General features: G+C 37.6%; 2 protein-coding genes across 14 annotated transcripts; one reads left to right on the top strand and one right to left on the bottom strand.

The window, feature by feature from the left end:
- Positions 1-878: 878 nt before the first annotated feature.
- C10H9orf85 (chromosome 10 C9orf85 homolog) lies at positions 879-78,972 on the bottom strand. 6 transcript variants are annotated; one of them, XR_005210793.1, is made up of 8 exons: positions 78,688-78,972; positions 40,524-40,630; positions 7,538-7,651; positions 6,966-7,047; positions 5,605-5,700; positions 3,469-3,559; positions 1,848-1,972; positions 879-934 (listed from the first exon to the last, which is right to left on the bottom strand). XR_005210793.1 is itself a non-coding variant. In XM_037798503.1 (7 exons), exons 1-6 carry the CDS (start codon positions 78,787-78,789, stop codon positions 3,479-3,481), a joined length of 582 nt encoding a protein of 193 aa, XP_037654431.1. In that variant the 5' UTR covers positions 78,790-78,972; the 3' UTR covers positions 1,471-1,972; positions 3,469-3,478. The 6 variants fall into 6 exon arrangements, 3 of the variants coding, with proteins under 3 accessions (XP_037654431.1, XP_037654432.1, XP_037654433.1); XM_037798503.1 differs by lacking the exon at positions 879-934 and having other exon boundaries at positions 1,471-1,972; XM_037798504.1 differs by lacking the exons at positions 879-934; positions 1,848-1,972 and adding an exon at positions 2,288-3,255.
- A 322-nt stretch (positions 78,973-79,294) lies between these two features.
- On the top strand, positions 79,295-134,357 carry ABHD17B (abhydrolase domain containing 17B, depalmitoylase). Of its 8 annotated transcripts, XM_037797164.1 has the most exons (7): positions 79,295-79,890; positions 113,442-113,760; positions 123,217-123,376; positions 123,958-124,427; positions 127,273-127,452; positions 129,993-130,200; positions 132,501-134,357. In XM_037797164.1, exons 4-7 carry the CDS (start codon positions 123,961-123,963, stop codon positions 132,522-132,524), a joined length of 879 nt encoding a protein of 292 aa, XP_037653092.1. In that variant the 5' UTR covers positions 79,295-79,890; positions 113,442-113,760; positions 123,217-123,376; positions 123,958-123,960; the 3' UTR covers positions 132,525-134,357. The 8 variants fall into 8 exon arrangements, 7 of the variants coding, with proteins under 7 accessions (XP_037653092.1, XP_037653095.1, XP_037653091.1 ...); XR_005210618.1 differs by lacking the exons at positions 113,442-113,760; positions 123,217-123,376 and having other exon boundaries at positions 132,501-132,701; positions 133,956-134,339; XM_037797167.1 differs by lacking the exon at positions 123,217-123,376.
- Positions 134,358-208,992: the final 74,635 nt, after the last annotated feature.

The following is a 208,992-nucleotide window of genomic DNA, read 5'->3' on the forward strand; positions in this document are numbered from 1 at the left end:
TAAATTCTTGTTTGATCTGTATAAACAGAATTCTAGGTCAAGTGAACAAAAGTCTACCTTGAATTACAAAAACAGAGAGTCCTGGTCCCTTAATCAATTCCCAGACTTGAGACAGTTTACAGACCCAGAGCCCCTTTAATGAAGGGGAGGCTGGGTACCCTTGGGGAAGGACCCTGTTACACTGCCAACAATTTATACTATTAATCTTCCTCCCAGCCTTCCCCAGGGGGACCTACAGCCTTTTACCAGGGTAACTGTGCATTGGGGAAAAGAAAATCAAGTTTAAGAGTCACCCAAGGACTTGCACCCTATTCTTGAGAGATTTAGCGTGTTTCCAGTTGTACACAGGAGAGCTGAGTATTGTTAGGCGAAATATATGTCTGTTACTGTACTCTGTTTAGAGACAAAGTATGGTTTAAGGTGATGTGTACAACTGCCAAGTTGACAAGGGGTGGACTGTGATGGTTAGGTTTATGTGTCAACTTGGCCAAATAATGGTGTCCAGGTGTCTGATGACACAAGTACTGTCCTAACTGTTACTGCAAGGACATTTGTGGTTGGTTAATAAACAAGAAGGATAGTTTATTAAATCGTCAGTCAATTGACTACAGCTGTGACTGATTACATCAACGCAGGGTGTGTCTTCTGCAATGAGAGAATGCAATCAGCTGGATTTAATCCCATCAATTGAAGATTTTTAAGGAAGAGAGAGAGGAGCTTCATTTCTTCTTCGGCTAGCCAGGGGAGTGTTTCCTGAGGAGTGCAACTAGCCAGTGAAGTGTTTCCCGAAGAGTTCATCGAACAGCTCGGAGTTGCCAGTTCAGTGCTTGCCCTATGGAATTTGGACTCGTGCATCCCCACAGTTGTGTCAGACACTTTTATAAAATCTTATATTTACATACATCTCTTGTTGATTCTGTTTCCATAGAGAACCCTAATACAGGAATAGGAATAGATAAGGTCATACTCAATTATATAAAAAATTTTTTACTTTTATTCAAATATGTAAAATTATAATTTAAATAAAAGGTCAGTGTAATGGAATATGCTTTTCTGAGTCAATTTCTATTTTTAATTCATTATGTAATTTTTAGATAAAATATAAATTTTTTACCATTTACTAAAGTTTCTCAAAAGGTTTCTGTGTATATGTGTGTGGTATCAACACTGTTAGCAATGCAATTTTGTTTAGTGACAAAAAAATGAGGACAGTTTGTAAAGCTGTTACTGTCAGATGTATTTTTTCTAAAACTTGCTGTTGCACTCACAAATTTCCAGTGTGTATTACTGAAGGGTCTACACATTACAAGTATTAAAAATAGCCAACTGCAAACCTAGTATTTCTTGTATAAATGCTTTCACTGAAGGAGTTTGATTTTTCTTTCAGTGTAACATGGAATTCTGTTTCAAGGTTTCTTCCCCCCACCCCCCACCTAAGAGTTTCCAGTTTGTCCCCACCAACATCTGCAAGTCTCTTTAGATAGTTTGAAAGAGAATATCTACACCAACAATGGTAAATATTTATAAACACCATGAATGGAGCATCTATTATGTGCCAGGAGCTTTATACATATTATTTCATTTAATACTCACAGCAACATTATACTGTAGTGACCAGTGTCCTCATTTTGCAAATAAGAACACTGAGACTCAGAAAGGTAAAGAAATTGGCTCAGGGTCACAAAACAGGCAAAAGGCAGGGTCAGGATTTAAACAGATCTTCCTGCCTCAAAAAGCCATGCTACCTCTTACTCTTTATAAAAGTATGATATACTGTTGTTTACTTTAAGACATGGATTTGACAGCACTATACTTGTAGGTTGAATTATGTACTCCAACATACATACGTTTTCAATCTTAATCCACATTCCTGTGGCTGTGCACCCTCTGTAAATAGGATCCCTAGGAGATGTTTTTAGTTCATGTATGGTCCAACTGATTGAGGTTCGGTCTTATCCATTTCACTGGAGACCTTATAAGAGAAGGAACCACAAGTCCAAAGTCAGAGAAAGCCATAGGGAGGAGCCAGAAGTCGGAAGTCAGCAGAAACCAGAACAGACAAAAGAAGAGGACACTGCCATAAAGACAGGAAGCAGAAATATGAGCCAATAAGTCCAAGTAATGCAGACAGCCAGCACCATGCTAAAAATACCAAAGAAAGCAGACCTCGCTTCTATCTTGATTTTGGAATTCTTCTAACCTCAAGACTGTGAGCAATAAATTCCTACTGTTACATCAAACTCAGTTTGTGGTATTTGTGATAGGAGCTCTGACAAACTAAGATGATACTTTTAAAAATTAAAAAAAAAAAAAAATTAAGTACTTTAAATTGCTTTTTAATTGAGGCAAAATTTACATACAATCAAGTGAACAAACCTTGTGTTGAATTTTACATTTCTGTATATCTGTGTCACTTCACACTTGAATGAAGACATAGATAATTCCAGCAATCCAGAAGGTTTCCTTATGTCCCTTCCCAGTCATTACTACCCCAAAGTTAACCATATCTATAACCATAAATTAGCTTTACCTATTTTTGAACTTTTTGAGCCTGGATCTGAATTCTGACTCTGTCATTTACTAGCTGTATGACTTTGGGCATTAGTTCATTTTTCTGAGTCTTGATTTCCCTGAGGTTCATAGGATGATTAAATGAATTAACATATGTAAATGTAAATGTATCAATGTATATGTAATATATATAGAACTTATGAGTGCTGTACAAGTGCTATTATCATTATTGCTACTATGTGTTCCTATACAGATGCTCCTTAACTCTCCTTTTCCAGAATGAAGGTGAACTAGCAAACTAAGACTTCATTATAACTAATCATATTTTGACTTATTAGTTTTTCTCTTTTTTGCCACAGCACATTTTAAGTTCTGTAGAATAGTGGCTATGAAACTTGGCTGAGGTGTCAGGTGGCAATGCATCTGACCACAATTAAAAGGATTCTGATTAACAGTAACTTATTCAATTAAGCATTTAATTGCCTCACAAGAGTTCTAGAGCTGAATGGGCCCAGGTTCATTATGTTTAGCAGCTTAACAATGTCAGGGCTCAGGATCACTGTCTCTGCAGCTCATCTGGTTTCCTCATGATGACTGCCAAGGGCTAGATTTCATATCTTCTCACAATCTTATACAGACAGGAAGTCTGTTAGGAAAAACGCTTTCTTTTTATCAGCAAGGTAAATCTTTCCCAGAATCTCCCAGTGGTTCCCCTTATATGGTCATTCCTGGTTGGAGGAGAGGCTGTGAAAGAAAGAACCAGGTAAAGGGGCACTGTGTTCCAGGAAGTAGAGAGAAATGGGGTTGGGGGGGCACAGAGAAATGGCTTTTTGCTATAAGCAATTAATTGTGTTTACTGTAGCTGATAATCAGAATCACCCGAGGAGTTAAGACAAATTCCTGGGCCACATCGCAGACCCAGAGAATCCCAGGAATCAGAAAATTTTTAAAACTCACCAGATGATTTTTATGATTTGGAACTTCTGTAGTAAAGTACTACAGAAGTACGTGATGCATACTTCAGAGTATGTGATGCAGTCTTGATATCCTGACAAATATCAAGATATGATTAAATGATTTATTATATTAAACTTATACATTACATTGAAACAAAACAAAGCCCTTCTCTCATTTCTACATGCTAAGTTTCAATTAAAAAATATTATTTAGATTAGAAAGGATAATTCCTAAAGAAATATAAATGAACTAAATAGAATAATTGAATTGAAGTCCACTTAAAACACATACACATACACACAGAACAACCTTTCTTAGTACTAAAGAACTAAATGCAGCTATTAGTATATGTCACTAGGTGATGCTCTTTGTTAAATTTCTCTCCGAGTAAGGCAATCTGAGGAATTACAACTCTTTCAGATAGGAACAAACTTAAAACAAAATGCTATGTCTAATTATAGCTTAATCGGCTCTTTAAACACAAAAGCTACATAATCCAGACAAATTTAAATTAAATTCAAAAGAAAGCCACAAACAAATTCAGGGTAGGGAAATTTTCCGTAAGACTGTGGACTTAGAATATCAAGACTTCCAAGTCCTGAACATGGTATCTCTCCATTTATTTGTCTACATTTTCTTTAATGTCTTAATAAGCTTTTGTATTTTTGCATTGAGTTCTTGAGTATCTTTTGTTGATTTATTCTTAGGTACATTATATTTTTTTAATGTAATTGAAATGTGATCCTTGTCTTCACTTTTAAAAAAAAAAATTTTTAATTTGAAATATTTTCAAACTTAATAGACAAGTTACAAAAATAATACAAATCCCATTCGGAGAACTACAACATACCCCCATTTTCCCAATACCCAGACCCACCAATTTTAACATCCTGCCACTTTTGTCATATCATTCTATCTATCCATCTATCCATCTACTGGTCTATTAATCAATTTTCTGAACACCTGAGTGTTGGTTGTATACATCATGCTCCTTGAATAGTTAATACTGCCATGTATGTTTCCTAAGAACATGGTACTCATTTATGTAGCCACTTTAAATGCAGTTATCAAGTTCAAGAGACTTAACAGTGACCTAAAGGTTAGTCTATATTCCAATTTTTTTCATATGTCCCAATGTCCTTTTGAGCCTTTTCTCCTCCTTTGTTAGATCTCACCCAGGATCATGTATTGCATTTAATTGTAATTGTCTCTTTAGCTGCTCTTCTTTTTTTTTTTTTTTTTTTCTTTTAAATTGTGGGAACACATATACAAAAATGTTCCCATCTCAACCACTCCCAAGCATACCATTCAACAGGATTAATCACATTCACAATACTGCGGTACCCTCACCACTTTCCATTACCAAAACTTTCCCATCTCCCCAAACAGAAACCTTACAGCTTTTATGCATTAAGTCTCCATTCCCACTGTTCCCATACCCCCGGCAAACTGTATTCTAATTTCTGTTTCTATGAGCTTGCATATTCTCCAGTATCTTCTTTGAAGTTACCAAGGGGTTTAACTCCTAAATCTGTAACAATCTTGTTTGCTTTGATATCAACTTAACTTCAATAATGTAAGAAAGGTTAAGTTTAGCTTTCACATAAAGCACATGGAATAGGGAAAATGGAGATTGGTGGCAGAACTGGCTTAAACTGGCCCCGTGGTAAAGGGAAGGTGAGAGAGAGAGAAAGAGCCATGATGTATGCTTAGAACCAGCGCCAGCTCCTTATATGGGAAAAGTAACCAGGGTTACTAGGATGTAAAGGGATGTGGGGGTATACTCAAAGACAGGAACTCTTGGCGAGAGATTTAAACTAGTTAATTCTCTCTGATAGGCTGTACAATTCAAAATCCTAAAGGCAGGCTAGTTAGCTCTCTCAGATAGACTGTACCTTCTGGAGTATCCAGCCAATGGAGAAACAGGGGAGGAACTTGCATTAGGCCTAGGATATAAAATTTTGCTGTGTTCTATTGTTTGGCGCACCTGCCACGTTTCTGGCTGTGTGTTCGTTCTTGCAAGATTGTGAATAAATTATTTTCTTCTCCACAATCGGGTGAGCATTTATTACTTTTTGTTTGTTTCTCATAAATAGTATACATAAACTATGTTCTATACCCCCTCCATCTTCTCACCTTTATGTAGTTCTTGCCACAAACAACATGTTTACCCATTTGTGAGTCCAAAACCACTGATTTATCATTACACTTCAAACATTTGCCTTCCAGATCCTGTGGGAAGTAAAAAGTGGAGTTACAAACTAAAAATACATTAGTAACGGCATTTATATTTACCTCTCACTGGAGATCTTTATTACTTCATGCAGCTTTGATCTATTGTCTGTTGTCCTTTCCTTTCAACCTGCAGAACTCTCTTCAGCATCTCATGTTGGGATGGCCTAATGACAAACTCACAGCTTTTATCTGTGATTGTCTTAATCTCTCCCTTATTTTTGAAAGAGTTTTGTCAGATATAGAATTCTTGGTTGGCAATTTTTTGCTTTCAGCACTTTAAATATGTCATCCCACAGCCTTCTTGCTTTCATTGTTTCTAACGAGAAATCGGCACTTAATCTTATTGCAGCTCCCTTTTAAGTGGCATGTTGTTTCTCTCTTGCAACTTTAAGAATTCTCTTCATATTTGGCATTCTAGAGTTGGATTACAATAGACTGTGGTGTGGATCTATTTGGGTTTACTGTTTGGAGTTTGTCATGTGTTTTGGCTGCACATATTCATGACTTTTGTTAAATTTAGGAAGTTTCCAGCCATTGTTTCTTTGAATATTATTTCTCCCCCTTTTCTCTTTCTTCTCCTTTGGGGACTTCCACAATGCATATATTGATATGCTTGATGATAAACTACAGGTTCCTCAGCCTCTGCTCACTTTTCTTTATTCTTTCTGCTCATCAGACTGAACTATTTCAATTGTCTTATCTTTAAGTTCTCTGATTCTTTCAGTCTTCCCCACCCAGTTAATGGCAGCTCTTATCTTTTCAGTGGTACAGGTCAGAAACCTTGACGGCAACTTTGACCACACTTTTTCTCTCTTACTCTGCATCTAGTTCATCAGGAAAGTCTCTGAGCCCTACCTGCAAAGCACACCCACCATATGATCAATTCTTACTACCCCCACCATGCTTCCCTATGCCAAGTGTCTCCTTTTTGTCTGCATTACTGAGGTTACCGCCTCACTCTCACCCTTGCCTTTCCACTGTCCTTTCCTAACACAGCAGCCAGAGAGATGCTTTTCGAAAGTAAGAAATTCCTTAAAAATAACAACTCATCAAGCTGACACAAGAAATAATAGAAAATTTAAATAGTCTTAGATACATTTAAGAAATTGTATTTGCAATTAAAACATCCTTCAAAGGGGGAAAAAAGTTGGCCAGAATTTCATGGTCTTAGACTGACATTTAATACAGTTATATTAATCCACTTGATTGTTTTCTTCTGTATCATCTAAATCAATATCAAAATCTAAATCACCATCACTTTCCTCTTCATTTTGTCTGCAGCTTCCTCTACAGCTGGAACTTAGATCTTCAGTATTTTCTGTCTTTTCTGGTTCTTCATTAAATCTAAAGATGGAAGAAGAACTCCTAATTATTTTCCAGGCTTTCACTGTTTAACTGTATAGTTTGAAAAGACCTTTACCAATACATTTCCCAATTAACAGGGGCCCCTAATGAAATAAGTATTGAGAAAAAGATCCTTGAAGACCAACTTAACTCAAGATCAACCAATTATAATAGTGATGTCAATAAAATATGCTCAAAGAAATTAATACATCATGGTCCATTAAAGAAAAACTATTATACAATGAGTAATTCTTCTGTATAATGAATGTGAATCTCATCAATAAAAATCACTTCATTTTCCTAAAAATTTAAAGTTTACTTTTATTATGATAGAAAAATTTAACAATGAAGTATGTCTTCTTTCCTACCAGGTAAAAAAAAGTCTACATTAGTGTGATATACTGAAACATAAGGCTCTAAGAGTTACTAATATTTAAGTAAGAGAAAATCCATGTTATCAATTCATCCAAATATAAAAGGAAATACTCACGGAATAACAATGTCTTCTTTCCTTCCACATTTAGCACAAACTTCAAGTTCACAGGCACAAGGTCTACACATTATGTGATAAGAATCCTTCACTGTCTTTTGTAAACATTTAACACTAAAAGGAAAAGAACAAAATAATATATAATTTTTACTAACTACATAAGATTTATTTTGTGAAGGGGTTGTAACTAAGTGTACAGAAGAGAAGACCCATATCAAAACTCCTAGATTTCAATCTCAGTTAGACATTTATTTTATGTCACTTTAGATTAATTTTACAGCATTTTTAGATAATAGTTCACAGCTGCAAAATAATAGTATTTGAGATTTGTCTAGTTAAAGAGTTTTAAAGGGGAAATTAAAAACACATTAAAACATGGTCAATATACAAAAATCAGTATTTCTATACACTAGCAATAAACAATCTAAAAATGAAATTACAAAAATTATTCCATTTACAACAGTATCAAAAAGTATAAAATGTTCAGGAATTTAACAAAGAAGTACAAGATTTGTACACTGGAAATTACAAAACATTGTTGAAAAAAATTAAAGGTCTAACTAGATGGAAACACAACCAATGTTCATGGATTGGAAGACTTAATATTGTTAAGATGACAATACTCCCCAAATTGATCTACTGATTCAATGCAATCCCTATCAAAAGCCCAACTGGCTTTTTTGGAGAAATTGAAAAGCTGATCCTAAAATTCTTACAGAAATTCAAGGGACCCAGGATAGCCAAAAAGATTTTGAAAAAGAAGAACAAAGATGGTGGACTCACAATCCCTGATTTCAAAATGAACTACAAAGTTACAGTAATCAAGACTGCAGTATTTGCAAAGAATAGACATAGAGATCCACAGAATAGAATCAAGAGTCCAGAAACAAACCCTGACATTCTTAGCCAACTGATTTTTGACCAGTATGTGAATTAAATCTCAAAGCTGTTTTAAGAAAGGGAAATGGAAATGTTCGAAATAAGGAAATACATGGCAACAGAGATGAAAAATGCCTTCAAACAGGCTCACATTAGTCTTGACACAGCCAAGGAAAGAATGAGTAAACTTGCAACAGGTCAACAGAAATTACTGAAACTGAAATACAAAGAGGAAAAACATGAAAACAATAAAAAATAGAACATCCAAAAGATGCACAAAAATATCAAATAACATACATACAACTGGAATTCCAGAAGGAGAGGAGAAAAAATGGAGAAGAAGAAATACTTTAAGATATCAACTACAAGTTGTCCCAAGTAAGAAAAACAGCAAACTATACAGTAGACCCAAAAAGCTAAGAGAGCCCCAGCAGAATAAACACCCAAACAAAAGCAAACATAAATCACTCCTAGACATATAATTAAGTTGCTAAAAATCAAAGAAAAAAAGAAAATCTTGAAGACACTCAGAGAAAACATATTATATAAGGAACAAAGAATCATAGCAAGTCAGAAGAAATTGGAGTGACATCCTTAAAGTGCTAAAAGAAAAAAAAAAACCACAAATAGGGTCTATATTCAGAGCAAAAATCTTTCAAAAATTAAAAGAAAAATTTCAGACAAATGAAAGCTGAGTTTTTAATTCATTACCAGAAGACCTGCACTGAAAGAAATGTTAATAGAAGTTCTTGAATCAGAAGGAATTTCATATCAGACAAAAACTTGGATCAACACACAGAAATGAAGATCTCCAAAAATGGTTAAAATGACATTTCACTGACGAACAGAAGAAGAGGATGGCATAGAGAAGAGTAGAATTTAGTTAGTCCCCCTGGAACAACTAATAAACAACCAGAAACAACTAGTAAATAATCTGGAATAAGTGCTGGGAGACAACCATGACTGTTCACACATCATATACCAGCCTGGACGGGGGAGAAATGCAGAAATCACAGCATAAAATCTTTAAGTAAAAACTGTGGATCCGAGCCAGGAGCCTCTAGCTTCACAGCCCAAAATGCAAAGCCTCTCTGTGATAGAAAGCAGCACTCTCTGAACAAGCGAATATACCTCACCCCAGCTCCAACTCACGTTTCAGTTAACAAACTTGGACTGCTTAATATAAGCAACGAATCCCCAACAAGCAGAAAGAGGCGTGGAGAGCAGGAGGACCTCTGTGGGAGGGAGGGGGAGCCCAGAGGACCAGGTGCTGTCTCTGGCCAACGGGTGAAACTGAGGGGGGCCGCAGACTGGCCCTGAAGGGGAGCTTTCTGTCCCTTTTTCGGCTCAGTGGAGAAAGCCTCAACCATTTTCAATTCCCAGCGCTCTGACCCAGACAAGGCTGGAGATAGCAGAGTCAGAGAGACTATTCAAATGCAAAGGACCTCTCCCTAGGGGGTGTATCTTCCTTAAGGGGAAGAAAGGGGTGCCAAGCTCTACTACTTGCCTTCCATTCAGAATCAGACCCCAGAGCCTGGGGGAAAATAGCCACAGGCCACACCTTCTTATACCAGTCGGGAGTGATAGGCTAACAGGTGCCACCTGCTGGGCAGAAAAGCACAGCGGCTTGAGGCCTCACAGGGTGTCCCAAACCTCTAAGACACACCCTCAGGGAAACCGGATACTATTGCCTCCCGCCTAGACCTAAGCTCTGGGAAAACCTGATTGGGGTAACCAAGGAAACCAGATGCCTAGATAACAGAAACTATAATCCGCACTAAGAAAAATGAAGTTATGGCCCAGTCAAAGGAACAAACTTACACTTCAACTGAGATACAGGAATTGAAACAACTAAAACAATTCAAAAAGCTTAGGGAAGATATGGCAAAAGAGATGAAATATATAATGAAAACACTGGGCATACGGAAGGACAAAATTGAAAGTTCAAAAAAACAACTGGCAGAATCTATGGAAATGAAAGGCACAACACAAGAGATAAAAGACACAATGGAGACATACAACAGCAGATCTCAAGAGGCAGAAGAAAACACTCAGGAACTGGAGAACAAGGCACCTGAAAGCCTACACATAAAAGAACAGATAGAGAAAAGAATGGAAAACTACGAGCAATGTCTCCAGGAACTGAAGGACAAAATGAAAAGCAAGAACGTAAATGTCCTTGGTATCCCAGAAGGAGAAGAAGAAGGGAAAAGGGGCAGAAGCAATAATACAGGAAATAATCAATGAAAATTTCCCATCACTTATGAAAGACATAAAATTTCGGATCCAAGAAAGCGAAGTTTACCCAAACAGAATAGATCTGAATAGACCTACGGCAAGAAACATCAAAGACAAAGAGAGAAGCCTGAAAGCAGCAAGAGAAAAGCAATCCATCACGTACAAAAGAAGTTGATAAGACTATGTGCAGATTTCTCAATAGAAACCATGGAGGTAAGAAGGAAGTGGGGTGATATATTTAAGATACTGAAAGAGAAAAACCACCAACCAAGAATCCTATATCCAGCAAAACTGTCCTTCAAATATGAGGGAGAGCTTAAAATATTCTCTGAAAAACAGACAATGACAGAGTTTGTGAACAAGATACCTGCTCTAGAGGAAATACTAAAGGGAGCACTACAGACAGATTGGAAAAGAGAGGAGTGAGAGGTGTGGAACACAATTTTGGGTGATAGCACAGCAATGTAAGTACACTGAACAAAGATCACTGCAAGTATGGTTGAAAGAGGAATACAATCAATGAAAACTAGACTATAATTAACAGAAACATTGTATTATGCTTCCTTTAATGTAACAAAGGCAATATACCAAAGCTAAATGCATATAAGAGAGAGACATAAAGGAGGGGTATGGGACTTCTTAGCATTGGTGATGTTGTCTGACTCTATATTCTACTTTAGTTTAATGCTATCTTTCCTTTTGTTGCTTCCTAGCTGTCATGCTTTTATTTTTCTCTTTCTTTTTTCTTTTGCCTCTCTTCCTTCTTTGATTCTTCCTCCTTTGTGGAAGAAATGAAGATGTTCTTATATAGATAGTAGCAATGGTGCTGAATACATAAATACATGACTATACAGGGAAACATCAATTGGTTTTTTAGGATGGAATGCATGGTGTGTGAACAAAACCATCTTTAAAAAATTGGCTGATGAAGAAATCTTGAGGGCACTGTTAAGTAAAATAAGACAGACACCTAAGGACAAATACTGCAGGGTCTCACTGATATGAACTAATTATAATATATAAACTCATAGACATGAGATATTAGTTTACTAGGATATAGAATGAGACTAAAGAATGGGGCGCGGTTGCTTACTATGAGCAGAATGTTCAACTATAGTGAACTTAAATGTTTGGAAATGGACAGCGGTGATGGTAGCACGTTGTGAGAATAAATAACAATGCTGAATGGTCTGTGAATGTGGTAGAAAGGGGAAGTTCAGAGTCACGTATGTCACCGGAAGGAAAGTTGGAGGTTAAAAGATGGGAATGTATAAAACTGTGAATCTTGTGGTGGTCAATGTCCATGATTAACTGTACAAATATTAGAAATGTCTTTCATGAACTAGAACAAATGTACGACACTATAACTAGAAGTTAATAATAGAGGGGCATATAGGAAAACATATATACCCTATTGCAAACTATATACTACAGTTAGTAGTATTTTAACGTTCTTTCATCAACAATAACAAATGTATTATACCAATACTATGACTCAATAATGGAGGGGGGGTGATTAGGGGTATGGGAGGATTTGAGTTTCCTTTTTTTGGGTCTTTATTTCTTTTCTGGAGTAATGAAAATGTTCTAAAAACTGAAAAAAGAATTAATTGTGGTGATGGATGCACAGCTGTATGAGGGTACCATGGGCAATTGATTGTATACTTTGGATAATTGTATGGCATGTGAACAATCTCAATTAAAAAAAAAATAGTAGAAACACACACACAAAAAAAACAAAAAAAATGGACATTTCCCCCTTATTTTTAATTGCGCTAAAGGAAAACTGATTGTTTAACACAAAATAGCAATGTAATATTGACAGAATACATAAAAGTTAATTGTACAATAATAAAAAGGATGTCAGGGTAGCATTTCAAAGTATACTACTGTAAGGTACTTACAGTATATGAAATGATACATGATTTGAAGGCAGACTGTGATTAATTAAAGATGTGAACTGTAACCTCTAACTACTTAAATACACAACATGGATGACTCTCAAATCCATTAAAAAAAAGAAACTGGACTCAAAAGACTATTATAGGATTCCATATTTATGATAATCTGGAGAAGGCAAAAGTTTAGAGGGAAAAAGATTGGTTTGCCAGGGGCTGGGGGGTCAGGGGATTCTTACAAAGAGGCACAAAGGAACATTCAGGGGTGATGAAAATGTTCTTTATCTTGATAATGGTGTTGGTCTCACAGCTGTATGTGTTTGGCAAAACTTATGAAACTGTACACTACAAAAATTTTACCATACGTAAAATATATGTCAAGAAACCTGACTGGGAAAAATATGTTAGAATTAAAAAAAAAACTTTTTGATACATAATTTATTGAAAATAATTAAAATTTTCGTCAAATTATTTTGGTATATTTGTGTTTTGGCTTTTCGAAAAGCTGTATCTAATTACTCTGGCATAAATAATTGATTAAAAAAAATTACACCATAGAACACACATGGATAAAGTTCTAATAATCCAAATGGACTCAGAAACTATTCATAATGTTTTTATTTTAAAGAAAGAGTCTGTCTTGGTTAGGTTCATTTGAGGCTTCAAGGAAATTAGAATATGTTTTCATTTCTATGAATATTTTGTTTCACATTAGGGGTCCCTGAGATAAACCAATCCCTAAATACTCAAACTACTAATTCAGAGATAAAATGGTGTTTATAGAACAGTTTGTGTTAAAATTTACACGTGAAACAGACTCAAACACGAGATATCAAATTTGGAATCTGAACTCAAAAGATCCTATATTCTCAATTCTCTCGAGTCCATCTAATTTACACGTGAAACAGACTCAAACACGAGATATCAAATTTGGAATCTGAACTCAAAAGATCCTATATTCTCAATTCTCTCGAGTCCATCTAATCCGAAGAAACAAGGACTCAAAGAGTGGGCCTCAAACACCTGCATAGCTAATTAAAATGCAGATTCTTGGGTTTATATAGTCCATGATTTACACAGTCAGAATCTCTGGGGATGGGGCCCAAGAATCTATATGCTAAACAAACTCTTCAGATAATTCTTAAGAACACTACCATTTGAGAACCCTTGACCTAGATCAAAGTAATACTGTCTTGATATTCAACTGGGGTTTTTCCAATGTTCTTATTTCTGGTTGAGACTGTGATGATCATTTCAGAGAATAGAATGAATTCTAATGCTGAAAGCAATTATACTCTTTCCAAATTTAAACTCATTCTGAAAATTTGTTAGGTTTTGCTAGGCTAGTAGCTCTGAAAATATAAATACACATATCTTAAAGCAAGGCAAGGATACACACATGCACACATATAAGATGACATTTTTTCTTTTTATAAATGTGAAAGATGTTAATCATGAAAATATATATTTCAAGTTGTCATAAAAGTTGTGAAGTATCATGAAACATCTTTTAAAACAGGTGTAACTTTTTAATTACTCCTGGAGATTTTCTATTATAAAATACATAGTAAGGAAAAACTTTAAATTCACATAAATGTACATTTTTCCTCATAACTTCCCTTGAAAATGGTTATGTTTTGAACATTTGCTCATCTACTGCTAAGAAAACTTTAATGTTAAAATAATGATTGTTAGTCTTTTTTTTTCATTTCTCTATGGGATACAATTCCCAGGAATAATCAATGATGAATTTTGACCACTAGTTATGTTAGTGAAAACTACTGCCGAGTTAAAAAAAAAAAAAAAAAAGTCATTCCTATAACCGAGTACATAAAGTTTACTGGCAAAAAAAAAGACAGAAATACACTTTTTAAAAACAATGTACATTTTTTAGCAATGAAAAACATAAAAGGAGAAAAAAGCAATTAAAAGCTAATAAATGTTCACTACATATTTAAGGATGAAAATAAGGAACAGAATTTGGAGTTTTAAATGAACCACTGTAAGGACTGAAAGATATAATTTTGAAAATAAAATAGCAGGGAAAGAACACTGGTTTGGGAAACAAGAGACCTGGATGCTAACCCAGGTTGTACAGGTCCTTTTCATGTCATATAATCTTGTGACAGTATTTTAATTTCTGTGTCTCGTTCTTTATAATGATGAGTAAAAGTGCTGATACCTGAGCATGAACAAAGACAGCAGCACCAATTTATACTAGTAATCGCTGTATTCTTCAGATCCACACTCACAGTTAACAAAAACAAAAACCCTGTAGCCTTCTTGATGACTTTGTTGGTGATTTTACCATATATGATTTTTTATATAGTATAATATACAGGTATCCTTGGTTTTACTGCACTTCACCTTATCCGCTTTGAGATATAGCTTAAAAAAAAATACACTGAAGGCTTGAGGCAACCCTGTGTCAAGTAAGTCTGTCAGTGCCTTTTTTCCAACAGCATGTGCTCACTTCATGTCTCTGTGTACAGGAAATGTACATTGTTTTTTCAAACATAATGCTATTGCACATTTAATAGACTACAGTAATGGGTAAACATAAATTTTACATGCACCAGGAAACCCCAAAATTTGTGTAACTTGCTTTATTGTGGTTGTCTGGATTTGAACCTGCAATATCTCCAAGGTATGCTTGATCCAACATTTGAAACATCTGCCTAACTCAGTGAACCAGTATTTCCCAAAGGCTAATGGATGATGTTACAAAACCATTCCAAGTGCAAGGCAGACCCATGGATAATCAGTGTAACAAAGTATAAAAAGCTCATAGATGTGGCTTCAGATTCCATGTAGCAACTAACCTTTAAGAAATTACCAATTGTTGAAATCTGGTGTAGCATCAAAGACAAATATTCACAATTATCTGAAAAGGCTACTAAAATTTACTCTTTCTTTTTCCTTTTAAGCTAGACCCTAACAAGATTTACAAAACTGTAAAACAATGCCACTTCTTACTTATAGTTTCATTTTGAATAGTTTTCAAAAAAAGTTAACACTTAATGAGCATATTTATTACTTATATATTTATATATACGTATATTACTTATTAAATAATTATTTTTAAATTTTCTCAGTTTTAATATCTCACATAGTAAATACAGATAAATATAACCCATATAACCCCACATAAACAAACGTCTCTGGGTTTTAAGAGTGTAAACGGGTCCTGAGAACAAAAAATTTGAGACAATAAATACCAAGGGGGAAGAGAACTATATTTTATATTTCTAGTACCTGCTAGAAACAAAGGCTTTATTTTGTTCTACTACAGCTTTCCTGACATTCTATTTCCTGGTTAGGTTATTACCCTTTAACCTTTACCAATAATTCAGCTCCACTTACATCACAAGTGTGGTGACTCGGTACTTTCGTAAACAGTGAGCTCTGGTACTCCACCCTTGGTGTACAAAAAACAGAAACACAACATTTACAGAATTCCACACAGTCACATTTTCTGTAGTGGCTCCAAATAATGTGTGCTCACCATAGGAAGATTCTGAAAGCATACTATGGGTTTATATCATACGGTACTTGTAAAATGCTTTTAAGGAAATAATATACCCAAATTCCAAGTATTTTGAACACAAGAAGTTAAATTCACCTCCCCGTGTGCTTAGACTGTGTCTGAAAGTTAATGGAGAAGTTAACTCTTCTTAATGCAGTAGATTTGTTTATAATAATTCTTAGAGTATGCTTTAGAAAAAAGAGAAATATGGAAACTGCTCAATACTTTAGGGAAGGGAATTTTAAATCAAATCTGCACCAATCAATATTAATGTCAAAAAGTAGGCTTCATACACGGTGAACAATTGGTAGAGGAAATAAAAACACATCACTTTTACCTTTAAAAATATCAAGACCGAGATTCTGGGTGACAGAATACAGCCAGGGGTCACAGTCACTATATACTAAAACATGATGTGAAGAGTGACCTATGACTAAAACTCCACTCTAGGCATTTTTATATTCCTGGAATGTGGTGGCACAGCTCTCATCACTGATTAACCTTAACAGACTCAACCTATTACGAGAAATACTGGAGCTGAAGAGCATAACCAAAGAGGCCATGCACTGGTACTACTCACACAGTTACACAACACTGTTTAATTCTTTTTTTATATAAGAATCAAAAATAATAGTTATCTTAGATTTTTTAAGGCTAGAAATCCAGTCAAAGAACCAAAATTCCAAGCCTTGTTTTCCCTTCATTACATGTATATTCAAAGCAGATAGCAAACCATCATTTTGATAGGCAACACTGATTAATGTTCATGGATCACCAGGGTTATATAATGAAAGGAAGTAAAAGCTAACATAAAAGCAAATCAATGGGCAGACAACAATCTACATGAAACCATAAGACAAGACAGAGAAAGAGAGCTCCTGATTATCTGCATTGTCTATCAAAGGCACAGGTAATACTTGTACATGTTTCCTCTATTTCCTGGTGCCCTCCACCCAAGGTTTCCTGTAAACATTGTTTGCACCTCTCTTCTACCTTTAATTTATCTATTTTCTAGACCCATCTGTACTGGTTTAATCTATTATATACCCCATAAAAGGCCATGTTCTTTTAATCCAATCTTGTGGGGCAGAACTATTGTGGACGGGACCTCTTGATTAGATTATTTCCATGGAGATGTGACCCCACTCATTCAAGGTCCAGATGCTTGAAGATGCAGACAGAAAGACTTTTAGAGATGTTAAGCTAAGAGATAAAGCCCAGTGTTTGCCCCTAGAAGAAGAAGGAGGACTCACAGGAGCTGAGAGAAGCTGAGAGAGACACTTAGACAGAAACACCCCAGGAGAAACAGAGAAGCTGCCACCCACGTTTTGGAGAGAATCTAAAATATGAAATCCAGAGTTTCCCCCTGGAAGAAGCTAAGACAGAAGCTCAGAGACATTTTGGAGACAGCCACTGTAATCAAAAGCTAAACCCAGGAGAGAAGGTTCAACAGAGCCAGCCATGCGCCTTCCCACGTGACAGAGGAACTCCGGATACCATCTGTCTTTCCTCAGAGAAGGTAGCTACCTCTTCATGCCTTAATTTGGACATTTGCATGGACTTAGAACTGTAAATTTGCAACCTAATAAATCCTCTTTATAAAAGCCAATCCATTCTGGTATATTGCATTCCAGCAGCTTTAGCAAACCAGAACACCATCCTTCCTGTTTTCATTTTATTCTTCCTCAGCAGTTTCACTTTGTGCCTCTATGTCTTTCTCTTCTTGCGTATACCTAGATGTTGTCATAATTTGCTCAAGAATTTTTTGTGGACCCATGTCTCCTAATAGACTATAAATTCCTTGGTACCAGAGATTCACCTATCTTCTATAAGACATAATGCCTTGTTCATTGAGGATACTATTTAAAAATTGCAAATTAAGCTAACTTTCTTATCTCTCCTCCTTAGTAATCCCATCATTTTTGTTCAGAAAAGAAGAGCTGTTTGGGATAGTATGCCCCATCATTACCCTGGCTCTTTCTACAGACAATATTGTTTCTCATAAAGCGGGTGGATTATATTAAATTATTTTTCATATGCAGGTCCAGTTCCTGGCTACAAAAGGTAAAGTTTTTATAACAAGTTTACTTTCATGCTCTAAGGAAAAAATCTGCTTGTTTAATTTAAGAGAGAGGAAATGGTTCAAGTCATGGTGGATGAATCTGTGTCAGACTTCAGTGATCTGACATTAAAATAAAAATAGGAATGAAGATTATGAAAAAAAAAAATCTGCGTTCTAATTTTCAATCTGCTGCTTACTAACTATGCCTAGGGTAAGTGATCTAACTTTGCTAAGGCCACTTCTTCATCTGCTCTTCCCGCCTCCATAGGTTTTTATTAGAATTAAGTACTTGTGACAGAGCTTTGAAAAATGTAATGTTCAATATAAATAGCATAATTATCCACTTGCTTAAGGTACAATCAGAAAATGGGAGACCTCAGAGTTTTGGGGTTAAAGCTAGATCTATATGTCATTTCCTTTGAAAGACCAATGCGAAGTATCAAGATCTTTTTCATTTCTTTTACCATGTGTTCCGGTTTGCTAATGCTGCCTTATGCAAAATACCAGAAATGGATTGGCTTTTATAAAAGGGGTTTATTTGGTTACAAAGTTACAGTCTGAAGGCCATGAAAAGAGTCCAAGATAAGGCATCAACAATAGGTACCTTCACGGAAGGATGACCATTGGTGTCTGGAAAACCTCTATTAGCTCAGAAAGCACATGACTGGCATCTGCTTGCTCCCAGGTTACATTTCAAAATGGCATTCTCCAAACTGTTGCTCTTGGGGCATTTTGTTCTCTCTTAGCTGCAGCTCCTCTTCAAATGTCACTCTCAGTTGCTCTCTCTCTTGGCTGAAGCTCCTTCTGTCTGAGCTTTTATAAGGCTCCAGTGAACTAATCAAGGCCCAGGCTGAATGGGTATGGCCACGCCTCCATGGAAATTATCTAATCAGAGTTACCACCTACAGTTGGGTGGGTCACATCTCCATGGAAACAACCTAATCTAAAGGTTCCAACCTAATCAACACTAATACATCTGCTTCCACAAGACTGCATCAAAGATAATGGCATTTTGGGGGCCATAATACATCCGAACCGGCACACCATGCTTCCCAAAACTGTATCAACTTTGTGGTAATTCTCTGAAGAATTCCAGCAATAATTTTCATGATTCTCACCAACAGAATAATTCCTAATTTTAAGGGACTTCTTAGATTCCTGGCTTCTACTTCTTATAGTTAAAATTCAAATCAGAAAGGATACATCATTTCAAAGCCTAAACAGCACAAGTAAAATTGCATTTTCAGAATATCAGTAGAGGAGTGATAAAACTACAAATGCAAGATTAAGGAAAGAGATTTATATCTACCTTCCTGCGATCTGGGGTTGGTGCTGGAAGATAAATAAACTTGCTGTTCCTTAGCTTCTTAAATAGCCTGAATCCCCTAGGTGCAAAAAGGCAGGATTTTTTTCTTTTTTTAATGTGAGCATCCTATGAAGACACTCAATTTCCCTCATTGTAGCTGCCAACAGTAGAGAGAGAGATCCTACTGTAGTTGAGCTTGTGTTCAGCACCCTATCCTGTGACCAAGATCCGGAGGACGCCCGAGCAATAGCGTTGCCAGGGATTTAAGTGCTGTTCCACCACTTGGACCCTCTATCTGCCTTCTGGTGCGAGGAGGCAGACCCCTCCCCTCATCTCCCTTCCCATGACCCCTGCCCTCTGGGGCCCTAAGTGCTCTTTTACTTAAACTTGTGCACAGGCAGACACACGTACCTCCCCGCCCCCCACACCCAAATTCTCTGCTGATTTCTGGATCCTGATACCCAACCACCCAGACTTCAAAAGAAGATAAATACTCTTGAGGGATTGAAAACTGCTATCTCTGCCTACAAAAGGAAAAAAAGGTTGAGGTATATATGATTTTTAACTGTATTAGAGACGTATGAACCAGTTTAAAAATGAGGTTTTATTTTCTCTCAAATGCAAATCAGAACCAATGTTCCCTTGTATAACCCAACCCAGTGAGGTCAACTTAGTAAAATCAATTTATACATCCTTTTATTTTTTAAAAATGACTATTGTTACCGTTACTTTCATTATTGTTATTTGGGGTTCCTTATGTTTCCGTTTTCCTTTGCAACCTTCCACACTAAAACTCTCAATATTGTAGGGGGAGAAGCCATGGCTAAATTCTCCACAGCAACGAGATGTAGCAGCAAACCAGCTCCCAGCACAGCAGCTGGCAATATCACTATTGATTTAAAGCTTTATTTAGCCTTGATCTATACATTCAAAGTCAATAAACTCTTGCCACATTTTATTAGTGTGGTTGAGAAACGTATTATTTGTTTGTCATTCTTCCTTTCCCCCAATATTAAACTGTGAAATGTGTGATTTGTTTTCAATTCTGGATATATTTATTTATAGTGAATGATTGAGAGAGTGAGAGACAGAGAGGAGAGATATCTTTGAAAAGTTTTTTGAGGTGCAAATTTTTCTTTTTTTCTCCTTGATTAACTGATATAGTCCTGCGATTCAATCACTGCATTAAACTTGACTGTGAAAACAAAACAAAAAGCCCCTGAATGGTTGTTTCCCACATAGCTCTGGGGAAGCCATGTGACAGTCAGAAGCCAGTTTCAGCACTGAATCCTATTTTCTGACCTTCTCTTTCCTCCATTCTTTCTTCAAGAAGGAAGTTAATCCTAGTGACTTCAGCTTATGCATTAAACAGGAAATGGTAATAAATGTGTAGAATTTCATATTTTTCTAAGGAGAACTTTAAAAACTGCTGCTACATGTTATGTACAAAAATAGTTTATGCCACATGAACAGAGAATCACAAGTTTGGTTTTGGTACTTTTGTTCCTCTTTGTATACAGTTGTATAGTACTTCCAAATTCAAAATGAAAAGAAAAGCTGTTCTGTATCAAACACCTAAGCAATAAAATGTTGTATTTCAGAAAGTAAAAATATATATATATATATTAGTACAGGGAAAGGTTCTACTATAACAAAGCTAGTTCTACTTCCCAGAGGACAATCTTCCCTAAAAGTTCTTTATTCATCTTAATGCACATTCTCTGGAATGCCATGTCTAGCCCCTATTCGTGGAAGTTATGCTGTATTTTGGGGGGATGAAAGTACCAAAGTACCGAGTTTTCCTCCATTGCTTATAGTATATCTTAATCATGTTTACACAAGATGGGTGCAGGAAGGGGAAGGAAAAGAGAGAGTTGAACTCTTTACCGTATTTTAACTCAGCTTGGATTCTTTTGTTGTTGTTGTTAAGCAGTTTTATTACGATATATTCATATATCATATAATTCATCCAAAGTGTACAATGGTTCACAGTATCATAACATAGTTGTGCATTCATCACCACAATCAATTTTAGAACATTTCATTACTCAAAAAACAAAAACAATACGTACCATACCCCTTGTCCCATAGCATTACTGGTATTATTGATATTATTATTATTGGCCCTGAGCACTGGTGAAGTACATTTGTTACTGCTGATGAAAGAATGTTAAAATAATTCTAATTATAGTCCATAATTTGCAGTAGGTACATTTTCCCCCAAATACCACTCTATTATTGACTGCTTGTAATAATGATGTACATTTATTCTAGTTATGAAAGAAAATTTTTATATTTGTACAGTTAGCCACAGTCATTATCCACCAGAGGGTTCACAGGGTTATACAGTCCTGTTTTATCCTCTAGCTTTCTATCAGCACACTCAACTTGAAACCTCCCCTTTCGACCACAATCACACAAGTAACTCAGTACTGTTAATTACACTCGCCATATTGGGCTACCATCACCTCTATACGTTTTCAGACACTGAAATTCAACCTAGTTAAAAATTCTGTACATATTAAGTATCTGCTTCCCATTCTCCTTATTCTATTTTCCAGTAACTTACAGTCTAGATTTTAAGTCTATGAGTTTACTTACAACATATTTCATTTTAAGAAAGAAAAAAAAACACCCAATAAATACAGAGATTTCTACTCATCTGCCATTCATATTATGGAGCCCCAAGTGAATGCTAATTTGAAGACTAGATCGAAGAATAGCTTTTACATACAACCAGTGTTTGTTTTGTGGGATTTCTTAGTGATTGATGAATTGATGTATTGGTTCCTCCATCCACTTTTTTAAAATTCAATTTTACTGAGATATATTCACATACCATTTAGTCATACAAAGCGTACATTCAGTTGTTCACAGTACCATTATATAGTTGTGCGTTCATCACCAAAATTAATTTTTGAACATTTTCATTACCACACATACAAAAATAATAAGAATAAAAATTAAAGTGAAAAAGAACAATTAAAGTAAAAAAGAACACTGGGTGCCTTTTTTTTGTCCCCATTTTTCTACTCATCCATCCATACACTGGACCAAGGGGAATGTGGTCCATATGGCTTTCCCAATCACATTGTCACCCCGATAAGCTACATTATTATATAATCGTCTTCAAAATTCAAGCATTCTGGGTTGTAGTTTGATAGTTTCAGGTATTTACTGCTAGCTATTCCAATTCATTAGAACCTAAAAAGGGTTGTCTATATTGTGTTTAAGAGTGCCCACCAGAGTGACCTCTCAGCTCCTTCTGGAATCTCTCTGCCACTGAAGCTTATTTCATTTCCTTTCAGATCCCCGTTTTGGCAAAGAAGATGTTCTCTATCCCACAGTGCCAGGTCTAGATTCTTCCCCGGGAATCATATTCCACACTGCCAGGGAGATTTACTCCCCTGGGTGTCATATCCCACATAGGGGGGAGGGCAGTAATTTTACCTGCCAAGTTGGCTTAGCCAGAGAGAGAGAGCCACATCTGAGCAACAAAGAGGCATTCGGGAGGAGACTCTTAGGCAGGCCTAGCCTCTCCTTCAACCCTGCTTGGATTCTGGAAGACAGCAAATACTGTTCAACTATCTTTATCCCAATCATCTCTGCCATCACTAACACACCTGAATTTTCAAATAAACTGCATATAAGTACATGCACATCTAGAGAAAGAGGCTGATAATGAAGATTTAAACATTAAATATTTCTTCTCCTGCTGTATTTTAGAACAATACTTTTCTTCCCAATTTACTGTATCCTTTATAGTTATCAGAATCCATTTTTCATTGGTCTAGTAATATGATTTCTAATTATGTGTTTATTTCTAGTAATGTATTTATTTCAGTAACATTTATTGGGATGTCCCCTAGACTTTTGTGCAGTTTAATTCAATACTTAAAAACTCCAATCTGCTTAGTCAACAAAATTTATAAAACATAATGGACACATCTGGTATGAACTTCAGCTTCTATTTCTACCTTATCTAACACAAAATTAATAACAAAAATGGTGGCTGAAACATGGGCAAGACAGAAAGGGTCCTGGATAATCTACACACTGTATAAACAATTTAATCATTTAGTTTAAATGGTAAGAATAATTTACAGAAAGCCAGGCTTTAGGCAATAAACATATAAATTAAACACCCAAGTTTTACCAAGCCCTTTTAGTCACTACTCTTTCTTCTTGCCATAAGAGCCAACCTCAAGGCATTCAACTTGGTTCATTATCCATTAGCCATTTCACTACATAGACTATTACCAAGGCAAGAGCATTCTCTGGCAGGTCCACTCTAATTGTCGGTTTTGATAAGCACCAATGATTATTAGCACTTAATTTTCCCATTAAAAGATCTCATAAAAATGCCTTAAAATTTCAAATGTTCTTCAACTTTAAAAGAGAAGGAATTAAGAAACAAAAATTCTTTAATTTATTTTAAAATGTCCATTTATTTTTCCTTTTCATTTGAATCTACTGTTTATTTTTCCCACATATGAAATACAGCTTTGTATCAATAATGGTTCAGAGACTTCTCACAATTGCATTTTAGTAAAAGCAGCTGTGTTTCTGGAGTGCAAAGTGCTGGTAGACATATTCATTTTTACAATCCAACAAAACGGACACAAGTCAAAGTATTTAGAACACAGGTATTGTAGAATTAGCCATTAAAACTTAGATTTTCATTCAGATGCGATGGATCAAGATTAAATGGAGAATAAGGGCTCAGTTTGGACTCTTCACTGCGTATGGCACCCATTCTTCTTCAGAAACTGCACAGTAAGTAGAATGCTCAGTTGGAATACTGAAAGCAAGTGTAGCTTGAATGGTTACAGATAGAATCTACCCATCAAAATTGTGATCACAACTGGTTCAAGGGGACTGTTTTCATAATATTTGCTCAGGAACGAATACAATTGAAGAACAAATACAATAATCCAGTGCCAAGGAATGAGTGCAAGGTACTACTCTGAATTTAACCATGAGCTGGTGGATGAATCTGGTGCTCTCTGTGCACTTACTTGCTTTCTTTGTAAAATAAGGGTAGTGGTACTCTTTATTAAGCAGAATTTTAGAGATATAGCAATTTCCCCTTTAAAAATAAAGGGGTTAAAAAAATAAAGAGGTTGATTTATAAAAGATCATTAAGGAAAGATCATATAAGGAGGCGGGGCAAGATGGCAGACTGGTGAGCTGTATGTTTTAGTTACTCCTCCAGGAAAGTAGGTAAAAAGCCAGGAACTGCGTGGACTGGACACCACAGAGCAATCTGTCTTTGGGCATACTTCATACAACACTCATGAAAACGTGGAACTGCTGAGATCAGCGAAATCTGTAAGTTTTTGCGGCCAGGGGACCCGCGCCCCTCCCTGCCAGGCTCAGTCCCGGGGGAGGAGGGGCTGTCAGCTCCAGGAAGGAGAAGGGAGAATTGCAGTGGCGGCTCTTACCGGAAACTCATTCTACTGATTCAAACTCCAACCATAGATAGACTGAGGCCAGACACCAGAGACTCTGAGAGCAGCCAGCCCAGCAGAGAGGAGACAGGCATAGAAAAAAAACAACACGAAAAACTCCAAAATAAAAGCAGAGGATTTTTGGAGTTCTGGTGAACACAGAAAGGGGAAGGGCGGAGATCAGGCCTTGAGGCGCATATGCAAATCCCGAAGCAAGGCTGATCTCTCTGCCCTGGGCACTTTTCCTTAATGGCCCTGGTTGCTTTGTCTATTAGCATTTCAATAACCCATTAGATCTCTGAGGAGGGCCGGTTTTTTTTTTTTGTTTTTTTTTTTTAAATCCTTTTTGCTTTTTCTAAAACAATTACTCTAAGAAGCTCAATACAGAAAGCTTCAAAGAATTGAAATTTGGGCACGTCAAGTCAAGAGCAGAACTAAGAGAGCTCTGAGACAAAAGGCAATAATCCAGTGGCTGAGAAAATTCACTGAACAACACAACTTCCCAAGAAAAGAGGGGTGTCTGCTCACAGCCACCATCCTGGTGGACAGGAAACACTCCTGCCCATCGCCAGCCCCATAGCCCAGAGCTGCCCCAGACAACCCAGTGTGACGGAAGTGCTTCAAATAACAGGCACACACCACAAAACTGGGCGTGGACATTAGCCTTCCCTGCAACCTCAGCTGAATGTCCCAGAGCTGGGAAGGGGGAGCAGTGTGAATTAACAGAGCCCCATTCAGCCATCATTTGAGCAGACTGGGAGCCTCCCAACACAGCCCAGCAGCCCAGAACTGCCCTGGGGGGACGGCACTCACCTGCGACATAGCACAGTCATCCCTCAACAGAGGACCCGGGGTGCACAGCCTGGAAGAGGGGCCCACTTGCAAGTCTCAGGAGCCATACGCCAATACCAAAGACTTGTGGGTCAGTGGCAGAGACAAACTGTGGCAGGACTGAACTGAAGGATTAGACTATTGCAGTAGCTTTAAAACTCTAGGATCATCAGGGAGATTTGATTGTTAGGGCCACCCCCCCTCCCCGACTGCCCAGAAACACGCCCCACATACAGGGCAGGCAACACCAACTACACACGCAAGCTTGGGACACCAATTGGGCCCCACAAGACTCACTCCCCCACTCACCAAAAAGGCTAAGCAGGGGAGATCTGGCTTGTGGAGAACAGGTGGCTCGTGGACGCCACCTGCTGGTTAGTTAGAGAAAGTCTACTCCACGAAGCTGTAGATCTGATAAATTAGAGATAAGGACTTCAACTGGTCTACAAACCCTAAAAGAACCCTATCAAGGTCAGCAAATGCCACGAGGCCAAAAACAACAGAAAATTATAAAGCATATGAAAAAACCAGACGATATGGATAACCCAAGCCCAAGCACCCAAATCAAAAGACCAGAAGAGACACACCTAGAGCAGCTACTCAAAGAACTAAAGATGAACAATGAGACCCTAGTACGGGATATGAAGGAAATCAAGAAGACCCTAGAAGAGCATAAAGAAGACATTGCAAGACTAAATAAAAAAATGGATGATCTTATGGAAATTAAAGAAACTGTTGACCAAATTAAAAAGATTCTGGACACTCATAGTACAAGACTAGAGGAAGTTGAACAACGAATCAGTGACCTGGAAGATGACAGAATGGAAAATGAAAACATAAAAGAAAGAATGGGGAAAAAAATTGAAAAACTCGAAATGGACCTCAGGGATATGATAGATAATATGAAACGTCCGAATATAAGACTCATTGGTGTCCCAGAAGGGGAAGAAAAGGGTAAAGGTCTAGGAAGAGTATTCAAAGAAATTGTTGGGGAAAACTTCCCAAATCTTCTAAACAACATAAATACACAAATCATAAATGCTCAGCGAACTCCAAATAGAATAAATCCAAAAAAACCCACTCCGAGACATATACTGATCACACTGTCAAACATAGAAGAGAAGGAGCAAGTTCTGAAAGCAGCAAGAGAAAAGCAATTCACCACATACAAAGGAAACAGCATAAGACTAAGTAGTGACTACTCAGCAGCCACCATGGAGGCAAGAAGGCAGTGGAACGATATATTTAAAATTCTGAGTAAGAGGAATTTCCAGCCAAGAATACTTTATCCAGCAAAGCTCTCCTTCAAATTTGAGGGAGAGCTTAAATTTTTCACAGACAAAGAAATGCTGAGAGAATTTGCTAACAAGAGACCTGCCCTACTGGAGATACTAAAGGGAGCCCTACAGACAGAGAAACAAAGACAGGACAGAGAGACTTGGAGAAAGGTTCAGTACTAAAGAGATTCGGTATGGGTACAATAAAGGATATTAATAGAGAGAGGGAAAAATATGGCAAACATAATCCAAAGGATAAGATGGCCGATTCAAGAAATGCCTTCACGGTTTTAACGTTGAATGTAAATGGATTAAACTCCCCAATTAAAAGATATAGATTCGCAGAATGGATCAAAAAAAATGAACCATCAATATGTTGCATACAAGAGACTCATCTTAGACACAGGGACACAAAGAAACTGAAAGTGAAAGGATGGAAAAAAATATTTCATGCAAGCTACAGCCAAAAGAAAGCAGGTGTAGCAATATTAATCTCAGATAAAATAGACTTCAAATGCAGGGATGTTTTGAGAGACAAAGAAGGCCACTACATACTAATAAAAGGGGCAATTCAGCAAGAAGAAATAACAATCGTAAATGTCTATGCACCCAATCAAGGTGCCACAAAATACATGAGAGAAACATTGGCAAAACTAAAGGAAGCAATTGATGTTTCCACAATAATTGTGGGAGACTTCAACACATCACTCTCTCCTATAGATAGATCAACCAGACAGAAGACCAATAAGGAAATTGAAAACCTAAACAATCTGATAAATGAATTAGATTTAACAGACATCTACAGGACATTACATCCCAAATCAACAGGATACACATACTTTTCTAGTGCTCACGGAACTTTCTCCAGAATAGATCATATGCTGGGACATAAAACAAGCCTCAATAAATTTAAAAAGATTGAAATTATTCAAAGCACATTCTCTGACCACAATGGAATACAATTAGAAGTCAATAACCATCAGAGACTTAGAAAATTCACAAATACCTGGAGGTTAAACAACACACTCCTAAACAATCAGTGGGTTAAAGAAGAAATAGCAAGAGAAATTGCTAAATATATAGAGACGAATGAAAATGAGAACACAACATACCAAAACCTATGGGATGCAGCAAAAGCAGTGCTAAGGGGGAAATTTATAGCACTAAACGCATATATTAAAAAGGAAGAAAGAGCCAAAATCAAAGAACTAATGGATCAACTGAAGAAGCTAGAAAATGAACAGCAAACCAATCCTAAACCAAGTACAAGAAAAGAAATAACAAGGATTAAAGCAGAAATAAATGACATAGAGAACAAAAAAACAATAGAAAGGATAAATATCACCAAAAGTTGGTTCTTTGAGAAGATCAACAAGATTGACAAGCCCCTAGCTAGACTGACAAAATCAAAAAGAGAGAAGACCCATATAAACAAAATAATGAATGAAAAAGGTGACATAACTGCAGATCCTGAAGAAATTAAAAAAATTATAAGAGGATATTATGAACAACTGTATGGCAACAAACTGGATAATGTAGAAGAAATGGACAATTTCCTGGAAACATATGAACAACCTAGACTGACCAGAGAAGAAATAGAAGACCTCAACCAACCCATCACAAGCAAAGAGATCCAATCAGTCATCAAAAATCTTCCCACAAATAAATGCCCAGGGCCAGATGGCTTCACAGGGGAATTCTACCAAACTTTCCAGAAAGAACTGACACCAATCTTACTCAAACTCTTTCAAAACATTGAAAAAAATGGAACACTACCTAATTCATTTTATGAAGCTAACATCAATCTAATACCAAAACCAGGCAAAGATGCTACAAAAAAGGAAAACTACCGGCCAATCTCCCTAATGAATATAGATGCAAAAATCCTCAACAAAATACTTGCAAATCGAATCCAAAGACACATTAAAAAAATCATACACCATGACCAAGTGGGGTTCATTCCAGGCATGCAAGGATGGTTCAACATAAGAAAAACAATCAATGTATTACAACACATTAAAAACTCGAAAGGGAAAAATCAATTGATCATCTCAATAGATGCTGAAAAAGCATTTGACAAAATCCAACATCCGTTTTTGATAAAAACACTTCAAAAGGTAGGAATTGAAGGAAACTTCCTCAACATGATAAAGAGCATATATGAAAAACCCACAGCCAGCATAGTACTCAATGCTGAGAGACTGAAAGCCTTCCCTCTAAGATCAGGAACAAGACAAGGATGCCCGCTGTCACCACTGTTATTCAACATTGTGCTGGAAGTGCTAGCCAGGGCAATCCGGCAAGACAAAGAAATAAAAGGCATCCAAATTGGAAAAGAAGAAGTAAAACTGTCATTGTTTGCAGATGATATGATCTTATATCTAGAAAACCCTGAGAAATCAACGATACACCTACTAGAGCTAATAAACAAATTTAGCAAAGTAGCGTGATACAAGATTAATGCACATAAGTCAGTAATGTTTCTATATGCTAGAAATGAACAAACTGAAGAGACACTCAAGAAAAAGATACCATTTTCAATAGCAACTAAAAAAATCAAGTACCTAGGAATCAACTTAACCAAAGATGTAAAAGACCTATACAAAGAAAACTACATAACTCTACTAAAAGAAATAGAAGGGGACCTTAAAAGATGGAAAAATATTCCATGTTCATGGATAGGAAGGCTAAATGTCATTAAGATGTCAATTCTACCCAAACTCATCTACAGATTCAATGCAATCCCAATCAAAATTCCAACAACCTACTTTGCAGACTTGGAAAAGCTAGTTATCAAATTTATTTGGAAAGGGAAGATGCCTCGAATTGCTAAAGACACTTTAAAAAAGAAAAACGAAGTGGGAGGACTTACACTCCCTGACTTTGAAGCTTATTATAAAGCCACAGTTGCCAAAACAGCATGGTACTGGCACAAAGATAGACATATAGATCAATGGAATCGAATTGAGAATTCAGAGATAGACCCTCAGATCTATGGCCGACTGATCTTTGATAAGGCCCCCAAAGTCACCGAACTGAGCCATAATGGTCTTTTCAACAAATGGGGCTGGGAGAGTTGGATATCCATATCCAAAAGAATGAAAGAGGACCCCTACCTCACCCCCTACACAAAAATTAACTCAAAATGGACCAAAGATCTCAATATAAAAGAAAGTACCATTAAACTCCTAGAAGATAATGTAGGAAAACATCTTCAAGACCTTGTATTAGGAGGCCACTTCCTAGACTTTACACCCAAAGCACAAGCAACAAAAGAGAAAATAGATAAATGGGAACTCCTCAAGCTTAGAAGTTTCTGCACCTCAAAGGAATTTCTCAAAAAGGTAAAGAGGCAGCCAACTAAATGGGAAAAAATTTTTGGAAACCATGTATCTGACAAAAGACTGATATCTTGCATATACAAAGAAATCCTACAACTCAATGACAATAGTACAGACAGCCCAATTATAAAATGGGCAAAAGATATGAAAAGACAGTTCTCTGAAGAGGAAATACAAATGGCCAAGAAACACATGAAAAAATGTTCAGCTTCACTAGCTATTAGAGAGATGCAAATTAAGACCACAATGAGATACCATCTAACACCAGTTAGAATGGCTGCCATTAAACAAACAGGAAACTACAAATGCTGGAGGGGATGTGGAGAAATTGGAACTCTTATTCATTGTTGGTGGGACTGTATAATGGTTCAGCCACTCTGGAAGTCAGTCTGGCAGTTTCTTAGAAAACTAGAGATAGAGCTACCATTCGATCCAGCGATTGCACTTCTCGGGATATACCCGGAAGATCGGAAAGCAGTGACACGAACAGATATCTGCACGCCAATGTTCATAGCAGCATTATTCACAATTGCCAAGAGATGGAAACAACCCAAATGTCCTTCAACAGATGAGTGGATAAATAAAATGTGGTATATACACACGATGGAATACTACGCGGCAGTAAGAAGGAACGATCTGGTGAAACATATGACAACATGGATGAACCTTGAAGACATAATGCTGAGCGAAATAAGCCAGGCACAAAAGAGAAATATTATATGCTACCACTAATGTGAACTTTGAAAAATGTAAAACAAATGGTTTATAATGTAGAATGTAGGGGAACTAGCAGTAGAGAGCAATTAAGGAAGGGGGAACAATAATCCAAGAAGAACAGATAAGCTATTTAACGTTCTGGGGATGCCCAGAAATGACTATGGTCTGTTAATTTCTGATGGATGTAGTAGGAACAAGTTCACTGAAATGTTGCTATAGTATGTAACTTTCTTGGGGTAAAGTAGGAACATGTTGGAAGTTAAGCAGTTATCTTAGGTTAGTTGTCTTTTTCTTACTCCCTTGCTATGGTCTCTTTGAAATGTTCTTTTATTGTATGTTTGTTTTCTTTTTAACTTTTTTTTTCATACAGTTGATTTGAAAAAAGAAGGGAAAGTTAAAAAAAAAAAAAGAAGGGAAAGTTAAAAAAAAAAAAAGAAAAAGAAAAAAGACAAACAAGGAAAAAAAAAAAAAAACGATGTAGTGCCCCCTTGAGGAGCCTGTGGAGAATGCAGGGGTATTCGCCTACCCCACCTCCATGGTTGCTAACATGACCACAGACATAGGGGACTGGTGGTTTGATGGGTTGAGCCCTCTACCATAAGTTTTACCCTTGGGAAGACGGTTGCTGCAAAGGAGAGGCTAGGCCTCCCTGTATTTGTGCCTAAGAGTCTCCTCCTGAATGCCTCTTTGTTGCTCAGATGTGGCCCTCTCTCTCTGGCTAAGCCAACTTGAAAGGTGAAATCACTGCCCTCCCCCCTACGTGGGATCAGACACCCAGGGAAGTGAATCTCCCTGGCAACGTGGAATATGACTCCCGGGGAGGAATGTAGACCCGGCATCGTGGGATGGAGAACATCTTCTTGACCAAAAGGGGGATGTGAAAGGAAATGAAATAAGCTTCAGTGGCAGAGAGATTCCAAAACGAGCCGAGAGATCACTCTGGTGGGCACTCTTACGCACACTTTAGACAACCTTTTTTAGGTTCTAAAGAATTGGGGTAGCTGGTGGTGGATACCTGAAACTATAACTACAACCCAGAACCCATGAATCTCGAAGACAGTTGTATAAAAATGTAGCTTATGAGGGGTGACAGTGGGATTGGGAATGCCATAAGGACCAAACTCCACTTTGTCTAGTTTATGGATCGATGTGTAGAAAAGTAGGGGAAGCAAACAAACAGACAAAGGTACCTAGTGTTCTTTTTTACTTCAATTGCTCTTTTTCACTCTAATTATTATTCTTGTTATTTTTGTGTGTGTGCTAATGAAGGTGTCAGGGATTGATTTAGGTGATGAATGTACAACTATGTAATGGTACTGTAAACAATCGAAAGTACAATTTGTTTTGTATGACTGCGTGGTATGTGAATATATCTCAATAAAATGATGATTAAAAAAAAAAAAAAAAAAAAAAAAAAGATCATTAAGGTCCTGGTTTAGTTAATGTGGTTAGAGAAAAGCTGTTTAGTAAGAAAGAGCAAACACAGGGTTAGGGAGACAAGTCATATAGCGGCACGACTTGTTTAGCCATATCTAACCTCCCTCTATTTTTTTTTTTCTCTCAAATAGTATTACTTTGTTTTCCTCCCAGAGTTGCAAGAACCCCAACCCCATATACACTATAGTAGAGGTATAAAAGCAGAATTTCTGAGAGAAATCTCTACTTGCCCTTCTGCTGCTAGAGACCCAACCATCTCCCAGAACATGCAGAAGCTGTCCCAAAATGAGTGGGATAAAAACCTGGACACCATGGAAGCTGTTGTAGCCCTAGAGAAGAACCTGAATCAGACCCTCTTGGATCTGTATGCCCTCTGTTCTACCAATAAAGACCTCATATCTGTGACTTCCTGGAAAGCCATTTCTTAGTTAAGGAGGTGAAATTCAAATAGAGGTGGTAAATTAGAAACTTATCAATCAGGAGGTACTAAATACCTAGATGTGAAAACCAAGGGAGTGATTTTTTTTTAATGAAAAGATTTAATGAAAAACAGTTTTTTAGGTAAAGCAACTAGAGGAGATGAAGGTGTTATGCCACACATCCTTAGAACAATGTTAGTGCCAAGACCCATTACAACAGTTCTCCCCTTCTTCATCTGAAATGTTATTGTGATGAAAGCTACCTTCAATGAACCTTCATCTTGTGGCATTTCAGGCTTGGGTCCCCTTCTTCCCATTCAGGACAGTTCTGTTTTAGCCTGTTGTATTCACTGGACTCCTGAGTAAGCTTTTGTTTTAGTAACGCATTCTACAGCTGAAAAGCCTGAAAACCACTCAACTAAAATATACAGGGAATTTCAGTGCTTTGATCCTGTCTAGCCATCATTTCAAATACAATGGGGTTTCTTAACCATGATATTATTGACATTTTGGGCTGGATAATTCTTTGTTGTAGAGGGCTATCCTGTGCACTGTAGGATGTTTAGCAACATCCTTGGCCTTTATTCATTAGATGCCATTAGAATCAGCTCCATGCCCTCTGAGTTGTAACAATCAAAAATGTCTCAAGGCATTGCTAAATGTCTGCTGGTGGGCAAAATCATCTCCAGGTTGAGAACCACCAATTCTCCTCAAGCGCCTCCAATTTAAGCATGGAACCCAATCTGTTTGTAGGCTGTTGATGCTTTAAACCAGCTTTTTCCCTTTCTCTCTGCTTCTCTGGTAATGTTAAAAATGAGCTGACACTATATTTCTATGATGGGGGGGGGTCTGGGAGGAAGAAAGAGAAAAGAGGCAAGTCAGAGATTCTAATATAAGTGTGGGTATTTGCCTTCCATACTTCTAAATTAATAAGAGAAAAAGGTTGCTTGGTTACCTAAAACACAAAGAAAAAGAAATTCCTAGGTACTACATTAGGCATTTTAGGACTTGAAAGCAAAATATTTGTTGTTCTACAGATACATCCATGCATTTTAAAAAATAAGTAGGGTTATATACTCAGCAACAGACAACTCATACAGATAATATAGGTGACTTCTGTAAAAATTAATATAGCATCAGGCTCAGGTGAAGAGGGAAAGAAGGACTTTTTGAATTATGATACAATATGGAGAAATCCGTATGGGAGAATTGGAAAACATTGGATTTCGAGTCAGACCAATTTGCATTTGAATCCTAACTCCATCTGCTTTACTAGCTTTATGATCTTTGGTAAAATGCTTAATCCCTCTGAGCCCAGAATAAAGACAAGTAGAAAGAGCCCATTTCATTTCTTGCCTTGCATTACTCAAGGAAGGGGAAAAGTCTTTTAACCTTACATATTTTCTAATACCTGAAAAGTAATATAAAGTCTATAAATGATTTTTAAGTAAAACAAATCAAGATTTCTTCTTTCTTTAAGAATTATACTAATCATTTTATAAATCTCTTAGCATTCCAATAATTCACATCTATACCAAAAGTTATTTACAGTGTTCATGGATGGCTTGGGACTGACCAGGGATGGTAACAATTGGTTTTAAATTGTCTTTGGGTCTCTTTTTAAAACATCAACAACAGGGCAATTAAAAAATGAAATTTCATACAAAAAGACTTACACTTGATTGGGACCACAATTCTTACATATGTTAATTATCTTAAGTCTGAACCCTTTTAAATTCAGGTCTAATGATGACTGTGCCACTCGGATGTCAAGGGAAGATGTTAGTAGCACTACAGCAGCCCTTCACCAGAGTAGCAATCACTAAATGTCAAAAACCATAAGGTGAAATGCCGGGATCCCAGTACTGATTGTGCTGATTTCTGATTAAGTAGCACAGTATAAAACAAGGGTGGCGGTTCATCTTAGCACTTTTATAAAGAAGCTATGAATAGTGAGCATTATTTTCGTGAGCCCTTCATTTCATTTCTATAAAAAAAAACAAAAGCGTAAAACAAAACAAACAAACAAAAAAACCCTAAGGCTTTAAGTATTCAGTATTATTTAAAATTACTTTATCATATCAAAGGGAGTACCAGTTATCACGCTGTTTTCACCATTATTAGTGTGGCATGGTTTTGGTCCTCTTTCTTCTCATGGCCATCAACCTACCCCCCTCTAGCAAATACATGATTTTCAGCCCATACATTTTCTCCAACTCAAGTTAGAGCCATTACTCTTTCCTAAAAAGTCTTGGGGGACTGAGTACCTCTTTGTTGCTCAGATGTGGCCCTCTCTCTCTAGCTAACCCGACGCAGCAGGTGAACTCACTGCCCTCCCCCCCGCCCCCCGCCGTGGACCGGACTCCCACGGGGTGTAAATCTCCCTGGCAATGGAGGATAAGACTCTTGAGGGTGAATCTGAACCTCACATCGTGGGATTGAGAACATCTTTTTGACCAAAAGGGGGATGTGAAATGAAACAAAATAAAGTTTCAATGACTGAGAGATTCCAAACGCAGTCAAGAGGTCACTCTGGCGGGCAATCTTATGCACAATATAGATAACCCTTTTTAACTTTTAATGCATTGGAACAGCTAGAAGTAAATACCTGAAATTATCAAACTCCAACCCAGTAGCCTTGACTCTTGAAGATGAGTATATAACAATGTAACTTACAAGGGGTGACAGTGTGATTGTAAAGACCTTGTGGATCCAACTCCCTTTATCCAGTGTATGGATAGATGAGTAGAAAAATGGGGACAAAAACTAAATGAAAAATAGGTGGGAGGGGTTTATGATTTGGGTGTTCTTTTTTTCTAAATGCAATTTTATTGACACATATTCACATAACATGCAATCCTTCAAAGTGTATACTTAGTTGTTCATAGTATCATTATATAGTTGTGCATTCATCACCACAATCTTTGAACATTTTCATTACTCCAAAAGATAAAATTAAAATAAAAAAGAACATTCAAAACATTTTATTCCCCTTTTCCCCCATTGTTGATTTACTTTTTTTAAATTAAATTCAGTTTTATTGAGATATAGTCACATACCATACAATCATCTACGATGTACAATCAGCTGTTCACAGTACCATCATATAGTTATGCCTTTATCACCCCAATCTATTTTTGACCACTTTCCTTACACCAGAAAGAATCAGAATAAGAATAAGAAATAAAAGTAAAAAAGACTCAAGGGTTCCGGGTTGTAGTTTGATAATTTCAGGTACTTATGTCTAGCTATTCCAATACATTAAAACCTAAAAAGTGTCATCTATATAGTGCGTAAGAGTGTCCACCAGAGTGACCTCTCGATTGCATTTGGAATCTCTCAGTCACTGAAGCTTTATTTCATTACATTTCACATCCCTCTTTTGATCAAGAAGATGTTCTCAGTCCCACGATGCCAGGTCCACTGGGTGTTCTTTTTTACTTTTATTTTTTTATTCTTATTTTTACTTTTTCTGCTATAAGAAAAAACATTCAAAAAATGGATTGGGGTGACAAATGCTCAACTATATGATGGTACTGTGAACAGTTGGTAGTACACCATGGATGACTGTATACTATGTGAATATATCTCAATAAAACTGAATAAAAAAAAAGTTTTGAGGGATGGTCCAGAGTTGTTTTCAGTAAATGGGAGAAAATGCTACAAAGAACATGATTATAAAAGTCCTACAATCTGTCACTTCACTCAAAAAGAAAAAATGGAAACAATAAAATATTTTCTGCCAAATACAAACACAGTATAATTTTTGCTTTCCAGGGTTGAAGCAGTCAAGTTGAAGAGTTTAGATGTCAAATTCTTTTTTCTTGGATATAATTTTTAGTATCAGATATCAGAGTCCAAGGAATTTGCTAATTTTATGAGGTTTTTCTGTTGGTACACAAGCCAAACAAATGGGAGGAAAAAAACTTTAAGTGTCGCTTATAAACAGCCCATCCTCCTGGGGTGGAATTTTATGTTCTGCTTAACTTTTACTTACGCACACCATTTGGTTATCTATTTTGTGGCAAGAGACAGCTACACAAGTGAAACTCTGCTCAACATTTTAACTAAGGTAACATTCAGGTGCAGGAAAAATGAATCTACATAACGATACATCTAGTGTCAAAGTAAACTTGTCATACAAATCCTAACAAAGGACAAATTTAATTTATAGGTGATGAGTTTGGACAAAAGATTTAAAATTTCAAAAGAAGTTATGCCACCATTAGCATCTTTCACCAATTGATTCAAATCTCTTATAATACTGGTTAATTCTTAATCTGCAAAGAAACTAAGGTGGATATAGGTGAGTTATAATGTCTACAACCCTCTCAATCCTGGATTGGATTTTTGAAAGCTAGACAATCCAAAGTGTCTAATGTATCATGTGTTCAGGACAATCTGAAATTCATGCTATTCTAGGCCAGTTAGGTGCCTTCCTAAATAACACATTCAGACTTTGTTTTGACTAGTAGTTTCTTAGCCTCTCAAGAGCTATTTGTTTTGTCTCTGCTTGGGTTCCCTTATTCCTAGAGATTTTCCTTTAGGCTTTAATATGTTGACATCTATATTTTGGTATTTGTACAGTGTTGCATTTCCTTCATTTTACATTCATTGTGAACTATTCTATGGCCAACCTCATTTGCACAAGGCGATATAGAACTGCAGCTCCTGAAGTTCTCTTTAGCTCTAATCTCCTACCTACCTAACTGAGGTCTCTGAAAGGCCTCTGGGTCACTGTACTGCTCACATAGTGGCAGCATCAACAAGAGCTTCCCTGATTCCCAAGACTTCAATGACTCCAAGATGGGATAGAATTGCTGATATTTGGGTTCATGTGCCCAGATCCAACCATTCTTAAAGACAGTTATTATAAATTTTCTGAAGAACTAAATATAAGGTTCACTACTATTACTTTTCTTTTACTTTTGTTTTAACTGAGTCTTTGTTCCTTCTGAATATACTTGTTCCTTGAGGACTTAAAATATGCAAATTGTCCAGGAGTCATAAAAAAATTAAGACTGTAAGTAATATACAAAAGAGGGAAAAACCAAGAGCTATCTGAAGTCAATCAGTTCAGAAATTCTACAGAAAACCTAGCATCTAGAAAATGTATAATAATTGATATGAGTTCTTACACATCGCACATTCATAATGAAAAAAAATGCAGGATTAGCACATATAAAGATAAAAGATTAAAATGTGAAAGTGGATAAAGCAGAAATGTTTGAAAATGATTTCCTTTGTTATAATATTAATCTATTAAATTGCTATGGCTGCATATATATTTATTACTTATACTTCAAATTATTTTAGGAAATAATGCTACCAAGAGAAAATGGAGATAGATGATGAAATCTCAAAACACCTTAATAGAAAGACTTGTCAATAATATTCAGAAAAGTACAAATTTTGTATTGCCTATTAACCAAAAATACATGGGTTTATGGCACAAACAGCAGCTAATTACTATAGTAGAGAACAGTTAATTCATTCATGAAAATCTAAAATTGGATAGTGCAAACACTTGCCAAATTTCCCTAACACTATTTTTGGCTAGTGAGCACTAAACCCACCAGATTTGTTTAAAAGTGTTTCCTTTTGTGAGGAAATGCTGGAGAGCATGAAGAAAATAATGAAAGACAGAAGACAGAAATTTATATAGCTATTTAAAAGAGTAGCTTAATCTCTCTCTCTCTAAGCCCACGCAGCAGGTGAACTCACTGCCCCCACCCCTATGTGGGACTTGACTCCCATGGGTATAAATTTGCCTGGTAACATGGGACATGACTCCTGAGGATGAGCCTGGACATGACATTGTGTGATTAAGAAACTCTTCTTGACTGAAAGGGGAAGTGAAATGCAACAAAGTTTTGGAGGCTGAGAGATTTCAAATGGAGTCAAAAGGTCACCCTGGAGGACATTCTTATGCACTATATAGATATCCCTTTTTAGTCTTTGGTGAATTGGAACAGCTAGAAGGAAATACTTGAACCTGTCGAACAGCAACCCAGTAGCCTTAATTTTTGAAGACAAATCCATAACTATGTAGCTTACATGGTGCAACTGTATGATTATGAAAACCTCGTGGCTCATACTCCCTTTGTCCAGTGTATGGACAGATGAGTAGAAAACTAGGGACAAAAACTAAATGAAAAATAAGGTGGGATAAGGGAGATGGAATGTTTTGGGTGTTCTTTTTTTACTTTTATTTATATTTTTATTTATTTATCTTTGGATTAAGAAAAATGTTCAAAAGTTGATTCCGGTGATGAATGCACAACTATATGATGGTACTATGAATAGTTGATTGTACATTGTGGATGACTGTAGGGTGTGTGAATATATCTCAATATAAATGAATTTTAAAAAAAGTAGGTTAACTACAGCTGCAATAAATACTAAAAATTCTACTCTTAAAGAGTAGTAAAAAAATATCTAAAAAGCTGTAGTCTGTCCATCCTTGAAGGTTTTATCTTTCATAAAACATTGTCCTTTCAAATGTTTAAGTAACAATTCTTTTTTTCTCTCCTCTAAATAATAATGTAAGTTCAGAATTTTTTAAAGAGTAAATTTTCTTTTGATCCTTATAATGTAAATGTATACAAGTTAAAAGCAGGACTTTCACAGTATTAAAACTTAGCCTCTTAGGCAAAACAAACTGTCTAAATTAAAACACTCAAAACTGTTAAATATTCTCAAGTAACAAAATTATCACAAGCTTGAGTTTTAGATTTGCAAAATGGCTGACAATTTTTCAATAGAAATAAACACTAAAGATTTATATTATATTTAGTATTTATATTGACCTTCCAAACTTCGGGTAAAACTTCCTTCTATAAAGGAAGATTTACAATAGCTAAAAGGAAAATCAAGCAACAATGAGCAAATGTGTTCTAAATGGATACTATATAGACTACCCAATTAAAACCCACAACATAAAAAGAATATTGCATAGGCTAATGTAATTTTTATATTTAAAATAATTACTTCCCTCTTTCAGGGAGTAATTACCTTCCAATGTGGTCATTCAGCTGAGGTAAAAGATGTAAAGGAGCAGTGCCAGGATAAATAAGGCCGACAAAACAGCCTCAAGAATTAAAGAAGGATTAGGAAGGAAGAGATTAAGAAACAAAAGTCTAGAAGCTTTTCACTTAGACCCAAATCTCCAAATGAATGACATTGTAAATTATCAATCAAGCAATTTATTTAGAATATTCAACCCAAGCCATTTCAGTTATCTTTGTGGGTCAGATTAAAAGGTCAGACTCCTTTTAATAACTGTAAAGATAATCTATGGTAAGGATGCATACCTTGTCAGTGGGAGATAGAATTCTGCAATACAAACTTTCCCCTCCTTCCCTAACCCACCTTTTATGAATAAGGTATATTATTTATTTTTGGAAGAACAGGGCAGGGAATGATGGATCCACTTTTTCAATGTTTGTCTTGACAAAACAGGATTAAGCACGGAGGACTGAAATTCTACCTGGGAGACTGGAATTTTTTTCTCCATTTTCTTTGGGCACATTGAAATTTGGGAAATGAAATAACAAACTATAATGTGTATCACTAGTAAGGTAATAGAGAAAATTGTCAACTCACCATTTTTTAGGTTTTGATAATGGTTTGTATTTGCTGTATTTTACACGCCATTCAAGAACTTCTTTACAGCGATGACATACTCCATCATGAAGTTTTGCATTAATTTTCTTTAAAAAAAAATAGAAAAACAAATTGAGAATTTCACACGTTAGCTAGCATTGCAAACCCCATAAAAAACAAACATGAGAAATTTGGTTTTTTAAATAGTACAATAAATTTAACAATTTAACTTGCATAATGTTTGAAGATATACTATGCATTTTTATGTACATTACTCAATTTGGTTCTTTACAAAGGCAATGGTTCTTTAGTTGGGATGGAGCTCAGAATCATGTAGGGAACTTTTTAACTTCCAGGCAAGATATTTTACAACTATTGCTTCAACAATTTAAATACTACCATGAGTTGGAATTAAATGGAGAAATCAGCCAGTTTTGAGAATTGTCGGTCTGAGGGAAAAGAGTGTTGGTGAGAAGCAGCTGGAAGCAAGAAGGCATTTAATTATTCATTTTAATTCTTTTGCATTCCCCTGTAAGAAACAAAGTTTTAGAGAAGCAACCCTTGCTAGCCTGATTTCTTTAAAGCAGAAAATAAATAATGTGCATGTGAGTATCTGTGGTGGGAACAGCCTTTATAAGGGAAAATGTATTTTTATGATATCTTTCTTCTCAAAATATGCTGGGAACTAAGGAAGGTGAGAAAAATTTAAATGTGTCATGTGTTCTCTGTAATAGTTTCATATTTTATAACATATTCATTTGATTAAGGACCTCCACTATATATTTTCACTAAGTTCTCTGAGAATTCTTTGACTGTGGAAACTTGGTCTTTGCTTACTCTGTTGGAACAATGAGTCAAGGATATTTTAGATTTTCTGTTTCGTTTCCTTTTTTAATTTCTCAAGGGGAAAAAGAAAAGCATCACAAAAGCTGCAGATTCTTTGGAAGATTATTTGATATTGGGTTAAAAGCCCAATGTTTAGAGATCATCTGAAAGAAAGCAAAACCTTTGAACAGTGCTTAACATTGTTTAAAGTTATAAACAAAAAAGGTAAAATAATTTGACAAAACATTTATTCAAAGACAAACATTTTGAGGGTATTTACTAAAACCATAAATTAAGCTGTGAATACATTATATGTGAGAAATGTATCTGGTGAAAAATATACTGTTACTTATGAATTGTGAACACAGAAAAATCAAGACAAGTTATTGCCATAATGCATGGGTGGGTATTCCTTTATTCCTGACATAGATGGAGAGTCCCTGGGAAAGAAAATTCAGCATGCCACTAAATTCCCTCCCTACTGTAGCCTGCTAACTGCTGTCAGAAAGAAGGAAATCTGGACTGGTACGCCAAACTCCTCAATCTTGGTACAAGGCTTGCTAAGAAATACCCAGAGCCAAAGTTCACATTGCATCATTTGCTCTCACTGCCTCTGTAGCCTAGAATATCCTAATAAGAGCATTCTCTTCTGTTTTTCAAAACTGTAACAATCATGTTATCAAGATAATGTCTTTGTACTATGATTACAATATGAATGTGAAAAACTTTCTAATTGGAATATTCTTAGAATGCACAGCATTTCATTGCCTGCAATTTTTTTTACATATAACACTCTGCTTGTTAACTAGGAAGCATTATTTGGTTTCTTGTTTGTTACTGTGTCCAATTTCTGACCAGTTCATCTTGATTTACAAAGCTATTCATAGTTTGGAAACTGGTTTCTTTAGGGTGAATCGACAGAACAAAAAAGGGCTTTGTGGGAACTTGTCCTGTGAGTGATGTGTGAACAGTGTAAATGGAGATATTGTACAGCGTTCACATGACTAACAGGCACTACGACAAAATCAACCTTGATTTTCATATGTTAAGAAATGAATAAGGGTAGGAAAGTATGAATAGTACTTTCCCTTAAAAACAGTCCCAGAAAGAAAGATAACTATGCACTTTGCTTTACCATGTTTTGGCAAACTAGAAGAGGACATGAATTCCAGAGATTTGAGTAGTGAAAGCTAAATCCTAGTTCTAGGATCGTTCAGCCTGCAGCAAAGGAGATGGCAATCTTACCTTATTCACACCTATGTTTACAACTAACTCAGTTTTGGCAATTAATTTTAGTATATCCCTCATGGTAAAAGATCATAGGTTATTAAGGTTAAGATTTAAGCATGACTAAATACAAAATCAAAACTTGGTTTTATAATTTTCTTTTAAAAAAGCTTTCCAAGTTCACTTAGTTTAACAAGCTACTTTACAGATTTTTACAGGAAAAAAAACACTTCAGTGGATGATTCCACTGAATTTAAGAATCTTAGCTAAAGAAGAAAACCCTTTTTTATCAAGTAAATAACATTTTATTTAAGTTAAAACAAACTTAAGGTATATTAAGACACTCCTATTTAATATATACATAGTAACATCTTAAAAATGTTCTTAGCTATCATTATTCATATAACATATATTATAGAAAGTGTGTTTTTATCCCTGCTTTAAGTATTTTGCTGTCAAACAACACATCTTTGGTAATATAGTATAGCAATCCCAAACTGAAACTAGGTGAGGACTTCATCTCCCAAGAAGGCAGCAACAGCGAACGGTAAATATACCATCTTTATCAACACGCTGATGCTGAAAAATATTTTATAAAATTTGAAATATCATTTAACAGAAGGAAGATACTATTAGAGGGAAAAAGAATTTGAATAGTCTTTAATAACATCTAATGCAGTTTTTCTTTAGGATTTTTTGAACATCATAATTCTTTCAGAAATGCTAAAGGTAAAACAATGACATTTTATTTCCCTTCATCAATTGAAAAAAGCAGCATTAAAAAAATCCAATTGCTGCTGAAAATCTATTTGTAGAGGCATGCCTTGCTCTTTCTCCTGCATTACCCTTCCCTGCAAATAAGGTATTTGACTCTAATATAACTATAAGGTTGCCACAGAAAATGGGATTCTTTATGTCTTATTTAGTGATATTTGAAAGAAATACATCCTTACTTTAAATTTGGCTAGAGGATAAAGGATCCCTGGATTTGGGAGGAAGTACTTATATGACTAATAATAACAATAATGTGAAAACCTATCTTCTAGGTTATGACTTTCAAATCGCATGCTTTATTTTTTTAAAGTCCTTTTAATATGGGCAGAACATTGTTGGATATAAAGTATCTTACAAAATAAATACAACCAAAAAATAGATGAGGAAATCGGAGTGAGGGAAGAATAAAAGTAGGTAGGGAAAATTATGAGGCAACAGTCAGGAAGAGTAGTTGGGAAGCAAACTTGCTAGAGATGTGCCCCAAGTAAGATGTGAGCTTTCTAGCAGCTGGTAGCACGTGACCTCCCCTCTCCTACCTGATTCAATGCCTGTAAGTTGCTCAGAAGCAGTATGACTATTCTTGTTATTGAAACCTAAAGTTTCATCCTTCCCAAAGAGAACATCATGTAATATAATAAAACAAAAACGTCCTTAAAACAGCAGGCATTTTCACAGAGCTGTTTTCTACTCCAGTTCTCCATGTAGGCCAGTGCTGCATAATGCCAAAGCAGCACAGTAAAAAAGATATTCTCAGGGTTGTAATGTAGGTATAGTGTCCTGATATTCATAGGATCTACAGGAATGTACTGCATATTATAAGGTCATCTTCAATAAATACTATTTTTCTGAACTAGCTCTAAAACATTTTCCCTATTATGAAGTGTCAAACACACAGAAAAAGGTTAAAACAAATAATACAAATGCATGGCAATACACATGCTACCTGGAGGCAATCATTAACACATTACCTATTTGTTTGATATATGTGTATACACTTAAAATAAGTTGTAGACATCAAGACACTTAACTCTTAATATTCATTAGGTATATCCTAGAAATAAAAACATTCTCCTACTTACCCATAATACCATTTTTTTTACTACAACTAAAAAAAATTCTTCTGAAAGTTTAATAATTTCAGGTTTTACATTTAATCTATAATTTATTTGGAGGTATGCACAAAACACTAATAGAGGTTCTTTTTTCAATATACGGATGTTCAATTGTTTCAGCACCACTGAACTGCCTTTGTACCTTTGTCAAAAGTTAAATACATGTTGGTCTATTTCTGGACTCAATCTTCTGTCACATTAACCTATGTGTCTTATTATTTCAGCAATACAACCTGTCTTGACTGTAGCTGCTTTATGGCACGTCTTGAAATCAGTACTGAGAGTCCTTCAGTTTTGTTCCTTTTCCAAAATTGTTTTGGCTATTCTAGTTTCTTTGCTTTTCCATACAAATTTTAGAATCGGCTTGCTGATTTCAACCAAAAAGCTTGTCCACAGCTGACACATCCTAGTGCTGGGGTACCTGCTTGCCAGTCATGCCTGTCTGTGCAGGTTACATCCTGTACAAACATGGAGGCCCTGATCCTGCAGCTCAAAAATTTTACTTCATGCCACAGATTGTAAAATAGTGTTCCAATTTCCCAATAAAAAGCAAGTTCTATAAAAGCAGCAACTTTGCCTTTTTGTTCCTAGCACATAGTAAGTAATAAAGAAAAATCTTTGTTGAATGAATAATTGAATAAATTAAAACACTGACAGGATTACCAGCCTCCCTCTGAAATTTTTTTTACTTTGAAAACAATCTTATTTATAAACAATTTTATTTACACATTGTAAATTAAGAGTTCTAAGTACTAAAATGAACAATAAAATGCAAAAAACTCTGTATGATTTACAAATTAGGTAATCACTTTCAAAACTCTTGTCCATCCTCTTATTACAAAACTTAGCACAAACATCAGCACTTGTTAATGTACAGTGTATTACTCTTAACACATTTTTGAAAGAATGGAAAACATTGCCATTTTCCTTTTTAGAAAGGGAATTTAAAAAAATTCTTGCTATGGTCAACTTATCACATTTACTATAGAGAGAATACTACAACTATATAATCCAGGATTTCAGTACTGATTTCTACTTACTTAAAACTTTCAAACCTATGACCTCTTTTTAATGTAATAAGAAGCAATAGTTTGAATGGCTGTTACTCTCAGAAATACCTTATTTGGTTAAGTGACTGAGTCTTACTATTTTTATGTCTTTTATTATTTCACAAAATGAACTCATCATATAAATAGCCCAGAAATACTTTTGAAGTGAGTTCTAGTAGTAAAATCAGTTTTATTGTCATTTTTAAAGAAACATGTGAAATCAAAGTAACTACAGATACACATCTTTTCAGGAAAACTACAATTGTTCTATGTAGCTAACTTAGAAATTAGTTATCAACACTTGTAAGAACTGCTCACAAGTCATTCAGTCCAAGTCTCCTTCAAGCAAAATATTACTCTCATTTGCTAAAACACATGATTAGTACATAAATACTTGAGTTACTAAAATTCGATTTTTTCATAATAAAATTTTAATGAAAAGATATCTGAGGCATAAAGTAAGCTATGTCTCTACTGAGGGCTAAGCTAACTGATTTTCTTCTTTGTAGTCTAGTCCTTCATCTCCCTTCCAATCATCCTAAATAAATTACAAGTTCTTAAAACACCAATAACAAACTGAGAGAAGGGAAAATATATACTAGGAACACTCAAAATGCATCTCTTGTTCAACTTAAGATTTTTGTAGTCAAGAAATATATTTGATTCCCTCTCCCTCTTTCATTGTTACTGCTGGAATCTTTAACAAATGACATCTGCGAAAATAAACAATTGTATTTTCATCCAAACACTGAATATAAAATGAGTGCTGATCATCCCAAACAGAGGACTATTCTCTCAATAAATGGGTAGAACTACTGTCAGTTGTAATTATACAGAGAGGGTCTATGTAAAACTACCTACTGATTTATTTTAGTAGCCAAGCAAACTATCCAGCTTTTCACTGACAAACTTAAAGCATACTTAATGCAAAAAACACACTTAATGGAGCCACACCTGCCTACAGGCAGAAACATGCTGTGGCAGTATCTTCAGGCAGAAAGAAAAACTTATTAAGGAAGCATTTTATTTTCTAAAGTATATTTAACTCATTCATTTTTAAGGAAAAATTAAAATAAGTTGGTGCCATGTCTTTAACAAGTAAATATTTCTGTGGCATTCTTACAACTAAAAACTGCACTGATAAATCAATTACATCTTTAAAAGAACTGGTCAGAGTTTAAACAAAGAGCCCTCTGGTATAAAGATTTAATTCTGTGCATTCTGTTCCAAAAGGTGCAGTTCAGGAGGTTGTGTTACAAAAGTTAAAAAAGTTTTAAAGAACTAACAATGCAACACTAAAACAAGTCCTAAATAGAACATCTCCCAATGACAAAAGAAATTTTGCCGTACAACAATTAAAATATGGGTACTTAGCATTTTAGAACATTGTGGTTTCAATTATCTTTGGGCCTCCTTCCTTAAACTATGAGACATTTTTAGTAAATAAATAAACCAAGAACAACTTCTCTAAATAGAAAGAATTATATTGCCAGTGAAGTTCTATGGGAAGTAAGCCTTTTCTTCCTCAAAATTTTGCTGTAAATGTTCAAAATGTCAGGGGTTTTAACCAGGAATAATTTTTGTCTTTCCTGACAGAAGAGTCATCTTACAAGCAGTTATACCAGCAACCCCATTTGATCTTACTCAAAATACTTTGCTAATACTTCTCCCTCTACTTACCCTTTAAAAACATCCATTCCCCCAATATTTAGTCATCAACTCTTTTTAACCTAGGCGCCTGTTCAGGCCTCCTTTCTTTTCACACTATTTACTCTTTACTGACTGGATCCAAAACCAGAGCCTCAGTGATCACAATGAAGATTACATTCAAAATTATGTCCCCAGCCATAACTAACGTCTCTCTGGAGTTCTTGACGTCTCAGACTGAACCTGGGGAAGCCACTGTCCACTTCCTGGAAATCCTTGAGACACCTCAAATTTGCAAACTAAACAACAATCACTACCTTGGCAATAAAACTTATTCTTCCTCTGTCCCAAACCTCACTTTTAAACCTTCCAGTAGGCTCAGGTACAAAATCTCATGGTCACCTTTGACTTTTCCCTCTCTTTTAACCAACGTTCCAATAATGACAAAATCAGTTCTAACAATGTCTCCCAGCTTCGACTTCTATTTTATAACCATCCCCCACATACAATTCCTTAGATCAAGATTGGGATCTTATATTTCTACTCTGTACTACTGAAGTAACCTCCCAACTGGAAGATGGGTTAGAGAGTAAAAAACAAAACCAAGCAAGCAAACAAACACAAATACAGAAAGGGAGACTAAACTACCAATAATTATCTTTTCAGACTTTTAAGGAAGCAATGGACCTATCTGGAAGATCTTAAGCAACAACTGAAGACAAGCCTAGAGGAAAGCACTGGGATCAGATGAAATACTAAAACACTACATTTGGCTGTGGAAGTGGGAATAGAAAGGTGGCCACAGACATAAGAGCTAATAAAGAGGAAGAAATTTTCTAGATGTGGTAACTGGTTGAAGAAAGGATGACTACCATGGAGAAGGAACAAAGACAAGACTAGACTCCAGGGAAGAGCAACTTTTAATCTAGTTCTCACACTCTAGTGCAGAGATGACCCAATTGGAGAGTATAATAGAAATCAGATTCCCAGGCCACACTCTCCAAGATTTTTATTTTACTTTCAGGAGTTTCTGCTGCACAGACCACACTTTGAGAACTCCTGGTTAAGGGATGGGGGATTATTCTGGAGCAAAGTATGATTATGCCAAGAAAAAGCTCAAACAGGGTAGGCTTCTATGAGAGCACTGCATTCCCAAGATAGAACTAAACCCGCAGACTAAGACTTGGAAAGTCAGCATGTAGACTAAAGTATCAGATCTGAGTATCAAATACAGGGAAGGTAATTGTCAGACTAGTCCTAGTGTGGTCTGAGGACTATACAATCAGAATCACCAGTGATATAAGAAAGATGCTTCCTGGTTTGACTCCAAGATCTACTGATTAAGAATTTGGGGGGCCTGGGGGTCTGCATTTTAATCAAGCTTCCCAGATGATTTTTTTTAAACACATCAAAGTTTAAGAACCACTGCTCTAGGCAGCTAAAGCAAGTTAATGTTTCTAGGAAAGAGTATGTTTCTTCTAGGAAAAAATATGCTCTGGGAATAGTACTAATGAAGTGATATACTTTCCCTCAGAAAGAGAGTTATTATTACTATGGTTGAAATAGCACTTAATAATAATAGTAAATAATAACTGGCAATCATATAATATCTTCAGTTTAAAAATCAATTTTCACAATTAATTACATAATTTCCTAACAAATACCTTGAGGGATAAAAAGTATTATTCCTATTTTGCAGATGAAGAAAGAAATCTAGACAGATTCAATGGTCTGTCCAAGGCTATACAACTAACAGATAATAGAACCAGTACTCAAGATTATGCCCTCTGACTCCAATTCAATATTCTGCCCCAATATATTACATTGCCTCTCTTTTAGAAACTAAATCTCAGACTGATTCTAGTTTCACTGCTGAGAGCATCACTTCTTTGGAAGTATGCACCTTGAGTTCCAATCAGGTGGCTTGAAACTTTTGAAATATACAGTGTCTATGGACTATATTGTTTGAAAGCTAGAGTAATGTATTAAGTATCTGAGTTTCCAGAATAATCTCAGAATAGGGAGTGGTATGTTAGAGACATAAGTCAGGAATCTAGAAGGACTATTATTTTAAAAGTTTTTCCAAAATTTTTTATCAAAGACATCAGCCAAAATTATAACATCCTAGATTCTCAATCTGTGTCTATTAACTACAGACACTCTTCTAAAGTCTGTTAATTCAGACATGGTTGATACTGGTACAGCACTGTGTAGAAACCATCTATTTTCTGGACTGACTTCATCAAGTTAAGAACCTTAGACTTCCTATCAGTAGTTTCTGGCCTTTATTCCTATTCCTGAAATTTAAGCCAGATGTAAACATGTTGAAGGGCTGGGAAATAATTCCCTCTTCACTCTATCCCTAGGTCTCTTAAACTTGCCTCCATTGTGAGATTAAAAGTCAGACCAAATCACAATTAACTATGGAATCTAAAATTAGGAACATGCTAGAAATCTGGGTAATTTCTAGATCAGTGATTATCAACCTTGGTTTCTGCCTCTACTGTTCAAATGCCCATGTTACTCTCATCATTGCATGCACAAAATGGTATATCTGAATTAACAAGAGAGTAGTATTTTGTGGAAGGACAGGGAAGAGAGATCCTGATATATTCCTTTCCCAACTGAGAATGTCTGTATCAAAATCAATGGCAAGATAGCCATATATATGTATTTCTACCTTCTCAAGAGATCATCTACAATGCTTATCATTTAATTCCCGGCTTAGGTTTTGTTTACAATTCCTGGTAAATGTTCTTTTGCTAATCCAAGTCCTCTGTTGATTTAACATGCATGTGACACGTCTGTACTTTGGTGTGTCTAGACAAAAGCATTCTTTAGGAAGAATTATTTATTTACATGGTTTAATATACAACTGGTCTTTTTTGTTTTTTATTATAAAAATCATAGCAAACTAAATAATTTTTACACAAAAGACTACTACCACAAATCTATAAACCTCATGCCTAATCCTTTATAAAAATTCTCCCTGCTATTCGTAAGACATTCCTGTGGTTAGGGGCAGGTATAATTATCCTCATTTTGCAGATGAGAAACCTGAGGCTCCGAGAATTAAGAGATTTGCTTGAGGTCACACAATTAATCAGGAGCAACCAAGACAAAACCCATAAAAGGATGCCTTTTAGTTCAGAGCGTTCTATTAAGTTACAAATGGAAAAGTGTTCTCCTATAAGCTTTTAAGGTCTTCTAAATATTAAAAGAAAAAAAAAAACCATACAATTTTGCAGAGCACACTTTTCAATTTATATAGTGTCTTGACTTAAATTCTAACACTGGGCAATATTTTGCAAAAAAGAGTTAAACTTGCTGGCTTGCTCCTAAGATAACCTTCTGGTATTATACATTATTTATTTAAAATGCACAAAACAAAATTCTCCAGTTAGAAAAACTCATGTAGGTAAGAAGATACTATCTTTGCTAAGCAATGTTTTAAAAGAAAAGGACTTACTTTTCTATCATATTCTTCACAGATTTTCAAAACATTGAGACCTAAAAAGTTACGAGTAATTTAAGTGGTGAGCAATACAGGCCAACCTATGTACAACTCAACTGGAATGCAAAAAGCCCTACTCAAGCAACAACTGTGTAGTGTCATGAGGCAACACATGTTTTCATAAGCACTCGTTAAAAGTTAGTCACATTTTTGAGATCTTGTCCAACAGGTATGATATGCCCCAAGTTAATGACCTTAAGAGAGACAAACTACTGGCCCACCAATGTTTAACATGGATTAAACAAAAAAGAATGATATTCATTTCCTCTAATAGCATATGTTAGCAGTTGATGGATTTAACTCTTTCAAACATAGTAACTGATAATATCCACAAACCTAATGATTGTATCTTTTTAAATAAATCTGCATTGTGTAAGTTATTTACTTTGGAGGAAGTATAAGAGAAAAATACTACATTCAAGGTAGTAAATGTCATCAAAGGCACTTGCCTCGCTCTGGCCACATTAATATACCATAAAATACCTATTAACACTGATAATAAACTCAGGAGTCAAATTACATGAGGAAAAAGTAGATTTGTGGCATGATTAGTTAGTTTAAAGCTCAGTTTTCACAAGTGATTTATGTAACTTCAGCTGAGAGCATTTTCTTCATTCTTAAAAAGAGAAGTACCACAAAGATAGGTTTTTGATGACAAGACTATAAAAAACTAAGGGATAAAATTAAGGTAAATTCTGAAATGAAGGATGCCAAGTTGCTTGTAACAAAATACTACTAAATTTTATTTTAAAAGCTTTTTTTTTAATCTGATTTTGTTTCCTATAATTCTTCTCATTTTATTCTCATATCACCCTGTGTGGAAAGAAGAAAGTATGGTATTGTTAGTTATTGTTACTCCAATTTCAGAGTCCTAGAACTTACCAAGGTTAGAGTGACTCAGTGGCCACACCAGGAGTCTGAAGAGTCTATACTTAGTGTTGCTCTGACTCCTGACTTAAGACTCTTTCCAACATATCAAACTGTAAAACACATCACAGGTTAGAACTACAGCATGTATCATGACCATCTCTCTGCCGTCTACAGGAACAATTCAAAAAAAGTATAAGCTAGTATGTACTCAGCACTGCACTAGGCATCTCAAGGATTCAGAATATTTTTGATGTAGAATCCCTTCCTCACAGTGTTTTAAATCTAGTTGAAGAGACAAAAGTAATGTGCATGAAGTAAACCTGAAGAGCAAGCAGTATATTGCTAAAAGTCAAATTGTTAAAATGGTGTTTAAAATAAGAGATTAACTGGCTGGTTTCTTCAAACGGGGTATTGGCCTGGGATTGAGTGGGAGTCACCATAGACCCAGGGCTGATTGACAGCTTTGCAGATTCAAAAATTTGTGTTTTATCATTTCATTCAGCCCTAGCCCCACTGGGGAATAATGTATATCTATTAATAATGACAAAATGGAAAAGGCATTTTATGTTTTCTGAGTTTACTGCTAATCTTAAAGTCTCCAAAAGGTTTTACAGATCAAAGTTTAAAATGATACACAGGCTTAATTTAAAACAACTACAACTCTTCTTCCTCCATACTTGCCTTGTACCTCTTAAGCTCATGAATTTAAACTGGAAATGGGGTTCATCTACAAGCACCAGCAGGAGAGATTATGTGCAGATACTCACACAGGCCATTGTTTTTCAGTCTTTCCTGAAATGACTTAACAATGGACAGAGAACACTGTGATTCAGATAACCGCTTCTACAGAAAGGAGCAATTCCATGTTTTTAATGCTAGGGTATATGAATAATCATACAGTTCGACTTTCTATTTTACTAATTGAATTAGAAATACACTTCAAACCCTTAATTCAGGTATTTTAAGTCAGAATACTTGCCTCTATTATAAGAAAGTCTTAGTAAAACCACTAGTTTGCTCACTACCGCTTCTTGTCCATTGGTCTTGTCTCCCCAGTCATGAAGGTTAGAACAAGGTCTTATCTTCTATTTCCACATTGGCTAGTACAGAGTACCAAAGCAACAGGCACTCAGACTTTAAAATTTTGATGGTGACACTGATTTTTATTCTCTATGGCCTCTCCAGAGTTAATTTTTAACTACCAGATTTGGTTAAAATCTGGAACTTTGGGTCTAAATTTTTTCTTCCAAGAGATTCACCTCTTATATTTTGATTTAAATAATAACAATTCCATTAAATTTCACTATCATATTATCAATGAGTCTTTTAAATTAACTCAGTTTTACTATGTTCTTGGTTCACCACTGTTTCCCCAACCATGTCTTCTTATAATCTGGAGTACATACATATTTTGGGAGGCAAACTTTTAGTCTGTATGATTCTTTTGCCCTGTCATCTGAGCCACAGTTTAGCTCTATAAAGAACTCTAAATTCAAAATACTTCCTTTGTATTTTTGTAAATAAGGCAGCATTTTATAGATGCCCTATTTTTTACACTTAGCAGATGACAATCTAATGCCTATAGGATTATAGTTGCTTTAAGGGTAACTTTTCACCCCCTCTCTGGAAGCTGGTAGGAATTTCTCTCTATCATTGGAGACCAAAATCATCACCATATGTCTAAGTAATGTCTTTTTTCTATCATTTCCTGTAAAGCACTTGATAGAATCCTTCTATCTGAAGGCCTAAGACTTACTCCAATTCTGGGATTTTTTTTTTTTTTCCTTTATTTGTTATCATGTCTTCCTTGCCCTACTGCTTCTGGAATTTCTTCATACAGATAGTGGGTTTCCTAGTTTGATCTTCCATACGTCAATTTTCACCTCATAATGCATATCACTTTGGCCTTCTAAACTAGGTTTTAGACAAATCTGTCAATTTGAGCTACCAAATTACTAATTTAGTCTTTAGCCTTGTTCATATTGCTCTTCAGCCATCCTATTAAGATATTTATTTTACATTTCGGCAACCAAAGCTGTTGGCATAGTAAATATAGTAAATGCCATACTTTCTTTTCTGGTACATCTCATGGTTTTGGCTTTCCTAAAAAGTATTCCACTCAAATTTATAAATTAGGGTCTAGATCTGTGCTATCCAAAATGGCAGCCATTAGCCATATGTGGCTATTTTAATTGAATTAAAATTAAAACAAAATTGAAATTCAGATTTTTAGTTGCAGTTGCTACATTTCAAGTGCTCCATAGGCACATGTGGCTACTGGCTACCATACTGAATAGCACTGATATGGAATATTTCCATCATCACAGAAAGTTCTATTGGACAGTGCTGTTACAGATTAATCAGTATTGGATATAGAATGGGTTACAAAAGCAGAATTGAGACTGGCTATTGCCCTGGAAGTAAATTCAGATGTTAATTATACAATCCCTAGCTCTGGCTGACAGCATAAAAATTAACTTCTTGATAGCTTTAGCTTTAGTATGCAAAGGAAGTGTGCTGCTTCCAAGTATGGGGGGGGGGGTGTTCCTTGTTAAACATTGAGACCAAGAATGATCAGGAATACTGCTCTGCTTTTGTCTTTGTTGGCATTTCCCAGCTTTAGAGAATTGTTCTTACGCCTTTATCTTGAGGGCAAATGTTAGCGAAAGCCACTTGGTGCAAAAGACTAGTAGAGGTCTTATTGATTCTGATATTGGCATTATTCCAGAATTTTACTGGGAAAATCTTGACTTCCACACTTCTATTGTATTATAAATTCATAAACTGTTTGGCTGTGTCAGTCTGATCCTATATACTTTATATCATAAAGTTCCTTAATGTTCTTTTCTGTTGATGGTACCTTTTGTACTTTCTACTATTGTCGTTTTATTTTATTTTTTCTTCTATCATTTCACTGAAATTTAGGGAAAAAAGAAAGATAAAAGTGCATGTTTTCAGTTAGCCATCTTGAATTAGAAACTTTAATAAAATTCAACCGATTTTTTTTTTTTACTGACGGCAAAAAAAAGGGGGGCTTAACTAATAAAGGCATCCCTAGAAAAGCCTTAAAATTAGAGTTAACTGCCACAGTAAATCAAGGAATATTTTATTTAACTATACTAGGGAATGGCTGACCTTGAAATCACCACATGAGGGTCAAAGAATTGCCCATGGTTCAATCATAAAGAGCTTAAATTAAAGCAATGGCATTACATTTTAAAAATAATCATAATATTCTTTTCTAAAGATGATAGATGACAACTTACCCCACATAACTATTCTCACTTTATTAAAAACTAGGTCTAACATTATGTCCTGCAAACATGATATCATATTACTATAGTGTCTTGTGATAAAGGTTAATGATATACAGAACAGTCACATATATAAGTACGTACCGTGATGTCAAATATATTACTCAAATTGATGACTTCAGTAACATGAGTAATCTCAAAACAAACAAGTCAGCCAACTGGTAGAGAGGGCTGAGCATTTATTAATATATAAATCTTCAGAGAACAACAAAAGATTTAAAATAATCCCTAGCTTAGCTTGGCATTTCACATACATGATGTTGTGAATGGCCTACGATACCAAAGGACCTTCAAAAATGGACTGATTAACTGCCCTCCCCCCTACGTGGGACCAGACACCCAGGGGAGTGAATCTCCCTGGCAACGTGGAATATGACTCCCGGAGAGGAATGTAGACCCGGCATCGTGGGATGGAGAACATCTTCTTGACCAAAAGGGGGATGTGAAAGGAAATGAAATAAGCTTCAGTGGCAGAGAGATTCCAAAACGAGCCGAGAGATCACTCTGGTGGGCACTCTTACGCACACTTTAGACAACCTTTTTTAGGTTCTAAAGAATTGGGGTAGCTGGTGGTGGATACCTGAAACTATTAAACTACAACCCAGAACCCATGAATCTCGAAGACAGTTGTATAAAAATGTAGCTTATGAGGGGTGACAATGGGATTGGGAATGCCATAAGGACCAAACTCCACTTTGTCTAGTTTATGGATGGATGTGTAGAAAAGTAGGGGAAGGAAACAAACAGACAAAGGTACCCAGTGTTCTTTTTTACTTCAATTGCTCTTTTTCACTCTAATTATTATTCTTGTTATCTTTGTGTGTGTGCTAATGAAGGTGTCAGGGATTGATTTAGGTGATGAATGTACAACTATGTAATGGTACTGTAAACAATCGAAAGTACAATTTGTTTTGTATGACTGTGTGGTATGTGAATATATCTCAATAAAATGATGATTAAAAAAAAAAAAAATGGACTGATTAATGTGAAGTTATAAAAATTCTACTGCTGATGAACCATCACCGAAAATTATTATACATACATAGCTCCATCACCTACAAGAAGGAACACTTCCTTGTTAATGACATACAACTCTGCCAAAAAAAAAGAAAACTTGTCATACAACTTAGTTCCAAACAATATGAATAATTATATTAACTTTAGAACTTAAACCCAACTATTCCAACTAGAAATGAATTCACTAAAATATACAAGAGAATAAACACATGCCCACCATAAAGTTCTAAAAATGTCATTCAATCTCATGAATAAGCAGATAAATTAGAAGAAAATTAGGAGTGGGGCTGAGATAAACAGCTCTAAAACTATGGGAAAGTCTAAATTTACTCTTGATATTTATAAAACCCAAAACTCCTACAGGGACCAAATTAATTAATATTGGAAGATCAAATCACACCAATTTCTTTTAACCCAAAGAGGATTATATGAAGTTATATTATATACCTAACCAATTAAGATTATCTTTCAGGTTACTTTTCCACATCCATTAATACTATTTCTGAAAAGAGAGGCTGGTCATCCAGGCACTTGTATCCCTCTCTTCTTTGTTACAAAATGCTATGACTTTATGGTTATTTTTAAATACTTCATATTTGTCAGGATAATGGTTGTAGTTGGATAGGAAGGGTGGTGTTGACTAGACTAGGAGAGGCTAGTAAAATTCTCTTGATCTGGGTAGAGGTTATCTGACCATGTTCACTTTGAGAAAATTCATTTGACCATTATTATGATTTGTGCACTTTTCTATATTTGCATGTTATACTTCAATAGATGTTTATTAAATGGACGTGATCCATAGTTACCCCTTTTTCTACTTTTTAAATCTAGTCACTAGACTGAGATTCCTGAATCAAGGATTCATATGACTTATTTTTGCATTATATGCACAATAGGGACTCAATAAATATTGTTGAATTAATACAAATCAGGGTAATGAAATGTACAATGTCAATAACAACTACTCAATTTCCATTCTTTCATTCCAACTGCTACAGGGTACATATTATTCACAATAGGCAATGAAAAAATGCTTGAGTCTTGTCCTCTGGGAGATATAAAGATAATATTTGTGTGTGTGTGTGTGTGTGTGTGTGTGTGTGTGAGAGAGAGAGAGAGAGAGAGAGAGAGAGAGAGAGAGAGAGAGAGAGAGAGAAGCCAAGTAATGTATACTAATAACTAACGTGATATGCACCATGAATGTGATGATGACAATAAATGTTACAGGGAGGGAAAGAGACTTTCCAGCCAGGACTGAGCAGGAAAGGCATAACTGAGGGAGTAGCATGTGAGCACGATGAACATCTTGGCCAGATGAAGGAATGGACTAAAATTTATAGAATGCTTAGCACTGTATGTCATGTACCATGTCAGCATTTTCATAAACCTCACTAAACCCTCACAATGAAGCTAAACACACTAAGACCCTGAGAAGTTAAGTAATTTGTCCAAGATCACACAGTAAATAGCAGAGAATTTGACCTAATCTTTAGACTCTAAGATCAAAATCTTTCTACCATACCATGCTGCCACTATACAGACATGGTCTTGAAAAAGAACTTGGAACCTGTAGCCAAATATCCAAAAACTTTCAAATTGCATCTGAAATCTGAAAAATATTGATGAGAAATTTTTTTTTCTACCCAATGTAAACACTTCAAAATGTTTTTATTCTTCAAAGTAACTTGATCAAAACCAAAACAAAACTGACCATCTGTCTAGTTACAGGAGTAATGGCCTAAAGTGATAGTATTGGAATTTTAATTCACAGACTGAGTTCAACCTATTCAACTAACCTTTTTGGTAAAAAGCTATTAACTACAGTCTTCTAACTACAGAGTGTATTACATAAGAAAAGCTTTCTTTCTTATGCTTTTGCCACCACATAATGCAGTATGTTCATTTTGGCAATAAACATAATTGTCTGTTTATAACCTTGTTTTGGAGAAATCCCTGAAAAAAATATTTCAAAGACCCTTAACCTATCATTGCCCTTCTCTCTCCCTTTTAAGTGGACCTTTATTCATTCACTCAAAAGTTACTGCAGAGCCTTCAATGTGTCAGGCACTCTTCCATCAAAGACAAATAAGGAAACTGCCCTGTTTTTCAAAAGACTCCCCAGTGCAACAATTTTACATGATCCTATTCATTGCATTTTGTTTTGTCTTCAGACTAAACTCCTTCAATTTCCTGCACGCAATCTACAAACTCAGCTCAGTCCCATTCTTCCCTTCTGCCTCACTCCAGTCTTCCGATTCTATTCAAGTTCTTCCTGCTCCCTTATCCCCAAGTTGTACTATTTCCTTAAGGATAGTACAATCTCAATCATTCCCTTCTTCTCCCTTTATTTCTGAATTAGCATGCTACTGTCCTGGTTACAATACGTAACACTGTTACTATTTACTACATTCCAGTCACCAACTATTTATTGAATACCTCCTACATACGAACTCCTAGTCCAGGTGCTGAGAATATGGAAAAAATCCTTGCCTTCATGGAAATTCTCTCTTTTGCTTAAGTTAGCAACTAAAGAATCCTAATGATAATTACCTTCACAGACAGTGCCTTGCACACATACCATACAAGTTTAGAAAAGGATGCTCATTTAATTCATTCAATACATGTAAGTGATTATGTGGTGTGTGTGACAAAGAAAATCTCAGAAAGGAATGTTAGGCATGCTAGCTATTCCTTTACCCCCTTCTCATTTCATTTTTTTCTTTTCATAAAAGTTGGTGGTGATACCTCCTCACACCAGTCAAGAATTATAGGCTAACAGGCATCACCTGCTGGGCAGAAAAGCACAGTGACCTGAGGCATCACAGGGTGGATCAATTTTCTAAGACACACCCTCAGGGAAACCAGATACTGAATATTTCTTCCCTCTGGGACCTGAGCCTGTTCTGGTCTGGGAAAACCTGATTTGGATAACCAAGGAAACCGTGCCTAGACAACAGAAAATTACAAACCACGCAAAGAAAAACAAAGTTATGGCCCAGTCAAAGGAACAAACGTACACTTCAACTGAGATACAGGAATTTAAACAACTAATGCTAAATCAATTCAAAAAGTTTAGACAAGATACTGCAAAAGAGATAGAGGCTGTAAAGGAAACACTGGGCATATATAAGGCAGAAATCGAAAGTTCAAAAAAACAACTAGTAGAATCTATGGAAATGAAAGGCACAACACAGGAGATGAAAGACACAATGGAAACATACAACAGCAGATCTCAAGAGGCAGAAAACACTCAGGAACTGGAGAAAAAAACACCTGAAAGCCTACACGCAAAGGAACAGATGGAGAAAAGAATGAAAAAATATGAGCAACGTCTCCAGGAACTCAAAGATGAAACAAAGTACAATAATGTACGTATCATTGGTGTCCCAGAAGGAGAAGAGAAGGGAAAAGGGGAAGAAGCAATAATAGAGGAAATAATTAATGAAAATTTCCCATCTCTTATGAAAGACATAAAATTACAGATCCAAGAAGCGCAGCGTACTCCAAACAGAAGAGATATGAATAGGCCTAAGCCAAGACACTTAATAATCAGATTATCAAATGTCAAAGACAAAGAGAGAATCCTGAAAGCAGCAAGAGAAAAGCAATCCATTACATACAAAGGAAGCTTAATAAGACTATGTGCGGATCTCTCAGCAGAAACCATGGAGGCAAGAAGGAAGTGGTGTGATATATTTAAGACACTGAAAGAGAAAAACTGCCAGCCAAGAATCCTATATCCAGCAAAGCTGTCCCTCAAATATGAGGGAGAGCTCAAAATATTTTCTGACAGACAATGAGAGACTTTGTGAACAAGACACCCGCCCTACAGGAAATACTAAAGGGAGCACTACAGGGTGATAGAAGACAGGAGTGCGTGGTTTGGAACACAATTTTGGGAGATGGTAGCACAACAATTTAAGTACACTGAACAAAGATAACTATGAATACAGTTGAGAGAGGAAGGTGGGGAGCATGTGAGACACCACAAGAAAGGAGGAAAGATAAAGACTGGGACTGTGTAACTTGGTGAAATCTAGAGTATTCAACAATTGTGATAAAATGTACAAATACGTTCTTTTACGAGGGAGAACAAGCAAATGTCAACCTTGCAAGGTGTTAAAAATGGGGAGGCATTGGGGGAGGGATGCAATCAGCATAAACTAGAGACTGTAACTAATAGAATCATTGTATTATGCTTCCTTTAATGTAACAAAGGTGATATACCAAGGTGAATGCAGATAAGAGGAGGGGATAGGGGAGGCATATTAGACACTTGACATTGGTGGTACTGTCTGATTCTTTATTCTACTTTGATTTAAGGTTATTTTTCCTTTTGCTGCTTCGTAGCTGTCATTTTTTTTTTCCTCTTTCTTTTGCCTCTCTACCTTCTTTGACTCTCCCTCCTGCCTTGTGGAAGAAATGTAGATGCCCTTATATAGATAGTGGTGAAGGTGGTGAACACATAAATGTATGACCATGCAGAGAACCATCGATTATTTACTTGGGATGGAATGTATGGTGAGTGAACAAAACCATATTAAAAAAAAAAAAAATGGGTTGATGACAAAACCTCGAGGGCAATATACTGGGTGAAATAAGCCAGACACATAAGGACAATTATTGCAGGGTCTCACTGATAGGAACTAATTATAATATGTAAACTCATAGACATGAAATATAAGGTACCAAGATATAGGACAAGGCTTAAGAATGGGGAGTGGTTGCTTAGTATGAGCAGAATGTTCAATTAGGATGAACTTAAATGTTTGGAAATGAACAGACATGTCAGTAGCAAGATGTGAGAATAACTAACAGTGCCGAATGGTGTGTGAATGAGGAGGAAAGAGGAAGCTCAGAGTCATATGTCACCAGAAGGAAAGTTGGAGGTCAAAAGATGGGAATGTATAAAACTGAATCCTATGGTGGGCAATGTCCATGATCAACTGTACAAATACTAGAAATCGCTTCCATGAACCAGAACAAATGTATGACAATACAATTAGAAGTTAATAATAGAGGGGCATATAGGGAAGAAATATATACCTATTGCAAACTATATACTACAGTTAGTAGTATTTCAACATTTTTTCATAAACAATTAACAAATGTACTATACCAATACTACAACAATTGAGGGGGGTTGGTTAGGGATAGGGGAAGATTAGAGTTTCCTTCTTTTTTTCTTTTTTCATCTTTCACTTTATTTCTTGTCTGGAGTAATGAAAAGTTTCTAAAAATTGAACAAAAATTAAGTGCAGTGATGGATGCACAGCTGTATGAGGGTACCCAGGGGCAAGTGATTGTACACTTTGGATCTTTGGATAATTGTATGGTATCTGAACAATTTCAATAAAAATGAAAAAAAAAAACACACAAAAAAAAAACAAGACTGCAAAACTGTCACAATTCAGAGCAGAAGAAAGAGACATGTGACTAAGCAACAGGGTGTCCTGGATTCAATCCTGGAACAGAAAAAACACATTAATAAAAAAACTAGTAAAATCCAAACAAAATAGTCCGTATTCTAGTTAAGTTCTTAGTTTTCATTAATGTTTCATAGTAATATAAGATGTTAAAATTAGAGGAAGCTGGGTGAAGGGTATATAGGAATTTTCTGTACTTTATTTTTGTAACTTTTCTATAAACCTAATGTGACTTCAAAATAAAAAGTTTAAATAATAAGGACTGTAAAAAAAAAAAAAAACATTATGGATTGGGGTGATGAATGCACAGCTATATGATGGTACTGTGAACAGTTGATTGTATACCATGGATGACTGTATGATATGTGAATATATCTCAATAAAACCGAATTAAAAAAAAAATGTCGGTAGTGAAAAAAAACAGCAATTATTGTCTAGGGTGAAGTGAGCTGGCAATCGGGGTTGTTCTGAGGACAAGCAGGATCCTCCATACACCTGCCTGTGACCTCAGAATAACACTTCTGCAGGTGTGGAAGGAGTTCTACAGCTTAAAATAACAAATGCTGCAGCCTGTAACTCTTAGCCCAAGGGTTTCTTTGTCTAACTGTGCCACTCCCAACTACAGTGTTTCTCTAAAAGGAAAATGACCCATTTGGGGGACAGTTAATACAAAACATGACTTGATCTCTCTCAGGTGAACTGTGACAATACTGTTTCTAACTGCAGTATTTGACTTTAAGCAGAAACTAGTGTTTGCAACAATTGTAAAATTTCATAATTATTCCAACAATGAGTACAGCACTATGACCTAACACAACAGATAAAATCAAGACAAATTAATTTCAGTTGTTATTCATTATACATAAAATGAAATGTTTAAAAAACAGAATTTTAGCAGAAGAAAACAATGATTTTGTATCAGGCCTCAAGCTTAAGAAACTTGCAGAATCAATTTACTGGCTTCAAGTAGAAGCAAGTTAGGGAAATAAGTATATGGACTATCCGCAACCATGGGTAAAATTCTTGCTGTGTGAAAAGACGAGAAAATAAAAGATAAATAATAGAAGAGAATTCAATACTTCAAAATATTGAAAATACCCCAAAGGGAAAATGAAGAGTTTCACAAGCACTATGACTTAGAGTAGGCATAATTCTTATATACATTGTAATGCCCAGTGCACCATAGATTAAGTCACCTTCGCAACTGAAAAAGTATGTAGAATTTAATAACACATTAATGGAGTAGGGGGATATTGAACATAAATTCATTTAGTAGACAGCATTGGTGAAACACATCAAGGAACATTTCCCAATTTGGAAAAAGATCAAAGGAGATAGACCCAGGTGACCTCTAGAACATCAGAAATGATTATCTTGAAACTACAGTGGATTCTATATCTGTTCAACTGCTTTACAACGTGACTATCTACTTGTTCAACCCCTAATTGCTGACATCATTGATTGAGAAATAACATCTAATCCCATGACAGACACTTCATCACTCACACTGAAATTACTTACACTAGGGATTACATGAACCAATCTGCATCTATTCCCTAAAATTCAACATCCCTATGCCAGGGAAGACAAGTCAAAGATTCCACATCAGCTGATTCCAAGCTACCTGGACAAAACAAGCCTCACGAACAGTACGGGACCCTTTTACATAGCAAGGTTTTATTCATTCATAAGTCAGGCATCATGGTCATCTAAATTAAGACAATGTCTCTATCCTGGTGTGAAACAAGGAAATCAGGAAAAATCCAGTTTTCAAGATCATTAATCTTACACAGAAATCCCCTTTGTAATGATCTAGACGGGCATACCTCGCTTTGTTCTGCACTTAATTGCACTTTGCAGATATTGCATTTTTTATAAATTGAAGATTTATGGCAACCCTGCGATGAGCGTATCTATTGTCACCATTTTTTCCAACAGCATGTGCTTACCTTGTGTCTCTGGGTCGCATTTTGGTAACTGTCACAATTATTTCTAACTTTTTCATTATTATTATATCTGCTATGGTTATGTGATTAGTGATCTTTGATGTTACTACTGTAATTGTTTTGGGGCGCCATGAACTGCACCCATTAAGACTGTGAACTTGATGGATAAATGTTGTGTGTGTTCACTGCTCCACTCACCAATCATTCCCCATCTCTCTCCCTCTCCTCAGGCCTTCCCATTCCTCGAGACACAATATTGAAATTAGGCCAATTAATAACCCTACTATGACCTCTAAGTATGCAAGTGAAAGGTAGAGTTGCACATCTCTCACTTTAAATGAAAACCCAGAAATGATTAAGCTTAGTGAGGAAGTTGTATTGAAAGCTGAGACAGGCTGAAAGCCAGGCTTCTTGCACCAGTTAGCCAAGTTGTGAATGCAACAGAAAAGTTCTTGAAGGAAATTAAAAGTGCTACTCCTATAAGCACAAAATGATAAGAAAGTAAAAACAGCCTTAATGCTGATATGGAGAAAATTTTAGTGGTCTGGATATAAGATCAAACCAACAACATTCCCTTAAGCCAAAGCCTAATCCAGAGCAAGGCCCTACCTAACTCTCTTCAATTCCATAAAGGCTGAGAGAGATGAGCAAGCTGGATAAGAAAAGTTTAAAGTTAGCAGAGATTGGTTCCTGAAGTTGAAGGTAAGACACCATCTCCATAACAAAAAAGTGCAAGGTGAAGCAGCAGATACCAATGTAGCAGCTGCAACAAGTTTTCCAGATGATCTAGCTAAGATAATTGGTGAAGGAGCAACACTAAACAATAGATTTTCAACTCAGACGAATCAGCCTTCTATTAGAAGAAGATGCCATATAGGACTTTCATCTAGAGAAGAGAAGTCAATGCCTGGCTTCAAAGCTTCAAAGGACAGGCTGACTCGTTAGGGGCTAATGCAGCTGGTGACTTTAAGTTGAAACCAATGTTCATTTACCATTCTGAAAATTCTAAAGGCCCTTAAGAATTATGCTAAATCTACTCTGCCTATGCTCTGTAAGTGAACAACAAAGGCTGGGTGACTGCACATCTGTTTACAACATGGTTTATGGAATATTTTAAGCCTACTGTTGAAACTACTGCTCAGAAAAAGATCCCTTTCAACATATTACTGCTCATTGACAATGCACCTGGTCACCCAAGAGCTCTGATGGAGATGTACAATGAGATTCACGTTGTTTTCATGCCTGCTAACACAACATCCATTCTACAGCTCATGGATCAAGAAGTGATTTTGACTTTCAAGTTTTATTATTGAAGAAATACATTTTGTAAGGCTGTAGCTGCCATAGACAGTGATCCTCTGATGGATATGGGCAAAGTAAATTGAAAACATTCTAGAAAGGATTCCTCATTCTAGATGCCATGAAGAACACCTGTGCTTTATGGGACGAGGTCAAAATATCAACATTAAAAGGAGTTTGGGAGACCTTTATTCCAACCCTTATGGATGACTCTGACTTGTTCGAGACTTCAGTGGAGGAAGTAACTGCAAATGTGGCGGAAACAGCAAGAGAACTAGAATTAGTCAAGTGGAGCCTGAAGATGTGACTGAATTGCTGCCATCTCATTATAAAACTTGAACAGATGACAAGTTGCTTCTTATGGATAAGCAAAGAAAGTGGTCTCTTGAGATGGAATCTACTCCAGGTGAAGATGCTGCAAACATTGTTGAAATGACAACAAAAGATTCAGAAATTACATAAACTTAGTTGATAAAGCAGCAGCAGGGTTTGAGAGGATTGACTCCAATTTTGGAAGAAGTCCTACTGTGGATAAAAAGCTATCATACAGCATCACATACTACAGAGAAATCTTTCATGAAAGCAAGAGACAATCGTGGCAAACTTCACTGTTGTCTTACTTTAAGAAACTGCCACAGCCACCCTATCCTTCAGCAACCACCACCCTAATCAGTCAGCAGCCATCAACATCAAGGCAAGACCCTCCACCAGCAAAAAGATGACTCACTGATGGCTCAGATGACAGTTAACATTCTTTTTCAATACAGTATTTTTAAATTGAGGCATATACATTGGTTTTTAGACATAATGCTATGCACACTTAATAAACTACAGTAATAGTGTAAATGTAACTTTTTTATGCACTGGGAAACCAAAAAATTAGGGTAACTTGCTTTACTGCAATGTTCACTTTATTGCAGTGGTCTGGAACCAAACCCACAATATCTCCAAGTTACGCCTGTACTCCTCTTACAGAAAGACAAATAAATTCAAGTGTCATGACTGGAGCTTGCACATAAAGGTTTACAAAAGAGTGAAAGATTAAAAGACAATTAGAAATATTTTGACTTGTGGTTAGTTAAAATATTCATTATCTGTTAGAATATTAATCGGTTGTTTGTTTTCTTTCTGGAGAAGTTAATAAAATCATTGTCTTTTAAAAAATAAAACCTACAGGACTTGAGCTATTTTTTTGTGGAACATACTTATTTTAGGAAACAGGTCCTTGCTTTGGTGTGGAGAAGGAAAATGAAAATCTTGGCCAAACTATAAATTATAGCTTTATTAATATAGCTAATATTTGTTGTGTTCCCGCAACTTCCCAAAACAAAAGTTAAAAGGCAATCATACAAAAACAGAACTTCATGACAGCTGAATGGTTATTCAGTCCTTTTTGCTGTAATCCCTATTTTTAATAGAATTAAATTTACATCAATGTCATCCACAATGTCCTTAGGACATTTGAAAAAGGCAGTGTTTAGACACAGTGGCAATAAAGCTCATCGCTGTTCTGAACCTAATCCAGTATCACCCTGATTCTACTGAACACAAAAATACAATTAAACACACACACACACACACAAAGGAGGACTTTTGACTTATTATCCTTTGAGGTCTCCTAGCACAGACCCTACCATGTAATCAATGGAAAGCCACATTAGTTGTATAACTTTGGGCATGTCATTCACCTCTAAACCCTAATTTCCCAATATGTAAAATGGGATAATTATAGCATCTATCTTTTTTTTTATCTTCATTTTATTGAGATATATTCACATACCATGCAGTCATACAAAACAAATCGTACTTTCGACTGTTCACAGTACCATTACATAGTTGTACATTCATCACCTAAATCAATCCCTGACACCTTCATTAGCACACACACAAAAATAACAAGAATAATAATTAGAGTGAAAAAGAGCAGTTGAAGTAAAAAAGAACACTGGGTACATTTCTCTGTTTGTTTCCTTCCCCTATTTTTCTACTCATCCATCCATAAACTAGACAAAGTGGAGTGTGGTCCTTATGGCTTTCCCAATCCCATTGTCACCCCTCATAAGCTACATTTTTATACAACTGTCTTCGAGATTCATGGGTTCTGGGTTGTAGTTTGATAGTTTCAGGTATCCACCACCACCTACCCCAATTCTTTAGAACCTAAAAAGGGTTGTCTAAAGTGTGCATAACAGTGCCCACCAGAGTGACCTCTCGGCTCCTTTTGGAATCTCTCTGCCACTGAAGCTTATTTCATTTCCTTTCACATCCCTCTTTTGGTCAAGAAGATGTTCTCCGTCCCACGATGCCGGGTCTACATTCCTCCCCGGGAGTCATATTCCACGTTGCCAGGGAGATTCACTCCCCTGGGTGTCTGATCCCACGTAGGGGGGAGGGCAGTGATTTCACCTTTCAAGTTGGCTTAGCTAGAGAGAGAGGGCCACATCTGAGCAACAAAGAGGCATGCGGGAGGAGGCTCTTAGGCACAACCATAGGGAGGCCTAGCCTCTCCTTTGCAGCAACCGTCTTCCCAAGGGTAAAACCTATGGTAGAGGGCTCAACCCACCAAACCACCAGTCCCCTATGTATGTGGTCATGTTAGCAACCATGGAGGTGGGGTAGGCGAATACCCCTGCATTCTCCACAGGCTCCTCAAGGGGGCACTACATCAATTTTTTTTCCTTGTTTTCCTTTTTTTTCTTTTATCTTCATTTTATTGAGATATATTCACATACCACGCAGTCATACAAAACAAATTGTACTTTCGATTGTTTACAGTACCATTACATAGTTGTATATTCATCACCTAAATCAATCCCTGACACCTTCATTAGCACACACACACAAATAACAAGAATAATAATTAGAGTGAAAAAGAGCAATTGAAGTAAAAAAGAACACTGGGTACCTTTGTCTGTTTGTTTCCTTCCCCTATTTTTCTACTCATCCATCCATAAACTAGACAAAGTGGAGTGTGGTCCTTATGGCTTTCCCAATCCCATTGTCACCCCTCATAAGCTACATTTTTATACAACTGTCTTCGAGATTCATGGGTTCTGGGTTGTAGTTTGATAGTTTCAGGTATCCACCACCAGCTACCCCAATTCTTTAGAACTGAAAAAGGGTTCTCTAAAGTGGGCGTAAGAGTACCCACCAGAGTGACCTCTCGGCTCCTTTTGGAATCTCTCTGCCACTGAAGCTTATTTCATTTCCTTTCACATCCCCCTTTTGCTCAAGAACATGTTCTCCGTCCCACAATGCCGGGTCTACATTCCTCCCTGGGAGTCATATTCCACGTTGCCAGGGAGATTCACTCCCCTGGGTGTCTGATCCCACGTAGGGGGGAGGGCAGTGATTTCACCTTTCAAGTTGGCTTAGCCAGAGAGAGAGGGCCACATCTGAGCAACAAAGAGGCATTCGGGAGGAGACTCTTAGGCACAACCACAGGGAGGCCTAGCCTCTCCTTTGCAGCAACTGTCTTCCCAAGGGTAAAACCTATGGTAGAGGGCTCAACCCATCAAACCACCAGTCCCCTATGTCTGTGCTCATGTTAGCAACCATGGAGGTGGGGTAGGCGAATACCCCTGCATTCTCCACAGGCTCCTCAAGGGGGCACTACATCAATTTTTTTTCCTTGTTTTCCTTTTTTTTTTTTTTAACTTTCCCTTCTTTTTTAAATCAACTGTATGAAAAAAAAGTTAAAAAGAAAACAAACATACAATAAAAGAACATTTCAAAGAGACAATAACAAGGGAGTAAGACAAAGACAACTAACCTAAGATAACTGCTTAACTTCCAACATGTTCCTACTTTACCCCAAGAAAGTTATATAATATAGCAACATTTCTGTGAACTTCTTCCTACTATACCCATCAGAAATTAACAGACCATAGTCATTCCTGGGCATCCCCAGAACGTTAAATAGCTTATCTGTTCTTCTTGGATTATTGTTCCCCCTTCCTTCATTGCTCTCTACTGCTAGTTCCCCTACATTCTACATTATAAACCATTTGTTTTACATTTTTCAAAGTTCACATTATTGGTAGCATATAATATTTCTCTTTTTGTGCCTGGCTTATTTCGCTCAGCATTATGTCTTCAAGGTTCATCCATGTTGTCATATGTTTCACGAGATCGTTCCTTCTTACTGCCGCGTAGTATTCCATCGTGTGTATATACCACATTTTATTTATCCACTCATCTGTTGAAGGACATTTGGGTTGTTTCCATCTCTTGGCAATTGTGAATAATGCTGCTATGAACATGGGCGTGCAGATATCTGTTCGTGTCACTGCTTTCCGACTTTCCGGGTATATACCGAGAAGTGCAATCGCTGGATCGAATGGTAACTCTATATCTAGTTTTCTAAGGAACTGCCAGACTGACTTCCAGAGTGGCTGAACCATTATACAGTCCCACCAACAATGAATAAGAGTTCCAATTTCTCCACATCCCCTCCAGCATTTGTAGTTTCCTGTTTGTTTAATGGCAGCCATTCTAATCGGTGTTAGATGGTATCTCATTGTGGTCTTAATTTGCATCTCTATAATAGCTAGTGAAGCTGAACATTTTTTGATGTGTTTCTTGGCCATTTGTATTTCCTCTTCAGAGAACTGTCTTTTCATATCTTTTGCCCATTTTATAATTGGGCTGTCTGTACTATTGTCATTGAGTTGTAGGATTTCTTTATATATGCAAGATATCAGTCTTTTGTCAGATACATGGTTTCCAAAAATTTTTTTCCATTGAGTTGGCTGCCTCTTTACCTTTTTGAGAAATTCCTTTGAGGTGCAGAAACTTCTAAGCTTGAGGAGTTCCCATTTATCTATTTTCTCTTTTGTTGCTTGTGCTTTGGGTGTAAAGTCTAGGAAGTGGCCGCCTAATACAAGGTCTTGAAGATGTTTTCCTACATAATCTTCTAGGAGTTTTATGGTACTTTCTTTTATATTGAGATCTTTGGTCCATTTTGAGTTAATTTTTGTGTAGGGGGTGAGGTAGGGGTCCTCTTTCATTCTTTTGGATATGGATATCCAGCTCTCCCAGCCCCATTTGTTGAAAAGACCATTATGACTCAGTTCAGTGACTTTGGGGGCCTTATCAAAGATCAGTTGGCCATAGATCTGAGGGTCTATCTCTGAATTCTCAATTCGATTCCATTGATCTATATATCTATCTTTGTGCCAGTACTATGCTGTTTTGGCAACTGTGGCTTTATAATAAGCTTCAAAGTCAGGGAGTGTAAGTCCTCCCACTTCGTTTTTCTTTTTTAGAGTGTCTTTAGCAATTCGAGGCATCTTCCCTTTCCAAATAAATTTGATAACTAGCTTTTCCAAGTCTGCAAAGTAGGTTGTTGGGATTTTGATTGGGATTGCATTGAATCTGTAGATGAGTTTGGGTAGAACTGACATCTTAATGACATTTAGCCTTCCTATCCATGAACATGGAATATTTTTCCATCTTTTAAGGTCCCCTTCTATTTCTTTTAGTAGAGTTATGTAGTTTTCTTTGTATAGGTCTTTTACATCTTTGGTTAAGTTTATTCCTAGGTACTTGATTTTTTTAGTTGCTATTGAAAATGGTATCTTTTTCTTGAGTGTCTCTTCAGTTTGTTCATTTCTAGCATATAGAAACATTACTGACTTATGTGCATTAATCTTGTATCCCGCTACTTTGCTAAATTTGTTTATTAGCTCTAGTAGCTGTATCGTCGATTTCTCAGGGTTTTCTAGATATAAGATCATATCATCTGCAAACAATGACAGTTTTACTTCTTCTTTTCCAATTTGGATGCCTTTTATTTCTTTGTCTTGCCGGATTGCCCTGGCTAGCACTTCCAGCACAGTGTTGAATTACAGTGGTGACAGCGGGCATCCTTGTCTTGTTCCTGATCATAAGAGGGAAGGCTTTCAGTCTCTCACCATTGAGTACTATGCTGGCTGTGGGTTTTTCATATATGCTCTTTATCATGTTGAGGAAGTTTCCTTCAATTCCTACCTTTTGAAGTGTTTTTATCAAAAAGGGATGTTAGATCTTGTCAAATGCTTTTTCAGCATCTATTGAGATGATCAATTGATTTTTCCCTTTTGACTTGTTAATGTGTTGTAATACATTGATTGATTTTCTTATATTGAACTATCCTTGCATGCCTGGAATGAACCCCACTTGGTCATGGTGTATGATTTTTTTAATGTGTCTTTGGATTTGATTTGCAAGTATTTTGTTGAGGATTTTTGCATCTATATTCATTCGGGAGATTGGCCGGTAGTTTTCCTTTCTTGTAGAATCTTTGCCTGGTTTTGGTATTAGATTGATGTTAGCTTCATAAAATGAGTTAGGTAGTGTTCCATTTCTTCAATGTTTTGAAAGAGTTTGAGTAAGATTGGTGTCAGTTCTTTCTGGAAAGTTTGGTAGAATTCCCCTGTGAAGCCATCTGGCCCTGGGCATTTATTTGTGGGAAGATTTTTGATGACTGATTGGATCTCTTTGCTTGTGATGGGTTGGTTGAGGTCTTCTATTTCTTCTCTGGTCAGTCTAGGTTGTTCATATGTTTCCAGGAAATTGTCCATTTCTTCTACATTATCCAGTTTGTTGCCATACAGTTGTTCATAATATCCTCTTATAATTTTTTTAATTTCTTCAGGATCTGCAATTATGTCACCTTTTTCATTCATTATTTTGTTTATATGGGTCTTCTCTCTTTTTGATTTTGTCAGTCTAGCTAGCGGCTTGTCAATCTTGTTGATCTTCTCAAAGAACCAACTTTTGGTGATATTTATCCTCTCTATTGTTTTTTTGTTCTCTATGTCATTTATTTCTGCTTTAATCCTTGTTATTTCTTTTCTTGTACTTGGTTTAGGATTGGTTTGCTGTTCATTTTCTAGCTTCTTCAGTTGATCCATTAGTTCTTTGATTTTGGCTCTTTCTTCCTTTTTAAAATATGCGTTTAGTGGTATAAATTTCCCCCTTAGCACTGCTTTTGCTGAATCCCATAGGTTTTGGTATGTTGTGTTCTCATTTTCATTCGTCTCTATATATTTAGCAATTTCTCTTGCTTTCTTCTTTAACCCACTGATTGTTTAGGAGTATGTTGTTTAACCTCCAGGTATTTGTGAATTTTCTAAGTCTCTGATGGTTATTGACTTCTAATTGTATTCCATTGTGGTCAGAGAATGTGCTTTGAATAATTTCAATCTTTTTAAATTTATTGAGGCTTGTTTTATGTCCCAGCATATGATCTATTCTGGAGAAAGTTCCGCGAGCACTAGAAAAGTACGTGTATCCTGGTGATTTGGGATGTAATGTCCTGTATATGTCTGTTAAATCTAATTCATTTATCAGATTGTTTAGGTTTTCAATTTCCTTATTGGTCTTCTGTCTGGTTGACCTATCTATAGGAGAGAGTGATGTGTTGAAGTCTCCCACAATTATTGTGGAAACATCAATTGCTTCCTTTAGTTTTGCCAGTGTTTCTCTCATGTATTTTGTGGCACCTTGATTGGGTGCATAGACATTTACGATTGCTATTTCTTCTTGCTGAATTGCCCCTTTTATTAGTATGTAGTGGCCTTCTTTGTCTCTCAAAACATCCCTGCATTTGAAGTCTATTTTATCTGAGATTAATATTGCTACACCTGCTTTCTTTTGGCTGTAGCTTGCATGAAATATTTTTTTCCATCCTTTCACTTTCAGTTTCTTTGTGTCCCTGTGTCTAAGATGAGTCTCTTGTATGCAACATACTGATGGTTCCTTTTTTTTGATCCATTCTGCGAATCTATATCTTTTAATTGGGGAGTTTAATCCATTTACATTCAACGTTATAACCGTGAAGGCATTTCGTGAATCAGCCATCTTATCCTTTGGTTTACGTTTGTCACATTTTTCCCCTCTCTCTATTAATATCCTTTATTGTACCCATACCGAATCTCTTTAGTACTGAACCTTTGTCCAAGTCTCTCTGTCCTTTCTTTGTTTCTCTGTCTGTAGGGCTCCCTTTAGTATCTCCAGTAGGGCAGGTCTCTTGTTAGCAAATTCTCTCAGCCTTTGTCTGTCTGTGAAAAATTTAAGCTCTCCCTCAAATTTGAAGGAGAGCTTTGCTGGATAAAGTATTCTTGGCTGGAAATTTTTCTCACTCAGAATTTTAAATATATCGTGCCACTGACTTCTTGCCTCCATGGTGGCTGCTGAGTAGTCACTACTTAGTCTTATGGTGTTTCCTTTGTATGTGGTGAATTGCTTTTCTCTTGCTGCTTTCAGAACTTGCTCCTTCTCTTCTGTGTTTGACAGTGTGATCAGTAAATGTCTCGGAGTAGGTTTATTTGGATTTATTCTATCTGGAGTTCGCTAAGCATTTATGATTTGTGTATTTATGTTGTTTAGAAGATTTGGGAAGTTTTCCCCAACAATTTCTTTGAATACTCTTCCTAGACCTTTACCCTTTTCTTCCCCTTCTGGGACACCAATGAGTCTTATATTCGGACGTTTCATATTATCTATCATATCCCTGAGGTCCATTTCGAGTTTTTCAATTTTTTTCCCCATTCTTTCTTTTATGCTTTCATTTTCCATTCTGTCATCTTCCAGGTCACTGATTCGTTGTTCAACTTCCTCTAGTCTTGTACTATGAGTGTCCAGAATCTTTTTAATTTGGTCAACAGTTTCTTTAATTTCCATAAGATCATCCATTTTTTTATTTAGTCTTGCAATGTCTTCTTTATGCTCTTCTAGGGTCTTCTTGATTTCCTTTGTATCCCGTACTATGGTCTCATTGTTCATCTTTAGTTCTTTGAGTAGCTGCTCTAGGTGCTGTGTCTCTTCTGGTCTTTTGATTTGGGTGCTTGGGCTTGGGTTATCCATATCACCTGGTTTTTTCATATGCTTTATAATTTTCTGTTGTTTTTGGCCTCATGGCATTTGCTGAACTTGATAGGGTTCTTTTAGGATTTGTAGACCAATTGAAGTCCTTATCTCTAATTTATCAGATCTACAGCTTCGTGGAGTACACTTTCTCTAACTAACCAGCAGGTGGCGTCCACGAGCCACCTGTTCTCCACAAGCCAGTTCTCCCCTGCTTAGCCTTTTTGGTGAGTGGGGGAGTGAGTCTTGTGGGGTCCAATCGGTGTACCAAGCTTGCGTGTGTAGTTGGTGTTGCCTGCCCTGTATATGGGGCGTGTTTCTGGGCAGTCAGGAAGGGGGGGTGGCCCTAACAATCAAATCTCCCTGGTGATCCTAGAGTTTTAAAGCTGCTGCAATAGTCTAATCCTTTAGTTCACTCCTGCCACAGTTTGTCTCTGCCACTGACCCGCAAGTCCTTGGTATTGGCGTATGGCTCCTGAGACTTGCAAGTGGGCCCCTCTTCCAGGCTGTGCACCCCGGGTCCTCTGTTGAGGGATGACTGTGCTATGTCACAGGTGAGTGCCATCCCCCCAGGGCAGTTCTGGGCTGCTGGGCTGTGTAGGGAGGCTCCCAGTCTGCTGAAATGATGGCTGATTGGGGCTTTGTTAATTCACAGTGCTCCACCTTCCCAACTCTGGGACAATCAGCTGACGTTGCAGGGAAGGCTAATGTCCACGCCCAGTTTTGTGGTGTGTGCCTGTTATTTGAAGCACTTCCGTCACACTGGGTTGTCTGGGGCAGCTCTGGGCTATGGGGGTGGCGATGGGCAGGAGTGTTTCCTGTCCACCAGGATGGTGGCTGTGAGCGGACACCCCCCTTTTCTTGGGAAGTTGTGGTGTTTAGTGAATTTTCTCAGCCACTGGATTATTGCCTTTTGTCTCAGAGCTCTCTTAGTTCTGCTCTTGACTTGACCTGCCCAAATTGCAAGTCTTTGAAGCTTTCTGTATTGGGCTTCTTAGAGTAATTGTTTTAGAAAAAGAAAAAAGGATTAAAAAAAAAAAAGGGCCCTCCTCAGAGATCTAATGGGTTATTGAAATGCTAAGAGACAAAGCAACCAGGGCCATTAAGGAAAGGTCCACAGGGCAGAGAGATCAGCTTTTCTTCGGGATTTGCATATGCGCCTCAGGGCCTGAGCTCTGCCCTTCCCCTTTCTATGTTCACCAGAACTCCAAAAATCCTCCGCTTTTATTTTGGAGTTTTTCGTGTTGTTTTTTTTCTATGCCTGTCTCCTCTCTGCTGGGCTGGCTGCTCTCAGATTCTCTGGTGTCTAGTCTCAGTCTACCTATGGGTGGAGTTTGGATCAGTAGAATGAGTTTCCGATAAGGGCTGTCACTGCAGTTCTCCCTTCTCCTTCCCGGAGCTGACAGCCCCTCCTCCCACGGGACTGAGCCTGGTAGGGAGGGGCGCGGGTCCCCTGGCCGCAAAAACTTACAGATTTCGCTGATCTCAGCAGTTCCACGTTTTCATGAGTGTTGTATGAAGTATGCCCAAAGTCAGATTGCTCTGTGGTGTCCAGTCCACGCAGTTCCTGGCTTTCTACCTACTTTCCTGGAGGAGGAACTAAAACATATAGTTCACCAGTCCGCCATCTTGCCCCGCCTCCTATAGCATCTATCTTAAGGTTATTTTGAAAATCAAATTAGTATATATGAAGTATGCCTAGTGCCTAGCATACTTAAGTGTACAAATATTAGCTATATTAATAAACCTATAATTTATAGTTTAGCCAAGATTTTCATTTTCCTTCTCCACACGAAAGCAAGGACCTGTTTCCTAAAATGAGTATGTTCCACAAAAAAAATAGCTCAAGTCCTGTAGGTTTTATGTAAACCAAAAGGTTCCATAGGTAAGCAAGATTTGGTTAAATAATCTTTTTTTAACTGCAAAATATCTCAGGTAATTTGATCATGAAATTTATTCCTGCCCTCATCAAAAAGATCATGTAACCCAGGGATTCTAAGAAATACACTTTGGGAAATACTAGTAAAGACAATGCTGACTATCCTTATCAAATAACATCCTCAAGAAGATAATACATGTTATTCCTTCTTTTTTATGGAGTAAAATGTTATTCATCCTTTAGATCTCAGCAAATCCTTCCTTAATTCTCCAGACTTAATCAAGACTGCCTTTTATATTAACATACTTGAATTTTTTATTGATGCCTGTCATCTCTCCCAGTATACTGTCAACTTCAATCATGAGGCTGTGATTGTGTATATTTTGCTCAACCCCATATCCTCAGTATCTTCCACAATGTTTGGTACCAGATAATAGGGTTGCAATAAATATCTGAATACAAAAATTTCACTGCAGCTCTATTACAGAGAAAAACAGAAACTCAAATGTCTATTAATAGCAAAATAGTTAAATTACTGTACATTTATATTACTGAATATTATATAGCTATTAAAAAGAATGAGCTTATGTTCTGATGCACCCATTTCACTGAATGAGAAGGAAAATTATCTATATTTAATTACATATGCACTGTATTGTACATAGATGTCTAGAGACATATACCAAACTGTTAACAGTGGAAAGTTCTGGAAAACAGGGCTAGGAATGGAAAAGGACTTTCACTTTTTTACTTTATACACTTCTCTACTGTTTTGATTTTCTTTAACAGCATGCATTTTTTTCTAATTTTTTTTCATACTTTGACCAACTACAGGTGAATAATAAATTATCATATACTTTAGTTCATATGTGTATCCTTATTTCTTAAAAAATATTTTGTTAAGATCCCCACAATAATCCTGCGAGGAAAGTAAAGAAGAAGTTAGTATTAATCCCGTTTTGTAGATTAAAAACTATGAGTAAGTTGTCTTACATTGCATAGCAAAATAAACGCCTGAACTGGGGCTAAAATGCAGCCCTCTTCTCTTAGTACAGTGTTCTTTCCATTACACACCACTTTCTCTCCAGTAAGGGAAACAAGACTGCCTTTAGAGAATCAGCATTTTAGTACCAAATGACTAAAAGAGATTTAAACCTATTTAACCAACCCCCCTCCTTCTTCAGCAAGTCATATGATGACACCACTCACCAGCGACCACAGGGGCCTCTCTTAAATACCCCCAAGTGAAGAGGAGACTGCAAAATCCTAGTACACACTCCTTCACTATTAGACAGCTCTCTTATTCGGAGCTGAAATTCCTGTTACTTTGACCCCTTGGTCCAAGTTTGGCCATTCGGAGTGCCACGGAAACATGCTTCTGTTCTCTCCTAAACTATACTCAAGTATACAAAGACAGCTATCATCTCAACTCTACCTAGACAAAACTTTTCAATAAAGCATCTGTCATTATCTAACTTCTAATTTCAGTGAAGTCCTACAAACTGCTTGACAGGGAAGGAAAAAGGGAACTATCACGCAGGGCTCCTCCCAATAATGAGGTACAAGTAGTCAATTGTTCTACTGCCCTTCAACGCGAGTTACAGAGATTCATGCGTTTCTTACTACTCCTTTGCTAGATGTCATCAGATGAACAGCTTTCTGGGGTAAACTACAGCCATGAAGACAGGGTCAGATGTTTCTGACAAAATCCTAGCTTTACTAGTTGCACATAATTCATTCAAGAATACAGCCAATTATTAGTTACCCATTAGACAGATGAGCAATCAACCTAATGATCTTTCCTCAGTAAAACATTTCTTGCAGCTTCTGTCAGAACTTCCCATAACAAAGTGCCTGGTGGTCCTATCCACTGAGAAGCGAGTTTCTTCACATTTTATAGAAGAGAAAGGAATTAAAAGTAAATGGGATAAACAAAATGAAACTTTTAGTGACTGAACCTGAGAGCTGTGAAAACACTTAAGACCAGAATGACATGGTTGTTAGATAACACCAAACGCATAATAAAAGTACATGTTTATTAAAACTGCTTTGTATCGTCTGATGAAAAATAATCAGAATCAAATGATCATGCAAAAACGTAGAGTAAAAAAAAGTAAAAAAAAAATAGAGTAAGAATACGTGAAAGTTTTCCCAAGTGCTGCTCAAGGTTGTCTTTCTGAAATCCTCTGAACTCTAGGGGAAAGGAGAGGTCTGCTGAGCAGTCAATTTAAAATATTCCTCCTTATTCTTCCTTACAGAACTGCCTTTTCTTTCATCAGCATTTACCACAATTTGTAATTATATATCTTTCTACAGGCTTTTATTGTCCATATCAATATAAGCTCCGTGAAGGCAGAGCCAAATGCTGAATACCTATAAGCATAGGGGCTTCCACATGGTAGGTGTTCATTAAAAATTTGTAGAGTAAGTGAAGGAAAACAGGAAGGGGAAGGAAAAGGAGACCACAGATTACCATAAACAGATTACCTTGCTTTCTTAATCAATGCCAGGGAATTAATTATTTATTGAACATCTATAGCGATCCACACCTTTTCCATACATTTTGTTTACTCAGAACAATCCTGCGAGTTTCTCATTTGAGACCAAAATAAGGCTCAGATATTAATTATTAAACAAACTGCTCAAGGCCACACACCTAGTAAATTTGAACTCCAGTTTATGTGAGTACATGGTTTATGCAATAAGATGCTGGCCCCCAGGATGTCTTTGTCTTCCAATATCTCCTCGCTACACAGTCATGGGGAGAGGAGGAAACCCAATAGTTTTATACAACCCAAGATCTCTGGCTATGTAAGCAATGTGAATTTTCTTCCAACTTACAGAAACTGCTAAAGAAGCCCATGACTTATATAAACAGCAAAACAAACATTTTCATAGTAATCAAATAATCTGACTTTCAAAACAGCTGTACAAGAGAAACAGGCTTAAATTGTCTTTCCCATTATCCTGTCGAAGACACTGAGGCTGACAGCTCTTAATCATTCACATTGTCCCTGCACACCTATGGGTTTGGGGTTTTCCAAAAAATAGTGACTGCATAAACTTGGTATGAATTTTGAAATAGGCATTCGTGCCATAATCCTCGTTTTCCTATTGCAACTACGTGATCCTCACGGGAATGTTCAACGACTCAGTTTCCCCACTTACACCTTAGGTTTGATGAGGGTCCCATTCACTCTTTCTGATCTGCCAGATGTTTACGAGGAGACAACATATTCAGATCAAAGAAAGAGCGTGGGAACATCGTTTTAGAAAGGATTGCATCGCAGCCGAGACTAACTCCGGGCTGCGGTCCACACTCGCCCTCGCCAACTCCTCTCATTTCCTCTCTCTTCTCCCCTTCACTGAACCATTCTTCCTGGAGTCAGATTCAGTGCAACAGGAAGGTTCCTACCTTGGTCTGAACACTCTTATCAAACATGTCATTTTTGAAGGTAAAGGTATTCTGGTGTCTCTGAGGCCTGGAACGAGCCACGTTCCCTTTCTGGGAGCTCATCGCAGAAATCAAGACCTCCTCGCGCCAAAACGTGGAAGATGCAAGCGTAAAATCAAATAAAAAAAACTATCCCTACGGAGTTTACGCTTCTATCGGTGAACCGGAAGGAGTTTGTCTGGCTTCTTCGTCCCCGCTCCACGTGACTCCTCGCGGAGGTCAAAAGGCATCATCCGACTCCCTCCGACCCCCTCCGATCCCCTGCTGAGACCAGGATTCCCCCGCCGCCCAGCCTCGACCCCTCCCCCTCCTCGTAGCCTCTCTCCCAAACCAGTCGAACAAGTCCCGCTTTCTTCGAAATGAGAATTGCTCCATTGGTCCGAACATGGCAGTCCATCAAAGCAGAGAGGAGGGGAACCTCTACACTTATTGGCTCTTCTTTTCCGCAATCCCCGCCTCCTGCCGAGTCAGCTCAGCCTCTCCCGACCGCGGGAGCGCGACCGACTCCCCAGAGCGGCTTGTGATTGGTGGATGTCGGGTTAGGCTGGGCTCTTACCCACCCCACGCTTGCTAGCAGGCTGGAGCCTTGGTCAGCTTAAGCACCTTCCTCCAGTCAGTGACCAACTCTTGGCATAGTGAAGATACTGCTCGCCCCCTCTGTTCCCTTCCAGCCTCTCTTTCGCTACGAGAGCGAGCCCCGCGGGTGGCAGGCGGAGGAAGAGCAAATAAAGGAGGACTACAGAGAAGAAAAGACCAGGCTGGGTCTGGGTGGTGTCTGCAGTGCCAGAAAGAGGTGGCAGCTGTAGCTGCGACCACGGCCGCGCGGGACGTGAGGCCAGAGAGCAGCCGGCGGCGGCGGCGGCCGCTCCAGCACCTCGCGCCGGGGCCGTTAGTCAGCAGAACGGGACTTCGTGCCGAGGAGCAGGACCCGCACGAGGCGAGACTCCGGAGCGCAAGCCGGGCCCCCTCGGGCGCCGCCGTCCTTCCTGGTCCGGGCGCCAGGGACTGCAGCCGTCGTCCCTCTCCTCGGCCGGGCCCGTCCGCGGGCGGGGAGAGTCGGGCGGCGGCGGGAGCGCGGATCGCGCCCTCTCGAGGACAGAGTGCCGGCAAAGGTTCTCCCGGCCCGTTCTTCCTGGCGCCTCAGCTGCGTCCCCTCAGGTGCAGGTGCGAGGGACAGCGGGGGGCCGGGGCCGCCGGCCGGGCTGGCTCGGGGAGGGGGCGCTAGGCCGGGAGCCGCAGCGCGGGAGGGACGAGCCCGGGCGGGGGGAGGGGAGCGGGAGGCGTCTTTGTTGTTGGCGACTGGGAGCCTCTCGTCACCGGGAAAGGCGGGGAAGCCTCCCGCGATCGGGTCTGTAATTTTGAGAAGATCCTCTGCTGGTTGGTTCAGTGAAGAGGAAAGGCAAAAGGGTCTCAGCGTTCCGACAGACTATAGCAGTCTGGGGAGGGACTGTAAACTAGGAGAAGTCTTGGGTCTTCCTTGCAGGGAAGGGTCTCATTTCACTTCCTTTGCTTTTTTCCCAATGTACAGAAAGATGGGGGGTGAGGTTCACATTCCCATTCCCCTCCCTGGCTCACCGTGAGATTCGCGGGTGCCTGACAGCGTTCTCCTGAATGTCCTCATCTCCGCCTGCCTTGTTTTTAGATTGAATCTGCACCGTGCTTGATGATTTATGAATTTTGGTCGGGCAGTCGTCGAGTTCTTTTTCTTTGAAGGTTGAACTTTATTCTGTTTTAGAACTCGAGGGTAGGCTCATCAGGAATAGCTTCTGGATTGGAAAATTAGAGTTTTTGTCTGAAAAAAATTTAAACCTTGAAACAAGAAAATTCTGTCAAATTGGATTGTACTGTATGGAGGGCTTTTGTGTGGAAGAGAGAATTTAAACCCTAGGTTCTTTTCTTTAAAAAAGGAAAAAATGCATAGCTTTGATCCCTGGCAAAATTCCTGCCAACGCCAGAACGCACACAAGTTTTTTAAACGATTTAAGTCAGTGTGAGGTGGATTTGGTAAGTGAAAGGATGAATAACGGAATACTGAGTGGGTGACCTTTAGATTTTTTCTGTTAGTATATGAAGGGTATTCGTGTTCAATACTTTTTGTAATATATAAAATGCTTGATCATTAGACGATTCATTGTTTGGGTTTTGTGTTTTTTTTTGAGTCTCCAATAAAAGGACTATTGGAGATCTTGTGTCAGCATTTGAAACTGCCTAATTAGTCTGATTAGAAAGTCAGGTGCATGTAATCACATTTATCTGTTTACATTAGCAGGGGGGTTTACAATAGAATGAACTGTTTACATGAAGAGTTTATCCCTTTATATGTTTGTAACATAAACTCAGTTGAATGACATTTGTACTATTTAATCATAGCCAGTATTTTTATGATTATTATGAATGCCTGTGTTCTAATTTGGTACTGCCCAACTTTACTTGTTATATTTTTATTTTGTAAGTAGTAGTAGTGGCATTACTTAAAGAAATATAGTGGAGGTAACCATATTTCAACTTTTCAAAGAAAGAAAATCCCTTTTTTAAGGGATTCTGTTTGGAGATCCAGAAGGAAGTAACTATCACCCTCACACTTACTTCAACCTTTCTTCTGTCTTATTCCAGCATTAGTAAGGTTAATTGGCAAAGATAGGATTAGATTTTTAGCAGTTTAGGCAGTTGTAATTTTGTACCTTGGTGTGCAGTACTCTAATTGATAAGTGACTTGTTTCCTTGAGTATATTTGCCTATTTTGAAATTTGTGTGACATGACAGCTGACAAAGAACTTTCTATTTCCTGTGACAAACAGAATTACCATAAAGCATCTCTGCAGAATAGTTTTTTGTAGCTTAATGAACACAGAAGAGCTAGGCAATTAGTGTCTGCTCCAGGTTCTTGACACTGAATTGTACAACTCCAGGGAAGCTATCCCACGTTTGAGTCAGTTTCTCCATCTGTAACATAGGGGTAATAATGCGTGTGGCCTGCTCACATTATAGATAAATGGCAAACAGTTCCTCTGGTTATGACATTGATTTAAGTTAGATAGTTAGATAAGAATACTTTTTAATGTTCTGCTCTTATTTTGTTTTGGTGTTACAAATTTTAATTTCTTGATGAAGAATTAGTATAAAGAAACATGGTTACATTAACGAGAATTCCTGTCCCTATGCCATCATTTAGAAATTGATAAACTCAAAATTTCTCCCATGTTAAGATTGGTGTTATATTTTTAGAATCAGTGATGACAAGAAAATAGTAAATGACAAATTGACCTGGTTGGTTTATTTACTGGTATATCATTTCTAACATATCCAAGGTCTTGCTCCTAATTTTCAAAAATTACTCCTACCTTTCCTACCCTTTTAACAGCTTCTCACATATATTGCTCCAGTTGCCTTTCAAATCTAGCCTTGCGAGTTAGAAAGTAGTTTTATAACTTTTTTTTTTACAGATGAAACCCACGTAGAGAAGTTAATTGCCTCAAGTTACATAATTAGTAAACAGACCCCAGACTTTTACCTGGGCCTAAATCCTTTGCTTTTTAGCAGTTTTTCCAAAACACCAGTCTTATGTCCAAAAGCTTTTGCCAGTCCACATGAAATGAGAAACAATAAAACCATATAAGTATCAGTGACATACAGTGTAATGAACATCCATGTACTCATCATCCTTCTGCAGAAACAAAACTACAAATGAAAACAAAGCTTCCTTTGTACCTTGAACCCCACTTAAATCCCATTGCCTCTTTTCCCCACTCCCAACCACTAACCCAAAATTGTCATGCATCCTTCCAATCTATTTGTTTATGCTTTACTACATGGTTTATATCCATGAACATTACTTAGTTTTGTTTTGATTGTTTTAAGACTACTTAAAGATAATGTTTGTATCTTTCTGTAGCTTGCTTTTAACAGCTGTCCTACATGATTTGTGTGCACATAAAAGTCTAAGAAGCACTGCTAAAAGAAATACTAGTGGTCACATACTTTTGCACCAATGGGTACTATCTCTGTGAATTGTGAATATAACAGTTATGGATGCAGATTGAGGCAGGTGTGCTTGATTGGCAATTCAAATACTAAGAGTGACACTTGGTGATAAATGATTTCTGATATAGAAAACTGTTCTTAGTAAAGTTTGAACAAAAAGTACAGTCTTCCCTCTTTACACAATGCTTGTATTCTTAAAAATCTTCATCTATGTTAAAACAATATAAAAATATTTTGTTAGATCCTGTATAATTATGACCTTAGTCACGTGCCTCTCCCTCACATGAATGTCTCGCAGAATATTCAAAAGTCATGGGTCATGGGACAGCATACCTTTATGCAAGAAGAGTGCCTGGCATCCCTGATCTCTGTTCAGTAGTGCACCCCCCCCATTCATTATAACAACCAAAAACCCTCACTGAGGACGAATGCCCCGAGGTATGAATCTAATAGTAGATTGCTAGACCTCAGGGTATGAGTGTCTTCAACTTTATTAGATAACTGCCCGTTTTCTCTCCAAAGCGGTTGTACCAGTAATGGATGACAGGATCTGTTTTTCTATGTTCCAAATACTTCTGACTTCTTAAATTTTTCAGTCTTAAAAAGTTGAAATAGTACATCAGTTTAGCTTTAATTTGAATCGCCCCAATGACTTGTGTTGGTCAAGAATACTTTCACTTATTTGGCCATTCATGTGTCTTTTCTGTGAATTGCCTATGTGGTTTTTCTAGGAGATTACCTTTTTCTTATCAATTTGTAAATGCTTTTTATATACTTTAAAACCCTTGGTAGACTTTAGAAATACCTTCTTCCAATCTTTACCATGCCTTTTCACTTTAAATATGTTATCTTTTAACTTTAATATCAAATTTATCTTCTGTGATTTGTGTTTTTTCTTGTTTAAAAAAGTCTTGCTCTCCTGGGGTTATAAAGATTTCTTTAACTTTTCTTCTAAAAGTTTTGCTTTTACATTTGGATCTTTAGTTCACGAAGGTGTTTGTGAATCTAAACTTCATAAGAACGACTGTCCTTTATATTGAAATTGTCATTTTTTATTTTAATATGCTCGGATGAAATTATGATAGTAGGTTGTATTTAATTTTTAATATTCCCTTAATGCAAAATTAAAATTTGACAACTGTCATTTCAACATTTTTTTTTTTAATAGAACTTGTTTTTTAAATCCATAATGTTTGAAAACTGCTTTGGAGTAGTCTGGTTCCTAGGTTTCATCTGTGCTTCACGTTCAGTCTATAAAGTATCTTAGAAAGTGAGCAGGCACTCTTCAAATATTGATTATTGATCAGCCTCTGCATCCTCCATGTTTCAGTTGGCTTTACATGTTTTTTTCATCACTTTTTCTGGCTAGAATGTTTTTAGTGATATTTTTGATACTTCTTAAGTAATTTTTAGTATTTTAGTGATAACTTTTTTTTAGCAGAATAGAATTTCAGACTAAAAAATATTCAGATGTAAATCTGGTTTAGTTATAGGGCTTATTTTTATCTTCCCAGGACTTAAAAGTGAGAATAGTTAAACTTGCATACAGCTAAAGAGAAGGGAGAAAGGAAAAATGTGCCAACGTCTACTGTGTACCATTCACAATTCTAGTAACTGGGGTACATCAGTGAACAAAATAAGCAAAGACCATCACCTTCCTAGAGCTTGCTGCCTAGCAAGGAACCATGGGCAAAATTCACAATAAATAAAATATCCACTATGTTAGAGAGTAGTAAATACTTTGGAATAAAAGAGAAAGTAGAGAAGGGTAAAGGAAATTAAAGGAGGCAGTTTTTCCTATTACACAGGATGGTCAGGGCTGGGCTTATTGAGAGAAGGTAAGAAACAACAGAGATAATGAATTCAGTGAGGGTTTTAAATCCCGGTAGAGTGGATAGAATGTAGTCTTTAAATTAAACCTGCATCCTTTGCTTTCCCACTTATAAATTGGATGAAATTCAGACAAGTTGGTTAACTTAACATGAAGCTAATTATGTATATCATTTGATAAGTGTTTATTTCACCCATTCTAAATATTGATGAAAAGAAACAGTGCATTATATATTTCATCAATATATAGTTACTTGTAGACTATCTTTCAACCTTTTTAAATTTGAAAATAACATGCAGATTTGTTGAGGAAGTGTTTTGTATTTATAGTGTCTTTATGTTAGAGCTTCAACTTGTATTATAGGTATTAGCTCATTAATCACTACTCATCATCGTGGTGATGTAGGCATTGACTATGTATCACCTTGCACTTGGAGGAATTGAAGCTGCTAAATCACATAAAGTAGCACAAAGTCAAGGAGAATTTGGATCAAATCTGATTATATTTGATTATGTTTTTTTCCCTTTCCTGGTTTTTTTTTCCTTCAGCAATATTGGTAAAATTGATTCTGTTTAAAAGTATAAAAACATGTAGCTTATGTTACATTGTTAAATCACAGTCTTTGGAAATCATTAGGAAACAGGCAGTTAATATTTTAGTTATGACTTTTCAGTTTCCTCCCATGAACCTTCTCATTCAGTGGTTAAAGAGGTGATATTAGAATTGACAATAAGTTTTAGAGGTCTTTACCCTTAAAAATACATACAGCTCAAGAAGTATTTTTTATTATGGCTGGATTAGAGTACTTAAGATTTGTTTTGAGGTTGTAGTCAGATTAAAAGAATGTGATTAAGAAAATAAGTATATGTTTAATGTGGGTTAGATTGAAGAAGAGAGGGGATTGAAATAATTTTATTAAAACTTGGTGTAGCTTTTTAGGTTTTAATGTGTTGGAATAGCTAGAAGTAAATACCTGAAACTACCAAACTCCAACCCAGTAGCCTTGACTCTTGAAGACGATTGTATAACAATGTATATTATAAGGGGTGACAGTGTGATTGTGAGAACCCTGTGGATCACACTCCCTTTATCCAGTGTATGGATGGATGAGTAGAAAAATGGGGACAAAAACTAAATGAAAAATAGGGTGGGGTGGGGGGGTATGATTTGGGTGTTCTTTTTCATTTTTATTTTTTATTCTTACTCTGATTCTGGTATAAGGAAAATGTTCAAAAATAGATTGGTGTGATGAGTGCACAACTATATGATGGTGCTGTGAACAGCTGATTGATGTAATAAGCTTTTCCAAAAAGTGCCATCTGCAGACTATGCAGAGAGTGGCCTCGATATTTTGTTTCTGATTAGAATCCTGCTTTGTGTACTGATAAGTTTTTCACCCTAGCTCTGCCATCCTCACCCTCAGAAGTAAAAATTTTCTCTGCACATCAAAGAAAATAATGCCATTCAGTAACTTGTGTTGGCAAGTCTATATCTGAAGCACTACAGTTTACATTTTGTTCAGAGCTTTTTAGCAGAGCTCAGTGTCTCTTTTATTAAGTAAAGATTTAGGGCAGTAAGGGCAATAGTGAGGAGGGTTTCTTGTTTTTTTTTTTTTTTTTTGTAACGTGTAAAGTGTATTCTGATGTAAACCCCTGGGGGTAGTGCCTTTCTTTTTTTTATTTGTCAGAATCCATAAGAAAAGACTTTGCATTAAGACTTAATACATGTATATGCACATACACAAAAACAAAAGTTATACCAAAGAGATTATCTAAATCAGGCAGCATGGGCATGGCTCAGGGTAGAATTTTGCCAAGAAAAGAAGTAAAGCTTTAACAGAGACTGATACAGGAACCTGTGAAAGTTAATGTTTTATTTATTTGTAGGGGGTGGGTGAGTTGGGGAGGATTTTACCAACAGAGAAGGAACAATATATAGAAGCAATTAACAAACGTCCCTTATTGAGAAACAGCATCTTCAGTAGAATGAATGAATGGTGAAGTGCATAGAAATAAGGCTAGAGGCCGGAAAGGGGGAGGCGGGGGTTTGTGTATGGCATGCTAAGGAATTTAGATTTATTCAAAACGGTTTATAAGGGCCATTAAAAATTTTTAAACAAGAAAGTGACATCACCTTGCTGTAGTGTGTGGAGTAGGGGTTTGAGGGGTATGAAATAGATATTGGTGAGTGAATTTGTAGTCTTAAATGAAGACTAGCTGAGCAGATGTGGCTGGGGGGATGGAGAGAAATGTATAGGAGATAGGCCTTAAATGAATGAGAAGAATAAAGAGGGGAATATTTGGGGTCTAAAGCTTAAGGGGGAAAGGTCTGTGCTAGAGATTTAGATTTGGGCCTCAGTGTATAAGTGGTAGTTAAAGTCTTGGGTATGGGTAAGAGAAAAAGGTAAGAGGAAGACAGAGTACTAACAAAGTGGTCCTTAAAGCTCTGGGTTTGGGTGAGAAAAAAAGAGAATGACAAAAGGACAATCTGAGAAAATAACTTTGAATAGACCATCAGAAAAACCAAGTTTGGAGATTAGTTTCAGGAAGGAAAGAATGTGTAGTCATCATGTAAATTGAAGAGTAAAAAAATATCTATTGTACATTATAAGAGGCTGTCAGTGATTCTAAACAGATAAGTTAATGATGTTAGATCACATTCATTTGGGGCCTTATGGAGACAATATTGGGATGTGAGAAGTAAAGAAGCTTGATTCTCAAGAACACTCAGATGGTAGTTAGAATCTAGATATGGATACACATAGAGGAGAGTCTTGAATATGTTTATACACCGAAAGGATGGAACCAGCAATGTGGGAAAGGCTGAAGATACTAAAAAGAGTGGGAATAACTGATTAGGTGGGTCATTGAAGATGCTAGAGATAAGGAACCCTCAGAATAAGCATGGAGGGATTATCATCATGAGGGAAAAGGGGATCAGGATTTAATTAGCTGACTTTTAGGGCCCGGAAAGATATTATTAAATACATACCTGTTCCAAGTTAAACAATATATTTTTGTTCATTTAGTATGCCAAGAATTTAATTCTTCTTTCAACTCTCCAGAGTTTACAGATGAGACAGTTGAGGCTAAGAGAAATACTTTGCCTCAAGCCATAGGTGTACTACAAAATGCTGTGATTTGAATGCATTTGTGTCTAGTTCCTAAGCCCAGTAGGAATAAAATTTTTATTTCATAGAATCAGTTAAATTTCACAATAAATAAGAGGCTACCAATTTTAGGTTTTGCCCAGTAAAATCAGTTCAAAAAAATAAAACCTAATGCCTACTATCAGTTTTATTTTATTTTTTTTTTTACAAAGAAAATACGTTTTCACACTAGAAAAGTAGGAAGAACATGTCAGAATAGAAGGCAGCAATTTAAATTAAATTTATTATATACACTACATTTGTCCTTAGCTTTTCTCATTTTGCCAAAGAATGGTAAAAATTTTATGACAGACCAGCACCAGTCCTAGAACCATCCTTGCCAGGAAATAAACATGAACTAACTTTATATGCAAAAATATAGTACAGTATTACATCTTATAACAGCTTCAGGTATTGTGTTCAATTGAACTAAAAATTGTATTTTTCTCATTTTAGAAATTTCTTTTATGTCTTCTTGCTGTAAATTGATTTCTACAAGTTTTGCTTATTACCAAACTTCTAAGAAATTAATAATTAACAGGAGCACCTCTGAGAAATATATAGCACTAACTCATGAACTATTTTTTCTCGTTAATGTAGATACTTTGGTTATTGTTTCTTATGGCTTAAGAAATTGCTGAATGCCACTGTAAATATTTTCAGAAATAAGAAATCAGCTTGCTGTAACAGTATTTTTGTATCACTGCTTACTATCCTGCCCTCTCCTTGTTTTGGACTATTTATGCTACATGCTTAAACACATTTGCTTATTAACCAACCCTAACAGTACATCTTTAACCTACATGTGTAACTCATTGTTTTAGAGTTCCTACTTAGGAAGGACTGAGCTAGCTCCATGTTCTGTTTAATTCTGAAGCTGTGCTTATGCTTGTGGAAGGTAACGAGACTAATACAGGAAAAATCAATATTCAAGGGCTTACAGCCACCATTATTGGCAACATTCACCTTCACTAAGTCCTGGAGAATGTGGAGATCGTTACTAGAGCATGTACTAGTATCTTTGATGTTGGTGTTGAAGTGGAAAAGGGAAGAACTTGGGTTCTTGCCATCTGAGAATCGCAGACTGGATGTTCTACTTGCAGGTTTGAGAGAGGAAAAGCTCCTCCAGCTGAAGGTCTGCAGCAACTGCAATTGACCACCCTGACTTAAAAAACAAGGCAAGCCCTTTTGAAGGCAAAATTGCTACTTTTATGAGGTTGTTAGGTTATTAATTGATACCTTATCACCCAGGGACATGCTGTACCTGGGGCTACAGAAGCAAATCACTGGCTTATTTTAAATAGCTCTAGTCAGTTCAAAATGAATGCTTCAAGGATGTAAAGTATTCCCAATAGCACACATTTCAAGAAGCATATTACATCATCTCAAAACAAACTCTCAAACATGAGATAATGTTCAGTTTTTGCCAATATAAAGTTTAAATTACCATAAAATAATTCATGATTCACAGGCTGTCTAAAATACCTCCCAAATTAATTATTTGGGAAGAATGTCAACACTTTTGTTTTTGTTTTTTGGGGCCACCATCCAAATGACCCTTTAGGAAAAGAGATTTTCCAGCTTTGTCAGGTAGTGCTCATGATATGAGCTATTACAGCTTTCTAATCAAGAAATTGATTTGTTATGTTGCAAGCAATGGGCATTAAACAGGTAAAGCATATTTCCAGTTAACAAATTGAAGGTTATACATGTGGTAATTATCCTCAACTTAATGGTCTGTTGATTAAACTGTCTTTCATAGGGATTTTAGGATTTGTCTTTTTTTAAATGCATAGAATCCAATATAAACAGAAACATGATTTGTTAATTATCCCAGTTTACAGAGAGATTCAAGCCATAAATTATGTATATTAGTGTTGTGAATCCTGGTTGACAAGTTCTTGTTTTCTTTACCCTTTTAGTTAATAAATTATTGATCAGGTGCTGCTATATAATACTATCAAACAAAACACACTTGCTTGGTGAGCCTGTTGAGTCTGGTGAAGACAATAGGCATTCATCAAGTAAGCACAGAGATGAATACATGGCCTGTATGACAGTTTTCAACTATAAAGGCAGAGGTCTGGGTGCTGTGAGAAAAAGTAACCTAATTTGGATTTGGGGATCATTAGGTCTCTGAAAAAGTGGCATTTGAGAACAGAATAGTGAGAGATCAGACAGGGCACAAAGCATCTATGAAACTCTGATGTGGAAATAGTTCAGGCTATTAAGAAACCAAAAAGTTGTTGCATGAGACTGGAGAGTATCAAGATAACATTGGAGGGGTAAGCAAAGACCAGATCATGCAAGGCCTTAACGAACCTGTGAAGACGTTTGATTTTATTACATGTACCAACAGAAGCAGAGTTCTCAAGCAGATCACCTTGTAGGCTCCTATGTAAAACAGAAATTGCAATAGATTAGGAGGATATATGAATGGAAGAAATTCACATTTCCTCTCACATACGTTTCCATTTGTTTGTTTGCCTACACATTTTGAGTTGCTCCTTTGTTGTCTTACTCTATATAAACCCTGGTCAATCCTTTTATTTCGAAAATCCAGGAACTAATACAAAAGGGTAGAAAAGGCAAGCTCAGTAAATGCAGAGAATTGCACTTTTCATCTAGAATTAGGGATTATAAAAATTGAATGACTTTGCAGTTGAATTGCCCTCCTTTTGGTTTTAGAATTTTAAGATACTGAGGCTAATGAAAATTCTGCCTATTCGATACATTTTGACTTGTTTTTAGTAATGCTTCCTCAGGTTTTACTTTTTTCTCCTTTAAATGCCTTATTTAGATGTTTTTTATGTATTCTCAGTATTCTTGCTGGAATAATAAAGTGTTCTTGCTGGAAAAATCTAACTCTCATTTACTTTTGTCTTTAACATTAAAATGAGACAGCTGGAGACGGAAGCGCTCATTTTAAATAGAATTCCAGCTTGAACTTAAGTTGCCTAATTCCTGGGCTGGTGCTCTTTCCACTGTTCCTTTATTTTATAAAAATAAGGTATTATGCAGTAAAACTTCTTCAAAAGGTATAAATTGTATACAATGCAAGAAAATTACCAGGGAAGTTTAATTCTTTGGTAATTTGGCATGTCTGTGTCATCCACGCTTAAAGTGATATGCTTTTAGTAACCCAGTGGGATAACATTTGGAATGATGAAATGGATCACCCATCTTAAATGTTTTCTTTATTCCTCATCCCAACCATTTACACTAGAGATTGCCTAGACATGTGGATTCCCAAAAACTAAAAAGCTCAGCCTATCAGATTTTCTCCAGGTCGCTTATCTAAGTCATCAGCACAATCAAATTTCAAGGTTAATCCAAGTCAGTTTAGGCTTGCGTGGTAGCCTAAAATGACTATCTTCTTCTATCTGCCCCATGCTTAAAGATCTACAGTGACTTTCTGTTGCTTACTTTATTGACCATAGATTTGTTTTGAGGTCCTCAGTTGTCGAATCCCACTCCCAATACTTTTTCCTCTTTTCCACTAGGCACCCTTTGCTGTAGTTCTTTCTCACTATCATACTTTACATGTGTTACTCTCCGAACCTAAGGTTTTTTCCCTCTGCTTTTGTAAATCACATCTAACTCTCAAATTCTAACTCCTTCACAATGTCTTTCTAATTAGTTAGCTCCACTGTCTTCTCATTTCTGAAGTGTAAAATCTACCCTATGTTGCAGAACTCTTAATTTTTTGTAGGCTGGAAAGACCCTGTGGAGTATTAATTTGCTAATAGTAAATTATTTACTAATTCACTCTAATATGTTTAAAACATTGATTACCAATTTACAAAAGAACACATGATTTAGAAGTAAGAGACTTTAGGGAGCACTAAACTAGTTAGTTTTCATTTCCAAATGAGGAAACAGAAAGAGTGGTTAAATGATTTGTCCAGGGTCTTGAGGAAGATCCTGTCTGTTAAATGTTGCTCTTACTTTTTTTAATTAAGCTCATAACCTTTTCTTGTTTGAAATGATTATTTTACTTCTTGTTAGCATCCTGAAGAAAATGTGCACAAAAGGCAAGATTTCCATGTTTAAAGAAATATTTGTAAAATGTTGACGTTCAGGCCAGGAAAGTTATTAAGCACAAGTGACAAGTGTTTGCTATACATTTTCTAGTGGTAGTGGTTTTTCTTTAAACCCTTACTTACAGATGAGTATGTTAATGGACAGCAGCTGGCAGCCAGAGGAAAAGGAAGTGGTCAGGATGACAGTTTGGGTAGACAAACCAAAAAGGCCATATTAGTAAGGATTGGCTGGTATTTTACACAATCTATGCAAAGAGGGTTAATGACTCTTATTACAGAATGTTATATTGTGATCACACAAATACCTTAATCCCTCTGTATCTCCTAAAAAGGTATTTTGTAACAGAGAAGGAAAAATACTTTTATGCTGTTTATCATGCAGTTCTTGTGATTCTGCTGTCCCAATGCTTGATAAACATACTTCTTTCTAGATAATATATAAGCAATTGAAATTGTACTCTGGGGGTTTCAGTTTTTTTCTATTATCCTTAGGCAGATTAATATCTGGTCTACTTCTCCGCAGTGCTTTAATTTACTAAATGGTAGAGTAGAACTGCATTTAAATAGCCTAAATTTCACTCCTCCTCTAAAAATAACATTTTTATCCTAGCATATGGAAGAGCCTGTTGTTTTGAAAATTAATATTTAATACTTATATGCAAATTTGACCCACTTGCATTTTCAGTCTATTATTTAAAGAATGTCACCATAAGAAGGGAAGCAGTTGAATTTTTTTTTTTCTTTTCCTTTCAAAAAGAAGTCTCTAAACACAAGGCTAAATTAGAAAATAAAAGCTAAAGAAACCAAGGATTAGAGCCTGGATTCATTTAATGAAGGGAAAGCTCAAGAATCCAAAGAACATTTAGAAAGGGATAAAATATTACTTACATAATTACTGCCTCAACAGTCCATTCTATTTAAACACTGACCCTGATTAGTTTTTCTTAGCTACATTATATTTATAAAAATTACAAAGCCTTTATGCTAGAATGAAGTTCAAGTGTCATCTAACCCACTTATTTAGATATTTAGACATGAAGAAGAAATAACTTACCGAATATCTCAGAGGTAGCTAGCGTCAGAATTGGGACCAGAATCCAGAGAATCTAATTCATGGGCCAAGGTTCTTTACATAATATTACACCAGTTACTGAAATTCAAGAAAAAGACTGAGAATGAAATCTGATAAATTATTAGGTCAAGACAATAGTGGTTGTTTATATTCCTATGTGCTCTTCTAATTTTTAAAATAACTTGAGTTTGAGCATTTCTTCTTCCTTGGTTGTGGAAAGGGATACATGATTTTCTTTAGCCTCTGATATTGGGATAGCGTCAGTTTTTTTTTTTTTTTTTTTTAATAATTGTGCATTGAGTTGTTTTTTTTTTTTTGTGATTTTTTTTTAATCATCATTTTATTGAGATATATTCACATACCACGCAGTCATACAAAACAAATTGTACTTTCGATTGTTTACAGTACCATTACATAGTTGTACATTCATCACCTAAATCAATCCCTGACACCTTCATTAGCACACACACAAAAATAACAAGAATAATAATTAGAGTGAAAAAGAGCAATTGAAGTAAAAAAGAACACTAGGTACCTTTGTCTGTTTGTTTGCTTCCCCTACTTTTCTACACATCCATCCATAAACTAGACAAAGTGGAGTTTGGTCCTTATGGCATTCCCAATCCCACTGTCACCCCTCATAAGCTACATTTTTATACAACTGTCTTCGAGATTCATGGGTTCTGGGTTGTAGTTTAATAGTTTCAGGTATCCACCACCAGCTACCCCAATTCTTTAGAACCTAAAAAAGGTTGTCTAAAGTGTGCGTAAGAGTGCCCACCAGAGTGATCTCTCGGCTCGTTTTGGAATCTCTCTGCCACTGAAGCTTATTTCATTTCCTTTCACATCCCCCTTTTGGTCAAGAAGATGTTCTCCATCCCACGATGCCGGGTCTACATTCCTCCCCGGGAGTCATATTCCACGTTGCCAGGGAGATTCACTTCCCTGGGTGTCTGATCCCACGTAGGGGGGAGGGCAGTGATTTCACCTTTCAAGTTGGCTTAGCCAGAGAGAGAGGGCCACATCTGAGCAACAAAGAGGCATTCAGGAGGAGACTCTTAGGCACAACCACAGGGAGGCCTAGCCTCTCCTTTGCAGCAACCGTCTTCCCAAGGGTAAAACTTATGGTAGAGGGCTCAACCCATCAAACCACCAGTCCCCTATGTCTGTGGTCATGTTAGCAACCATGGAGGTGGGGTAGGCGAATACCCCTGCATTCTCCACAGGCTCCTCAAGGGGGCACTACATCTTTTTTTTTTTTTTTCCTTGTTTGTCTTTTTTCTTTTTTTTTTTTTTTTAACTTTCCCTTCTTTTTTCAAATCAACTGTATGAAAAAAAAAGTTAAAAAGAAAACAAACATACAATAAAAGAACATTTCAAAGAGACCATAGCAAGGGAGTAAGAAAAAGACAACTAACCTAAGATAACTGCTTAACTTCCAACATGTTCCTACTTTACCCCAAGAAAGTTACATAATATAGCAACATTTCAGTGAACTTGTTCCTACTACATCCATCAGAAATTAACAGACCATAGTCATTTCTGGGCATCCCCAGAACGTTAAATAGCTTATCTGTTCTTCTTGGATTATTGTTCCCCCTTCCTTAATTGCTCTCTACTGCTAGTTCCCCTACATTCTACATTATAAACCATTTGTTTTACATTTTTCAAAGTTCACATTAGTGGTAGCATATAATATTTCTCTTTTTGTGCCTGGCTTATTTTGCTCAGCATTATGTCTTCAAGGTTCATCCATGTTGTCATATGTTTCACCAGATCGTTCCTTCTTACTGCCGCGTAGTATTCCATCGTGTGTATATACCACATTTTATTTATCCACTCATCTGTTGAAGGACATTTGGGTTGTTTCCATCTCTTGGCAATTGTGAATAATGCTGCTATGAACATTGGCGTGCAGATATCTGTTCGTGTCACTGCTTTCCGATCTTCCGGGTATATACCGAGAAGTGCAATCGCTGGATCGAATGGTAACTCTATATCTAGTTTTCTAAGGAACTGCCAGACTGACTTCCAGAGTGGCTGAACCATTATATAGTCCCACCAACAATGAATAAGAGTTCCAATTTCTCCACATCCCCTCCAGCATTTGTAGTTTCCTGTTTGTTTAATGGCAGCCATTCTAACCGGTGTTAGATGGTATCTCATTGTGGTCTTAATTTGCATCTCTCTAATAGCTAGTGAAACTGAACATTTTTTCATGTGTTTCTTGGCCATTTGTATTTCCTCTTCAGAGAACTGTCTTTTCATATCTTTTGCCCATTTTATAATTGGGCTGTCTGTACTATTGTCATTGAGTTGTAGGATTTCTTTGTATATGCAAGATATCAGTCTTTTGTCAGATACATGGTTTCCAAAAATTTTTTCCCATTGAGTTGGCTGCCTCTTTACCTTTTTGAGAAATTCCTTTGAGGTGCAGAAACTTCTAAGCTTGAGGAGTTCCCATTTATCTATTTTCTCTTTTGTTGCTTGTGCTTTGGGTGTAAAGTCTAGGAAGTGGCCTCCTAATACAAGGTCTTGAAGATGTTTTCCTACATTATCTTCTAGCAGTTTTATGGTACTTTCTTTTATATTGAGATCTTTGGTCCATTTTGAGTTAATTTTTGTGTAGGGGGTGAGGTAGGGGTCCTCTTTCATTCTTTTGGATATGGATATCCAACTCTCCCAGCCCCATTTGTTGAAAAGACCATTATGGCTCAGTTTGGTGACTTTGGGGGCCTTATCAAAGATCAGTCGGCCATAGATCTGAGGGTCTATCTCTGAATTCTCAATTAGATTCCATTGATCTATATGTCTATCTTTGTGCCAGTACCATGCTGTTTTGGCAACTGTGGCTTTATAATAAGCTTCAAAGTCAGGGAGTGTAAGTCCTCCCACTTCGTTTTTCTTTTTTAGAGTGTCTTTAGCAATTCGAGGCATCTTCCCTTTCCAAATAAATTTGATAACTAGCTTTTCCAAGTCTGCAAAGTAGGTTGTTGGGATTTTGATTGGGATTGCATTGAATCTGTAGATGAGTTTGGGTAGAATTGACATCTTAATGACATTTAGCCTTCCTATCCATGAACATGGAATATTTTTCCATCTTTTAAGGTCCCCTTCTATTTCTTTTAGTAGAGTTATGTAGTTTTCTTTGTATAGGTCTTTTACATCTTTGGTTAAGTTGATTCCTAGGTACTTGATTTTTTTAGTTGCTATTGAAAATGGTATCTTTTTCTTGAGTGTCTCTTCAGTTTGTTCATTTCTAGCATATAGAAACATTACTGACTTATGTGCATTAATCTTGTATCCCGCTACTTTGCTAAATTTGTTTATTAGCTCTAGTAGCTGTATCGTTGATTTCTCAGGGTTTTCTAGATATAAGATCATATCATCTGCAAACAATGACAGTTTTACTTCTTCTTTTCCAATTTGGATGCCTTTTATTTCTTTGTCTTGCCGGATTGCCCTGGCTAGCACTTCCAGCACAATGTTGAATAACAGTGGTGACAGCGGGCATCCTTGTCTTGTTCCTGATCTTAGAGGGAAGGCTTTCAGTCTCTCACCATTGAGTACTATGCTGGCTGTGGGTTTTTCATATATGCTCTTTATCATGTTGAGGAAGTTTCCTTCAATTCCTACCTTTTGAAGTGTTTTTATCAAAAAGGGATGTTGGATTTTGTCAAATGCTTTTTCAGCATCTATTGAGATGATCAATTGATTTTTCCCTTTTGAGTTTTTAATGTGTTGTAATACATTGATTGTTTTTCTTATGTTGAACCATCCTTGCATGCCTGGAATGAACCCCACTTGGTCATGGTGTATGATTTTTTTAATGTGTCTTTGGATTCGATTTGCAAGTATTTTGTTGAGGATTTTTGCATCTATATTCATTAGGGAGATTGGCCGGTAGTTTTCCTTTTTTGTAGCATCTTTGCCTGGTTTTGGTATTAGATTGATGTTAGCTTCATAAAATGAGTTAGGTAGTGTTCCATTTTTTTCAATGTTTTGAAAGAGTTTGAGAAAGATTGGTGTCAGTTCTTTCTGGAAAGTTTGGTAGAATTCCCCTGTGAAGCCATCTGGCCCTGGGCATTTATTTGTGGGAAGATTTTTGATGACTGATTGGATCTCTTTGCTTGTGATGGGTTGGTTGAGGTCTTCTATTTCTTCTCTGGTCAGTCTAGGTTGTTCATATGTTTCCAGGAAATTGTCCATTTCTTCTACATTATCCAGTTTGTTGCCATACAGTTGTTCATAATATCCTCTTATAATTTTTTTAATTTCTTCAGGATCTGCAGTTATGTCACCTTTTTCATTCATTATTTTGTTTATATGGGTCTTCTCTCTTTTTGATTTTGTCAGTCTAGCTAGGGGCTTGTCAATCTTGTTGATCTTCTCAAAGAACCAACTTTTGGTGGTATTTATCCTTTCTATTGTTTTTTTGTTCTCTATGTCATTTATTTCTGCTTTAATCCTTGTTATTTCTTTTCTTGTACTTGGTTTAGGATTGGTTTGCTGTTCATTTTCTAGCTTCTTCAGTTGATCCATTAGTTCTTTGATTTTGGCTCTTTCTTCCTTTTTAATATATGCGTTTAGTGCTATAAATTTCCCCCTTAGCACTGCTTTTGCTGCATCCCATAGGTTTTGGTATGTTGTGTTCTCATTTTCATTCGTCTCTATATATTTAGCAATTTCTCTTGCTATTTCTTCTTTAACCCACTGATTGTTTAGGAGTGTGTTGTTTAACCTCCAGGTATTTGTGAATTTTCTAAGTCTCTGATGGTTATTGACTTCTAATTGTATTCCATTGTGGTCAGAGAAGGTGCTTTGAATAATTTCAATCTTTTTAAATTTATTGAGGCTTGTTTTATGTCCCAGCATATGATCTATTCTGGAGAAAGTTCCGTGAGCACTAGAAAAGTATGTGTATCCTGGTGATTTGGGATGTAATGTCCTGTAGATGTCTGTTAAATCTAATTCATTTATCAGATTGTTTAGGTTTTCAATTTCCTTATTGGTCTTCTGTCTGGTTGATCTATCTATAGGAGAGAGTGATGTGTTGAAGTCTCCCACAATTATTGTGGAAACATCAGTTGCTTCCTTTAGTTTTGCCAATGTTTCTCTCATGTATTTTGTGGCACCTTGATTGGGTGCATAGACATTTACGATTGTTATTTCTTCTTGCTGAATTGCCCCTTTTATTAGTATGTAGTGGCCTTCTTTGTCTCTCAAAACATCCCTGCATTTGAAGTCTATTTTATCTGAGATTAATATTGCTACACCTGCTTTCTTTTGGCTGTAGCTTGCATGAAATATTTTTTTCCATCCTTTCACTTTCAGTTTCTTTGTGTCCCTGTGTCTAAGATGAGTCTCTTGTATGCAACATATTGATGGTTCATTTTTTTTGATCCATTCTGCGAATCTATATCTTTTAATTGGGGAGTTTAATCCATTTACATTCAACGTTAAAACCGTGAAGGCATTTCTTGAATCGGCCATCTTATCCTTTGGATTATGTTTGCCATATTTTTCCCTCTCTCTATTAATATCCTTTATTGTACCCATACCGAATCTCTTTAGTACTGAACCTTTCTCCAAGTCTCTCTGTCCTGTCTTTGTTTCTCTGTCTGTAGGGCTCCCTTTAGTATCTCCAGTAGGGCAGGTCTCTTGTTAGCAAATTCTCTCAGCATTTCTTTGTCTGTGAAAAATTTAAGCTCTCCCTCAAATTTGAAGGAGAGCTTTGCTGGATAAAGTATTCTTGGCTGGAAATTCCTCTCACTCAGAATTTTAAATATATCGTTCCACTGCCTTCTTGCCTCCATGGTGGCTGCTGAGTAGTCACTACTTAGTCTTATGCTGTTTCCTTTGTATGTGGTGAATTGCTTTTCTCTTGCTGCTTTCAGAACTTGCTCCTTCTCTTCTATGTTTGACAGTGTGATCAGTATATGTCTCGGAGTGGGTTTTTTTGGATTTATTCTATTTGGAGTTCGCTGAGCATTTATGATTTGTGTATTTATGTTGTTTAGAAGATTTGGGAAGTTTTCCCCAACAATTTCTTTGAATACTCTTCCTAGACCTTTACCCTTTTCTTCCCCTTCTGGGACACCAATGAGTCTTATATTCGGACGTTTCATATTATCTATCATATCCCTGAGGTCCATTTCGAGTTTTTCAATTTTTTTCCCCATTCTTTCTTTTATGCTTTCATTTTCCATTCTGTCATCTTCCAGGTCACTGATTCGTTGTTCAACTTCCTCTAGTCTTGTACTATGAGTGTCCAGAATCTTTTTAATTTGGTCAACAGTTTCTTTAATTTCCATAAGATCATCCATTTTTTTATTTAGTCTTGCAATGTCTTCTTTATGCTCTTCTAGGGTCTTCTTGATTTCCTTCATATCCCGTACTATGGTCTCATTGTTCATCTTTAGTTCTTTGAGTAGCTGCTCTAGGTGTGTCTCTTCTGGTCTTTTGATTTGGGTGCTTGGGCTTGGGTTATCCATATCGTCTGGTTTTTTCATATGCTTTATAATTTTCTGTTGTTTTTGGCCTCGTGGCATTTGCTGACCTTGATAGGGTTCTTTTAGGGTTTGTAGACCAGTTGAAGTCCTTATCTCTAATTTATCAGATCTACAGCTTCGTGGAGTACACTTTCTCTAACTAACCAGCAGGTGGCGTCCACGAGCCACCTGTTCTCCACAAGCCAGATCTCCCCTGCTTAGCCTTTTTGGTGAGTGGGGGAGTGAGTCTTGTGGGGCCCAATTGGTGTCCCAAGCTTGCGTGTGTAGTTGGTGTTGCCTGCCCTGTATGTGGGGCGTGTTTCTGGGCAGTCGGGGAGGGGGGGTGGCCCTAACAATCAAATCTCCCTGATGATCCTAGAGTTTTAAAGCTACTGCAATAGTCTAATCCTTCAGTTCAGTCCTGCCACAGTTTGTCTCTGCCACTGACCCACAAGTCTTTGGTATTGGCATATGGCTCCTGAGACTTGCAAGTGGGCCCCTCTTCCAGGCTGTGCACCCCGGGTCCTCTGTTGAGGGATGACTGTGCTATGTCACAGGTGAGTGCCGTCCCCCCAGGGCAGTTCTGGGCTGCTGGGCTGTGTTGGTAGGCTCCCAGTCTGCTCAAATGATGGCTGAATGGGGCTCTGTTAATTCACACTGCTCCCCCTTCCCAGCTCTGGGACATTCAGCTGAGGTTGCAGGGAAGGCTAATGTCCACGCCCAGTTTTGTGGTGTGTGCCTGTTATTTGAAGCACTTCCGTCACACTGGGTTGTCTGGGGCAGCTCTGGGCTATGGGGCTGGCGATGGGCAGGAGTGTTTCCTGTCCTCCAGGATGGTGGCTGTGAGCGGACACCCCCCTTTTCTTGGGAAGTTGTGTTGTTTAGTGAATTTTCTCAGCCACTGGATTATTGCCTTTTGTCTCAGAGCTCTCTTAGTTCTGCTCTTGACTTGACGTGCCCAAATTTCAATTCTTTGAAGCTTTCTGTATTGAGCTTCTTAGAGTAATTGTTTTAGAAAAAGCAAAAAGGATTTAAAAAAAAAAAAAAAAACGGCCCTCCTCAGAGATCTAATGGGTTATTGAAATGCTAATAGACAAAGCAACCAGGGCCATTAAGGAAAGGTGCACAGGGCAGAGAGATCAGCCTTGCTTCGGGATTTGCATATGCGCCTCAAGGCCTGATCTCCGCCCTTCCCCTTTCTGTGTTCAGCAGAACTCCAAAAATCCTCTGCTTTTATTTTGGAGTTTTTCGTGTTGTTTTTTTTCTATGCCTGTCTCCTCTCTGCTGGGCTGGCTGCTCTCAGAGTCTCTGGTGTCTGGCCTCAGTCTATCTATGGTTGGAGTTTGAATCAGTAGAATGAGTTTCCGATAAGAGCAGCCACTGCAATTCTCCCTTCTCCTTCCTGGAGCTGACAGCCCCTCCTCCCCCGGGACTGAGCCTGGCAGGGAGGGGCGCGGGTCCCCTGGCCGCAAAAACTTACAGATTTCGCTGATCTCAGCAGTTCCACGTTTTCATGAGTGTTGTATGAAGTATGCCCAAAGACAGATTGCTCTGTGGTGTCCAGTCCACGCAGTTCCTGGCTTTTTACCTACTTTCCTGGAGGAGTAACTAAAACATACAGCTCACCAGTCTGCCATCTTGCCCCGCCTCTAGCGTCAGTTTTATAACTTAGGAAATAATTTCTCCTTTGCAGGATGAGTTTATATCTTATGTAGAACAAGGTTACAAGAAATATAATAATATGGAGTGATTGAAGCCCTCTAAACCAACTGTTATTAATTTTATAACTTATTCTTGGAGCTGCTGCTTATATAAGGAGAGAGAGATTTGTAGATTTTTCGTGGGTTAACCTTTAGGTAAGGAGGGAATATTAGTCTATTAAACATTAATTAGCATCTGAAATTCTTTCTAGTTATAAATTCATTGTCTCCAATGAGAGACCTAAAGATTTTGATATTGTTCCCTGATTCCTCTTGGGAATCTGCAACTGGGTATCTTAAGCATTATTCTAAAACAGTTTCCATATAATTAGCCCCAAAGCTGCTAGAACAGATAACAAGATATTTCCTAACCTAATTCAGCTTCTTCATTTCAAAAGAAGGACCCTTTTTTTTTTTGTACCAACATGAAAGTGTATAAATGTACTTGATCAATTTGTTCTGTATCCATTTATCCTATTTTTCTTTTTAATCTTGTCATTTGTCCTTAACAAGGGGGAAGGGAGCATAGTCCCATGTTCTGAGGGAGGAGTATGTATATGTTTTGGCAGGCAGAAGAGAAATGTGTATGTTCGTGTTTTTGACTGACACTGTGCTGATTATCTGTACTGCCTTTTAAACAGTTATCTACCAGAAAAAGCTAACAGTCTTACTCTAAAAATCTGGTATCTCGTTATATTCACAGGCTGAAATTCTAACCCTGTCTCCTCATAATCTATAACTCTACCTCTAATAAGGGCTCAAGGTTTTGTTTTGTTTTTAGGAGTATGATTTCTTGGCCAAGTTCTCTGGAGCCTCTGCTGGGTAGGGACAGAGCTATGGATATTCCTTAATTGAAGGCATATCCCAAGGCCAGTAGAAAGAAGCCTGCTACCAGAAGTGCAATCTGGATTGTATGCAGTGTCAAAAGGGAAAAAAGAAATTGAAGTCAAGGAGTACAAAGTAGAAATTCCTATCTAAAGCTGAGATTATTTATTAATCATATAGAAATGAAGTGTGGGATAGAGTGAGCATTTACATAATCAAGGTATGGGTAGGTTAAGATCCGGGTTAGTTTCTTTTGTGACTGAAATGCCTCAATGCAAAAGGTAAGGGTTCTTTTAGCTTTCCAAGTACTCCATATTGGAAATGAAGAGTAAGTTATCGCAGCCATTCTGAGTTGGGTGAATGGTAAGGCTTGAGAAGCATAAAATGAATATGAAACAGAAATTTTAACCAAGTCATCCAAATTTTGGGGAATGGGATTTGCAGTTCTCTCTGTTATTAAATATTTGGGATCCTTTGTCCAAAAATTTTGCATGTGGTTTCTGAGGTCATAGAACTCCTGAAACCTTTCCATTAACCTCAGATATCCTTAATAGTCATGTTGCTCTCTAAATTCATTTTCAGGTTCAACCTCAAGCTGATCTTGTGTGGAATTGATTTAAACAATACTTAGCTCAGAACCATCTAAATATAAGGGTTAGTACAAAGTCAGATCTGGGAGCAATATACAGTATCATGTTATCCTGATACATTACCATTTTCAAGTTGAGGGTATTAATAAGAAACAGATCATTAAGGATTAGAACACTGACCAGGTTATCATTACAGAGGCTGAAGAGCATGGTACATTGTTCAAATCGTCCAACTTTGCAGAGAGATAATGTAGCTCTTCACTACCTCACAGATCTATACTAGGTGTTAGTATCTTCCTTCCCCCAGTCCTAGATTCATTTCATTTATACCCAGACCACTCAAAGCTGATAGAAGAGGGCAGAATGAGCAGCAGTGAGAACAATTCCTAGATTGTCATTTGATTAAGATTGGCGGGAGTTGGGTTTCTCCATACTAGTATTCAAAAGGCTGAAGAATCTTGAGAGTAAGTGCAAAGACATATAATTCAGCCCTGAGAGATAATTTATATGGCCATTTGGCCAGGACATAGGACTTAGGCATATTGATACCAACCTAGCCAGGATCCTTGAAGAGTTGTAACTGTAACTCAATTTCTTGGCTTCTTGATAGCTAATACCTCCCTGATGGCTGCCAATGAGACTCATAAAATATGTTGTTGACACTGTGTGGACAAAGATAAAACTTCAAGCAATATATGCAATCATGGGATTGATGATTTCTACTCAGCCCCAGCTGTATAACATCCTTATGCACACCACCCATTGCCTCGTGTCAGTGGTAACTTGTTGGACGGTGATGAATTTTAGTCTCACTATGTGCCTACTGGGTTAGCATGAACTCTACAAAGCTTATCTGTGCTCATGAGTCTACTATGGCCTTAGTTCCTAGTAATTCCAAGAGAAGTTAAGAGTTTTCTCAGGCAGATGAAGAGTCTAAAATGCAACATAAAAAGGATGGGCTTGGACCCAGCCATTCTGGGTTACTTCCTGCTTAAAAATGAGACATTTCAAGTGGCCTATCTTTATTTAAATGGCCTGTCACCCTGAGGTATAAACAGAGTTATGGTTATGCTTCCTGCCAATAAGCATATACGTTGGCTTCGGATCCTCTTCAGTTACCAGCCACACAGGGTCCCCAGTGGACCTGGTGGTTCTCAGACTGGTGACTAGGCTCTCTGTCTGGTCTCCTTTGTGCATTGTTCTGTTTTTCCCTAGATGCCTGGATTTAATGTAGGGATGAAATGGATGGTTTATGTGCTTCAGAGTATGAGGCTTGGGGTTGATTGGAATGTCAAGTCAACTATGTAACCAAGTCTTCACAATTGAAGAGAGAATCCATGCATATGGCAACAGGACAGAAACTAGAAATCCAGACAGAAGTAATAGAACAGAAACTAGAAGTCATAGTCTAGAGCAAGATGGTCCAAAAAGAAAGTTAAAACAAAGAATCTGGAAATATTCCTTGAGATGTGGCAGCATGGCCACAAGTGCCTTTATCCCCAGTTGGGTAAAAAGCTATTTAAGGGTTTTAAGCTGGTGCAGCTTCCAAGTTGATTTATGTACTACCATTACCACTCCCCACTCCAGCCCCCGCTTCCCTGTCCATGCTGGTGCATACCCTAGGGAGCCTGCCAAGCTTTCATAGACACAAATCATTCAAGGTCAGATTTAAAGCTTTGAGGTAAAACTCTGTTATTAATGGCTAGGATCTCAGCTCTGACTCATTCCCGCAACAGCCTTTCAGCTGGAATTTAAGATTTGTTTGATCGTGCTTGTTCTACATACTTCCCAAAGCAACCTTGTGAGACTGATAGTATTGCCATTATATACATTATTGCAGACCTTTGCACTTGTCCTTCAGTAGTTAGAACTGAATATTAAAATCCACAAACTAAAAGTCTGTCATGTATCAGGTGTAGCTCAGTTAAGATTCATTCTTTTAGTAATTTTTATGCAGTGTCATCCATTTCTTTGTCAGTCTTCACTGAAACAGCTGCTCCACTATATTTTTAAAGAATTAGCATAGAGGGAAAGAATAGAAAGATATATCAGAAAATGCAGAAAATCTTTAGGGGAAAAACTATAACATTAAATCTAATTGTTGGCTATGAGAATATGTATCCAATTTTTCTTTAGCATAGAAAGAGAGGGCCCATTTCCCAACTAAATTTTAGGCATTAGCATAACCTAAATTCAAAAACCTGAAACGAGAAGTATGAAAGAGGAAAATTAAAGGCCATTCTCAATCATGAATATAAATGCAAAATTTCTATGCAAAATATTAGCAAACCAAAGGATGTCCAAAAAAATCTATAGGAAAAACTGCCCTTAAAAGGAATACATTTAATGTTTCACCAGTAAGACCAGGAGCATATTCGGCAGTGTATTGGAATCCCAGTCAACGCAGTGAAGCTGGAAAAAATAAGAGAATAAGAATTTACAAAGTTGTGGTATACAAAGTCAGTATCCATTGCATTTCTATATATCAACAAAGATGTAGGAATTTTTCAAAAGGTCTATATAAGTGGAGAGAGATACCTTGTTCAGGAGTATGAAGACTCAAAGATGTTAAGTCCTCCCAAATTGCTGCTTCTTTTTTTTCCCAAATTGATTCTTAGATTCAGTGCCATTCATCAACATCCCAACACATTGTCACCTACATTCATTGAAGAATCAAATTTAATCCAAATGACAAAATCCCATGGGGTAGATGTGTAGGTGTTAGTGCAAACTGATGCCACCTTTGAGAAAAAATTGATGGTCTATTTCAAATACGTTTTATGAATTAGAAATTTGGTAATAAGCATATATACAAAGACATCCTAGAAGTTTGTTTTGCCTTTTTAAGAAGTGCCTCTTGAAAATTTTCAGGAAAAGACAATAAGAAAGCTATGAATTTATAGTTGCCACTCCAGGTGTTGCTTGCTTTTTTTACCATCTGGTATCCAAGGCCATTTCCTTCCTCTTTGCCGGATATGTCCTTTCACATATTCTGAATAGCTATCTCATTTTCATTTTTTCATTCAGTATTAGGAAATAATATCTATCTCGGAAGATTATCTGAGGGGCTAAATAGTTAATATTTATAAAGCATTTAGAACAGAGCCTATTAAGTACTATATATGTGTGTGTTGGTAAATAAACACTAGCATGGCTTTTGTAACCAACCGAATTTCAGATTCTTCGATGCCAAAATTCAGAGATAATACTGATTTGATTTGTTTTGTTTTACAATACTTCAGCTCTGCCTACATTGGTTTGACTGACTTCCTGAAATTTAAAGATACCTTTTACTAAATAATATGTACAGCCTGGAATTCATCTTTTAAGTGATGATTACCTGAGAACTACAGATAAAAAATTTTTAATATTTTAAAGTGTAGAGAATTTGCAGGGTATATAGTTAAATTGAAATATATGTAGTTTTATTTTAGGAAGTTAAATGTATTTTGAATACTTGATTCTGCTCATAATTATCACGTTAACAATATTAAAATATATAGACTTATAGATTTATAGATTAAAATTTCAGATGCTAAAATTTATTTGAAAGTTTCATTCAGTTTATTTTATATGAATGTAATATTCAGGTTGTTAGATATATAATTTCTTTTTGTTTCCATTTAATCAGAAGTAAGAAATAATTTAAACAAAATAAATCCACATTGGAATGAAACTAAAGATGTTTTTATACTTTTCAAAACATCATTTCCATACTGTGCCAGGAGACAAAGAAATCATTCCTTTTGGAAACAGAGCTATGGGAAATGGAAACCTCTTTTACCTATTCATGACCACATCTGCCCTCTTCCTCCCTGTCCCCCCAAAATTTCAATGTGTTACCTATAACTTGCTAATATGTATTAATGGGCTTATTTAGGTGCTTTGTTTATAAATTGGTGGGGAGAACCTTGAAAACTTCTGAAGTTTTTCGAATTATAAATTTCTTCATTTTTTTTCATGCTGTGGAAGATTGAGCCAATCTAAAGTTTATGAGAAGAAAAAAGAAGGTTAAGTATTAGGACTAGAAAAGACCTTAATATCTAGTTAAAACTTCTCATTTTTTCGAAAAGGAAAGTGAGGTATAAAAAGATTGACTTCCCTAAGGTCAGCATATTTTTAGTAATAAAACTGAAACTGAAAGCTGGGTCTTCTGATTCTTACCTTAGGGTTTCTTTTACTACCTTGCATTATTATGCTGTGGAAAGAATTCATTGTCTTCTTATTTGAAGAATTTACTGGATAGAATCCCAAATTGTATAACTGAACCAAATAATTAAAACTGTACCATGTTCTTGAATATTTGTAAAGTATAATTTTGTTTCTGTTGAAGATAATAAACAGAACACACTTGTTTGCTCTATCGGCCAATATGTGTGCATGGTGTGATAGAGAAGTTCCAAGCCAGCAGCGAGTAAGTGCAGACTACAAGCCTTCTGGGTCAAATGACTTATGCAAATATAAAGGAAAATCAGCTTAATTTTTTGTTCAAAAATATGAATAGCGAAGAAGCAATCCAACAGCACGAAAACCCAAGATGAACAGACAGAAGGAACAAACATTATCTTAAAAACACAGATAACAGAACAAAAAAAAATTATTTTAGTATTCTGAGAGAGACTAGAGAGGATTCTGCATCCATAAAATGAGAACAGTTTTTTATGTTAAAATTGATTTCCAAGATTAAAAAACTCCATAAGACTGAAAAATAGATTTTATACTCTAGAATTCTAAAATAGTAATCTCTGTAATAAACTAGAGGAAATTCCCTAGAAAATAGAACTGAAAGATAGAGGTGGGAAAAAGGGGAGAAAAGTTAATAGGTATAGTGGGTGTTCTAGTTTGCTAATGCTGTGGAATGCAAAACACCAGAGATGGATTGGCTTTTATAAAAAGGGGGTTTATTTGGCTACATCGTTACAGTCTTAAGGCCATAAAGTGTCCAGGGTAACACATCAACAATCAGGTACCTTCACTGGAGGATGGCCCATGGCGTCCAGAAAACCTCTGTTAGCTGGGAAGGCACATGGCTGGCATCTGCTCCAAAGTTCTGATTTCAAAATGGCTTTCTCCCAGGACATTCCTCTCTAGCAAGCTTGCTCCTCTTCAAAACGTCACTCACAGCTGCACTGAATTGCTTCTCTTTAAGCCAGCTCATTTATATGGCTCCACTGATCAAGGCTCACCCTGAATGGGTGGGGCCACGCCTCCATGGAAATATCCCATCAGTTATTGTCTACAGTTGGGTGGGGCGCATCTCCATGCAAACAACCTAATCCAAACTTCCAACTTAATCCCCACTATTATGTCTGCCCCACAAGATTGCATCAAAGAATATGGCTTTTTCTGGGGGACAGAGTACATTCAAACCGGCACAGTGGGTATACCCAGAATTCCAGGTAAAGAGAACAAAGAAAGGGGTGGAGAGGAAATAAAGAAATAGAAGAAAAATTCTCTGCGTTAAAGTCTCGGGGCTTTAGATCAAAAGGACCCGTAAAGTTTAGCATGAAGCCCAGATACATTCCCAGAGTAATTTGGGCAGAGAATAAAAAGTATTTGTAAAGCCCTCTTGAGGGATGGAGGAAAAATGTGGAAAAATTCCCATCTGGGGAATTCCTGATATTTTCCAAGCATTGGAGACTACCAGTTTAGTAGGTTGAGCCCTTGAACTTAGGGCTTGACCCTGTGAAGCTTGTTACTGCAAAGGAGTGGCTAAGCCTATTTATAATTGTGCCTAAGAGTCACCCCCAGAGAACCTCTTTTGTTGCTCAGATGTGGCCTCTCTCTCTAAGCCAACTCTGCAGGTAAACTCACTGCCCAAACCCCTACATGGGACATGACTCCTGAGGATGAGCCTCGACCTGGCATCTTGGCATTGCAAAAGCCTTCTGGACCAAAAGGGGGAAGAGAAATGAAACAAAGTTTCAGTGTCAGAGAGATTTCAAATGGAGTTGAGAGGTCATTCTGGAGGTTATCCTTGTGCATTATATAGATAGCGCTTTTTAGTTTTTAGTGTATTAGAATAGCTAGAATGAAACACCTGAAACTGTTAACTGCAACCCAGTATCCTTGATTCTTGAAGACAATTGTGTAACTGTATAGCTTAACAATGTGACCATGTGATTGTGAAACCCTTTATCCAGTGTATGGACACATGAATAGAAAAATGGGGACAAAAAGTAAATGAATAATGGGGGAGAGGAGGGATATGGGTGTTCTTTTTCACTTTTATTTTTATTCTTATTTTTATTTTTTGGAGTAATGAAAATGTTCAAAAATTGATTGTGGTAATGAATGCACAACTTTATGATACTGTGAACAATTGATAGTAAGCTTCAGATGATTGTATGGTATATGAATATATCTCAATAAAATTGCATTTTAAAAAAAAGGATCCATAAAGTATAAAACAAAATGGATGATAGGTATAAGTAACCTCAAGAGCATAGGACACAAAGGAGAGGCTAGGCCTCCCTATGGTTGTGCCTAAGAGCCTCCTCCCGAATGCCTCTTTGTTGCTCAGATGTGGCCCTCTCTCTCTGGCTAAGCCAGCTTGAAAGGTGAAATCACTGCCCTCCCCCCTACGTGGGATCAGACACCCAAGGGAGTGAATCTCCCTGGCAACGTGGAATATGACTCCCGGGGAGGAATGTAGACCCAGCATCGTGGGACGGAGAACATCTTCTTGACCAAAAGGGGGATGTGAAAGGAAATGAAATAAGCTTCAGTGGCAGAGAGATTCCAAAAGGAACCGAGAGGTCACTCTGGTGGGCACTCTTATGCACACTTTAGACAACCCTTTTTAGGTTCCAAAGAATTGGGGTAGCTGGTGGTGGATACCTGAAACTATCAAACTACAACCCAGAACCCATGAATCTCGAAGACAGTTGTATAAAAATGTAGCTTATGAGGGGTGACAATGGGATTGGGAAAGCCATAAGGACCACACTCCACTTTGTCTAGTTTATGGATGGATGAGTAGAAAAATAGGGGAAGGAAACAAACAGACAAAGGTACCCAGTGTTCTTTTTTACTTCAATTGCTCTTTTTCACTCTAATTATTATTCTTGTTATTTTTGTGTGTGTGCTAATGAAGGTGTCAGGGATTGATTTAGGTGATGAATGTACAACTATGTAATGGTACTGTAAACAATCGAAAGTACGATTTGTTTTGTATGACTGCGTGGTATGTGAATATATCTCAATAAAATGAAGACAAAAAAAAACAAATAATAAAAAAAAAAAAGAGCATAGGATAACAGTAAATTGTAATAAAATAATTAGCAAGTGAAAAAAAAAAAAAAAAAAAACAAAATGGATGAAAAATAACACACATCTAGATACAGTCTCAGAAAATTTCGTATCTCTGAGGATAAAGGAAAGTCTCCTAAATGTTTTTTTTTGGCGGGGGAGTGGGAATCACTTTCAAAAAGTAAAAACCAGATTGCTATTAGATATCTCATCCACAACGGTACATGCTAGAAGATATGGACAATCATTTCAGAATTATTAAAAAAAAAAAAAAAAAAAAACCAACAAAAAAACACTAAAAATTCTGAAGGTGGCTTAGTTTACTGTATGAAAGCAAAATAAGATTTCTTTAAAAATGTGTCTGAAAACTTATTTTACTTCCTCAGACCCTCAGGGAAGGAAAGGGGCAAACTGCTTGGCAAAGCGAAACACAAAAGAATGCTACAAAAAGGTAAAAGGAGATTAAGAAACAGAAGGGATAAAAAGAGTCTTGGGTAGACAGATAACTGTGAACTGGTTCAGGAAGTAATTGTTTCAGATTGAAATAGAATGCACCTGGGTCTGAGAATGTCGTCAAGAACAAAGTACTTTCTGTTGCACGAATTGTAAGATTAAGGAGTTGAAATATGTTAAATATGATTAAAGCTTACGAATTTTCTGAAGCTTTTTTTTTTAAGGCAGAAACTGGGAAAATTAAAGGCTCTTCAGAAAGTCCAAATTTGAAGCAAACAAGTGTTGTGCCTAATAACCAGTAAAAACTGAAATAAATCAGAATAAGCAGGGAAGGGAGAGATTAAATGCTCTCAGTTCATCTTTCATTGAAAAGATACATTATGGTATGAAATTGAAGATAAATATTTGAGTATGGTAATAAACACTAGGAGAACTGAAAACAAATGACCAAAGTTGTAATTTCTGGGTGTGAGCCTGAAGTTTGGGGAGAAGAGTTGATTAAATTTTTTATTTATCAAATTCATACATGCATATGGTTAAGAAGCTAAATGATTCTACAAAGTTTGTTTTTAAAAATGTCAAGTCTAAGCCCCCCTCCTCTTGAAATATTCCTTCTTCCCGGAGGCATTTATTTATTCTTTTGGTGTTTACCTCCATATCTCTAAATAAAAGATATTGCTGCTTTTCACTATTGAGGTCCCACTATAGAAGAGGATGTAGCTCTCCCCCACACTGACCACACACACATCCTTCCTGGTCCTCCACCTTCCCTGTGTAACCTCCCATGTGTGTATCTTTAGATCTTTTTTTCAAATTAGTCTGATTCTTCAGAGGAGGTTCTTCAATATAAACCTCCAGTCATCTGCTGAGTTGGAGAGAGTATCTGAGGAAATGAAATCCTAAACTGACTTTCAACCAATCTTCCTTATTTAAACCTGGCAAGGAGACTTATTTTTTATTTTTTAGTTTTCAGTGTGGTTTGAATTTTTTAAACCATGCTTTCTAATACTTCTATAATTACACTGTTATTTCTTAAAATATCAAATCCTAATTGCATGATTTGTTTAAAAATTATTTGGATACAGTAGTAGTGTTATCTCCATTACCATTTCTATCTTTTGACTGTAGTGTCAATATATTTCACGGCAATTTCAATTGCCAGACAACAAAAACTTGGCTGTTGTTTGGTGATGTTTATTTTTACATTTTTAGTTTATTTGCTACTTGGTAAAGAATAGCTGATAGAAGGCTACTTGTTCACATGTAGTGTTGGCTGTAAATGGCTTCATAATTTTTCTCATAACTCAGAAATTCAAACTGGGACATAAGTAATATGAGCCCCCCCTCCTTCTTTTAAAGAGTGTTCCATCATTTAATTTGCTGACACTTAGGACTACTTTGGATAGATATGTATTGTGCTATAGATGGGTGTTACATGGTATGGGATGAATTGACTTAGGAGGGAATAGTGCATATTTGTGGAATGTTTTTAGACCAATGTAATATAATAGCTTTTCTGTGAACTTTGGATAAGCATGATTCTGAAAGCCTTTCAGTAGATGTACCAGAAGCCAGTGATTAAGGCAGGAAAACATGTGCCCAGTCATGTTTTAGCTTATGCTCAGCAATATGTAAAGGTGTAATTTTGACAGGTCCGAGCTAATTGCCCCTTCCAGTCACCAAAAACTGTGGGAATCTCTGATATTACCTTATGCAATTATTGACAACCCATCCTACTGCTTAATCAAAGAAGACCTGATTCACTTGTTAGGGCCTAGCTTAAGTGGTTTAGAATACTGATTGTAGAACTATTTAGAATACCATATAGGGTGTGTCCAGAAATTAGTTGGCTGATGACAATCACAACCAGTTTTATAGTTTTTCATGGCTTACTTGCAGCTTCAGCTTACAGAGTACCTTTCCAAGAACATGCATCCCTTTCATATGCCAAAACTTTCATTAAAATGTATAGTCTAATAGGTCTACATTGCTCGTTAATAAAATGGTCTTTCCATTACAGTTGGATTAGAAATAAATACATTCTATAATATTTTTGTCAAGATACGTTCTTTTAAACAGTACTCTGCAGGTAATCTCATTTACTTCTATGTGGTTAATCAGTGTGCAGCAGGAGGAAAGGGGTTTCACTTTAAGTGCTGACTACTCACGAAACACATCTTCATCTCATTCTTACAACAATCCTTAGTGTTACGATTTGGGGGCGTGGGGGTGGCATTGGTTGACTTTTGTTTTTGCTTTGTTGTTACTTGCTTTTTATCTCCTGTCATGTCAGACAACTGAATCAGGATTTAAGTAACTTGCCTGGTAAAAAGTGTTTTTGTTTTTGTTTTGTTTTTTATCCCACTGTTCCATTTGATTTATCTTCGGTTAAGTAAGAATCTAATTTGCTACCCTTTTAAAACCTTTATGTAGATTAATAAATTTTATATTAAACTGTCGAAATTGCCTATATCTATTCAGATGGAAAAGCTGGGAAGGAAGGAGCTCCAATATTTGAAGTTGTGAAACATGTAAACTCTCGTTTTGAATTGCCTGGGTTTGAAAGGTTCTAATTGGGCACTATCCAATAGAACTTTCTGCAGTAATGGATATGCTTGGTCTGTACTGTACAATTTGATAAGCACAAGCTAATGGCTAGTGTAACTGAGGACTGAATTTTAAATTTTATTTAATTTTAATTTTAAGTTTAATAGCCACATGTAGTTAATGCCTCCTGTATTAGACAGTGCTGTATCTAGTAGTATTAAACTAAAGGAAAACAAAAACATAGAAATGTCTGTGTTGAACCATGTAGGTATTCTGATCCAAATTACCTTGCTTGGCATAATTCATAGGTTCTTTAGCCTTAATTTCCATCTTCTGCTATAATATTGTCATAGGTCCAATTTCCTCACTTTTGACTCTTGCTACCTAAAATTTTCACTAAATAAATAAGTTCATAACTAACATTAGAACTGAGGCTATTTTGATAACTCTGGTAGATGCCGTCTTCACCTCACTTTTTTTTTTTTTTTTTTTTTTTGGACTAACCCCAACTCTTCTTACCAGTGGTGAAGGAATCTTGTTTTAACATTGTCCAGTAAGTTTTTCCTATTTGATAAACTCCTCCAAGCTTTTCAACTCAAAATTATTAAGTAATTTGTTCAATTTATCAACAAAACCAACTTTTCCCAGGATGACCCAATTATTCTCTGAGTATCTTATGGAATCTTATTAGTACTGAAATTATGAAACTTTACTTAAAAAGTAATAGACATGATTCTGTTTCAAAGAAGAAAATAATGTTCTCTTGTTTCCATTCCTATATAGCAGTCCATGCAGTCTATGTCCTCCATCACAATTGAGGTTCCCTAGCAAACTCATCTGAATTTCGAGTCCTGTAATCTCACAGAGGAGTGCCTCTGCTGTTGATTCCTGTAATTGTCTAAAAGAAGAAAGAAATGCAGCCTACCCCGGAGACAGAGAAGAGTTTCACAAGCTGTGTTTCTGCACAGAGAAGACAGAAAATTTGTTAAAACATCTTATTAGGCACCTCCTTTCTCAGTTACACTTAGCATAAATTTTGACAATTATGAGTATTTGTATGTTCCATCCTTACTGAAAAGGAGCATTTTGGCAAACTCTGAAGGTGAATATTCAGCATCTCTGTAAGCACTAAACTGTGTAATGCATACAACTCTCTAAAGACATAATGTTCCTGGTTTCACTCATCACTGGACTTTGGTGAATGCTTTACAGATTACATACTGGAGCTTCAGGGTAGTAGTATCTAATTCTCATGGTGTCCTCAAAGAGTAATGAAGTGAGTTTAATTTTCCTAGGGGTATTCATATGCCCCTAGGCTACTGAGCTGTTATGTAATTTTCCACTTTTGTCATAGTATTAATGTGATTTCCCCTGGGTCAGTCTACAGGGATGTGTTGGGCCTCTGGCTCCCTTCTATAGAACTGACCTAAATTCTGATTTTTTTTTTTCCTGCTTTTTCATAGTTGAATCTTCTCTGTTGCTACGTCTGACTTTGTATATTCTGATCTTTGCAAGTAACAATCAACAATCTACCACCTCATTTATCCATTTCTGGTGTTGAAATATCTGATTTATTTTATTTTTTCTGATTTCTTCTTCTATCAGTTCATCTAAAACATCAGGCTTTAATTATTCTAGGTAAAGATAAACATAAAAAGTGTTTTTTTTTTCCTTATGGTAGCAAATGAACAAATCTTAATTGGAAATAGGAAGATACAAAATATGTAAAGATTTTTGTTTTTGAATGCTCTGAGATTTGTTTATAGCTTTAAAAAAATAATCTCTGGTAGGTGTTGCTGTTTTATTCCAGATCATTGGGACTGCTAGAAGCCTAATTGCTAGATAGAGGGGCCTGTAACTGATTAGAAGCAGTTGCAGATTCTCTAGCTAACATGGTAATTTCTGGTATCCCCCAGAAAAGAATTTGTAATATTATTCCCCCAGATTTATGCATCATAGGAGCTAAATTCAAAGTCATTTATCTTGGATTTTACAATGTAGTTCTTAACATGAAATCTGGTATTTCAAAATTTGTGGTTGATCTTATACAACCTGTACTCTAAATTGTATAATATTTTAAATCAGTACTTTAAGATACTTCTTAAAGCATAATTATCAAAATATCACAAAGAAAAAAAAGTCATGAGCATTCTCTTTTTTTAATGATTGGTGGTATTAGAATTTATTTTTTGTTAGAGAAGTTGTAGGTATACCGAATAGTCATGCAGAAAATACAGAGTTCCCGTATACCTCACCTCCACAGGTTTCCTTATTAACATGTTCCATTAGTGTGGTACCCTTGTTACATTTGATGAAACAATTGTATGTGTATTTCACATTTTGTTTGTCCATTCATCTGTTGATGAGCACTTGGGTTGATTCCACCTTTTGGTAATTGTGAATGATGCCACTATGAACATTGGTACACAAATCTATTCCAGTCCCTGCCTTCAGTTCTTTGGGATATATACCTAAAAATGGGATGGCCTTTCTGAGGACTTGCAAACTGTTTTCCACAGCAGCTGTACCATTTTACATTCTCACCACAGTGAATGAATGTTCTATTTCTCTACAACATCTTCCACACTGGTTATTTTCTGTTTTGTTTTGTATTTTAATGGTAGCCATTCTAGTGGGTGTGAAGTGGTATCTCATTGTGGTTTTGATTTGCATTTCCCTAATGGCTAATGATGCTAAGCATCTTTTTATGTGCTTATTGGTCCTTCCTATATCTTCTTTGAAGAAATGTTTGTCTATTAAAGTCCTTCACTCATTTTTAATTGGGTTTTCTGTCTTTTTATTGTTGAGGTATAGGATTTCTTTATATAGCACAAAGTTTTTAATTTTTATGAAATCCCATTTATCTATTTTTTCTTTTGTGGTTCATGCTTTTGGTGTAAAATCTAAGAAACCATTGCCAACACAAGCTCCTAAAGATGTTTCCCTATGCTTTTTTCTAGGAGTTTTATAATTTTGGTTCTTATGTTTATGTCTTTTGATCCATTTGGAGTTGACTTTGTATACGGTATGAGGTAGGAATCCATCTTCACTCTTTTCTATATGGATATCCAGTTTTCGCAGCACTGTTTATTGAAGTCACTATTATTTCAGCATCAAGTGGATTTGGCAACTTTGTCAAAAATCAGTTGGCTGTAGATTTACTTCTGAAGGTTTTCTTCCGAACTTGCAGGTGTTTTTTTGTTTGTTTGTTTTTCTATTGAGATTGTTCACATACCATACAATTATCCAAAGATCCAAAGTGTACAATCAGTTGCCCATGGTACCATCATAGAGCTGTGCATCCATCACCACAATTAATTTCCTTCCCCAATCCCTAGAACATTTTCATTACTCCAGAAAAGAAAGAAAGTCAAAAAAAGGAAACTCCAGTCCTCCCATATCCCTAACCACTCCCCCTCCATCATTGACTCACAGCCTTGGTATGGTACATTTGCTACTGTCAACAAAAGAATGCCAAAATACTACTGACTGTAGCATGTAGTTTGCAATAGGTGTATATTTTTTCCTATATGCCCCTCTATTAGTCACGTATTTATGTACTCAGCACCATCGCCACTATCTATTTAAGGACATCTCCGTTTCTTCCACAAAAAAGGAGGGAGAGTCAAAGAAAGTAGAGAGACAAAAGAAAAAGAAAAAAGAAAGAGAAGAAAACAAAAAAACATGAGAACTAGAAAGCAACAAAAGGAAAAATAGCATTAAACTAAAGTAGAATAAAGAGTCAAACAACATCACCAATGCCAGGAATTCCCCTATGCCCCTCTCCCCCAGTATGCATTTAGCTTTGGTATATTGCCTTTGTTATATTAAAGGAAGCATAATACAATGTTTCTATTAATTATAGTCTCTAGTTTGCATTGGTTGTATCTTCCCCCAATCCCACCCTATTTCTAACACCTTGCAGTGCTGACATTCATTTGTTCTACCTCATATAAAAACATATTCGTACCTTTTATCACAGTCGTTGAGCACCCTAGGTTTCACTGAGTTATACAGTCCCAGTCTTTATCTTTCATCTTTTGTTCTGGTGTATCTTCCTCTTAAGGAAGATACACCCCCTAGGGAGAGGTCATTAGCATTTGAGTAGTCTCCTAACCTTCATCTTTCAACCGTACTCTCAGTCATCTTTGTTCAGTGTACTTACATTGCTGTGCTACTATCTCCCAAAATTGTTTTCCAAACCTCTCACTCCTGTCATTTCCTTTTTGTCTGCAGTGCTTCCTTCAGTGTTTCCTGTAGAGCAGGTATCTTGTTCACAAATTCTGTCATTGTCTGTTTGTCAGAGAATATTTTAAGCTCTCCCTCATATTCTTTATTCTTTTGTGTGTAGGCTTTCAGTTGCCTTGTTCTCCAGTTCCTGAGTGTTTTCTTCAGCCGCTTGAGATCTGCTGTTGTATGTTTCCATCGTGTCTTTCATCTCTTGTGTTGTGCCTTTCATTTCCGTAGATTCTGCCAGTTGTTTTTTTGAACTTTCGATTTCTACCTTGTGTATGCCCAGTGTTTTCATTATATGCTTCATCTCTTTTGCCATATCTTCCTAAACATTTTTAATTGATTTAGTATTAGTTGTTTCAATTCCTGTATCTCAGTTGAAGTTATGACTGGGCCATAACTTCGTTTTTCTTAGTGTAGGTTGTAGTTTTTTACTGTCTAGGCATCTGATTTCCTTGGTTACCCCAATCAGGTTTTCCCAGACCAGAACGGGCTCAGGTCTCAGAAGGAGGCAATAGTATCACATCTCCCTGAGGGTGTGTCTTAGAAGATTGGTACACCCTGTGAGGCCTAAAGTCACTATGCTTTTCCACCCAGCAGGTGGCACCTGTCAGCCTGTAGCTCCAGATTGGTGTAAGGAGGTTTGGCCTGTGGCTGTTTTCCCCCAGGCTCTGGAGTCTGGTTCTGAATGGAAGGTATGTAGTAGAGCTTGGCATCACCTTCTTCCTCTTAAGGAAGATACACCCCCTAGGGAGAGGTCATTAGCATTTGAGTAGTCTCTGCCTATGCTGTCACCACCCTCGTTTGGGTCAGAGCACTGGGAACTGAAAATGGCTGAGGCTTTCTCCACTGAGCCAAAAAAGGGACAGAAAGCCCCCTTCAGAGCCAGTCCGCGGCCACCCTCTGACTCTCCAAGGTCAGTCGTCACCAAAAGCCTCTGTCTGCTTGTTGGGGATTTGTATCTTGTATTGAGCAGTTCAAGTTTGTTAATTAAAACCCCAGATGGAGCTCAGCTGAGCTATATTCTCTTGCTGGGAGAATGCTGCTCTCTAGTGCAGCGAGGTTTTGGGCGTGGGAGGAGGGGGCTCCTGGCTTGGGTCCACAGTGTTTACTTACAGATTTTATGCTGCGATCTCGGGCATTCCTCCCAATTCAGGTTGGTATATGATGAGTGGACAGTCACGTTCATCCCCCTGCAGTTATTCCAGATTATTTACTAGTTGTTCTTTGTTGTTTATTAGTTGTTCCAGGGGGACAAACTAGCTTCTACTCCTCTCTATGCCACCATCTTCTTCCATTTGAACTTTCAGTTTTGATTTCATTGGTCTGTATGTCTGTTCTTATGCAGTACCACACTGTTTTGATTACTGTAGTTTTATAATAAGTTTTAAAATTGAGATGTGAGTCCTCCAACATTGTTGTTCTTTTTTAAGATGGTTTTGGCTGTTTGGGGCTCTTTACTCATACATATAAATTTGATGACTGGTTTTCCCATTTCTGCAAGGAAGTCTGTTGGAATTTTGATTGGGATTGCATTGAATCTATAAATTGCTTTAGACAGAATTGACATCTTAACAATTTTAGTCTTCCATTTCATGAACATGGAATGTACTTCAATTTATTTAGGTCTTCTTTTCTTTTAGCAATGTTTTGTCGTTTTCCATGTACAAGACCTTTACGTCCCTAGTTAACTTTATTCCTAGATACCTGATTCTTTTAGTTGCTTCTGTAAATTAAATTTTTTTCTTGATTTCCCCTTTGGATAGTTTATTGCTAGTACATATAAACCACTGATAATTTTTGCGTATTGATGTTGTACCCTGCCACTTTGCTGAATTCATTTATTAGCTCTAGTGACTTTGATGTGGATTTTTCAGAATTTTCTAAAAATAGAATTATGCCCCCTCAAAGAGGGAAAGTTTTACCTCTTCATTTCCAACTTGGATGCCATTTCCTTTTTTTCTTGACTAATTGCTCTGGCTAGAAATTACAGTACAGTGTTGAATAATGATGGTAATAGTAGGCATCCATATCTTCTTCATGATCTTAGAGGGAAAACTTTCAGTCTTTCACCAGTAACCATTTTGTGATTATTTGCATGTTCAAATTTTCTATTTTTTTTGCCATTTTTGTCATTCTATATTACTCAGGAAATTTATCCATGTCGTTGAGGTTATTTATAGACACAGTATTCTTTTATTTTTAAAAACTGTGTCTGTACTTCTTTCTCCCTTTTCATGTCGTATTTTATTTCCCTGTCTCTTTCTTTTGGTCAGTCTTGTCTGAGTGTCCTTTCCATGAAACAATGGTTAAGAATTTAGGCTCCAGAGTCATTCTGCCACTTATCAGTTCTGTCATTTACCAACTATGTGATCTTGGGCAAGTTACTTAACTATTCTATGCCTCTGTTTCCTCTGTTGCAAAATAAATGTAATGATAATCCCTATGTAAGAGGGTTGTTGAAAGCATTAAATGAGTTAAAATATATGAAAAGTGTTTAAGGCACTGCCTGACAATAATGCTAGTTGCTGTTAGTGGTAGTGAGAGCCTTTACTAAGAATCAGCTTTTAATTCTGTTAATTTCTCTGTTGCTTTTTGTTCTCTGTTTTGTTGCTATCTTTTTAAAAAAAAATTTTCTTGTGTCTTTGTGCTTACTGTCTTCTGGAGTTGGACACTCTGATAAATGTATTCAAAGCAATTAATAACTATAACTACTTTAGGTGTATCCTATAAACTAACTTCTCTGGTGTTAATACCTGACTTATTAAGAGCCATACTATGTTAATTAACATTTCTCTTCCATGTTTTCAGCTTATAATTCTGAACAGGCTAAGTGCCTAAGCACATTTTCATTCCTTAAATGCTCTGTCTCTTCCCTAATCCTGTCTGTATTTATATTCTCCAATTTTGATTCTGGATTGTTAAGAATATATTTCACTGCTCCCCTTTTTTTTTCTTCATTGTTTATTTATACAAAATTATTAACTATTCTCTTTTATATCTCATATCTCAAATATCTAATAGAATCTCTCAAATTTATCTCCTTCCTTGCTGCAGTTTTTAAAAGATGGTCTTGGTTTGGTAAACCTTTTAAGCTTTGTTATACCTGCAGATATCTTTGTTGAAAAGTCAGATGTTCATCTGATTCTTATTCCTTTGTAGGTAATCTGTTTTCCTTTTTTGAAAATTTCAGATTTTTGTTTCTGATGTTTTTAATTTTTATTATATAGTATTTAGCTGTGAGGGTTTTTTTTTTAAAATACTCTGAGCTATTTTCAATCTGAGTTTTTTTTATCTTTAATTCTGAGAAATTATTAGATAGTCTTATACTTTTTTTTACTGGAACTTTTGTAGTATGGGTATTGATATTTCTAATTCTCCTCATCTGCTCTATTTTCTATTTTCTATCTCTTCATCCTTCTCCTTCCCTACCCTTCCCCCCGCCCTGTTCCATATTTGGGAATTCCTCAACGTGATCTTTCAGCTCACTTTAATGTGTTCTTCAGTTCTACACAAACCATTGTTGAGTTATTTCAGCTATTACTTTTTTTATGCTAGGGACTTCTAGTTGAGTTTTTCTTTATGACACTTCTTCCTGCTTCATATTCAATTATTCTTCTCTTTGTCTTTTTAAGAATTTATTATAACTTATTTGAACTTCTTGTTTGTCTGGTCCAGAAATTCTGCTTCTCTCTTTTGTGGTTTTGGTTACTTCCAGATGTCTGTTATTTTTCTCCTAGGATGATTATTCACTGCCTTGTCTGGGAATACATGGTTGGGGCGGGGAGTAGTAGTGATAACCTAGACCCTAGCTTGTGCTCCTTCTGGAGAATTTCAGGAGTCCAGGGTAGAAACACTCAAGAGTGTTAAAATCTGCCCTGGACCTTTCCTTGTTTATGTTGTATCACCACTATTCTGTCACCGGGCAGCTCTGTCCCTCAAAGAACCTTCCTGTATTTCTACCAGTGAGTACTACTCTTTTCCAGGACGTACTTTCCTGAAAGGTATTCACCTCATCATGGGCAGAAGATAAGGAAATGCTTTATATCACAACTGATTTTTGCCAGCCTTAAAATTGTGTGTGTGTGTTGTGTGCAAACCTGTTTTTGTTAACAAGTAACTAGTATTTTTATTCAGATAAGTTTTATAAAACAAATTGGATTAAAAATTATCTAATTTTAACAAGATATTTCAGTGATTTTTAAAGATATTTTTACCAAGAATGTTTTCTCTCAGTAACTTGCTCATTTCAGACCATAGTAAAGCTGACATTTATTCATTTTGCCTATATTTATTATAGTGAAATTTTTCAAACTTATAGCAAAGGAGAGGGAGGAGTATAATGAGCCCTTATTAGATTGTTTTTTTAAATAAAATTTATATTATGTTCTACTTCCAATGTAATATATTGTAATGTAAGTAAGTAGTCACTTACCAAAATCACCAAAATTTGTTCCTACATATAATTTGCTACTTGGTTATCCTTAAGGCTAAAGTGGGTAATACCAAAATCCCAATGATATTATTAGCCTAGTGAGACAAGCCAGCCTTCCTAGAACCTGTGTCAGTTGTTAAAAAATTTTTAAGCAAGTCTTTGTTGCTGACCTTTGCACTCAGCACAGGCATATTATGAGGAAAGTTAAAATTTTCAAGTTCTTTTCATTAACTGGGCCCCAGTTATATGGGCTAGGGGCAGTGGAGGTGGGAATACTTTCTTCTGTCGCTAGTGAGAAGGTTAGGTTGTCTTTTCAGTAGACTAGACCTTGGCATTTCTCCTTTCTGCTTCTCTCCTTTGGTGTTCATCCCTAGAAGCATCTCTGCAGCATTATACATGTTCAGTCAGCCAGATTTATTTCAAAACTACTTTAATATGGTTTGTAAAAATCTTCATGTTCATGTGGTAAATTATAGGAACTTAATCTTGCTATCTAGTGTTTACTTATTAATTGAGATTTTAATAGGCTGCTGTTCTTGATTAGGTTGCAGTCAATAATACGTAAGGTAATTTGTTTATTTAAACAAATGATTTAAACAGATTATTTAAACAGATGGCATTGATGTATTGTACCTTCTACCTCATCTTCTTTCTGTAGTTCATCTTCTCTGGAATGCACTCTGCACTGTCTTCCCTGCCAAATCATCTTTACCAGGTCCTTTATTGTCCCGACCAGAATAGTAAATTTATAGTCAAATTCTGTAGCAGTCATTGCTAATATATCCTACATTCTTTGCCTGCTAAGCCTAGGCATGTCCTCAGAATCCTCAGCACAATTCAGGGAGCCAGTATCAGAGTTAGTACTAGAGGTGATGCTTAATTTTCATTTCTGTTCTAATTCTTGCCCCAACCAGGCTAAGACATTAGGTTATCCAGGTTATATTTTGTTTTGAAGGCTGAAAAGGGAATAAAGGTAGGATGGCAAGTAAGTTTCCCAATATCCAAGAGATACTTATCTGCCCTTCCCCTACTCATCCTGTAAAGTCTTTTATGTCATAGCTACTCTTGTTTTTTCTCTGCCTTTGCTGTTTCTACTGCTTCTTTCTACCTAATTAATTTACACTGGGAAATTAACGTGAACACAATTGTAGTGAACACTGTAGAATATATTTTGATTCAGTAGTGAGCAAAGAGGGCATTTCTTTCCAAATATTTTTGCGTCAATCACGCTTTAATGTGATTTCTTCTCTTTTTCTTTTTTTTTCATATAATCATGTACATTTTTCCCTATCCTTTTACTTAGATTATTTGGAGAAAATTGGGTTCTTCTAAGCCTCTGTTTTGAAAGCCTTTTTCCTGGAACTAAGCAGTGGTCTACTTCTGGTAAAAAGAAATAGGAGAGAAATAAGAGAAAGGACAAGATAGAAGGAAAGCTGGTAGGGAAAACAAGTATTACTTTATTTTTGTTGCTGAGTTAATATGAGGTAAATACTTTTAAGATGTTAATGAAAAGAACATAGGAGAAAGTGGACCACTTTTGAGTGTGCCAACTGGCCCTCACGGTAATATATGCCTTACCTATATCATTGTATTTAATCTTTACAACCACTGTTAAGTAAAAGTATTGTCCTCATTTTACATATGAAGAACATGAGCATCAACATGGTTAATAATTTGTCCACGGGCACACAGCTAATAAGTGGTAGAGCTAAGATTCCAGCCCAGCTGTCTCTGCTTTCAAAACCTGCACTCTGTCCCATCTAAACATGTAGAAAATTTTACCTTTAATAGATTTTACCCTTTTTCCATAGTGGATTTTATATTATATATAGCCTTTTTAGTTTGGGCAATAATTATACACACACATACTTAGATTTTTGTGTTTTTTAGGCTATTGGACCACTGACACCGTGGCTGAAATGATAGGCTCCTGAGACAAATGTTCTGAGCCCTTGTCGCAGTGTAGAGCATTGATGTATCACAGTGATTGAGCCTGGCATCAAATCCTGGCTCCACCACTACCTCACCTTGTGGAAATTTCTTTTCTCAGGTGGGCTTCCTAATCTATTGGAATAATCATATAAACAAATTACAGGGTTGATTTGAGGATTAAACAAGGTAATACAAATTGAACTCTTAGCATAACACCTGACAAATACTAATAAGTTAGTGTTGGCTGTTCTTATTGTACTTTACTATGTATCATGTTGAATCCCAACCTTCCCGTAGAATTCTGAGAATTTTCACTGGGTTACACAAAAATTCCATACCACACTAAAGATATTTCATACCTTCTGTGTTATTTGTGACAAAATAGCAAATACTATCTGTATGCTGTGTATTATTGTTCATCTTGTAAAGTTTTATGAGATAATAATCACTGCCGTTTGAAACATGCTGTGTAGTATTTAAGTCTGTCTCTTGTCAGGGATATTTGCTTCATCCCAGCATTTATAGTATGTCTAGAAAGATTCCAAGAAAAATCTATTTGGGAAGGATACTTGAAATAATATTAGTAGGCTCTGACCACCATAAAATTTACCCTTGTGTTTGTTTTAACCTTTTAGTGTATAAGAATGCAGAATCCACAATCAGTGATTAAAACATTTGCTATTTCCTTTTCTTTTTCAGAAGATGAATAATCTTTCATTTAGTGAGCTATGTTGCCTCTTCTGCTGCCCACCTTGTCCAGGAAAAATTGCTTCAAAATTAGCATTTTTGCCACCTGATCCAACTTACACACTGATGTGTGATGAAAGTGGAAGCCGCTGGACTTTACATCTATCAGAAAGAGCAGACTGGCAATATTCTTCCAGAGAAAAAGATGCTATTGAGTGTTTCATGACTAGAACCAGTAAAGGCAACAGAATTGCCTGTATGTTTGTGCGTTGCTCACCCAATGCCAAATACACTTTACTCTTCTCACATGGAAATGCTGTTGATCTTGGTCAGATGAGCAGCTTTTACATAGGACTGGGATCACGGATTAATTGTAATATATTTTCATATGATTATTCTGGATATGGTGCAAGTTCTGGGAAACCAACAGAGAAGAACCTCTATGCAGACATTGAAGCTGCTTGGCTTGCTCTTAGGACAAGGTAAACAGTGATTTGGAATTATTTTTTCACACTTGTGAAAGTCAATAGAATAAAAGCTGTTTTTGTAACATGTCTTGAACTTTAAATAGAGAATACATTTACTAATATACACCTATGAAATAGTTAAGCTTTTAGATTGCAATTTTAAATTTTGTATAAGACCAAAACAAATTTTTAGACACTTCAGCTTTGTGTGCCTTTGTGACTTTTTTAAATTTAAATTCAATGACAGATATTTGGTTTTATAAGCTTTCTTATTGGAGTGTGATATAAAAATGTTGAGATTTGAAACATTTCTACAGAATGAGAGAAAACAGTGATTTAGCTAACCAATATCATAGTATAACTTAATTATCTTTCTAAGATCTATAATGTAATCTTTTCATAGCAAAGGTCTGTATAAACAGTATCGTTAAATCAATTGGAATGATATGAAAACATATCAGAAAAAATCTGAGGAGTAAGAAAAAAATAGAATGTAAGTAAAAAGTTCATGGGCAGAGTAGTAGTAATCATTGATTACTTATAAATTTAAAAACTTTTTTAAGTAACCAAAGTCAAAATCTGCTTTCAGGAATATTGATGTCAGTCCAATTAAGCCTTTAAAAGAAAATGAGTATCACTTTTCAGTCAGCCTGTTAAATGTAGGATAATAAATGTCAGTGAAGTATGATAATTTTTTGTAAGAACAGCTTTATTGAGATATACTTCACATACCAAAGAGTTTACCTTGTTAAAAGTATACGCTTGGGTGGAATAATATGGTTTTAAAGGGTACTGAGTTAAAGCAGATAGTCTTCATTTATTAGTGTTTCTAGTAGGGCAAAAGGATAACTTATTCAAACAAAACATATCTTGTGTCCAGTTCAGTGTTTTGTGTCCAGTTCAGTGTTTTATGTCCATGTAAAAATTCCCTTCTTTAAGTTGTCAGCTTTATTGTTTTTTCTTATTTTTTTGTCTTGAGATTTACAAAATGATTTCCAGTCTTGATTAATCTTTTTTTTATCACACTTGGTGATCAGTATTAATGAGAAACAAAAGCAGAATAAATAAATTCCTAAATAACCCCAATATTATTTTGCCACAGAATTTCAGGCTTATTTTTTTCTCTCATGTTGAGCCCTAAATAGAGCTGAAAGAATTAGTAAACTTTTGTAATCTTGAGAAATGTATTTAACTTCTCTGGGCCTCCATCTGTTTAATAAAGAATTTGAGTTAATGATCCTCTAAGATCCTTTCCAGTTTTGTAATTAAAATTTTTGCTTTTCATTTCCTTCACCCGATAAAAGTCAAAAATTATGGTTTAAGTCATCAGAAAGAGAGAAATAAGAAATAATGAACTTGAATAAATTTATTACTTGAATAATCTCCTTTTCAGGAAAATTAAACACTTATAATGACCCCAGTTTCTGACCCTCTGATGAAACAGCAGAGAATAAAGGGCTGGTTTTCAATATGCATATTTTCCCCACAGTCCTTGAGCTCATTATCTGTGCTCTGGAAAAAGCACTGGACTAGGAGTCAGGATACCTGGATTCTACTTATAGGTCTGTCATTAACTTACTCTGACTTTGAACATCTGCTCAGTAAGCAGCTGGACTATATTAGTCTCTAGAGTCCTTTCTAACTCATGCTATTCTGAAATTCCATTATTGTTTTGAGTAACTGATGCTTAACTGGTAGCTGTCTCTGCTAGAGCCAGTCTGGAGTAGATGGAACCCCATCACTGGGATGTATCCAGTTGCTTGTAGGACTGATTGGAAGAAACTGTGGGAGGTGTGTCACTCTCTCGATAGCTCAAATAGTTGCCCCTGGAGGGGAACATATGGGCAGTTTGCCTTGCCTCTTTGCTGATGAACGTTGAGATTCTTAGAAAGCTCTGTCACCTTTCTAAAAGACTAGGTCTATTGTGCATATGGCCCTTAGCAGCCAGAAGCAACTTCTGTCTGCCTTCTGAAATGGAAAGGCTTATTTAATGTCACTATAACCCTTAACCGCACATTGATTAGCTCCTGTAGCACCTCACCTATAATTGGAGTAATTTACAGTTGGGACAGTAAAACTGTAGACAAGTGACAGTGCCTGGAACATAGTATATAGCCAGTAAATATTGAGTCGATGAGTTCATATATTAAATCTGTAGCAGTTTTTTAAAGAATAAAACAGTACACTTGATTTTAGTGTGAAATCTATTCATAATTAACTGAACTATATGGCATTTGGAATTCTCATTCATCTGTTCATCTTTTCAATCACTAAGAGTTAGCAAAGGCAAATTTCAAGAAAAATAGTAATTTCTGTAATTTCTTCTTGACTAAAACTATAATATATTTTATTCATTCCATGTCTTTACTATATGTAGCATCTGATCGATAGGACCAATTTCAGAAAATAGAATGAGCCACTTTTGATTTCTGAAAAAATAAAGAACGTGTGACATTGAATGGAAAATAAAAATCCATCAAAATATTGTTGATATAAGTATTCCATACTTAGAAATATTCTAGGTTGAATTACTAATTTTCTGATTTAATAAATTCATTTCTTAAGATTGAAATTTTTTAAAAACCTCAGCAGTTATTTTTCTAAAAGACAAAATTGAAACAGATGAAATAGGTGAAAATATAGAATTTATTATAGCAAATACAGTGAAAATATAGAATTTATTTTAGCAAATACAGTGAAAATATATTTATTTTAGCATGAAATATGGTAGTGATGATTTAGACACTTAAATTGTAAATAAAATTTAGTTAATATTGTCTTATTCTAAGATCACATCCTTAGGAATAATTGAACATTTCATACTAACCCAACAATTTTTTTAAACATCTGAACTTCGTAGATACGGCATTCGCCCTGAAAATGTGATTATATATGGCCAAAGTATAGGGACAGTACCTTCTGTGGATCTTGCTGCTCGGTATGAGAGTGCTGCTGTTATTCTTCATTCTCCTTTGACCTCGGGAATGCGAGTCGCTTTTCCTGATACCAAGAAGACCTACTGTTTTGATGCATTCCCAAAGTAAGTAACAATATTGAAAATGGTTTAATTCCATAAATTTCTTGAGGTCATTTTTTTTTCCCATTGCTTAAGGTATTCGTGATGCAGTCCAGTCCACCATGAACTTCTGTTTTACAAATATAGAAATTGTAAAAAATTGATTGGTGAAGAGGATGGTGGCAGAAGACCAGTCAGTAGGCTGAAATGTTAGAGCTGTAGTAATCCAGGTGAAAAGTGCTGGGGGCCTTATACCCAGACGGTGGCACTAGTATTGGAGATAAGAAATGAATTTGAGAAATAAAATTGACAGAACTGAATATCAGACTGAATGTGGAATACTAAAGAAGAACTGAAATATTACTCCCTGGTTACTGACTTGAGCTACGAATGGATGATGGTGCCATTCAGTACATGTGTATAAGTGAGTGAGGAGTGAGCAAATGATATCTAAGTAATGATGTCTAATTTACAAAAGAAGTAAATTGCAAAAAAGTTGAGTCTTAAATGAACTCTAGAATAAGTATTGCCCCCCACTGTATTATGAGCATACAGTATTAGATTTGAAAGAGAGGCTACTATTTCTCTTTCATGCTTCTCAAGACAGGATGGTAGTTCTCACCTCTTCATAGTTGGAGAAAATTAAGGGCCTATTTTTCTCAAAGTAAAGAAGGGAGAAGTTGTCAAATTTCAGTCTTATTTTCCTTCCCCAGTTGACAGCCATACAAAGGATTTGGGGGGAATGATAGATGGGCCAAAGGCCAAGCCGTCACTTGGTTCTTTATAAGAACAGCACAGATCATTTCAAAACCAATTTTTTTCATCATTAGCCAGTAAGGGGTCACTTTAATACGGAAACCTATAGGAGCATATGATGTTATCACTAGAGCAGACTGTAGGAGGTTTTGAGTTTTTCTTTTGTTTTGTGTTTTTTCTTTTTGATAATTCATTATACTGCTTCCATCCCAGCTGAATGGTGGGAATGGTAGGGAGGTATTTGGGATGATGAGATTGCCAGTTTATGTCTGTGTCCCGCCCTCTCTTTCATTTCTGGCCCACCAGCAGAGAGTGTAACACTGACAATAAACTATTTGAAAATATCATAAATGTCTTTTTATTTTTTTATTTAAGTTTTAACTCCTCTACCATTGAACATCTTTCTGACGACAAATAATACTCAAGCATTTTTTCTCACCAAATGCAGCCTTAAAGTATTTCATTGATGATTCTTCCTTTCCATTTTGTTTTCACTTTCTGAAACTGTCATTATTTGGATATTGGCCCTCCAATATCCTTATCTACTCTCTGTTTATATTCAGTCTCTTTTGCTGTACTTTCTGAGGGAGTTTCCAAACTCTCGTTACTGTTCAACCAGGTTTTTCATTTCTGTTATGCTTTTAAAGGTCAAAATTCCATTCTCATTTTATGGTTATAGTGTCTTCTCTAAGGGTTTTTTAAGAGTTGTTTTTATGATTTGTTTTTAAGGTTTATTTTCCATGTAGTTTCTGTTTCCTCCAAGTTACATTTTTTAAATAGTTTTGGTCTCTGTCGTATATTCAAAGTGTTTTCCTTTGATGTCTGATAATTCTTTGTTGTCTGCTCATATGTAAGAATGAGGGACTGAAGCTGTTCTGAAGCCAGTGATTAAAGGCTTGTTGACTGCGAGCTTCACTATAGAGTGATCTAAGCCAATTAGTTGGGGAGCACTACCCCCATGTCAGTATTTACAAATCTTTCCTTTTAAAGCAGGTGTATTCTCCAAAGAAGGCTCTTTCCAAAACTACCCCTTGGGGTATGAAGGCCTGGCTGCCAGCATATTGGAGCCAGCTAGGTAAAGTGGGTTCATAGCAGCTGGTATGATTATGTTTACTTGGTCTCTGATAACTTTGCCCTAAATGTATCTGGCAATCCCCTAGTCCACAGGCCTTCTGGTATTCTGCCTTTGGGGAGGGCAGTTACCCACCTGCAAAAAGCAGGGACCTGGGGTAAAGGACCTAATTATTTTATAGACTTTGATCAAGTCCTGTATATTTCAATCACTGCCTTCATCCCCATGTCAATTCCTTAGCCTTCTGGAGTATCCATGGTATAAATTGGGTTTCTGGCCTGTATGTTTTACCTGCTTAGAATTGTGTTTTCTCCTTTCCATCTAGTCAGTTATCTCAGACATCCATCTACTTCCCAGCTCCTGTTTTTGTGACTTTATGCCCTAAAACAAAAACGAATATTTTACTGTCATTATAGTAGGGGACTAGGAGGGAAAAAGAAATGTTACAAGCGTAGAGAGGGATGGAGTTAGCGCATAATGAAAATTATGCTGAGATGGTCCTTATTTCCTCCCCTCCTTGAAGCTTAATTTCTCAACATTGTAGAAAGGGGTAATAGGGTGACAGTAGCTGTTGCATGTATGAACCTCCTCAGAAAGAAATCCAAGTGTTATCTGTCCCTTCTGGACTGAATCAAAGACAGTTCTGTTCAAATTATCTCTTTAGCACAGGAAATTTTGCTTTATGTTGCTTCATATAGTTAATTTGTTGTTTTTTCCCCCTTTCTTTTCCCTGCAGCATTGACAAAATCTCTAAGATAACCTCCCCAGTATTAATAATTCATGGGACTGAAGATGAAGTCATTGACTTTTCACATGGCCTTGCATTGTTTGAGCGTTGCCAAAGACCTGTGGAGCCTCTGTGGGTTGAGGGAGCAGGTCACAATGATGTGGAACTTTATGGACAATACCTTGAAAGATTGAAACAGTTCGTGTCACAGGAACTGGTAAATTTGTAAAATATTCTGTAAATTTGCATACTGGGTTTTCTTTCCTTGCTGAACTGCACTCCTTGGTAAATAACATAAAACCTGAAGGTTTTGTTTGCAAATCATGTCAGTTGCCTTCATAAATGTACAGGTAATGATTTGTTAACAGACTTAATGAAGGTTTTAATTACCAGAACTAGAAACTGGAAATAACAGTATCATGCAGTCAGGCTGTGTAATTTATATTTTTTCTGTGAATTTTTTTTAAACATCAAGATGAGTACTGTATGAAATTTTAATTCTATAAAATCAAATGCTGTAAAAGTATTGCCAAATGCTTTTGCATATCAGAAACAAATTTATAAATATTTTTAAACATCTCACTGTACTAAATCTTATCGTGGTATATAAATGTAATATCATTCTCTTAAAAAAAATCTGTAAATCTAAAACAGTTTAAGTACTCGTAATATAAACTGTAAAAAACAATATGAAAATGAAAACATGCAAGTTCACTAGAATTGACCTAAACCCTGTTGTACAGGGATAGAGGTTTAAACAATTATTTTATTGTAAAATACATTGAATTTTCTGTAGTCTCTGGTTATCATACATTTTCTCCTTTTAAAATAAAAAATGATGTAAGTCTTAATTTTTATGCCATCTGTTAATTTACCAGCTAGTTACCTTGTAAATGAGAAGTCATGACAACACTGAATTTTAACGACTTTTGATTTGTAAGTTTGGTACTGTGAGGCAACTACTTAAAATTTTCATTTTAGTTATTTAAAAGGTATTTAGAGCTTCAAGAATGATTTTGTATGCAATGTTGTTTTAAACTTAGACTAATCCCATAGAATTCCAGTACTCTTAATTATATGAAAACTTGAAAGTCCATTTAGTTGTTCTTCAGGACCACAAACAGGCTGGCTGTTTGGTCCCTTTGCAGGTTCACATTGGCTATTTTTAGGAATAGGACCTATTGTTTTCAATTACTACTATCTGAGAATTTCATGGATTCACTCCTGGATACAAGAGAAAAGGAAACATTACATTCATGACTTTTATATTAACCAATATAGTAAAAAATAAACACACACACACACACACACAAACTAAGTTGCCTTTCCTTTAATGAATCCTGCCTGAATAAAACAATGAATGAAAAATAAAAATAAAATTAATGGTATGTAGTCTAATTTGTAAATGAATGAATATTGAAATAATACACACTGTGGATATATTTTAAGGCCTTATGTAGTTTTAATTGTTCTGCTTGTTCTGTGGTTATGTCTAAGACTATAATATATGATTCTCTTCAAAGTATATCAAGTATTGTGAATGCTTCGGTTCAGATGTGTCAAATTAACAGTAAAACAACAAATGTACTACTCAGCTTTGCTTGTTTGCCTTCTTCCACGCTCCTCAACCCCCACCAAAAAGTGTGGAAAAAATTACTGTTCATCTTTATAGGACATAGTTCTATAGTTTTCTAAATTTTATCACTGCTTTCTTTTGGATAGGTTTTTCCTTTTAAAGATTGTCTTGGGGCCTGTACATTTCCTCCTTTGTACAACATACAATCCAGGATTTAGTTAAATGTCTTCTTTGAACCCCTCAGAAAATCTAAATATTGGTCATACTAATTTAGCATTCATTAAGCATGTATTTATTGAATGTCTAAATCATGCAAAACCCTATGCTGGGTGCTGAGGCTATAGTGGTAAAGAATATAGACATAGATGGTTTCTTCATAGACTTCACAGTGTAGCTGAGAAGACAGACATCTCATTGCACAAATATTTTTACTATTTTGATAAGGGCCAAAGGATATTTGCAGATCTTATAATAGGCAAAAGGTACTATTGGGAGGGGAGGTTGGCAAGTAGGGCAAGGAAGAGTCCCGTGTAGAAGTGGTATTTGAACTGAGCTTTGAAAGATAACTTAGAACTGTCTACACCAAGGTGGTCCAGCAGAAACATTCCTGGCTGGGGGAACAGGATGTGGAAGCCTAGAAAAGGATAGTACATTTGAAATATAAGAAGGCCCAGAGGCCTAAGGGAAAGCTTGACATGGGGATGAGGCTAGCAAGGTAGTTAGGGAAATGTAGTCAGACTACATCTGCAATATTAATTTCATATCAGGGTGAAATGAAAGGCTATTCACAAATTAGAGTAAATGCCAGGGTGATTTTATCAAGTTGGAAAGATTCCCATAAACCCAAATACAAAGACTAGCTAAAGGATTATGTGACTAAGGAACAACAGCTGTCTTCAAATAATGAGAGACATGTACAATTTATTCTTTTTGGCTTTCAGAGCAGAACGAGGACTATAAGGTGAAAATCACAATATGGAAGATTAGAGTTCAATGTAAGAAGGAACTTTATAGTTAATTGTCCATGAAGGAAAAGGATTAATGAGTATCTTACCACTGAAGGCAGAACAGAAGTTGAATGACATCTGTCATGGATGTGCTGAAGAAATTACAGACTTAAATGGAAGTGAAACGTAGTTGTAGTAAGTAAAGTCCCTTTAACTAAGATTTTATATTCGATTCAGATTTCCCCTGCCTACTCAGACTATTGCTTGCCCTGCAACATGTAGCGGGCAGTATGACGGAGAAGAAAATCAAATTGTCAATCAGATCTAGGCTGCCTTCTTAGCAGAAACTACTAATTAGATTTGTGATGTTGGGCAAGTCACCTCTCAGGGCCTCAGCTTTCTCACTTGAAATGAAGAGATTGAACTGTTGAATATATTCCCTTACCCTTCTACTGTAATATGAAAATCTCATAGGTGCACCCCTATGTAATGGCTCATACCAATTTTTAACCTTGGCTAGAGTAGCCCCAGAAAGCTCGTGTATGATAACTTGGCTTTTGTGCATACCAACATGATGCAAATTGAATGGTAACTCTAATCCTTGGGAAATGGCCAGCAGTGTACATTGCTGTAGTAAACACTGATAAAAGTATCAAAATAGTTATTTTAATTAGAGATGGGTAGGCTTTTATCTTGTTGCTTTGTTTTAAAATAGGCAACATATTCAAATACCATAAATGTAATGTTGCACTATAATAATCTACTCCCCAAAAATCCAGTAATCAAAAAATGTAACAATTCGTGGATATATTTGGAATTAGGTTTTGAGTTACAATTTGCAGGGTGCAGTATAAAGAAAGAAGGCAGTTGTCTACTACCGCATCTCTAAATAGATTTTTTAGAGATGACGGAATCATTCAATGAGTAATGCTAAGGAAGGAAGCAAACACCTTAGCCTGGAAATGACCCACTTGACATTAGAGTTTAAAAAGAGAAAGAAAAAAAACAAAACAGGAATTAAAGCATAGTATCTTTACAAATGTCAGTGAGCTAAAAACTAGTAAACCACAGCTGGTTCTTTCATATGAAGCCAGATGGACTTGAAATTATTTTACTCCCTCTTTATTTCCTTTTGTAGGCCACATATTAAACTTGCATGATACAATTAAAACGCTTCTAGAAAAAAATGCAATAGTTATACATTAAAAAATGAGATTCCTATATTAGAAAAATTGGAGAGATGCTGTTCTAAAATATTTCATTGTGATATTTTTTATCTGCTGATAAAATGCAAATTTCAGCTATTATAATACTTGATTAATTCAGAATTGAAAGTTTTTTTTCCCAAAAGAACTGCTTAAGGCAGTATTGTGGTAAGGAGGATAGTAGGCTTTATAGACATTTGAATCAAAAATTTAAAATATACTTTATTCCAATCTTTCTTTTTAGCTGTTTTCCAATTACCTCCTAAATATGGTGGATTCGTAGAACATGAATCAAAACTTCTAATCGACATTCTACATGTGATACTGTCAAGAATGAAATAAAGTATCCAATGTAATATTAAGTGAAAAAAGAAAAATAAAATTGATGTATATTGATGTAGTAACATAATTACACCTCTGTAAAATAAAATGTGAATGCCTGTGTAATAAAACCAGAAGGGAATATATATAATGAAAAATGAATGAGTTGAATTAATGGGATTATGAGTGACCTTTTCCCCTCTTTTTTTAGAAGGGTATCTTTTATATGGCTATATTAAAAAAGAAACACCTGGTTCTTACCTTCAGAAGCCTGGGCTTCTGAAACCATAGTACTCCAATAAAGGCCAAAACTCTCAAATGTATTTTTTGCCTGACTGAACAGCGAACAAAAGCCAAAGGAAGGGAAAAAAAGTCAAGGGTGGAGGATCCTTCATACTTGGACAGGGATTTTGGGGGGACCAGTAGTAATAAGCAATGTAATAATTATAATGCCTTACATTTCTATAAACATTTCCTACAAAGCACTGTCATGTATGGTACCTAATTAGGAATTCTTTATATTTAGGAATTCTTTATATCTAGCAATATAAACATACTGAAAGTCGGTGCTAGACATCTATAGTCCCTCCTTCTCACCACTCAGCTTCCTGCAAGATTTGCTTATTGTAATGAGTGCTCAAGGAAGGTGATAAGTTAAGGTGGATTCTCCCTCCTCCCCCATGCTAGTAACCACTACAATGACAAGGAGCAGACAACAAAGTCCCACCACCACTGGTGTTGCCGCCTTCCCAAGGCTCTGGAGTGATCCATTCTTCCCTGGGTGCTAGGGTGGGGCTGATATTTGTTCCTTGAGTTAACCCTGCTCCTCCTTGCCCCTGATGTTCCCAGCACCTCTGGCTACCAGGGGGTATTCCTCAGTAAGTATTGAAGCAGTTGGTCTGTTCATCCCCAGGACTCTAAATCACAGCAGAAGGCATGATCCCAAGAGTCATGTCGGAGACTACCTTCATGGTATCCATAAAGGTTGATTCCTCTCTTAAAGATGGCAGGCCTGCATGGAAACAGGCAAATGAGATGAGAATGCTTCAGGTTATGGATGACTCAGCTGAAGTCAAGTGTCAATATGTCCTAATCGTAGTTGGGATAAGGCATACAAAGGGCAAAGTACTTTGGGGTGGGGCCTTGGGAAGTTGGCAACACCAGTGGTGGTGGGTCTTTGCTGTCTGCTCCTTGTCATTGTAGTGGTTACTAGCATCTTCTTGGGCTTCCATGTGCACGTATGGTTGTCTTCTTGGCAACATCAGCACTGACCATCCCTTTCAATCTGATTAGGGCCTCTGTACGTCAGTTGCTGAGAGATTGCATGACATGAAGAAGCATCGTGGGTGACGTGTTCAGTGTGGACATCCCACCAGGTGGGGTAGATAGGCAGCTTGGGGTGTGAAAATAGCATGCTGGTAGCTTGAGCCAGGCCAAAGAAGATACTATGGCAGAGGAGCTGCCTCATAGGAAGAGGTAAACAGCACCCCCAAGAATTTGGCAGTGGTGCTCCATAACCACCTTCATGAAGGTGCTAGGTAGATGCTCTAGCTTCACCTGCCTTTGCTTGGAGGCTTGGTGCCTCCAGCAGAGGCTGTAGAAGCTACAGCCAAATAGTCAAGACAAAGGCTTCCCCCATCCTGGGGTAAGAATTAGTCACTGGCTGCCCAGGAGATTGGGTTTTGTCCAGCAGATCTATTTCTAAGGCTGGTTGCTGAGAGCCTACTTCTCTGGTGAATGTTACTACGGTTGTATTCTATGTTTCTTTAAAAATAATAATAATAGTCATTTCCAAGAAACTAACATGCCATTTTGCTAATGTTGAGAGGATGACTTCTAAATGACTCAGTCCCCATCTGAGAAACAGGGAGGGAACGTATTAAGTGGTAGTATGCATCAAATAGCCTTGAGTTTAGCACTACTTAATAGACTTTGAGATGGCTATGAAAGTGCTCTCTTTAGAGACATTGAAATAAAAAGTTGAGCAGTGGCAAACATCAGGGAATATGGAAAGGAATTTAGAGAGTGACATTGAAAATGAAGAAATAGGTGCATCAATAACAGAAAGAAGCAAAATATGGAAAAACAATGAAATATGCTTTAGGGATAATAAATCCTTCCAAACAAGCAAATTTATAAGGAGAAAGTCAGAGTAGGTATAAATACAGCCCAAACACCCTGTCAATTAAAGAACATTTTACAATTTGTAAAATACATGGAGCAAAAATTTTAAAGGAATAAAAATTCTGGGTTAACAGTAAATTTGAATATGAGTAAATAGTGGAGAAGTGTTTTTTAAATGGTGGAAACAGGCTGTATTGGTGTGAGTATGTCTAGGAATTAGTCTTGCCTCTTCATCACTTAAGTCCCTATTTTAAGCACATTTGGTCTTTGCATTTTCATACTCTGGAAAAGCCAGGGTATACTAAAAGAAAAAAAAAAGCTAAAAGAACATAACGGAGGACCTGTAAGGAAGGCTTAAAAATTGCTGTTGTGGCTACACCAGTCTTTGGTGTCCTTCACAGTGTTTTCCAGAAGTCATCTTGAATACAAGAAGTATTGCATTGTGTAGCATCCCTTTTAATCCTACCAGTTCTAGGTAGGTCTCTAAACAGATAGTGCCCTGCAGAACATTGTAAAAAAAGAAGATCCTCAGAGACTTAAGCCCTCTCTGCATTCCAGTTCTGTCCCCCAAGAAGCTATTCTTATCTGTTAGATGGAAAATCTCTGAAGGGCAGGCGCTATGTCTTTCCCTCTTTATTTTTCTTTACCTTTCTCTTGGCTTTGAACATTTCTTGAACATTGAATTTATATAAAGGAAGAAAATGTTCCAAAGAGATAAGACTTTTCCTTTTTGTTCTTTGAAAGTTTTAAATCAATAGAATAGACTCATAATTCAAAGCTGTGACTTTACATTTTCCTCTGGTCTCTTTAAATTATTACTTTAGAAGAGAAACCATAATTAACCATAGAAAGGGGATGGAGGCTACATAACTTTGAAATCTTAAACATGTTAAGTAATCTCTAAGCCACAGTTAAGGGGATAATGATAATAACTGTTCTGCTGATCTTGGAGGTTTACTATGAAGAAGTGTTAATCCGAAATGGGAATACTTTCAGTGCTCTAAAGGAACATAAAAATATGTTCTAAAGGGATCAAGGTGGATCTGTGTCTAGAAAGGATGAGTGTGCAACCATGAATTACTTTTAGATAACTTTTAAGGGGTTTTATTCTTGATAATGTGCCAATTTACCAGCTAATTAGCAGAGAATACTGGGTCTGTGGAATTCTCTAAAGCTGGCCCAATTCTTTGTATTTATATGACTGACAGAATCTAATCTAAACTGCAATGCCTTAAAATGATGGTCTTGCTGGGAAGGTGGCACAGTTGTATGAACCACAGCAAAAGAGCAAATGCACCTCCTGTCCTGTCCAATCCACTCTGCTCCCAGGACACGCTGGTTCCAGTGTCTACTATTGTCCCCACACATACCGCCTTTGTGTCCTTAGTTCTGAGCGTTAAACTAGAAGGTCTGGAATCAAGACAAGCAAATAATACCAGGAGTAGCATTTCAGAGCCATGAGGCCCCCAAGATCTAATTAATGTGGCTCACTAGGACAAGGACAGCAAATGAAAACCTTGTGATTTCAGAAAAGAATTAAAGTGGCAAATCCCTAGTGCTCACCTTTCCTAAAATAAAAACTAAAAAATTTCTGACCACATTTTCAGTCACCTTGCTTCTTCATTGTTATATTCAAATTTTATTCATTAATTTCTTAATAAATTTAATTTCTTAATAAATTACTAGCATGTTAATAAAAAGATTTTGTCTTTTAGGAAGGATTTTAAAATATGAACTCTTTAATTTCTTAACATAATATGACTTTTCTCTTTAAAATGAAACAAAATGTGACCTACAAGAAACTACACCTTGACCAAGTTCTTAACATAATCTGCTTTTATCATTTGTCTTCTCATTCTAATGTGAATTTCCACAACAGAGTCACTCCTTTGCATTATCCCAGAATCATTGAATTTAGATGGAGGAATTTTTTAAAAGCAATTCAACACAGAAGGAGGTAAAGAAATTGTCCAGACAGAGTTACTATTTAGCTACCCTGAAGCACAAGCTAACAAATAGAAAATCTCCCACCTCTGACTGTCCTGGAGCTCCGCCAATACTTCTCTAAGTTGTGATCTTGGAAATGAGCACATTTCAACAGACCTTGGAGAAGTGGGAAGGAGTAGCACTTTAAACTATTTAATTAATAAATGATTCATTCTACTACATAATGTGATATAAATTGTGCACAAATGAACAAATTTTATCATTTGACTTAAACTTCATCTCTACATGGTTTGTGCTGACATTTGTTTAAAAAACATTTCTAAAATGCCATTCTAGCTTAATCATTCTGTTTTTAGATTACGGTAGTAGGGGTAGGGAGTGAGGAGTTAACGCTTAAATTGTACAAAGTTTCAACTTGGAATGATTGTAAAGTTTTTGCAATGAATGCTTGTGATCATAGCACAACATTGTGAATGTAATTAACAGCACTGAATTATATATGTGAATGTGGTTAGAAGGAGAAATTTTAGGTTATATATATGTTTTACTAGAATAAAAATTAAGAAAAAAACAGGACTGTACAACAAAAACGGCAGACCCTATTATAAACAATGAGCTGTAATTCGTAGTACAATTATTAAAATGTCCTTTCATGAATTGTGACAAATGTATCACTAATGCAAGGTGCTAATATAGGGTGGTATAGGGGAATTATTTTATGCATGATTTTTCTGTAAACCTACAACTCCTCTTAAAAAAACCAACAAAGTAATTCCTCAAAAAAAAAAAAAATTACCCGAGAAATTGAGTGAAAGGCAGAGGGACCAAAGGCAGGGAAACCCTGGAGAGCAGTGTTATGTCCTGGCTTCTCCTCTTTATTCCTACCACTGTTTGACTCCTTGATCACCTCTGTGGGTTGGCAGCAGCTAAGCCTGAAGGTCTTGCAGTTGTGTCAATCTGCATGAACACCTGCAGAGCTAGACAAGATTGTTCAATGCTCTCATTGCACAATCTGTGGAATTTCCAATGCCTTCTCCCAAGGTTTCTGTGACTTCCTGGGGGAGTATGCTCTCTACTAACCACCCCTAGCTCTGAACTCCTGCTTCAAGGGAATTAATTCAGTTATGAATTATCTTTCTTTACAATGTGCAATGTCCTTGTTCTGTATCATATTGACCCAGAGAAGAAACTCAGCCTTTTTCCTGGATTTGCAGACATGCACACACATATTTTTTACTGAAGGTCTGGGGTGACAGTGGGGATTTATATTAGGACTCAAATAACTTAACACTGAATATTAGATATACCTGTTTGTAAAAAGTCCTTAGGCTGTTTCCTGACATTTTTTTCAGCCTGCCTCACCTCTTCTTGAATCTTGCTTCCAAATTTCTGGTCCTAGCAAGGTGAAAATTTTAGCATCTCTTTTACTTCCTGGTCAGCTCATGCCTAAGTGTTTCACTTTCTACCCTGTTTCAGTTTTGTAGGCTGCTCAAAGCAAATAACGTGAAATGTTCAGGATAAACAATGGGAATTTATTTACTCATGGTTTTGAGGCCAGAAAAATGTCCCAATCAAGGCATCATCAAGGTGATGCTTTCTTTCCGAAAACCACCCTGCCAGTGATCCATGGCTCCTCTGTCACATGTCAAAGCACATGGCAGCATCTGCTGGTCTCTCTTCTCTTCTAGGTTTCGTTGATTTCAGCTTCTTGCTTTCATGGCTTTCTCTCTGTGTGTGTCTGAATTTCATTCTCTCATAAAGGACTCCAGTAATAGGATTAAGACCCCTCCTGATTGAGGTGGGCCACACACCGTAACTGAAGTAACCTCATCAAAAGGTCCTACTTACAAGGGGTCCACACTCACTGGAATGGATTAGATTTAAGAACATGTTTTTCTGTATGTTTTGAACATACAGCTTCAAATCACCACATACCTAAAAGCAGCACCTCCAAATATTTTTCAAGAACATGGCAGGCATGCAGGTGCACTGCTCATATTCCCTCTCAAGAGAAACTGCTTCAGGAACATATCTGACAGCCTCCAGCTGCCAAACCTTTGTCTCCGCTGTGCTGTGTGTGTTCCTAGCCAGTTACTGCACAGGCAAGGTTACTCACCTGACCTGCGACTCCAAGGAATCCCATGGGGACTTTGCTTGGAGACTCCTCATCGGCCTCGTCAAGACTTTCTCAGAACCCCTGCAGGCTGAGGCTCACTCAACACTCTTCCTTTCTTCTTTCCTTTCATGTGTGTCAGACCATCATCACAATCCAAAGGCTCTTCTTGCCTACTCTGCCCTCCTTTATCCTTCACAAGACGCCCCCCTAATAAATTTCTTGTACGTCTAATTCCATCTTGACATCTGGTTCTTGGAAGACATGAACTGAAACTTTCCCTAAGATGAATGATAATGCCAGCATGTAAGATTATCAGTTTTCCCTGCCCTGCTGCACAGCTATAGTCATGGAGTCCTGATGCTGGTGATATTTGGATATCATGAGTTACAACTATATGTAACAGATATACATTTCTCCATGACAACCAAACTAGATTTGGCCTGAGGTTCCAATCACCAAAGTCAAATAGCTACCAATCTTCAGAACAACCTCCCCCCTTTCCTAAGTTAAAATAGCAGCCATCCTATTTGTTTCAGAAATGACTTCTCAGTCCATGGTGGTGGTTCTAGTGGCTCTACTCTATTGGTGCCCCATTATCAGAAAATTTGCTGAGGTTTTAAGGCCAAGGCACTCAGTTCCTGGTCTGTATAGACATTCCTGTGCTCCTTCCCGTTAACAATCCATAAGCTCAGTTCTCTGAACCTTAAAACCTGCCACACTTACCCAGTTTTTAGAAATATATGTATATCCTCTGAAACAGGATTATTCCTGTCTTTTACTTTTGAAGTTCTCCATTTTCTCCCATTTTTAACCTCCTTAACGAAACCTTTGAAAACAAAGATCTGTGTGATTGTCCTCAGGAATAAGTCTATCAAAGAGACAAAGGTTTAGCCAACCTTCTGGGACTAGAGGGCGGTGGTGGGTACTTCTCCGTCTAATGCTGAGAAAAACAAGACAGCTAATTCTTACAGCTGCTGTCTAGATGCTGGAAAAGAAAAGGAAACGGATCTTCCCCTAGAGCCTCCGGAAGGAACCAGCCCTGCCAATACCTTGATTTTGGCTCCGTAAGACTCATCTTGGACTTCTGACCTCTAGAACTCTAAGAGAATAAACTTGCGTTGTTTTAAACCAGGAATAGGAAAGCAGAAATAGGAAACTAATACAGGTGCTTATTCAAATATGATGCAGATAGGCTCTTAAATGTTTTCCCTGGTGTCATGTGCAAGTATGTTGGTTTCTTTCACATTAGGATTACTCAGCTATTTGACCTGCATTTTAAGAAAGTATTGATTAGTGCTCTTTAATCAGAATAATAAAGGAAAACTATTTTGCTGTTAAAGGGAATTAATTTTTATCCAGGAAGATTTAACATAACTTCTATGTTATTCCCTAGTAGTTGTCTTCTCTTATTTCCACATCTTTTACCTGATCCCCACGTCTTTCATCTTTAGCCTCTCAACTTCATCCCTCATCTCTTCCTTCTTCCCTTTCCATCCATTTTTTTCTCCTCTTTTTAATTCCATTCAAAAATTCTATGCTAAGTCAACAATAGATAATTTTACCAAGATACATCATTCTAACTTGGAAAATAAAAATACACAGTAACCACTAAATAACTCATGCTTCTCAGCTCATGGTGAAAGGTGAAATATGTGGTATCAGGAAATAACTGGCTGATTTGCTGATAGCTCAGTGTCCAATCTGTTCTGACATAGCCGTGTGGATGGGATGGGACTAGCCAACTGATTGAACATTTAGCCCTTGAAAAAAACATGTGAAAGGCACAGCGCTGAGAGAATACATTTTCTTTGGCTGACTTTCAACATGGTTGGTGAATAAAAAAAGGGCATGCAATGACATTCCCTTTCCACTATTGTGCCCGCTACGACATTGAATTACATCATATTTTTAATTCAAACACAATTAGCCATGCCCAAGCCTTAGCATTTTTAAACATAACTCCAGAGAATGAAGGAATTCTGAAGAAGAAGCCAAAATATAAAATCAAATTCATATTGAACTATTTGGCACAGGCTTTATCAGGTCACACTGTCTTGTTAGAGACTAAGGGCTTTCCCAGATTAACCTCTTGAGAAACCAACTGAACTCATGCTGAAAGTCTTTTGCACATTCCCTAAGGATTATAGCCTGTTCTTGCAATTCCTGTAATCAAATTGGGGATGGGAAATGAACATCAAAGAAAAAAAGTGGTAAAAGTCATTTGGATGGGAGAAGAGCAAGGAGATAAGAGCAAAAAAAGATGAATACAGATGTAATAGAAAGGATGATCTGATTCTTGGGGAAGGGGAAATTAACAAATTAACCTGTTCTTGCTCAGGTAATTTCTAGTTGGGCCACGATGAATAACTGGGGAAGGGAAGGGTGAAGAAAATATGCACTTTCCTAAAAGGTTTTATAACATACGTATAAAGATTTACTTGAAGTTTTTAACTGTTTGCCAGACTCCTGGCTGAAAATATTTAGAAGTATTCTGGATACTAAACTGATGATACATAATGAGGAGTTGATTTCTATGGTTTGGAGAAAAGAAATTAAAGAACATTATCCAAAGGCTCAGAAGTGCCCAGCCAAAGCTCGGATTAGTGAAAATATTAGAATAAAACTGATAATAGACTCATATGCCCAGAAGTACCAAGAAATGGCATGTCTAACTTCCCCAGCAAATTTCAGCTTCTTCAAGGGCAGGCACCATTCTTGTGACTGGCATATAATAGACACAAATGTTTGTTAAAATTAGTCAGGGGGGGGGGGCATCAAAAAGGACAATCTTTTAAGCTATTAAACACTGAACAAAACAAAGCTATGGATAAGAATACTTATTCTGGAACACGAAATAACCTTATTTCTATTTTGTGTCATTCAACAAAAGATTTCAGTTTGATTAAAATAAACACAGGTGTTATTTTCCCCACAAATTAGTAGCTGAGGGCTCCAAATGAGATGCAGCTGGTATGCTTTATGCGCTATCAAAGTGGTCTACTGAAAGAATATCAGATTTGTGTCACTTGTGTGACTACCCCATGTGGGAAGGATCCAGAATTAAACAGTGTTTTTTAATCACCTCCTGTATAAAGAAAAAGGTAATGTCTACTTGTTGCATTGCTATGAGAACTAAAGGAGATAATGTCTGAGTAAAAGTTTTTATAAACCACCTAGCACTTTTCATATGTCAGTTTTATGAGAAAATTACCTAAGTTCTTTGCAAAAGAAGAATTCACACAACTTGTCAGAGGAGCCTCATCTCTTTGGTTCATTTGATTCCGGCTGCTGGCAATTAAGAAGTTTTGTCTTCTCTAAAAATTTCTGAATCTTTTAAAATCAATATGTGCCCTCTGCTCACACAACTGTAAGACATATACTGGCCAGCATTTCTACTTTGAACATTCCAGGCCTGCCCAAAGTAAACTTGTTCTAGTTGATATCCAAGTAATCAGACCAAAAATTTAGAAGCTGATCTTTCAAATGAACCCTACTTTATATGTGGTTATTTGTATTTAGTAGAAAATAATAATTTGGAAGAGTATTTTCATGCAATTTAAAATTTAAGATTTGTCTATTCTGGAATTTCATATGAATGGAATCATTTAATATGTGGATGTTTGTGACTGGCTTCTTTCACTTAGCATAATGTTTTCAAGTTTCATCCATGTTAAAGCAAGTATCAGCACTCCATTCCTTCTTATTGCCAAATAATATTCCACTGGATAGTTATACCACATTCCATTTATCCAGTTTTCCATTAATGGCCATTGGAGTTGTTTCCACATTTTGGCTTCTTATGAATAATGCTGCTATAAACATTTGTGTATACATACTTTTTATTGCTAGCACTCCTCACTCCTAAATTCCAGTCCACCTAAGTGAGCATGAAGGGTTTTAGCGCCACAGCCAACACAACACTGTTTTTCCCTTCCAATGTCAGAGCAGCAGATGGAGAATGAGGCAATTCTGGTGCCAGAATTCTAGATTTCTCAAGCACTAGGTTGTTTGCTTCTGACTTGGACCCCACTAGCTATGCATACTCACCAAGACCGGATCACAGTTCTCTGTCATGAAAGTCCCGCCTGCTTTCATGGAGTTTGAAAACTTCACTGACACTTTATCTCTTGGGGATAAATTCTGTATGGGAAAGAGAGGAAATACTTTACCATATTTCAAAAGCACTCTCTAACAGTTAATGCAAGCATATCAAGCCTTGAAATTGTTTTTGCTAGCACACATTTCAATTAACAATGGGGACTGCCGCTCAGGGAAATGCACCCTGTGCATTGTACAAAGGCACCCAGCCAATGGGACAAAAGGAAGCTAAGATCTAGCCCAGGCTCTGCTTGCCAAACCCTGTACCCATAGGGCTGTATCACCCAGACGGGGTGCCTTTTTCAAATTCACACAAAGACTCCCTATAAGCAATCAGCTGGGCCCTGAACCTAACAATAGCAGTATTGCAACATCTCAAAAGAAACACTTTCTTGTATTCTGTAAACTCATTATACTTAACTATTCCACTAACATGCATATACAATTTATATCGTCTCTTCAAAATAATTTATTTTCAGATTTTCACACCTATTAAAATGCTCTCCAAATCATCTGAGGAAGTACACAATGCAAATTTTGGCCAGGGTCAAATGGACTTTTTAAAGGGATTTTCCCATTAGCTCTCAGGGATAACACCCCATTAGTGATAAATATATTAGGGAACAGATTATTGATTATCAGGTGCTGGAAAATAAGATAAACTTGATCTGCATGATTCCCTGCTGCTTAACAGTGATCACATCTCCTTTGACCCCCTTTGATCTGTAACATATCAATATGTCCTCCCAAAGCAATTGAAAATCCCTGTCACATTGGATTGGCTGCATCATTGAATAAATCTGGATACTGAAGCTTCATAAAAGTAACAAAATAGTTGTGATAGGAGGCCCATTCCCTGTCTCTTTAGCCAGCTAGTGGCCGCTTAATGGATATATCTCCTTTCTCAGAATAAGAGCTTTCAATTCCTTAGAGCAAAGAAACTTTACAAAATATACCATTAGTCCTAGTCTTACTGTAAACCAACTAGTGAATTTAGGTGCAGATGGTTGACTCACATCAAGACAAATTAAATAAAATAATAAAATAAAATAAAATAGTAAAGTAAAGTAAAGTAAAATAAAATAAAATAAAATATAAAATGAAATAAAATACACCAAAGCATACCCTGTCTTTAGTTCACAACACTGAAGACCCTTTATTTCTTGGCATCACTAATATATTAAGCTCAAAAATGGAAATGGTGACAAGCTGGTCATTCTGCCAAAAGCACTGAATTGGGGTTGAGGAGACCTGTCCTCCATTCTCCTCTCTGACACTGTCATTTGCTCAGTTCAGCAAATCTCTCAATGCCTCTGTACCCGAGGTCCAGGTCTACCAGATTAGGAGTTTTAACTAGCCCTAAAATGCCCTAATGTTTAAATATTCCAAACAAGCAGAGCTTGAGAGAATAAATTCTCTTGAGTTGCATTTTTTCTTTTAAAAGTTTAATATCTGTTCCCTAATACATTTAAAATTTTTTTATCCATCATGTGGAAATTGATTTCCCATCCACTAGTCTCTCCTTTCTCAAAAGTAATAGTCTCTGACAGCAAAGACAAGAATTTTATTAAAAGCCACACCCCTTTTGCAAAACACCATTATACTACAAGAAAGACTTTTGAAAATCCACTGCAAAATAAAATAAAATAAAATCAACTTTGGAGACTTACTGTATATTTTCTTTTAGTAGTTTAGAGTGAGCAGGATAAATCCCTTATCTTCCAAACTAATGATGAGCCCCAACATTGTATAGAAATGATATTTTGTAAAGTAGATTAAATTGCAGGATCTGGCAACTGTGGTCTTCTAGAACATTTGCCGTAAGTCTACATTTCTATCTTGCCATATGACTGGACTTCAACTATTAAAATGCTTCACTTTGAAGTACCCTGTTAGGAGATGTACTTATCCAGTGTGAAGGATCCCTCCTCCTACCATAAATTAGCTATGAGGTCTTCGCAAGACAATTTCCTTGGACCTCTGTTTCCACATCTGAAAAGTGAAGAAGCTCAATGAAAAGCTCTTTTAATGCCCTTGCAATCCTAAACTGTTAAATAGTTCTTTGACTGTTCTTCAGAAGTCTCAAATCACCAGAAGAACTAATAATTTACAGATGATGAAAGTGCCATTGAAATACATTAATTAACTTGCCCCACATTACACAGCTGAACAGTGGACCAACTGATCTTTTCCCTAGGTGTGTTTAACTCCAAAGCTCATGCTTCCTGAAATTCCAATGAGTCTCCTGTTCCAGAGGCCCAGAGGAGAAGAAATTCACCCTACTGAGAAGGGGGAGTTATGGCTTTCATAACTCTAGCTCTATCTCCTGTAGAAGAGTCCTCTTGGGAAAAAGCAGTGGACTATTTGTGAAGGGACTATTTGAGGGTTGGCCTCAATACCTTGTCCTGCAATTAACTAAGACAGTGGTTCTCAAAATAAAGTCTCTGGACCAGAAAAATCAGGAACACCTGAGAAGTTGTTAGAAATTAAGTCTCAGGTCTCACCCCACACATACCCAAAATGAGAAACTACAGGGTGAGGCCCAGCAGACTGTGTTTTAACAAGCCCTCCAGGTGATTCTGATACACTTAGGCTACAGTTTGAGAGCCAATGGACTAAGGTGTGTGACTTGGACAATACATGCCACTACTCTGAAGTCAGTTGCCAGCTCTGAAATCCTATGGTTCTTCCATGACCTAGCATCTAGAATATTAACAAAAACATAGATAACATTCATATCCCTAATTCTGAGGACTGATACCCAATAAAATGAAGAAGGCAGATGAGGAGATTGGAGATGACATACTTCTATGAAGCCTGTGACTCATCAAAGCAGCAATTTTGTTTGGGATGATTTGTGGTAGTGATGCCTGTGACATCCCAAATTAGAACATCTTTTTTGGAGTCATCTGAATGCAGTAAGCTCTTTGGGAATTTAAAAATGTGTTAGGCTACTTGGAGCTCCCAGAAAGACAGAATCAATTAAAAATATGCATTCTGCTTTCAGTCATTCAGGAGACAGTTTCTGGGAATGGAGTCTAATAGATTTTTTTTTTTTTTTTTTTTGTAAACTAGAACAAGGTAATACCTCAATTCCCAAGAGTTACACCCTCTGCCTCCCCACCCAGGAGATGACATTTATTTCAGGATCCATTTCAACCAGAGATGACATAAACAGCCTTCCAGGTAGCTTCAGGAACTCATGTTTCCTGGGCTTAGCAATGACTCAGCGGATGGCAGGGAGGATGAATAAGTGCCACACTGGCGCCAAGGTTCATATTGTCATTATTTATTAAACATTCTACTTGCCCACAGCCTAAGTCCCTGTAACTCCATTCTTATGTTGCACATGGGTCAGGTCAGAAATTGCTTCATTAAGCCTAAACCTGAGGTTAAGAAAAATGCTATTTTTTATCTGTCAAGTTGAAGCAACTGATCTGTTACCAAATACCTGGTTATGGTAATTGTTCAACATATCTCTGCCGAATGAAATTGGTTAAATAAAGTAGTGCCTGAGTTTTACTTGGTTTTTAAATAATGGTGATGGTTGTACATCATTTTGACTACACATTCTTAACTATTTCTTTCCTGATGCAGAGGGAAACTAACATTTTCTGAGCACTTACTCTGTGCCAAGTACTCTGTGCATGTTTATCTCATGTAATCCTCACAGTAACCCTGTGAGGTTGGAAATGTTAGTACCATTTTGTGAACAAGAAAACTGAGGCCCAGATTCCTAAGACCACACAGCTGGTAAATGGCTGAACCAGAATTGGAATCTAGTCCCTATCTTCCCACCTCCCCTCCCTGCCTGTCCAATACTAGATTTAGGATGTGGACAAAATGGCTCCTAAGATGTGGGGCTCAGACTGAGGCCTTGAAACAAGTTAAAGAATCATAGGCTCTAATGGCATTTTAAAATAATGGAGACGATCAATAGGTTCCAACCCAATCCACACCAATACGTCTGCCCCCACAAGAATGCATTAAAGGAGGCGGGGCAAGATGGCAGACTGGTGAGCTGTATGTTTTAGTTACTCCTCCAGGAAAGTAGGTAAAAAGCCAGGAACTGCGTGGACTGGACACCACAGAGCAATCTGTCTTTGGGCATACTTCATACAACACTCATGAAAACGTGGAACTGCTGAGATCAGCGAAATCTGTAAGTTTTTGCGGCCAGGGGACCCGCGCCCCTCCCTGCCAGGCTCAGTCCCGGGGGAGGAAGGGCTGTCAGCTCCAGGAAGGAGAAGGGAGAATTGCAGTGGCTGCTCTTATCGGAAACTCATTCTACTGATTCAAACTCCAACCATAGATAGTCTGAGACCAGACACCAGAGACTCTGAGAGCAGCTAGCCCAGCAGAGAGGAGACAGGCATAGAAAAAAAACAACACGAAAAACTCCAAAATAAAAGCAGAGGATTTTTGGAGTTCTGGTGAACACAGAAAGGGGAAGGGCGGAGATCAGGCCTTGAGGCGCTTATGCAAATCCCGAAGCATGGCTGATCTCTCTGCCCTGTGCACCTTTCCTTAATGGCCCTGGTTGCTTTGTCTATTAGCATTTCAATAACCCATTAGATCTCTGAGGAGGGCCGTTTTTTTTTTTTTGTTTTTTGTTTTTTGTTTTTTTTTTTTTTTTTTTTAAATCCTTTTTGCTTTTTCTAAAACAATTACTCTAAGAAGCTCAATACAGAAAGCTTCAAAGAATTGAAATTTGGGCACATCAAGTCAAGAGCAGAACTAAGAGAGCTCTGAGACAAAAGGCAATAATCCAGTGGCTGAGAAAATTCACTAAACAACACAACTTCCCAAGAAAAGGGGGGTGTCCGCTCACAGCCACCATCCTGGTGGACAGGAAACACTCCTGCCCATCGCCAGCCCCATAGCCCAGAGCTGCCCCAGACAACCCAGTGTGACGGAAGTGCTTCAAATAACAGGCACACACCACAAAACTGGGCGTGGACATTAGCCTTCCCTGCAACCTCAGCTGAATGTCCCAGAGCTGGGAAGGGGGAGCAGTGTGAATTAACAGAGCCCCATTCAGCCATCATTTGAGCAGACTGGGAGCCTCCCAACACAGCCCAGCAGCCCAGAACTGCCCTGGGGGGACGGCACTCACCTGTGACATAGCACAGTCATCCCTCAACAGAGGACCCGGGGTGCACAGCCTGGAAGAGGGGCCCACTTGCAAGTCTCAGGAGCCATACGCCAATACCAAAGACTTGTGGGTCAGTAGCAGAGACAAACTGTGGCAGGACTGAACTGAAGGATTAGACTATTGCAGTAGCTTTAAAACTCTAGGATCATCAGGGAGATTTGATTGTTAGGGCCACCCCCCTCCCCGACTGCCCAGAAACACGCCCCACATACAGGGTGGGCAACACCAACTACACACGCAAGCTTGGTACACCAATTGGGCCCCACAAGACTCACTCCCCCACTCACCAAAAAGGCTAAGCAGGGGAGATCTGGCTTGTGGAGAACAGGTGGCTCGTGGACGCCACCTGCTGGTTAGTTAGAGAAAGTGTACTCCACGAAGCTGTAGATCTGATAAATTAGAGATAAGGACTTCAACTGGTCTACAAACCCTAAAAGAACCCTATCAAGTTCAGCAAATGCCACGAGGCCAAAAACAACAGAAAATTATAAAGCATATGAAAAAAACAGACGATATGGATAACCCAAGCCCAAGCACCCAAATCAAAAGACCAGAAGAGACACACCTAGAGCAGCTACTCAAAGAACTAAAGATGAGTAATGAGACCATAGTACGGGATATGAAGGAAATCAAGAAGACCCTAGAAGAGCATAAAGAAGACATTGCAAGACTAAATAAAAAAATGGATGATCTTATGGAAATTAAAGAAACTGTTGACCAAATTAAAAAGATTCTGGACACTCATAGTACAAGACTAGAGGAAGTTGAACAACGAATCAGTGACCTGGAAGATGACAGAATGGAAAATGAAAGCATAAAAGAAAGAATGGGGAAAAAAATTGAAAAGCTCGAAATGGACCTCAGGGATATGATAGATAATATGAAACGTCCGAATATAAGACTCATTGGTGTCCCAGAAGGGGAAGAAAAGGGTAAAGGTCTAGGAAGAGTATTCAAAGAAATTGTTGGGGAAAACTTCCCAAATCTTCTAAACAACATAAATACACAAATCATAAATGCTCAGCGAACTCCAAATAGAATAAATCCAAAAAAAACCCACTCCGAGACATATACTGATCACACTGTCAAACATAGAAGAGAAGGAGCAAGTTCTGAAAGCAGCAAGAGAAAAGCAATTCACCACATACAAAGGAAACAGCATAAGACTAAGTAGTGACTACTCAGCAGCCACCATGGAGGCGAGAAGGCAGTGGCACGATATATTTAAAATTCTGAGTGAGAGGAATTTCCAGCCAAGAATACTTTATCCAGCAAAGCTCTCCTTCAAATTTGAGGGAGAGCTTAAATTTTTCACAGACAAAGAAATGCTGAGAGAATTTGCTAACAAAAGACCTGCCCTACTGGATATACTAAAGGGAGCCCTACAGACAGAGAAACAAAGACAGGACAGAGAGACTTGGAGAAAGGTTCAGTACTAAAGAGATTCGGTATGGGTACAATAAAGGATATTAATAGAGAGAGGGAAAAATATGGCAAACATAATCCAAAGGATAAGATGGCTGATTCAAGAAATGCCTTCACGGTTTTAACGTTGAATGTAAATGGATTAAACTCCCCAATTAAAAGATATAGATTCGCAGAATGGATCAAAAAAAATGAACCATCAATATGTTGCATACAAGAGACTCATCTTAGACACAGGGACACAAAGAAACTGAAAGTGAAAGGATGGAAAAAAATATTTCATGCAAGCTACAGCCAAAAGAAAGCAGGTGTAGCAATATTAATCTCAGATAAAATAGACTTCAAATGCAGGGATGTTTTGAGAGACAAAGAAGGCCACTACATACTAATAAAAGGGGCAATTCAGCAAGAAGAAATAACAATCGTAAATGTCTATGCACCCAATCAAGGTGCCACAAAATACATGAGAGAAACATTGGCAAAACTAAAGGAAGCAATTGATGTTTCCACAATAATTGTGGGAGACTTCAACACATCACTCTCTCCTATAGATAGATCAACCAGACAGAAGACCAATAAGGAAATTGAAAACCTAAACAATCTGATAAATGAATTAGATTTAACAGACATCTACAGGACATTACATCCCAAATCACCAGGATACACATACTTTTCTAGTGCTCACGGAACTTTCTCCAGAATAGATCATATGCTGGGACATAAAACAAGCCTCAATAAATTTAAAAAGATTGAAATTATTCAAAGCACATTCTCTGACCACAATGGAATACAATTAGAAGTCAATAACCATCAGAGACTTAGAAAATTCACAAATACCTGGAGGTTAAACAACACACTCCTAAACAATCAGTGGGTTAAAGAAGAAATAGCAAGAGAAATTGCTAAATATATAGAGACGAATGAAAATGAGAACACAACATACCAAAACCTATGGGATGCAGCAAAAGCAGTGCTAAGGGGGAAATTTATAGCACTAAACGCATGTATTAAAAAGGAAGAAAGAGCCAAAATCAAAGAACTAATGGATCAACTGAAGAAGCTAGAAAATGAACAGCAAACCAATCCTAAACCAAGTACAAGAAAAGAAATAACAAGGATTAAAGCAGAAATAAATGACATAGAGAACAAAAAAACAATAGAAAGGATAAATATCACCAAAAGTTGGTTCTTTGAGAAGATCAACAAGATTGACAAGCCCCTAGCTAGACTGACAAAATCAAAAAGAGAGAAGACCCATATAAACAAAATAATGAATGAAAAAGGTGACATAACTGCAGATCCTGAAGAAATTAAAAAAATTATAAGAGGATATTATGAACAACTGTATGGCAACAAACTGGATAATGTAGAAGAAATGGACAATTTCCTGGAAACATATGAACAACCTAGACTGACCAGAGAAGAAATAGAAGACCTCAACCAACCCATCACAAGCAAAGAGATCCAATCAGTCATCAAAAATCTTCCCACAAATAAATGCCCAGGGCCAGATGGCTTCACAGGGGAATTCTACCAAACTTTCCAGAAAGAACTGACACCAATCTTACTCAAACTCTTTCAAAACATTGAAAAAAATGGAACACTACCTAACTCATTTTATGAAGCTAACATCAATCTAATACCAAAACCAGGCAAAGATGCTACAAAAAAGGAAAACTACCGGCCAATCTCCCTAATGAATATAGATGCAAAAATCCTCAACAAAATACTTGCAAATCGAATCCAAAGACACATTAAAAAAATCATACACCATGACCAAGTTGGGTTCATTCCAGGCATGCAAGGATGGTTCAACATAAGAAAAACAATCAATGTATTACAACACATTAAAAACTCGAAAGGGAAAAATCAATTGATCATCTCAATAGATGCTGAAAAAGCATTTGACAAAATCCAACATCCCTTTTTGATAAAAACACTTCAAAAGGTAGGAATTGAAGGAAACTTCCTCAACATGATAAAGAGCATATATGAAAAACCCACAGCCAGCATAGTACTCAATGGTGAGAGACTGAAAGCCTTCCCTCTAAGATCAGGAACAAGACAAGGATGCCCGCTGTCACCACTGTTATTCAACATTGTGCTGGAAGTGCTAGCCAGGGCAATCCGGCAAGACAAAGAAATAAAAGGCATCCAAATTGGAAAAGAAGAAGTAAAACTGTCATTGTTTGCAGATGATATGATCTTATATCTAGAAAACCCTGAGAAATCAACGATACACCTACTAGAGCGAATAAACAAATTTAGCAAAGTAGCGGGATACAAGATTAATGCACATAAGTCAGTAATGTTTCTATATGCTAGAAATGAACAAACTGAAGAGACACTCAAGAAAAAGATACCATTTTCAATAGCAACTAAAAAAATCAAGTACCTAGGAATAAACTTAACCAAAGATGTAAAAGACCTATACAAAGAAAACTACATAACTCTACTAAAAGAAATAGAAGGGGACCTTAAAAGATGGAAAAATATTCCATGTTCATGGATAGGAAGGCTAAATGTCATTAAGATGTCAATTCTACCCAAACTCATCTACAGATTCAATGCAATCCCAATCAAAATTCCAACAACCTACTTTGCAGACTTGGAAAAGCTAGTTATCAAATTTATTTGGAAAGGGAAGATGCCTCGAATTGCTAAAGACACTCTAAAAAAGAAAAACGAAGTGGGAGGACTTACACTCCCTGACTTTGAAGCTTATTATAAAGCCACAGTTGCCAAAACAGCATGGTACTGGCACAAAGATAGACATATAGATCAATGGAATCGAATTGAGAATTCAGAGATAGACCCTCAGATCTATGGCCGACTGATCTTTGATAAGGCCCCCAAAGTCACCGAACTGAGCCATAATGGTCTTTTCAACAAATGGGGCTGGGAGAGTTGGATATCCATATCCAAAAGAATGAAAGAGGACCCCTACCTCACCCCCTACACAAAAATTAACTCAAAATGGACCAAAGATCTCAATATAAAAGAAAGTACCATAAAACTCCTAGAAGATAATGTAGGAAAACATCTTCAAGACCTTGTATTAGGAGGCCACTTCCTAGACTTTACACCCAAAGCACAAGCAACAAAAGAGAAAATAGATAAATGGGAACTCCTCAAGCTTAGAAGTTTCTGCACCTCAAAGGAATTTCTCAAAAAGGTAAAGAGGCAGCCAACTCAATGGGAAAAAATTTTTGGAAACCATGTATCTGACAAAAGACTGATATCTTGCATATACAAAGAAATCCTACAACTCAATGACAATAGTACAGACAGCCCAATTATAAAATGGGCAAAAGATATGAAAAGACAGTTCTCTGAAGAGGAAATACAAATGGCCAGGAAACACATGAAAAAATGTTCAGCTTCACTAGCTATTAGAGAGATGCAAATTAAGACCACAATGAGATACCATCTAACACCGGTTAGAATGGCTGCCATTAAACAAACAGGAAACTACAAATGCTGGAGGGGATGTGGAGAAATTGGAACTCTTATTCATTGTTGGTGGGACTGTATAATGGTTCAGCCACTCTGGAAGTCAGTCTGGCAGTTCCTTAGAAAACTAGATATAGAGCTACCATTCGATCCAGCGATTGCACTTCTCGGTATATACCCGGAAGATCGGAAAGCAGTGACACGAACAGATATCTGCACGCCAATGTTCATAGCAGCATTATTCACAATTGCCAAGAGATGGAAACAACCCAAATGTCCTTCAACAGATGAGTGGATAAATAAAATGTGGTATATACACACGATGGAATACTACGCGGCAGTAAGAAGGAACGATCTGGTGAAACATATGACAACATGGATGAACCTTGAAGACATAATGCTGAGCGAAATAAGCCAGGCACAAAAAGAGAAATATTATATGCTACCACTAATGTGAACTTTGAAAAATGTAAAACAAATGGTTTATAATGTAGAATGTAGGGGAACTAGCAGTAGAGAGCAATTAAGGAAGGGGGAACAATAATCCAAGAAGAACAGATAAGCTATTTAACGTTCTGGGGATGCCCAGAAATGACTATGGTCTGTTAATTTCTGATGGATGTAGTAGGAACAAGTTCACTGAAATGTTGCTATATTATGTAACTTTCTTGGGGTAAAGTAGGAACATGTTGGAAGATAAGCAGTTATCTTAGGTTAGTTGTCTTTTTCTTACTCCCTTGCTATGGTCTCTTTGAAATGTTCTTTTATTGTATGTTTGTTTTCTTTTTAACTTTTTTTTTCATACAGTTGATTTGAAAAAAGAAGGGAAAGTTAAAAAAAAAAAAAAAAAAGATGTAGTGCCCCCTTGAGGAGCCTGTGGAGAATGCAGGGGTATTCACCTACCCCACCTCCATGGTTGCTAACATGACCACAGACATAGGGGACTGGTGGTTTGATGGGTTGAGCCCTCTACCACAGGTTTTACCCTTGGGAAGACGGTTGCTGCAAAGGAGAGGCTAGGCCTCCCTGTATTTGTGCCTAAGAGTCTCCTCCTGAATGCCTCTTTGTTGCTCAGATGTGGCCCTCTCTCTCTGGCTAAGCCAACTTGAAAGGTGAAATCACTGCCCTCCCCACTACGTGGGATCAGACACCCAGGGAAGTGAATTTCCCTGGCAACGTGGAATATGACTCCCGGGGAGGAATGTAGACCCGGCATCGTGGGATGGAGAACATCTTCTTGACCAAAAGGGGGATGTGAAAGGAAATGAAATAAGCTTCAGTGGCAGAGAGATTCCAAAACGAGCCGAGAGATCACTCTGGTGGGCACTCTTACGCACACTTTAGACAACCCTTTTTAGGTTCTAAAGAATTGGGGTAGCTGGTGGTGGATACCTGAAACTATTAAACTACAACCCAGAACCCATGAATCTCAAAGACAGTTGTATAAAAATGTAGCTTATGAGGGGTGACAGTGGGATTGGGAATGCCATAAGGACCAAACTCCACTTTGTCTAGTTTATGGATGGATGTGTAGAAAAGTAGGGGAAGCAAACAAACAGACAAAGGTACCTAGTGTTCTTTTTTACTTCAATTGCTCTTTTTCACTCTAATTATTATTCTTGTTATTTTTGTGTGTGTGCTAATGAAGGTGTCAGGGATTGATTTAGGTGATGAATGTACAACTTTGTAATGGTACTGTAAACAATCGAAAGTACAATTTGTTTTGTATGACTGCGTGGTATGTGAATATATCTCAATAAAATGATGATTAAAAAAAAAAAAGGAATAAAAAAAAAATAAATAAAATAAAATAAAATAATGGAGACAATTTTGGAATATAAAGAGAGAAATTACTAAACTCCTTTTTTTCTCATTCTCAAATATTTTTTTAATCTTCATTTTATTGAGATATATTCACATACCACGCAGTCATACAAAACAAATCGTACTTTCGATTGTTTACAGTACCATTACATAGTTGTACATTCATCACCTAAATCAATCCCTGACACCTTCATTAGCACACACACAAAAATAACAAGAATAATAATTAGAGTGAAAAAGAGCAATTGAAGTAAAAAAGAACACTGGGTACCTTTGTCTGTTTGTTTCCTTCCCCTATTTTTCTACTCATCCATCCATAAACTAGACAAAGTGGAGTGTGGTCCTTATGGCTTTCCCAATCCCATTGTCACCCCTCATAAGCTACATTTTTATACAACTGTCTTCGAGATTCATGGGTTCTGGGTTGTAGTTTGATAGTTTCAGGTATCCACCACCAGCTACCCCAATTCTTTGGAACCTAAAAAGGGTTGTCTAAAGTGTGCGTAGGAGTGCCCACCAGAGTGACCTCTCAGCTCCTTTTGGAATCTTTCTGCCACTGAAGCTTATTTCATTTCCTTTCACATCCCCCTTTTGGTCAAGAAGATGTTCTCCATCCCACGATGCCGGGTCTACATTCCTCCCCTGGAGTCATATTCCACGTTGCCAGGGAGATTCACTCCCCTGGGTGTCTGATCCCACGTAGAGGGGAGGGCAGTGATTTCACCTTTCAAGTTGGCTTAGCCAGAGAGTCATTCTCAAATATTTTATACATGAAATGTATAAGTGAGTTATAAAGCCTATAATATGATCAGTATTCATGTACCCATGAACCAGGTTTGTGGACCTGAACAACGTGTCATTTCTTAATTATATACCCCTGACCCAGGAATAACCATTATCCTGAATTTTTAATCATTTATTTGCTTTTCTTTATGGTTTTATGACATGTCGAGGTATGTATATGTACAAAAATATATTATCAACTTTGCTTTATGGTTGTATACTGTATACTGTATTCTTTTGAAAATTTTTTGGTTTAACATTATATTACTGAAATTAATCCATTTTGTCACATAGAACTGTGGTTCATTCTTTGTCACTACTGTATAGTACCCTGTGATGGTTATATTCCTGTGTCAAGTTGGCCAGGTGATGGTGTCTAAGTGTCTGGTCAAGCAAGCACTGGCCTAACCATTACTGCAAGGACATTTGTGGCTGGTTAATGAACCAGAAGGCTGGTTTATCAAATTATCAGTCAATTGGCTGCAGCTGTGACTGATGACATCAACAAAGGGCATGTCTTCCACAATGAGAGAATTCAACCAGCTGGATTTAATCCAATCAGTTGAAGACTTTAAAGGGAGAGAGAGGACCTTCTCTTCTTCAGCTAGCCAACAAAGTGTTTCCTGGGGAATTCATTGAACACCTTCATCGGAGTTGCCAGTTCTCTGCCTGCTCTATGGAATTTGGACTCATGTATCCTGCCCTACAGAATTTGGACTCGTACATCCCCACTGTTGCGTGAGACACTTATAAAATCTTACATTTACAGATATCTCTTGTTGGTTCTGTTTCCCTAGAGAACCCTAACTAATACATACCCCATTGTATGAAAACACCATAATTTATTGCCCATTTTTCTGTCAATGGGCATTTGGATTGTTTGCAGTGTTTGACCATTACAAATGGTGCTCCCATGAGCATTCTTTTTTCTCCCTTTGAAAAATATTTAGAAAAGACATTTATTGTGGTAACATATATATATATATAAAATAAATTTTCCCATTTTAACCATTTTAAGTGTATAATTCAATGGTATTAATTACATTTACAATGTAGTGCTACCATTACCACCAGCCATTACCAAAACTTTTATCATCCCAAACAAAAACATATTAACTAACTCCCTACTCACCATTCTCCCCCTGCCCCAGTGACCTGTGATCTACTTTCTGTATCTATGAATCTGCTTATTCTAGATATTTTATAAGTGGAATCATACAATATTTGTCCTTTTGTGTTCAACATATATCACTCAGCCTGATGTTTTCAAGGTTCATTCATTTGTAGCATGGATCAGGACTTGATTCCTTTTTATGGCTGAATAATATTCCATTGTACGTATATACAACATTTGTTTATCCATTCATCTGTTGATGGACACTAGGATCACCAACAGGAGGCTGAGATGCTTTTAGGCAAAATATGATGGTGATTTCGTTCAGATTGGTGGCAATAAGGATAAAAGAAATGGAAGCTTTTTAGAGAAGTGATAAACTTGGTACTAATCAGTGATTAACTTGATGTGTGAAGTCAAGGATGATTCCCCATTTCTGATTTGAGTTACTACGTAGAAAGTAGTGCCGTTTCCTAGAACTCTTCTGATCTTTTAACATTCATGAGAGATGTACGGGATAGATGTACAATATTGTCTCCATCTTACTGATGTACTGACTCCCATTCAAGAAAATCGAATCATTTGCTGAAATCCATATATTTCAGCATGTATTTCAGCATACAAGAAGCTGCTGGCTCATTTTTTTTTCTACTTCAAGTGACAGTGCTTGAACTGTTTGCTTTCTAATGCTCTCTTTAATTACATTTGAAAACATGCACCACCATGGGGTAAAGATCCTTGTGTACTTTCAAGAAAGAGAGAAAGAAACTGGGTTTCTTTCAAACTTAAAATATCTCCTCAAACTTAAAATATTTATACATTGAGCATTTTCAGCTTAATTGTGCTTCTTGGAATCATAGAAGCAACATATGACATCCTAGATTTCAATACAATTCAGAAAACTTCAAATTGGCCCAGGTAACCTTTAGTTTCTATCCCAGCCACAGGATTCTGAAATTTATCTTTTAAAGCAGTATTTTTCAAACCTGGATGTGCATATGAATCACCTGGGAAATCTCATTAAAAGGACAATTCTGATTCAGTAGTTCTGGGTCAGGACCTGAAATTCTGCAGTTTTAACAAACTCCCAGGTGATGCCTCTGCTGCTGGTCTGACTTTTGAGAAAGCAAGGTTTTAGGTGAGCTCAGAGCTTCTCAAAGTAGCTGTGGGCTAAGAGAGATCGCAGGGCAAGGACCCAGAGAAATCCCAGAAAAAAGTAATGATGTTGGGAATAAGCAGAACTAGACCTTGCTGAGGTAGACAAAGTTGTCGGGCCTATTTCTTAACTTTCCACATTCTTTTCATCATTCTAGCACCTCACCCCTGCCTTAGTCCATCTTTCTGCAGATTGCTAACTAGCCCTTGCCTAGGGGCAGGCTGGAAAGGTGTTCTTTTCTGTTATACCTTCCCCATCCCCTTTCAGAGAAGCTGTATATTCAAATCCACTTTCAAATTTCAAGAACCAAAATAATAAAACTTCAGTGGTGGAACGACCGGAACTAATTCGGTATTTGTGGGGAGGGGTCTGTGGTGACTTGGAGGTACATACCCCAGGAAAACATGTTCTTAAACTTAATCCATTCCTGTGGGTATGAACCCACCCCCATCATAAGTGGGATCTTTTGATGAGGTTACTTCAGTTAAGGTATGGCCCAGCTCAATCAGGGTGGGCCTTAATCCTACTGTGGGTCTTTTATATGCAGAATACAATTAAGACAGAGAGAGAATGCCATGGCAGGCAAGAAGCTGATGGTCATTGGAACCTGGAAGAGAAGACAGAGGCCACCATGTATATTGCCATGTGACAGAAGAACCAAGGAGGAAGGATCGCAGGCAGCCAGCCCCAGAATGCCACAGTCTTCAGGAGAAAGCATCGCCTAGAAGATGCCTTGATACGGACCTCAAAACCGTGAGCATTGAATTCCTGTTGTTTAAGTCAAACCATTGCATGGTATTTGCTTTAGCAACAAGGAAACTAAAACAGGGTCCCTGCTCAGCACTCCCTCAATATTAGTCACTGACAAGTCAGAATAGACTCAACTTGTTCAAGTGGCTTGTCCTATAGGCAATGATTCAGCCTGCTCACTTCTCTGTACCTCCTCAAAATCAATCTTTAAGATATGCCAAATATTAAAAAGGAAAAAAATTGACCTCCAAAGAATATGTGTTGGAAAGTTTGCCTGTGCTCTCTCTCCTCAATCAGAGGTGATGTGATGTGTAGGGACATCATACAACTCTGTGAGTTAAGGGATAAAAACACTGCGATGGACCGGTGTAGACAGCATTGTTCCAATTAATCACACTGAACTCAGAGCCAAGAGATGTAGCGTCTACACCTGGTTTTGTTATTTATATCCTCTGTAACCTTGGGCAAGCCACTTCACTTCTTTGGTCTTAAGTTTCTTCACATGTAAAATGAAATGATGGAACAAAATGATATCTCCACATTTCCTCCTGATTCTAAAAACTTTGTTTTTGAAACTGTTTCAAAAACAGTAGCAACAACAACAAAACACTTCTAAGCCGCTGTTTTCACAGTAGCTGGCCATCAAAATCACTTGTAGAGCTTTTTACAGATATAGATCTCCTTCAATCCCTGTCTGATAATTTGTGAATGCAGCCTTAGAACCTGTTTTCCTTAGGTCTCCAGGTTAATTCTAACAGATAAGTTTGTAAATCACTAAACCAAGCCACAAGGGGGAGCCTGGGAGATGTTGCTTTCCATCTCAGTGATTTTAAAGCATTTTGGATATTAAAACAGAAATAAAATTGATTTGCTATTTTCACGTATAATTTTGCTTCATAAAATTTGAGATAAGTTTGTGATTTAAAGTATCTCTTACTTTGGTATCTCAGGTTTTATTTTCTTCTGCATGAGCTAAGGCTATAATAATATGATTTGTACATAATTTCCAGCATTACATGCATATAAAATTACATATAAAATTATGCAATCTTCAGCATTCAAGCTAATGTTTGACATTAGGAGAGTAGCAAGGTATCTCCTGATATGACTGAAGATTTAATGTTCGAAATTTGCTAAGACAATTCCTTGACCCATATCCCCCACATTTCTCTTGCTATTTTCTTGAAGCTTCTACAAAAAGTAGGCTACACACAGTCTCAAAAACTGACTTTTTCCTTAAGACAGCTCTTTTAACTCATTCATAAAGTGAATTTAATAATATATCCAAACTCATAGGGTTGTTGTAAGGATCAAATGAGTTAATACATCTAAAGCATTTAGAACAGTCCCTGGCATATAATAAACATCCAATATATGTAAGATGTCATTTGTTGTCACATTTACATTATATTCTTTGTCCTGGCAGTGTCCACACCATTCAGTTACTCAACTCCAAAACCTGAGCTCTACTCTTTTTACCCTGGGTCCCTCAGCCACCATGCCCATTTGACAATACTTATTTCTCTCTTGAACCCACTCCTCCCCATCCCCACAGACACTTCCTTCATTGGGTCTCTCATTATGTCACATCCAGACCTCTGCATTCTTCCTTGAGGTCTCCCTGCCTCTGGAAGAGTTATTCTAAAACAAAAATCATGTCCTTTGATATTATGGTGGTTTGGAGCTATGGACTTCAGAAAAAACATGTTCCTAAACTTAATCCTTTCCTGTGGGTGTGAAGCTATTGTAAGTAGGACCTTTTGATTATGTTACTTCAGATTATGTTAAGGTGTGGCACAGCTGAATCAGGATGGGTCTTAATTCTATCTCTGGAGTCCCGTAACAGAATGAAATTCAGAAGAGAGAGAGAGAAAGCCAGAGGGAGCAGCCAGAAACTGAACATCAGGGGAACCCAGAAGAGAAGGGAGAGGCCAGGAGAGGCCGCCATGTGCATTGCCAGATGACAGAGCCAGGACCGTGGATCACAGGCGGCCAGTCCCATCATGCCTGTCTTCAGGAAGAAAGCGTCACCTTAATGGTGACTTGATTTGGACTTCTCCTAGCCTCAAAACCATAAGCCAATAAATTCCCTTTGTTTAAACCAACCCACTGTATGGTAGTTGCTGGAGCTGCCAAGGAAATGAAAACAGACACATGTGTAGAGAGAGAGAGACAGAGAATGATGATGCAAATGGGGCAAAATATTAATAGGTGAATCTGGGTAAAGAGTGCAGGTATCCTCTGTACTATTTTTATTATTGTGACTTTTCTGTGAGTTTGAAATTAGTTTAAAGCAAAGTTGAAACAAAACAAAGGCTTTGGTGGCTTTCATCAGGATGATGTCCTGATCTAAAATGTCTCCTACTATTTATCCCCCTTGATGTTTAAGCTTCGGCCGTAACACATGATTTGGGATGCTATCGTCTTCTGCCACTTATTTATGGCACTTTACTTATGAAAAACTCTTATTTATATTTCAATAACCAGCATATAATATTTCCTTTATGAGGCCTTGCCTTTGTTATTTGACAGAATTAATCACCCACCTTCCCTGGGCTCATGGTGGGCCTTGTTTTGTCTCCTGAACCTTTTCTCAACATAGTGTCATTAGTTGTCTCCATGTCTGCCTCCTCTTCTAAACTCAGCATTCTTTGAGAACAGGGTTCCCCATATCTTATTCATCATTGCACCTCCAGAGCCTGAAATTCTGAGTTCTGTCCTCTTGTTCTCATAGATAACATTTTTATTTTCCAGGCGAAGCTGGTTCTTCACCTTCTGCCATTTAAACTGGCCTCAATGACACTTGATTTGCTGTTTCCTGTTGTTCCCAGCTGAGGACTTAGTTCCTGGCAACTCTCCCTAATTTTTTTTTTTTAAACTTTTCCCCATATGGAGGAAGTGAGCCTTGACTAACAAGAAGCTAAAATCTAGTAGTCATCATTGTTATTTTGGAGCCCTTCTCCTCCACCCCAGTGACCTCCTTCTCACCCTAATTCTGTGTTTTAGTCATTACCTCTTGAAAGTCTCAGTTTCTTCATCTGTAAAAGGTTTACTTTAGTCCAACATCCCTTATAAGAGAGTCATTTTTCTTTCTTTTCAGATTTCCTGAGACTCCTTGTTCAGATAGTTCATTTGATCTAATCCTTCATGCTAATTTGTGAATGTTCATCCAATGTTAATAGAAGCTAACAAGCTACTTCTTATGAGTTATATAAGTCAAGGACCAGTTTGCCTCACTGTTGGTGGGAATGTGTCCCTCTGAATCCTTATATTTTCATTCTACATAGATTTTAGGGTAGGATCAGCTTATTAAAAAACATATATAAAACATAAAAGATTTATATATATATATAAATGATTCTTCTAAAAGTTCTAAGTTTCCATTGTTTGCTTCTACTACCATTGAAGATGGAGGGATCCAGGGGAAAAGAAAAATCTCAACATCAGCAGTAAAACACATTCAATCTGACATATCACTTGTGAGTAACTGAGTATTTTCAACACTGATATAAAACAGATAACATGCTTAAACTTTGTTGGAGACATAACAAGTATGCTGAAATGAATGTTTCCTAACAGCAGGGACCTTGTCTTTCTTGTCCAATACTCTAACCCTAGTGCCTGGGACAGTGTCTGACCCAGAGTAAGGAGTTCAACAAATATGCAACAAATAAATAAATGACTGAAACCAATAAGCTTGTTTGGAGAATATCATAGATCAAACAGCCAAAATACATTGAGCAAGTGAAAAAGAGAACCCCGAACAAGCCGATCCTTTGGGACCCAAAATTTGCCACAAAGATATCACTTGCTATCTCTGCATTTTCAGCTGCCCTCAGTCAAGGCATTTCCATGGGGGAAGTGGTTCTCTAAATGTTTCTGGAGTTGAAGATTATAGCAATAATTTTTCATCCCTTTGTGTTCCTGCTGTTGCATGTTGTAATATTTTGAGCCCGGGGTTTTCTGAAGTAGTTTTGCAGAAATGAAGGACTGGATTACTGACAGCCACCCCCTTCATCGTCTGCTTGTTATCACCACAGTAGTTTCCTGTACCCATCAGTGATGGAAAAATGATACAGCTGACATCAGCACACTTGAGTAACACAAAATTATGTTGTGTTCATCTTCTGGGTCATTTAACTTTATTCACATTTTAAATGATTTATAGTTGGTTCCTTAAAGTCATGTTAACTTGCAAGGCAACCAATTTTAGATGTTCTTGATCAGACTGTGTGTCTCAGATTTTCTGAAGACTTTGTTTCTTTGCCTGCTTTTCAAATCCAGGGAACTGACAAATAATGTTGGGGAAAGGAGAGACCTTAAGATATACTTTATAAATCATCAGAATGTGATGCACGATATATTCTTGGCATGAACTGGAAATGAAAAAAAAAAAATACTGCAAATAGGATTGACTCCTTTGGGTTTAACTTGCATTGGCAGCAACACAGATTCTGCTGTGGATTGAAGTCATTTTCTACTTCAGCACTACTCAGTCCATGGGGAATAGTAGAGTCATGATTTAGCAGCAAGATTTTGGGAGCGGGCCAGCATCTACATCTGCTCTGAACTGTAAGTGGACGGGAAAACCACTTTTAAAATAAGCCAGAGGAAGGTTGGTGAAAGAGAGCACAAAGCATTTACCCTCAAAAAGGCCATAAAAAATGAATTGATCAATCACAAGGAGAATGATTTAGAGAAATGTTTTTATATTAAAAACATTTTCACAATTCTTTCTTTGTCTTCATCAGTTAGGTTTCCCTCTCTTTTCTTATGATACAAGAAAACTGTATTTGGAGGGAATGAAGCATAATTTACGACACCTAGGATGAATCTTAATTATTTAAGCTCAGGGCCTTGGTAGCAGTCAGTCAATACACTTTTAGCGAATTGCATAATTGAGCTCTTGTCTCCAAAAATGTGACCAAACCATTTTTTAAGAGCCATTGTTATATTTATTTATTTATTTTGCATGACAAGCTACTCTGAGTTGAATGCATTAAGGCCATGGATGAGAGAGAGTGTGGTTTACTTGCTAGGAAGAGTTTGGAAACAAAGTATCCCGGGTTCAAATTCGAACCCCATCATTTGCTCTCTGTGTGTCATCAGGCAAGTTGCTCTCCAAGTCTTGGCCTTTTCACCTGTAAAATAGGGATAGTAATATATAATCCATAGGGTGGTTGTGAGATTAAATGACTGGGAACATGGAAAACCGTGGATAAATGTTCCCTTTCTCTCTATTCTGGATGAGTTCCCTTTCCTTCTATTCTTTTATTCTCCCCCACCCCCCCACCTCAGACTCTTGATATCTAGAGAAGGCATTTTTGCCTTACTGGAGGCAATGACACAAACTTGGCTGGCCTGAACTTGAAATTTTTTTCTGACTAGTCAAAAGTGGCTAGAAAAAAAAACAAGAATAAAACCCAGCTGCGTGGCATCTATGTACACAGAGGGAAATTCTAAGTCTGATTGAGGCAATCACAATGGATTTTGTGCAGCTGGGGCAAGGATCAGTTGGGCTCGTTAGCCAAAATGCCAGCATCTTTTTGGAAAGACTTTCTGAAATGGTGGTCAAATTTCAGCAAGCACTTAACAGACAATTCAAAATAATAGAAACTGTAGAAATAATTTCCACATGATTTGAAAAAAAAATTTTTTTTAAGTTTCTCAGAGAAGCACATTGTATTTCCTAATTAGTGAACACTGTGTAAAAAAAGAGGAAAATAGCTGTTAGGAGGCCCTTGGCCCTACTTAACCACTTTGAGCCACAGTTTCTTTATATAAAATGAGAGGACTGAAATGAAATTGATTATTTCTAGGGACCATATTGAATCTAAAATTGTAAGATTTCACATTTTGTTTAAACTGATAATAAAATTATTTTTACACTTCCTATATTAACAACAAATGACAATGATTTGCTAAGAACTTATTCTATATCAAACCCTTGACATGCTTCAGTTCATTTATTCTCTATAATTCCCTAGGAAATGGGTACTATTATTATCCTCATTTTCCAGATGAGGAAACTGAAGCAGAAAGATTTTAATAATTTTCCCAAGTTCAGCCTGTTAGCGAATGGCAGAGCTTAGATTTAACTGGGTCTCTCTGTTTTCGTAACTTATGCTTTTAACCCAAACCTATATTGCCTCCCACTATGGAGTAAATGCATTGCTCCTTGCTCACTGCTGGTGGGATAAGAGGCTTTATAGGCAACAGAGAACATTCAATCTTGGTGAGACACCTTCTCTTAAATAAACAGCCTGATGGATAATTACATGTATCAGAACTGGGCAGTTCTCACTGCTTTGCACTGTGAGTCCTGTGAGTAGGCAGTGTTTTATTTCCTCACTACCTCCTTGCCAGCTATAATAGGCACTGAGTAAATTTTTAATGAATGAAATATATCCTGTTTAATTTCTTTATGAATCATTATAAGGAGTTTGAAGGGTAGAAGCAACTTGGTACATCATATACTCCACCTTCCGCTTATTTTATAGAAGAAGGAACTGAAATTCAAAGAGAGGGAACATGAGAATTAGCTTCCAGGGCTCCTAATTCACAATCCAAGGCTCTCTCCTCTTTGCTGTCATATAGATTCTTTTGCTTCCTGAAAGACTGTCACTTCCTGACAGTGCATTCACGGGACTCAGTGCCCATCTCCTCATTGATTGAGATGATCAGGCCTCCAGGTTAAGCCCTCTTGGCTTTTCCCATTACTCACCCTTGAAACAGGCTGAGGCACTGCAGGGAATGCCAGCTGGCATGACACAACCCTCCCTTGAGAGAGGACTCATTTTGCATGACCTTGGAGAACTCGCCTTTTTTTTCAGCTGTCTGCACCTGTACAGCTGGATTTGCAAGCGCCAAGGGGATGTTGCACCATCTGCCTGTCCAGTGGGGTATTGGCCTTTCTGCTACTGGAACTGATATTTGGAAGACTTAGTGGCTCAGGGTCAGCCCGCAGGCTCTCCTCCTTGGATGGCACATTACAAAGGAAAGGAAATGCTATACTGAGCTCCAGAGCCATGGGCTGCTCCAGGCCCGACCAATGGTTTGCGTAGAACTGCAAAAGAAAGTACAATCTGAGCACAGCTGCAGCCCTCACTGCAGCCACTGGGTCTTTACCACGTTTGGACAGTCAACTGAGAAAGGCTTGGCTTAAAAAAAAAGAAATATTTTTTTTCTTAAATACAAAAGTACTACATGTTTATTGTAGAAAATTTAGGAAGTAAAGAAAAATAAGAGAAGAAAAGAAAAACCGTCTACTATATTACCCATGCAGAGGAAATCAATGTAAAGGTTTTAGTATATACTCTTTACAGTTTTAAAAAATAAATGTATATGGAATACATATATATTCCGTTCTTTTCTTAAAAAGCATCATGAAAGATTTGTTATGCCATTAAATTTTATCTTTTAACATTATTTTTAGCAGTTGCATAGGATTCTATCCTATGCTTATACTATAATATAGTTAACTGATCCCCTCTTGTTAAATAGTTGTGTTCCTCATTTTTTTCTTCTTATTATAAATAATGTAGTGATAAACTTTGTTTATAGATCTTTTTGATAGTTTTCCTAAGCAAAGTCTTGGAAGCAAGTTTCTGGGTCAAAGGTCATGACTATTTAGAAAGCTTTTGTTCTCCATTACCAAATTGCCTTGGCGCAAGGTTATGCCAATTCACATTCACACCAGTGCTGTACCACAGAACAAATTTCCCAGTGTCCTCATTAACATGGGGAATTATCATTTAAAATCTTTGCTAATGTGGTAAGTGAAAAATGTTAGCACTGGACTTTCTCACTTAAATGTTGTTGATTTACTACCAAATACTTTTTTCATTTAGCCCAAGCTAAGGTTAGAAAGACTGATGTACAGTCATGTTCATTCCCAGATAACTGCAATCACAGTTGAGCCATTTTTACAAATATGATCTTTTATTTTCCTTGTTGATTACACCAAGGGCCATGATGCCATCCTGGGCTCAGCCTGCAGGTGACAAAACCTATCCTGGAGCAGATAAGCCTTTTATCTTTTTTGTTTGTTTGTTTTGCAGAGAAAAAAATGTGGTCATCTTGCCTTTCACAGTGATGATAATTTTCCCAACAATTGTTTATTTTCATGAGTACTTTAGGTATGCTGCCAAGAGTCAAGATAAATGTTTCTCAGTAGCAATAATTTGATAAAATGGGAATGTACTGAATTGTGTGTTTCATAAAATAAAGATACTGCTGGAGTCCATTTTTTTAAATATCCCGGGAAAGGGGAAAATAGAAACTTTTGATGGAGTTACATAGGAGATGATAGGAAGTAGGACATTTTGGATGGTGGGATGATTTCAGTAATTAGGAGTGACTATGGCCAGGTTGTAATATTAGACTGAGGTGCTCATATTTGTATTGCCACTTCCTATGAGAGATGAGTTTAGTATTTCTCACTAAAGTTTTACACCTTATCTTTCTGCTATGCTGAGAACAAAACTGTAGACAGTAAAGGAGACAAAAAGTAGTTCTTTATGTTAGCAAAGTCACCATTTATAAAAATACATACACTGTATATATATGAGTCAGGACTCTACAAAGAAACAGAACCAATGGGAGGTTATATTTTGTGTGTGTGTGTGTGCGCAAACATATTTAAGAAATTGGCTCATGCAATACTGTGGAGGCTGTCAAGTCCAAAATCTGTAGGTGCAGGCCTGCAGGCTGGAAACTCAGACAGAATTTGTTGCTGCAGTCTGGAGGCAGAATTTCTTCTTTTCCAGGAAACCTCAGTTTTTGATGTTAAGGCCTTCACCTGATTGGATGAAGCCCACGTACATTAAGGAGTGTAATCTCCTTTACTTAAAGTCAACTGATCATAGATATTAACCACATCTACAAAACATAGCAAAGGTCAAAGAATTCATGATTTTATTTGTGATTTTGATGATTTAATTTAGCCACATAATGTCTAACAAAAGTAAGCATCATTTTGAAGAGCACTTCTTTTCAAAAGTAGTTTCTTTCTCTATTGTTCTTTCCCATCATTTCTTATGTGGCAGGGATTGAAATACGATCTTTCCTCTTCCTTCCCTTTCCAAGGGATAACTTTTGTTGTGATGAGAAATGGAAAAGTTACAAAATTGAAGAAATCTGAATTACACTGAAAAAGCAGAGGTAAGGAACTACCGGGAGGAAAGAAAAGAATGAGGAGCAAGAGAATTAAGAAGTTCAGAATGGGGGGTGTTTTAAAGGAGAAGGATGGAAGGAATCAGAGAGGCTATCATTTAAAGAGCAGGAGAGGTGGGCTCTAAGGTTGGTGTTTGTGAAGGTTGGCTCTGTGTTAGGCATGGAAATTCCTCTTTTGCTGCCTCTTTAAAAGACGACAGTAAAGATCTGTATAAATATTTGTATAGGATTTGGATTCCTTATGACAATGTGATCAAACTGGATGTAAGATGACCCTGTTGTATTCATTATATAGCTGTGAGCTAGAGAGAGCTATTTCAACTGCAACAATCACCTAATAAAATAATGTTATTAAAAAACAAGGAGACTCTATACAGAGCAGGTGTCAGCCTCTTTACAAATATTATCTCTAATATTTTGAACAACTCTGTGATGCAGATTTTTTTTTTCCGTATAAGATTCTGTCTCTGGAAAGAGGCATTTTTATCTTGAAGTATTGCATACCTGCTCTTAGGAGAGTTTCAAAGAAGTCTTGTATCAAATGTGCACATTTTTGCAAATTTCTGCAGTAACCTCAGCCATTTTTATTTGTTGTTCTTTGTTAGATCCAAAATTAATTAGGTTAATCTGAATTATGCCCATAATTAAAATAAATAGTAGCTGGAGTTAAACATTTAACCATATTAGGTTAAATACAATGTATAAATGTATAAAATGCATAAAATGTATGAATGTGTGCTTCCAAACCAAATATTTAATGAATATTTAAATGAGTAGAAATATAAGCTTCCATAATGTTAACAGCTAAGTGGAAAACTTATCAGTGATTTTATATTGGGCATCTCTAATAAAAGTCAAAGCAAAACTTTTTCTAAACATATGAGGAACTCAGATCCCCCTCTTGGTTTGTACAAAGTGACTCTGGAATTAGAATAGCTGAGAATAGAACGAGGTCTCCCGACCTCCAACTTGGTCTGACTTACTGCATGTCTGCCTCCAACACAAAAGAGCCTCCTAAACCTCTCACTCTTGGTTCATTTTGCCAGCAACCTCTAAACACAACCATTCAATTATCTGGGTTTCTATTTGGGTCAAGGCGGAACTCGGGCTTTTATGGGTGCAGAAAAGATTAGGTGTATTATAAGCATGCTTGAAGTGCCATAGAACTGTTCTAGCAACGTACTGGCCACCCCTCACGCTTACTCTCGTTGTGGTATTCCTTCAAAGAGAAACCAAGTACAAGAGGCAGACATACTACCTTTGGTCTCTCCAGCCAGCACGCACATGGCGCCCTCTACTGGCGGAGTGGAGCCATTTCCAGAAAGGAGAGGAAAAAGCAGATTACTGATGGCTTTTGAGTGTTGGACTAAATCAGACTATAGCATACATTAAGATCTTCCTGATAGCATTTTATTTTACTTTATTTGTTTGTTTTTATTTTATTTTTACTTTTAGTTGTTGGTAACATATACAACTAAAAATTTCCAATTTTAACCACTTTCAAGTTATGTTACCCTCACCACCATCCATTACCAAAACTTTTTTATTACCCCAAGTAGAAACTCTTTACTCATTTAACAATAACTCCCCATTTCTCCCATTCCAGGCCCCTGGTAACCTCTAAAGTATTCTGTTTCTATGAATTTGCTCATTCTAGATATTTCTTATAAGTGAAATCATACTTGTCCTTTTGGGTCTGGCTTATTTCACTCAACACGATGTCTTCAAGGTTCATCCATTTGTAGCATGTATCAGAACTTCATTCCTTTGTATAGATGAACTGAGAGCATTTTTAAAAATATACAATTATCATTTTTCCATTCTCCCTTGGAGAGAGAGCTCTGAATGACCACCTACTCAATAGGAGTTTCCAAACTTGCAGTTATTTACAGGGTAACTTGGGCACAGACAATTTTAGATGCAGCAAGCCAACCTCCATTCTGTATTTGGAAATAGATGCCAATTTGTGTGTGTATGTGTGTGTGTATTTTAAGTAAACTATTTTGTTCTTCCTTATCACCATGATTCCCTAGTGTTTTTGTGCTGGCATAGTCATATATTAGCATAATAGCCTAAGATGATGAGCAGTTTGACAAAGAAAGTTTTGGAGAGGCAATCTGCACAACGTTTATTAATAGGGAATGCAGCGAAATAATGATCTCACTTTGTATTTCCCTTTCATGGTGTCATTGCCAATAGAGACCTGAAATTATCCTGCAGCCAGCTGCTGAGGATTGCTTTGTTTTGTGAAATGAAGAATTTGTCATCAGCAGCCTGACTCGTGATACAATATGAGTTGCTTATCCACTTTGGGGCTTCCATCTTATTTTTATTTTCCTTATATATATTATGAAACACTTTCTTAAAAGGAAAGGCTCTCTTTCTCAATGTAAGATGTTCTAAATCAAGGGCCTCACCGCCTCGCATGGTGGATGGTTGAGAAGACAGTTTAGATTTCACACAATGTGAAACTGGGACAAGGGGGCCTCATTTTTTCCCTCTCGGTACCAGCCTTTCGAAAACACCATATTGATTTTCCTCAGAGGAATGGCAAACAAAAGCCTTTTATAATGCCATGTATTTCAGAACCAATGGCTTCTTTCGCATAGTTCTATTTATTGTGTAATTAAGAAAAAAAAAGACCACTCATGCTGAGAGGAAAATTCTTTTAAAAAGTATTATTAAGAACCTTGTAAAATATAGCACACCGTGAAAAAAAATCAGTTTTCTTGCCTGTGAAAGAACAAGTTTTTAAAACCTGATTAAAGCTTAATATAAATGCTCCAATAGTTTTAGAAATAAGACTCTCTAATGAAACCTATCTATTAGATTTCAATGAAGGGAGAATATTCTACAGAGATGGAAATATGTCATATTTTTTATTTGATTCATGCTCATTGCAAAGAATATATCTTCAAAGAAAAAACAGAAAATGGCAGTACATGTTTAAGAAAATGATTTTATGCAATTACAACCCAACGTATGCTGAAATTTGACTTGCTCTGATGTTGCTAAAGGGCTCAACAAATTTAAGCCCTAACCTCCCAATTTTTATGCACGTCACATGTTAAAATAAATAGTCAAAGTAAAAAAAAATTTAATAATATTAATACAAAATGAAAGGCTCCTCTTTTAAAAAAAGTTCCTCAAAGCCTGAGGATGGGGAAGATATTTCATTTATGAAATTCATAGTCTCTCTGCATGAAATATATACAAAGCATGTTATTCAAAATCATAATCTCAAGTACAGAAATCTTCACCCTTGTCTGGTAACAATTCAGCACACCTATTACTGGGAAACAGGCATAGCTTAACAAATCTTTTAATAGGTTAAAAATCAGCTTGAAAACTATTTAGCAATTTTACCCATACGTGCCAACAACATCTTTCATAAAGGTAAATCTCAGCCAGTTACAGATGACACCATCATTCCTGAGGAGCATATTTTTCCATTAGTCATCAAAATTTACAGCTTGATTCTTTTTGAGTAGGCAAGATCTGAAGGGGACTGTACTAATTTCAATCTCTATTTTATGATTTTTTAAAAATAAATTTGCATGCTATGAGTCATCTTAAATATTAGGTGAACTTTAAATTCTACAGTGTACTCTTTCCTGCAAGGACACTTATAAGAAAAGGCAATTAATAGGTTTAAAATAAATTATTTTGAGTATGGTACTTCTCCTAAATTCTTATTTGGGATGCTCGCTATATTGGTGGATTGTTGGGCAATGTCACCTTCTCAGTTAATTCATTCAACTCATTCTAGGAGGCAGGAAGCACCTCTCTCCAGATATGTTGCACGGAGCCTCATTCCAACATAATCATTTAGGTAGTGCCATAATATCTTTTTTTTTTTTTTTTTTTTTTTTTTTTTTTTTTTATTCAATTTTATTGAGATATATTCACATACCATGCAGTCATACAAAGTGTACAATCAGTTGTTCACAGTACCACCATATAGTTGTATGTCCATCACCAAAATTAATTTTTGAACATTTTCATTACCACACACACAAAAGTAATAAGAGTAAAAATTAAAGTGAAAAAGAACAATTAAAGTAAAAAAGAACACTGGGTGCTTTTTTTTAATATACACTGGACAAAGGGGAGTGCAATCCACATGGTTTTCCCAATCACATTGTCACCCCTCATAAGCTACATTGTTATACAATCGTCTTCAATATTCAAGAGTTCTGGGTTGTAATTTGATAGTTTCAGGTATTTACTGCTAGCTGTTCCAAGTCATTAGAACCGAAAAAGGGTTATCTGTATTATGCGTAAGAGTGCCCACCAGATTGACCTCTCAGCTCCTTTTGGAATCTCTCAGCCACTGAAACTTATTTTATTTCATTTCACATCCCCCTTTTGGTCAAGCAGATGTTCTCCATCCCATGATGCTGGGTCTGCATTCCTCCCCAGGAGTCATACATAATATCTTTTTGATGTTAACAATTTATAAAACATTCTCATATTCGTTAATCCATTTGACTCTCACTAATTGCATCCAAAAGTAGTGAAAGCAGACATCCTTGTCCGGTTTTATGATAAGGTTCTAGAGGTAAACTAATATATCCAAGGTCATGGAGCTAGTAAGTGGTAGAGGCAAGCCTTGAACTCCCAACCTTTGTGACAACAGAACTCAAGCTCTACTACCTTGGAGTAAGATGCTATAGATCCTCTGATAAGAAAACGTTCACTGCTACTTGCATGGCCCTTCCCTCTCAAACCCTACTCCTAGGCCAACGTGGTGGCCTTCCTGTGTCACAAAGAAATAGAAGGAAGACAAAGGCCAGTCTAAGCTAATGATGCTCATTGCCATGTTGGCAGCTAGGTATGGGAGTCACAGTTTTACCTCAAAGAAGTAAACTTTGATAAAGTATAAGCAGATTAGAACCTTCTGTTGCACAATTCCTTCCCATATCCCATCACCATAGCAACCTACATGCCAAATAAGCAAAACTTTATCAGGAAAGATTACAAGGAAACACCAGCAAATGCATCCCATTTCCAGCTCCAAAAGTATGTCCAGGGTCTCAGCTGGTGATCTGTCTCCCTGTTTCGTGACATCTTGTGACATTCAGCTCCTTCCCAAGAGCACTGAAAAAGTCCCAACACTTGGCACCAAAGTCACCCCTGGATTTTCCCATGACCTTCCCAATATCCAGTCCCCATAGTTAAAAGAAATGCCAACATTACATAAACACTACTAGTCAAAGAAGAGGAAAAGAAACATATTCCATTTTCTAGTAGATTGTACAGCTATTTCAGAAAGGATTTTCAATTATCAATGAATAGCCCTTTTAGCAATAGTAAAAAGAAATACAATTTATTTAGCATCTATTATGTGCAAGGCAATGTGCTAAGAGTTTTACTGCCTTATCTCATTTAATCTTTAAGCTCACTTTATGAGGTATTACCATCCCCATTTTACAGATGAGGAAACTGAGACCCTGAGAGTTTAAGTAGCTTGCCCAAGCTCACTTGGCTTGAAATTGCAGAGCTGGCATTAAACCAAGGCTCAGGGAGGCACAGGCATCATAAAAGCAGTGTTTGTGAAAACAAGGGAAAGCATATGGGTCAAGGGGTAGGTGAAAAGCCACTGACTTCATTCCTTAAGCCTAAACGTGACTTCATTCCTTAAGCCTAAACGTGATTTCATTAATAAAAAGCTTCTAAGATTTTATAGGAAATACGTGAGACAGGGATGAATCATAAATGGGCCCTAATTTTATTAATATTGGGTAGTTGATCAAAATATTTTTTTGTGCTGAAATGTAATAATGCCCTATAGAGGATCCTTTTCTGCTGTGCAAATCAAATGGAAGAAGTTTTCCAGGACAAATAGAACAGTTGAGACTGCTGCACAGAAGATCCTCTGCACTACAGAAGTGGGTTAGGGTGGGCTGATTTTTTTTTTAGACAAAATATCTATCTTTGGGTGTTTGTACTTTAATATGGTAAAGAGAATCAAGAAATAGTATCTATGGGTGGCCTTCTTTTTGTTTTTAAAAAGTTCACAGATGCTTGTATGTTATTTCATCATTCATTTTGACTCAGTATCCATCTCAGGGATTTTCCCATGTGGAGTTACTGAAGACCCTGTAGACTCTTGGTAGGCTGCAATTCAGGGGAAGAGTCACCCAATTCTGGGAAGAAATCGAAAGGGGGAAGGTTGCATCTCAAACTCAAACATTTAGGGATTACTCCCCTCATTTTTTCCTCTGCTGGAGAGGAGCAACATTTTCTGAAAGGCAGTAAAGAAGGCCCAACTTGGGAGCTTTATCTTGGGGGCTTGTACTTGGGAGGTTTTTCATGTCATAAGACAAAGTAAAAAGAGTCAGCCAAAGAAGCTAACAAATACAACTACATACCTGAACTTTCTTACTTTTCCATCATAAATCTTTTACAAATGAGAAAAACTGACATGAAAACCTTTTTTTTTCCTTTTTCTATCTTCTAATTTTTAGCAGTCATAATTATCAGTGAAAGATTTCTTCTAGAAAAATCTCCATAATGTCAATTAATCTCAATATAAAAAGAAACGTATTTTACAGATGTAAGATGCTAGGATTTGAGACATTACAACATAGTGGTCAACTGTGTGGCCTTTGGGGTCAGACATGCTGAAACTCAAATACCAGCTTTGTCGTGTGTGCCAGTTTGTATGTATTGTGTCCCCCCAAATGCCATTATCTTTAATACAATCTTGTGGGGGCAGATGCATTAGTGCTGATTAGGTTGCAACCTTTTGATTGAGTGTTTCCATGGAGATATGACCCACCCAACTGTGAGTGACACCTTTGATTAGAGTGTGACCTCTTGATTGAATGTCTCCGTGGAAATGTGGCCCTGCCCATCCAGGGTGGGTCTTGATTTAATTTCTGGAGCCCTGTAAAAAGTTCACAAAGAGAAGGACCTCAGAACAACTAAGAGTGACATTTTGGAGAGAAGCTGCAGGTAAGACAGACATTTTGGCAGTTGAAAGCTGACATTTTGGAGAACGCCATTTTGAAACACAGCCTGGGAGCGATCAGACGCCAGCCATGTGCCTTCTGAGCTAACAGAGGTTTTCCGGACACCAATGGCCTTTCTCCAGTGAAGTTACCCTATTGTTGATGCCTTACTTTGGACACTTTATGGCCTTAAAACTGTAACTGTACAACCAAATAAACCTCCTTTATAAAAGCCAATCCATTTCTGGTGTTTTGCAAAATAGCAGCATCAGCAAACCAGAACACGATGTATGGCCTGCATGGTTTGGGGCAAGATGCCTAACCTCTGTGACCTTCAGCTTCACATGTGTGAAAAGAGGATAATAATGCCCATGTACAGAAAAGAGTGATCCCAGCAGTCCTGGCTGTTAACCTTAGAAAGGCCTGCTTGCCATGTTGGTGTGGTGGCTTGGAGATAATGCTCTCCAGAAAAAACATGTTCTTAATCTTAATCCATTCCTGTGAACCCATTGTAAATAGGACCTTTTGATAAGGTTACTTCAGTTAAGGTATGTCCCAACTGAATCAAAATGGGTCTTAATCCTCTTACTGGAGGATTGACAGAGAAGGCCAGAAAAAAAAGAAGACACAGGGAAAGAAGATGGAAATTAACAGAATTTGGAAGAGAAAGGAGAGGACATGACCATGTGACAGAAAAGTCAAGGACCCAAGAATCACTGGCAGCCAGCCCTGGAACACCCCGGTCTTCAGGGAGAAAGTATTGCCTTATTGATAACTAGATTCTGGACCTCCCCGTACCTCAAAACCGTGAGCCAATAAATTCTCATTGTTTAAGTCAACCCATTGTATAGTATTTGTTTCAGTGGCAGGGAAACTAGAACAGTTGGCCCATGGCTGATGCCTGGGAACTTAGATTTTGGGAGGGTTCCACCATTCTCTAAGAATGGCTATGGTGCCTTAACTGTTTGTGCAGACAAGGTGGTTTATGATGAACACCTGCTTTCCTTCTGGGAGTCTAGAATTTTGGTATGTGCCTAACAGGGTGCCTAAGTGACCAGCCCCTAATAAAAACCTTGGGCACTGAGTCTCTAATGAGCTTCTGTGATAGACAGCATTTCACCCACATTGTTACAACTCATTGCTGGAATTTCTAAGCATGTCCTGTGTGACTCCACTGGGAGAGAGCCTTTGGAAACTTGTACCTGGTTTCCTCCGGTCTTCACTCTGAGCACCTCTTCCCTTTGCTGATTTTTCTCTGTATCTGTTCACTATGATAAATCATAGCCAAGAGTACAACAATATACTGAGTCCTGTCTGGTGTGTCCTCCTAACGAATCAAAGAACCTTGGGTGGTTGAGAACCCCAAACACAACCTGCTGTACTAGATTTTGTAAGTATTGAATGAGGTTATTCTTAGCATATATTAATTAGCAATAAATAGTAGTAATAAGCACTGATAAATAACAGCAAGCAGTACTATTTATCTTACAATAACACGGTCAATTTGTGTTACATGTTAAAGAGATTGTGGTGGTTTGGAGCGGTATGTACCCCAGAGATTCATATTCCTAAACTTAATCCATTCCTGTGGGTGTGAACCCATTGTAAGTAAACTTTGAATGAGGTTACTGCAGTTAAGGTGTGGCTCACCTTAATTAGGATGCCTCTTGATTAGGATCAAGAGGAGTCCTTTATAAGCAGAATGAAATTCAGACAGAGAGAGAGAGAAAGCCATGGGAAGCAAAAGATGAAGGTCAACAGAACCTGGAAGGGAATTGAGAGCCAGGGGAAGCTGCCATGTGTGTTGCCATGTGACAGAGGAGCCCAGGACCAAGGATCACCAGCAGCCAGCCCCAGAAGGCCAGTGGTTGGGAAGAAAGCATCACCTTGATGATGCCTGGATTTGGACTTTCTCTTAGCCTCAAAACTGTGAGCTAATAAATTCCCATCATTTAAGCCAACCCATTGCATAGTATTTTCTTCAGCAAACAAGGAAACGAAAATAGAGATGGGACAGAAAAACTAGCACTAGAAAAAGTTCTTGAAATTTTCAGAACGCTTTCCAAAGTGAGTTCTTTTAAAATAATCACAAATGAGTACTGTGCTTTTATTTGCACTACAACAATTAGAGTGCTGTACTACTGCTCTGACCCCTCTGCTAGACTTGAGCCAATGAAAGTTTTATCCATATCAGCCAGATATATTCTCAAATATCTTCTATATGGGGGGAGGGGCATTGTGCCATTCTGCACTGTTGAAAAAAGTGATTTGTCCTAGCCACTTCCTGTGTTTTTCAAAAGTGCAAAGTATTATTATCTAACAAGAGCCCATTTGAGGTCAAGGCATGAACACAACAGGATGTACTTTCCTCTTGTCAAGGTAGAACTCTCGCGCCTGGCTGATCAACTACAGAGTTTGAATTTTGCATGCTCCGGGAAGAAATGGTGGTAGGTGGGTTTGGAGGTTGTAGTCTCTAGTTTTTACTTGCCCAGGTGGATCCCTACATGGAAATTGAAGTATTCCTCCTAGATCCTCCCTATTTCCAACCGCCTTCATCATTATATTTACCAAAATAGGTGAAAAATTGAAGGCACATATATGTTTTGGCTACTTCTCTGGCTCATATCCTTGGTGACGTGAAGGACTGCCAGGCTGGTGTGGGGCCTGGAGCAGGAACGAGCTCTGCAGTCCTGGGCTGAGGTAGAAGCAGGTCCGTCACTGGGACCATCTGACCCTGCAGCCCCTGTGGTGTTGGAGGCATCAGCAGGGGGTGGGGTGGGGGTTAGGGGGTGGTATTAGTTTACCAGGGCTGCTGTAACACAGTACCATAGACCAGTTGGCTTAAACAGCAGAAATTTATTATCTCATGGTTCTGGAGGCTACAAGTCCAAAATCAAGGTATTGGCAGGGCCACGTTTCCTCTTAAAGGGGTGAATCCGTTCCATGCCTCTCCCCTTGATTCTGGTGGGTGGTCAGCAGTCCATGATGTTCCTTGGCTTGTGGCATAACTCACTGTCTCCATCACGTGACCATCTCTGTCTCTCTGCCTCTGTCTGACTGTGTCCAAATTTCCCCTGCCCATAATGGCATAAGTCATAGTGGATTAAGGGACCACACTACTCCAGTTTGGCTTTATCTTAACTGTATTAGGGTTCTCCAGGGAAACAGAACCAAAAGGATGTGTGTGTGTATGTATGTGTGTGTGTGTGTGTGTAAATATCATGAAATTTATTACAGGAATTGGCTCACATGACTGTGGGGATGGGCAAGTCCTGGCTCACCTCCTTCCAAACATAGGGCAGGCCATAAGCTGGCGACCCCAATGAAGGTTTTTGATGAATTCCCCAGGAGAAGCTGAAGTAGAGATGGAAATCCTTCCTCCTGACTACTGAAATCATCACTTCTCCTTTCAAGGCCTGCAATTGATTGGATGCGACTTCTTTCACCGTTGAAGGCAGCTCCTCAGTTGATTGTAGATGTTACCAGTCAGAGATGCAATCCTCTGATAATACCTTAAATCTTTGAAGTACCCGCATAGTAACAATCAGGCCAGTGCTTGCTTGACCAAACAAATGGACACCATAACCTCGCCAAGTTGACACATGGACTTAACCATCACATTAACCAGTAACATCTTCAGAGATCCTATTTACAAATATGTTCACATCACAGGACCAGGGGTTAGGACTTGAATGAACCTTTTGTGAGGGATACAATTCAATCCATAGCAGTGGGAAAAGATGCTGTGTGGATTTTGTGGCAAACCCTAGAGGGAGAATCACAGTGCAGGGCCTTGGGGCTCAGAGGTAAGGCCATATCATCTGAAGTGGAGATTATAGACCATTTGAAAAATTATTCCTGGTATGCTACAGGGCCTTATTAGAGACAAAAAGTGTGTCAATGGGACACTAAGGGACTATGCAGTGAAATGTCTCTTCACGAACTAGGTCGGACCAACTGAGTTAAAAGATCCAGGGAGCCCAGCAACAATCCATCATAAGATAAAGGTGCTACATCCAGGATTGAGCATAAGTAGAACTGGAGGACACAAGTAAGCTGCATGAGCAGCAGCCCAGACCCCCATGGCACCTACCACTGCTGTAACAGTGCCCTTCCCTCAGCTCACCCCTATGGCTGTAGGGGTATTCTGTATGACCAACTGAAGGAGAAAAAAGTCTGAGCTTGTGTTGCATGTGGGTCCACCCTTTATATGAGGGGAGGTTGGAAATGGATGGTGACTTCTTTACAGTCCACTCAGAGGTGTCCTTGAGAGCCAATGGCAAGGAAAATCCTCCCAATGGTCAGAGCTCTGTGTGGCCGTTAGGTCATCCACTTTGTTTGGAAAAAGTTAGAATATACCCAAAGTTGTGGGCAGTGGAAAATTGCCTGGACATTTGGCCAGGGTCCAAAAGGAAGAAGATCGGAAGGCTGCAGAGAAGTCTTGGGTAGAGGCACGAATATGGACATATGGAAGCGAGCATGAAGTACATCATGGGTTGACATTCACCAGAGAGCATACTCACGACAGATACCAACCAAGTGGGCAAAATGACCTGGCCAGTTGACTGACAGCCAGCCCCTGTCATCAGCTACCCCAGGAGTGGCATGAGGGACACATGAATGAAGTGGTCACAGTAGTAGGGGAGGAGGCTATGCAGGAAACAGATATTGTGGATTCCTACTCAGTCAGCAAGACTGCTACTGCCTAATGCCTAACTGACAGTAACAGAGACTGTGCCAGTTTAAATGTATTATGTCCTTCAGAAAAGCCATATTCTTTGATGCAATCTTGTGGGACAGACATATTAGTGGGGATTAAGTTGGAACATCTGGATTAGGTAGTTTGCATGGAAATGGGCCCCACCCAACTGTAGGTGATAACTCTGATGAGATAATTTCCATGGAGGTGTGGCCCCATCCATTCAGGGTGGGCCTTGATCAGTGGAGCCATATAAATGAGCAGACAAACTCATTGCAGCTGAGAGTGACATTTTGAAGAGGAGCTGTGGCCTAGAGAGGAACGTCCTGGGAGAAAGCCATTTTGAAACCAAGACTTTGGAGGAGACGCCAGCCACATACCTTCCCAGCTAACAGAGGTTTTCCAGACACCATTGGTCATCCTCCAGTGAAGGTACCTGATTGCTGATGTGTTACCTTGGACACTTTATGGCCTTAAGACTGTAACTGTGTAACCAAATAAATCCCCTTTTATAAAAGCCAATCCATCTCTGGTGTTTTGCATTCTGGCAGGATTAGCAAACTAGAACAGAGACCGATATGGCACTAGGGGAAAAGTGGACCACATTGGGCCCCTTCTATCCTGGAAGGGCCAGCAGTTCATTCTCAGGGGAAAAGACACATATTGTGGATATAGGTTTGTGTTCTCTGACCCTGGATCTCTGCCAAACCACTGTCTGAGGGCTTACAAAGTATTCAGCTCACTGGCATGGGACTTCATATATTTTTGTATCAAGCAAGGGACTCAAAGGACATGTGGGAATGGGTACAGGACCATGGGACCCACACATACCATGTCACCCAGCAGCCACCACCTTGAGTGTTGGAACTGCCTGCTGAAGATACAGCTCGAGCACCAGCTCAGAGGCAGTCCTCTGAGAGGATGGCCTGTGCTGTAAATTTCACACTGTCTTTTCCATTGCTGATACCTCTGATGCCATAGGATCTGAGAGATTGCATGGCCCAGTGGCAGGGCTGCTTGCACCACAGCCTGGAGCTGATGCAGAGCCCTTTCCTGCCCTGGGCCTCATTCAAAGCTGGCAGCCTTTTGTGTCACCCCATATATGGGTCAAACCATACCTCTATGTGTAGATGTGTTACCTTCAGAACCCAAAGAGGCCCAATGGACAGTGTGCTTCCTTCTACATGCAGGAAGTGCAAATGCAATAATCTCTTACTCTGGAGTGGCTGTGCTAGCATTCCTCTTACCACTGGACCCCTTAACATTTTACAGGTATGACAATCCCTGAATCTTCACAGGGTTTATCTCTCACCGGGATTCTTTTGTTTATCCCACCTCTGCAAAATCTTAGTCTGCATTCCAACCAACCATCTCCAGGGCTGAGTGCAAGAGAGTGATGGGAGAACCATTCCTTTGTTTTTCCTCTCCCTTTATTCAGTGATTGTCAAGTCTGAGCTGGGTTAAGATTTAGTTGGAGCGGAGTAAAGATTTAATGATAATTCCTTTCAATTGCATAGCCCTTTGTGACTCACAGGCTATTTCAAATACATTTTTGAATTTGTTTCTCATAACTGCTCTGTAATGGATTTAACATTATTCCTCATCTTACAGATGAAAAATCTGAGGATTAGAGAGGTTAAATGATTTACTCTAGCTCTACGAGTCCTGAGTGCCAGATCCAGAGCTTGAATCAGGTCTTCTGATTCCAAATCCAGTGCTTTGTCTGCTGTGTCCTAGCTGCCTTCCTTATTTTGCTGTGGGAAGATTGAGGAAGAGACTGGCAATTATTTGCATGAAGAAGATGAAAGACAAGGCTAGGTGGGTGATTCCTGTCTGGTTTCCCAACCTGGGGTTGGGATATACACGTGGCAGAATGAACTGGTCTAAAGGTTGTGTTTGATCCTGATAATCTTTGTATCTATGTTCTCTTTCCAGAGCCACTAAAAAATCAGTGGTTGCCAAGTGGAAATGGGAAATAACATTCTCTCACCCTCTGTGCCTTCAGTCCCATCCTCCTACTGTCTCTTCTCCACAAAGCAGCAACTTCATAAATTATTAGTCAGATCATGATACTGCCCCGCTGTAAACTTTCCAATGGCTTCCCACGACTCCTAGAAGATGATTCAAAGTCCCCAATGTGGCCTTCAGGTCCTTGCATAGGTTAAGCCCTCACTATCAACCCAAATTCCCACCATTCTCTCCCTGGCTCACCTCCTTCCAAATGTAGTGGCCTCCCAGCTGTTTCTCAAACACACTGAGCTCATTCCTATTTCAGTGTCTTTGCATTTTCTCTTTCTTCCTGGAAAACTCTTCCCCCTTGTGCTTGCATGGCTCACTCCCTTATTCCACTCTGGAATGTGTCCAAATATTTCTTTCTTGGAGAGACCTTCCCCAGCTGCCCTCTGTCATGCAACCTCCCCATTGTGCTCTTTCTCTTTACTCTGCTGTATTTTTCTTTCTGGCACTCATTACAATGTGAAATCATGTCATATAATTATTTGTTTACATGTTTATTACCCCCCCTCCCCACCTTAAGAAGAAAGCAAAGAACTTTGTCTAATCTGTTCTTTGTGATGTCTCCAGTTCCTGGAACAGGGCGTAGATGTAGTGGGAATTCAATATAGATTTGTTGAATAAATGAATGCATCCTCAGTTTTTGTTCTTTATCCCTTCCTTCCTCCCCCCTTCCTTCCTTCCTTCCTTCTTTCCTTCCTTCCTTTTCTTTTTGTAAAAAATCCTGAATTCCTGTCCATAATTCACCACTTGGAACTGTGGTGAATTATTTATTCTCGAAGGCATTGTTTTAACTCAAAGTATTAACCAGAAAAATGTATTAACTCTTAGCTTCTTCCTTTCTTAATTTTAAGTGCCCACTTACTTTGACTACATTCAAGGAAACTGGGATCAAATAGAAATACATGGTCTTGACCTCCAGAACTCCTTTGGTCGATTCTGCTTGTCATTACCAGCTCCAGTCATCTCTTGCTACGACTTAGCTCAAGACTTCTTAACTTGGAATCTGTGAACCTCACTGAAATCAATGGATGGGATTCTGGGAGCTCATGAATGTCCTTAAATTGTGCCTGAATAGTGTGTACATTTTTCTGAAGGGACAGGCCCTAATTTTTGTCTGACTTTAAAGACCCAATATCTCTTACAGAGTAAGAGCTCCTCAAATAGTTGGGATTGTCATCATTTACCAAGTCTTCCTCCATTCTTTGCAGCCACAAAGCTGAGTAAGAATATGCCATGATATAGGACACTGATTTGGCAGAAGTTTGGGGTGTAGGAGACACCTGAAGTTCTCCCTTCTGTCAGCACAAGGGCGTAACAACATGAAAGAAGTATGGTTACTGTGAAAGTTGGCCGTGAACACTAAAGGATGAAAATCTAGGATCAATCTAGCAGTCCATCTCTCCTCCCAGTCATCTCCCAGTCCTTTAAGGAATGGTATACAATGCACATCCATACATATTTAAGTCCATCCATCCATCCACCCAGCTTTCCCTTAATTCATCCATCCAAAAAAATGAAAACCTCCCATAGCAAGTCTTTCTCAAATGAGTGAGACACGTTCTGTTTTCTTTTCAGATTCTAATCCCAACGGCTACAATCACATGGCCAAACACAGTGTACAGTGTTGATATGGCTTTCTTCCTGTTATCTTTAATGCAATCCTGATCTTAAATAGCAAGTATAATTTATCCACTAACAATTTCATAATATTGTCTAACACATGTTTGAGGGTAGTTAATATTTACCAAAGAAAGTGAAAAGAAAAGAAGATAGTCACTTCTTCTTGAAATGAAAATAACTTTATTTTTCCTGTTTAATAAAGTAATAATTTATTTAAGATTAATTAAATATTTAATAAAGTAAAAATATATACTTTACTAAAGATTAAAAAGTCAGTTAAAATCAAGTGTGTTATTGCCAAGAATCAACCACAAGTAACAGTTTAGTGTATTTATTTTTAGACTTTCTCCTACACCTATACACACATACACATTTAATTTTACAAAAACTCTATTTTAGAGTTTGTTTTTCCATTTCATTTATAATGGTTATTTTTCACTAAATATATGTCTGCATCATTATTTTAATGGCTACATAAAATTCTAAAGTATTGACAAAACAATTTTTAAAAACAACTCACTGATGGACATCAAGATCATTTCCTTTTCCTCAACTATCACAAACAGTGCTAGGTAAACATCCTTGTACAAACATCCATGTGCAATTGCCTGATTACTTCTGTAGGATATAGTTTGGGCCTTGGTTTCTTTTTTTCTATAAGACAAGGGAATTCAACTGGATAATCTCAAAGGTTCCTTCTGAGAATCCAAATGCTAGAAGATATCTTAAGAAGTCATCAGTTTATTTTCTTGCTTTGATTTAAACATATCCTGCCACCTCCCAGATAAAGAAATATTTATACTATTATAAAAATTAAAATCTATCAATCAAATTAAAAAAAAGAAACCCATACTTTTTAGGGATATCTGGAGATTCTCTTGGTAATATGTTCCAATGCTAAATTACTATAGATGCAAGTTCTCTTTTTACCTAGCTTAAACCTAATGTTGTCATGTAAGCTTATTAACTAATTTCATTCATCAGTGGAGACTTTCTGAACCTTGTCCTAGAGAATATCTCTCTTTATAATTTCAAGGTTTAACGGTTCAATTTTTCTCTTCTTTAAAAATAATTTTAGCTTTCCTTGTAGAAGAGGAAGACTGAATTGACACACTTATTAGTTTTTCTGCCAAAAATGAGCAACATAATGCAAAACACCTGGCAATTATTCTTCAATGTTCATGTCATGAAAGACAGAGAAAGGCTGATGAACTGTTCCAGATTAAGGGGGACTAAAGACACATGACAACTAAATGCAGTCCATGATCCTAGATTGGCTCCTGGATTCTGGATTAGGGGGGAAATTCTATGAAGGATCTTGTTGAAACAATTGGCAAAGTTCAAATATGGACCATATATGCTAATTTTTTAAAATTTGATAGTTATGCTGTGGTTATGTAAAACAAGTTCCTATTCTTGGGAGAAACACACTGAAGCATTTAAGGGTAAACAGGAACGGTGCCTGCCATTTACCTTCAATTAGTTTTGAAGAAATGCATTTAACTATGGAGAGAGAGAGAGGGACCGAGAAAGCAAATGTAGCAAAGGGTTAATGATGCATCTGGGTAAAGGGTACACAGGAGTTCTTGTACTATTCCTGCAATTCCTTTAAATTTGAAATTATTTCAAAATGAAAAAGTCAAGAAGAAATTCTGCCTTTTCTAAAAAAATAGTTCTCTTAGAGCCCCTTTAGAGTACCATTGTGTTTTTTTTCCTGGGGAATTTCTTCACATTCTGTGTATTGGAGTTCCCTGGTCATCTGGAAAGGCATGGTATGGGATGAAATCAAAGATGACTAGTGCTACAGAATTTCAGTCAAATGTGAAATCAGTCTGTTTCCTTCCTTTGTAACTCACACCAAATTTTCTATACATTGAAAAGGAGTCAAAGAAAAGACTGAAAAATAAAAGGATGAAGACTTTCAAGTTAATAAAAAGAATGAATCACAGTTTTTCTTTAACTTTTTATTATCAAAATTTTAAACCTATAGAAAAAAATAGAATCGTAAAATGAACTCCCATATATCTATCACCTTGATTTAATAACTGTCAACATATCACCATATATGCTTCATGTATAATTTTTGGCTAAAGTATTTAAAGTAATTTAAAGATATCATGACATTGCATCCCTAATACTTCAGTGGGAAGCACTAAAAATGAGAAATTCTTCTTTATAACTACAACACCATTATCACACCTAAGAATGTTAACAATTCTGTAATGTCATCTAATTCCCGGTCCATATTCACATTTTCCCATCTGATCCCAAATGCGTCTTTCACTGATTCGTTCAAATCGGGATCCAATCAAGGATCACACATTACATGTGGTGGTTATGTCCCATAGGTCTCTTTTAATCTAGAACAGTCTGCTTCCAAGCTCCAGCCCTTGACATTTTTGCTCTTGTGACCAACTAATAATCTGTAGTGTGTAAATAGAGAGTTTGAATAAAAGTGATGCTTTATAATATAAGATGTGCTAATTATATAAAAGTATTTGATTTAGAGTTTGGGGATATGTCTATTTCTTAGAAACAAGCAATACTCTTTTGAGCAGTGTTTAGTATCTCCTTGAATCTCGCTTTTCTTATCTATATAATAGGGATGATGATTCTTGGCTTGTCTGCTCCATAGAAGATCAAACAAGATGGGGTTTGTGAAAGCTTTCCATTAACTGATATGCACATATAGGTTGGCATTATTTTTATCCTTATCTCCAGCAAAATTGCTTTACCTCTATTTTAGTTTCCCAGCTGCTAAAATGAAGACCATACAATGGGTTGGCTCAACAACAGGAACTTACTGGTTCACAGTTTCAGAAGCTAGCAGGCTTGATTCCTCCTGGGGTCGGTATCTTCTGGGTGGCTGGCCATTTTTGGGTTTCCATCACATGACAATGCACATGGTGGCGTCTTCTTTCTCTTTCAAGTTCTGTTAACTTCCCCCTTCTGGTCGTCCCCTGTGGTTTCTCTTCCTGAGGCCTTCTCTATAAGGCCTCCAGTAAAAGGATTAAGACCCCTCTTGATTCAGCTGGGCCACACCTTAACTGAAGTTTCCTCCTCAGAAGGGCCTATATACAAAGGGTTCAGTGAATGGATTAAGATTAAGAACACGTTTTTCTGGGGTGCATAACTCCGAGCCACCACAACCTCATTTAGCAGGAGAGGTAGCATGAGACACTAAGTCCTTTTAAATGCAGAGAAGACCAAGGAAAGCAAAGTCCTTTAATGGCCTCTCAATTCCCTTGCTCCCCTTCTCCCCTCAAAAATCCAAATCCCACTGAAACTACGTTTAAAATCAAATGTGAAAATATGTGATACGGGTTCTCTCCCACCCACTCCAGACAATCCTGAGCCTCATATAAGCAGCTGCCAGACGTGGCCCCCAGAAAGGAAGAGAGACGCAGCAGGCAGCTCGTCATGAGCATGTGTAACAAGCTGGAACAAACAACCTGTTCTCCCACCTACGCCCTTCCCAACCTCCCTCCGTGCGTCACAGGCCCCCGAAGCACAGCCATGAGCAATGGTGCTGCTGACAGTGTTATTTCCTGTGTAAATGAAAGTACAAAAGGATGGAGGGGTGACTGGTCGTCCTGCCACGCTGCTGACACCTCGGGTCTGGCTTTAAGAAACACCCCTGGTTCGCTGCCCTGCCTGGAAATGCTGGGTTTTCTCTCTGCCCCAGCAGGCCCGTCTCTGAGCTGTGCTTCCCTGAGCTTGGCAGATGCTGGCTCCTTTGGCTCACAAAGTCTGGGCGTCTATTGCCTCCTGTTTTAAACTTGTTTCTTCTGCCTGCCATGGTTGCAGCCCTTTAGCTGTTCATCCCATACTGAGCTTGTAAGTCCATGGGGTCCCTTGGCTGGAAGGGACATCAAAGTCTTTGACACCAGCACCCACCCAGTATAGCCAGATGTCCTTCATCCTGTGGCTTACATGCAATTGGTGAATTGTGAGTGAAGAGCCAAGAATCTCTGGGTTCATATTTCTGGCACCTACTAATACTGAGACAAATTACTTAGCTGCTCTGCCTTAGTTCCCTCACCTGTAAAAATACTGATATTAATAGTATCTACTTCACAGGGTTGTTGCAAGACCCCCAGAATTAATATCTGTCTGTAAAGCACTTACAACAGCGCCTGAGTAATTGTAAGCATTATATAAATGTTAACTATTTGCATGTAACTATACAGCCTCGTCATAAACATTTCCAGGGTTGGAGAACTCCCTATCTCATGAAACAAACCATTCAATCTTTGGTCAATCCCAACAGCTATATGCATTCTTTATATTGTACAGATAGTGGGAAGAAGGGAAAGGTAGTGCCAAAAATATACTGGATACTCTGGTAGGTTTCTCTGGCATGTATTATGTTGCAAAACCATCTGGAATTATTTAGCTTCATTTTATTGATTTACACATGGAAAACCAAAGCACAGAGGACTTGGGAAACCTGCCCAGAGTCAAACAACAAGTAAATGGAAGAGTCAGGATTTGGATCTTTTAAGCTCTAATATCTTCAAATATTGGAAGATAGCTGTCATTTCCCTTTGAGATTTTAGCTTCCCATGATGTTTGACATTGCCACTGTCCAAGGGGCTTTTGCAGCAGAAGGACTAAAGAAAGCACCGGACACATTCTGAGGCATGAGCTTTTATTCAGGGTTTACCTACACGGCGGGAAGTCGGTCACATTGCACTGAATTCAGGAGCTGCTCTCAATGGCGGCAGGTTCAGACTTCAACGTGAAGATACTCCGCAAAAGCAGGAGGTGCCAGGGAGTGGTTTATAAGGGTTAGGACAAAGACATTCTAATGGGTATTAGAGCATAAGGGTGGGAGCAGTGGTCTTGTGACATAGGAAAGGATCAGTTGTAATCAACAGGGAATAAAACAAATTCTGCATCCCCTGATCTTTCACCTGTTGATAACATTTTGTCCTCTGGAACAACTGCCAACTGAGAAATCAAAAACTAAGCTGCAAGGCAACAGTGGCATTTATTGGGAGTCTCAGAATTGCAATTCGGAGAGCACAGATTCAGGTAGCAACCCAAATCGTGTCCTGTCTTGGCATTTCCAGGCAAGTTTCTGAAGGAAAAGAAGAAGATGAGATAAGTTGTTTGTGATTAGTGGACATTTGGGGTGCTCCAAATGTCCTTCAGATTAGTAGTTTATGGAGTTCTTTAAAGTTTTGATTGATTTCTGACATTAGGTTAGTGTATTTCCTGTTATGACGCAGAGCTCATATATTCCAGAGTTTATTTCCATAGGTCTCACTGTTATAATTTCAAATGGGGATAACATCTGTTTTCCAAAAGGAGTGGATCTCAGATTTAATAAGACTACAGGTAAGACTTTTGGCCATGGTAGATTGACAGATTCCACAAATTAACTAATTGAGTTTCAGAGTACCATTTGTTCTTTCTTTTAAGCCTGAGGATTGGGGGTGATAGACACAATGAAAGTGTTGTGAAATGGGCCATAATTTGCATATTGTTTTCATAATTTGTCCTGTAAAGTGGGTTCCTCTGTCACTGAGATGTTCCAAGGGAATTTGCCAGTTTTGAGTAATTTTTCAAACAATAACTTTTCAACAGTAGCCACAGTAGCTTTTCTACAGGGAGAGGCTTCAACTCAATGGGAATCATTATTAAAACATATTTATAGCCTTGGCATGGGGGTAATTTAATAAAGTCTAATTGCCAAATTAAAAAATCTGGTAGGTAAGGGAAAATGTCATTGAGAGGTTTGGAAAGGTTTTCCTGGATTATGCTTGGGACAAATTAAACAATTGTAAAAATTTTCATAGCTATTTTGGGGGATGGTTTCCAGAAATAATGCTTTCCTTGGCTTGCCTTTTTTTTAAAATCAGTATTCCAGTGAGACATATCATGAGTAATTTTCAAAACAGTTTTCTGGAGGCTAATAGGGAGGACTGGTTTACTATTAGGGCTAAGTTATGATTTAATTGCAGGCTTATAAAAGCAGCCAGCATATCCTCCTTTTTTTCTATCTCTTGAGGATGACTATTTTGTTGAACTTCAAGGAGTAATTTTTTTTTATATGTTTTCAATAGTTATTGGTTCAAAAGTGATTATATAAACAGGAATAGGACTAGAATTTATTGCTGCATTTTTTTGCAGCTGTATCTGCCATGTGGTTGCCAGTCCTTTCCCTTCATATTTGCCCAAGATGTAATTTTAATTATAGCCAAAGCCTTTGGTAACAGTACTGCATCTAGCAATTTCCATAACATGAAAGCTTTTTTGTTTTCCTCCATTGCAGGTTAAAAAAATCTTTGTTTCTATAACATCCCCAAATCATGAACAACCCCCACGGCATACTGATTATCAGTGTATATATTCGCTGTTTTTCCTTCTGCAAGCATACAGGTTTTTGTGAGGGCAAGAATTTCAGCTTGCTAGGCTAACATGGGATTAGGTAAGGAATTTGCTTCCATTATTCCATGGCTAGAAGTAATAGCAAATCCAACACTATAGGTTCCTGAGTTATTGTTAAGGTGAGAAACATCTCTATACCAGATAACATCTGCATTATCATTTGGGGTTTCTTGTAAATCTATTCAAGGAGTTATTAATTAGTCAGTTAAAGCTATGTAGTTTCCTCAAGAATAGTAAGAAGTAAAGTTGTGACAATGAACAAAGGAAACATTGGAAGGGGAAAGTAAGAGAATTTCGTCAGAAGTTAACTCTGTTGGTAGAGAGGACTTCAGTAAAATAAGGGATGTAAATAGTTAAGGGAGATCTCACAATTCTTCAATTGCTTCTAAAAATTTTGACTTTGCAGCAATGGACCTTACGCAAGGGGGAAGTGCCCTGGCTATGCTATCCAATAGCTGGCTATAATATCCTAGAGGTTTATGTTGGTTTTTATGCTTTTGTATTAGGAAATTGAAGGCATTTCCTTCTCATTCACGGACAAGGAGGAAAAAGGGTAATTTGTAATTAGGGTGTCCCAGAGTGGAAGTGCTGAGCAAACTGTGTTTTCTTTTCTTAAAGGAATTTTGTTTCATCCCGATTAAAGGGCCCAATTTGTTCAGCTTTAAGTAAGGCATATGTAGATTAAGCCATCAAAGAAAATAGGAATCCAATTTCTACAATATCCTGCAAAGCTTAAAGATCTTTTAAATTGATGTTTTGTTTGGGGAGGGGGGAATATTTCAATGCTTTGGATTTGGATAAGGTCTAGGAGGAGTCACGAGGAGCAGGGCCAGGTGTGGCGGCCCAGGCCCCCTCCTGAATAGGAATGAAACCCCGAGCACGGAACAAGCCTGCTTTAACCAGGACAAAGGTCAAAAAAGTAAACAATTTGCCAGTTTGGATGTATTATGTCTCCCAAAATGCCATTATGTTTAATGCAATCTTGTAGGGGCTGACATATTAGTGTTGATTAGGTTGGAATCTTTGGATTGGGCTGTTTCCATGGAGATGTGACCCACACAACTGTGGGTAATACCTCTGATCGGATTATTTCCATGGAGGTGTGGCCCCACCCATTCAGCCTGGGTCTTGATTAGTTTACTGGAGCCCTATAAGTGCTCAGACAGAAGGAGCTCCCTGCTGCAGCTTAGAGACATTTTGGGGAATGCCATTTTGAAATGCAACCTGGGAGCAAGCAGATACCAGCCATGTGCCTTCCGAGCTAACAGAGGTTTTCCAGATGCCAGTGACCTTTCTCCAGTGAAGGTAGACTCATGTTTGTGCCTTGGTTTGGACACTTTTATGACTGTAGAACTCTTAATTTGTAACCACATAAAACCCCTTTATAAAAGCCAATCCATGTTTTGGTATTTTGCATAAGGGCAGCATTAGCAAACCAGAACAACAATCTCCCTGGAGGGAGAAGAACGTAATCTCAGCTGTAAAACGGCACTGATTGTATCTTAGTCTTAAACATTAATCTGGTCAAGTATCAGGTCTTAAGCCCCTTTATTTATTACACTAGAGGCCTGATGTCTTCATACTATATGGAATGTCTTCGGTCTAAAATCGTATACGTCTTACCCTTGCACTGCTGTCCCTTTGTGGAGTGCTACCCGCCCTGGACTGGCTGCCACTGGAGAATGTCTTCTGTTCGTAAGTCCTAATAAACCTTCATCTTCTTCTGTGCCTGGCATGTTTTTCAGTGTCACGGCAGCACCAGCTTGTGCTCTTCACAAACTCAGTCTGGGCCTGAGCAACTGGTGGGGCAGAAAGAATGAGGCCCATATTAGTAGGTGATGTGGATCATAAATAGGTTGCAAGTATCAAAAAGAGAGTGGTATTTAAATTTTATTTCTTTGACTGAAAGGACAGGAATATGGGACTTAATTCCTTATCCTGGTCTGTTAAATCTGGTTCTAAGAATTAATTTCCCCCTTTTGGGGGAAAGATATGTGTGCTTAGAATAATCCAAGAAAATCTCTTCCCAGAAGGTGAATTGGGGAAGAAGGGACCAAAAAAAAATTGATGAGTGCCTTGAAGGGAATTGGGGGAATTAACGATTGTCATGGATTTGTTGGAGATTCCCACCATTTAAATTTTTTCTGTACTCTAGGGAGGAGGGTTAATGAGGGCAGTGAGATTTAAGACAGAGAAGGTGACCCTAGTATCTATTAAAGCCTGAGTGACCTCATTTCCAATTGTTTCCAATTATCAGAACTATTTTGCCTAAAGATGTGATGAAGACAATTGGAAATGCCTTTGCCAATTCCTGGGGCAGCCCTAAGGTCACACTGAAAGGCACTTTGCTTTCTTAGAGGGCAAAGAGCAAAAGGCTATTTTCAGGTAGTTTGGGGCAGTCTCTTCTAATTTCCAGGTTGTTTACAGTAATTACAAGTACAAGTGTCCTGACCCCTGGTGCCTAGAGAGTTTATTGGGACTTATTTAACTGCTGTTTTAGTTTGGGAGGATTTCTTTTTCTCAGACTTTTTAAAGGTATTATCTACTTGATCTGTAAGATTTACTAAATCACTAGGTTTCACTATGGGGCCCAATTTACTTGTTTACATTTTAGAGTGGTGCTTAGTTCTTCTGAAAGGCTGGTAACAAAAGTAGAATTAAATAGGGTAGAGGTTTTGGAGTTAATATGGCCAAGACCTGAGAATTGTTTAGAGGTTCCCCACCCTTAACCCCTCACCTACCCTTGCCCCAAGTCTGTTGTAATATTCATATATGGGCTCATTGAGTTTCTGGGGTATTGCTGGATTTTTCTCCAATCAATAATTTGTGGAAAAACTTCAGCTATTACTTATGAAGATCCTTAGCTAGCTAAAATACTTGTACTTTGTCAGTAGCTCTTCATTTGAAAAGTCATTTAAAGGATTTTTCTAATTAACTTTGTCGATCCAGATTTTGGCATGACCTTCATCAGCAGTCATATGAATTAATTGATAAAGGTCTGAGTATCCAGGCTTATAAATCTGAATGATAAGATTGAATTGTTTTGCAAAACCCACTGTGTCTTCAGTAGGATTTGGAAAATTTTATCACTATAGAAGGGGAGTTAGGCTACGCTAGGACATAGAGGAGGAGGACAGGAGGGGTTTTTAAAGGAGGGTTAGAATAGTCCAAGTTAGGAGTTCCGGATAATTTTTCAAGCTTGATAATGCACTTAGATAAGTCTTTGTTAGCTTTTGTTAGTTTAGTATTTGCTTTTTCAAGAGAGGCAATTTTAGAATTAGTTATATGTTTGGAAGCTTCCAGGTACCAATTAAAATAAGTATTTCATTTAGTTTGTTTAGTTTTGGAGCCTTTATTTTCTAGTTGAGCACACAAATATGTGATTTAGTCATATCAAAAGATCCCCATTGCGGCCATTAGAATTCAAAATTTTCTCTAGTGTGCCAAGTCCAGCAGAATAAGAATTTACATAAGGCAGGACCATATTTTTTGTACAAGACACCCCTGGTGTGCTAGATGATGGTGCACCATTAGATTTTATTTTTAAAAAGATGGATTAGAAAACCCAGTTTTTTACTTAGTTCTGATTGTGAGCAATCCTAAAGCCTAAGCCTGAGAGGAACTGTCTGGGTTTTGGGCAAGTGTGATGATTTACAGTGTGCCTTTCATGGGATACTTGTTTTACCTGGCAGACAGCCTGTGTTCTAGCTGTCTGACCCATGACAAGATGTTCCCAGTTGCAGAAGACCATGTGTCAATCTATCCTGTCCATGATCACCTTATCCTTTCATGGGAGTCTCGTTCTTTGGAAGCCAAAGTGTCACATCAGAAGGTGGTGGGCGCTCTAATGGCATTTAAATGCCTGCCCTATGCCTACCAAAATAATTATTTGATTGCTCCCAGTAAGAACAGAGGTCACACTGATTGTTAGGGAGGTGTCTGTGCACTGAAGAGAGCTCATTACCAAAGTGGGAATTTTTAAAGTCCCATTGAGTACTCACCAGACAAGAAAATTTTCCTTGTGTACCAAAAAGAGCATACAAAAAAGGACTTCTGCCATAAGCCCAAACCAAAAGAATTGAAGTTCAAGTACACAAACTGGACTGCTGGTACCAGCCCAAACCAAAAGAACCAAAGTTCCAAAAGCCCTTTTCCAAAAGACACCCAAAGAAAGGCTAGAACCTCAACCCAAAAGGAGCCAAGAGGACTCACCGACGGGGAGACGACAGAGATCAAGACAACTCGAATCCAAGGACAGCTCCGGAGTCAGGTCAGTGGTCGGTTCAGATCCCATTTCTGATACTGTGTAATGTCAACAAACTAAGCAGTAAGGCAACAAAGGCTTTTATTTGGGGTCTTAGAATTACAATTTGGGGAGCACAGATTTAGGTAGCCACCCAAATCGTGTCCTGTCTTAGTATTTCTAGACAAGAGATTTTGTTGTTGTTATTGTTTTATTTTTGTTTTTAACTGACTTTATTTATCAAAAAATTAACAAAAAAAAATTTCCAGACAAAATAATACAAAGGAATAGGGAAAACAAATATCCTGAATTAATGATCGAGGCAAGAGTTTTTAAAGAAAAAAGAAAAGATTACATAAGATGTTTGTGGTTGGTAGATATTTGGGGTGCTCCAAATGTCCTTCAAATTAGTAGTTTACTAAGTTCTTTATCTTGTGGTTTGTTTATGGTGTCCGATGGCCTTAGGGTTTTGAGGAACACTGTTGCTTGAGGCTTTGCATACTTTGGGAATTTGTGATATCTGGCTGACAGTAAGGCCCAGAATGGGACCTCCCAACTCCATTTAAAATCTCTTAGCCATAGTTACTCTATTTTGTTTTATTTCTTTTACCACAACAGAGAAGAAGGGTGATTTTTGGTCCCTCCCATATCCCTTCAGATACTTGAAAATGGTTTTCCAGTTGCCTGTGTGCCTAAGATTTTTTTCCTCAGGCTTTCTTTGCAAAGATGGTACTTTTACAAAATATTGGCAGATAACCTTGAGGTAATGAAAGAAAATGGGTCTTATTTACTTTCTCTGAGCCTCAGTTTTTCATCTGTGAAATTATGCCCAACAAGTGACTGCAAATTTGAGATATGGAATCACTTGTCTAGAACAGAGTATGTGTGTATTAATAACATTAAATAACTAACTGCATACATACACCAACCAGTCACTCTTCTAAATGCTTCACATTTATCAATTCATTTACCTTCACATTTATCAATTCATTTACCTTCACATTTATCTAACTGCGTACATACACCAACCAGTCACTCTTCTAAGTGCTTCACATTTATCAATTCATTTACCTTCATAAATGACTCTGTGAGGTGGGTACTATGATTATTCCCATTCTACAGATGAGGAAACCAAGGCACATCCTACAGATGAGGAAACCAAGGCACAGAGAGGTTAAGTAATTTTTCCAAGGTTACACAGCTAGTAAATGGTAGTGCTGGGACCTGATCTGAGACAGTGTGGCTCCAGAACCCTTGATTATCACCATCACACATTAATATTTCCCTAGTTGGTGGTCATTTTTATATTAGGAGATGCTGAGAGGGGGAGAAGAAGCAAATGGTTCAGAGGGTAAAGGGTAACTTTTAGAGACTGATCTTTGTCCTGTGGTATCATCTATTATGTTAAATAATTGCCTACACCCTGAAATCCAGCCTCTCAGGTTAATGGACTGCATATCTCTTCCCAAAGACAGCCTCCTTGTTCCCTGCTCACAGCTCCCAGGCCATCCAGCCCACTACCACATCTTTTGGTTCTCTTTGTATCTCATTGTGTGGTTCTTGGCAGCAAATGTTAATGTTTTTTCCTCAGAACATCATTTATTCGTTTCTTACTCTGGCTCATTACTCTGGCTCAAGGTGCAGCTTACAAATGTATTTTTTGTATTTTTTGACTTAAGTGTGGTTCTCCTGGTAGAGTTTGGTTTCAAGCTCCTTATTACTCTAAATCAGTCTGCTGCATAGGGAAAACATAGTTTCCAACTCAAATCACAAATAAAGGGATACTTTCCTTAATACATACCAGTAGGAAAAAGACCAGTAGCCTAGCAGAAAAATGAACAAAGGATATGAACAGACAGGTCAGAGAAAAGAAACTACAAATGGCTCTTGTATATGTGAAAAGACACATCCTCAATTATTATTCAAGAAATATACATTGGAATTACAATGTCAGTTTTTCCTATGATAAAGAGAAGTATATATCTCTATTTACATCTATATCTATGTAGATATAGATGTTTTTCCTATGGGTATTTCTCGCAAGTTGCTCTTGGGAATATACATGGACATAGCTTCTCTGGAAGACTGAGAATTATCTATCAAAATCATAAATGCATGTACCTTTTGTTTAGGTCAGGGTTTCTAAACCTTAGCACTATTGGCAATAAAATCTATATCCAAAACCAACTTTCTTTGTTCTTGTACAAATTCATTATTTAAAATCTTTCGGTACACATTTATATGTGAATATAATGAAAAGACTGTGCATTTTTTTGTGTATTTCTTCATAGTTAACATATCTCATGTAATCCTCATATAGCAAATCAGAAGATAGTGGGAGCAATAACCCCTATGTCTTAGGCATTTTATAGGAAAATCTCAATACAAAATGAATAACAGCAGCAACTCCTCACTAGCTGAGTGACCGTGGGTGATTCGTTTCCCCTCTCAGGGACACAGTGTCCTCAGCTGTGAAATGAGAAGATCGGGCCAATGTCCCTTCTGGTTCTCGGATCTGGGTGCCAGCAGCAAAGCCACACCACTCACATAAGTATAGGCCCTAAAGGAAGAAAAGTGCCAAGGGTATATAATTAATGAAAGTTTTGTGCAAATTTTGAAGTTGTGGGATGGGAATCGGGATGGAATATTACTTTTTTCAGAGTAGAAGTTCATACTTTTGAACAAAGGAAAAAAAAAAGAGGTTAAATTCATACTTACCTAATAGACTTTGAGGCTTAAAAATAAAATAAACACGTTTTTCCTTTCTCTGAAAAGACTGTCAGAATTTCAGCTGTATCTGAGTTGCTCACATCACAATTTAAAGCAAATTTTGAGGGGGCTTAACCAGAAGTGTACAGCCTTCACAGTAAGCTGATGAATGTTGTCTGGATGGAAAAGACATGAAAGAAAAGACAGTTTTGTAGACACTCAGTGGTCCCCAGTGGAGAAAGGTCACACTAACATTCTGTTATTTTATCAAGCCAAAGTGTGTGTGTGTTTGTCTGTGTGGGGGGTGTCTTCTAAGACTTTTAATTAAGGTGAAGATGGCAAACAGCATATAAACACTTTCCCAGTGAAGCATGAGTCACCTGGTGAATGCTTTCCACACCCATATGCCAAGTGTAACAAGAAACAAGTATGAACAGAAAAACATGATTTGAAAACTGTTCAGACCCTCACATGATGAAACACTGCTTGGAGGAATTAATTTCTAAAAGCCTGGGGGGAATGGAAAAGGGAAGAGCAGGTGATTCTGTCTTAAGGCTCTGTCTAAAATTGTTTGGAGCTGGCAAAGGCAATGCAAACAGAGGGTGCACAAACTCATTCCCATTTGTGGAATTTGGTTCTCTCCCAACTCTCCTGACAGATTCTGTGAACTCCTATGTTACCCACTCAGTGAACAGTGTCACTCAGCAAACACCCTGCTGGCTCTGGGGATTTAAAAATGAAAAGAGTTCCATCTTGACTCTCTGGATCTTAAGGTGCCCAGACTACCAGCTGTGGGGGAGTGGGGAGGATGGGAATGGCGGGGGATAAAGCCCATTGAATAATCATCATGTGGGAAGGGTTGTGGCAGCAGAGGGTATAGGGCCATGAGGGCTCAGAGGAGGCTGTGCCCCTCCCTGGAGTGCTCCACAGAGAAAGTGACATTTCACATATCCTCAGGAGAGGAAGACGACATTGGCAAGTGTGGCAAGGGGTGGGGCAGCCAGGATAGGGAGAGGGGCCTATTGGCGTTTCAGAGATGGGGGAGCAGGGAGGCACCTGCCAAGGCAGAGTCTTCAAACAACAAGGCTGTGGTTTCTCACCATTAAAAAGAAAGATCCAGCTTCCCTTAGACAGTGCTCACTGTATTTTATAATTATCTTAGGCTCTCCACCTTTTTAACCTGGATTCCAAGGACGCTCTCTTTCCTATTCCTGCCAAAAAAAAAAAAAATCGAGACTGTAATCTGTTATAAAAATCCAAGTTAGCTGATCATGGAGGGCCAAAGAGAAGATCCCCGTAAGCACCAATAACACAATTTGATGAGCACCTATAAAGTATGATTTGAAGCAAGCCCCTTAGAGCACTACCATATTTAATTCTCTTAATGACCCCATGGGCTAGGTGCTTTTATTTATTTTAAAATGAAGAAACGGAGGCACAGAGAGCCTGAGTATCTTGTCCAAAGTTATACAGCTCGTGAGTTGTGGACTCTGAATTCTAACCAGGCAATCTGAGAGGTCTCAACTCTTAGCCAGTGGGTTCTTCTGGTCAAAACTATGGTAAAATGTGCCCCCCACCCACTCACCCTGGGGTCTTCTTTCCTCATATGGAAAGGACATCACAATGGTGAAGGTGTAGTATACCACGTGAAAGGACGACACTGACAGGTGCCACCCAGATGTACCATCAAGGGAGGACTGGACGAGCCCTGGGGTGCTGTCTTGCAGCCGGTCCTCTTAGGTACAGCCTCAGCTGCAGCATCACCTCACCCAAGATGATGTCACTTCCCGGTTGGGACCACATCCAGTGATTGATGCAGGATGTGTGTAAAGGTCCAGCTGTCTAAGCCTAGTAATTTCAAAGGGACATTCTAGCTCCAGAACCTCCTGTGGGGTGAGCGGAGGCTGTTATGTGGTCTACACGCCGCTCCCCCTTCTCCCTCTTGCCCTATCCTGTTACCTCCCCTTCCCTATACGCCCACCCCCCCACCCCCCACCCCCACCCCCGCCACAGGTGTCCCCTCAGGCATTCCTTAATGAACATCCTGCCCACTCTGTCTCAGAGCCTGCTTCCCTGGGAACCTGACCTGTGACGACATCAATGCAACTGAGCAGAGAAGTCTGTGGACTCTGACTTTGTTCTGTCTTCTAACTCCCTTTCACATTAGTTTCCTTTGTTTTATTCATGTGCCAGATGAATGTCTAAGAACAAAAGTTTCTGTACTTCTCAAAGGTAGGCTGTACAAACGTTGATTTCCCTTGGTTTTGCCAGTAGATATAGATCAGGGAAGTAAGATCTCTTTACTAACAAAACCTTCGTGAACAAATAGTTTATATGTTTTTTTATTTTTTTTTATTTTTTTATTTTTTATTTTTATTTATTTATTTTTTTTTAAATCATCATTTTATTGAGATATATTCACATACCACGCAGTCATACAAAACAAATTGTACTTTCGATTGTTTACAGTACCATTACATAGTTGTACATTCATCACCTAAATCAATCCCTGACACCTTCATTAGCACACACACAAAAATAACAAGAATAATAATTAGAGTGAAAAAGAGCAATTGAAGTAAAAAAGAACACTGGGTACCTTTGTCTGTTTGTTTCCTTCCCCTACTTTTCTACACATCCATCCATAAACTAGACAAAGTGGTGTTTGGTCCTTATGGCTTTCCCGATCCCATTGTCACCCCTCATAAGCTACATTTTTATACAACTGTCTTCGAGATTCATGGGTTCTGGGTTGTAGGTTGATAGTTTCAGGTATCCACCACCAGCTACCCCAATTCTTTAGAACCTAAAAAGGGTTGTCTAAAGTGTGCATAAGAGTGCCCACCAGAGTGACCTCTCGGCTCCTTTTGGAATCTCTCTGCCACTGAAGCTTATTTCATTTCCTTTCACATCCCCCTTTTGGTCAAGAAGATGTTCTCCGTCCCACGGTGCCAGGTCTACATTCCTCCCTGGGAGTCATATTCCACGTTGCCAGGGAGATTCACTTCCCTGGGTGTCTGATCCCACGTAGGGGGGGAGGGCAGTGATTTCACCTTTCAAGTTGGCTTAGCCAGAGAGAGAGGGCCACATCTGAGCAACAAAGAGGCATTCAGGAGGAGACTCTTAGGCACAAATACAGGGAGGCCTAGCCTCTCCTTTGCAGCAACCGTCTTCCCAAGGGTAAAACTTATGGTAGAGGGCTCAACCCATCAAACCACCAGTCCCCTATGTCTGTGGTCATGTTAGCAACCATGGAGGTGGGGTAGGCGAATACCCCTGCATTCTCCACAGGCTCCTCAAGGGGGCACTACATCTTTTTTTTTTTTTTTTTTTTCCCCTTTTTTTTCTTTTTTCTTTTTTTTTTTTTTTTTTTTTTTTTTTTTTTTAACTTTCCCTTCTTTTTTCAAATCACCTGTATGAAAAAAAAAGTTAAAAAGAAAACAAACATACAATAACAAAGCATTTCAAAGAGACCATAGCAAGGGAGTAAGAAAAAGACAACTAACCTAAGATAACTGCTTAACTTCCAACATGTTCCTACTTTACCCCAAGAAAGTTACATAATATAGCAACATTTCAGTGAACTTGTTCCTACTACAACCATCAGAAATTAACAGACCATAGTCATTTCTGGGCATCCCCAGAACGTTAAATAGCTTATCTGTTCTTCCTGGATTATTGTTCCCCCTTCCTTAATTGCTCTCTACTGCTAGTTCCCCTACATTCTACATTATAAACCATTTGTTTTACATTTTTCAAAGTTCACATTAGTGGTAGCATATAATATTTCTCTTTTTGTGCCTGGCTTATTTCGCTCAGCATTATGTCTTCAAGGTTCATCCATGTTGTCATATGTTTCACCAGATCGTTCCTTCTTACTGCCGCGTAGTATTCCATCGTGTGTATATACCACATTTTATTTATCCACTCATCTGTTGAAGGACATTTGGGTTGTTTCCATCTCTTGGCAATTGTGAATAATGCTGCTATGAACATTGGCGTGCAGATATCTGTTCGTGTCACTGCTTTCCGATCTTCCGGGTATATACCGAGGAGTGCAATCGCTGGATCGAATGGTAGCTCTATATCTAGTTTTCTAAGGAACTGCCAGACTGACTTCCAGAGTGGCTGAACCATTATACAGTCCCACCAACAATGAATAAGAGTTCCAATTTCTCCACATCCCCTCCAGCATTTGTAGTTTCCTGTTTGTTTAATGGCAGCCATTCTAACCGGTGTTAGATGGTATCTCATTGTGGTCTTAATTTGCATCTCTCTAATAGCTAGTGAAGCTGAACATTTTTTCATGTGTTTCTTGGTCATTTGTATTTCCTCTTCAGAGAACTGTCTTTTCATATCTTTGCCCATTTTATAATTGGGCTGTCTGTACTATTGTCATTGAGTTGTAGGATTTCTTTGTATATGCAAGATATCAGTCTTTTGTCAGATACATGGTTTCCAAAAATTTTTTCCCATTGAGTTGGCTGCCTCTTTACCTTTTTGAGAAATTCCTTTGAGGTGCAGAAACTTCTAAGCTTGAGGAGTTCCCATTTATCTATTTTCTCTTTTGTTGCTTGTGCTTTGGGTGTAAAGTCTAGGAAGTGGCCTCCTAATACAAGGTCTTGAAGATGTTTTCCTACATTATCTTCTAGGAGTTTTATGGTACTTTCTCTTATATTGAGATCTTTGGTCCATTTTGAGTTAATTTTTGTGTAGGGGGTGAGGTAGGGGTCCTCTTTCATTCTTTTGGATATGGATATCCAACTCTCCCAGCCCCATTTGTTGAAAAGACCATTATGGCTCAGTTCGGTGACTTTGGGGGCCTTATCAAAGATCAGTCGGCCATAGATCTGAGGGTCTATCTCTGAATTCTCAATTCGATTCCATTGATCTATATGTCTATCTTTGTGCCAGTACCATGCTGTCTTGGCAACTGTGGCTTTATAATAAGCTTCAAAGTCAGGGAGTGTAAGTCCTCCCACTTCGTTTTTCTTTTTTAGAGTGTCTTTAGCAATTCGAGGCATCTTCCCTTTCCAAATAAATTTGATAACTAGCTTTTCCAAGTCTGCAAAGTAGGTTGTTGGAATTTTGATTGGGATTGCATTGAATCTGTAGATGAGTTTGGGTAGAATTGACATCTTAATGACATTTAGCCTTCCTATCCATGAACATGGAATATTTTTCCATCTTTTAAGGTCCCCTTCTATTTCTTTTAGTAGAGTTATGTAGTTTTCTTTGTATAGGTCTTTTACATCTTTGGTTAAGTTGATTCCTAGGTACTTGATTTTTTTAGTTGCTATTGAAAATGGTATCTTTTTCTTGAGTGTCTCTTCAGTTTGTTCATTTCTAGCATATAGAAACATTACTGACTTATGTGCATTAATCTTGTATCCCGCTACTTTGCTAAATTTGTTTATTAGCTCTAGTAGGTGTATCGTTGATTTCTCAGGGTTTTCTAGATATAAGATCATATCATCTGCAAACAATGACAGTTTTACTTCTTCTTTTCCAATTTGGATGCCTTTTATTTCTTTGTCTTGCCGGATTGCCCTGGCTAGCACTTCCAGCACAATGTTGAATAACAGTGGTGACAGCGGGCATCCTTGCCTTGTTCCTGATCTTAGAGGGAAGGCTTTCAGTCTCTCACCATTGAGTACTATGCTGGCTGTGGGTTTTTCATATATGCTCTTTATCATGTTGAGGAAGTTTCCTTCAATTCCTACCTTTTGAAGTGTTTTTATCAAAAAGGGATGTTGGATTTTGTCAAATGCTTTTTCAGCATCTATTGAGATGATCAATTGATTTTTCCCTTTCGAGTTTTTAATGTGTTGTAATACATTGATTGTTTTTCTGATGTTGAACCATCCTTGCATGCCTGGAATGAACCCCACTTGGTCATGGTGTATGATTTTTTAATGTGTCTTTGGATTCGATTTGCAAGTATTTTGTTGAGGATTTTGCATCTATATTCATTAGGGAGATTGGCCGGTAGTTTTCCTTTTTTGTAGCATCTTTGCCTGGTTTTGGTATTAGATTGATGTTAGCTTCATAAAATGAGTTAGGTAGTGTTCCATTTTTTTCAATGTTTTGAAAGAGTTTGAGTAAGATTGGTGTCAGTTCTTTCTGGAAGGTTTGGTAGAATTCCCCTGTGAAGCCATCTGGCCCTGGGCATTTATTTGTGGGAAGATTTTTGATGACTGATTGGATCTCTTTGCTTGTGATGGGTTGGTTGAGGTCTTCTATTTCTTCTCTGGTCAGTCTAGGTTGTTCATATGTTTCCAGGAAATTGTCCATTTCTTCTACATTATCCAGTTTGTTGCCATACAGTTGTTCATAATATCCTCTTATAATTTTTTTAATTTCTTCAGGATCTGCAGTTATGTCACCTTTTTCATTCATTATTTTGTTTATATGGGTCTTCTCTCTTTTTGATTTTGTCAGTCTAGCTAGGGGTTTGTCAATCTTGTTGATCTTCTCAAAGAACCAACTTTTGGTGATATTTATCCTTTCTATTGTTTTTTTGTTCTCTATGTCATTTATTTCTGCTTTAATCCTTGTTATTTCTTTTCTTCTACTTGGTTTAGGATTGGTTTGCTGTTCATTTTCTAGCTTCTTCAGTTGATCCATTAGTTCTTTGATTTTGGCTCTTTCTTCCTTTTTAATATATGCGTTTAGTGCTATAAATTTCCCCCTTAGCACTGCTTTTGCTGCATCCCATAGGTTTTGGTATGTTGTGTTCTCATTTTCATTCGTCTCTATATATTTAGCAATTTCTCTTGCTATTTCTTCTTTAACCCACTGATTGTTTAGGAGTGTGTTGTTTAACCTCCAGGTATTTGTGAATTTTCTAAGTCTCTGATGGTTATTGACTTCTAATTGTATTCCATTGTGGTCAGAGAATGTGCTTTGAATAATTTCAATCTTTTTAAATTTATTGAGGCTTGTTTTATGTCCCAGCATATGATCTATTCTGGAGAAAGTTCCGTGAGCACTAGAAAGTATGTGTATCCTGGTGATTTGGGATGTAATGTCCTGTAGATGTCTGTTAAATCTAATTCATTTATCAGATTGTTTAGGTTTTCAATTTCCTTATTGGTCTTCTGTCTGGTTGATCTATCTATAGGAGAGAGTGATGTGTTGAAGTCTCCCACAATTATTGTGGAAACATCAATTGCTTCCTTTAGTTTTGCCAATGTTTCTCTCATGTATTTTGTGGCACCTTGATTGGGTGCATAGACATTTACGATTGTTATTTCTTCTTGCTGAATTGCCCCTTTTATTAGTATGTAGTGGCCTTCTTTGTCTCTCAAAACATCCCTGCATTTGAAGTCTATTTTATCTGAGATTAATATTGCTACACCTGCTTTCTTTTGGCTGTAGCTTGCATGAAATATTTTTTTCCATCCTTTCACTTTCAGTTTCTTTGTGTCCCTGTGTCTAAGATGAGTCTCTTGTATGCAACATATTGATGGTTCATTTTTTTTGATCCATTCTGCGAATCTATATCTTTTAATTGGGGAGTTTAATCCATTTACATTCAACGTTAAAACCGTGAAGGCATTTCTTGAATCGGCCATCTTATCCTTTGGATTATGTTTGCCATATTTTTCCCTCTCTCTATTAATATCCTTTATTGTACCCATACCGAATCTCTTTAGTACTGAACCTTTCTCCAAGTCTCTCTGTCCTGTCTTTGTTTCTCTGTCTGTAGGGCTCCCTTTAGTATCTCCAGTAGGGCAGGTCTCTTGTTAGCAAATTCTCTCAGCATTTCTTTGTCTGTGAAAAATTTAAGCTCTCCCTCAAATTTGAAGGAGAGCTTTGCTGGATAAAGTATTCTTGGCTGGAAATTCCTCTCTCTCAGAATTTTAAATATATCGTGCCATTGCCTTCTCGCCTCCATGGTGGCTGCTGAGTAGTCACTACTTAGTCTTATGCTGTTTCCTTTGTATGTGGTGAATTGCTTTTCTCTTGCTGCTTTCAGAACTTGCTCCTTCTCTTCTATGTTTGACAGTGTGATCAGTATATGTCTCGGAGTGGGTTTTTTTGGATTTATTCTATTTGGAGTTCGCTGAGAATTTATGATTTGTGTATTTATGTTGTTTAGAAGATTTGGGAAGTTTTCCCCAACAATTTCTTTGAATAGTCTTCCTAGACCTTTACCCTTTTCTTCCCCTTCTGGGACACCAATGAGTCTTATATTCGGACGCTTCATATTATCTATCATATCCCTGAGGTCCATTTCGAGTTTTTCAATTTTTTTCCCCATTCTTTCTTTTATGCTTTCATTTTCCATTCTGTCATCTTCCAGGTCACTGATTCGTTGTTCAACTTCCTCTAGTCTTGTACTATGAGTGTCCAGAATCTTTTTAATTTGGTCAACAGTTTCTTTAATTTCCATAAGATCATCCATTTTTTTATTTAGTCTTGCAATGTCTTCTTTATGCTCTTCTAGGGTCTTCTTGATTTCCTTCATATCCCGTACTAGGGTCTCATTGTTCATCTTTAGTTCTTTGAGTAGCTGCTCTAGGTGTGTCTCTTCTGGTCTTTTGATTTGGGTGCTTGGGCTTGGGTTATCCATATCGTCTGGTTTTTTCATATGCTTTATAATTTTCTGTTGTTTTTGGCCTCGTGGCATTTGCTGTCCTTGATAGGGTTCTTTTAGGGTTTGTAGACCAGTTGAAGTCCTTATCTCTAATTTATCAGATCTACAGCTTCGTGGAGTACACTTTCTCTAACTAACCAGCAGGTGGCGTCCACGAGCCACCTGTTCTCCACAAGCCAGATCTCCCCTGCTTAGCCTTTTTGGTGAGTGGGGGAGTGAGTCTTGTGGGGCCCAATTGGTGTCCCAAGCTTGCGTGTGTAGTTGGTGTTGCCTGCCCTGTATGTGGGGCGTGTTTCTGGGCAGTCGGGGAGGGGGGGTGGCCCTAACAATCAAATCTCCCTGATGATCCTAGAGTTTTAAAGCTACTGCAATAGTCTAATCCTTCAGTTCAGTCCTGCCACAGTTTGTCTCTGCCACTGACCCACAAGTCTTTGGTATTGGCGTATGGCTCCTGAGACTTGCAAGTGGGCCCCTCTTCCAGGCTGTGCACCCCGGGTCCTCTGTTGAGGGATGACTGTGCTATGTCACAGGTGAGTGCCGTCCCCCCAGGGCAGTTCTGGGCTGCTGGGCTGTGTTGGGAGGCTCCCAGTCTGCTCAAATGATGGCTGAATGGGGCTCTGTTAATTCACACTGCTCCCCCTTCCCAGCTCTGGGACATTCAGCTGAGGTTGCAGGGAAGGCTAATGTCCACGCCCAGTTTTGTGGTGTGTGCCTGTTATTTGAAGCACTTCCGTCACACTGGGTTGTCTGGGGCAGCTCTGGGCTATGGGGCTGGCGATGGGCAGGAGTGTTTCCTGTCCACCAGGATGGTGGCTGTGAGCGGACACCCCCCTTTTCTTGGGAAGTTGTGTTGTTTAGTGAATTTTCTCAGCCACTGGATTATTGCCTTTTGTCTCAGAGCTCTCTTATTTCTGCTCTTGACTTGACGTGCCCAAATTTCAATTCTTTGAAGCTTTCTGTATTGAGCTTCTTAGAGTAATTGTTTTAGAAAAAGCAAAAAGGATTTTAAAAAAAAAAAAAAAAAAAAACGGCCCTCCTCAGAGATCTAATGGGTTATTGAAATGCTAATAGACAAAGCAACCAGGGCCATTAAGGAAAGGTGCCCTGGGCAGAGAGATCAGCCTTGCTTCGGGATTTGCATATGCGCCTCAAGGCCTGATCTCCGCCCTTCCCCTTTCTGTGTTCACCAGAACTCCAAAAATCCTCTGCTTTTACTTTGGAGCTTCTCGTGTTGTTTTCCTTCTATGCCCGTCTCCTCTCTGCTGGGCTGGCTGCTCTCAGAGTCTCTGGTGTCTGGCCTCAGTCTATCTATGGTTGGAGTTTGAATCAGTAGAATGAGTTTCCGATGAGAGCAGCCACTGCAATTCTCCCTTCTCCTTCCTGGAGCTGACAGCCCCTCCTCCCCCGGGACTGAGCCTGGCAGGGAGGGGCGCGGGTCCCCTGGCCGCAAAAACTTACAGATTTCGGTGATCTCAGCAGTTCCACGTTTTCATGAGTGTTGTATGAAGTATGCCCAAAGACAGATTGCTCTGTGGTGTCCAGTCCACGCAGTTCCTGGCTTTTTACCTACTTTCCTGGAGGAGTAACTAAAACATACAGCTCACCAGTCTGCCATCTTGCCCCGCCTCAGTTTATATGTTTTTAATGGCTACGTTTAACATTTGAGTGGTTGACAGACTTGATTTCAATAGATTTTTGCAGTGTGACCTTAGTCCCAGTTTCCTTTTCTCTAGAATTAGAATAATAACTACAGAGAGGATTAAATTAGATCGCATATCCCACTTCAAGCAAAGTGCCAGACACTACATAAAGAATCAGAAAATGGGCATTTTTATGTAAAGTTGGCACCACACACGCCATAGGGTGACACAATATCTGTTCTGCCTTCATAAGGCAGGGTCCTTCCTAATCATTTCACCTTTGAACCACCCCTCTAGTTTGTCACTCAAAACCATCTCCCTTATTTTAAGTACCTCCCTCCCTCGCCCAGAAATAGCTCCCAAACTGATAAGGTCTCAGCACTAGACCATGTTGCCATTTTGGAGGCATCTGTCCAAGGTTTTAATTAATTCACTGATTCACAGATGCTTTTTGCACTGTTTCCCAAAGGAATCAGTGTTTCCTTCTACAAAATGCTGAACCCAAACCCTCGATACAGGGAATTCCCCTTCGCCGGCTGGGTGTCATGGCTACATGACTGAGCTAGTTATTAAAAAGGAGAGGTGGTGGGGGGCGGTCAGGGGGACGGGGCTGAACAATTCTATCTGTACAATATTCACGGAAAGAGTTTCCTAGCGGGAAAACTTCCAATTCCGAACTAAATCGAGGATGACGACTGCCGGGACTTGGAAGCTCTGCAGCTGTCATTAGCTTGGGACCTCATGGGTCTGACTGATTAAGCCGGGGCTGCGCCCTGGTTTTCCTCGAGGAAAGCCAAGGTTTTCCTCGGTGAGAGCAGCTCCAGCGAGAGGGCGGAGTGGTGGAGATGGTGGCGACGGCAGATTTATTCCAGCCCGGGGAGCGGGTGTCTGTACAGCTGTACTTCTTCGGCTTTGGGGTGGGCCGGGGAGTGGCTTATAGCGCCACTCCAGAGTGGCGCA

Source organism: Choloepus didactylus, chromosome 10, assembly GCF_015220235.1.
Source record: "Choloepus didactylus isolate mChoDid1 chromosome 10, mChoDid1.pri, whole genome shotgun sequence".
In the NCBI taxonomy this organism is placed as follows: domain Eukaryota; kingdom Metazoa; phylum Chordata; class Mammalia; order Pilosa; family Megalonychidae; genus Choloepus; species Choloepus didactylus.

Coding starts and splice junctions, on each gene's coding strand:
- C10H9orf85 (XM_037798503.1), bottom strand. CDS start 78,789: ATGAGCTCCCAGAAAGGGAACGTGGCTCGTTCCAGGCCTCAGAGACAC. Junction 40,631..78,687: donor ATAAGAGTGTTCAGACCAAG/GTAGGAACCTTC, acceptor TTTTTTTTAAAG/AAAATTAATGCAAAACTTCA. Junction 3,560..5,604: donor GTGGCAAGAACTACATAAAG/GTGAGAAGATGG, acceptor GATATTTGTCAG/GATATCAAGACTGCATCACA.
- ABHD17B (XM_037797164.1), top strand. CDS start 123,961: ATGAATAATCTTTCATTTAGTGAGCTATGTTGCCTCTTCTGCTGCCCA. Junction 124,428..127,272: donor TGGCTTGCTCTTAGGACAAG/GTAAACAGTGAT, acceptor TGAACTTCGTAG/ATACGGCATTCGCCCTGAAA. Junction 130,201..132,500: donor AGTTCGTGTCACAGGAACTG/GTAAATTTGTAA, acceptor TTTGGCTTTCAG/AGCAGAACGAGGACTATAAG.